Genomic DNA, 282,441 nt, shown 5'->3' on the forward strand with positions numbered 1-282,441 from the left:
AATTGTGACCCCGGGGTTAGGGATTTTTTCAAAAAAACATTTTCCGCCGGTTAAGTTGTTGAGGGCTGATTTCTTGTCCTTAGATAAAAAGCCTTCTGTTTCGACTGCCAAACCTTTCAGGGGAGCATTTGCAACCGGTTGGCACCATTTTTGAGTGAATTGCCAAAAGTCAGATTTTTGCTGAAATTGTGATCCCGGGGGTTAGGGATTTTTTCAAAAAAATATTTTCCGCCGGTTAAGTTGTTGAGGGCTGATTTCTTGTCCTCTGATAAAAAGCCTTCTGTTTCGACTGCCAAACGTTACAGGGGAGCATTTGCAACGTGCTGGCACCATTTTTGAGTGAATTGCCAAAAGTCAGATTTTTACTGAAATTGTGACCTCGGGGGTTAGGAATTTTTTCAAAAAAAAATTTTCCGCCGGTTAAGTTGTTGAGGGCTGATTTCTTGTCCTGTGATAAAAAGCCTTCTGTTTCGACTGCCAAACGTTTCAGGGGAGCATTTGCAACGTGCTGGCACCATTTTTGAGTGAATTGCCAAAAGTCAGATTTTTACTGAAATTGTGACCCCGGGGCTTATGGATTTTTTCAAAAAAATATTTTCCGCCGGTTAGGTTGTTGAGGGCTGATTTCTTGTCCTGTGATAAAAAGCATTCTGTTTCCATCGCCAAAGCTTTCAGGGGAGCATTTGCAACCTGCTGGCACCATTTTTGAGTGAATGGCCAAAAGTCAGATTTTTGCTGAAATTGTGACCCCGGGGCTTAGGGTTTTTTTCAAAAAAATATTTTCCGCAGGTTAGGTTTTCGAGGGCTGATTTCTTGTCCTGTGATAAAAAGCCTTCTGTTTCCATCGCCAAACCTTTCAGGGGAGCCTTTGCAACGTGCTGGCACCATTTTTGAGTGAATTGCCAAAAGTCAGATTTTTGCTGAAATTGTGACCCCGGGGCTTAGGGCGTTTTTCAAAAAAATATTTTCCGCCGGTTAAGTTGTTGAGGGCTGATTTCTTGTCCTGTGATAAAAAGCATTCTGTTTCTATCGCCAAACCTTTCAGGGGAGCATTTGCAACCGGTTGGCACCATTTTTGAGTGAATGGACAAAAGTCAGATTTTTGCTGTAATTGTGACCCCGGGGCTTAGGGATTTTTTCAAAAAAATATTTTCCGCCGGTTAAGTTGTTGAGGGCTGATTTCTTGGCCTGTGATAAAAAGCATTCTGTTTCCATCGCCAAACCTTTCAGGGGAGCATTTGCAACCGGTTGGCACCATTTTTGAGTGAATGGACAAAAGTCAGATTTTTGCTGTAATTGTGACCCCGGGGCTTAGGGATTTTTTCAAAAAAATATTTTCCGCCGGTTAAGTTGTTGAGGGCTGATTTCTTGGCCTGTGATAAAAAGCCTTGTGTTTCCATCGTCAAAGCTTTCAGGGGAGCATTTGCAACAGGTTGGCACCATTTTTGAGTGAATTGCCAAAAGTCAGATTTTTGCTGAAATTGTGTCCCCGGGGCTTAGGGATTTTTTCAAAAAAGTATTTTCCGCCGGTTAAGTTGTTGAGGGCTGATTACTTGTCCTGTGATAAAAAGCCTTCTGTTTCCATCGCCAAACCTTTCAGGGGAGCCTTTGCAACCTGCTGGCACCATTTTTGAGTGAATTGCCAAATGTCAGATTTTTGCTGAAATTGTGACCCCGGGGCTTAGGGATTTTTTCCAAAAAATATTTTCCGCCGGTTTAGTTGTTGAGGTCTGATTTCTTGTCCTGTGATAAAAAGCCTTCTGTTTCGACTGCCAAACCTTTCAGGGGAGCATTTGCAACGTGCTGGCACCATTTTTGAGTGAATTGCCAAAAGTCAGATTTTTGCTGAAATTGTGACCCCGGGGCTTAGGGATTTTTTCAAAAAAATATTTTCCGCAGGTTAGGTTTTCGAGGGATGATTTCTTGTCCTGTGACAAAGAGCCTTCTGTTTCCATTGTCAAAGCTTTGAGGGCAGCATTTGCAACCGGTTGGCACCATTTTTGAGTGAATTGCCAAAAGTCAGATTTTTGCTGAAATTGTGACCCCGGGGCTTAGGGATTTTTTCAAAAAAATATTTTCCGCCGGTTAGGTTGTCGAGGGCTGATTTCTTGTCCTGTGATAAGAACCTTCTGTTTCGATTGCCAAACCTTTCAGGGGAGCATTTGCAACCTGTTGGCACCATTTTTGAGTGAATTGCCAAAAGTCAGATTTTTGCTGAAATTGTGACCCCGGGGCTTAGGGATTTTTTCAAAAAAATATTTTCCGCCGGTTAAGTTGTTGAGGGCTGATTTCTTGTCCTGTGATAAAAAGCCTTCTGTTTCCATCGCCAAAGCTTTCAGGGGAGCCTTTGCAACCTGCTGGCACCATTTTTGAGTGAATTGCCAAATGTCAGATTTTTGCTGAAATTGTGACCCCGGGGCTTAGGGATTTTTTCAAAAAAATATTTTCCGCAGGTTAGGTTTTCGAGGGATGATTTCTTGTCCTGTGATAAAAAGCCTTCTGTTTCCATCGTCAAAGCTTTGAGGGCAGCATTTGCAACCGGTTGGCAACATTTTTGAGTGAATTGCCAAAAGTCAGATTTTTGCTGAAATTGTGACCCCGGGGCTTAGGGATTTTTTCAAAAAAATATTTTCCGCAGGTTAGGTTTTCGAGAGATGATTTCTTGTCCTGTGATAAAAAGCCTTCTGTTTCCATCGTCAAAGCTTTGAGGGCAGCATTTGCAACCGGTTGGCAACATTTTTGAGTGAATTGCCAAAAGTCAGATTTTTGCTGAAATTGTGACCCCGGGGCTTAGGGATTTTTTCAAAAAAATATTTTCCGCAGGTTAGGTTTTCGAGGGATGATTTCTTGTCCTGTGATAAAAAGCCTTCTGTTTCCATCGCCAAAGCTTTGAGGGCAGCATTTGCAACCGGTTGGCAACATTTTTGAGTGAATTGCCAAAAGTCAGATTTTTGCTGAAATTGTGACCCCGGGGCTTAGGGATTTTTTCAAAAAAATATTTTCCGCCGGTTAGGTTGTCGAGGGCTGATTCCTTGTCCTGTGATAAAAACCTTCTGTTTCGAATGCCAAACCTTTCAAGGGAGCATTTGCAACCGGTTGGCACCATTTTTGAGTGAATTGCCAAAAGTTAGATTTTTGCTGAAATTGTGACCCCGGGGCTTAGGGATTTTTTCAAAAAAATATTTTCCGCCGGTTAAGTTGTTGAGGGCTGATTTCTTGTCCTGTGATAAAAAGCCTTGTGTTTCCATCGTCAAAGCTTTCAGGGGAGCATTTGCAACCGGTTGGCACCATTTTTGAGTGAATTGCCAAAAGTCAGATTTTTGCTGAAATTGTGACCCCGGGGCTTAGGGATTTTTTCAAAAAAATATTTTCCACCGGTTAAGTTGTTGAGGGCTGATTTCTTGTCCTGTGATAAAAAGCCTTCTGTTTCCATCGCCAAAGCTTTCAGGGGAGCCTTTGCAACCGGCTAGCACCATTTTTGAGTGAATTGCCAAAAGTCAGATTTTTGCTGAAATTGTGACCCCGGGGCTTAGGGATTTTTTCAAAAAAATATTTTCCGCCGGTTAAGTTGTTGAGGGCTGATTTCTTGTCCTGTGATAAAAAGCCTTCTGTTTCCATCGCCAAACCTTTCAGGGGAGCCTTTGCAACCTGCTGGCACCATTTTTGAGTGAATTGCCAAATGTCAGATTTTTGCTGAAATTGTGACCCCGGGGCTTTGGGATTTTTTCAAAAAAATATTTTCCGCCGCTTTTGTTGTTGAGGGCTGATTTCTTGTCCTGTGATAAAAAAGCCTTCTGTTTGGACTGCCAAACCTTTCAGGGGAGCATTTGCAACGTGCTGGCACCATTTTTGAGTGAATTTCCAAAAGTCAGATTTTTACTGAAATTGTGACCCCGGGGCTTAGGGATTTTTTCAAAAAAATATTTTCCGCCGGTTAGGTTGTTGAGGGCTGATTTCTTGTCCTGTGATAAAAAGCATTCTGTTTCCATCGCCAAAGCTTTCAGGGGAGCATTTGCAACCTGCTGGCACCATTTTTGAGTGAATGGCCAAAAGTCAGATTTTTGCTGAAATTGTGACCCCGGGGCTTAGGGTTTTTTTCAAAAAAATATTTTCCGCAGGTTAGGTTTTCGAGGGCTGATTTCTTGTCCTGTGATAAAAAGCCTTCTGTTTCCATCGCCAAACCTTTCAGGGGAGCCTTTCCAACGTGCTGGCACCATTTTTGAGTGAATTGCCAAAAGTCAGATTTTTGCTGAAATTGTGACCCCGGGGCTTAGGGATTTTTTCCAAAAAATATTTTCCGCCGGTTTAGTTGTTGAGGGCTGATTTCTTGTCCTGTGATAAAAAGCCTTCTGTTTCGACTGCCAAAGCTTTCAGGGGAGCATTTGCAAAGTGCTGGCACCATTTTTGAGTGAATTGCCAAAAGTCAGATTTTTGCTGAAATTGTGACCCCGGGGCTTAGGGATTTTTTCAAAAAAATATTTTCCGCAGGTTAGGTTTTCGAGGGATGATTTCTTGTCCTGTGATAAAAACCTTCTGTTTCGACTGCCAAACCTTTCAGGGGAGCATTTGCAACCGCTTGGCACCATTTTTGAGTGAATTGCCAAAAGTCAGATTTTTGCTGAAATTGTGACCCCGGGGCTTAGGGATTTTTTCAAAAAAATATTTTCCACCGGTTAAGTTGTTGAGGGCTGATTACTTGTCCTGTGATAAAAAGCCTTCTGTTTCCATCGCCAAAGCTTTCAGGGGAGCCTTTGCAACCTGCTGGCACCATTTTTGAGTGAATTGCCAAATGTCAGATTTTTGCTGAAATTGTGACCCCGGGGCTTAGGGATTTTTTCCAAAAAATATTTTCCGCCGGTTTAGTTGTTGAGGTCTGATTTCTTGTCCTGTGATAAAAAGCCTTCTGTTTCGACTGCCAAACCTTTCAGGGGAGCATTTGCAACGTGCTGGCACCATTTTTGAGTGAATTGCCAAAAGTCAGATTTTTGCTGAAATTGAGACCCCGGGGCTTAGGGATTTTTTCAAAAAAATATTTTCCGCAGGTTAGGTTTTCGAGGGATGATTTCTTGTCCTGTGACCAAGAGCCTTCTGTTTCCATCGTCAAAGCTTTGAGGGCAGCATTTGCAACCGGTTGGCATCATTTTTGAGTGAATTGCCAAAAGTCAGATTTTTGCTGAAATTGTGACCCCGGGGCTTAGGGATTTTTTCAAAAAAATATTTTCCGCCGGTTAGGTTGTCGAGGGCTGATTTCTTGTCCTGTGATAAGAACCTTCTGTTTCGATTGCCAAACCTTTCAGGGGAGCATTTGCAACCTGTTGGCACCATTTTTGAGTGAATTGCCAAAAGTCAGATTTTTGCTGAAATTGTGACCCCGGGGCTTAGGGATTTTTTCAAAAAAATATTTTCCGCCGGTTAAGTTGTTGAGGGCTGATTTCTTGTCCTGTGATAAAAAGCCTTCTGTTTCCATCGCCAAAGCTTTCAGGGGAGCCTTTGCAACCTGCTGGCACCATTTTTGAGTGAATTGCCAAATGTCAGATTTTTGCTGAAATTGTGACCCCGGAGCTTAGGGATTTTTTCCAAAAAATATTTTCCGCCGGTTTAGTTGTTGAGGGCTGATTTCTTGTCCTGTGATAAAAAGCCTTCTGTTTCCATCGCCAAAGCTTTCAGGGGAGCCTTTGCAACCTGCTGGCACCATTTTTGAGTGAATTGCCAAATGTCAGATTTTTGCTGAAATTGTGACCCCGGGGCTTAGGGATTTTTTCCAAAAAATATTTTCCGCCGGTTTAGTTGTTGAGGTCTGATTTCTTGTCCTGTGATAAAAAGCCTTCTGTTTCGACTGCCAAACCTTTCAGGGGAGCATTTGCAACGTGCTGGCACCATTTTTGAGTGAATTGCCAAAAGTCAGATTTTTGCTGAAATTGAGACCCCGGGGCTTAGGGATTTTTTCAAAAAAATATTTTCCGCAGGTTAGGTTTTCGAGGGATGATTTCTTGTCCTGTGACCAAGAGCCTTCTGTTTCCATCGTCAAAGCTTTGAGGGCAGCATTTGCAACCGGTTGGCATCATTTTTGAGTGAATTGCCAAAAGTCAGATTTTTGCTGAAATTGTGACCCCGGGGCTTAGGGATTTTTTCAAAAAAATATTTTCCGCCGGTTAGGTTGTCGAGGGCTGATTTCTTGTCCTGTGATAAGAACCTTCTGTTTCGATTGCCAAACCTTTCAGGGGAGCATTTGCAACCTGTTGGCACCATTTTTGAGTGAATTGCCAAAAGTCAGATTTTTGCTGAAATTGTGACCCCGGGGCTTAGGGATTTTTTCAAAAAAATATTTTCCGCCTGTTAAGTTGTTGAGGGCTGATTTCTTGTCCTGTGATAAAAAGCCTTCTGTTTCCATCGCCAAAGCTTTCAGGGGAGCCTTTGCAACCTGCTGGCACCATTTTTGAGTGAATTGCCAAATGTCAGATTTTTGCTGAAATTGTGACCCCGGGGCTTAGGGATTTTTTCCAAAAAATATTTTCCGCCGGTTTAGTTGTTGAGGGCTGATTTCTTGTCCTGTGATAAAAAGCCTTCTGTTTCGACTGCCAAACCTTTCAGGGGAGCATTTCCAACGTGCTGGCACCATTTTTGAGTGAATTGCCAAAAGTCAGATTTTTGCTGAAATTGTGACCCCGGGGCTTAGGGATTTTTTCCAAAAAATATTTTCCGCCGGTTTAGTTGTTGAGGGCTGATTTCTTGTCCTGCGATAAAAAGCCTTCTGTTTCCATCGTCAAAGTTTGAGGGCAGCATTTGCAACCGGTTGGCACCATTTTTGAGTGAATTGCCAAAAGTCAGATTTTTGCTGAAATTGTGACCCCGGGGCTTAGGGATTTTTTCAAAAAAATATTTTCCGCCGGTTAAGTTGTTGAGGGCTGATTTCTTGTCCTGTGATAAAAAGCCTTCTGTTTCCATCGCCAAACCTTTCAGGGGAGCCTTTGCAACCTGCTGGCACCATTTTTGAGTGAATTGCCAAATGTCAGATTTTTGCTGAAATTGTGACCCCGGGGCTTTGGGATTTTTTCAAAAAAATATTTTCCGCCGCTTTTGTTGTTGAGGGCTGATTTCTTGTCCTGTGATAAAAAAGCCTTCTGTTTCGACTGCCAAACCTTTCAGGGGAGCATTTGCAACGTGCTGGCACCATTTTTGAGTGAATTTCCAAAAGTCAGATTTTTACTGAAATTGTGACCCCGGGGCTTAGGGATTTTTTCAAAAAAATATTTTCCGCCGGTTAAGTTGTTGAGGGCTGATTTCTTGTCCTGTGATAAAAAGCCTTCTGTTTCCATCGCCAAACCTTTCAGGGGAGCCTTTGCAACCTGCTGGCACCATTTTTGAGTGAATTGCCAAATGTCAGATTTTTGCTGAAATTGTGACCCCGGGGCTTTGGGATTTTTTCAAAAAAATATTTTCCGCCGCTTTTGTTGTTGAGGGCTGATTTCTTGTCCTGTGATAAAAAAGCCTTCTGTTTCGACTGCCAAACCTTTCAGGGGAGCATTTGCAACGTGCTGGCACCATTTTTGAGTGAATTTCCAAAAGTCAGATTTTTACTGAAATTGTGACCCCGGGGCTTAGGGATTTTTTCAAAAAAATATTTTCCGCCGGTTAGGTTGTTGAGGGCTGATTTCTTGTCCTGTGATAAAAAGCATTCTGTTTCCATCGCCAAAGCTTTCAGGGGAGCATTTGCAACCTGCTGGCACCATTTTTGAGTGAATGGCCAAAAGTCAGATTTTTGCTGAAATTGTGACCCCGGGGCTTAGGGTTTTTTTCAAAAAAATATTTTCCGCAGGTTAGGTTTTCGAGGGCTGATTTCTTGTCCTGTGATAAAAAGCCTTCTGTTTCCATCGTCGAAGCTTTCAGGGGAGCATTTGCAACCGGTTGGCACCATTTTTGAGTGAATTGCCAAAAGTCAGATTTTTGCTGAAATTGTGACCCCGGGGCTTAGGGATTTTTTCCAAAAAATATTTTCCGCCGGTTTAGTTGTTGAGGGCTGATTTCTTGTCCTGTGATAAAAAGCCTTCTGTTTCGACTGCCAAAGCTTTCAGGGGAGCATTTGCAAAGTGCTGGCACCATTTTTGAGTGAATTGCCAAAAGTCAGATTTTTGCTGAAATTGTGACCCCGGGGCTTAGGGATTTTTTCAAAAAAATATTTTCCGCAGGTTAGGTTTTCGAGGGATGATTTCTTGTCCTGTGATAAAAACCTTCTGTTTCGACTGCCAAACCTTTCAGGGGAGCATTTGCAACCGCTTGGCACCATTTTTGAGTGAATTGCCAAAAGTCAGATTTTTGCTGAAATTGTGACCCCGGGGCTTAGGGATTTTTTCAAAAAAATATTTTCCACCGGTTAAGTTGTTGAGGGCTGATTACTTGTCCTGTGATAAAAAGCCTTCTGTTTCCATCGCCAAAGCTTTCAGGGGAGCCTTTGCAACCTGCTGGCACCATTTTTGAGTGAATTGCCAAATGTCAGATTTTTGCTGAAATTGTGACCCCGGGGCTTAGGGATTTTTTCCAAAAAATATTTTCCGCCGGTTTAGTTGTTGAGGTCTGATTTCTTGTCCTGTGATAAAAAGCCTTCTGTTTCGACTGCCAAACCTTTCAGGGGAGCATTTGCAACGTGCTGGCACCATTTTTGAGTGAATTGCCAAAAGTCAGATTTTTGCTGAAATTGAGACCCCGGGGCTTAGGGATTTTTTCAAAAAAATATTTTCCGCAGGTTAGGTTTTCGAGGGATGATTTCTTGTCCTGTGACAAAGAGCCTTCTGTTTCCATCGTCAAAGCTTTGAGGGCAGCATTTGCAACCGGTTGGCATCATTTTTGAGTGAATTGCCAAAAGTCAGATTTTTGCTGAAATTGTGACCCCGGGGCTTAGGGATTTTTTCAAAAAAATATTTTCCGCCGGTTAGGTTGTCGAGGGCTGATTTCTTGTCCTGTGATAAGAACCTTCTGTTTCGATTGCCAAACCTTTCAGGGGAGCATTTGCAACCTGTTGGCACCATTTTTGAGTGAATTGCCAAAAGTCAGATTTTTGCTGAAATTGTGACCCCGGGGCTTAGGGATTTTTTCAAAAAAATATTTTCCGCCGGTTAAGTTGTTGAGGGCTGATTTCTTGTCCTGTGATAAAAAGCCTTCTGTTTCCATCGCCAAAGCTTTCAGGGGAGCCTTTGCAACCTGCTGGCACCATTTTTGAGTGAATTGCCAAATGTCAGATTTTTGCTGAAATTGTGACCCCGGGGCTTAGGGATTTTTTCCAAAAAATATTTTCCGCCGGTTTAGTTGTTGAGGGCTGATTTCTTGTCCTGTGATAAAAAGCCTTCTGTTTCGACTGCCAAACCTTTCAGGGGAGCATTTCCAACGTGCTGGCACCATTTTTGAGTGAATTGCCAAAAGTCAGATTTTTGCTGAAATTGTGACCCCGGGGCTTAGGGATTTTTTCCAAAAAATATTTTCCGCCGGTTTAGTTGTTGAGGGCTGATTTCTTGTCCTGTGATAAAAAGCCTTCTGTTTCCATCGTCAAAGTTTGAGGGCAGCATTTGCAACCGGTTGGCACCATTTTTGAGTGAATTGCCAAAAGTCAGATTTTTGCTGAAATTGTGACCCCGGGGCTTAGGGATTTTTTCAAAAAAATATTTTCCGCCGGTTAAGTTGTTGAGGGCTGATTTCTTGTCCTGTGATAAAAAGCCTTCTGTTTCGACTGCCAAACCTTTCAGGGGAGCATTTGCTACCGGTTGGCACCATTTTTGAATGAATTGCCAAAAGTCAGATTTTTGCTGAAATTGTGACCCCGGGGCTTAGGGATGTTTTCAAAAAAATATTTTCCGCAGGTTAGGTTTTCGAGGGCGGATTTCTTGTCCTGTGATAAAAAGCCTTCTGTTTCCATCGCCAAAGCTTTCAGGGGAGCCTTTGCAACCTGCTACCACCATTTTTGAGTGAATTGCCAAAAGTCAGATTTTTGCTGAAATTGTGACCCCGGGGCTTAGGGATTTTTTCAAAAAAATATTTTCCGCCGGTTAGGTTGTCGAGGGCTGATTCCTTGTCCTGTGATAAAAACCTTCTGTTTCGATTGCCAAACCTTTCAGGGGAGCATTTGCAACCGGTTGGCACCATTTTTGAGTGAATTGCCAAAAGTTAGATTTTTGCTGAAATTGTGACCCCGGGGCTTAGGGATTTTTTCAAAAAAATATTTTCCGCCGGTTAAGTTGTTGAGGGCTGATTTCTTGTCCTGTGATAAAAAGCCTTGTGTTTCCATCGTCAAAGCTTTCAGGGGAGCATTTGCAACCGGTTGGCACCATTCTTGAGTGAATTGCCAAAAGTCAGATTTTTGCTGAAATTGTGACCCCAGGGCTTAGGGAGTTTTTTTTGAAAAAAATATTTTCCGCCGGTTAAGTTGTTGAGGGCTGATTTCTTGTCCTGTGATAAAAAGCCTTCTGTCTCCATCGCCAAAGCTTTCAGGGGAGCCTTTGCAACCTGCTAGCACCATTTTTGAGTGAATTGCCAAAAGTCAGATTTTTGCTGAAATTGTGACCCCGGGGCTTAGGGATTTTTTCAAAAAAATATTTTCCGCCGGTTAAGTTGTTGAGGGCTGATTTCTTGTCCTGTGATAAAAAGCCTTCTGTTTCCATCGCCAAACCTTTCAGGGGAGCCTTTGCAACCTGCTGGCACCATTTTTGAGTGAATTGCCAAATGTCAGATTTTTGCTGAAATTGTGACCCCGGGGCTTAGGGATTTTTTCCAAAAAATATTTTCCGCCGGTTTAGTTGTTGAGGGCTGATTTCTTGTCCTGTGATAAAAAAGCCTTCTGTTTCGACTGCCAAACCTTTCAGGGGAGCATTTGCAACGTGCTGGCACCATTTTTGAGTGAATTGCCAAAAGTCAGATTTTTGCTGAAATTGTGACCCCGGGGCTTAAGGATTTTTTCAAAAAAATATTTTCCGCAGGTTAGGTTTTCGAGGGCTGATTTCTTGTCCTGTGATAAAAAGCCTTTTGTTTCCATCGCCAAAGCTTTCAGGGGAGCCTTTGCAACCTGCTGGCACTATTTTTGAGTGAATTGCCAAAAGTCAGATTTTTGCTGAAATTGTGACCCCGGGGCTTAGGGATTTTTTCAAAAAAATATTTTCCACCGGTTAAGTTGTTGAGGGCTGATTTCTTGTCCTGTGATAAAAAGCCTTCTGTTTCCATCGTCAAAGCTTTGAGGGCAGCATTTGCAACCGGTTGGCACCATTTTTGAGTGAATTGCCAAAAGTCAGATTTTTGCTGAAATTGTGACCCCGGGGCTTAAGGATTTTTTCAAAAAAATATTTTCCGCAGGTTAGGTTTTCGAGGGCTGATTTCTTGTCCTGTGATAAAAAGCCTTTTGTTTCCATCGCCAAAGCTTTCAGGGGAGCCTTTGCAACCTGCTGGCACTATTTTTGAGTGAATTGCCAAAAGTCAGATTTTTGCTGAAATTGTGACCCCGGGGCTTAGGGATTTTTTCAAAAAAATATTTTCCACCGGTTAAGTTGTTGAGGGCTGATTTCTTGTCCTGTGATAAAAAGCCTTCTGTTTCCATCGTCAAAGCTTTGAGGGCAGCATTTGCAACCGGTTGGCACCATTTTTGAGTGAATTGCCAAAAGTCAGATTTTTGCTGAAATTGTGACCCCGGGGCTTAGGGATTTTTTCAAAAAAATATTTTCCGCCGGTTAAGTTGTTGAGGGCTGATTTCTTGTCCTGTGATAAAAAGCCTTCTGTTTTGCCTGCCAAACCTTTCAGGGGAGCATTTGCAACGTGCTGGCACCATTTTTGAGTGAATTGCCAAAAGTCAGATTTTTGCTGAAATCGTGACCCCGGGGCTTAGGGATTTTTTCAAAAAAATATTTTCCGCCGGTTAAGTTGTTGAGGGCTGATTTCTTGTCCTGTGATAAAAAGCCTTCTGTTTTGCCTGCCAAATCTTTCAGGGGAGCATTTGCAACGTGCTGGCACCATTTTTGAGTGAATTGCCAAAAGTCAGATTTTTGCTGAAATTATGACCCCGGGGCTTAGGGATTTTTTCAAAAAAATATTTTCCGCAGGTTAGGTTGTTGAGGGATGATTTCTTGTCCTGTGATAAAAAGCCTTCTGTTTCCATCGTCAAAGCTTTCAGGGGAGCATTTGCAACCGGTTGGCACCATTTTTGAGTGAATTGCCAAAAGTCAGATTTTTGCTGAAATTGTGACCCCGGGGCTTAGGGATTTTTTCAAAAAAATATTTTCCGCCGGTTAAGTTGTTGAGGGCTGATTTCTTGTCCTGTGATAAAAAGCCTTCTGTTTCCATCGTCAAAGCATTCAGGGGAGCATTTGCAACCGGTTGGCACCATTTTTGAGTGAATTGCCAAAAGTCAGATTTTTGCTGAAATTGTGACCCCGGGGCTTAGGGATTTTTTCAAAAAAATATTTTCCGCCGGTTAATTTGTTGAGGGCTGATTTCTTGTCGTGTGATAAAAAGCCTTCTGTTTCCATCGCCAAAGCTTTCAGGGGAGCCTTTGCAACCTGCTAGCACCATTTTTGAGTGAATTGCCAAAAGTCAGATTTTTGCTGAAATTGTGACCCCGGGGCTTAGGGATTTTTTCAAAAAAATATTTTCCGCCGGTTAAGTTGTTGAGGGCTGATTTCTTCTCCTGTGATAAAAAGCATTCTGTTTCCATCGCCAAACCTTTCAGGGGAGCCTTTCCAACCTGCTGGCACCATTTTTGAGTGAATTGCCAAATGTCAGATTTTTGCTGAAATTGTGACCCCGGGGCTTAGGGATTTTTTCAAAAAAATATTTTCAGCATGTTAGGTTTTCGAGGGCTGATTTCTTGTCCTGTGATAAAAGCCTTCTGTTTCCATCGCCAAAGCTTTCAGGGGAGCCTTTGCAACCTGCTGGCACCATTTTTGAGTGAATTGCCAAAAGTCAGATTTTTCCTGAAATTGTGACCCCGGGGCTTAGGGATTTTTTCAAAAAAATATTTTCCGCCGGTTAAGTTGTTGAGGGCTGATTTCTTGTCCTGTGATAAAAAGCCTTCTGTTTTGCCTGCCAAATCTTTCAGGGGAGCATTTGCAACGTGCTGGCACCATTTTTGAGTGAATTGCCAAAAGTCAGATTTTTGCTGAAATTATGACCCCGGGGCTTAGGGATTTTTTCAAAAAAATATTTTCCGCAGGTTAGGTTTTCGAGGGCTGATTTCTTGTCCTGTGATAAAAAGCCTTCTGTTTCCATCGCAAAAGCTTTCAGGGGAGCCTTTGCAACCTGCTGGCACCATTTTTGAGTGAATTGCCAAAAGTCAGATTTTTGCTGAAATTGTGACCCCGGGGCTTAGGGATTTTTTCAAAAAAATATTTTCCGCCGGTTAAGTTATTGAGGGCTGATTTCTTGTCCTGTGATAAAAAGCCTTCTATTTCGACAGCCAAACCTTTCAGGGGAGCATTTGCAACCGGTTAGCACCATTTTTGAGTGAATTGCCAAAAGTCAGATCTTTGCTGAAATTGTGACCCCGGGGCTTAGGGATTTTTTCAAAAAAATATTTTCCGCCGGTTAAGTTGTTGAGGGCTGATTTCTTGTCCTGTGATAAAAAGCCTTCTGTTTCCATCGTCAAACTTTGAGGGCAGCATTTGCAACCGGTTGGCACCATTTTTGAGTGAATTGCCAAAAGTCAGATCTTTGCTGAAATTGTGACCCCGGGGCTTAGGGATTTTTTCAAAAAAATATTTTCCGCCGGTTAAGTTGTTGAGGGCTGATTTCTTGTCCTGTGATAAAAAGCCTTCTGTTTTGCCTGCCAAACGTTTCAGGGGAGCATTTGCAACGTGCTGGCACCATTTTTGAGTGAATTGCCAAAAGTCAGATTTTTGCTGAAATTGTGACCCCGGGGCTTAAGGATTTTTTCAAACAAATATTTTCTGCAGGTTAGGTTTTCGAGGGCTGATTTCTTGTCCTGTGATAAAAAGCCTTTTGTTTCCATCGCCAAAGCTTTCAGGGGAGCCTTTGCAACCTGCTGGCACTATTTTTGAGTGAATTGCCAAAAGTCAGATTTTTGCTGAAATTGTGACCCCCGGGGCTTAGGGATTTTTTCAAAAAAATATTTTCCGCCGGTTAAGTTGTTGAGGGCTGATTTCTTGTCCTGTGATAAAAAGCCTTCTGTTTCGACTGCCAAACCTTTCAGGGGAGCATTTGCAACGTGCTGGCACCATTTTTGAGTGAATTGCCAAAAGTCAGATTTTTGCTGAAATCGTGACCCCGGGGCTTAGGGATTTTTTCAAAAAAATATTTTCCGCCGGTTAAGTTGTTGAGGGATGATTTCTTGTCCTGTGATAAAAAGCCTTCTGTTTCCATCGTCAAAGCTTTCAGGGGAGCATTTGCAACCGGTTGGCACCATTTTTGAGTGAATTGCCAAAAGTCAGATTTTTGCTGAAATTGTGACCCCGGGGCTTAGGGATTTTTTCAAAAAAATATTTTCCGCCGGTTAAGTTGTTGAGGGCTGATTTCTTGTCCTGTGATAAAAAGCCTTCTGTTTCCATCGTCAAAGCATTCAGGGGAGCATTTGCAACCGGTTGGCACCATTTTTGAGTGAATTGCCAAAAGTCAGATTTTTGCTGAAATTGTGACCCCGGGGCTTAGGGAATTTTTCAAAAAAATATTTTCCGCCGGTTAATTTGTTGAGGGCTGATTTCTTGTCGTGTGATAAAAAGCCTTCTGTTTCCATCGCCAAAGCTTTCAGGGGAGCCTTTGCAACCTGCTAGCACCATTTTTGAGTGAATTGCCAAAAGTCAGATTTTTGCTGAAATTGTGACCCCGGGGCTTAGGGATTTTTTCAAAAAAATATTTTCCGCCGGTTAAGTTGTTGAGGGCTGATTTCTTGTCCTGTGATAAAAAGCCTTCTGTTTCCATCGCCAAACCTTTCAGGGGAGCCTTTCCAACCTGCTGGCACCATTTTTGAGTGAATTGCCAAATGTCAGATTTTTGCTGAAATTGTGACCCCGGGGCTTAGGGATTTTTTCCAAAAAATATTTTCCGCCGGTTTAGTTGTTGAGGGCTGATTTCTTGTCCTGTGATAAAAAGCCTTCTGTTTCGACTGCCAAACCTTTCAGGGGAGCATTTGCAACGTGCTGGCACCATTTTTGAGTGAATTGCCAAAAGTCAGATTTTTGCTGAAATTGTGACTCCGGGGCTTAAGGATTTTTTCAAAAAAATATTTTCCGCACGTTAGGTTTTCGAGGGCTGATTTCTTGTCCTGTGATAAAAGCCTTCTGTTTCCATCGCCAAAGCTTTCAGGGGAGCCTTTGCAACCTGCTGGCACCATTTTTGAGTGAATTGCCAAAAGTCAGATTTTTGCTGAAATTGTGACCCCGGGGCTTAGGGATTTTTTCAAAAAAATATTTTCCGCCGGTTAAGTTGTTGAGGGCTGATTTCTTGTCCTGTGATAAAAAGCCTTCTGTTTCGACTGCCAAACCTTTCAGGGGAGCATTTGCAACGTGCTGGCACCATTTTTGAGTGAATTGCCAAAAGTCAGATTTTTGCTGAAATTGTGACCCCGGGGCTTAGGGATTTTTTCAAAAAAATATTTTCCGCCGGTTAATTTGTTGAGGGATGATTTCTTGTCCTGTGATAAAAAGCCTTCTGTTTCGACTGCCAAACCTTTCAGGGGAGCATTTGCAACGTGCTGGCACCATTTTTGAGTGAATTGCCAAAAGTCAGATTTTTGCTGAAATTATGACCCCGGGGCTTAGGGATTTTTTCAAAAAAATATTTTCCGCAGGTTAGGTTTTCGAGGGCTGATTTCTTGTCCTGTGATAAAAAGCCTTCTGTTTCCATCGCAAAAGCTTTCAGGGGAGCCTTTGCAACCTGCTGGCACCATTTTTGAGTGAATTGCCAAAAGTCAGGTTTATGCTGAAATTGTGACCCCGGGGCTTAGGGATTTTTTCAAAAAAATATTTTCCGCCGGTTAAGTTGTTGAGGGCTGATTTCTTGTCCTGTGATAAAAAGCCTTCTATTTCGACAGCCAAACCTTTCAGGGGAGCATTTGCAACCGGTTAGCACCATTTTTGAGTGAATTGCCAAAAGTCAGATCTTTGCTGAAATTGTGACCCCGGGGCTTAGGGATTTTTTCAAAAAAATATTTTCCGCCGGTTAAGTTGTTGAGGGCTGATTTCTTGTCCTGTGATAAAAAGCCTTCTGTTTCCATCGTCAAACTTTGAGGGCAGCATTTGCAACCGGTTGGCACCATTTTTGAGTGAATTGCCAAAAGTCAGATCTTTGCTGAAATTGTGACCCCGGGGCTTAGGGATTTTTTCAAAAAAATATTTTCCGCCGGTTAAGTTGTTGAGGGCTGATTTCTTGTCCTGTGATAAAAAGCCTTCTGTTTTGCCTGCCAAATCTTTCAGGGGAGCATTTGCAACGTGCTGGCACCATTTTTGAGTGAATTGCCAAAAGTCAGATTTTTGCTGAAATTATGACCCCGGGGCTTAGGGATTTTTTCAAAAAAATATTTTCCGCAGGTTAGGTTTTCGAGGGCTGATTTCTTGTCCTGTGATAAAAAGCCTTCTGTTTCCATCGCAAAAGCTTTCAGGGGAGCCTTTGCAACCTGCTGGCACCATTTTTGAGTGAATTGCCAAAAGTCAGATTTTTGCTGAAATTGTGACCCCGGGGCTTAGGGATTTTTTCAAAAAAATATTTTCCGCCGGTTAAGTTATTGAGGGCTGATTTCTTGTCCTGTGATAAAAAGCCTTCTATTTCGACAGCCAAACCTTTCAGGGGAGCATTTGCAACCGGTTAGCACCATTTTTGAGTGAATTGCCAAAAGTCAGATCTTTGCTGAAATTGTGACCCCGGGGCTTAGGGATTTTTTCAAAAAAATATTTTCCGCCGGTTAAGTTGTTGAGGGCTGATTTCTTGTCCTGTGATAAAAAGCCTTCTGTTTCCATCGTCAAACTTTGAGGGCAGCATTTGCAACCGGTTGGCACCATTTTTGAGTGAATTGCCAAAAGTCAGATCTTTGCTGAAATTGTGACCCCGGGGCTTAGGGATTTTTTCAAAAAAATATTTTCCGCCGGTTAAGTTGTTGAGGGCTGATTTCTTGTCCTGTGATAAAAAGCCTTCTGTTTTGCCTGCCAAACGTTTCAGGGGAGCATTTGCAACGTGCTGGCACCATTTTTGAGTGAATTGCCAAAAGTCAGATTTTTGCTGAAATTGTGACCCCGGGGCTTAAGGATTTTTTCAAAAAAATATTTTCTGCAGGTTAGGTTTTCGAGGGCTGATTTCTTGTCCTGTGATAAAAAGCCTTTTGTTTCCATCGCCAAAGCTTTCAGGGGAGCCTTTGCAACCTGCTGGCACTATTTTTGAGTGAATTGCCAAAAGTCAGATTTTTGCTGAAATTGTGACCCCCGGGGCTTAGGGATTTTTTCAAAAAAATATTTTCCGCCGGTTAAGTTGTTGAGGGCTGATTTCTTGTCCTGTGATAAAAAGCCTTCTGTTTCGACTGCCAAACCTTTCAGGGGAGCATTTGCAACGTGCTGGCACCATTTTTGAGTGAATTGCCAAAAGTCAGATTTTTGCTGAAATCGTGACCCCGGGGCTTAGGGATTTTTTCAAAAAAATATTTTCCGCCGGTTAAGTTGTTGAGGGCTGATTTCTTGTCCTGTGATAAAAAGCCTTCTGTTTCCATCGTCAAAGCATTCAGGGGAGCATTTGCAACCGGTTGGCACCATTTTTGAGTGAATTGCCAAAAGTCAGATTTTTGCTGAAATTGTGACCCCGGGGCTTAGGGAATTTTTCAAAAAAATATTTTCCGCCGGTTAATTTGTTGAGGGCTGATTTCTTGTCGTGTGATAAAAAGCCTTCTGTTTCCATCGCCAAAGCTTTCAGGGGAGCCTTTGAAACCTGCTAGCACCATTTTTGAGTGAATTGCCAAAAGTCAGATTTTTGCTGAAATTGTGACCCCGGGGCTTAGGGATTTTTTCAAAAAAATATTTTCCGCCGGTTAAGTTGTTGAGGGCTGATTTCTTGTCCTGTGATAAAAAGCCTTCTGTTTCCATCGCCAAACCTTTCAGGGGAGCCTTTCCAACCTGCTGGCACCATTTTTGAGTGAATTGCCAAATGTCAGATTTTTGCTGAAATTGTGACCCCGGGGCTTAGGGATTTTTTCCAAAAAATATTTTCCGCCGGTTTAGTTGTTGAGGGCTGATTTCTTGTCCTGTGATAAAAAGCCTTCTGTTTCGACTGCCAAACCTTTCAGGGGAGCATTTGCAACGTGCTGGCACCATTTTTGAGTGAATTGCCAAAAGTCAGATTTTTGCTGAAATTGTGACTCCGGGGCTTAAGGATTTTTTCAAAAAAATATTTTCCGCATGTTAGGTTTTCGAGGGCTGATTTCTTGTCCTGTGATAAAAGCCTTCTGTTTCCATCGCCAAAGCTTTCAGGGGAGCCTTTGCAACCTGCTGGCACCATTTTTGAGTGAATTGCCAAAAGTCAGATTTTTGCTGAAATTGTGACCCCGGGGCTTAGGGATTTTTTCAAAAAAATATTTTCCGCCGGTTAAGTTGTTGAGGGCTGATTTCTTGTCCTGTGATAAAAAGCCTTCTGTTTCGACTGCCAAACCTTTCAGGGGAGCATTTGCAACGTGCTGGCACCATTTTTGAGTGAATTGCCAAAAGTCAGATTTTTGCTGAAATTGTGACCCCGGGGCTTAGGGATTTTTTCAAAAAAATATTTTCCGCCGGTTAATTTGTTGAGGGATGATTTCTTGTCCTGTGATAAAAAGCCTTCTGTTTCGACTGCCAAACCTTTCAGGGGAGCATTTGCAACGTGCTGGCACCATTTTTGAGTGAATTGCCAAAAGTCAGATTTTTGCTGAAATTATGACCCCGGGGCTTAGGGATTTTTTCAAAAAAATATTTTCCGCAGGTTAGGTTTTCGAGGGCTGATTTCTTGTCCTGTGATAAAAAGCCTTCTGTTTCCATCGCAAAAGCTTTCAGGGGAGCCTTTGCAACCTGCTGGCACCATTTTTGAGTGAATTGCCAAAAGTCAGGTTTATGCTGAAATTGTGACCCCGGGGCTTAGGGATTTTTTCAAAAAAATATTTTCCGCCGGTTAAGTTGTTGAGGGCTGATTTCTTGTCCTGTGATAAAAAGCCTTCTATTTCGACAGCCAAACCTTTCAGGGGAGCATTTGCAACCGGTTAGCACCATTTTTGAGTGAATTGCCAAAAGTCAGATCTTTGCTGAAATTGTGACCCCGGGGCTTAGGGATTTTTTCAAAAAAATATTTTCCGCCGGTTAAGTTGTTGAGGGCTGATTTCTTGTCCTGTGATAAAAAGCCTTCTGTTTCCATCGTCAAACTTTGAGGGCAGCATTTGCAACCGGTTGGCACCATTTTTGAGTGAATTGCCAAAAGTCAGATCTTTGCTGAAATTGTGACCCCGGGGCTTAGGGATTTTTTCAAAAAAATATTTTCCGCCGGTTAAGTTGTTGAGGGCTGATTTCTTGTCCTGTGATAAAAAGCCTTCTGTTTTGCCTGCCAAACCTTTCAGGGGAGTATTTGCAACGTGCTGGCACCATTTTTGAGTGAATTGCCAAAAGTCAGATTTTTGCTGAAATTGTGACCCCGGGGCTTAGGGATTTTTTTAAAAAAATATTTTCCGCCGGTTAGGTTTTCGAGAGCTGATTTCTTGTCCTGTGATAAAAAGCCTTCTGTTTCCATCGCCAAAGCTTTCACGGGAGCCTTTGCAACCTGCTCGCACCATTTTTGAGTGAATTACCAAAAGTCAGATTTTTGCTGAAATTGTGACCCCGGGGCTTAGGGATTTTTTCAAAAAAATATTTTCCTCCGGTTAAGTTGTTGAGGGCTGATTTCTTGTCCTGTGATAAAAAGCCTTCTGTTTCGACTGCCAAACCTTTCAGGGGAGCATTTGCAACGTGCTGGCACCATTTTTGAGTGAATTGCCAAAAGTCAGATTTTTGCTGAAATCGTGACCCCGGGGCTTAGGGATTTTTTCAAAAAAATATTTTCCGCCGGTTAAGTTGTTGAGGGATGATTTCTTGTCCTGTGATAAAAAGCCTTCTGTTTCCATCGTCAAAGCTTTCAGGGGAGCATTTGCAACCGGTTGGCACCATTTTTGAGTGAATTGCCAAAAGTCAGATTTTTGCTGAAATTGTGACCCCGGGGCTTAGGGATTTTTTCAAAAAAATATTTTCCGCCGGTTAAGTTGTTGAGGGCTGATTTCTTGTCCTGTGATAAAAAGCCTTCTGTTTCGACTGCCAAACCTTTCAGGGGAGCATTTGGAACGTGCTGGCACCATTTTTGAGTGAATTGCCAAAAGTCAGATTTTTGCTGAAATTGTGACCCCGGGGCCTAGGGATTTTTTCAAAAAAATATTTTCCGCCGGTTAAGTTGCTGAGGGCTGATTTCTTGTCCTGTGATAAAAAGCCTTCTGTTTCCATCGCCAAACCTTTCAGGGGAGCCTTTGCAACCTGCTAGCACCATTTTTGAGTGAATTGCCAAAAGTCAGATTTTTGCTGAAATTGTGACCCCGGGGCTTAGGGATTTTTTCAAAAAAATATTTTCCGTCGGTTAAGTTGTTGAGGGCTGATTTCTTGTCCTGTGATAAAAAGCCTTCTGTTTCCATCGTCAAAGCTTTGAGGGCAGCATTTGCAACCGGTTGGCACCATTTTTGAGTGAATTGCCAAAAGTCAGATTTTTGCTGAAATTGTGACCCCGGGGCTTAGGGTTTTTTTCAGAAAAATATTTTCCGCCGGTTAAGTTGTTGATGGCTGATTTCTTGTCCTGTGATAAAAAGCCTTCTGTTTTGCCTGCCAAACCTTTCAGGGGAGCATTTGCAACGTGCTGGCACCATTTTTGAGTGAATTGCAAAAAGTCAGATTTTTGCTGAAATTGTGACCCCGGGGCTTAGGGATTTTTTCAAAAAAATATTTTCCGCAGGTTAGGTTTTCGAGGGATGATTTCTTGTCCTGTGATAAAAAGCCTTCTGTTTCCATCGCCAAAGCTTTCAGGGGAGCCTTTGCAACGTGCTGGCACCATTTTTGAGTGAATTGCCAAAAGTCAGATTTTTGCTGAAATTGTGACCCCGGGGCTTAGGGATTTTTTCAAAAAAATATTTTCCGCAGGTTCGGTTTTCGAGGGATGATTTCTTGTCCTGTGATAAAAAGCCTTCTGTTTCCATCGTCAAACTTTGAGGGCAGCATTTGCAACCGGTTGGCACCATTTTTGAGTGAATTGCCAAAAGTCAGATTTTTGCTCAAATTGTGACCCCGGGGCTTAGGGATTTTTTCAAAAAAATATTTTCCGCCGGTTAGGTTGTCGAGGGCTGATTTCTTGTCCTGTGATAAAAACCTTCTGTTTCGACAGCCAAACCTTTCAGGGGAGCATTTGCAACCGGTTGGCACCATTTTTGAGTGAATTGCCAAAAGTCAGATTTTTGCTGAAATTGTGACCCCGGGGCTTAGGGATTTTTTCAACAAAAATATTTTCCGCCGGTTAAGTTGTTGAGGGCTGATTTCTTGTCCTGTGACAAAAAGCCTTGTGTTTCCATCGTCAAAGCTTTCAGGGGAGCATTTGCAACCGGTTGGCACCATTTTTCAGTGAATTGCCAAAAGTCAGATTTTTGCTGAAATTGTGACCCCGGGGCTTAGGGATTTTTTCAAAAAAATATTTTCCGCCGGTTAGGTTTTCGAGGGCTGATTTCTTGTCCTGTGATAAAAACCTTCTGTTTCGACTGCCAAACCTTTCAGGGGAGCATTTGCAACCGGTTGGCACCATTTTTGAGTGAATTGCCAAAAGTCAGATTTTTGCTGAAATTGTGACCCCGGGGCTTAGGGATTTTTTCAAAAAAATATTTTCCGCAGGTTAGGTTTTCGAGGGCTGATTTCTTGTCCTGTGATAAAAAGCCTTCTGTTTCCATCGCCAAAGCTTTCACGGGAGCCTTTGCAACCTGCTGGCACCATTTTTGAGTGAATTGCCAAAAGTCAGATTTTTGCTGAAATTGTGACCCCGGGGCTTAGGGATTTTTTCAAAAAAATATTTTCCGCAGGTTCGGTTTTCGAGGGATGATTTCTTGTCCTGTGATAAAAAGCCTTCTGTTTCCATCGTCAAACTTTGAGGGCAGCATTTGCAACCGGTTGGCACCATTTTTGAGTGAATTGCCAAAAGTCAGATTTTTGCTCAAATTGTGACCCCGGGGCTTAGGGATTTTTTCAAAAAAATATTTTCCGCCGGTTAGGTTGTCGAGGGCTGATTTCTTGTCCTGTGATAAAAACCTTCTGTTTCGACTGCCAAACCTTTCAGGGGAGCATTTGCAACCGGTTGGCACCATTTTTGAGTGAATTGCCAAAAGTCAGATTTTTGCTGAAATTGTGACCCCGGGGCTTAGGGATTTTTTCAACAAAAATATTTTCCGCCGGTTAAGTTGTTGAGGGCTGATTTCTTGTCCTGTGACAAAAAGCCTTGTGTTTCCATCGTCAAAGCTTTCAGGGGAGCATTTGCAACCGGTTGGCACCATTTTTGAGTGAATTGCCAAAAGTCAGATTTTTGCTGAAATTGTGACCCCGGGGCTTAGGGATTTTTTCAAAAAAATATTTTCCGCCGGTTAGGTTTTCGAGGGCTGATTTCTTGTCCTGTGATAAAAACCTTCTGTTTCGACTGCCAAACCTTTCAGGGGAGCATTTGCAACCTGTTGGCACCATTTTTGAGTGAATTGCCATAAGTCAGATTTTTGCTGAAATTGTGACCCCGGGGCTTAGGGATTTTTTCAAAAAAATATTTTCCGCAGGTTAGGTTTTCGAGGGCTGATTTCTTGTCCTGTGATAAAAAGCCTTCTGTTTCCATTGCCAAAGCTTTCACGGGAGCCTTTGCAACCTGCTGGCACCATTTTTGAGTGAATTGCCAAAAGTCAGATTTTTGCTGAAATTGTGACCCCGGGGCTTACGGATTTTTTCAAAAAAATATTTTCCGCCGGTTAAGTTGTTGAGGGCTGATTTCTTGTCCTGTGATAAAAAGCCTTCTGTTTCTACTGCCAAACCTTTCAGGGGAGCATTTGCAACGGGTTGGCACCATTTTTGAGTGAATTGCCAAAAGTCAGATTTTTGCTGAAATTGTGACCCCGGGGTTTAGGGATTTTTTCAAAAAAATATTTTCCGCCGGTTAGGTTTTCGAGGGCTGATTTCTTGTCCTGTGATAAAAACCTTCTGTTTCGACTGCCAAACCTTTCAGGGGAGCATTTGCAACCGGTTGGCACCATTTTTGAGTGAATTGCCAAAAGTCAGATTTTTGCTGAAATTGTGACCCCGGGGCTTAGGGATTTTTTCAAAAAAATATTTTCCGCAGGTTAGGTTTTCGAGGGCTGATTTCTTGTCCTGTGATAAAAAGCCTTCTGTTTCCATCGCCAAAGCTTTCACGGGAGCCTTGGCAACCTGCTGGCACCATTTTTGAGTGAATTGCCAAAAGTCAGATTTTTGCTGAAATTGTGACCCCGGGGCTTAGGGATTTTTTCAAAAAAATATTTTCCGCCGGTTAAGTTGTTGAGGGCTGATTTCTTGTCCTGTGATAAAAAGCCTTCTGTTTCTACTGCCAAACCTTTCAGGGGAGCATTTGCAACGGGTTGGCACCATTTTTGAGTGAATTGCCAAAAGTCAGATTTTTGCTGAAATTGTGACCCCGGGGTTTAGGGATTTTTTCAAAAAAATATTTTCCGCCGGTTAGGTTTTCGAGGGCTGATTTCTTGTCCTGTGATAAAAACCTTCTGTTTCGACTGGCAAACCTTTCAGGGGAGCATTTGCAACCGGTTGGCACCATTTTTGAGTGAATTGCCAAAAGTCAGATTTTTGCTGAAATTGTGACCCCGGGGCTTAGGGATTTTTTCAAAAAAATATTTTCCGCAGGTTAGGTTTTCGAGGGCTGACTTCTTGTCCTGTGATAAAAAGCCTTCTGTTTCCATCGCCAAAGCTTTCACGGGAGCCTTGGCAACCTGCTGGCACCATTTTTGAGTGAATTGCCAAAAGTCAGATTTTTGCTGAAATTGTGACCCCGGGGCTTAGGGATTTTTTCAAAAAAGTATTTTCCGCCGGTTAAGTTGTTGAGGGCTGATTTCTTGTCCTGTGATAAAAAGCCTTCTGTTTCGACTGCCAAACCTTTCAGGGGAGCATTTGCAACGTGCTGGCACCATTTCTGAGTGAATTGCCAAAAGTCAGATTTTTGCTGAAATTGTGACCCCGGGGCTTAGGGATTTTTTTAAAAATATATTTTCCGCCGGTTAGGTTGTCGAGGGCTGATTTCTTGTCCTGTGATAAAAACCTTCTGTTTCGACTGCCAAACCTTTCATGGGAGCATTTGCCACCGGTTGGCACCATTTTTGAGTGAATTGCCAAAAGTCAGATTTTTGCTGAAATTGTGACCCCGGGGCTTAGGGATTTTTTCAAAAAAATATTTTCCGCCGGTTGAGTTGTTGAGGGCTGATTTCTTGTCCTGTGATAAAAAGCCTTGTGTTTCCATCGTCAAAGCTTTCAGGGGAGCATTTGCAACCGGTTGGCACCATTTTTGAGTGAATTGCCAAAAGTCAGATTTTTGCTGAAATTGTGACCCCGGGGCTTAGGGATTTTTTCAAAAAAATATTTTCCGCCGGTTAAGTTGTTGAGGGCTGATTTCTTGTCCTGTGATAAAAAGCCTTCTGTTTCCATCGCCAAACCTTTCAGGGGAGCCTTTGCAACCTGCTGGCACCATTTTTGAGTGAATTGCCAAATGTCAGATTTTTGCTGAAATTGTGACCCCGGGGCTTTGGGATTTTTTCAAAAAAATATTTTCCGCCGCTTTTGTTGTTGAGGGCTGATTTCTTGTCCTGTGATAAAAAAGCCTTCTGTTTCGACTGCCAAACCTTTCAGGGGAGCATTTGCAACGTGCTGGCACCATTTTTGAGTGAATTTCCAAAAGTCAGATTTTTACTGAAATTGTGACCCCGGGGCTTAGGGATTTTTTCAAAAAAATATTTTCCGCCAGTTAGGTTGTTGAGGGCTGATTTCTTGTCCTGTGATAAAAAGCATTCTGTTTCCATCGCCAAAGCTTTCAGGGGAGCATTTGCAACCTGCTGGCACCATTTTTGAGTGAATGGCCAAAAGTCAGATTTTTGCTGAAATTGTGACCCCGGGGCTTAGGGTTTTTTTCAAAAAAATATTTTCCGCAGGTTAGGTTTTCGAGGGCTGATTTCTTGTCCTGTGATAAAAAGCCTTCTGTTTCCATCGCCAAACCTTTCAGGGGAGCCTTTCCAACGTGCTGGCACCATTTTTGAGTGAATTGCAAAAAGTCAGATTTTTGCTGAAATTGTGACCCCGGGGCTTAGGGCGTTTTTCAAAAAAATATTTTCTGCCGGTTAAGTTGTTGAGGGCTGATTTCTTGTCCTGTGATAAAAAGCATTCTGTTTCCATCGCCAAACCTTTCAGGGGAGCATTTGCAACCGGTTGGCACCATTTTTGAGTGAATGGACAAAAGCCAGATTTTTGCTGAAATTGTGACCCCGGGGCTTAGGGATTTTTTCAAAAAAATATTTTCCGCAGGTTAGGTTTTCGAGGGCTGATTTCTTGTCCTGTGATAAAAAGCCTTCTGTTTCCATCGTCAAAGCTTTCAGGGGAGCATTTGCAACCGGTTGGCACCATTTTTGAGTGAATTGCCAAAAGTCAGATTTTTGCTGAAATTGTGACCCCGGGGCTTAGGGATTTTTTCCAAAAAATATTTTCCGCCAGTTTAGTTGTTGAGGGCTGATTTCTTGTCCTGTGATAAAAAGCCTTCTGTTTCGACTGCCAAAGCTTTCAGGGGAGCATTTGCAAAGTGCTGGCACCATTTTTGAGTGAATTGCCAAAAGTCAGATTTTTGCTGAAATTGTGACCCCGGGGCTTAGGGATTTTTTCAAAAAAATATTTTCCACAGGTTAGGTTTTCGAGGGATGATTTCTTGTCCTGTGATAAAAACCTTCTGTTTCGACTGCCAAACCTTTCAGGGGAGCATTTGCAACCGCTTGGCACCATTTTTGAGTGAATTGCCAAAAGTCAGATTTTTGCTGAAATTGTGACCCCGGGGCTTAGGGATTTTTTCAAAAAAATATTTTCCACCGGTTAAGTTGTTGAGGGCTGATTACTTGTCCTGTGATAAAAAGCCTTCTGTTTCCATCGCCAAAGCTTTCAGGGGAGCCTTTGCAACCTGCTGGCACCATTTTTGAGTGAATTGCCAAATGTCAGATTTTTGCTGAAATTGTGACCCCGGGGCTTAGGGATTTTTTCCAAAAAATATTTTCCGCCGGTTTAGTTGTTGAGGTCTGATTTCTTGTCCTGTGATAAAAAGCCTTCTGTTTCGACTGCCAAACCTTTCAGGGGAGCATTTGCAACGTGCTGGCACCATTTTTGAGTGAATTGCCAAAAGTCAGATTTTTGCTGAAATTGAGACCCCGGGGCTTAGGGATTTTTTCAAAAAAATATTTTCCGCAGGTTAGGTTTTCGAGGGATGATTTCTTGTCCTGTGACAAAGAGCCTTCTGTTTCCATCGTCAAAGCTTTGAGGGCAGCATTTGCAACCGGTTGGCATCATTTTTGAGTGAATTGCCAAAAGTCAGATTTTTGCTGAAATTGTGACCCCGGGGCTTAGGGATTTTTTCAAAAAAATATTTTCCGCCGGTTAGGTTGTCGAGGGCTGATTTCTTGTCCTGTGATAAGAACCTTCTGTTTCGATTGCCAAACCTTTCAGGGGAGCATTTGCAACCTGTTGGCACCATTTTTGAGTGAATTGCCAAAAGTCAGATTTTTGCTGAAATTGTGACCCCGGGGCTTAGGGATTTTTTCAAAAAAATATTTTCCGCCGGTTAAGTTGTTGAGGGCTGATTTCTTGTCCTGTGATAAAAAGCCTTCTGTTTCCATCGCCAAAGCTTTCAGGGGAGCCTTTGCAACCTGCTGGCACCATTTTTGAGTGAATTGCCAAATGTCAGATTTTTGCTGAAATTGTGACCCCGGGGCTTAGGGATTTTTTCCAAAAAATATTTTCCGCCGGTTTAGTTGTTGAGGGCTGATTTCTTGTCCTGTGATAAAAAGCCTTCTGTTTCGACTGCCAAACCTTTCAGGGGAGCATTTCCAACGTGCTGGCACCATTTTTGAGTGAATTGCCAAAAGTCAGATTTTTGCTGAAATTGTGACCCCGGGGCTTAGGGATTTTTTCCAAAAAATATTTTCCGCCGGTTTAGTTGTTGAGGGCTGATTTCTTGTCCTGTGATAAAAAGCCTTCTGTTTCCATCGTCAAAGTTTGAGGGCAGCATTTGCAACCGGTTGGCACCATTTTTGAGTGAATTGCCAAAAGTCAGATTTTTGCTGAAATTGTGACCCGGGGCTTAGGGATTTTTTCAAAAAAATATTTTCCGCAGGTTAGGTTTTCGAGGGATGATTTCTTGTCCTGTGATAAAAAGCCTTCTGTTTCCATCGTCAAAGCTTTGAGGGCAGCATTTGCAACCGGTTGGCACCATTTTTGAGTGAATTGCCAAAAGTCAGATTTTTGCTGAAATTGTGACCCCGGGGCTTAGGGATTTTTTCAAAAAAATATTTTCCGCCGGTTAGGTTGTCGAGGGCTGATTTCTTGTCCTGTGATAAGAACCTTCTGTTTCGATTGCCAAAGCTTTCAGGGGAGCCTTTGCAACCTGCTGGCACCATTTTTGAGTGAATTGCCAAAAGTCAGATTTTTGCTGAAATTGTGACCCCGGGGCTTAGGGATTTTTTCAAAAAAATATTTTCCGCCGGTTAAGTTGTTGAGGGCTGATTTCTTGTCCTGTGATAAAAAGCCTTCTGTTTTGCCTGCCAAATCTTTCAGGGGAGCATTTGCAACGTGCTGGCACCATTTTTGAGTGAATTGCCAAAAGTCAGATTTTTGCTGAAATTATGACCCCGGGGCTTAGGGATTTTTTCAAAAAAGTATTTTCCGCAGGTTAGGTTTTCGAGGGCTGATTTCTTGTCCTGTGATAAAAAGCCTTCTGTTTCCATCGCAAAAGCTTTCAGGGGAGCCTTTGCAACCTGCTGGCACCATTTTTGAGTGAATTGCCAAAAGTCAGATTTTTGCTGAAATTGTGACCCCGGGGCTTAGGGATTTTTTCAAAAAAATATTTTCCGCCGGTTAAGTTGTTGAGGGCTGATTTCTTGTCCTGTGATAAAAAGCCTTCTATTTCGACAGCCAAACCTTTCAGGGGAGCATTTGCAACCGGTTAGCACCATTTTTGAGTGAATTGCCAAAAGTCAGATCTTTGCTGAAATTGTGACCCCGGGGCTTAGGGATTTTTTCAAAAAAATATTTTCCGCCGGTTAAGTTGTTGAGGGCTGATTTCTTGTCTTGTGATAAAAAGCCTTTTGTTTCCATCGCCAAAGCTTTCAGGGGAGCCTTTGCAACCTGCTGGCACTATTTTTGAGTGAATTGCCAAAAGTCAGATTTTTGCTGAAATTGTGACCCCCGGGGCTTAGGGATTTTTTCAAAAAAATATTTTCCACCGGTTAAGTTGTTGAGGGCTGATTTCTTGTCCTCTGATAAAAAGCCTTCTGTTTCGACTGCCAAACCTTTCAGGGGAGCATTTGCAACGTGCTGGCACCATTTTTGAGTGAATTGCCAAAAGTCAGATTTTTGCTGAAATTGTGACCCCGGGGCTTAGGGATTTTTTCAAAAAAATATTTTCCGCCGGTTAAGTTGTTGAGGGCTGATTTCTTGTCCTGTGATAAAAAGCCTTCTGTTTCGACTGCCAAACCTTTCAGGGGAGCATTTGCAACGTGCTGGCACCATTTTTGAGTGAATTGCCAAAAGTCAGATTTTTGCTGAAATCGTGACCCCGGGGCTTAGGGATTTTTTCAAAAAAATATTTTCCGCCGGTTAAGTTGTTGAGGGATGATTTCTTGTCCTGTGATAAAAAGCCTTCTGTTTCCATCGTCAAAGCTTTCAGGGGAGCATTTGCAACCGGTTGGCACCATTTTTGAGTGAATTGCCAAAAGTCAGATTTTTGCTGAAATTGTGACCCCGGGGCTTAGGGATTTTTTCAAAAAAATATTTTCCGCCGGTTAAGTTGTTGAGGGCTGATTTCTTGTCCTGTGATAAAAAGCCTTCTGTTTCCATCGTCAAAGCATTCAGGGGAGCATTTGCAACCGGTTGGCACCATTTTTGAGTGAATTGCCAAAAGTCAGATTTTTGCTGAAATTGTGACCCCGGGGCTTAGGGATTTTTTCAAAAAAATATTTTCCGCCAGTTAATTTGTTGAGGGCTGATTTCTTGTCGTGTGATAAAAAGCCTTCTGTTTCCATCGCCAAAGCTTTCAGGGGAGTCTTTGCAACCTGCTAGCACCATTTTTGAGTGAATTGCCAAAAGTCAGATTTTTGCTGAAATTGTGACCCCGGGGCTTAGGGATTTTTTCAAAAAAATATTTTCCGCCGGTTAAGTTGTTGAGGGCTGATTTCTTGTCCTGTGATAAAAAGCCTTCTGTTTCCATCGCCAAACCTTTCAGGGGAGCCTTTCCAACCTGCTGGCACCATTTTTGAGTGAATTGCCAAATGTCAGATTTTTGCTGAAATTGTGACCCCGGGGCTTAGGGATTTTTTCCAAAAAATATTTTCCACCGGTTTAGTTGTTGAGGGCTGATTTCTTGTCCTGTGATAAAAAGCCTTCTGTTTCGACTGCCAAACCTTTCAGGGGAGCATTTGCAACGTGCTGGCACCATTTTTGAGTGAATTGCCAAAAGTCAGATTTTTGCTGAAATTGTGACCCCGGGGCTTAAGGATTTTTTCAAAAAAATATTTTCCGCATGTTAGGTTTTCGAGGGCTGATTTCTTGTCCTGTGATAAAAGCCTTCTGTTTCCATGGCCAAAGCTTTCAGGGGAGCCTTTGCAACCTGCTGGCACCATTTTTGAGTGAATTGCCAAAAGTCAGATTTTTGCTGAAATTGTGACCCCGGGGCTTAGGGATTTTTTCAAAAAAATATTTTCCACCGGTTAAGTTGTTGAGGGCTGATTTCTTGTCCTGTGATAAAAAGCCTTCTGTTTCGACTGCCAAACCTTTCAGGGGAGCATTTGCAACGTGCTGGCACCATTTTTGAGTGAATTGCCAAAAGTCAGATTTTTGCTGAAATTGTGACCCCGGGGCTTAGGGATTTTTTCAAAAAAATATTTTCCGCCGGTTAAGTTGTTGAGGGCTGATTTCTTGTCCTGTGATAAAAAGCCTTCTGTTTCGACTGCCAAACCTTTCAGGGGAGCATTTGCAACGTGCTGGCACCATTTTTGAGTGAATTGCCAAAAGTCAGATTTTTGCTGAAATTATGACCCCGGGGCTTAGGGATTTTTTCAAAAAAATATTTTCCGCAGGTTAGGTTTTCGAGGGCTGATTTCTTGTCCTGTGATAAAAAGCCTTCTGTTTCCATCGCAAAAGCTTTCAGGGGAGCCTTTGCAACCTGCTGGCACCATTTTTGAGTGAATTGCCAAAAGTCAGATCTTTGCTGAAATTGTGACCCCGGGGCTTAGGGATTTTTTCAAAAAAATATTTTCCGCCGGTTAAGTTGTTGAGGGCTGATTTCTTGTCCTGTGATAAAAAGCCTTCTATTTCGACAGCCAAACCTTTCAGGGGAGCATTTGCAACCGGTTAGCACCATTTTTGAGTGAATTGCCAAAAGTCAGATCTTTGCTGAAATTGTGACCCCGGGGCTTAGGGATTTTTTCAAAAAAATATTTTCCGCCGGTTAAGTTGTTGAGGGCTGATTTCTTGTCCTGTGATAAAAAGCCTTCTGTTTCGACTGCCAAACCTTTCAGGGGAGCATTTGCAACGTGCTGGCACCATTTTTGAGTGAATTGCCAAAAGTCAGATTTTTGCTGAAATTGTGACCCCGGGGCTTAGGGATTTTTTCAAAAAAATATTTTCCGCCGGTTAAGTTGTTGAGGGCTGATTTCTTGTCCTGTGATAAAAAGCCTTCTGTTTCGACTGCCAAACCTTTCAGGGGAGCATTTGCAACGTGCTGGCACCATTTTTGAGTGAATTGCCAAAAGTCAGATTTTTGCTGAAATTATGACCCCGGGGCTTAGGGATTTTTTCAAAAAAATATTTTCCGCAGGTTAGGTTTTCGAGGGCTGATTTCTTGTCCTGTGATAAAAAGCCTTCTGTTTCCATCGCAAAAGCTTTCAGGGGAGCCTTTGCAACCTGCTGGCACCATTTTTGAGTGAATTGCCAAAAGTCAGATCTTTGCTGAAATTGTGACCCCGGGGCTTAGGGATTTTTTCAAAAAAATATTTTCCGCCGGTTAAGTTGTTGAGGGCTGATTTCTTGTCCCGTGATAAAAAGCCTTCTATTTCGACAGCCAAACCTTTCAGGGGAGCATTTGCAACCGGTTAGCACCATTTTTGAGTGAATTGCCAAAAGTCAGATCTTTGCTGAAATTGTGACCCCGGGGCTTAGGGATTTTTTCAAAAAAATATTTTCCGCCGGTTAAGTTGTTGAGGGCTGATTTCTTGTCCTGTGATAAAAAGCCTTCTGTTTCGACTGCCAAACCTTTCAGGGGAGCATTTGCAACGTGCTGGCACCATTTTTGAGTGAATTGCCAAAAGTCAGATTTTTGCTGAAATTGTGACCCCGGGGCCTAGGGCTTTTTTCAAAAAAATATTTTCCGCCGGTTAGGTTGTCGAGGGCTGATTTCTTGTCCTGTGATAAAAACCTTCTGTTTCGACTGCCAAACCTTTCAGGGGAGCATTTGCAACCGGTTGGCACCATTTTTGAGTGAATTGCCAAAAGTCAGATTTTTGCTGAAATTGTGACCCCGGGGCTTAGGGATTTTTTCAAAAAAATATTTTCCGCCGGTTAAGTTGCTGAGGGCTGATTTCTTGTCCTGTGATAAAAAGCCTTGTGTTTCCATCGTCAAAGCTTTCAGGGGAGCATTTGCAACCGGTTGGCACCATTTTTGAGTGAATTGCCAAAAGTCAGATTTTTGCTGAAATTGTGATCCCGGGGCTTAGGGATTTTTTCAAAAAAGTATTTTCCGCCGGTTAAGTTGTTGAGGGCTGATTTCTTGTCTGTGATAAAAAGCCTTCTGTTTCCATCGCCAAACCTTTCAGGGGAGCCTTTGCAACCTGCTAGCACCATTTTTGAGTGAATTGCCAAAAGTCAGATTTTTGCTGAAATTGTGACCCCGGGGCTTAGGGATTTTTTCAAAAAAATATTTTCCGTCGGTTAAGTTGTTGAGGGCTGATTTCTTGTCCTGTGATAAAAAGCCTTCTGTTTCCATCGTCAAAGCTTTGAGGGCAGCATTTGCAACCGGTTGGCACCATTTTTGAGTGAATTGCCAAAAGTCAGATTTTTGCTGAAATTGTGACCCCGGGGCTTAGGGTTTTTTTCAGAAAAATATTTTCCGCCGGTTAAGTTGTTGATGGCTGATTTCTTGTCCTGTGATAAGAAGCCTTCTGTTTTGCCTGCCAAACCTTTCAGGGGAGCATTTGCAACGTGCTGGCACCATTTTTGAGTGAATTGCCAAAAGTCAGATTTTTGCTGAAATTGTGACCCCGGGGCTTAGGGATTTTTTCAAAAAAATATTTTCCGCCGGTTAGGTTTTCGAGGGCTGATTTCTTGTCCTGTGATAAAAACCTTCTGTTTCGACTGCCAAACCTTTCAGGGGAGCCTTTGCAACGTGCTGGCACCATTTTTGAGTGAATTGCCAAAAGTCAGATTTTTGCTGAAATTGTGACCCCGGGGCTTAGGGATTTTTTCAAAAAAATATTTTCCGCAGGTTAGGTTTTCGAGGGCTGATTTCTTGTCCTGTGATAAAAAGCCTTCTGTTTCCATCGCCAAAGCTTTCACGGGAGCCTTTGCAACTTGCTGGCACAATTTTTGAGTGAATTGCCAAAAGTCAGATTTTTGCTGAAATTGTGACCCCGGGGCTTAGGGATTTTTTCAAAAAAATATTTTCCGCCGGTTAAGTTGTTGAGGGCTGATTTCTTGTCCTGTGATAAAAAGCCTTCTGTTTCGACTGCCAAACCTTTCAGGGGAGCATTTGCAACGGGTTGGCACCATTTTTGAGTGAATTGCCAAAAGTCAGATTTTTGCTGAAATTGTGACCCCGGGGTTTAGGGATTTTTTCAAAAAAATATTTTCCGCCGGTTAGGTTTTCGAGGGCTGATTTCTTGTCCTGTGATAAAAACCTTCTGTTTCGACTGCCAAACCTTTCAGGGGAGCATTTGCAACCGGTTGGCACCATTTTTGAGTGAATTGCCAAAAGTCAGATTTTTGCTGAAATTGTGACCCCGGGGCTTAGGGATTTTTTCAAAAAAATATTTTCCGCAGGTTAGGTTTTCGAGGGCTGATTTCTTGTCCTGTGATAAAAAGCCTTCTGTTTCCATCGCCAAAGCTTTCACGGGAGCCTTGGCAACCTGCTGGCACCATTTTTGAGTGAATTGCCAAAAGTCAGATTTTTGCTGAAATTGTGACCCCGGGGCTTAGGGATTTTTTCAAAAAAATATTTTCCGCCGGTTAAGTTGTTGAGGGCTGATTTCTTGTCCTGTGATAAAAAGCCTTCTGTTTCTACTGCCAAACCTTTCAGGGGAGCATTTGCAACCGGTTGGCACCATTTTTGAGTGAATTGCCAAAAGTCAGATTTTTGCTGAAATTGTGACCCCGGGGTTTAGGGATTTTTTCAAAAAAATATTTTCTGCCGGTTAGGTTTTCGAGGGCTGATTTCTTGTCCTGTGATAAAAACCTGTTTCGACTGCCAAACCTTTCAGGGGAGCATTTGCAACCGGTTGGCACCATTTTTGAGTGAATTGCCAAAAGTCAGATTTTTGCTGAAATTGTGACCCCGGGGCTTAGGGATTTTTTCAAAAAAATATTTTCCGCAGGTTAGGTTTTCGAGGGCTGATTTCTTGTCCTGTGATAAAAAGCCTTCTGTTTCCATCGCCAAAGCTTTCACGGGAGCCTTGGCAACCTGCTGGCACCATTTTTGAGTGAATTGCCAAAAGTCAGATTTTTGCTGAAATTGTGACCCCGGGGCTTAGGGATTTTTTCAAAAAAATATTTTCCGCCGGTTAAGTTGTTGAGGGCTGATTTCTTGTCCTGTGATAAAAAGCCTTCTGTTTCGACTGCCAAACCTTTCAGGGGAGCATTTGCAACGTGCTGACACCATTTCTGAGTGAATTGCCAAAAGTCAGATTTTTGCTGAAATTGTGACCCCGGGGCTTAGGGATTTTTTAAAAAATATATTTTCCGCCGGTTAGGTTGTCGAGGGCTGTTTTCTTGTCCTGTGATAAAAACCTTCTGTTTCGACTGCCAAACCTTTCATGGGAGCATTTGCCATCGGTTGGCACCATTTTTGAGTGAATTGCCAAAAGTCAGATTTTTGCTGAAATTGTGACCCCGGGGCTTAGGGATTTTTTCAAAACATATTTTCCGCCGGTTAAGTTGTTGAGGGCTGATTTCTTCTCCTGTGATAAAAAGCCTTGTGTTTCCATCGCCAAAGCTTTCAGGGGAGCCTTTGCAACGTGCTGGCACCATTTTTGAGTGAATTGCCAAAAGTCAGATTTTTGCTGAAATTGTGACCCCGGGGCTTAGGGATTTTTTCAAAAAAATATTTTCCGCAGGTTAGGTTTTCGAGGGATGATTTCTTGTCCTGTGACAAAAAGCCTTGTGTTTCCATCGTCAAAGCTTTCAGGGGAGCATTTGCAACCGGTTGGCACCATTTTTGAGTGAATTGCCAAAAGTCAGATTTTTGCTGAAATTGTGACCCCGGGGCTTAGGGATTTTTTCAAAAAAATATTTTCCGTCGGTTACGTTGTTGAGGGCTGATTTCTTGTCCTGTGATAAAAAGCCTTCTGTTTCGACTGCCAAACCTTTCAGGGGAGCATTTGCAACGTGCTGGCACCATTTTTGAGTGAATTGCCAAAAGTCAGTTTTTTGCTGAAATTGTGACCCCGGGGCTTAGGGATTTTTTCAAAAAAATATTTTCCGCCGGTTAGGTTGTCGAGGGCTGATTTCTTGTCCTGTGATAAAAACCTTCTGTTTCGACTGCCAAACCTTTCAGGGGAGCATTTGCAACCGGTTGGCACCATTTTTGAGTGAATTGCCAAAAGTCAGATTTTTGCTGAAATTGTGACCCCGGGGCTTAGGGATTTTTCAAAAAAATATTTTCCGCCGGTTAAGTTGTTGAGGGCTGATTTCTTCTCCTGTGATAAAAAGCCTTGTGTTTCCATCGTCAAAGCTTTCAGGGGAGCATTTGCAACCGGTTGGCACCATTTTTGAGTGAATTGCGAAAAGTCAGATTTTTGCTGAAATTGTGACCCCGGGGCTTAGGGATTTTTTCAAAAAAATATTTTCCGCCGGTTAAGTTGTTGAGGGCTGATTTCTTGTCCTGTGATAAAAAGCCTTCTGTTTCTACTGCCAAACCTTTCAGGGGAGCATTTGCAACCGGTTGGCACCATTTTTGAGTGAATTGCCAAAAGTCAGATTTTTGCTGAAATTGTGACCCCGGGGCTTAGGGATTTTTTCAAAAAAATATTTTCCGTCGGTTACGTTGTTGAGGGCTGATTTCTTGTCCTGTGATAAAAAGCCTTCTGTTTCGACTGCCAAACCTTTCAGGGGAGCATTTGCAACGTGCTGGCACCATTTTTGAGTGAATTGCCAAAAGTCAGATTTTTGCTGAAATTGTGACCCTGGGGCTTAGGGATTTTTTCAAAAAAATATTTTCCGCCGGTTAGGTTGTCGAGGGCTGATTTCTTGTCCTGTGATAAAAACCTTCTGTTTCGACTGCCAACCCTTTCAGGGGAGCATTTGCAACCGGTTGGCACCATTTTTGAGTGAATTGCCAAAAGTCAGATTTTTGCTGAAATTGTGACCCCGGGGCTTAGGGATTTTTTCAAAAAAATATTTTCCGTCGGTTACGTTGTTGAGGGCTGATTTCTTGTCCTGTGATAAAAAGCCTTCTGTTTCGACTGCCAAACCTTTCAGGGGAGCATTTGCACCGTGCTGGCACCATTTTTGAGTGAATTGCCAAAAGTCAGATTTTTGCTGAAATTGTGACCCCGGGGCTTAGGGATTTTTTCAAAAAAATATTTTCCGCCGGTTAAGTTGTTGAGGGATGATTTCTTGTCCTGTGATAAAAAGCCTTCTGTTTCCATCGTCAAAGCTTTCAGGGGAGCATTTGCAACCGGTTGGCACCATTTTTGAGTGAATTGCCAAAAGTCAGATTTTTGCTGAAATTGTGACCCCGGGGCTTAGGGATTTTTTCAAAAAAATATTTTCCGCCGGTTAAGTTGTTGAGGGCTGATTTCTTGTCCTGTGATAAAAAGCCTTCTGTTTCGACTGCCAAACCTTTCAGGGGAGCATTTGCAACGTGCTGGCACCATTTTTGAGTGAATTGCCAAAAGTCAGATTTTTGCTGAAATTGTGACCCCGGGGCTTAGGAATTTTTTGAAAAAAATATTTTCCGCCGGTTAGGTTGTCGAGGGCTGATTTCTTGTCCTGTGATAAAAACCTTCTGTTTCGACTGCCAAACCTTTCAGGGGAGCATTTGCAACCGGTTGGCACCATTTTTGAGTGAATTGCCAAATGTCAGATTTTTGCTGAAATTGTGACCCCGGGGCTTAGGGATTTTTTCAAAAAAATATTTTCCGCAGGTTAGGTTTTCGAGGGCTGATTTCTTGTCCTGTGATAAAAAGCCTTCTGTTTCGACTGCCAAACCTTTCAGGGGAGCATTTGCAACGTGCTGGCACCATTTCTGAGTGAATTGCCAAAAGTCAGATTTTTGCTGAAATTGTGACCCCGGGGCTTAGGGATTTTTTAAAAAATATATTTTCCGCCGGTTAGGTTGTCGAGGGCTGATTTCTTGTCCTGTGATAAAAACCTTCTGTTTCGACTGCCAAACCTTTCATGGGAGCATTTGCCACCGGTTGGCACCATTTTTGAGTGAATTGCCAAAAGTCAGATTTTTGCTGAAATTGTGACCCCGGGGCTTAGGGATTTTTTCAAAAAAATATTTTCCGCCGGTTAAGTTGTTGAGGGCTGATTTCTTGTCCTGTGATAAAAAGCCTTGTGTTTCCGTCGTCAAAGCTTTCAGGGGAGCATTTGCAACCGGTTGGCACCATTTTTGAGTGAATTGCCAAAAGTCAGATTTTTGCTGAAATTGTGACCCCGGGGCTTAGGGATTTTTTCAAAAAAATATTTTCCACCGGTTAAGTTGTTGAGGGCTGATTTCTTGTCCTGTGATAAAAAGCCTTCTGTTTCCATCGCCAAAGCTTTCAGGGGAGCCTTTGCAACCTGCTAGCACCATTTTTGAGTGAATTGCCAAAAGTCAGATTTTTGCTGAAATTGTGACCCCGGGGCTTAGGGATTTTTTCAAAAAAATATTTTCCGCCGGTTAAGTTGTTGAGGGCTGATTTCTTGTCCTGTGATAAAAAGCCTTCTGTTTCCATCGCCAAACCTTTCAGGGGAGCCTTTGCAACCTGCTGGCACCATTTTTGAGTGAATTGCCAAATGTCAGATTTTTGCTGAAATTGTGACCCCGGGGCTTTGGGATTTTTTCAAAAAAATATTTTTCGCCGCTTTTGTTGTTGAGGGCTGATTTCTTGTCCTGTGATAAAAAAGCCTTCTGTTTCGACTGCCAAACCTTTCAGGGGAGCATTTGCAACGTGCTGGCACCATTTTTGAGTGAATTTCCAAAAGTCAGATTTTTACTGAAATTGTGACCCCGGGGCTTAGGGATTTTTTCAAAAAAATATTTTCCGCCGGTTAGGTTGTTGAGGGCTGATTTCTTGTCCTGTGATAAAAAGCATTCTGTTTCCATCGCCAAAGCTTTCAGGGGAGCATTTGCAACCTGCTGGCACCATTTTTGAGTGAATGGCCAAAAGTCAGATTTTTGCTGAAATTGTGACCCCGGGGCTTAGGGTTTTTTTCAAAAAAATATTTTCCGCAGGTTAGGTTTTCGAGGGCTGATTTCTTGTCCTGTGATAAAAAGCCTTCTGTTTCCATCGCCAAACCTTTCAGGGGAGCCTTTCCAACGTGCTGGCACCATTTTTGAGTGAATTGCCAAAAGTCAGATTTTTGCTGAAATTGTGACCCCGGGGCTTAGGGATTTTTTCCAAAAAATATTTTCCGCCGGTTTAGTTGTTGAGGGCTGATTTCTTGTCCTGTGATAAAAAGCCTTCTGTTTCGACTGCCAAAGCTTTCAGGGGAGCATTTGCAAAGTGCTGGCACCATTTTTGAGTGAATTGCCAAAAGTCAGATTTTTGCTGAAATTGTGACCCCGGGGCTTAGGGATTTTTTCAAAAAAATATTTTCCTCAGGTTAGGTTTTCGAGGGATGATTTCTTGTCCTGTGATAAAAACCTTCTGTTTCGACTGCCAAACCTTTCAGGGGAGCATTTGCAACCGCTTGGCACCATTTTTGAGTGAATTGCCAAAAGTCAGATTTTTGCTGAAATTGTGACCCCGGGGCTTAGGGATTTTTTCAAAAAAATATTTTCCACCGGTTAAGTTGTTGAGGGCTGATTACTTGTCCTGTGATAAAAAGCCTTCTGTTTCCATCGCCAAAGCTTTCAGGGGAGCCTTTGCAACCTGCTGGCACCATTTTTGAGTGAATTGCCAAATGTCAGATTTTTGCTGAAATTGTGACCCCGGGGCTTAGGGATTTTTTCCAAAAAATATTTTCCGCCGGTTTAGTTGTTGAGGTCTGATTTCTTGTCCTGTGATAAAAAGCCTTCTGTTTCGACTGCCAAACCTTTCAGGGGAGCATTTGCACCGTGCTGGCACCATTTTTGAGTGAATTGCCAAAAGTCAGATTTTTGCTGAAATTGAGACCCCGGGGCTTAGGGATTTTTTCAAAAAAATATTTTCCGCAGGTTAGGTTTTCGAGGGATGATTTCTTGTCCTGTGACAAAGAGCCTTCTGTTTCCATCGTCAAAGCTTTGAGGGCAGCATTTGCAACCGGTTGGCATCATTTTTGAGTGAATTGCCAAAAGTCAGATTTTTGCTGAAATTGTGACCCCGGGGCTTAGGGATTTTTTCAAAAAAATATTTTCCGCCGGTTAAGTTGTTGAGGGCTGATTTCTTGTCCTGTGATAAAAAGCCTTCTGTTTCCATCGCCAAAGCTTTCAGGGGAGCCTTTGCAACCTGCTGGCACCATTTTTGAGTGAATTGCCAAATGTCAGATTTTTGCTGAAATTGTGACCCCGGGGCTTAGGGATTTTTTCCAAAAAATATTTTCCGCCGGTTTAGTTGTTGAGGGCTGATTTCTTGTCCTGTGATAAAAAGCCTTCTGTTTCGACTGCCAAACCTTTCAGGGGAGCATTTCCAACGTGCTGGCACCATTTTTGAGTGAATTGCCAAAAGTCAGATTTTTGCTGAAATTGTGACCCCGGGGCTTAGGGATTTTTTCAAAAAAATATTTTCCGCCGGTTTAGTTGTTGAGGGCTGATTTCTTGTCCTGTGATAAAAAGCCTTCTGTTTCCATCGTCAAAGTTTGAGGGCAGCATTTGCAACCGGTTGGCACCATTTTTGAGTGAATTGCCAAAAGTCAGATTTTTGCTGAAATTGTGACCCCGGGGCTTAGGGATTTTTTCAAAAAAATATTTTCCGCAGGTTAGGTTTTCGAGGGATGATTTCTTGTCCTGTGATAAAAAGCCTTCTGTTTCCATCGTCAAAGCTTTGAGGGCAGCATTTGCAACCGGTTGGCACCATTTTTGAGTGAATTGCCAAAAGTCAGATTATTGCTGAAATTGTGACCCCGGGGCTTAGGGATTTTTTCAAAAAAATATTTTCCGCCGGTTAGGTTGTCGAGGGCTGATTTCTTGTCCTGTGATAAGAACCTTCTGTTTCGATTGCCAAAGCTTTCAGGGGAGCCTTTGCAACCTGCTGGCACCATTTTTGAGTGAATTGCCAAAAGTCAGATTTTTGCTGAAATTGTGACCCCGGGGCTTAGGGATTTTTTCAAAAAAATATTTTCCACCGGTTAAGTTGTTGAGGGCTGATTTCTTGTCCTGTGATAAAAAGCCTTCTGTTTCGACTGCCAAACCTTTCAGGGGAGCATTTGCAACGTGCTGGCACCATTTTTGAGTGAATTGCCAAAAGTCAGATTTTTGCTGAAATTGTGACCCCGGGGCTTAGGGATTTTTTCAAAAAAATATTTTCCGCCGGTTAAGTTGTTGAGGGCTGATTTCTTGTCCTGTGATAAAAAGCCTTCTGTTTTGCCTGCCAAATCTTTCAGGGGAGCATTTGCAACGTGCTGGCACCATTTTTGAGTGAATTGCCAAAAGTCAGATTTTTGCTGAAATTATGACCCCGGGGCTTAGGGATTTTTTCAAAAAAATATTTTCCGCAGGTTAGGTTTTCGAGGGCTGATTTCTTGTCCTGTGATAAAAAGCCTTCTGTTTCCATCGCAAAAGCTTTCAGGGGAGCCTTTGCAACCTGCTGGCACCATTTTTGAGTGAATTGCCAAAAGTCAGATTTTTGCTGAAATTGTGACCCCGGGGCTTAGGGATTTTTTCAAAAAAAAATTTTCCGCCGGTTAAGTTGTTGAGGGCTGATTTCTTGTCCTGTGATAAAAAGCCTTCTATTTCGACAGCCAAACCTTTCAGGGGAGCATTTGCAACCGGTTAGCACCATTTTTGAGTGAATTGCCAAAAGTCAGATCTTTGCTGAAATTGTGACCCCGGGGCTTAGGGATTTTTTCAAAAAAATATTTTCCGCCGGTTAAGTTGTTGAGGGCTGATTTCTTGTCCTGTGATAAAAAGCCTTTTGTTTCCATCGCCAAAGCTTTCAGGGGAGCCTTTGCAACCTGCTGGCACTATTTTTGAGTGAATTGCCAAAAGTCAGATTTTTGCTGAAATTGTGACCCCCGGGGCTTAGGGATTTTTTCAAAAAAATATTTTCCACCGGTTAAGTTGTTGAGGGCTGATTTCTTGTCCTGTGATAAAAAGCCTTCTGTTTCGACTGCCAAACCTTTCAGGGGAGCATTTGCAACGTGCTGGCACCATTTTTGAGTGAATTGCCAAAAGTCAGATTTTTGCTGAAATTGTGACCCCGGGGCTTAGGGATTTTTTCAAAAAAATATTTTCCGCCGGTTAAGTTGTTGAGGGCTGATTTCTTGTCCTGTGATAAAAAGCCTTCTGTTTCGACTGCCAAACCTTTCAGGGGAGCATTTGCAACGTGCTGGCACCATTTTTGAGTGAATTGCCAAAAGTCAGATTTTTGCTGAAATCGTGACCCCGGGGCTTAGGGATTTTTTCAAAAAAATATTTTCCGCCGGTTAAGTTGTTGAGGGATGATTTCTTGTCCTGTGATAAAAAGCCTTCTGTTTCCATCGTCAGAGCTTTCAGGGGAGCATTTGCAACCGGTTGGCACCATTTTTGAGTGAATTGCCAAAAGTCAGATTTTTGCTGAAATTGTGACCCCGGGGCTTAGGGATTTTTTCAAAAAAATATTTTCCGCCGGTTAAGTTGTTGAGGGCTGATTTCTTGTCCTGTGATAAAAAGCCTTCTGTTTCCATCGCCAAACCTTTCAGGGGAGCCTTTGCAACCTGCTGGCACCATTTTTGAGTGAATTGCCAAATGTCAGATTTTTGCTGAAATTGTGACCCCGGGGCTTTGGGATTTTTTCAAAAAAATATTTTTCGCCGCTTTTGTTGTTGAGGGCTGATTTCTTGTCCTGTGATAAAAAAGCCTTCTGTTTCGACTGCCAAACCTTTCAGGGGAGCATTTGCAACGTGCTGGCACCATTTTTGAGTGAATTTCCAAAAGTCAGATTTTTACTGAAATTGTGACCCCGGGGCTTAGGGATTTTTTCAAAAAAATATTTTCCGCCGGTTAGGTTGTTGAGGGCTGATTTCTTGTCCTGTGATAAAAAGCATTCTGTTTCCATCGCCAAAGCTTTCAGGGGAGCATTTGCAACCTGCTGGCACCATTTTTGAGTGAATGGCCAAAAGTCAGATTTTTGCTGAAATTGTGACCCCGGGGCTTAGGGTTTTTTTCAAAAAAATATTTTCCGCAGGTTAGGTTTTCGAGGGCTGATTTCTTGTCCTGTGATAAAAAGCCTTCTGTTTCCATCGCCAAACCTTTCAGGGGAGCCTTTCCAACGTGCTGGCACCATTTTTGAGTGAATTGCCAAAAGTCAGATTTTTGCTGAAATTGTGACCCCGGGGCTTAGGGATTTTTTCCAAAAAATATTTTCCGCCGGTTTAGTTGTTGAGGGCTGATTTCTTGTCCTGTGATAAAAAGCCTTCTGTTTCGACTGCCAAAGCTTTCAGGGGAGCATTTGCAAAGTGCTGGCACCATTTTTGAGTGAATTGCCAAAAGTCAGATTTTTGCTGAAATTGTGACCCCGGGGCTTAGGGATTTTTTCAAAAAAATATTTTCCTCAGGTTAGGTTTTCGAGGGCTGATTTCTTGTCCTGTGATAAAAAGCCTTCTGTTTCCATCGCCAAAGCTTTCAGGGGAGCCTTTGCAACCTGCTGGCACCATTTTTGAGTGAATTGCCAAATGTCAGATTTTTGCTGAAATTGTGACCCCGGGGCTTAGGGATTTTTTCCAAAAAATATTTTCCGCCGGTTTAGTTGTTGAGGTCTGATTTCTTGTCCTGTGATAAAAAGCCTTCTGTTTCGACTGCCAAACCTTTCAGGGGAGCATTTGCACCGTGCTGGCACCATTTTTGAGTGAATTGCCAAAAGTCAGATTTTTGCTGAAATTGAGACCCCGGGGCTTAGGGATTTTTTCAAAAAAATATTTTCCGCAGGTTAGGTTTTCGAGGGATGATTTCTTGTCCTGTGACAAAGAGCCTTCTGTTTCCATCGTCAAAGCTTTGAGGGCAGCATTTGCAACCGGTTGGCATCATTTTTGAGTGAATTGCCAAAAGTCAGATTTTTGCTGAAATTGTGACCCCGGGGCTTAGGGATTTTTTCAAAAAAATATTTTCCGCCGGTTAAGTTGTTGAGGGCTGATTTCTTGTCCTGTGATAAAAAGCCTTCTGTTTCCATCGCCAAAGCTTTCAGGGGAGCCTTTGCAACCTGCTGGCACCATTTTTGAGTGAATTGCCAAATGTCAGATTTTTGCTGAAATTGTGACCCCGGGGCTTAGGGATTTTTTCCAAAAAATATTTTCCGCCGGTTTAGTTGTTGAGGGCTGATTTCTTGTCCTGTGATAAAAAGCCTTCTGTTTCGACTGCCAAACCTTTCAGGGGAGCATTTCCAACGTGCTGGCACCATTTTTGAGTGAATTGCCAAAAGTCAGATTTTTGCTGAAATTGTGACCCCGGGGCTTAGGGATTTTTTCAAAAAAATATTTTCCGCCGGTTTAGTTGTTGAGGGCTGATTTCTTGTCCTGTGATAAAAAGCCTTCTGTTTCCATCGTCAAAGTTTGAGGGCAGCATTTGCAACCGGTTGGCACCATTTTTGAGTGAATTGCCAAAAGTCAGATTTTTGCTGAAATTGTGACCCCGGGGCTTAGGGATTTTTTCAAAAAAATATTTTCCGCAGGTTAGGTTTTCGAGGGATGATTTCTTGTCCTGTGATAAAAAGCCTTCTGTTTCCATCGTCAAAGCTTTGAGGGCAGCATTTGCAACCGGTTGGCACCATTTTTGAGTGAATTGCCAAAAGTCAGATTATTGCTGAAATTGTGACCCCGGGGCTTAGGGATTTTTTCAAAAAAATATTTTCCGCCGGTTAGGTTGTCGAGGGCTGATTTCTTGTCCTGTGATAAGAACCTTCTGTTTCGATTGCCAAAGCTTTCAGGGGAGCCTTTGCAACCTGCTGGCACCATTTTTGAGTGAATTGCCAAAAGTCAGATTTTTGCTGAAATTGTGACCCCGGGGCTTAGGGATTTTTTCAAAAAAATATTTTCCACCGGTTAAGTTGTTGAGGGCTGATTTCTTGTCCTGTGATAAAAAGCCTTCTGTTTCGACTGCCAAACCTTTCAGGGGAGCATTTGCAACGTGCTGGCACCATTTTTGAGTGAATTGCCAAAAGTCAGATTTTTGCTGAAATTGTGACCCCGGGGCTTAGGGATTTTTTCAAAAAAATATTTTCCGCCGGTTAAGTTGTTGAGGGCTGATTTCTTGTCCTGTGATAAAAAGCCTTCTGTTTTGCCTGCCAAATCTTTCAGGGGAGCATTTGCAACGTGCTGGCACCATTTTTGAGTGAATTGCCAAAAGTCAGATTTTTGCTGAAATTATGACCCCGGGGCTTAGGGATTTTTTCAAAAAAATATTTTCCGCAGGTTAGGTTTTCGAGGGCTGATTTCTTGTCCTGTGATAAAAAGCCTTCTGTTTCCATCGCAAAAGCTTTCAGGGGAGCCTTTGCAACCTGCTGGCACCATTTTTGAGTGAATTGCCAAAAGTCAGATTTTTGCTGAAATTGTGACCCCGGGGCTTAGGGATTTTTTCAAAAAAAAATTTTCCGCCGGTTAAGTTGTTGAGGGCTGATTTCTTGTCCTGTGATAAAAAGCCTTCTATTTCGACAGCCAAACCTTTCAGGGGAGCATTTGCAACCGGTTAGCACCATTTTTGAGTGAATTGCCAAAAGTCAGATCTTTGCTGAAATTGTGACCCCGGGGCTTAGGGATTTTTTCAAAAAAATATTTTCCGCCGGTTAAGTTGTTGAGGGCTGATTTCTTGTCCTGTGATAAAAAGCCTTTTGTTTCCATCGCCAAAGCTTTCAGGGGAGCCTTTGCAACCTGCTGGCACTATTTTTGAGTGAATTGCCAAAAGTCAGATTTTTGCTGAAATTGTGACCCCCGGGGCTTAGGGATTTTTTCAAAAAAATATTTTCCACCGGTTAAGTTGTTGAGGGCTGATTTCTTGTCCTGTGATAAAAAGCCTTCTGTTTCGACTGCCAAACCTTTCAGGGGAGCATTTGCAACGTGCTGGCACCATTTTTGAGTGAATTGCCAAAAGTCAGATTTTTGCTGAAATTGTGACCCCGGGGCTTAGGGATTTTTTCAAAAAAATATTTTCCGCCGGTTAAGTTGTTGAGGGCTGATTTCTTGTCCTGTGATAAAAAGCCTTCTGTTTCGACTGCCAAACCTTTCAGGGGAGCATTTGCAACGTGCTGGCACCATTTTTGAGTGAATTGCCAAAAGTCAGATTTTTGCTGAAATCGTGACCCCGGGGCTTAGGGATTTTTTCAAAAAAATATTTTCCGCCGGTTAAGTTGTTGAGGGATGATTTCTTGTCCTGTGATAAAAAGCCTTCTGTTTCCATCGTCAGAGCTTTCAGGGGAGCATTTGCAACCGGTTGGCACCATTTTTGAGTGAATTGCCAAAAGTCAGATTTTTGCTGAAATTGTGACCCCGGGGCTTAGGGATTTTTTCAAAAAAATATTTTCCGCCGGTTAAGTTGTTGAGGGCTGATTTCTTGTCCTGTGATAAAAAGCCTTCTGTTTCCATCGTCAAAGCATTCAGGGGAGCATTTGCAACCGGTTGGCACCATTTTTGAGTGAATTGCCAAAAGTCAGATTTTTGCTGAAATTGTGACCCCGGGGCTTAGGGATTTTTTCAAAAAAATATTTTCCGCCGGTTAATTTGTTGAGGGCTGATTTCTTGTCGTGTGATAAAAAGCCTTCTGTTTCCATCGCCAAAGCTTTCAGGGGAGCCTTTGCAACCTGCTAGCACCATTTTTGAGTGAATTGCCAAAAGTCAGATTTTTGCTGAAATTGTGACCCCGGGGCTTAGGGATTTTTTCAAAAAAATATTTTCCGCCGGTTAAGTTGTTGAGGGCTGATTTCTTGTCCTGTGATAAAAAGCCTTCTGTTTCCATCGCCAAACCTTTCAGGGGAGCCTTTCCAACCTGCTGGCACCATTTTTGAGTGAATTGCCAAATGTCATATTTTTGCTGAAATTGTGACCCCGGGGCTTAGGGATTTTTTCCAAAAAATATTTTCCGCCGGTTTAGTTGTTGAGGGCTGATTTCTTGTCCTGTGATAAAAAGCCTTCTGTTTCGACTGCCAAACCTTTCAGGGGAGCATTTGCAACGTGCTGGCACCATTTTTGAGTGAATTGCCAAAAGTCAGATTTTTGCTGAAATTGTGACCCCGGGGCTTAGGGATTTTTTCAAAAAAATATTTTCCGCCGGTTAAGTTGTTGAGGGCTGATTTCTTCTCCTGTGATAAAAAGCCTTGTGTTTCCATCGTCAAAGCTTTCAGGGGAGCATTTGCAACTGGTTGGCACCATTTTTGAGTGAATTGCGAAAAGTCAGATTTTTGCTGAAATTGTGACCCCGGGGCTTAGGGATTTTTTCAAAAAAGTATTTTCCGCCGGTTAGGTTTTCGAGGGCTGATTTCTTGTCCTGTGATAAAAGCCTTCTGTTTCCATCGCCAAAGCTTTCAGGGGAGCCTTTGCAACCTGCTGGCACCATTTTTGAGTGAATTGCCAAAAGTCAGATTTTTGCTGAAATTGTGACCCCGGGGCTTAGGGATTTTTTCAAAAAAATATTTTCCGCCGGTTAAGTTGTTGAGGGCTGATTTCTTGTCCTGTGATAAAAAGCCTTCTGTTTCGACTGCCAAACCTTTCAGGGGAGCATTTGCAACGTGCTGGCACCATTTTTGAGTGAATTGCCAAAAGTCAGATTTTTGCTGAAATTGTGACCCCGGGGCTTAGGGATTTTTTCAAAAAAATATTTTCCGCCGGTTAATTTGTTGAGGGATGATTTCTTGTCCTGTGATAAAAAGCCTTCTGTTTCGACTGCCAAACCTTTCAGGGGAGCATTTGCAACGTGCTGGCACCATTTTTGAGTGAATTGCCAAAAGTCAGATTTTTGCTGAAATTATGACCCCGGGGCTTAGGGATTTTTTCAAAAAAATATTTTCCGCAGGTTAGGTTTTCGAGGGCTGATTTCTTGTCCTGTGATAAAAAGCCTTCTGTTTCCATCGCAAAAGCTTTCAGGGGAGCCTTTGCAACCTGCTGGCACCATTTTTGAGTGAATTGCCAAAAGTCAGGTTTATGCTGAAATTGTGACCCCGGGGCTTAGGGATTTTTTCAAAAAAATATTTTCCGCCGGTTAAGTTGTTGAGGGCTGATTTCTTGTCCTGTGATAAAAAGCCTTCTATTTCGACAGCCAAACCTTTCAGGGGAGCATTTGCAACCGGTTAGCACCATTTTTGAGTGAATTGCCAAAAGTCAGATCTTTGCTGAAATTGTGACCCCGGGGCTTAGGGATTTTTTCAAAAAAATATTTTCCGCCGGTTAAGTTGTTGAGGGCTGATTTCTTGTCCTGTGATAAAAAGCCTTCTGTTTCCATCGTCAAACTTTGAGGGCAGCATTTGCAACCGGTTGGCACCATTTTTGAGTGAATTGCCAAAAGTCAGATCTTTGCTGAAATTGTGACCCCGGGGCTTAGGGATTTTTTCAAAAAAATATTTTCCGCCGGTTAAGTTGTTGAGGGCTGATTTCTTGTCCTGTGATAAAAAGCCTTCTGTTTTGCCTGCCAAACCTTTCAGGGGAGTATTTGCAACGTGCTGGCACCATTTTTGAGTGAATTGCCAAAAGTCAGATTTTTGCTGAAATTGTGACCCCGGGGCTTAGGGATTTTTTTAAAAAAATATTTTCCGCCGGTTAGGTTTTCGAGGGCTGATTTCTTGTCCTGTGATAAAAAGCCTTCTGTTTCCATCGCCAAAGCTTTCACGGGAGCCTTTGCAACCTGCTCGCACCATTTTTGAGTGAATTACCAAAAGTCAGATTTTTGCTGAAATTGTGACCCCGGGGCTTAGGGATTTTTTCAAAAAAATATTTTCCTCCGGTTAAGTTGTTGAGGGCTGATTTCTTGTCCTGTGATAAAAAGCCTTCTGTTTCGACTGCCAAACCTTTCAGGGGAGCATTTGCAACGTGCTGGCACCATTTTTGAGTGAATTGCCAAAAGTCAGATTTTTGCTGAAATCGTGACCCCGGGGCTTAGGGATTTTTTCAAAAAAATATTTTCCGCCGGTTAAGTTGTTGAGGGATGATTTCTTGTCCTGTGATAAAAAGCCTTCTGTTTCCATCGTCAAAGCTTTCAGGGGAGCATTTGCAACCGGTTGGCACCATTTTTGAGTGAATTGCCAAAAGTCAGATTTTTGCTGAAATTGTGACCCCGGGGCTTAGGGATTTTTTCAAAAAAATATTTTCCGCCGGTTAAGTTGTTGAGGGCTGATTTCTTGTCCTGTGATAAAAAGCCTTCTGTTTCGACTGCCAAACCTTTCAGGGGAGCATTTGGAACGTGCTGGCACCATTTTTGAGTGAATTGCCAAAAGTCAGATTTTTGCTGAAATTGTGACCCCGGGGCCTAGGGATTTTTTCAAAAAAATATTTTCCGCCGGTTAAGTTGCTGAGGGCTGATTTCTTGTCCTGTGATAAAAAGCCTTCTGTTTCCATCGCCAAACCTTTCAGGGGAGCCTTTGCAACCTGCTAGCACCATTTTTGAGTGAATTGCCAAAAGTCAGATTTTTGCTGAAATTGTGACCCCGGGGCTTAGGGATTTTTTCAAAAAAATATTTTCCGTCGGTTAAGTTGTTGAGGGCTGATTTCTTGTCCTGTGATAAAAAGCCTTCTGTTTCCATCGTCAAAGCTTTGAGGGCAGCATTTGCAACCGGTTGGCACCATTTTTGAGTGAATTGCCAAAAGTCAGATTTTTGCTGAAATTGTGACCCCGGGGCTTAGGGTTTTTTTCAGAAAAATATTTTCCGCCGGTTAAGTTGTTGATGGCTGATTTCTTGTCCTGTGATAAAAAGCCTTCTGTTTTGCCTGCCAAACCTTTCAGGGGAGCATTTGCAACGTGCTGGCACCATTTTTGAGTGAATTGCAAAAAGTCAGATTTTTGCTGAAATTGTGACCCCGGGGCTTAGGGATTTTTTCAAAAAAATATTTTCCGCAGGTTAGGTTTTCGAGGGATGATTTCTTGTCCTGTGATAAAAAGCCTTCTGTTTCCATCGCCAAAGCTTTCAGGGGAGCCTTTGCAACGTGCTGGCACCATTTTTGAGTGAATTGCCAAAAGTCAGATTTTTGCTGAAATTGTGACCCCGGGGCTTAGGGATTTTTTCAAAAAAATATTTTCCGCAGGTTCGGTTTTCGAGGGATGATTTCTTGTCCTGTGATAAAAAGCCTTCTGTTTCCATCGTCAAACTTTGAGGGCAGCATTTGCAACCGGTTGGCACCATTTTTGAGTGAATTGCCAAAAGTCAGATTTTTGCTCAAATTGTGACCCCGGGGCTTAGGGATTTTTTCAAAAAAATATTTTCCGCCGGTTAAGTTGTTGAGGGCTGATTTCTTGTCCTGTGATAAAAAGCCTTCTGTTTCGACTGCCAAACCTTTCAGGGGAGCATTTGCAACGTGCTGGCACCATTTCTGAGTGAATTGCCAAAAGTCAGATTTTTGCTGAAATTGTGACCCCGGGGCTTAGGGATTTTTTAAAAAATATATTTTCCGCCGGTTAAGTTGTCGAGGGCTGATTTCTTGTCCTGTGATAAAAACCTTCTGTTTCGACTGCCAAACCTTTCATGGGAGCATTTGCCACCGGTTGGCACCATTTTTGAGTGAATTGCCAAAAGTCAGATTTTTGCTGAAATTGTGACCCCGGGGCTTAGGGATTTTTTCAAAAAAATATTTTCCGCCGGTTAAGTTGTTGAGGGCTGATTTCTTGTCCTGTGATAAAAAGCTTTGTGTTTCCATCGTCAAAGCTTTCAGGGGAGCATTTGCAACCGGTTGGCACCATTTTTGAGTGAATTGCCAAAAGTCAGATTTTTGCTGAAATTGTGACCCCGGGGCTTAGGGATTTTTTCAAAAAAATATTTTCCACCGGTTAAGTTGTTGAGGGCTGATTTCTTGTCCTGTGATAAAAAGCCTTCTGTTTCCATCGCCAAAGCTTTCAGGGGAGCCTTTGCAACCTGCTAGCACCATTTTTGAGTGAATTGCCAAAAGTCAGATTTTTGCTGAAATTGTGACCCCGGGGCTTAGGGATTTTTTCAAAAAAATATTTTCCGCCGGTTAAGTTGTTGAGGGCTGATTTCTTGTCCTGTGATAAAAAGCCTTCTGTTTCCATCGCCAAACCTTTCAGGGGAGCCTTTGCAACCTGCTGGCACCATTTTTGAGTGAATTGCCAAATGTCAGATTGTTGCTGAAATTGTGACCCCGGGGCTTTGGGATTTTTTCAAAAAAATATTTTCCGCCGCTTTTGTTGTTGAGGGCTGATTTCTTGTCCTGTGATAAAAAAGCCTTCTGTTTCGACTGCCAAACCTTTCAGGGGAGCATTTGCAACGTGCTGGCACCATTTTTGAGTGAATTTCCAAAAGTCAGATTTTTACTGAAATTGTGACCCCGGGGCTTAGGGATTTTTTCAAAAAAATATTTTCCGCCGGTTAGGTTGTTGAGGGCTGATTTCTTGTCCTGTGATAAAAAGCATTCTGTTTCCATCGCCAAAGCTTTCAGGGGAGCATTTGCAACCTGCTGGCACCATTTTTGAGTGAATGGCCAAAAGTCAGATTTTTGCTGAAATTGTGACCCCGGGGTTAGGGTTTTTTTCAAAAAAATATTTTCCGCAGGTTAGGTTTTCGAGGGCTGATTTCTTGTCCTGTGATAAAAAGCCTTCTGTTTCCATCGCCAAACCTTTCAGGGGAGCCTTTCCAACGTGCTGGCACCATTTTTGAGTGAATTGCCAAAAGTCAGATTTTTGCTGAAATTGTGACCCCGGGGCTTAGGGCGTTTTTCAAAAAAATATTTTCTGCCGGTTAAGTTGTTGAGGGCTGATTTCTTGTCCTGTGATAAAAAGCATTCTGTTTCCATCGCCAAACCTTTCAGGGGAGCATTTGCAACCGGTTGGCACCATTTTTGAGTGAATGGACAACAGCCAGATTTTTGCTGAAATTGTGACCCCGGGGCTTAGGGATTTTTTCAAAAAAACATTTTCCGCAGGTTAGGTTTTCGAGGGCTGATTTCTTGTCCTGTGATAAAAAGCCTTCTGTTTCCATCGTCAAAGCTTTCAGGGGAGCATTTGCAACCGGTTGGCACCATTTTTGAGTGAATTGCCAAAAGTCAGATTTTTGCTGAAATTGTGACCCCGGGGCTTAGGGATTTTTTCCAAAAAATATTTTCCGCCGGTTTAGTTGTTGAGGGCTGATTTCTTGTCCTGTGATAAAAAGCCTTCTGTTTCGACTGCCAAAGCTTTCAGGGGAGCATTTGCAAAGTGCTGGCACCATTTTTGAGTGAATTGCCAAAAGTCAGATTTTTGCTGAAATTGTGACCCCGGGGCTTAGGGATTTTTTCAAAAAAATATTTTCCGCAGGTTAGGTTTTCGAGGGATGATTTCTTGTCCTGTGATAAAAACCTTCTGTTTCGACTGCCAAACCTTTCAGGGGAGCATTTGCAACCGCTTGGCACCATTTTTGAGTGAATTGCCAAAAGTCAGATTTTTGCTGAAATTGTGACCCCGGGGCTTAGGGATTTTTTCAAAAAAACATTTTCCGCAGGTTAGGTTTTCGAGGGCTGATTTCTTGTCCTGTGATAAAAAGCCTTCTGTTTCCATCGTCAAAGCTTTCAGGGGAGCATTTGCAACCGGTTGGCACCATTTTTGAGTGAATTGCCAAAAGTCAGATTTTTGCTGAAATTGTGACCCCGGGGCTTAGGGATTTTTTCCAAAAAATATTTTCCGCCGGTTTAGTTGTTGAGGGCTGATTTCTTGTCCTGTGATAAAAAGCCTTCTGTTTCGACTGCCAAAGCTTTCAGGGGAGCATTTGCAAAGTGCTGGCACCATTTTTGAGTGAATTGCCAAAAGTCAGATTTTTGCTGAAATTGTGACCCCGGGGCTTAGGGATTTTTTCAAAAAAATATTTTCCGCAGGTTAGGTTTTCGAGGGATGATTTCTTGTCCTGTGATAAAAACCTTCTGTTTCGACTGCCAAACCTTTCAGGGGAGCATTTGCAACCGCTTGGCACCATTTTTGAGTGAATTGCCAAAAGTCAGATTTTTGCTGAAATTGTGACCCCGGGGCTTAGGGATTTTTTCAAAAAAATATTTTCCACCGGTTAAGTTGTTGAGGGCTGATTACTTGTCCTGTGATAAAAAGCCTTCTGTTTCCATCGCCAAAGCTTTCAGGGGAGCCTTTGCAACCTGCTGGCACCATTTTTGAGTGAATTGCCAAATGTCAGATTTTTGCTGAAATTGTGACCCCGGGGCTTAGGGATTTTTTCCAAAAAATATTTTCCGCCGGTTTAGTTGTTGAGGTCTGATTTCTTGTCCTGTGATAAAAAGCCTTCTGTTTCGACTGCCAAACCTTTCAGGGGAGCATTTGCAACGTGCTGGCACCATTTTTGAGTGAATTGCCAAAAGTCAGATTTTTGCTGAAATTGAGACCCCGGGGCTTAGGGATTTTTTCAAAAAAATATTTTCCGCAGGTTAGGTTTTCGAGGGATGATTTCTTGTCCTGTGACAAAGAGCCTTCTGTTTCCATCGTCAAAGCTTTGAGGGCAGCATTTGCAACCGGTTGGCATCATTTTTGAGTGAATTGCCAAAAGTCAGATTTTTGCTGAAATTGTGACCCCGGGGCTTAGGGATTTTTTCAAAAAAATATTTTCCGCCGGTTAGGTTGTCGAGGGCTGATTTCTTGTCCTGTGATAAGAACCTTCTGTTTCGATTGCCAAACCTTTCAGGGGAGCATTTGCAACCTGTTGGCACCATTTTTGAGTGAATTGCCAAAAGTCAGATTTTTGCTGAAATTGTAACCCCGGGGCTTAGGGATTTTTTCAAAAAAATATTTTCCGCCGGTTAAGTTGTTGAGGGCTGATTTCTTGTCCTGTGATAAAAAGCCTTCTGTTTCCATCGCCAAAGCTTTCAGGGGAGCATTTGCAACCGGTTGGCACCATTTTTGAGTGAATTGCCAAAAGTCAGATTTTTGCTGAAATTGTGACCCCGGGGCTTAGGGATTTTTTCAAAAAAATATTTTCCACCGGTTAAGTTGTTGAGGGCTGATTTCTTGTCCTGTGATAAAAAGCCTTCTGTTTCCATCGCCAAAGCTTTCAGGGGAGCCTTTGCAACCTGCTAGCACCATTTTTGAGTGAATTGCCAAAAGTCAGATTTTTGCTGAAATTGTGACCCCGGGGCTTAGGGATTTTTTCAAAAAAATATTTTCCGCCGGTTAAGTTGTTGAGGGCTGATTTCTTGTCCTGTGATAAAAAGCCTTCTGTTTCCATCGCCAAACCTTTCAGGGGAGCCTTTGCAACCTGCTGGCACCATTTTTGAGTGAATTGCCAAATGTCAGATTTTTGCTGAAATTGTGACCCCGGGGCTTTGGGATTTTTTCAAAAAAATATTTTCCGCCGCTTTTGTTGTTGAGGGCTGATTTCTTGTCCTGTGATAAAAAAGCCTTCTGTTTCGACTGCCAAACCTTTCAGGGGAGCATTTGCAACGTGCTGGCACCATTTTTGAGTGAATTTCCAAAAGTCAGATTTTTACTGAAATTGTGACCCCGGGGCTTAGGGATTTTTTCAAAAAAATATTTTCCGCCGGTTAGGTTGTTGAGGGCTGATTTCTTGTCCTGTGATAAAAAGCATTCTGTTTCCATCGCCAAAGCTTTCAGGGGAGCATTTGCAACCTGCTGGCACCATTTTTGAGTGAATGGCCAAAAGTCAGATTTTTGCTGAAATTGTGACCCCGGGGCTTAGGGTTTTTTTCAAAAAAATATTTTCCGCAGGTTAGGTTTTCGAGGGCTGATTTCTTGTCCTGTGATAAAAAGCCTTCTGTTTCCATCGCCAAACCTTTCAGGGGAGCCTTTCCAACGTGCTGGCACCATTTTTGAGTGAATTGCCAAAAGTCAGATTTTTGCTGAAATTGTGACCCCGGGGCTTAGGGCGTTTTTCAAAAAAATATTTTCTGCCGGTTAAGTTGTTGAGGGCTGATTTCTTGTCCTGTGATAAAAAGCCTTCTGTTTCGACTGCCAAAGCTTTCAGGGGAGCATTTGCAAAGTGCTGGCACCATTTTTGAGTGAATTGCCAAAAGTCAGATTTTTGCTGAAATTGTGACCCCGGGGCTTAGGGATTTTTTCAAAAAAATATTTTCCGCAGGTTAGGTTTTCGAGGGATGATTTCTTGTCCTGTGATAAAAACCTTCTGTTTCGACTGCCAAACCTTTCAGGGGAGCATTTGCAACCGCTTGGCACCATTTTTGAGTGAATTGCCAAAAGTCAGATTTTTGCTGAAATTGTGACCCCGGGGCTTAGGGATTTTTTCAAAAAAATATTTTCCACCGGTTAAGTTGTTGAGGGCTGATTACTTGTCCTGTGATAAAAAGCCTTCTGTTTCCATCGCCAAAGCTTTCAGGGGAGCCTTTGCAACCTGCTGGCACCATTTTTGAGTGAATTGCCAAATGTCAGATTTTTGCTGAAATTGTGACCCCGGGGCTTAGGGATTTTTTCCAAAAAATATTTTCCGCCGGTTTAGTTGTTGAGGTCTGATTTCTTGTCCTGTGATAAAAAGCCTTCTGTTTCGACTGCCAAACCTTTCAGGGGAGCATTTGCAACGTGCTGGCACCATTTTTGAGTGAATTGCCAAAAGTCAGATTTTTGCTGAAATTGAGACCCCGGGGCTTAGGGATTTTTTCAAAAAAATATTTTCCGCAGGTTAGGTTTTCGAGGGATGATTTCTTGTCCTGTGACAAAGAGCCTTCTGTTTCCATCGTCAAAGCTTTGAGGGCAGCATTTGCAACCGGTTGGCATCATTTTTGAGTGAATTGCCAAAAGTCAGATTTTTGCTGAAATTGTGACCCCGGGGCTTAGGGATTTTTTCAAAAAAATATTTTCCGCCGGTTAGGTTGTCGAGGGCTGATTTCTTGTCCTGTGATAAGAACCTTCTGTTTCGATTGCCAAACCTTTCAGGGGAGCATTTGCAACCTGTTGGCACCATTTTTGAGTGAATTGCCAAAAGTCAGATTTTTGCTGAAATTGTGACCCCGGGGCTTAGGGATTTTTTCAAAAAAATATTTTCCGCCGGTTAAGTTGTTGAGGGCTGATTTCTTGTCCTGTGATAAAAAGCCTTCTGTTTCGACTGCCAAACCTTTCAGGGGAGCATTTCCAACGTGCTGGCACCATTTTTGAGTGAATTGCCAAAAGTCAGATTTTTGCTGAAATTGTGACCCCGGGGCTTAGGGATTTTTTCCAAAAAATATTTTCCGCCGGTTTAGTTGTTGAGGGCTGATTTCTTGTCCTGTGATAAAAAGCCTTCTGTTTCCATCGTCAAAGTTTGAGGGCAGCATTTGCAACCGGTTGGCACCATTTTTGAGTGAATTTCCAAAAGTCAGATTTTTGCTGAAATTGTGACCCCGGGGCTTAGGGATTTTTTCAAAAAAATATTTTCCGCAGGTTAGGTTTTCGAGGGATGATTTCTTGTCCTGTGATAAAAAGCCTTCTGTTTCCATCGTCAAAGCTTTGAGGGCAGCATTTGCAACCGGTTGGCACCATTTTTGAGTGAATTGCCAAAAGTCAGATTTTTGCTGAAATTGTGACCCCGGGGCTTAGGGATTTTTTCAAAAAAATATTTTCCGCCGGTTAGGTTGTCGAGGGCTGATTTCTTGTCCTGTGATAAGAACCTTCTGTTTCGATTGCCAAAGCTTTCAGGGGAGCCTTTGCAAAGTGCTGGCACCATTTTTGAGTGAATTGCCAAAAGTCAGATTTTTGCTGAAATTGTGACCCCGGGGCTTAGGGATTTTTTCAAAAAAATATTTTCCGCAGGTTAGGTTTTCGAGGGATGATTTCTTGTCCTGTGATAAAAACCTTCTGTTTCGACTGCCAAACCTTTCAGGGGAGCATTTGCAACCGCTTGGCACCATTTTTGAGTGAATTGCCAAAAGTCAGATTTTTGCTGAAATTGTGACCCCGGGGCTTAGGGATTTTTTCAAAAAAAATATTTTCCACCGGTTAAGTTGTTGAGGGCTGATTACTTGTCCTGTGATAAAAAGCCTTCTGTTTCCATCGCCAAAGCTTTCAGGGGAGCCTTTGCAACCTGCTGGCACCATTTTTGAGTGAATTGCCAAATGTCAGATTTTTGCTGAAATTGTGACCCCGGGGCTTAGGGATTTTTTCCAAAAAATATTTTCCGCCGGTTTAGTTGTTGAGGTCTGATTTCTTGTCCTGTGATAAAAAGCCTTCTGTTTCGACTGCCAAACCTTTCAGGGGAGCATTTGCAACGTGCTGGCACCATTTTTGAGTGAATTGCCAAAAGTCAGATTTTTGCTGAAATTGAGACCCCGGGGCTTAGGGATTTTTTCAAAAAAATATTTTCCGCAGGTTAGGTTTTCGAGGGATGATTTCTTGTCCTGTGACAAAGAGCCTTCTGTTTCCATCGTCAAAGCTTTGAGGGCAGCATTTGCAACCGGTTGGCATCATTTTTGAGTGAATTGCCAAAAGTCAGATTTTTGCTGAAATTGTGACCCCGGGGCTTAGGGATTTTTTCAAAAAAATATTTTCCGCCGGTTAGGTTGTCGAGGGCTGATTTCTTGTCCTGTGATAAGAACCTTCTGTTTCGATTGCCAAACCTTTCAGGGGAGCATTTGCAACCTGTTGGCACCATTTTTGAGTGAATTGCCAAAAGTCAGATTTTTGCTGAAATTGTGACCCCGGGGCTTAGGGATTTTTTCAAAAAAATATTTTCCGCCGGTTAAGTTGTTGAGGGCTGATTTCTTGTCCTGTGATAAAAAGCCTTCTGTTTCCATCGCCAAAGCTTTCAGGGGAGCATTTGCAACCGGTTGGCACCATTTTTGAGTGAATTGCCAAAAGTCAGATTTTTGCTGAAATTGTGACCCCGGGGCTTAGGGATTTTTTCAAAAAAATATTTTCCACCGGTTAAGTTGTTGAGGGCTGATTTCTTGTCCTGTGATAAAAAGCCTTCTGTTTCCATCACCAAAGCTTTCAGGGGAGCCTTTGCAACCTGCTAGCACCATTTTTGAGTGAATTGCCAAAAGTCAGATTTTTGCTGAAATTGTGACCCCGGGGCTTAGGGATTTTTTCAAAAAAATATTTTCCGCCGGTTAAGTTGTTGAGGGCTGATTTCTTGTCCTGTGATAAAAAGCCTTCTGTTTCCATCGCCAAACCTTTCAGGGGAGCCTTTGCAACCTGCTGGCACCATTTTTGAGTGAATTGCCAAATGTCAGATTTTTGCTGAAATTGTGACCCCGGGGCTTTGGGATTTTTTCAAAAAAATATTTTCCGCCGCTTTTGTTGTTGAGGGCTGATTTCTTGTCCTGTGATAAAAAAGCCTTCTGTTTCGACTGCCAAACCTTTCAGGGGAGCATTTGCAACGTGCTGGCACCATTTTTGAGTGAATTTCCAAAAGTCAGATTTTTACTGAAATTGTGACCCCGGGGCTTAGGGATTTTTTCAAAAAAATATTTTCCGCCGGTTAGGTTGTTGAGGGCTGATTTCTTGTCCTGTGATAAAAAGCATTCTGTTTCCATCGCCAAAGCTTTCAGGGGAGCATTTGCAACCTGCTGGCACCATTTTTGAGTGAATGGCCAAAAGTCAGATTTTTGCTGAAATTGTGACCCCGGGGCTTAGGGTTTTTTTCAAAAAAATATTTTCCGCAGGTTAGGTTTTCGAGGGCTGATTTCTTGTCCTGTGATAAAAAGCCTTCTGTTTCGACTGCCAAAGCTTTCAGGGGAGCATTTGCAAAGTGCTGGCACCATTTTTGAGTGAATTGCCAAAAGTCAGATTTTTGCTGAAATTGTGACCCCGGGGCTTAGGGATTTTTTCAAAAAAATATTTTCCGCAGGTTAGGTTTTCGAGGGATGATTTCTTGTCCTGTGATAAAAACCTTCTGTTTCGACTGCCAAACCTTTCAGGGGAGCATTTGCAACCGCTTGGCACCATTTTTGAGTGAATTGCCAAAAGTCAGATTTTTGCTGAAATTGTGACCCCGGGGCTTAGGGATTTTTTCAAAAAAATATTTTCCACCGGTTAAGTTGTTGAGGGCTGATTACTTGTCCTGTGATAAAAAGCCTTCTGTTTCCATCGCCAAAGCTTTCAGGGGAGCCTTTGCAACCTGCTGGCACCATTTTTGAGTGAATTGCCAAATGTCAGATTTTTGCTGAAATTGTGACCCCGGGGCTTAGGGATTTTTTCCAAAAAATATTTTCCGCCGGTTTAGTTGTTGAGGTCTGATTTCTTGTCCTGTGATAAAAAGCCTTCTGTTTCGACTGCCAAACCTTTCAGGGGAGCATTTGCAACGTGCTGGCACCATTTTTGAGTGAATTGCCAAAAGTCAGATTTTTGCTGAAATTGAGACCCCGGGGCTTAGGGATTTTTTCAAAAAAATATTTTCCGCAGGTTAGGTTTTCGAGGGATGATTTCTTGTCCTGTGACAAAGAGCCTTCTGTTTCCATCGTCAAAGCTTTGAGGGCAGCATTTGCAACCGGTTGGCATCATTTTTGAGTGAATTGCCAAAAGTCAGATTTTTGCTGAAATTGTGACCCCGGGGCTTAGGGATTTTTTCAAAAAAATATTTTCCGCCGGTTAGGTTGTCGAGGGCTGATTTCTTGTCCTGTGATAAGAACCTTCTGTTTCGATTGCCAAACCTTTCAGGGGAGCATTTGCAACCTGTTGGCACCATTTTTGAGTGAATTGCCAAAAGTCAGATTTTTGCTGAAATTGTGACCCCGGGGCTTAGGGATTTTTTCAAAAAAATATTTTCCGCCGGTTAAGTTGTTGAGGGCTGATTTCTTGTCCTGTGATAAAAAGCCTTCTGTTTCGACTGCCAAACCTTTCAGGGGAGCATTTCCAACGTGCTGGCACCATTTTTGAGTGAATTGCCAAAAGTCAGATTTTTGCTGAAATTGTGACCCCGGGGCTTAGGGATTTTTTCCAAAAAATATTTTCCGCCGGTTTAGTTGTTGAGGGCTGATTTCTTGTCCTGTGATAAAAAGCCTTCTGTTTCCATCGTCAAAGTTTGAGGGCAGCATTTGCAACCGGTTGGCACCATTTTTGAGTGAATTGCCAAAAGTCAGATTTTTGCTGAAATTGTGACCCCGGGGCTTAGGGATTTTTTCAAAAAAATATTTTCCGCAGGTTAGGTTTTCGAGGGATGATTTCTTGTCCTGTGATAAAAAGCCTTCTGTTTCCATCGTCAAAGCTTTGAGGGCAGCATTTGCAACCGGTTGGCACCATTTTTGAGTGAATTGCCAAATGTCAGATTTTTGCTGAAATTGTGACCACGGGGCTTAGGGATTTTTTCAAAAAAATATTTTCCACCGGTTAAGTTGTTGAGGGCTGATTTCTTGTCCTGTGATAAAAAGCCTTCTGTTTCGACTGCCAAACCTTTCAGGGGAGCATTTGCAACGTGCTGGCACCATTTTTGAGTGAATTGCCAAAAGTCAGATTTTTGCTGAAATTGTGACCCCGGGGCTTAGGGATTTTTTCAAAAAAATATTTTCCGCCGGTTAAGTTGTTGAGGGCTGATTTCTTGTCCTGTGATAAAAAGCCTTCTGTTTTGCCTGCCAAATCTTTCAGGGGAGCATTTGCAACGTGCTGGCACCATTTTTGAGTGAATTGCCAAAAGTCAGATTTTTGCTGAAATTATGACCCCGGGGCTTAGGGATTTTTTCAAAAAAATATTTTCCGCAGGTTAGGTTTTCGAGGGCTGATTTCTTGTCCTGTGATAAAAAGCCTTCTGTTTCCATCGCAAAAGCTTTCAGGGGAGCCTTTGCAACCTGCTGGCACCATTTTTGAGTGAATTGCCAAAAGTCAGATTTTTGCTGAAATTGTGACCCCGGGGCTTAGGGATTTTTTCAAAAAAATATTTTCCGCCGGTTAAGTTGTTGAGGGCTGATTTCTTGTCCTGTGATAAAAAGCCTTCTATTTCGACAGCCAAACCTTTCAGGGGAGCATTTGCAACCGGTTAGCACCATTTTTGAGTGAATTGCCAAAAGTCAGATCTTTGCTGAAATTGTGACCCCGGGGCTTAGGGATTTTTTCAAAAAAATATTTTCCGCCGGTTAAGTTGTTGAGGGCTGATTTCTTGTCCTGTGATAAAAAGCCTTTTGTTTCCATCGCCAAAGCTTTCAGGGGAGCCTTTGCAACCTGCTGGCACTATTTTTGAGTGAATTGCCAAAAGTCAGATTTTTGCTGAAATTGTGACCCCCGGGGCTTAGGGATTTTTTCAAAAAAATATTTTCCACCGGTTAAGTTGTTGAGGGCTGATTTCTTGTCCTGTGATAAAAAGCCTTCTGTTTCGACTGCCAAACCTTTCAGGGGAGCATTTGCAACGTGCTGGCACCATTTTTGAGTGAATTGCCAAAAGTCAGATTTTTGCTGAAATTGTGACCCCGGGGCTTAGGGATTTTTTCAAAAAAATATTTTCCGCCGGTTAAGTTGTTGAGGGCTGATTTCTTGTCCTGTGATAAAAAGCCTTCTGTTTCGACTGCCAAACCTTTCAGGGGAGCATTTGCAACGTGCTGGCACCATTTTTGAGTGAATTGCCAAAAGTCAGATTTTTGCTGAAATCGTGACCCCGGGGCTTAGGGATTTTTTCAAAAAAATATTTTCCGCCGGTTAAGTTGTTGAGGGATGATTTCTTGTCCTGTGATAAAAAGCCTTCTGTTTCCATCGTCAAAGCTTTCAGGGGAGCATTTGCAACCGGTTGGCACCATTTTTGAGTGAATTGCCAAAAGTCAGATTTTTGCTGAAATCGTGACCCCGGGGCTTAGGGATTTTTTCAAAAAAATATTTTCCGCCGGTTAAGTTGTTGAGGGCTGGTTTCTTGTCCTGTGATAAAAAGCCTTCTGTTTCCATCGCCAAAGCTTTCAGGGGAGCCTTTGCAACCTGCTGGCACTATTTTTGAGTGAATTGCCAAAAGTCAGATTTTTGCTGAAATTGTGACCCCCGGGGCTTAGGGATTTTTTCAAAAAAATATTTTCCACCGGTTAAGTTGTTGAGGGCTGATTTCTTGTCCTGTGATAAAAAGCCTTCTGTTTCGACTGCCAAACCTTTCAGGGGAGCATTTGCAACGTGCTGGCACCATTTTTGAGTGAATTGCCAAAAGTCAGATTTTTGCTGAAATTGTGACCCCGGGGCTTAGGGATTTTTTCAAAAAAATATTTTCCGCCGGTTAAGTTGTTGAGGGCTGATTTCTTGTCCTGTGATAAAAAGCCTTCTGTTTCGACTGCCAAACCTTTCAGGGGAGCATTTGCAACGTGCTGGCACCATTTTTGAGTGAATTGCCAAAAGTCAGATTTTTGCTGAAATCGTGACCCCGGGGCTTAGGGATTTTTTCAAAAAAATATTTTCCGCCGGTTAAGTTGTTGAGGGATGATTTCTTGTCCTGTGATAAAAAGCCTTCTGTTTCCATCGTCAAAGCTTTCAGGGGAGCATTTGCAACCGGTTGGCACCATTTTTGAGTGAATTGCCAAAAGTCAGATTTTTGCTGAAATTGTGACCCCGGGGCTTAGGGATTTTTTCAAAAAAATATTTTCCGCCGGTTAAGTTGTTGAGGGCTGGTTTCTTGTCCTGTGATAAAAAGCCTTCTGTTTCCATCGTCAAAGCTTTCAGGGGAGCATTTGCAACCGGTTGGCACCATTTTTGAGTGAATTGCCAAAAGTCAGATTTTTGCTGAAATTGTGACCCCGGGGCTTAGGGATTTTTTCAAAAAAATATTTTCCGCCGGTTAAGTTGTTGAGGGCTGGTTTCTTGTCCTGTGATAAAAAGCCTTCTGTTTCCATCGCCAAACCTTTCAGGGGAGCCTTTCCAACCTGCTGGCACCATTTTTGAGTGAATTGCCAAATGTCATATTTTTGCTGAAATTGTGACCCCGGGGCTTAGTGATTTTTTTCAAAAAATATTTTCCGCCGGTTTAGTTGTTGAGGGCTGATTTCTTGTCCTGTGATAAAAAGCCTTCTGTTTCGACTGCCAAACCTTTCACGGGAGCATTTGCAACGTTCTGGCACCATTTTTGAGTGAATTGCCAAAAGTCAGATTTTTGCTAAAATTGTGACCCCGGGGCTTAGGGATTTTTTCAAAAAAATATTTTCCGCCGGTTAAGTTGTTGAGGGCTGATTTCTTCTCCTGTGATAAAAAGCCTTGTGTTTCCATCGTCAAAGCTTTCAGGGGAGCATTTGCAACCGGTTGGCACCATTTTTGAGTGAATTGCGAAAAGTCAGATTTTTGCTGAAATTGTGACCCCGGGGCTTAGGGATTTTTTCAAAAAAGTATTTTCCGCCGGTTAAGTTGTTGAGGGCTGATTTCTTGTCCTGTGATAAAAAGCCTTCTGTTTCCATCGTCAAACCTTTCAGGGGAGCATATGCAACGGGTTGGCACCATTTTTGAGTGAATTGCCAAATGTCAGATTTTTGCTGAAATTGTGACCCCGGGGTTTAGGGATTTTTTCAAAAAAATATTTTCCGCCGGTTAGGTTTTCGAGGGCTGATTTCTTGTCCTGTGATAAAAAGCCTTCTGTTTCCATCGCCAAACCTTTCAGGGGAGCATTTGCAACCGGTTGGCACCATTTTTGAGTGAATTGCCAAATGTCAGATTTTTGCTGAAATTGTGACCCCGGGGCTTAGGGATTTTTTCCAAAAAATATTTTCCGCCGGTTAAGTTGTTGAGGGCTGATTTCTTGTCCTGTGATAAAAAGCCTTCTGTTTCCATCGCCAAAGCTTTCAGGGGAGCCTTGGCAACCTGCTAGCACCATTTTTGAGTGAATTGCCAAAAGTCAGATTTTTGCTGAAATTGTGACCCCGGGGCTTAGGGATTTTTTCAAAAAAATATTTTCCGCCGGTTAAGTTGTTGAGGGCTGATTTCTTGTCCTGTGATAAAAAGCCTTCTGTTTCCATCGCCAAACCTTTCAGGGGAGCCTTTGCAACCTGCTGGCACCAACAACAACAAATGTTTATTCGGCTATTAAGCCCATCATGAAGCACAACACAACAAATCAAATCAAATAAAACAGCGGACTCATACAAACCACAAGTAGTATAACACAGTTCACACTCACAAGGACGGATATTAGCCATTCATAAAAAAGTTTAAGATTAAGATTAAAAAATTTGGCACTACACTAAAAACAATATCTGATGTCATTATAGAAAATTCTTGTGACTATCAATAATCAGCTAACATTCCGTTCCGTCTCTTGTGCGAGAGGACGGCTGTTAGGAATTTAGCAACCTGTAGGGTAATATAAGGATCCACATCTTGAAGTACCCAGGCAAGCTGTAGGTCTACTGGTTTGTCAGCCATAGGCTGGATTATGGGGTTTAGAATACTAGCACGGGCTGAACTGTACAAAGGGCAGATAAACATAACATGATGTAGAGATTCAGATGTTTTCATTTCACAAGCACACATTGAAGGGACTTGGCCCTTAGTGAATCTATGTCTCAGCACGTTTGTTGGAAAAACATTGAACCTAGCTCTAATGAAGGCATAACGGTGAGACACAGCCATAAGCGATGTTAAGTAGGACGGAGCGCGGTAGATAGGGGTTATGCCGAAATTTAACGGCGAGCAGGCTCCACCACCAGCTACGAAATTTTGGTATAGCTCCACATCATCCAGCCTTTGATTTATACACCTTTTTGCCACATTTAGATCCAGTTTGAGCAATTCAGTGGGCGAGATCTCATAGGACAACAATTTGGCATGGATTTTTCCTGACCACAAATTTGTGAAGTCATCCCGCCACATGCATTGAATTAGATAGTGGTTCGGGAGTTTATGCCATAGGGATATCCAATAGATCAAAACTCTCCTCCATATGACTAACTCCACTGAGGGGATCTTCATTTCTAAGCGAATGGCCGCATTACTTACGCATGTTGGTAATTTTAAAAGTCGGCGTAAGAATTGGCTTTGAAGTGTCTCTAAAGGTGAGAGGTTTGCAAAGGCAGCCCATAAAGGTGCAGCATAGGCCATTGTGGCCATCACTTTGATGCTATACACTTTCAAGGCCGCAGGGATGAATAAGGCCCCCTCAGAGTAGAAAAAACGGAGGAGGGAGTGTGATAGGGCTTTTGTCTTGTTTTGAAGATATTCAATGTGCGCTTTCCACCCTAAATTATATTGAAAATAAATTCCTAAGTATTTAAATTTATGTACTTGTTCGATTTTCGTGCCCTCCAGCTTCCAAGAATAAAGTTTTCGACTCCTTGAAAATATCAGTACTTTAGACTTGGTGTGGTTGATAGACAGATGATTAGAAAGGCAATATGTCGCAAAAATCTTTAATGCCCTCCTTAAACCCACTCTAGAGTAAGAGAGTAGTACCGCATCATCTGCGTAGAGAAGTAAAGGACAACGGTAATCAGCTATGCGAGGGGTGTGGATAAATTTTTGTGCGACGGCTAATGGGTTCCTCATATCACTGATAAATAAGTTAAAAAGAAGCGGCGCTAAAATACAACCCTGGCGTACACCCTTATTTACTGGCACTGGGTTAGTCAGGTCTCCAGCAGGGGATAATCTCACCCTGGCCACGGACCCGGCATGAAGTTGGGAGATAAGCCACAGGAGCCTTCTATCTATTCCCCAGCAGGCAAGTTTATCCCATAGCAATTTCCTCGGAATACTATCAAATGCAGCTTTCAAATCTATGAAAGCTGCGCAAAGTTGGCCCCATCGAGGTGTCGAGTATTTCCGGGCTAAGTGATAAAGAATAATTGCCTGGTCTGTTGTGGATCGGTTTGATCTAAATCCAGCTTGCTCATGTCCAATCAGGTCAGCCTCAACTGACCACTTCATCAGCCTTTTCAGCAAGAAACGGGCATATATTTTCCCAATGGACGATAGCAGACTGATATTCCGATAATTCCCTGGGTCACCGGGAGGGCCTTTTTTGTAGATAGGAATTATAATGGCCTCCTTCCACGTTCCTGGTATTAAGCCCGTGGCATTTATTGCGTCAAACGTTTTAGCTAAGATCCCTGCCCACCATGCAGAATGAAGCTTTATGGCCTCAACTGGGACCAAATCTGGCCCAGGGGCCTTACCAGTTTTCAGCTCAGCTATCAATTCTAGGATTTCAGCAGGGTCGGTATTGGGCCAGACGGGAAGGGGATTAGAAGGTCTCCAATGAGTGGCCGGAGCTTCTGCCACTGAGAAATATTTTCTCAGGAACTGCTCCCATGTTGGGGCCGGGATCACCGTTAAGGGATATTTCGTGTTTCTTCCCTTTATTAAGGACCAAAATTTCCGGGAGTTATGAGATTTCGAGGCAGAAATTATAGTCTGCCAACGATTTGAATGCCATTCCCGTTTGGCCGATTTCTGGGCCTGTTTGTATGCTTTTTTAGCCAGGGAATAAGATGGAGGTAAAGCCGGAGCACCGGAAAGTTTATAGTCATTGTATATTGTGTGAAGATGGAGTCTGGCTAGTTTGCAAGCCGAGTTGAACCAAGGGGCGCCAAATTTAAAATAGTCTTTTTTAAGTCCATAGGTAGGAGAAGTAAAAAAGCGAGTTAAAACTTCTATCAGGCAAGAAAAAGAGTTCAAACAGGTAATAGGATCACGTGGGACTATTCCTACGTCCGGCTGATCACCAGAAAACTTTTCTCTGATAAAATCCATATATCTATGAGCGAGGGCAGGGGACCATCTAGTCCCCTTTACTTTAGTGGATGACTCCACAGTCACCGGGATTGGGTGGAAGCGGTCGAGCAACTGCCAGTCAACACATAACTTGGTTGTCAGGGGAAGATGGTCACTAAATTGGGCATTATCAATTTTAAAGGAGGTGACATTCAAAAATAGATCCCGGGAAACCAAAACATAGTCGAGAACACTGTTGGATTTTAACCCCAGGTGGGTGAACTCTCCTGGTATGTCTGGAGGACACCTGCCGTTTAATATTATTAAATTGAGGCGTAGAGTCATCTGATAAAGCATCACTCCCGCCTTGTTGACTTTTACATCCTTTGATATTCTAGTGGGGGTGTATGCTAGATCGTAAGTTTGAGCGCCAGGGTCAGTCCACCACTTAGACTTTTTAAGAGCCTCCCAATTTGAGGCTATCCGAGCGTTAAAATCGCCTCCAGTAATGGAGGGGACATTGGGATATTTAAGAAAGCAAGAAAGTAAAAAATCCTCTAGGGATTCCCATCTAGAAGTAAGATCCGCTGCTAACCCTCCCGGAGGGAAATAGACATTTGTAACCAATAAAGAGAAGTTACCACCAGAGATCAGTCCGGTAATAGCATAAGGCGGAAATGCATGCACTAGTGAAAGTTTAGCCCGAAGTTTAAGGGAGATACCAATTGTAAGGCCACCTTTAGGGCGGCCACCATTCATTGACGGGCTAGCAGGCAGACACCTGCTGGCACCATTTTTGAGTGAATTGCCAAATGTCAGATTTTTGCTGAAATTGTGACCCCGGGGCTTTGGGATTTTTTCAAAAAAAAAATATTTTCCGCCGCTTTTGTTGTTGAGGGCTGATTTCTTGTCCTGTGATAAAAAAGCCTTCTGTTTCGACTGCCAAACCTTTCAGGGGAGCATTTGCAACGTGCTGGCACCATTTTTGAGTGAATTTCCAAAAGTCAGATTTTTACTGAAATTGTGACCCCGGGGCTTAGGGATTTTTTCAAAAAAATATTTTCCGCCGGTTAGGTTGTTGAGGGCTGATTTCTTGTCCTGTGATAAAAAGCATTCTGTTTCCATCGCCAAAGCTTTCAGGGGAGCATTTGCAACCTGCTGGCACCATTTTTGAGTGAATGGCCAAAAGTCAGATTTTTGCTGAAATTGTGACCCCGGGGCTTAGGGTTTTTTTCAAAAAAATATTTTCCGCAGGTTAGGTTTTCGAGGGCTGATTTCTTGTCCTGTGATAAAAAGCCTTCTGTTTCCATCGCCAAACCTTTCAGGGGAGCCTTTCCAACGTGCTGGCACCATTTTTGAGTGAATTGCCAAAAGTCAGATTTTTGCTGAAATTGTGACCCCGGGGCTTAGGGCGTTTTTCAAAAAAATATTTTCTGCCGGTTAAGTTGTTGAGGGCTGATTTCTTGTCCTGTGATAAAAAGCATTCTGTTTCCATCGCCAAACCTTTCAGGGGAGCATTTGCAACCGGTTGGCACCATTTTTGAGTGAATGGACAAAAGCCAGATTTTTGCTGAAATTGTGACCCCGGGGCTTAGGGATTTTTTCAAAAAAATATTTTCCGCAGGTTAGGTTTTCGAGGGCTGATTTCTTGTCCTGTGATAAAAAGCCTTCTGTTTCCATCGTCAAAGCTTTCAGGGGAGCATTTGCAACCGGTTGGCACCATTTTTGAGTGAATTGCCAAAAGTCAGATTTTTGCTGAAATTGTGACCCCGGGGCTTAGGGATTTTTTCCAAAAAATATTTTCCGCCGGTTTAGTTGTTGAGGGCTGATTTCTTGTCCTGTGATAAAAAGCCTTCTGTTTCGACTGCCAAAGCTTTCAGGGGAGCATTTGCAAAGTGCTGGCACCATTTTTGAGTGAATTGCCAAAAGTCAGATTTTTGCTGAAATTGTGACCCCGGGGCTTAGGGATTTTTTCAAAAAAATATTTTCCGCAGGTTAGGTTTTCGAGGGATGATTTCTTGTCCTGTGATAAAAACCTTCTGTTTCGACTGCCAAACCTTTCAGGGGAGCATTTGCAACCGCTTGGCACCATTTTTGAGTGAATTGCCAAAAGTCAGATTTTTGCTGAAATTGTGACCCCGGGGCTTAGGGATTTTTTCAAAAAAATATTTTCCACCGGTTAAGTTGTTGAGGGCTGATTACTTGTCCTGTGATAAAAAGCCTTCTGTTTCCATCGCCAAAGCTTTCAGGGGAGCCTTTGCAACCTGCTGGCACCATTTTTGAGTGAATTGCCAAATGTCAGATTTTTGCTGAAATTGTGACCCGGGGCTTAGGGATTTTTTCCAAAAAATATTTTCCGCCGGTTTAGTTGTTGAGGTCTGATTTCTTGTCCTGTGATAAAAAGCCTTCTGTTTCGACTGCCAAACCTTTCAGGGGAGCATTTGCAACGTGCTGGCACCATTTTTGAGTGAATTGCCAAAAGTCAGATTTTTGCTGAAATTGAGACCCCGGGGCTTAGGGATTTTTTCAAAAAAATATTTTCCGCAGGTTAGGTTTTCGAGGGATGATTTCTTGTCCTGTGACAAAGAGCCTTCTGTTTCCATCGTCAAAGCTTTGAGGGCAGCATTTGCAACCGGTTGGCATCATTTTTGAGTGAATTGCCAAAAGTCAGATTTTTGCTGAAATTGTGACCCCGGGGCTTAGGGATTTTTTCAAAAAAATATTTTCCGCCGGTTAGGTTGTCGAGGGCTGATTTCTTGTCCTGTGATAAGAACCTTCTGTTTCGATTGCCAAACCTTTCAGGGGAGCATTTCCAACGTGCTGGCACCATTTTTGAGTGAATTGCCAAAAGTCAGATTTTTGCTGAAATTGTGACCCCGGGGCTTAGGGATTTTTTCCAAAAAATATTTTCCGCCGGTTTAGTTGTTGAGGGCTGATTTCTTGTCCTGTGATAAAAAGCCTTCTGTTTCCATCGTCAAAGCTTTGAGGGCAGCATTTGCAACCGGTTGGCACCATTTTTGAGTGAATTGCCAAAAGTCAGATTTTTGCTGAAATTGTGACCCCGGGGCTTAGGGATTTTTTCAAAAAAATATTTTCCGCCGGTTAGGTTGTCGAGGGCTGATTTCTTGTCCTGTGATAAGAACCTTCTGTTTCGATTGCCAAAGCTTTCAGGGGAGCCTTTGCAACCTGCTGGCACCATTTTTGAGTGAATTGCCAAAAGTCAGATTTTTGCTGAAATTGTGACCCCGGGGCTTAGGGATTTTTTCAAAAAAATATTTTCCACCGGTTAAGTTGTTGAGGGCTGATTTCTTGTCCTGTGATAAAAAGCCTTCTGTTTCGACTGCCAAACCTTTCAGGGGAGCATTTGCAATGTGCTGGCACCATTTTTGAGTGAATTGCCAAAAGTCAGATTTTTGCTGAAATTGTGACCCCGGGGCTTAGGGATTTTTTCAAAAAAATATTTTCCGCCGGTTAAGTTGTTGAGGGCTGATTTCTTGTCCTGTGAGAAAAAGCCTTCTGTTTTGCCTGCCAAATCTTTCAGGGGAGCATTTGCAACGTGCTGGCACCATTTTTGAGTGAATTGCCAAATGTCAGATTTTTGCTGAAATTGTGACCCCGGGGCTTAGGGATTTTTTCCAAAAAATATTTTCCGCCGGTTTAGTTGTTGAGGGCTGATTTCTTGTCCTGTGATAAAAAGCCTTCTGTTTCGACTGCCAAACCTTTCAGGGGAGCATTTGCAACGTGCTGGCACCATTTTTGAGTGAATTGCCAAAAGTCAGATTTTTGCTGAAATTGTGACCCCGGGGCTTAGGGATTTTTTCAAAAAAATATTTTCCGCCGGTTAAGTTGTTGAGGGCTGATTTCTTGTCCTGTGATAAAAAGCCTTCTGTTTTGCCTGCCAAATCTTTCAGGGGAGCATTTGCAACGTGCTGGCACCATTTTTGAGTGAATTGCCAAAAGTCTGATTTTTGCTGAAATTATGACCCCGGGGCTTAGGGATTTTTTCAAAAAAATATTTTCCGCAGGTTAGGTTTTCGAGGGCTGATTTCTTGTCCTGTGATAAAAAGCCTTCTGTTTCCATCGCAAAAGCTTTCAGGGGAGCCTTTGCAACCTGCTGGCACCATTTTTGAGTGAATTGCCAAAAGTCAGATTTTTGCTGAAATTGTGACCCCGGGGCTTAGGGATTTTTTCAAAAAAATATTTTCCGCCGGTTAAGTTGTTGAGGGCTGATTTCTTGTCCTGTGATAAAAAGCCTTCTATTTCGACAGCCAAACCTTTCAGGGGAGCATTTGCAACCGGTTAGCACCATTTTTGAGTGAATTGCCAAAAGTCAGATCTTTGCTGAAATTGTGACCCCGGGGCTTAGGGATTTTTTCAAAAAAATATTTTCCGCCGGTTAAGTTGTTGAGGGCTGATTTCTTGTCCTGTGATAAAAAGCCTTTTGTTTCCATCGCCAAAGCTTTCAGGGGAGCCTTTGCAACCTGCTGGCACTATTTTTGAGTGAATTGCCAAAAGTCAGATTTTTGCTGAAATTGTGACCCCCGGGGCTTAGGGATTTTTTCCAAAAAATATTTTCCACCGGTTAAGTTGTTGAGGGCTGATTTCTTGTCCTGTGATAAAAAGCCTTCTGTTTCGACTGCCAAACCTTTCAGGGGAGCATTTGCAACGTGCTGGCACCATTTTTGAGTGAATTGCCAAAAGTCAGATTTTTGCTGAAATTGTGACCCCGGGGCTTAGGGATTTTTTCAAAAAAATATTTTCCGCCGGTTAAGTTGTTGAGGGCTGATTTCTTGTCCTGTGATAAAAAGCCTTCTGTTTCGACTGCCAAACCTTTCAGGGGAGCATTTGCAACGTGCTGGCACCATTTTTGAGTGAATTGCCAAAAGTCAGATTTTTGCTGAAATCGTGACCCCGGGGCTTAGGGATTTTTTCAAAAAAATATTTTCCGCTGGTTAAGTTGTTGAGGGATGATTTCTTGTCCTGTGATAAAAAGCCTTCTGTTTCCATCGTCAAAGCTTTCAGGGGAGCATTTGCAACCGGTTGGCACCATTTTTGAGTGAATTGCCAAAAGTCAGATTTTTGCTGAAATTGTGACCCCGGGGCTTAGGGATTTTTTCAAAAAAATATTTTCCGCCGGTTAAGTTGTTGAGGGCTGATTTCTTGTCCTGTGATAAAAAGCCTTCTGTTTCCATCGTCAAAGCATTCAGGGGAGCATTTGCAACCGGTTGGCACCATTTTTGAGTGAATTGCCAAAAGTCAGATTTTTGCTGAAATTGTGACCCCGGGGCTTAGGGATTTTTTCAAAAAAATATTTTCCGCCGGTTAATTTGTTGAGGGCTGATTTCTTGTCGTGTGATAAAAAGCCTTCTGTTTCCATCGCCAAAGCTTTCAGGGGAGCCTTTGCAACCTGCTAGCACCATTTTTGAGTGAATTGCCAAAAGTCAGATTTTTGCTGAAATTGTGACCCCGGGGCTTAGGGATTTTTTCAAAAAAATATTTTCCGCCGGTTAAGTTGTTGAGGGCTGATTTCTTGTCCTGTGATAAAAAGCCTTCTGTTTCCATCGCCAAACCTTTCAGGGGAGCCTTTCCAACCTGCTGGCACCATTTTTGAGTGAATTGCCAAATGTCATATTTTTGCTGAAATTGTGACCCCGGGGCTTAGGGATTTTTTCCAAAAAATATTTTCCGCCGGTTTAGTTGTTGAGGGCTGATTTCTTTTCCTGTGATAAAAAGCCTTCTGTTTCGACTGCCAAACCTTTCAGGGGAGCATTTGCAACGTGCTGGCACCATTTTTGAGTGAATTGCCAAAAGTCAGATTTTTGCTGAAATTGTGACCCCGGGGCTTAAGTATTTTTTCAAAAAAATATTTTCCGCATGTTAGGTTTTCGAGGGCTGATTTCTTGTCCTGTGATAAAAAGCCTTCTGTTTCGACTGCCAAACCTTTCAGGGGAGCATTTGCAACGTGCTGGCACCATTTTTGAGTGAATTGCCAAAAGTCAGATTTTTGCTGAAATTGTGACCCCGGGGCTTAGGGATTTTTTCAAAAAAATATTTTCCGCCGGTTAAGTTGTTGAGGGCTGATTTCTTGTCCTGTGATAAAAAGCCTTCTGTTTCGACTGCCAAACCTTTCAGGGGAGCATTTGCAACGTGCTGGCACCATTTTTGAGTGAATTGCCAAAAGTCAGATTTTTGCTGAAATTATGACCCCGGGGCTTAGGGATTTTTTCAAAAAAATATTTTCCGCAGGTTAGGTTTTCGAGGGCTGATTTCTTGTCCTGTGATAAAAAGCCTTCTGTTTCCATCGCAAAAGCTTTCAGGGGAGCCTTTGCAACCTGCTGGCACCATTTTTGAGTGAATTGCCAAAAGTCAGATCTTTGCTGAAATTGTGACCCCGGGGCTTAGGGATTTTTTCAAAAAAATATTTTCCGCCGGTTAAGTTGTTGAGGGCTGATTTCTTGTCCTGTGATAAAAAGCCTTCTATTTCGACAGCCAAACCTTTCAGGGGAGCATTTGCAACCGGTTAGCAGCATTTTTGAGTGAATTGCCAAAAGTCAGATCTTTGCTGAAATTGTGACCCCGGGGCTTAGGGATTTTTTCAAAAAAATATTTTCCGCCGGTTAAGTTGTTGAGGGCTGATTTCTTGTCCTGTGATAAAAAGCCTTCTGTTTCCATCGTCAAACTTTGAGGGCAGCATTTGCAACCGGTTGGCACCATTTTTGAGTGAATTGCCAAAAGTCAGATCTTTGCTGAAATTGTGACCCCGGGGCTTAGGGATTTTTTCAAAAAAATATTTTCCGCCGGTTAGGTTTTCGAGGGCTGATTTCTTGTCCTGTGATAAAAAGCCTTCTGTTTCCATCGCCAAAGCTTTCACGGGAGCCTTTGCAACCTGCTCGCACCATTTTTGAGTGAATTACCAAAAGTCAGATTTTTGCTGAAATTGTGACCCCGGGGCTTAGGGATTTTTTCAAAAAAATATTTTCCTCCGGTTAAGTTGTTGAGGGCTGATTTCTTGTCCTGTGATAAAAAGCCTTCTGTTTCGACTGCCAAACCTTTCAGGGGAGCATTTGCAACGTGCTGGCACCATTTTTGAGTGAATTGCCAAAAGTCAGATTTTTGCTGAAATCGTGACCCCGGGGCTTAGGGATTTTTTCAAAAAAATATTTTCCGCCGGTTAAGTTGTTGAGGGATGATTTCTTGTCCTGTGATAAAAAGCCTTCTGTTTCCATCGTCAAAGCTTTCAGGGGAGCATTTGCAACCGGTTGGCACCATTTTTGAGTGAATTGCCAAAAGTCAGATTTTTGCTGAAATTGTGACCCCGGGGCTTAGGGATTTTTTCAAAAAAATATTTTCCGCCGGTTAAGTTGTTGAGGGCTGATTTCTTGTCCTGTGATAAAAAGCCTTTTGTTTCGACTGCCAAACCTTTCAGGGGAGCATTTGCAACGTGCTGGCACCATTTTTGAGTGAATTGCCAAAAGTCAGATTTTTGCTGAAATTGTGACCCCGGGGCCTAGGGATTTTTTCAAAAAAATATTTTCCGCCGGTTAGGTTGTCGAGGGCTGATTTCTTGTCCTGTGATAAAAACCTTCTGTTTCGACTGCCAAACCTTTCAGGGGAGCATTTGCAACCGGTTGGCACCATTTTTGAGTGAATTGCCAAAAGTCAGATTTTTGCTGAAATTGTGACCCCGGGGCTTAGGGATTTTTTCAAAAAAATATTTTCCGCCGGTTAAGTTGCTGAGGGCTGATTTCTTGTCCTGTGATAAAAAGCCTTGTGTTTCCATCGTCAAAGCTTTCAGGGGAGCATTTGCAACCGGTTGGCACCATTTTTGAGTGAATTGCCAAAAGTCAGATTTTTGCTGAAATTGTGATCCCGGGGCTTAGGGATTTTTTCAAAAAAGTATTTTCCGCCGGTTAAGTTGTTGAGGGCTGATTTCTTGTCTGTGATAAAAAGCCTTCTGTTTCCATCGCCAAACCTTTCAGGGAAGCCTTTGCAACCTGCTAGCACCATTTTTGAGTGAATTGCCAAAAGTCAGATTTTTGCTGAAATTGTGACCCCGGGGCTTAGGGATTTTTTCAAAAAAATATTTTCCGTCGGTTAAGTTGTTGAGGGCTGATTTCTTGTCCTGTGATAAAAAGCCTTCTGTTTCCATCGTCAAAGCTTTGAGGGCAGCATTTGCAACCGGTTGGCACCATTTTTGAGTGAATTGCCAAAAGTCAGATTTTTGCTGAAATTGTGACCCCGGGGCTTAGGGTTTTTTTCAGAAAAATATTTTCCGCCAGTTAAGTTGTTGATGGCTGATTTCTTGTCCTGTGATAAAAAGCCTTCTGTTTTGCCTGCCAAACCTTTCAGGGGAGCATTTGCAACGTGCTGGCACCATTTTTGAGTGAATTGCCAAAAGTCAGATTTTTGCTGAAATTGTGACCCCGGGGCTTAGGGATTTTTTCAAAAAAATATTTTCCGCCGGTTAGGTTTTCGAGGGCTGATTTCTTGTCCTGTGATAAAAACCTTCTGTTTCGACTGCCAAACCTTTCAGGGGAGCCTTTGCAACGTGCTGGCACCATTTTTGAGTGAATTGCCAAAAGTCAGATTTTTGCTGAAATTGTGACCCCGGGGCTTAGGGATTTTTTCAAAAAAATATTTTCCGCAGGTTAGGTTTTCGAGGGCTGATTTCTTGTCCTGTGATAAAAAGCCTTCTGTTTCCATCGCCAAAGCTTTCACGGGAGCCTTTGCAACTTGCTGGCACAATTTTTGAGTGAATTGCCAAAAGTCAGATTTTTGCTGAAATTGTGACCCCGGGGCTTAGGGATTTTTTCAAAAAAATATTTTCCGCCGGTTAAGTTGTTGAGGGCTGATTTCTTGTCCTGTGATAAAAAGCCTTCTGTTTCGACTGCCAAACCTTTCAGGGGAGCATTTGCAACGGGTTGGCACCATTTTTGAGTGAATTGCCAAAAGTCAGATTTTTGCTGAAATTGTGACCCCGGGGTTTAGGGATTTTTTCAAAAAAATATTTTCCGCAGGTTAGGTTTTCGAGGGCTGATTTCTTGTCCTGTGATAAAAAGCCTTCTGTTTCCATCGCCAAAGCTTTCACGGGAGCCTTGGCAACCTGCTGGCACCATTTTTGAGTGAATTGCCAAAAGTCAGATTTTTGCTGAAATTGTGACCCCGGGGCTTAGGGATTTTTTCAAAAAAATATTTTCCGCCGGTTAAGTTGTTGAGGGCTGATTTCTTGTCCTGTGATAAAAAGCCTTCTGTTTCGACTGCCAAACCTTTCAGGGGAGCATTTGCAACGTGCTGGCACCATTTCTGAGTGAATTGCCAAAAGTCAGATTTTTGCTGAAATTGTGACCCCGGGGCTTAGGGATTTTTTAAAAAATATATTTTCCGCCGGTTAGGTTGTCGAGGGCTGATTTCTTGTCCTGTGATAAAAACCTTCTGTTTCGACTGCCAAACCTTTCATGGGAGCATTTGCCACCGGTTGGCACCATTTTTGAGTGAATTGCCAAAAGTCAGATTTTTGCTGAAATTGTGATCCCGGGGCTTAGGGATTTTTTCAAAAAAGTATTTTCCGCCGGTTAAGTTGTTGAGGGCTGATTTCTTGTCTGTGATAAAAAGCCTTCTGTTTCCATCGCCAAACCTTTCAGGGGAGCCTTTGCAACCTGCTAGCACCATTTTTGAGTGAATTGCCAAAAGTCAGATTTTTGCTGAAATTGTGACCCCGGGGCTTAGGGATTTTTTCAAAAAAATATTTTCCGTCGGTTAAGTTGTTGAGGGCTGATTTCTTGTCCTGTGATAAAAAGCCTTCTGTTTCCATCGTCAAAGCTTTGAGGGCAGCATTTGCAACCGGTTGGCACCATTTTTGAGTGAATTGCCAAAAGTCAGATTTTTGCTGAAATTGTGACCCCGGGGCTTAGGGTTTTTTTCAGAAAAATATTTTCCGCCAGTTAAGTTGTTGATGGCTGATTTCTTGTCCTGTGATAAAAAGCCTTCTGTTTTGCCTGCCAAACCTTTCAGGGGAGCATTTGCAACGTGCTGGCACCATTTTTGAGTGAATTGCCAAAAGTCAGATTTTTGCTGAAATTGTGACCCCGGGGCTTAGGGATTTTTTCAAAAAAATATTTTCCGCCGGTTAGGTTTTCGAGGGCTGATTTCTTGTCCTGTGATAAAAACCTTCTGTTTCGACTGCCAAACCTTTCAGGGGAGCCTTTGCAACGTGCTGGCACCATTTTTGAGTGAATTGCCAAAAGTCAGATTTTTGCTGAAATTGTGACCCCGGGGCTTAGGGATTTTTTCAAAAAAATATTTTCCGCAGGTTAGGTTTTCGAGGGCTGATTTCTTGTCCTGTGATAAAAAGCCTTCTGTTTCCATCGCCAAAGCTTTCACGGGAGCCTTTGCAACTTGCTGGCACAATTTTTGAGTGAATTGCCAAAAGTCAGATTTTTGCTGAAATTGTGACCCCGGGGCTTAGGGATTTTTTCAAAAAAATATTTTCCGCCGGTTAAGTTGTTGAGGGCTGATTTCTTGTCCTGTGATAAAAAGCCTTCTGTTTCGACTGCCAAACCTTTCAGGGGAGCATTTGCAACGGGTTGGCACCATTTTTGAGTGAATTGCCAAAAGTCAGATTTTTGCTGAAATTGTGACCCCGGGGTTTAGGGATTTTTTCAAAAAAATATTTTCCGCCGGTTAGGTTTTCGAGGGCTGATTTCTTGTCCTGTGATAAAAACCTTCTGTTTCGACTGCCAAACCTTTCAGGGGAGCATTTGCAACCGGTTGGCACCATTTTTGAGTGAATTGCCAAAAGTCAGATTTTTGCTGAAATTGTGACCCCGGGGCTTAGGGATTTTTTCAAAAAAATATTTTCCGCAGGTTAGGTTTTCGAGGGCTGATTTCTTGTCCTGTGATAAAAAGCCTTCTGTTTCCATCGCCAAAGCTTTCACGGGAGCCTTGGCAACCTGCTGGCACCATTTTTGAGTGAATTGCCAAAAGTCAGATTTTTGCTGAAATTGTGACCCCGGGGCTTAGGGATTTTTTCAAAAAAATATTTTCCGCCGGTTAAGTTGTTGAGGGCTGATTTCTTGTCCTGTGATAAAAAGCCTTCTGTTTCGACTGCCAAACCTTTCAGGGGAGCATTTGCAACGTGCTGGCACCATTTCTGAGTGAATTGCCAAAAGTCAGATTTTTGCTGAAATTGTGACCCCGGGGCTTAGGGATTTTTTAAAAAATATATTTTCCGCCGGTTAGGTTGTCGAGGGCTGATTTCTTGTCCTGTGATAAAAACCTTCTGTTTCGACTGCCAAACCTTTCATGGGAGCATTTGCCACCGGTTGGCACCATTTTTGAGTGAATTGCCAAAAGTCAGATTTTTGCTGAAATTGTGACCCCGGGGCTTAGGGATTTTTTCAAAAAAATATTTTCCGCCGGTTAAGTTGTTGAGGGCTGATTTCTTCTCCTGTGATAAAAAGCCTTGTGTTTCCATCGCCAAAGCTTTCAGGGGAGCCTTTGCAACGTGCTGGCACCATTTTTGAGTGAATTGCCAAAAGTCAGATTTTTGCTGAAATTGTGACCCCGGGGCTTAGGGATTTTTTCAAAAAAATATTTTCCGCAGGTTAGGTTTTCGAGGGATGATTTCTTGTCCTGTGATAAAAAGCCTTCTGTTTTGCCTGCCAAACCTTTCAGGGGAGCATTTGCAACGTGCTGGCACCATTTTTGAGTGAATTGCCAAAAGTCAGATTTTTGCTGAAATTGTGACCCCGGGGCTTAGGGATTTTTTCAAAAAAATATTTTCCGCCGGTTAGGTTTTCGAGGGCTGATTTCTTGTCCTGTGATAAAAACCTTCTGTTTCGACTGCCAAACCTTTCAGGGGAGCCTTTGCAACGTGCTGGCACCATTTTTGAGTGAATTGCCAAAAGTCAGATTTTTGCTGAAATTGTGACCCCGGGGCTTAGGGATTTTTTCAAAAAAATATTTTCCGCAGGTTAGGTTTTCGAGGGCTGATTTCTTGTCCTGTGATAAAAAGCCTTCTGTTTCCATCGCCAAAGCTTTCACGGGAGCCTTTGCAACTTGCTGGCACAATTTTTGAGTGAATTGCCAAAAGTCAGATTTTTGCTGAAATTGTGACCCCGGGGCTTAGGGATTTTTTCAAAAAAATATTTTCCGCCGGTTAAGTTGTTGAGGGCTGATTTCTTGTCCTGTGATAAAAAGCCTTCTGTTTCGACTGCCAAACCTTTCAGGGGAGCATTTGCAACGGGTTGGCACCATTTTTGAGTGAATTGCCAAAAGTCAGATTTTTGCTGAAATTGTGACCCCGGGGTTTAGGGATTTTTTCAAAAAAATATTTTCCGCCGGTTAGGTTTTCGAGGGCTGATTTCTTGTCCTGTGATAAAAACCTTCTGTTTCGACTGCCAAACCTTTCAGGGGAGCATTTGCAACCGGTTGGCACCATTTTTGAGTGAATTGCCAAAAGTCAGATTTTTGCTGAAATTGTGACCCCGGGGCTTAGGGATTTTTTCAAAAAAATATTTTCCGCAGGTTAGGTTTTCGAGGGCTGATTTCTTGTCCTGTGATAAAAAGCCTTCTGTTTCCATCGCCAAAGCTTTCACGGGAGCCTTGGCAACCTGCTGGCACCATTTTTGAGTGAATTGCCAAAAGTCAGATTTTTGCTGAAATTGTGACCCCGGGGCTTAGGGATTTTTTCAAAAAAATATTTTCCGCCGGTTAAGTTGTTGAGGGCTGATTTCTTGTCCTGTGATAAAAAGCCTTCTGTTTCGACTGCCAAACCTTTCAGGGGAGCATTTGCAACGTGCTGGCACCATTTCTGAGTGAATTGCCAAAAGTCAGATTTTTGCTGAAATTGTGACCCCGGGGCTTAGGGATTTTTTAAAAAATATATTTTCCGCCGGTTAGGTTGTCGAGGGCTGATTTCTTGTCCTGTGATAAAAACCTTCTGTTTCGACTGCCAAACCTTTCATGGGAGCATTTGCCACCGGTTGGCACCATTTTTGAGTGAATTGCCAAAAGTCAGATTTTTGCTGAAATTGTGACCCCGGGGCTTAGGGATTTTTTCAAAAAAATATTTTCCGCCGGTTAAGTTGTTGAGGGCTGATTTCTTCTCCTGTGATAAAAAGCCTTGTGTTTCCATCGCCAAAGCTTTCAGGGGAGCCTTTGCAACGTGCTGGCACCATTTTTGAGTGAATTGCCAAAAGTCAGATTTTTGCTGAAATTGTGACCCCGGGGCTTAGGGATTTTTTCAAAAAAATATTTTCCGCAGGTTAGGTTTTCGAGGGATGATTTCTTGTCCTGTGACAAAAAGCCTTGTGTTTCCATCGTCAAAGCTTTCAGGGGAGCATTTGCAACCGGTTGGCACCATTTTTGAGTGAATTGCCAAAAGTCAGATTTTTGCTGAAATTGTGACCCCGGGGCTTAGGGATTTTTTCAAAAAAATATTTTCCGTCGGTTACGTTGTTGAGGGCTGATTTCTTGTCCTGTGATAAAAAGCCTTCTGTTTTGCCTGCCAAACCTTTCAGGGGAGCATTTGCAACGTGCTGGCACCATTTTTGATTGAATTGCCAAAAGTCAGATTTTTGCTGAAATTGTGACCCCGGGGCTTAGGGATTTTTTCAAAAAAATATTTTCCGCAGGTTAGGTTTTCGAGGGATGATTTCTTGTCCTGTGATAAAAAGCCTGCTGTTTCCATCGCCAAAGCTTTCAGGGGAGCCTTTGCAACGTTTTGGCACCATTTTTGAGTGAATTGCCAATAGTCAGATTTTTGCTGAAATTGTGACCCCGGGGCTTAGGGATTTTTTCAAAAAAATATTTTCCGCAGGTTAGGTTTTCGAGGGATGATTTCTTGTCCTGTGATAAAAAGCCTTGTGTTTCCATCGCCAAAGCTTTCAGGGGAGCCTTTGCAACGTGCTGGCACCATTTTTGAGTGAATTGCCAAAAGTCAGATTTTTGCTGAAATTGTGACCCCGGGGCTTAGGGATTTTTTCAACAAAAATATTTTCCGCCGGTTAAGTTGTTGAGGGCTGATTTCTTGTCCTGTGATAAAAAGCCTTGTGTTTCCATCGTCAAAGCTTTCAGGGGAGCATTTGCAACCCGTTGGCACCATTTTTGAGTGAATTGCCAAAAGTCAGATTTTTGCTGAAATTGTGACCCCGGGGCTTAGGGATTTTTTCAAAAAAATATTTTCCGCCGGTTAGGTTTTCGAGGGCTGATTTCTTGTCCTGTGATAAAAACCTCCTGTTTCGACTGCCAAACCTTTCAGGGGAGCATTTGCAACCGGTTGGCACCATTTTTGAGTGAATTGCCAAAAGTCAGATTTTTGCTGAAATTGTGACCCCGGGGCTTAGGGATTTTTTCAAAAAAATATTTTCCGCAGGTTAGGTTTTCGAGGGCTGATTTCTTGTCTTGTGATAAAAAGCCTTCTGTTTCCATCGCCAAAGCTATCAGGGGAGCCTTTGCAACCTGCTGGCATCATTTTTGAGTGAATTGCCAAAAGTCAGATTTTTGCTGAAATTGTGACCCCGTGGCTTAGGGATTTTTTCAAAAAAATATTTTCCGCAGGTTAGGTTTTCGAGGGCTGATTTCTTGTCCTGTGATAAAAAGCCTTCTGTTTCGACTGCCAAACCTTTCAGGGGAGCATTTGCAACCGGTTGGCACCATTTTTGAGTGAATTGCCAAAAGTCAGATTTTTGCTAAAATTGTGACCCCGGGGCTTAGGGATTTTTTCAAAAAAATATTTTCCGCCGGTTAAGTTGTTGAGGGCTGATTTCTTGTCCTGTGATAAAAAGCCTTCTGTTTCCATCGCCAAAGCTTTCTTTCTTTCTTTCTTTTTTTTTAAAAAATAATTTTTATTAATTTTCCAAACATGTAATAACAACAAACAATAAAACAAAATAAAACATACAAACAAATAAACATGTATAATTTCATAAACTCATTTTCCTTCACCTTATTTCCCGGACTTCTCCATACCTCCCTTTTTCTGCATCCTTATTTTTTCCCTTTTAACAGCAACCCTTCATTTCATTAATTAATTCATCTTCATTGTAATTCCCTTAAATTCATGATTTACAGCTGCAATTCTCTGTTTCTTAACACCATAGCATCTCAGCACTCCTCAATTTTACAACAATTTTTAAGGTATATTTTAAATTTCTTCCAATCTTCTTCCACTGTCTCTTTCCCCTGGTCACGGATTCTGCCGGTCATCTCAGCCATTCCCATGTAGTCAATCACCTTCGCTTGCCATTCTTCCAGAGTGGGTAGCTGCTGCGTCTTCCAAAACTTTGCCAGAAGAATTCTTGCTGCTGTGGTAGCATACATGAAAAAAGTTCTGTCCTTCCTTGGCACCAATTGGCCCACCATGCCCAGGAGGAAAGCCTCTGGTTTTTTAAGAAATGTCCTTTTAAGGACCTTTTTGATTTCATTATAGATCATTTCCCAGTAGGCTTTAATCTTTGGGCAGGTCCACCAAAGGTGATAGAAAGTACCTTCAGTTTCGTTACATTTCCAACATTTATTATTGGGCAAATGGTAAATTTTTGCAAGTTTGACTGGGGTCATATACCACCTATAGATCATTTTCATTATGTTTTCTCTCAAAGCGTTACAAGCCGTAAATCTAACACCAGTATTCCACAACCTTTCCCAGTCATCAAACATAATGTCATGACCTATGTCTTGTGCCCATTTAATCATAGCTGATTTTACTGTTTCATCTTGTGTGTTCCATTTCAGCAGCAAATTATACATTCTTGACAAGTTCTTAGTATTGGGTTCTAACAATTCTGTTTCTAATTTCGACCTCTCCATCTGAAAGCCTATTTTCCTGTCCTGTTTGAATACCTCGTTTATCTGAAGGTAGTGCAACCAATCTCGTACTTTAGACTTTAATTTGTCATAACTCTGTAATTTAACCCTTTCACCATCTTGCTCTAAGATTTCACAGTATTTTGGCCATTTGGACTCCATATTAAGTTTTTTTGTCTCTTTAGCTTCCATTGGTGATAGCCACCTGGGAGTTTTACTTTCCAATAGATCTTTATATCTTATCCAAACATTATATAGTGCTTTCCTGACAATATGGTTTTTAAAACCTTTATGTATTTTTACCTTGTCATACCATATATATGCATGCCAACCAAATCTATTGTCATACCCTTCCAGATCCAAAATGTCTGTGTTCTCAAGAAGCAGCCATTGTTTCAGCCAGCAAAACGCTGCCGATTCATAATATAGTCTCAAGTCCGGCAGGGCAAACCCACCTCTATCTTTTGCATCAGTTAAGATCTTAAAGTTTATTCTGGGCTTTCTGCCCTGCCAGATAAATTTTGATATGTCTTTTTGCCACTTCTTGAAACAGTCCATTTTATCCAGGATCTGGAGTGTCTGGAATAAAAACAACATTCTAGGCAATACATTCATCTTGATGACAGCAATTCGGCCTAACAAGGAAAGTCTCAACCGTGACCATATTTCTAGATCTTTCTTCACCTCTGTCCAGCATTTGTCATAATTGTCTTTAAATAAGTTCACATTTTTAGAAGTCAGATTCACACCCAGGTACTTCACTTTTTTTGTTATTACTAAACCTGTTTCACTCTGAAATTTCTCTTTTTCTGCCATTGTTAAATTTTTCTCCAACACTTTAGTTTTTTGCTTATTCAGTTTAAATCCTGCTACTTGACCAAATATCTCAATTATTTCTAATACTCTTTTAGTACTAGTATCTGGCTGTTGCAAAGTCAATACAAGGTCATCTGCAAATGCCCTTAGTTTGTAGTTTTTGGCTCCGACCTGAACTCCTTTAACCAATTGGTCCCCTCTAATCATGTTTAACAAAACCTCCAGGACTGTTATAAAAAGTAAAGGGGATATTGGGCACCCCTGTCATGTGCCTTTTTCTATAGGTATTTCTTCCGTAACCACATTGTTCACAATCAACTTTGCTTTTTGCTTAGAATATATAGCACCTATACCGTTTTCAAAACCTTGGCCTACCCCCATCCCTTGGAGATTCTTCTTCATAAAGGTCCAACAAATATTGTCAAAGGCTTTCTCTGCATCCACAAAAATCAAAACCGCCTTTCTATTAATATTCACTTCCAACAATTCCAAGATGTCTATAATGTTCCTCACATTGTCCGACATATGTCTCCCTGGGAGAAAGCCTGTTTGGTCCTTGTGAATCTCCCCTATCAGCACTCTTTTCAGTCTTTTTGCTAAAATGTCTGCAAAGATTTTGTAATCCACATTAAGTAATGATATAGGGCGGTAGTTTTTGACCTGGTTCTTTTCAGTCTCTGTTTTCGGTATAAGTGAAATAAAAGCTTCTTTCCACGATTCAGGTGCCTTTTTCCCTTCCAAAATTTCATTACAAACCTCCTTCAATGGTTGTATTATCCATTCCTTCAATGCCTTGTAGTATCTAGCCGTTAAGCCATCTGGTCCTGGAGATTTTCCCAACTGCATATTCTGAATGGCACCCTCTATTTCTTGTCCTGTTATTTTCTCATTCAAAATCATTTTACTTTGATCTGAGATCTTTGGTAGTCCATACTTCTTAATAAATTCTTCTATTTCCTGCACATCAACTGGCCCTTGTGCATATAGTTTCCTAAAGAAACTTTGAAAGCAATTGCTTATCTCATTTGGTTTGTGGATGATTTTCCCATCCATTTCCAAACTTGTCACAGTGTTCAGTTTTTGTCTCTTTTTCAATTGCCATGACAGAAGTTTCCCACATTTGTCTGCCAATTCAAATGTTCTTTGTCTCATTTGCTTTATTTTCCATTCTATCTCTTGATTCATCAATTCCATATACAGTGGTACCCCACAAGACGAACGCCTCGCAAGACGGAAAACCCGCTAGACGAAAGGGTTTTCCGTTTGCGAGTTGCTTCGCAAGACGATTTTCCCTATGGGCTTGCTTCGCAAGACGAAAGCCCATAGGGAAATCTCCGGGACAGCGGGGAAGCGCAGCGCGTCTTCCCCACTGTCCTCGGACCTCCTCCCGCCGCCCGCCATCGGAACGAAGCTCCGATGCCGGGCGGGGGGGGGGCGGGGACACCTCCTCCCGCCACCCGCCATCGGAACGAAGCTCCGATGCCGGACGGGGGGGCAGGAACGCGTTCTCCCGCCGTCCGCCATCGGAACAAAGCTCCGATGCCGGGCGGGGGGCGGGGACACCTCCTCCCGCCACCCGCCATCGGAACGAAGCTCCGATGCCGGGCGGGGGGGCGGGAACGCGTTCTCCCGCCGCCCGCCATCGGAACAAAGCTCCGATGCCGGGCGGGGGGGCGGGGACACCTCCTCCCGCCGCCCGCCATCGGAACGAAGCTCCGATGCCGGGCGGGGGGGCGGGGACACCTCCTCCCGCCACCCGCCATCGGAACGAAGCTCCGATGCCGGGCGGGGGGGCGGGAACGCGTTCTGCCGCCGCCCGCCATCGGAACAAAGCTCCGATGCCGGGCGGGGGGGCGGGGACACCTCCTCCCACCGCCCGCCATCGGAACGAAGCTCCGATGCCGGGCGGGGGGGCGGGGACACCTCCTCCCGCCACCCGCCATCGGAACGAAGCTCCGATGCCGGGCGGGGGGGCGGGAACGCGTTCTCCCGCCGCCCGCCATCGGAACAAAGCTCCGATGCCGGGCGGGGGGGTGGGGACACCTCCTCCCGCCGCCCGCCATCGGAACGAAGCTCCGATGCCGGGCGGGGGGGCGGGGACACCTCCTCCCGCCACCCGCCATCGGAACGAAGCTCCGATGCCGGGCGGGGGGGCGGGAACGCGTTCTTCCGCCACCCGCCATCGGAACAAAGCTCCGATGCCGGGCGGGGGGGCGGGGACACCTCCTCCCGCCGCCCGCCATTGGAACGAAGCTCCGATGCCGGGCGGGGGGGCGGGGACACCTCCCGCCGCCCGGCTTCGGATGGCTTTCCTGAAGACTTGGGGTGGGAGGAGGGTTTTCCTTCCCACCGCCAACATTCAGAATGCTGTTCTGAATGTTGGCGGTGGGGAGGAAAAACCCTCCTCCCACGCAAGCCCCGGGAACAGAGGGAAAGCGCTGCGCGCCTTCCCCTCTGTTCCCGTACCTGTCCTGAAGGCTTGCGGTGGGGAGAAAAGCCCTTCTCCGCACCGCCAGCCTGGCAAGCGGTTTCCCTAGGAACGCATTAATTGATTTTCAATGCATTCCTATGGGAAACCGCGCTTCGCAAGACGAAAAACTCGCAAGAAGAATAAACTTGCGGAACGAATTAATTTCGTCTTGCGAGGCACCACTGTATTGCGTCTGGTAATACTTTATTTCTCTCAAAATCTCATAAGACTTTGGTTTAGACCTCAATTTCTTTTCACCTTCTTTTATCTTTTCCAAAAGTTTTTCTTTCCTCTCATTTTGCTTTTTCCTCTTTATGGAATTTTGTTGTATTAGGAAACCTCGCATCACGGCCTTGCTTGCGTCCCATATTATTCTTTTCTCCACATCTGTTCTCAAGTTTATCTCAAAATAGTCTTTCAAAGCTTTTTGGGCCTTCTTATAAATCTCCTCATCTCTGAATAGGGCGTCATTCATCCTCCATCTGAAAGTTCCAATTGTTGTTAATTTCATCTCCATCTTCACAGCATTATGGTCGGAGCAAGTCTTTGGGCAGATTTCTACTTTTTTTATCTTTGGCGCCATGCTACTAGTTACCCAAATTTGGTCGATCCTTGTCCATGTCATTTTTGCTTCGGAGAAAAAAGTTCCCTCTCTCTCCAGAGGGTTCCTTACTCTCCAGATATCAATCAAGTCCAGTGTTTCCGTCATTTCAAAAAAGGTCTTTGGTAGTCTTCCATCTTTAGAAATTATTTGTTTCTGTGCCTTGTCCATATTAGTGGAGACAACACCATTCATGTCTCCCATCATTATAATTTTAAAGTCCAAATAATCCATTAAAGTCTCATGCAACTTCTTGAAAAATTCCGCCTTCCCTTCATTTGGTGCATATATTCCCAATATCATAATTTTTTCTCCTTGAACTTGTATTTCTATTGCCAGATATCTTCCTTGTTCATCTTTAAATATCATTTTAGGGGCCAATTTTTCTTTTGCATATATCACGACTCCTCTTTTTTTGACCTTGTCTGATGAGATGAATTCTTGTCCTAATCTCTTGTTTACAAGTAATTTCCTGTGTCACGTGCGTTTCCTGAAGACATATCAAATCCAATTGCTCTCTCTTCAAAATATGAAAAACTTGACGTCTTTTTCTGGGAAGGTTCAAACCGTTACAATTCCAGCTAAGAAGTTGCAGAGACATTGTACTGCTATGTGCCTACTCCTCCAACTGCTCCAAGTTTTTGTTCCTCCTCTGATGGTGGTAAAAGTCCAAATGAAAGATTTGCAATATCTGTCGATTCTTTGTCTCCTGTTGTTTCTATTACTCCTTTCTGCAGGCCCTCCTGGTATCTTTCCAAAAACAATTCTTTATCTTGAACTGTTTTTATTTTGATCTTCTTTCCTGTGTAGTTAAAAGATAATCCTTGTGGGAACTCCCACCTGAAAGGTATATTATTATTCTTCAACAGGTCAACCAAGTCTTTGTAAAAGGCCCTCACCTCCAAGATATATTTAGGGATGTCTTTAAAGATCTGAACTTGACAATTCTGGATTTCAAGAGCCTTATGGTAATGTAAGTCCAGTATTTTGTCCCTTTCTTCTTTAGATCTCAATGTAATCAGACAATCCCTAGGCTTCTTGCCTTGCCTTCTGCCCAACCGGAAGGCCGTTGTTATTTCAAGTTCTTCCTCCTGTAACTCGTCCTGCCAAAATTCCAAAATATTTTCTGTGAGAAATTCCACAAGATTGTCTTTCTCACCCTCTGGAACCAACCTTAATTTCAAATTCTTCTCTTTTCTCTGAGGTTCCCACAAAGCTAAGGTTGCATCATGTTCATTCACCTTTTTTACAACCGGTGCAAGCTCCCTCTTTGTCTCATCTGCAGTGTCTTTTGCACTTTGAGCAATTTTTCTTGTTTCAGAATTTTCTTGAATCAATTTATTTATAGATTCTGTATTAGAAGCTACACTTGCCGTGTTCAAGTCCAATCTTGTTGTCAAATCATTCAATTTTTTTGTATTCTCCGCTGACTGCTTTGTCAATGCTTCCAAAGACTGGTTTATTTTCAGCAATGCCTGTGTCATTGACTCCATAGATGCAGTTGCTACTTTTTCCTGCCCAGCTGGTAGTATGCCTTGCATCGAGCCCCTTTTCTTTTGAGCTTGCTGGATTTGTTTTGCTTTTGCTCTAGTTGTTATCTCTTCTGGTTGGCCACTCATATCCTCAAGGTCAATTCTCACAGGAAAGGTTTGCAAGTGGAAAAATCCACTCTTTTTCTCTCACTGTAACAGGTTCTCTTCAAATCCTCTAGAGGGAGCATTTAATTATATCCAGTTAAAAGAAGTCAGAAAAACATAGGCAGAGAACAAAGAGTCCAAAGAACAAAGAGTCCAAAAGTCCACAGTTAAAGTTCTTATTACAGTTTCAGTATCTTCAAAAGTTCAACAAAATAACTCCAGTAAAGTCTCATAAATTTGTTTCAGTCAAAACCCCAACTTTGTATCCAGTTTAAATTGACAGTTCACTTTCCCGGTGCCTTACTTCGGCAGCCCGTCTCAGGGTTTTAACAGTGGAAGATATTTTTCCTCTATTTATTTCCAGCAGGTTTGCAATGTCCAAATTTCCTTCCCCCCTTCTCCTGCTCGTTGGGGGGAAGTTTAATTCAGATGTCAGGTTTTGAGAGTCAGAAAGTTAACTTTCACTTAAGTGCAGCTTACTCTTTCGTTGCTTTAATTATCATGCAGTCTGGGGAGGCAGACTTCCTTACTTTATGCCTTTCCCGTTTTCAGCCAAATTTTTCAAATTCAATTTAAATGTCCCGTTCCCGTCTGTCGATCTTACTCACGGGTTTTACAGTCAAATTGTACTTTCAGGAAGGAATCGGTGCTCTCCGTTCAATGGCGATGCGGCTTCACTCCGCAGGCTGGGTTACGACTCTCAGCACCGCGCTCACTCCCGATGCCGCTCCGGAGCCTTTAAAAAGGCTCTTTTGCAGTACCGGGGGGCGCGAAAGGTGCCCGCCGAGTCTCCTTGTTCACAGGCTTCAGCGCCTGTGATTTTAGGGGTCCCCCGCTCGCCGTAGCGGGTCAGACCTGAACTCGCGGAGCAGTCCTCCCTCGAAGCTCGAGGCAAGGACCGCCATTAAACCCTGGTGCCGACCGGAAGTTCCCATCGCCAAAGCTTTCAGGGGAGCATTTGCAACCGGTTGGCACCAATTTTGAGTGAATTGCCAAAAGTCAGATTTTTGCTGAAATTGTGACCCCGGGGCTTAGGGATTTTTTCAAAAAAATATTTTCCGCAGGTTAGGTTTTTGAGGGCTGATTTCTTGTCCTGTGATAAAAAGCCTTCTGTTTCCATCGCCAAAGCTTTCAGGGGAGCCTTTGCAACCTGCTAGCACCATTTTTGAGTGAATTGCCAAAAGTCAGATTTTTGCTGAAATTGTGACCCCGGGGCTTAGGGATTTTTTCAAAAAAATATTTCCCGCAGGTTAGGTTTTCGAGGGCTGATTTCTTGTCCTGTGATAAAAAGCCTTCTGTTTCCATCGCCAAAGCTTTCAGGGGAGCCTTTGCAACCTGCTAGCACCATTTTTGAGTGAATTGCAAAAAGTCAGATTTTTGCTGAAATTGTGACCCCGGGGCTTAGGGATTTTTTCAAAATTATTTTCCGCCGGTTATGTTGTTGAGGGCTGATTTCTTGTCCTGTGATAAAAAGCCTTCTGTTTCGACTGCCAAACCTTTCAGGGGAGCATTTGCAACGTGCTGGCACCATTTTTGAGTGAATTGCCAAAAGTCAGATTTTTGCTGAAATTGTGACTCCGGGGCTTAGGGATTTTTCCAAAAAAATATTTTCCGCAGGTTAGGTTTTCGAGGGCTGATTTCTTGTCCTGTGATAAAAAGCCTTCTGTTTCCATTGCCAAAGCTTTCAGGGGAGCCTTTGCAACGTGCTGGCACCATTTTTGAGTGAATTGCCAAAAGTCAGATTTTTGCTGAAATTGTGACCCCGGGGCTTAGGGATTTTTTCAAAAAAATATTTTCCGCCGGTTAGGTTGTCGAGGGCTGATTTCTTGTCCTGTGATAAAAACCTTCTGTTTCGACTGCCAAACCTTTCAGGGGAACATTTGCAACCGGTTGGCACCATTTTTGAGTGAATTGCCAAAAGTCAGATTTTTGCTGAAATTGTGACCCCGGGGCTTAGGGATTTTTTCAAAAAAATATTTTCCGCCGGTTAGGTTTTCGAGGGCTGATTTCTTGTCCTGTGATAAAAAGCCTTCTGTTTTGCCTGCCAAACCTTTCAGGGGAGCATTTGCAACGTGCTGGCACCATTTTTGAGTGAATTGCCAAAAGTCAGATTTTTGCTGAAATTGTGACCCCGGGGATTAGGGATTTTTTCAAAAAAATATTTTCCGCAGGTTAGGTTTTCGAGGGATGATTTCTTGTCCTGTGATAAAAATCCTGCTGTTTCCATCGCCAAAGCTTTCAGGGGAGCCTTTGCAACGTGCTGGCACCATTTTTGAGTGAATTGCCAAAAGTCAGATTTTTGCTGAAATTGTGACCCCGGGGCTTAGGGATTTTTTCAAAAAAATATTTCCCGCAGGTTAGGTTTTCGAGGGCTGATTTCTTGTCCTGTGATAAAAATCCTGCTGTTTCCATCGCCAAAGCTTTGAGGGCAGCATTTGCAACCGGTTGGCACCATTTTTGAGTGAATTGCCAAAAGTCAGATTTTTGCTGAAATTGTGACCCCGGGGCTTAGGGATTTTTATAAAAAAAATATTTCCCGCAGGTTAGGTTTTCGAGGGCTGATTTCTTGTCCTGTGATAAAAAGCCTTCTGTTTCCATCGCCAAACCTTTCAGGGGAGCATTTGCAACCGGTTGGCACCATTTTTGAGTGAATTGCCAAATGTCAGATTTTTGCTGAAATTGTGACCCCGGGGCTTAGGGATTTTTTCCAAAAAATATTTTCCGCCGGTTAAGTTGTTGAGGGCTGATTTCTTGTCCTGTGATAAAAAGCCTTCTGTTTCCATCGCCAAAGCTTTCAGGGGAGCCTTTGCAACCTGCTGGCACCATTTTTGAGTGAATTGCCAAAAGTCAGATTTTTGCTGAAATTGTGACCCCGGGGCTTAGGGATTTTTTCAAAAAAATATTTTCCGCCGGTTAAGTTGTTGAGGGCTGATTTCTTGTCCTGTGATAAAAAGCCTTCTGTTTCGACTGCCAAACCTTTCAGGGGAGCATTTGCAACCGGTTGGCACCATTTTTGAGTGAATTGCCAAAAGTCAGATTTTTGCTGAAATTGTGACCCCGGGGCTTAGGGATTTTTTCAAAAAAATATTTCCCGCAGGTTAGGTTTTCGAGGGATGATTTCTTGTCCTGTGATAAAAAGCCTTCTGTTTCCATCGCCAAACCTTTCAGGGGAGCATTTGCAACCGGTTGGCACCATTTTTGAGTGAATTGCCAAATGTCAGATTTTTGCTGAAATTGTGACCCCGGGGCTTAGGGATTTTTTCCAAAAAATATTTTCCGCCGGTTAAGTTGTTGAGGGCTGATTTCTTGTCCTGTGATAAAAAGCCTTCTGTTTCCATCGCCAAAGCTTTCAGGGGAGCCTTTGCAACCTGCTGGCACCATTTTTGAGTGAATTGCCAAAAGTCAGATTTTTGCTGAAATTGTGACCCCGGGGCTTAGGGATTTTTTCAAAAAAATATTTTCCGCCGGTTAAGTTGTTGAGGGCTGATTTCTTGTCCTGTGATAAAAAGCCTTCTGTTTCCATCGTCAAACCTTTCAGGGGAGCATATCAACCGGTTGGCACCATTTTTGAGTGAATTGCCAAATGTCAGATTTTTGCTGAAATTGTGACCCCGGGGCTTTGGGATTTTTTCAAAAAAATATTTTCCGCCGGTTAAGTTGTTGAGGGCTGATTTCTTGTCCTGTGATAAAAAGCCTTCTGTTTTGCCTGCCAAACCTTTCAGGGGAGCATTTGCAACGTCCTGGCACCATTTTTGAGTGAATTGCCAAAAGTCAGATTTTTGCTGAAATTGTGACCCCGGGGATTAGGGATTTTTTCAAAAAAATATTTTCCGCAGGTTAGGTTTTCGAGGGATGATTTCTTGTCCTGTGATAAAAATCCTGCTGTTTCCATCGCCAAAGCTTTCAGGGGAGCCTTTGCAACGTGCTGGCACCATTTTTGAGTGAATTGCCAAAAGTCAGATTTTTGCTGAAATTGTGACCCCGGGGCTTAGGGATTTTTTCAAAAAAATATTTTCCGCCGGTTAAGTTGTTGAGGGCTGATTTCTTGTCCTGTGATAAAAAGCCTTCTGTTTCGACTGCCAAACCTTTCAGGGGAGCATTTGCAACCGGTTGGCACCATTTTTGAGTGAATTGCCAAAAGTCAGATTTTTGCTGAAATTGTGACCCCGGGGCTTAGGGATTTTTTCAAAAAAATATTTTCCGCCGGTTAAGTTGTTGAGGGCTGATTTCTTGTCCTGTGATAAAAAGCCTTCTGTTTCCATCGTCAAACCTTTCAGGGGAGCATATCAACCGGTTGGCACCATTTTTGAGTGAATTGCCAAATGTCAGATTTTTGCTGAAATTGTGACCCCGGGGCTTTGGGATTTTTTCAAAAAAATATTTTCCGCCGGTTAAGTTGTTGAGGGCTGATTTCTTGTCCTGTGATAAAAAGCCTTCTGTTTTGCCTGCCAAACCTTTCAGGGGAGCATTTGCAACGTCCTGGCACCATTTTTGAGTGAATTGCCAAAAGTCAGATTTTTGCTGAAATTGTGACCCCGGGGATTAGGGATTTTTTCAAAAAAATATTTTCCGCAGGTTAGGTTTTCGAGGGATGATTTCTTGTCCTGTGATAAAAATCCTGCTGTTTCCATCGCCAAAGCTTTCAGGGGAGCCTTTGCAACGTGCTGGCACCATTTTTGAGTGAATTGCCAAAAGTCAGATTTTTGCTGAAATTGTGACCCCGGGGCTTAGGGATTTTTTCAAAAAAATATTTTCCGCCGGTTAGGTTGTCGAGGGCTGATTTCTTGTCCTGTGATAAAAACCTTCTGTTTCGACTGCCAAACCTTTCAGGGGAACATTTGCAACCGGTTGGCACCATTTTTGAGTGAATTGCCAAAAGTCAGATTTTTGCTGAAATTGTGACCCCGGGGCTTAGGGATTTTTTCAAAAAAATATTTTCCGCCGGTTAAGTTGTTGAGGGCTGATTTCTTGTCCTGTGATAAAAAGCCTTCTGTTTCGACTGCCAAACCTTTCAGGGGAGCATTTGCAACCGGTTGGCACCATTTTTGAGTGAATTGCCAAAAGTCAGATTTTTGCTGAAATTGTGACCCCGGGGCTTAGGGATTTTTTCAAAAAAATATTTTCCGCCGGTTAAGTTGTTGAGGGCTGATTTCTTGTCCTGTGATAAAAAGCCTTCTGTTTCCATCGTCAAACCTTTCAGGGGAGCATATCAACCGGTTGGCACCATTTTTGAGTGAATTGCCAAATGTCAGATTTTTGCTGAAATTGTGACCCCGGCGCTTTGGGATTTTTTCAAAAAAATATTTTCCGCCGGTTAAGTTGTTGAGGGCTGATTTCTTGTCCTGTGATAAAAAGCCTTCTGTTTTGCCTGCCAAACCTTTCAGGGGAGCATTTGCAACGTGCTGGCACCATTTTTGAGTGAATTGCCAAAAGTCAGATTTTTGCTGAAATTGTGACCCCGGGGATTAGGGATTTTTTCAAAAAAATATTTTCCGCAGGTTAGGTTTTCGAGGGATGATTTCTTGTCCTGTGATAAAAATCCTGCTGTTTCCATCGCCAAAGCTTTCAGGGGAGCCTTTGCAACGTGCTGGCACCATTTTTGAGTGAATTGCCAAAAGTCAGATTTTTGCTGAAATTGTGACCCCGGGGCTTAGGGATTTTTTCAAAAAAATATTTTCCGCAGGTTAGGTTTTCGAGGGATGATTTCTTGTCCTGTGATAAAAAGCCTTCTGTTTCCATCGTCAAAGCTTTGAGGGCAGCATTTGCAACCGGTTGGCACCATTTTTGAGTGAATTGCCAAAAGTCAGATTTTTGCTGAAATTGTGACCCCGGGGCTTAGGGATTTTTTCAAAAAAATATTTCCCGCAGGTTAGGTTTTCGAGGGCTGATTTCTTGTCCTGTGATAAAAAGCCTTCTGTTTCCATCGCCAAACCTTTCAGGGGAGCATTTGCAACCGGTTGGCACCATTTTTGAGTGAATTGCCAAATGTCAGATTTTTGCTGAAATTGTGACCCCGGGGCTTAGGGATTTTTTCCAAAAAATATATTCCGCCGGTTAAGTTGTTGAGGGCTGATTTCTTGTCCTGTGATAAAAAGCCTTCTGTTTCCATCGCCAAAGCTTTCAGGGGAGCCTTTGCAACCTGCTGGCACCATTTTTGAGTGAATTGCCAAAAGTCAGATTTTTGCTGAAATTGTGAACCCGGGGCTTAGGGATTTTTTCAAAAAAATATTTTCCGCCGGTTAAGTTGTTGAGGGCTGATTTCTTGTCCTGTGATAAAAAGCCTTCTGTTTCGACTGCCAAACCTTTCAGGGGAGCATTTGCAACCGGTTGGCACCATTTTTGAGTGAATTGCCAAAAGTCAGATTTTTGCTGAAATTGTGACCCCGGGGCTTAGGGATTTTTTCAAAAAAATATTTTCCGCCGATTAAGTTGTTGAGGGCTGATTTCTTGTCCTGTGATAAAAAGCCTTCTGTTTCCATCGCCAAACCTTTCAGGGGAGCATTTGCAACCGGTTGGCACCATTTTTGAGTGAATTGCCAAATGTCAGATTTTTGCTGAAATTGTGACCCCGGGGCTTAGGGATTTTTTCCAAAAAATATTTTCCGCCGGTTAAGTTGTTGAGGGCTGATTTCTTGTCCTGTGATAAAAAGCCTTCTGTTTCGACTGCCAAACCTTTCAGGGGAGCATTTGCAACGTGCTGGCACCATTTTTGAGTGAATTGGGATGCAAGATGGCGACGGAGATAGCAGCATAGTCGGGTTCGCCTGCCTTCAATTAAGATTTTAAGTCGGTTTTTTAGCTTTCTTGGACTCTAATTTTATAGTTTTAATGATTTACTGGCTGCCTTAGCACTTCACCATTGCCCCTGTTTTTCCTAGTTAACGTTTTTATTGTTTTACTGGCTTGTTGCTGTGCTACTGACCAGGCTGGCCTCCCCCATCAACAAATGCCTAAAGGAGCAGCTCCTGTGATTGATTGATTGCTTTGATTCCTGGCTAAAAACTTGGACTAAAATAGAACGAACTCGCGGTGGCAGCGGTGGTAATGTGTGCTTGAGCTGGTGACCTAGATGCTGGAGGAAAATCTTTAAGCTGCAGGAAGAGAAACTCCCCTGTTCAAGGTGAGGCCTTTGGGAGTTTCCCTTTCATCTGAGACCGACCCGCGGTGGGCCCTGCAATAAGCTTTGAAGGAGAATCTTATATTAGTTTTAGTCCTGTGGGTGCAGGACTTCAAAGGAATGGTCTGTGCTGGTTACCGGTAGTCTCCTTGTAGACCTAAAAAGACCTAAATTGCCGGCCTGTGAGGGTGTAGGTGAAGACGCCGATGTTCATATGAACAGGTAGTGAAACATCCCCCCACTGCAAGGCTAGAAGGAAATATTTATCACCTGGGTTGACGTTGAAATACTATACCCCCTCTTCTCGATATCTGAAATATGGGATATGGGAAACGTCTTAGAGACTCCGAGGAGACAGTCCCCGTTCCCTTTCCGAGATCAAAGCAAACAAGGGTTGAACCATGTCACTTTAAAGAAGGGAGTAATCTACTGGATTGTTCCTACATGGTAGAAACGCAGAACCGTTTCAACCCACTGATTGATTGCGCGTCTGTACTTAAAGATGAAGAGCGAATAATTCCACAAACAACAAGCGATGTGGCTAACAGTAAGAGTGCAGTCTCTCCACAGAAGGAGGAACTGGTCCTTGGCACGACCAATCATATGACATTTGTTTTTGTTTTTTAAAATATTTTTTATTGCTTTGTTTTCCAGGGTCAAAGTACAACATTAATACATCGTCAATAACACAACAAGAGCTTTTTTTTTTTTTTACAAAGTAAAGAAACAAGAAAAAAAAAAAGATTCACTTTTTCAAATCCTTTTTCAACATCAACTGGACTTCCCCAAATCCTCCATCCCTGCATTCTTTACAATAAAAATCAACAGCAAATTAAAACCTTGTTTCATGTGTATTTGTATTTTCATCTAATTATTTACTCTAAAAGTTAAACTTTTCTCAAACATAACTTAGTTTCAATCAATTCCGAATCTCAATACTGAAGCATGTTTTTCTCAAAACTTAGCAAATTCTCCACATTCATATAACTTAAAATGTTTTTGTAAATAGTCCTTAAATTTTTTCCAGTCCTCTTCCACTGCCTCTTCTCCCTGGTCTCGGATTCTGCCGGTCATTTCAGCCAATTCCATGTAGTCCATCAGTTGCGTGTGCCATTCTTCCAGTGTGGGTAACTCCTGTGCCTTCCAGTATTTGGCTATAAGAATTCTTGCTGCTGTAGTTGCATATAGAAAGAAAGTTCTATCTTTCTTTAGCACTCTCTGGCCCACAATGCCCAGGAGGAAGGCTTCTGGTTTCTTATGAAAGGTATACTTAAATACCTTTTTCAACTCGTTATAAATCATTTCCCAAAAAGCCTTCACCCTCGGGCATGTCCACCAGAGGTGAAAGAATGTTCCTTCAGCCTCCTTACATTTCCAACATTTATTATCAGACAAATGATATATCTTTGCAAGTTTGACTGGGGTCATGTACCACCTGTACATCATTTTCATAATATTTTCTTTTAAGGCACTACATGCCGTAAATTTCATACCGGTGGTCCATAACCTTTCCCAGTCTTCAAACATAATGTTGTATCCAATATCTTGTGCCCATTTTATCATGGCTGATTTAACTGTCTCATATTGAGTATTCCATTTAAGCAACAAGTTATACATTCTTGAAAGCACTTTCGTCTTAGGTTCAAGTAGTTCTGACTCTAATTTTGATTTTTCCACCTGGAATCCAATTTTTTTGTCCTTTTTAAAGATCTCTAAAATTTGGGCGTAATGAAACCAGTCTCGCACCTTTCCTTTCAATTTTTCAAAGCTCTGCAACCTCCAAGTGTCCCCTACTTTTTCTATTATTTCACAGTATTTTGCCCAGCCACCCCCCATATTAAGTATTTTTGTGGCCTTAGCCTCCATTGGTGACAGCCACCTCGGAGTCTTGTTTTCAAGTAAGTCCTTGTATTTAGTCCAGACAGTAAACAAAGATTTCCTGACAATATGGTTTTTAAATAACTTATGAGACTTTACCTTGTCGTACCACAAATATGCATGCCATCCAAAAGCATTGTTGAACCCTTCCAGATCTAGGACATCAGTGTTTTCTAGCAAAAACCAATCTTTCATCCAGCAGAGGGATGCAGCTTCATAGTACAACCTTAAGTCCGGCAGGGCAAATCCCCCTCTTTCCTTCGCATCTGTTAATATTTTAAATTTTATTCGGGGCTTTTTGCCCTGCCAGACAAACTTCATAATGTCCCTCTGCCACTTTCCAAAACACTCCACCCTGTCCACGATCTGCAGGGCCTGAAACAGAAACAGCATTCTTGGCAATACATTCATCTTAACTGCTGCAATTCTTCCCAACAAGGAAAGTTTCAGTCTTGACCAGATTTCTAAGTCCTTTTTGATTTCAGACCAGCATTTTTCATAATTATCTTTAAACAAGTTCAAATTTTTCCCAGTCAAATTAACCCCCAGGTATTTCACTTTTTTAACCACATTTAGCTCCGTTTCCTTCTGAAACCCCTCTATTTCTAAAGGTGTCAAGTTTTTCACCAAAACCTTAGTTTTTTGTTTATTTAACTTGAATCCCGCCACCCGACCAAACTCAGAGATTAGTTCTAAAGCTCTTTTTGTACTGGGTTCTGGCTCCTGTAATGTCAAGACCAAATCATCTGCAAAGGCCTTCAGTTTATATTGTTTTCCTCCGACCTGTATTCCTTCCACCCGCTGGTCCTTCCTAATCAAGTTCAGCAACACCTCCAGGACCGAAATAAATAGCAAGGGTGATAGGGGGCACCCCTGTCGTGTTCCTTTTTCAATTTTAAACTCCTCTGTCACCACATTGTTTACTATCAATTTAGCTTTTTGTTCTGAATAGATTGCTTCAATACCATTTTGGAACGCCCTTCCCACTCCCATCCCTTCCAAATTTTTCTTCATAAATTTCCAAGATATGTTGTCAAAGGCCTTCTCCGCATCTATAAATATCAAAACTGCTTTCGTATTCAAGTTTGTCTGTAGTAGTTCCAGGACATCCACAATGTTCCTAGTGTTATCAGACAAATGTCTGCCGGGGAGGAAGCCTGCTTGGTCTTTGTGAATTACTTCGTTTAAAACTTTTTTCAATCTGTTTGCCAAAATGTCAGCAAAAATCTTGTAATCCACGTTTAGGAGTGAGATAGGACGATAGTTCTTAAGTTGAGTCTTTTCGGATTCCAATTTTGGTATCAAAGTAATGAATGCCTCTTTCCACGATTCTGGTGCCCCCTTCCCCTCCATAATTTGGTTGCATACCTCCATCAATGGTTGAGTCAAGTATTCCTTCAATGTCTTATAATACTTGGAGGTAAGTCCATCTGGGCCCGGAGATTTGCCTAATTGCATGTTCTGAATGGAACTTTCAATTTCCTGTTGTGTTATTTTATAATTCAGGGCTGTTTGTTTATCTTGTGTTAGTTTTTCCAGGCCGTAGCTTTTCAAAAACTTATTTATCTCAGTCTCCACTTGGGGTCCTTGGGTAAACAATTTTTTGAAATATTTCTGGAAACACTTTCTAATTTCCTCTGGTTTCTGAATACATTCTCCTTCAACCTCTAGATTGGTAACAAAGTTCAATTTTTGTCTCCTTTTCAGCTGCCATGAAAGCAGCTTCCCACATTTATTTGCCGATTCAAATGATCTTTGTCTCATCTGTTTAATTTTCCATTCAACTTCTTGATTTATCAGTTTCGCATATTGTGCTTGATGGAATTTTATTTCTCTTAAAACTTCTTTTGATTTTGGGTTAAGTCTCAACCTTCTCTCTCCGTCCTTTATCTTTTCCAAAATCTTGTCCTTTTTACCATTCCAGAGTTTTTTCCTAATAGTGTTCTGTTGTATCAGGAACCCTCTCATAACAGCTTTACTTGCGTCCCAGATTGTTTTCTTTTCCACCGAAGTGTTCAAATTTATTTCGAAATAGTCTTTCATCGTTTTTTGGGCCTTCTTTACAATCTCCTGATCTCTAAGCAAAGAGTCATTCATTCTCCATCTGAAGGATCCAGCTGGTGTGAGTCTCAAATCCATTTTCAAGGCGTTATGGTCGGAGCAAGTTTTGGGGCAGATCTCTATTTTTTTAGTCTTAGGTGCCAGTCCTCTAGATATCCAGATTTGGTCGATTCGTGTCCAAGATAGGTGGGCCTCAGAAAAGAATGTTCCCTCTTTACCTAGAGGATTCTTTATCCTCCAAATGTCAGTCAAGTCCATATTGTCTGTAAGTTCAAAAAAGGTCTTTGGTAGTCTGCCATCTTTAGTCAAGTTTTGGTTTTGTGACTTATCCATGTGTGTGGAGACAACCCCATTCATATCTCCCATCAGGATGATGTTATTATAGTCGACATGGTCCAGCATTGTCTCATGCAGCTTCTTGTAAAATTCTGATTTCCCCTCGTTCGGTGCGTAAATTCCTACTATCAGAAATTTTTCTCCTTGTGATTGTATTTCAATCGCCAGAATTCTTCCTTGTTCATCTTTAAACACAAATTTTGGTGCTAGGCTCTCCTTAGCATATATCACTACTCCTCTTTTCTTAACTTTGTCTGATGAGATAAATTCTTGGCCTAGTTTCTTGTTAATTAATACTCTTCTGTGGAGCCTGGTCACATGAGTTTCTTGAAGGCAAATGACGTCTAGTTGTTCTTTCCTCAATATATGAAAAATCCTTTTCCTTTTTTCGGGGGAATTTGCACCATGAATGTTCCAACTGAAGAGCTGCAGAGACATCCTGGATCAGTTTGTCAGCCAATAGGGTTGTCTCCCTTGTCGTCTATTCCTGGAGGTGGATCTTTTTGACCAGGCAAGGGGGGTGGCCAGGTACCTGCTGTTCCTTTCCGAAGGTCCTCCCTGTGGTCGTTCAGGAACTTTTCTTGCTCCTCTGCTGTTCTGATTCTTACCTTCTTCTCTTTCCAGTTAAAAGATAGACCTTGGGGGAATTCCCACCTGTAAGGAATTGTGTTGTTTCTCAGTAATCTTGCCAGATCTTTATATATAATTCTTAAATCCAACAGCTGTTTTGGTATGTCTCTGAAGATTTCTGCTGTCTTTCCCTGTATCACCAATGAGGTTTTGAAGTGTAGGCCGAGTATATTATCTTTTTCTTGCTTAGATCTCAATATGATCAAGCAATCTCTTGGTTTATCCTTCTTGGCCACTCTTCCCAGTCTAAAGGCGGTGACAATTTTAAAGTCCTTCTCTTCTGCCAAGCCCCAGAACTTGGATATTTCTGCAGTCAAAAAGCTGGTCAGATCTTCCTTTTCTAATTCTGGGATATTTCTAAGCCTAAGATTGCTTTCTCTGCTTTTCAGCTCCGCCATAGACAGGTAGGCCTGCTGTTCAGTAACCTGTCTACTCAGTGGTCTTACTTCTCCTCTTAATTCCTCTATCCTTTTTGTATTTTGGTCTGCTTTTGCACTTGCTTCCTCGGCCAATTTTCGACTCTCTGTTGTGGTCTTTTCAATATTTCCTATCGCCTGTGTATTTTGAGCAACTTGGTCTGTCAATTTATTAATTGTAGCTGTCACCTGGTCAAATTTAACCGCTTGTTCATCCGCTTTTTTGTTTAAAGCTGCCAGTTGGTCCAATATTTCTTTAGAGATAGGGTCTAGCCCTCCTGCAGCCATATCCTCCAAAACTGGCTGTTTAGATTGTCCTTCTTGCAGACCTGTCACAATTGGAACCGATGACCTACGTTGCTGCACAGGCAAAGTTAATTGCAATAGTTCAGCTTGTTTTGCTTTCTTGCCGGCCCTTGTTTTTCCTGCACCACTCATTACACAGCTGTCTATGTTTCAAGGTCAAATTGTAAATCCCATGGGAAAAGCAATCCAGAAAGTAAACATCCAGACATAAAAAATTCCAAAACAACCAGCAGTTCTCAGAGACTGATAATTCTACAATCCAGCAGGGGGAGCACCCCAAAGGTTAGAGAGAGAGATGATAATTTTCCTTTAAGTTCCCAAGTAAAGTAAAATCCAAAACAGAGGGGGAGAACCCTCTAAATTCCCTTTAAACTGCAGAGTGTAAAAATTCCTTGCCAAGGTGCTTGCAACAGTTCCTTTCTTGTAACTTACAAAATAGCCCAATGAAACTTTGTATCTCTATACACAGTCACCACAGTCTGATGTTGCTTTGTATCCAGCCAGCCCGAGAGCTGGGTCTCATAACTTTGTAATCCACAAAAGAGAAAGAGGAATAACCCAGTCTCTGTCCACTTATAATACAGTTTTAATTTATCCTTAACTTTTTGGCAATCAATTCCGAATTTGCAAGGTAAATTCCAGGTTCTTTTGAACTCCTTTCAACGCTTCCGTTTTAGAAAGACTTTGCTCAGTACTTTAAACAGGGACGGAAGACTGACTTCCTTTTTAACGTCTCCCGCTTTCAGCCGAAATTCACAGTTTACCATTCAAATAGAGTCTCAAATTTCTTACTCACGAGTATGTTGTTTCCAATCAAATGTTCAAAGAAGAAAGGTCAGCGCTCATCAGCAGCAGCCGCGCGGCTTCACTTCCGCGGAAAGAGCGATGGATTCACAGCACCGCTACCCCCTCCACGTTCCGGAGCCCCTTACGGGGTCCCTTCTGCGTTTCCGAGGTCGCTCCTGGTGCCCGCCGAATCCCACGGCCACGGGCTCACTCTACCCGTGGATTTTCTGAATGGGTCGTCGCTGTGCCGTAGCGCACGACCCTTTTCCGCGGAGCCCCCCTTCAGCAACTGAAGAGGACCGCCATTGCCGTTTCGCGCCGCCTCCGGAAGTCCCCAATCATATGACATTTGAACAGTCCCATTTAATAATCAAAACCTTGCACTGTATATTCAAAAGACTAGATGATCTTTCGTCCCAGCTGCACAGCCTCCAACAAAAGCTAGTTACTACTTCCCCAGCATCAGCCGGTGTTAAGTCCCTTGAAGAGAGGAAGGGGACGAGGAGTTTGTCCTTAAATAACAAACGTACCGACAAATTTAAATACTGCCTTAACCTTCAATTAGGTCATCAATCCTTGATCTTAACACCAAGGAAAATGAGCCTAACTATACAAAATGGGGACCCAAGATGGAGAACTCTGTGTGGTGCCAAGGATCTCCTAAAGGTGCTTTTAAATATGGAGGCAACACAAATTGACCTCTGTGCAGTCCTCCCCCTTGTCCATCATCTTAAATCCCAGAGAGTCCTGCTTGTGTTCCAATCCACAAAAATTCCCACTATCATACTACGAAAGAAAGCATTTTTGTTTCGCTGTGGGATAGTACCAACAAGAGCCTTTATAGACCCTAAGCCTAAACCCCTACTGTTGGAGGCAACAACCAAAGAGGGCTCAAAATCTGCTAAACCCGATCCACCAGTGGACACCGGAGTGGGTGGTCTACCCCAGGAGAAGAGCTATGTGGTCTCCACTCCCCTAGCAAAGAACAATGACCATCCGGAAAGTGGCCTGACACCACCAGAAGAGATCGAACTCATTGCCTCCTTCGCAGATTTACCAGTGGTGGAACAAAAAGAAATTATTAAAAGACTGGAATCGCTTAAATCCCAACTTATTAGGAAGCTCAACACCAGAATACACACGTACAGCGAATATGTCTCTCTAGAACACGGGTGTCAAACACAAGGCCCGCGGGCCGAATCCGGCCCGCGAGACCTCGTCATGTGGCCCGTGGCATCAAGGGCGAGGAAGCGAGCTTCTCGTCCTTTTTACTGGTCCCGACCCAAATTTTAGGGTCCGCACTCCGGCGGAGGCTCTCTGCCTTTCTAAAAAGTGACCCACGCGAACAGCCTTCCCTGCCTGCTTGCAGACAGGGCTCCAAACGACGCGCCCCGCCGGCGCTGCCTACCGGCCGGGCAAAGAGGCTTTCTGCTCGCTCGGTCCAGTCCGGGGCTCGCGGAGGAGGCGGTCCCACGAAGCTGAGCTCAGAGCCGGCTGCCTCTGCCCCTCAGAGCCTCCCAGGCGCGGCTGCTCGAGGGGGCAGGTCACGCGCGCAGCAACTTTTGGAGCCCGAGAGAGCCGTGGAGGCTGGCAGCGAGGGCAGGGAGCGAGAGCTGCGCTTGGGATGCCGCTCACTCACTCGCTCAGGCCGCAAGAAGAGGCCACTGCGGCGCTGCAGCTGGCAAGGAGATGGCTGGGGGCGCGGGCAGCGGGGCCAGGGGCTGGCTGGGGGTCACCCTGGTGGGTAGGTAGCGTGGCCGGCAGACGGGTAAGGGAACGGCGGAGGCGAGTGGAGAGCGGGGACCCGGCGCAGGTCCTGCCGCAGGCGGCGCGCCCTGGCTGGGCTGGGAGAGGCGAAGCTGCTGCCGGTTCAGCTGCGCAGAGTGGGGTGGAGGGAGCCGGGCGGACGGGCGGTGTGCCACACCACAAAGCAGGGGCGCCTCCCACCCCGAAGAGGACCGCGCCGGCATCTGGGCAGCTGGAGCAAAGTGGGAGCCTGCCAGCAATTTGGCTGCGGGAGCCGGGCTACGAAACACCGCCCCCCTCCCCACGCCAACACAACGGCTTTCTCCGGGCTGGAGGACTTGGCGGATAGCCCCCTCCCCGGGAGCAACTGCAGCAGCTCGGGGCCCCAGCAGGACATCCTGGCCACCCGCGCCCGCAGTGCCACTGGGGCTCCCTTGCAAGGAAGAAACTACTGCTGTCCAAACTGCAGCTCCATATCCTCCGACTCCTGAGTGCGGCAGCAGGGTGGGGGGAGGCAACATTTGCTTCTGCTCTGCTCTGTTGGGACAGGCTCCTGTCTCCTCCCTGTTGGAGCTCCAGTCTGCCTGGAAGCCCATCTCATCATCTTTTTAAAAAATCATTATTATTTCTTCTTCTATTCTTATTTAAAATCGTACTGGAATAGGTATATTAAATAGTGTATAGGTTCAAGACAACACACACCAGTGCCTAAGGAAAAATAACTTTGATAAAGTCCTACAGATACAACCGGCCCTTTGAGGGTGACCAAACTGCTGATGCGGCCCCCGATGAATTTGAGTTTGACACCCCTGCTCTAGAAGAACCAGATCATATGGATCTCTCAATATCTAATGCTAAATGCATGTCGGCAATGGAGGATAAGATACAACCCGAAGAAGCAACAACCAGTCCTCCCCTCCAAGCAGAACAATCTTCTGTGCTCTTAATAGATTTGCATGACCGTCCATCGAAAAACATACCTGAAGAAAGCAGCACACAACAGGAAAAATCCCCTTCTACACATTCTTTGATGCCAGACCTGGAACCTTCTTATAGCACTGACCAATCAAGAGAAGAGGTGCCTTCGCCAACCTCCCCAAATAGTCCTCCCACCCAGCCTCATCCCTCCTTGCGGAGTATCATGGATTCAACAGCAAGATCAGTGACGGAACTGATTGAAGACCCAACAGGCCACATAAATCATGTAGCTCAAAAGACCAGTAGCAGGCTACAGAGAGACGAAACTTCTGACGAGATAGCTGGTCCACCCCGGGTGGCCCACCAAACTCTTTTGGAAAAGGGGTCCGCCCCTGTTCAAGGTCCTACTCCTAGTAGATCGAGTGGCCAAGCTCAACAGTCAGATGACCTTGTAAATCCCACTCAGCCTTTACGAGAGGTTTTTCATCAGAGGAAGATAACTGATTTCTTTATTGGCTCCCCTCTTCCCGTATCAAAGTTGAGCCAATTTTCCGAATGACAGTCAATTGGAGGTACGGGGAAACCCCAGCCTTCAATATTAAGTTGGAACATTGCTGGATGGAAAAGTAAAAAATTAGATCCAGAATTCCAAAAATATATTAATTCATTTCTTATTATACTATTACAAGAAACTTGGGTGGAGGAGGAAATTGAGTTAAATGGCTTTGAGTTTATATGTCTGCCTGCCAGCCCGTCAATGAATGGTGGCCGCCCTAAAGGTGGCCTTACAATTGGTATCTCCCTTAAACTTTGGGCTAAACTTTCACTAGTGCATGCATTTCCGCCTTATGCTATTACCGGACTGATCTCTGGTGGTAACTTCTCTTTATTGGTTACAAATGTCTATTTCCCTCCGGGAGGGTTAGCAGCGGATCTTACTTCTAGATGGGAATCCCTAGAGGATTTTTTACTTTCTTGCTATCTTAAATATCCCAATGTCCCCTCCATTACTGGAGGCGATTTTAACGCTCGGATAGCCTCAAATTGGGAGGCTCTTAAAAAGTCTAAGTGGTGGACTGACCCTGGCGCTCAAACTTACGATCTAGCATACACCCCCACTAGAATATCAAAGGATGTAAAAGTCAACAAGGCGGGAGTGATGCTTTATCAGATGACTCTACGCCTCAATTTAATAATATTAAACGGCAGGTGTCCTCCAGACATACCAGGAGAGTTCACCCACCTGGGGTTAAAATCCAACAGTGTTCTCGACTATGTTTTGGTTTCCCGGGATCTATTTTTGAATGTCACCTCCTTTAAAATTGATAATGCCCAATTTAGTGACCATCTTCCCCTGACAACCAAGTTATGTGTTGACTGGCAGTTGCTCGACCGCTTCCACCCAATCCCGATGACTGTGGAGTCGTCCACTAAAGTAAAGGGGACTAGATGGTCCCCTGCCCTCGCTCATAGATATATGGATTTTATCAGAGAAAAGTTTTCTGGTGATCAGCTGGACGTAGGAATAGTCCCACGTGATCCTATTACCTGTTTGAACTCTTTTTCTTGCCTGATAGAAGTTTTAACTCGCTTTTTTATTTCTCCTACCTATGGAGTTAAAAAAGACTATTTTAAATTTGGCGCCCCTTGGTTCAACTCGGCTTGCAAACTAGCCAGACTCCATCTTCACACAATATACAATGACTATAAACTTTCCGGCGCTCCGGCTTTACCTACATCTTATTCCCTGGCTAAAAAAGCATACAAACAGGCCCAGAAATCGGCCAAACGGGAATGGCATTCAAATCGTTGGCAGACTATAATTTCTGCCCCGAAATCTCATAACTCCTGGAAATTTTGGTCCTTAATAAAGGGAAGAAACACGAAATATCCCTTAACGGTGATCCCGGCCCCAACATGGGAGCAGTTCCTGAGAAAATATTTCTCAGTGGCAGAAGCTCCGGCCACTCATTGGAGACCTTCTAATCCCCTTCCCGTCTGGCCCAATACCGACCCTGCTGAAATCCTAGAATTGATAGCTGAGCTGAAAACTGGTAAGGCCCCTGGGCCAGATTTGGTCCCAGTTGAGGCCATAAAGCTTCATTCTGCATGGTGGGCAGGGATCTTAGCTAAAACGTTTGACGCAATAAATGCCACGGGCTTAATACCAGGAACATGGAAGGAGGCCATTATAATTCCTATCTACAAAAAAGGCCCTCCCGGTGACCCAGGGAATTATCGGAATATCAGTCTGCTATCGTCCATTGGGAAAATATATGCCCGTTTCTTGCTGACAAGGTTGATGAAGTGGTCAGTTGAGGCTGACCTGATTGGACATGAGCAAGCTGGATTTAGATCAAACCGATCCACAACAGACCAGGCAATTATTCTTTATCACTTAGCCCGGAAATACTCGACACCTCGACGGGGCCAACTTTGCGCAGCTTTCATAGATTTGAAAGCTGCGTTTGATAGTATTCCGAGGAAATTGCTATGGGATAAACTTGCCTGTTGGGGAATAGATAGAAGGCTCCTGTGGCTTATCTCCCAACTTCATGCCGGGTCCGTGGCCAGGGTGAGATTATCCCCTGCTGGAGACCTGACTAACCCAGTGCCAGTAAATAAGGGTGTACGCCAGGGTTGTATTTTAGCGCCGCTTCTTTTTAACTTATTTATCAGTGATATGAGGAACCCATTAGCCGTCGCACAAAAATTTATCCACACCCCTCGCATAGCTGATTACCGTTGTCCTTTACTTCTCTATGCAGATGACGCGGTACTACTCTCTTACTCTAGAGTGGGTTTAAGGAGGGCATTAAAGATTTTTGCGACATATTGCCATTCTAATCAACTGTCTATCAACCACACCAAGTCTAAAGTACTGATATTTTCAAGGAGTCGGAAACTTTATTCTTGGAAGCTGGAGGGCACGAAAATCGAACAAGTACATAAATTTAAATACTTAGGAATTTATTTTCAATATAATTTAGGGTGGAAAGCGCACATTGAATATCTTCAAAACAAGACAAAAGCCCTATCACACTCCCTCCTCCGTTTTTTCTACTCTGAGGGGGCCTTATTCATCCCTGTGGCCTTGAAAGTGTATAGCATCAAAGTGATGGCCACAATGGCCTATGCTGCTCCTTTATGGGCTGCCTTTGCAAACCTCTCACCTTTAGAGACACTTCAAAGCCAATTCTTACGCCGACTTTTAAAATTACCAACATGCGTAAGTAATGCGGCCATTCGCTTAGAAATGAAGATCCCCTCAGTGGAGTTAGTCATATGGAGGAGAGTTTTGATCTATTGGATATCCCTATGGCATAAACTCCCGAACCACTATCTAATTCAATGCATGTGGCGGGATGACTTCACAAATTTGTGGTCAGGAAAAATCCATGCCAAATTGCTGTCCTATGAGATCTCGCCCACTGAATTGCTCAAACTGGATCTAAATGTGGCAAAAAGGTGTATAAATCAAAGGCTGGATGATGCGGAGCTATACCAAAATTTCGTAGCTGGTGGTGGAGCCTGCTCGCCGTTAAATTTCGGCATAACCCCTATCTACCGCGCTCCGTCCTACTTAACATCGCTTATGGCTGCGTCTCACCGTTATGCCTTCATTAGAGCTAGGTTCAATGTTTTTCCAACAAACGTGCTGAGACATAGATTCACTAAGGGCCAAGTCCCTTCAATGTGTGCTTGTGAAATGAAAACATCTGAATCTCTACATCATGTTATGTTTATCTGCCCTTTGTACAGTTCAGCCCGTGCTAGTATTCTAAACCCCATAATCCAGCCTATGGCTGACAAACCAGTAGACCTACAGCTTGCCTGGGTACTTCAAGATGTGGATCCTTATATTACCCTACAGGTTGCTAAATTCCTAACAGCCGTCCTGTCGCACAAGAGACGGAACGGAATGTTAGCTGATTATTGATAGTCACAAGAATTTTCTATAATGACATCAGACATTGTTTTTAGTGTAGTGCCAAAATTTTTTAATCTTAATCTTAAACTTTTTTATGAATGGCTAATATCCGTCCTTGTGAGTTGTGAACTGTGTTATACTACTTGTGGTTTGTATGAGGCCGCTGTTTTATTTGATTTGTTTTGTTGTGTTGTGCTTCATGATGGGCGTAATAGCCGAATAAACATTTGTTGTTGAGTGAATTGCCAAAAGTCAGATTTTTGCTGAAATTGTGACCCCGGGGCTTAGGGATTTTTTCAAAAAAATATTTTCCGCAGGTTAGGTTTTCGAGGGCTGATTTCTTGTCCTGTGATAAAAAGCCTTCTGTTTTGCCTGCCAAACCTTTCAGGGGAGCATTTGCAACGTGCTGGCACCATTTTTGAGTGAATTGCCAAAAGTCAGATTTTTGCTGAAATTGTGACCCCGGGGCTTAGGGATTTTTTTCAAAAAAATATTTTCCGCAGGTTAGGTTTTCGAGGGCTGATTTCTTGTCCTGTGATAAAAAGCCTTCTGTTTCCATCGCCAAAGCTTTCAGGGGAGCCTTTGCAACCTGCTAGCACCATTTTTCAGTGAATTGCCAAAAGTCAGATTTTTGCTGAAATTGTGACCCCGGGGCTTAGGGAATTTTTCAAAAAAATATTTTCCGCAGGTTAGGTTTTCGAGGGCTGATTTCTTGTCCTGTGATAAAAAGCCTTCTGTTTCGACTGCCAAACCTTTCAGGGGAGCATTTGCAACGTGCTGGCACCATTTTTGAGTGAATTGCCAAAAGTCAGATTTTTGCTGAAATTGTGACTCCGGGGCTTAGGGATTTTTTCAAAAAAATATTTTCCGCAGGTTAGGTTTTCGAGGGCTGATTTCTTGTCCTGTGATAAAAAGCCTTCTGTTTCCATCGCCAAAGCTTTCAGGGGAGCCTTTGCAACCTGCTGGCACCATTTTTGAGTGAATTGCCAAAAGTCAGATTTTTGCTGAAATTGTGACCCCGGGGCTTAGGGATTTTTTCAAAAAAATATTTTCCGCCGGTTAAGTTGTTGAGGGCTGATTTCTTGTCCTGTGATAAAAAGCCTTCTGTTTCGACTGCCAAACCTTTCAGGGGAGTATTTGCAACGTGCTGGCACCATTTTTGAGTGAATTGCCAAAAGTCAGATTTTTGCTGAAATTGTGACCCCGGGGCTTAGGGATTTTTTCAAAAAAATATTTTCCGCCGGTTAAGTTGTTGAGGGCTGATTTCTTGTCCTGTGATAAAAAGCCTTCTCTTTCGACTGCCAAACCTTTCAGGGGAGCATTTACAACCGGTTGGCACCATTTTTGAGTGAATTGCCAAAAGTCAGATTTTTGCTGAAATTGTGACCCCGGGGCTTAGGGATTTTTTCCAAAAAATATTTTCCGCCGGTTAGGTTTTCGAGGGCTGATTTCTTGTCCTGTGATAAAAACCTTCTGTTTCGACTGCCAAACCTTTCAGGGGAGCATTTGCAACGTGCTGGCACCATTTTTGAGTGAATTGCCAAAAGTCAGATTTTTGCTGAAATTGTGACCCCGGGGCTTAGGGATTTTTTCAAAAAAATATTTTCCGCAGGTTAGGTTTTCGAGGGCTGATTTCTTGTCCTGTGATAAAAAGCCTTCTGTTTCCATCGCCAAAGCATTCACGGGAGCATTTGCAACCTGCTGGCACCATTTTTGAGTGAATTGCCAAAAGTCAGATTTTTGCTGAAATTGTGACCCCGGGGCTTAGGGATTTTTTCAAAAAAATATTTTCCGCCGGTTAAGTTGTTTAGGGCTGATTTCTTGTCCTGTGATAAAAAGCCTTCTGTTTCGACTGCCAAACCTTTCAGGGGAGCATTTGCAACCGGTTGGCACCATTTTTGAGTGAATTGCCAAAAGTCAGATCTTTGCTGAAATTGTGACCCCGGGGCTTAGGGATTTATTCAAAAAAATATTTTCCGCCGGTTAAGTTGTTGAGGGCTGATTTCTTGTCCTGTGATAAAAAGCCTTCTGTTTCCATCGTCAAACCTTTCAGGGGAGCATATGCAACCGGTTGGCACCATTTTTGAGTGAATTGCCAAATGTCAGATTTTTGCTGAAATTGTGACCCCGGGGCTTAGGGATTTTTTCAAAAAAATATTTTCCGCCGGTTAAGTTGTTGAGGGCTGATTTCTTGTCCTGTGATAAAAAGCCTTCTGTTTTCCCTGCCAAACCTTTCAGGGGAGCATTTGCAACGTGCTGGCACCATTTTTGAGTGAATTGCCAAAAGTCAGATTTTTGCTGAAATTGTGACCCCGGGGCTTAGGGATTTTTTCAAAAAAATATTTTCCGCAGGTTAGGTTGTCGAGGGCTGATTTCTTGTCCTGTGATAAAAACCTTCTGTTTCGACTGCCAAACCTTTCAGGGGAGCATTTGCAACCGGTTGGCACCATTTTTGAGTGAATTGCCAAAAGTCAGATTTTTGCTGAAATTGTGACCCCGGGGCTTAGGGATTTTTTCAAAAAAATATTTTCCGCCGATTAAGTTGTTGAGGGCTGATTTCTTGTCCTGTGATAAAAAGCCTTCTATTTCGACAGCCAAACCTTTCAGGGGAGCATTTGCAACCGGTTTGCACCACTTTTGAGTGAATTGCCAAATGTCAGATCTTTGCTGAAATTGTGACCCCGGGGCTTAGGGATTTTTTCAAAAAAATATTTTCCGCCGGTTAAGTTGTTGAGGGCTGATTTCTTGTCCTGTGATAAAAAGCCTTCTGTTTTGCCTGCCAAACCTTTCAGGGGAGCATTTGCAACGTGCTGGCACCATTTTTGAGTGAATTGCCAAAAGTCAGATTTTTGCTGAAATTGTGACCCCGGGGCTTAGGGATTTTTTCAAAAAAATATTTTCCACCGGTTAGGTTTTCGAGGGCTGATTTCTTGTCCTGTGATAAAAAGCCTTCTGTTTCCATCGCCAAAGCTTTCACGGGAGCCTTTGCAACCTGCTCGCACCATTTTTGAGTGAATTGCCAAAAGTCAGATTTTTGCTGAAATTGTGACTCCGGGGCTTACGGATTTTTTCAAAAAAATATTTTCCGCAGGTTAGGTTTTCGAGGGCTGATTTCTTGTCCTGTGATAAAAAGCCTTCTGTTTCCATCGCCAAAGCTTTCAGGGGAGCCTTTGCAACCTGCAGGCACCATTTTTGAGTGAATTGCCAAAAGTCAGATTTTTGCTGAAATTGTGACCCCGGGGCTTAGGGATTTTTTCAAAAAAATATTTTCCGCCGGTTAAGTTGTTGAGGGCTGATTTCTTGTCCTGTGATAAAAAGCCTTCTGTTTCGACTGCCAAACCTTTCAGGGGAGTATTTGCAACGTGCTGGCACCATTTTTGAGTGAATTGCCAAAAGTCAGATTTTTGCTGAAATTGTGACCCCGGGGCTTAGGGATTTTTTCAAAAAAATATTTTCCGCCGGTTAGGTTTTCGAGGGCTGATTTCTTGTCCTGTGATAAAAACCTTCTGTTTCGACTGCCAAACCTTTCAGGGGAACATTTGCAACCGGTTGGCACCATTTTTGAGCGAATTGCCAAAAGTCAGATTTTTGCTGAAATTGTGACCCCGGGGCTGAGGGATTTTTTCAAAAAAATATTTTCCGCCGGTTAAGTTGTTGAGGGCTGATTTCTTGTCCTGTGATAAAAAGCCTTCTGTTTCGACTGCCAAACCTTTCAGGGGAGCATTTACAACCGGTTGGCACTATTTTTGAGTGAATTGCCAAAAGTCAGATTTTTGCTGAAATTGTGACCCCGGGGCTTAGGGATTTTTTCCAAAAAATATTTTCCACCGGTTAGGTTTTCGAGGGCTGATTTCTTGTCCTGTGATAAAAACCTTCTGTTTCGACTGCCAAACCTTTCAGGGGAGCATTTGCAACGTGCTGGCACCATTTTTGAGTGAATTGCCAAAAGTCAGATTTTTGCTGAAATTGTGACCCCGGGGCTTAGGGATTTTTTCAAAAAAATATTTTCCGCCGGTTAAGTTGTTTAGGGCTGATTTCTTGTCCTGTGATAAAAAGCCTTCTGTTTCGACTGCCAAACCTTTCAGGGGAGCATTTGCAACCGGTTGGCACCATTTTTGAGTGAATTGCCAAAAGTCAGATCTTTGCTGAAATTGTGACCCCGGGGCTTAGGGATTTTTTCAAAAAAATATTTTCCGCCGGTTAAGTTGTTGAGGGCTGATTTCTTGTCCTGTGATAAAAAGCCTTCTGTTTCGACTGCCAAACCTTTCAGGGGAGCATTTGCAACGTGCTGGCACCATTTTTGAGTGAATTGCCAAAAGTCAGATTTTTGCTGAAATTATGACCCCGGGGCTTAGGGATTTTTTCAAAAAAATATTTTCCGCAGGTTAGGTTTTCGAGGGCTGATTTCTTGTCCTGTGATAAAAAGCCTTCTGTTTCCATCGCCAAAGCTTTCACGGGAGCCTTTGCAACCTGCTGGCACCATTTTTGAGTGAATTGCCAAAAGTCAGATTTTTGCTGAAATTGTGACCCCGGGGTTTAGGGATTTTTTCAAAAAAATATTTTCCGCCGGTTAAGTTGTTGAGGGCTGATTTCTTGTCCTGTGATAAAAAGCCTTCTATTTCGACAGCCAAACCTTTCAGGGGAGCATTTGCAACCGGTTAGCACCATTTTTGAGTGAATTGCCAAAAGTCAGATCTTTGCTGAAATTGTGACCCCGGGGCTTAGGGATTTTTTCAAAAAAATATTTTCCGCCGGTTAAGTTGTTGAGGGCTGATTTCTTGTCCTGTGATAAAAAGCCTTCTGTTTCCATCGTCAAACTTTGAGGGCAGCATTTGCAACCGGTTGGCACCATTTTTGAGTGAATTGCCAAAAGTCAGATCTTTGCTGAAATTGTGACCCCGGGGCTTAGGGATTTTTTCAAAAAAATATTTTCCGCCGGTTAAGTTGTTGAGGGCTGATTTCTTGTCCTGTGATAAAAAGCCTTCTGTTTTGCCTGCCAAACCTTTCAGGGGAGCATTTGCAACGTGCTGGCACCATTTTTGAGTGAATTGCCAAAAGTCAGATTTTTGCTGAAATTGTGACCCCGGGGCTTAGGGATTTTTTCAAAAAAATATTTTCCGCAGGTTAGGTTTTCGAGGGCTGATTTCTTGTCCTGTGATAAAAAGCCTTCTGTTTCCATCGCCAAAGCTTTCACGGGAGCCTTTGCAACCTGCTCACACCATTTTTGAGTGAATCACCAAAAGTCAGATTTTTGCTGAAATTGTGACCCCGGGGCTTAGGGATTTTTTCCAAAAAATATTTTCCGCCGGTTAAGTTGTTGAGGGCTGATTTCTTGTCCTGTGATAAAAAGCCTTCTGTTTCGACTGACAAACCTTTCAGGGGAGCATTTGCAAACGTTTGGCACCATTTTTGAGTGAATTGCCAAAAGTCAGATCTTTGTTGAAATTATGACCCCGGGGCTTAGGGATTTTTTCAAAAAAATATTTTCCGCCGGTTCAGTTGTTGAGGGCTGATTTCTTGTCCTGTGATAAAAAGCCTTCTGTTTCCATCTTCAAACCTTTCAGGGGAGCATATGCAACGTGCTGGCACCATTTTTGAGTGAATTGCCAAAAGTCAGATTTTTGCTGAAATTGTGACCCCGGGGCTTAGGGATTTTTTCAAAAAAATATTTTCCGCCGGTTAAGTTGTTGAGGGCTGATTTCTTGTCCTGTGATAAAAAGCCTTCTGTTTTGCCTGCCAAACCTTTCAGGGGAGAATTTGCAACGTGCTGGCACGATTTTTGAGTGAATTGCCAAAAGTCAGATTTTTGCTGAAATTGTGACCCCGGGGCTTAGGGATTTTTTCAAAAAAATATTTTCCGCAGGTTAGGTTGTCGACGGCTGATTTCTTGTCCTGTGATAAAAGCCTTCTGTTTCGACTGCCAAACCTTTCAGGGGAGCATTTGCAACCGGTTGGCACCATTTTTGAGTGAATTGCCAAAAGTCAGATCTTTGCTGAAATTGTGACCCCGGGGCTTAGGGATTTTTTCAAAAAAATATTTTCCGCAGGTTAGGTTTTCGAGGGATGATTTCTTGTCCTGTGATAAAAAGCCTGCTGTTTCCATCGCCAAAGCTTTCAGGGGAGCCTTTGCAACGTGCTGGCACCATTTTTGAGTGAATTGCCAAAAGTCAGATTTTTGCTGAAATTGTGACCCCGGGGCTTAGGGATTTTTTCAAAAAAATATTTTCCGCAGGTTAGGTTTTCGAGGGCTGATTTCTTGTCCTGTGATAAAAACCTTCTGTTTCGACTGCCAAACCTTTCAGGGGAGCATTTGCAACCGGTTGGCACCATTTTTGAGTGAATTGCCAAAAGTCAGATTTTTGCTGAAATTGTGACCCCGGGGCTTAGAGATTTTTTCAAAAAAATATTTTCCGCAGGTTAGGTTTTCGAGGGCTGATTTCTTCTCCTGTGATAAAAAGCCTTCTGTTTCCATCGCCAAAGCTTTCACGGGAGCCTTTGCAACCTGCTGGCACCATTTTTGAGTGAATTGCCAAAAGTCAGATTTTTGCTGAAATTGTGACCCCCGGGGCTTAGGGATTTTTTCAAAAAATTATTTTCCGCCGGTTAAGTTGTTGAGGGCTGATTTCTTGTCCTCTGATAAAAAGCCTTCTGTTTCGACTGCCAAACCTTTCAGGGGAGCATTTGCAAACGGTTGGCACCATTTTTTAGTGAATTGCCAAAAGTCAGATCTTTGCTGAAATTGTGACCCCGGGGCTTAGGGATTTTTTGAAAAAAATATTTTCCGCCGGTTAAGTTGTTGAGGGCTGATTTCTTGTCCTGTAATAAAAAGCGTTCTGTTTCCATCGTCAAACCTTTCAGGGGAGCATATGCAACGTGCTGGCACCATTTTTGAGTGAATTGCCAAAAGTCAGATTTTTGCTGAAATTGTGACCCCGGGGCTTAGGGATTTTTTCAAAAAAATATTTTCCGCCGGTTAAGTTGTTGAGGGCTGATTTCTTGTCCTGTGATAAAAAGCCTTCTGTTTTGCCTGCCAAACCTTTCAGGGGAGAATTTGCAACGTGCTGGCACGATTTTTGAGTGAATTGCCAAAAGTCAGATTTTTGCTGAAATTGTGACCCCGGGGCTTAGGGATTTTTTCAAAAAAATATTTTCCGCAGGTTAGGTTGTCGACGGCTGATTTCTTGTCCTGTGATAAAAGCCTTCTGTTTCGACTGCCAAACCTTTCAGGGGAGCATTTGCAACGTGCTGGCACCATTTTTGAGTGAATTGCCAAAAGTCAGATTTTTGCTGAAATTGTGACCCCGGGGCTTAGGGATTTTTTCAAAAAAATATTTTCCGCCGGTTAGGTTTTCGAGGGCTGATGTCTTGTCCTGTGATAAAAAGCCTTCTGTTTCCATCGCCAAAGCTTTCACGGGAGCCTTTGCAACCTGCTCGCACCATTTTTGAGTGAATTACCAAAAGTCAGATTTTTGCTGAAATTGTGACCCCGGGGCTTAGGGATTTTTTCAAAAAAATATTTTCCTCCGGTTAAGTTGTTGAGGGCTGATTTCTTGTCCTGTGATAAAAAGTCTTCTGTTTCGACTGACAAACCTTTCAGGGGAGCATTTGCAACCGGTTGGCACCATTTTTGAGTGAATTGCCAAAAGTCAGATCTTTGCTGAAATTGTGACCCCGGGGCTTAGGGATTTTTTCAAAAAAATATTTTCCGCAGGTTAGGTTTTCGAGGGATGATTTCTTGTCCTGTGATAAAAAGCCTGCTGTTTCCATCGCCAAAGCTTTCAGGGGAGCCTTTGCAACGTGCTGGAACCATTTTTGAGTGAATTGCCAAAAGTCAGATTTTTGCTGAAATTGTGACCCCGGGGGTTAGGGATTTTTTCAAAAAAATATTTTCCGCAGGTTAGGTTTTCGAGGGCTGATTTCTTGTCCTGTGATAAAAACCTTCTGTTTCGACTGCCAAACCTTTCAGGGGAGCATTTGCAACCGGTTGGCACCATTTTTGAGTGAATTGCCAAAAGTCAGATTTTTGCTGAAATTGTGACCCCGGGGCTTAGGGATTTTTTCAAAAAAATATTTTCCGCAGGTTAGGTTTTCGAGGGCTGATTTCTTGTCCTGTGATAAAAAGCCTTCTGTTTCCATCGTCAAAGCTTTGAGGGCAGCATTTGCAACCGGTTGGCACCATTTTTGAGTGAATTGCCAAAAGTCAGATTTTTGCTGAAATTGTGACCCCGGGGCTTAGGGATTTTTTCAAAAAAATATTTTCCGCCGGTTAGGTTGTCGAGGGCTGATTTCTTGTCCTGTGATAAAAGCCTTCTGTTTCGACTGCCAAACCTTTCAGGGGAGCATTTGCAACGTGCTGGCACCATTTTTGAGTGAATTGCCAAAAGTCAGATTTTTGCTGAAATTGTGACCCCGGGGCTTAGGGATTTTTTCAAAAAAATATTTTCCGCCGGTTAAGTTGTTGAGGGCTGATTTCTTGTCCTGTGATAAAAAGCCTTCTGTTTCGACTGCCAAAACTTTCAGGGGAGCATTTGCAACCGGTTGGCACCATTTTTGAGTGAATTGCCAAAAGTCAGATTTTTGCTGAAATTGTGACCCCGGGGCTTAGGGATTTTTTCAAAAAAATATTTTCCGCCGGTTAGGTTGTCGACGGCTGATTTCTTGTCCTGTGATAAAAGCCTTCTGTTTCGACTGCCAAACCTTTCAGGGGAGCATTTGCAACGTGCTGGCACCATTTTTGAGTGAATTGCCAAAAGTCAGATTTTTGCTGAAATTGTGACCCCGGGGCTTAGGGATTTTTTCAAAAAAATATTTTCCGCCGGTTAGGTTTTCGAGGGCTGATGTCTTGTCCTGTGATAAAAAGCCTTCTGTTTCCATCGCCAAAACTTTCACGGGAGCCTTTGCAACCTGCTCGCACCATTTTTGAGTGAATTACCAAAAGTCAGATTTTTGCTGAAATTGTGACCCCGGGGCTTAGGGATTTTTTCAAAAAAATATTTTCCGCAGGTTAGGTTTTCGAGGGATGATTTCTTGTCCTGTGATAAAAAGCCTGCTGTTTCCATCGCCAAAGCTTTCAGGGGAGCCTTTGCAACGTGCTGGCACCATTTTTGAGTGAATTGCCAAAAGTCAGATTTTTGCTGAAATTGTGACCCCGGGGCTTAGGGATTTTTTCAAAAAAATATTTTTCCGCAGGTTATGTTTTCGAGGTATGATTTCTTGTCCTGTGATAAAAAGCCTTCTGTTTCCATCGTCAAAGCTTTGAGGGCAGCATTTGCAACCGGTTGGCACCATTTTTGAGTGAATTGCCAAAAGTCAGATTTTTGCTGAAATTGTGACCCCGGGGCTTAGGGATTTTTTCAAAAAAATATTTTCCGCCGGTTAGGTTGTCGAGGGCTGATTTCTTGTCCTGTGATAAAAGCCTTCTGTTTCGACTGCCAAACCTTTCAGGGGAGCATTTGCAACGTGCTGGCACCATTTTTGAGTGAATTGCCAAAAGTCAGATTTTTGCTGAAATTGTGACCCCGGGGCTTAGGGATTTTTTCAAAAAAATATTTTCCGCCGGTTAAGTTGTTGAGGGCTGATTTCTTGTCCTGTGATAAAAAGCCTTCTGTTTCGACTGCCAAAACTTTCAGGGGAGCATTTGCAACGTGCTGGCACCATTTTTGAGTGAATTGCCAAAAGTCAGATTTTTGCTGAAATTGTGACCCCGGGGCTTAGGGATTTTTTCAAAAAAATATTTTCCGCAGGTTAGGTTTTCGAGGGATGATTTCTTGTCCTGTGATAAAAAGCCTTCTGTTTCCATCGTCAAACCTTTCAGGGGAGCATTTGCAACCGGTTGGCACCATTTTTGAGTGAATTGCCAAAAGTCAGATTTTTGCTGAAATTGTGACCCCGGGGCTTAGGGATTTTTTCAAAAAAAATTTTCCGCCGGTTAGGTTGTCGACGGCTGATTTCTTGTCCTGTGATAAAAGCCTTCTGTTTCGACTGCCAAACCTTTCAGGGGAGCATTTGCAACGTGCTGGCACCATTTTTGAGTGAATTGCCAAAAGTCAGATTTTTGCTGAAATTGTGACCCCGGGGCTTAGGGATTTTTTCAAAAAAATATTTTCCGCCGGTTAGGTTTTCGAGGGCTGATGTCTTGTCCTGTGATAAAAAGCCTTCTGTTTCCATCGCCAAAGCTTTCACGGGAGCCTTTGCAACCTGCTCGCACCATTTTTGAGTGAATTACCAAAAGTCAGATTTTTGCTGAAATTGTGACCCCGGGGCTTAGGGATTTTTTCAAAAAAATATTTTCCTCCGGTTAAGTTGTTGAGGGCTGATTTCTTGTCCTGTGATAAAAAGTCTTCTGTTTCGACTGACAAACCTTTCAGGGGAGCATTTGCAACCGGTTGGCACCATTTTTGAGTGAATTGCCAAAAGTCAGATCTTTGCTGAAATTGTGACCCCGGGGCTTAGGGATTTTTTCAAAAAAATATTTTCCGCAGGTTAGGTTTTCGAGGGATGATTTCTTGTCCTGTGATAAAAAGCCTGCTGTTTCCATCGCCAAAGCTTTCAGGGGAGCCTTTGCAACGTGCTGGAACCATTTTTGAGTGAATTGCCAAAAGTCAGATTTTTGCTGAAATTGTGACCCCGGGGGTTAGGGATTTTTTCAAAAAAATATTTTCCGCAGGTTAGGTTTTCGAGGGCTGATTTCTTGTCCTGTGATAAAAACCTTCTGTTTCGACTGCCAAACCTTTCAGGGGAGCATTTGCAACCGGTTGGCACCATTTTTGAGTGAATTGCCAAAAGTCAGATTTTTGCTGAAATTGTGACCCCGGGGCTTAGGGATTTTTTCAAAAAAATATTTTCCGCAGGTTAGGTTTTCGAGGGCTGATTTCTTGTCCTGTGATAAAAAGCCTTCTGTTTCCATCGTCAAAGCTTTGAGGGCAGCATTTGCAACCGGTTGGCACCATTTTTGAGTGAATTGCCAAAAGTCAGATTTTTGCTGAAATTGTGACCCCGGGGCTTAGGGATTTTTTCAAAAAAATATTTTCCGCCGGTTATGTTTTCGAGGGCTGATTTCTTGTCCTGTGATAAAAGCCTTCTGTTTCGACTGCCAAACCTTTCAGGGGAGCATTTGCAACGTGCTGGCACCATTTTTGAGTGAATTGCCAAAAGTCAGATTTTTGCTGAAATTGTGACCCCGGGGCTTAGGGATTTTTTCAAAAAAATATTTTCCGCCGGTTAAGTTGTTGAGGGCTGATTTCTTGTCCTGTGATAAAAAGCCTTCTGTTTCGACTGCCAAAACTTTCAGGGGAGCATTTGCAACCGGTTGGCACCATTTTTGAGTGAATTGCCAAAAGTCAGATTTTTGCTGAAATTGTGACCCCGGGGCTTAGGGATTTTTTCAAAAAAATATTTTCCGCCGGTTAGGTTGTCGACGGCTGATTTCTTGTCCTGTGATAAAAGCCTTCTGTTTCGACTGCCAAACTTTTCAGGGGAGCATTTGCAACGTGCTGGCACCATTTTTGAGTGAATTGCCAAAAGTCAGATTTTTGCTGAAATTGTGACCCCGGGGCTTAGGGATTTTTTCAAAAAAATATTTTCCGCCGGTTAGGTTTTCGAGGGCTGATGTCTTGTCCTGTGATAAAAAGCCTTCTGTTTCCATCGCCAAAGCTTTCACGGGAGCCTTTGCAACCTGCTCGCACCATTTTTGAGTGAATTACCAAAAGTCAGATTTTTGCTGAAATTGTGACCCCGGGGCTTAGGGATTTTTTCAAAAAAATATTTTCCTCCGGTTAAGTTGTTGAGGGCTGATTTCTTGTCCTGTGATAAAAAGCCTTCTGTTTCGACTGACAAACCTTTCAGGGGAGCATTTGCAACCGGTTGGCACCATTTTTGAGTGAATTGCCAAAAGTCAGATCTTTGCTGAAATTGTGACCCCGGGGCTTAGGGATTTTTTCAAAAAAATATTTTCCGCAGGTTAGGTTTTCGAGGGATGATTTCTTGTCCTGTGATAAAAAGCCTGCTGTTTCCATCGCCAAAGCTTTCAGGGGAGCCTTTGCAACGTGCTGGAACCATTTTTGAGTGAATTGCCAAAAGTCAGATTTTTGCTGAAATTGTGACCCCGGGGTTAGGGATTTTTTCAAAAAAATATTTTCCGCAGGTTAGGTTTTCGAGGGCTGATTTCTTGTCCTGTGATAAAAACCTTCTGTTTCGACTGCCAAACCTTTCAGGGGAGCATTTGCAACCGGTTGGCACCATTTTTGAGTGAATTGCCAAAAGTCAGATTTTTGCTGAAATTGTGACCCCGGGGCTTAGGGATTTTTTAAAAAAAATATTTTCCGCAGGTTAGGTTTTCGAGGGCTGATTTCTTGTCCTGTGATAAAAAGCCTTCTGTTTCCATCGTCAAAGCTTTGAGGGCAGCATTTGCAACCGGTTGGCACCATTTTTGAGTGAATTGCCAAAAGTCAGATTTTTGCTGAAATTGTGACCCCGGGGCTTAGGGATTTTTTCAAAAAAATATTTTCCGCCGGTTAAGTTGTTGAGGGCTGATTTCTTGTCCTGTGATAAAAAGCCTTCTGTTTCGACTGCCAAAACTTTCAGGGGAGCATTTGCAACGTGCTGGCACCATTTTTGAGTGAATTGCCAAAAGTCAGATTTTTGCTGAAATTGTGACCCCGGGGCTTAGGGATTTTTTCAAAAAAATATTTTCCGCAGGTTAGGTTTTCGAGGGATGATTTCTTGTCCTGTGATAAAAAGCCTTCTGTTTCCATCGTCAAAGCTCTGAGGGCAGCATTTGCAACCGGTTGGCACCATTTTTGAGTGAATTGCCAAAAGTCAGATTTTTGCTGAAATTGTGACCCCGGGGCTTAGGGATTTTTTCAAAAAAATATTTTCCGCCGGTTAGGTTGTCGAGGGCTGATTTCTTGTCCTGTGATAAAAGCCTTCTGTTTCGACTGCCAAACCTTTCAGGGGAGCATTTGCAACGTGCTGGCACCATTTTTGAGTGAATTGCCAAAAGTCAGATTTTTGCTGAAATTGTGACCCCGGGGCTTAGGGATTTTTTCAAAAAAATATTTTCCGCCGGTTAGGTTGTCGAGGGCTGATTTCTTGTCCTGTGATAAAAGCCTTCTGTTTCGACTGCCAAACCTTTCAGGGGAGCATTTGCAACGTGCTGGCACCATTTTTGAGTGAATTGCCAAAAGTCAGATTTTTGCTGAAATGGTGACCCCGGGGCTTAGGGATTTTTTCAAAAAAATATTTTCCGCTGGTTAAGTTGTTGAGGGCTGATTTCTTGTCCTGTGATAAAAAGCCTTCTGTTTCCATCGCCAAAGCTTTCACGGGAGCCTTTGCAACCTGCTCGCACCATTTTTGAGTGAATTACCAAAAGTCAGATTTTTGCTGAAATTGTGACCCCGGGGCTTAGGGATTTTTTCAAAAAAATATTTTCCTCCGGTTAAGTTGTTGAGGGCTGATTTCTTGTCCTGTGATAAAAAGCCTTCTGTTTCGACTGACAAACCTTTCAGGGGAGCATTTGCAACCGGTTGACACCATTTTTGAGTGAATTGCCAAAAGTCAGATCTTTGCTGAAATTGTGACCCCGGGGCTTAGGGATTTTTTCAAAAAAATATTTTCCGCAGGTTAGGTTTTCGAGGGCTGATTTCTTGTCCTGTGATAAAAAGCCTTCTGTTTCCATCGCCAAAGCTTTCAGGGGAGCCTTTGCAACGTGCTGGCACCATTTTTGAGTGAATTGCCAAAAGTCAGATTTTTGCTGAAATTGTGACCCCGGGGCTTAGGGATTTTTTCAAAAAAATATTTTCCGCAGCTTAGGTTTTCGAGGGCTGATTTCTTGTCCTGTGATAAAAACCTTCTGTTTCGACTGCCAAACCTTTCAGGGGAGCATTTGCAACCGGTTGGCACCATTTTTGAGTGAATTGCCAAAAGTCAGATTTTTGCTGAAATTGTGACCCCGGGGCTTAGGGATTTTTTCAAAAAAATATTTTCCGCAGGTTAGGTTTTCGAGGGCTGATTTCTTGTCCTGTGATAAAAAGCCTTCTGTTTCCATCGCCAAAGCTTTCACGGGAGCCTTTGCAACCTGCTGGCACCATTTTTGAGTGAATTGCCAAAAGTCAGATTTTTGCTGAAATTGTGACCCCGGGGCTTAGGGATTTTTTCAAAAAAATATTTTCCTCCGGTTAAGTTGTTGAGGGCTGATTTCTTGTCCTGTGATAAAAAGCCTTCTGTTTCGACTGACAAACCTTTCAGGGGAGCATTTGCAAACGGTTGGCACCATTTTTGAGTGAATTGCCAAAAGTCAGATCTTTGCTGAAATTGTGACCCCGGGGCTTAGGGATTTTTTGAAAAAAATATTTTCCGCCGGTTAAGTTGTTGAGGGCTGATTTCTTGTCCTGTGATAAAAAGCCTTCTGTTTCCATCGTCAAACCTTTCAGGGGAGCATATGCAACGTGCTGGCACCATTTTTGAGTGAATTGCCAAAAGTCAGATTTTTGCTGAAATGGTGACCCCGGGGCTTAGGGATTTTTTCAAAAAAATATTTTCCGCCGGTTAAGTTGTTGAGGGCTGATTTCTTGTCCTGTGATAAAAAGCCTTCTGTTTTGCCTGCCAAACCTTTCAGGGGAGAATTTGCAACGTGCTGGCACAATTTTTGAGTGAATTGCCAAAAGTCAGATTTTTGCTGAAATTGTGACCCCGGGGCTTAGGGATTTTTTCAAAAAAATATTTTCCGCAGGTTAGGTTTTCGAGGGATGATTTCTTGTCCTGTGATAAAAAGCCTGCTGTTTCCATCGCCAAAGCTTTCAGGGGAGCCTTTGCAACGTGCTGGCACCATTTTTGAGTGAATTGCCAAAAGTCAGATTTTTGCTGAAATTGTGACCCCGGGGCTTAGGGATTTTTTCAAAAAAATATTTTCCGCCGGTTAGGTTGTCGAGGGCTGATTTCTTGTCCTGTGATAAAAGCCTTCTGTTTCGACTGCCAAACCTTTCAGGGGAGCATTTGCAACGTGCTGGCACCATTTTTGAGTGAATTGCCAAAAGTCAGATTTTTGCTGAAATGGTGACCCCGGGGCTTAGGGATTTTTTCAAAAAAATATTTTCCGCTGGTTAAGTTGTTGAGGGCTGATTTCTTGTCTTGTGATAAAAAGCCTTCTGTTTCGACTGCCAAAACTTTCAGGGGAGCATTTGCAACGTGCTAGCACCATTTTTGAGTGAATTGCCAAAAGTCAGATTTTTGCTGAAATTGTGACCCCGGGGCTTAGGGATTTTTTCAAAAAAATATTTTCCGCAGGTTAGGTTTTCGAGGGCTGATTTCTTGTCCTGTGATAAAAAGCCTTCTGTTTCCATCGCCAAAGCTTTCACGGGAGCCTTTGCAACCTGCTGGCACCATTTTTGAGTGAATTGCCAAAAGTCAGATTTTTGCTGAAATTGTGACCCCGGGGCTTAGGGATTTTTTCAAAAAAATATTTTCCTCCGGTTAAGTTGTTGAGGGCTGATTTCTTGTCCTGTGATAAAAAGCCTTCTGTTTCGACTGACAAACCTTTCAGGGGAGCATTTGCAAACGGTTGGCACCATTTTTGAGTGAATTGCCAAAAGTCAGATCTTTGCTGAAATTGTGACCCCGGGGCTTAGGGATTTTTTGAAAAAAATATTTTCCGCCGGTTAAGTTGTTGAGGGCTGATTTCTTGTCCTGTGATAAAAAGCCTTCTGTTTCCATCGTCAAACCTTTCAGGGGAGCATATGCAACGTGCTGGCACCATTTTTGAGTGAATTGCCAAAAGTCAGATTTTTGCTGAAATGGTGACCCCGGGGCTTAGGGATTTTTTCAAAAAAATATTTTCCGCCGGTTAAGTTGTTGAGGGCTGATTTCTTGTCCTGTGATAAAAAGCCTTCTGTTTTGCCTGCCAAACCTTTCAGGGGAGAATTTGCAACGTGCTGGCACAATTTTTGAGTGAATTGCCAAAAGTCAGATTTTTGCTGAAATTGTGACCCCGGGGCTTAGGGATTTTTTCAAAAAAATATTTTCCGCAGGTTAGGTTTTCGAGGGATGATTTCTTGTCCTGTGATAAAAAGCCTGCTGTTTCCATCGCCAAAGCTTTCAGGGGAGCCTTTGCAACGTGCTGGCACCATTTTTGAGTGAATTGCCAAAAGTCAGATTTTTGCTGAAATTGTGACCCCGGGGCTTAGGGATTTTTTCAAAAAAATATTTTCCGCCGGTTAGGTTGTCGAGGGCTGATTTCTTGTCCTGTGATAAAAGCCTTCTGTTTCGACTGCCAAACCTTTCAGGGGAGCATTTGCAACGTGCTGGCACCATTTTTGAGTGAATTGCCAAAAGTCAGATTTTTGCTGAAATGGTGACCCCGGGGCTTAGGGATTTTTTCAAAAAAATATTTTCCGCTGGTTAAGTTGTTGAGGGCTGATTTCTTGTCTTGTGATAAAAAGCCTTCTGTTTCGACTGCCAAAACTTTCAGGGGAGCATTTGCAACGTGCTAGCACCATTTTTGAGTGAATTGCCAAAAGTCAGATTTTTGCTGAAATTGTGACCCCGGGGCTTAGGGATTTTTTCAAAAAAATATTTTCCGCAGGTTAGGTTTTCGAGGGCTGATTTCTTGTCCTGTGATAAAAAGCCTTCTGTTTCCATCTCCAAAGCTTTCAGGGGAGCCTTTGCAACCTGCTAGCACCATTTTTCAGTGAATTGCCAAAAGTCAGATTTTTGCTGAAATTGTGACCCCGGGGCTTAGGGATTTTTTCAAAAAAATATTTTCCGCAGGTTAGGTTTTCGAGGGATGATTTCTTGTCCTGTGATAAAAAGCCTTCTGTTTCCATCGTCAAAGCTCTGAGGGCAGCATTTGCAACCGGTTGGCACCATTTTTGAGTGAATTGCCAAAAGTCAGATTTTTGCTGAAATTGTGACCCCGGGGCTTAGGGATTTTTTCAAAAAAATATTTTCCGCCGGTTAGGTTGTCGAGGGCTGATTTCTTGTCCTGTGATAAAAGCCTTCTGTTTCGACTGCCAAACCTTTCAGGGGAGCATTTGCAACGTGCTGGCACCATTTTTGAGTGAATTGCCAAAAGTCAGATTTTTGCTGAAATTGTGACCCCGGGGCTTAGGGATTTTTTCAAAAAAATATTTTCCGCCGGTTAGGTTGTCGAGGGCTGATTTCTTGTCCTGTGATAAAAGCCTTCTGTTTCGACTGCCAAACCTTTCAGGGGAGCATTTGCAACGTGCTGGCACCATTTTTGAGTGAATTGCCAAAAGTCAGATTTTTGCTGAAATGGTGACCCCGGGGCTTAGGGATTTTTTCAAAAAAATATTTTCCGCTGGTTAAGTTGTTGAGGGCTGATTTCTTGTCCTGTGATAAAAAGCCTTCTGTTTCCATCGTCAAAGCTTTGAGGGCAGCATTTGCAACCGGTTGGCACCATTTTTGAGTGAATTGCCAAAAGTCAGATTTTTGCTGAAATTGTGACCCCGGGGCTTAGGGATTTTTTCAAAAAAATATTTTCCGCCGGTTAGGTTTTCGAGGGCTGATGTCTTGTCCTGTGATAAAAAGCCTTCTGTTTCCATCGCCAAAGCTTTCACGGGAGCCTTTGCAAACTGCTCGCACCATTTTTGAGTGAATTACCAAAAGTCAGATTTTTGCTGAAATTGTGACCCCGGGGCTTAGGGATTTTTTCAAAAAAATATTTTCCGCAGGTTAGGTTTTCGAGGGCTGATTTCTTGTCCTGTGATAAAAACCTTCTGTTTCGACTGCCAAACCTTTCAGGGGAGCATTTGCAACCGGTTGGCACCATTTTTGAGTGAATTGCCAAAAGTCAGATTTTTGCTGAAATTGTGACCCCGGGGCTTAGGGATTTTTTCAAAAAAATATTTTCCGCAGGTTAGGTTTTCGAGGGCTGATTTCTTGTCCTGTGATAAAAAGCCTTCTGTTTCCATCGCCAAAGCTTTCACGGGAGCCTTTGCAACCTGCTGGCACCATTTTTGAGTGAATTGCCAAAAGTCAGATTTTTGCTGAAATTGTGACCCCGGGGCTTAGGGATTTTTTCAAAAAAATATTTTCCGCCGGTTAAATTGTTGAGGGCTGATTTCTTGTCCTGTGATAAAAAGCCTTCTGTTTCCACTGCCAAACCTTTCAGGGGAGCATTTGCAAACGGTTGGCACCATTTTTGAGTGAATTGCCAAAAGTCAGATCTTTGCTGAAATTGTGACCCCGGGGCTTAGGGATTTTTTGAAAAAAATATTTTCCGCCGGTTAAGTTGTTGAGGGCTGATTTCTTGTCCTGTGATAAAAAGCCTTCTGTTTCCATCGTCAAACCTTTCAGGGGAGCATATGCAACGTGCTGGCACCATTTTTGAGTGAATTGCCAAAAGTCAGATTTTTGCTGAAATTGTGACCCCGGGGCTTAGGGATTTTTTCAAAAAAATATTTTCCGCCGGTTAAGTTGTTGAGGGCTGATTTCTTGTCCTGTGATAAAAAGCCTTCTGTTTCGACTGCCAAACCTTTCAGGGGAGAATTTGCAACGTGCTGGCACGATTTTTGAGTGAATTGCCAAAAGTCAGATTTTTGCTGAAATTGTGACCCCGGGGCTTAGGGATTTTTTCAAAAAAATATTTTCCGCAGGTTAGGTTTTCGAGGGATGATTTCTTGTCCTGTGATAAAAAGCCTGCTGTTTCCATCGCCAAAGCTTTCAGTTGAGCCTTTGCAACGTGCTGGCACCATTTTTGAGTGAATTGCCAAAAGTCAGATTTTTGCTGAAATTGTGACCCCGGCGCTTAGGGATTTTTTCAAAAAAATATTTTCCGCAGGTTAGGTTTTCGAGGGATGATTTCTTGTCCTGTGATAAAAAGCCTTCTGTTTCCATCGTCAAAGCTTTGAGGGCAGCATTTGCAACCGGTTGGCACCATTTTTTTGTGAATTGCCAAAAGTCAGATTTTTGCTGAAATTGTGACCCCGGGGCTTAGGGATTTTTTCAAAAAAATATTTTCCGCCGGTTAGGTTTTCGAGGGATGATTTCTTGTCCTGTGATAAAAAGCCTTCTGTTTCCATCGTCAAAGCTTTGAGGGCAGCATTTGCAACCGGTTGGCACCATTTTTGAGTGAATTGCCAAAAGTCAGATTTTTGCTGAAATTGTGACCCCGGGGCTTAGGGATTTTTTCAAAAAAATATTTTCCGCCGGTTAGGTTGTCGAGGGCTGATTTCTTGTCCTGTGATAAAAGCCTTCTGTTTCGACTGCCAAACCTTTCAGGGGAGCATTTGCAACGTGCTAGCACCATTTTTGAGTGAATTGCCAAAAGTCAGATTTTTGCTGAAATTGTGACCCCGGGGCTTAGGGATTTTTTCAAAAAAATATTTTCCGCAGGTTAGGTTTTCGAGGGCTGATTTCTTGTCCTGTGATAAAAAGCCTTCTGTTTCCATCGCCAAAGCTTTCAGGGGAGCCTTTGCAACCTGCTAGCACCATTTTTCAGTGAATTGCCAAAAGTCAGATTTTTGCTGAAATTGTGACCCCGGGGCTTAGGGATTTTTTCAAAAAAATATTTTCCGCAGCTTAGGTTTTCGAGGGCTGATTTCTTGTCCTGTCATAAAAAGCCTTCTGTTTCGACTGCCAAACCTTTCAGGGGAGCATTTGCAACGTGCTGGCACCATTTTTGAGTGAATTGCCAAAAGTCAGATTTTTGCTGAAATTGTGACCCCGGGGCTTAGGGATTTTTTCAAAAAAATATTTTCCGCAGGTTAGGTTTTCGAGTGCTGATTTCTTGTCCTGTGATAAAAAGCCTTCTGTTTCCATCGCCAAAGCTTTCAGGGGAGCCTTTGCAACCTGCTAGCACCATTTTTCAGTGAATTGCCAAAAGTCAGATTTTTGCTGAAATTGTGACCCCGGGGCTTAGGGATTTTTTCAAAAAAATATTTTCCGCAGCTTAGGTTTTCGAGGGCTGATTTCTTGTCCTGTGATAAAAACCTTCTGTTTCGACTGCCAAACCTTTCAGGGGAGCATTTGCAACCGGTTGGCACCATTTTTGAGTGAATTGCCAAAAGTCAGATTTTTGCTGAAATTGTGACCCCGGGGCTTAGGGATTTTTTCAAAAAAATATTTTCCGCAGGTTAGGTTTTCGAGGGCTGATTTCTTGTCCTGTGATAAAAAGCCTTCTGTTTCCATCGCCAAAGCTTTCACGGGAGCCTTTGCAACCTGCTGGCACCATTTTTGAGTGAATTGCCAAAAGTCAGATTTTTGCTGAAATTGTGACCCCGGGGCTTAGGGATTTTTTCAAAAAAATATTTTCCGCCGGTTAAATTGTTGAGGGCTGATTTCTTGTCCTGTGATAAAAAGCCTTCTGTTTCCACTGCCAAACCTTTCAGGGGAGCATTTGCAAACGGTTGGCACCATTTTTGAGTGAATTGCCAAAAGTCAGATCTTTGCTGAAATTGTGACCCCGGGGCTTAGGGATTTTTTGAAAAAAATATTTTCCGCCGGTTAAGTTGTTGAGGGCTGATTTCTTGTCCTGTGATAAAAAGCCTTCTGTTTCCATCGTCAAACCTTTCAGGGGAGCGTATGCAACGTGCTGGCACCATTTTTGAGTGAATTGCCAAAAGTCAGATTTTTGCTGAAATTGTGACCCCGGGGCTTAGGGATTTTTTCAAAAAAATATTTTCCGCCGGTTAAGTTGTTGAGGGCTGATTTCTTGTCCTGTGATAAAAAGCCTTCTGTTTTGCCTGCCAAACCTTTCAGGGGAGAATTTGCAACGTGCTGGCACGATTTTTGAGTGAATTGCCAAAAGTCAGATTTTTGCTGAAATTGTGACCCCGGGGCTTAGGGATTTTTTCAAAAAAATATTTTCCGCAGGTTAGGTTTTCGAGGGATGATTTCTTGTCCTGTGATAAAAAGCCTGCTGTTTCCATCGCCAAAGCTTTCAGGGGAGCCTTTGCAACGTGCTGGCACCATTTTTGAGTGAATTGCCAAAAGTCAGATTTTTGCTGAAATTGTGACCCCGGGGCTTAGGGATTTTTTCAAAAAAATATTTTCCGCCGGTTAAGTTGTTGAGGGCTGATTTCTTGTCCTGTGATAAAAAGCCTTCTGTTTCGACTGCCAAAACTTTCAGGGGAGCATTTGCAACGTGCTGGCACCATTTTTGAGTGAATTGCCAAAAGTCAGATTTTTGCTGAAATTGTGACCCCGGCGCTTAGGGATTTTTTCAAAAAAATATTTTCCGCAGGTTAGGTTTTCGAGGGATGATTTCTTGTCCTGTGATAAAAAGCCTTCTGTTTCCATCGTCAAAGCTTTGAGGGCAGCATTTGCAACCGGTTGGCACCATTTTTGAGTGAATTGCCAAAAGTCAGATTTTTGCTGAAATTGTGACCCCGGGGCTTAGGGATTTTTTCAAAAAAATATTTTCCGCCGGTTAGGTTTTCGAGGGATGATTTCTTGTCCTGTGATAAAAAGCCTTCTGTTTCCATCGTCAAAGCTTTGAGGGCAGCATTTGCAACCGGTTGGCACCATTTTTGAGTGAATTGCCAAAAGTCAGATTTTTGCTGAAATTGTGACCCCGGGGCTTAGGGATTTTTTCAAAAAAATATTTTCCGCCGGTTAGGTTGTCGAGGGCTGATTTCTTGTCCTTTGATAAAAGCCTTCTGTTTCTACTGCCAAACCTTTCAGGGGAGCATTTGCAACGTGCTGGCACCATTTTTGAGTGAATTGCCAAAAGTCAGATTTTTGCTGAAATGGTGACCCCGGGGCTTAGGGATTTTTTCAAAAAAATATTTTCCGCTGGTTAAGTTGTTGAGGGCTGATTTCTTGTCTTGTGATAAAAAGCCTTCTGTTTCGACTGCCAAAACTTTCAGGGGAGCATTTGCAACGTGCTAGCACCATTTTTGAGTGAATTGCCAAAAGTCAGATTTTTGCTGAAATTGTGACCCCGGGGCTTAGGGATTTTTTCAAAAAAATATTTTCCGCAGGTTAGGTTTTCGAGGGCTGATTTCTTGTCCTGTGATAAAAAGCCTTCTGTTTCCATCTCCAAAGCTTTCAGGGGAGCCTTTGCAACCTGCTAGCACCATTTTTCAGTGAATTGCCAAAAGTCAGATTTTTGCTGAAATTGTGACCCCGGGGCTTAGGGAATTTTTCAAAAAAATATTTTCCGCAGGTTAGGTTTTCGAGGGCTGATTTCTTGTCCTGTGATAAAAAGCCTTCTGTTTCGACTGCCAAACCTTTCAGGAGAGCATTTGCAACGTGCTGGCACCATTTTTGAGTGAATTGCCAAAAGTCAGATTTTTGCTGAAATTGTGACCCCGGGGCTTAGGGATTTTTTCAAAAAAATATTTTCCGCAGGTTAGGTTTTCGAGTGCTGATTTCTTGTCCTGTGATAAAAAGCCTTCTGTTTCCATCGCCAAAGCTTTCAGGGGAGCCTTTGCAACCTGCTAGCACCATTTTTCAGTGAATTGCCAAAAGTCAGATTTTTGCTGAAATTGTGACCCCGGGGCTTCGGGATTTTTCAAAAAAATATTTTCCGCCGGTTAAGTTGTTGAGGGCTGATTTCTTGTCCTGTGATAAAAAGCCTTCTGTTTTGCCTGCCAAACCTTTCAGGGGAGAATTTGCAACGTGCTGGCACGATTTTTGAGTGAATTGCCAAAAGTCAGATTTTTGCTGAAATTGTGACCCCGGGGCTTAGGGATTTTTTCAAAAAAATATTTTCCGCAGGTTAGGTTTTCGAGGGATGATTTCTTGTCCTGTGATAAAAAGCCTGCTGTTTCCATCGCCAAAGCTTTCAGGGGAGCCTTTGCAACGTGCTGGCACCATTTTTGAGTGAATTGCCAAAAGTCAGATTTTTGCTGAAATTGTGACCCCGGGGCTTAGGGATTTTTTCAAAAAAATATTTTCCGCCGGTTAAGTTGTTGAGGGCTGATTTCTTGTCCTGTGATAAAAAGCCTTCTGTTTCGACTGCCAAAACTTTCAGGGGAGCATTTGCAACGTGCTGGCACCATTTTTGAGTGAATTGCCAAAAGTCAGATTTTTGCTGAAATTGTGACCCCGGCGCTTAGGGATTTTTTCAAAAAAATATTTTCCGCAGGTTAGGTTTTCGAGGGATGATTTCTTGTCCTGTGATAAAAAGCCTTCTGTTTCCATCGTCAAAGCTTTGAGGGCAGCATTTGCAACCGGTTGGCACCATTTTTGAGTGAATTGCCAAAAGTCAGATTTTTGCTGAAATTGTGACCCCGGGGCTTAGGGATTTTTTCAAAAAAATATTTTCCGCCGGTTAGGTTTTCGAGGGATGATTTCTTGTCCTGTGATAAAAAGCCTTCTGTTTCCATCGTCAAAGCTTTGAGGGCAGCATTTGCAACCGGTTGGCACCATTTTTGAGTGAATTGCCAAAAGTCAGATTTTTGCTGAAATTGTGACCCCGGGGCTTAGGGATTTTTTCAAAAAAATATTTTCCGCCGGTTAGGTTGTCGAGGGCTGATTTCTTGTCCTGTGATAAAAGCCTTCTGTTTCGACTGCCAAACCTTTCAGGGGAGCATTTGCAACGTGCTGGCACCATTTTTGAGTGAATTGCCAAAAGTCAGATTTTTGCTGAAATGGTGACCCCGGGGCTTAGGGATTTTTTCAAAAAAATATTTTCCGCTGGTTAAGTTGTTGAGGGCTGATTTCTTGTCTTGTGATAAAAAGCCTTCTGTTTCGACTGCCAAAACTTTCAGGGGAGCATTTGCAACGTGCTAGCACCATTTTTGAGTGAATTGCCAAAAGTCAGATTTTTGCTGAAATTGTGACCCCGGGGCTTAGGGATTTTTTCAAAAAAATATTTTCCGCAGGTTAGGTTTTCGAGGGCTGATTTCTTGTCCTGTGATAAAAAGCCTTCTGTTTCCATCTCCAAAGCTTTCAGGGGAGCCTTTGCAACCTGCTAGCACCATTTTTCAGTGAATTGCCAAAAGTCAGATTTTTGCTGAAATTGTGACCCCGGGGCTTAGGGATTTTTCAAAAAAATATTTTCCGCAGGTTAGGTTTTCGAGGGCTGATTTCTTGTCCTGTGATAAAAAGCCTTCTGTTTCGACTGCCAAACCTTTCAGGAGAGCATTTGCAACGTGCTGGCACCATTTTTGAGTGAATTGCCAAAAGTCAGATTTTTGCTGAAATTGTGACCCCGGGGCTTAGGGATTTTTTCAAAAAAATATTTTCCGCAGGTTAGGTTTTCGAGTGCTGATTTCTTGTCCTGTGATAAAAAGCCTTCTGTTTCCATCGCCAAAGCTTTCAGGGGAGCCTTTGCAACCTGCTAGCACCATTTTTCAGTGAATTGCCAAAAGTCAGATTTTTGCTGAAATTGTGACCCCGGGGCTTCGGGATTTTTCAAAAAAATATTTTCCGCCGGTTAAGTTGTTGAGGGCTGATTTCTTGTCCTGTGATAAAAAGCCTTCTGTTTTGCCTGCCAAACCTTTCAGGGGAGCATTTGCAACGTGCTGGCACCATTTTTGAGTGAATTGCCAAAAGTCAGATTTTTGCTGAAATTGTGACCCCGGCGCTTAGGGATTTTTTCAAAAAAATATTTTCCGCAGGTTAGGTTTTCGAGGGATGATTTCTTGTCCTGTGATAAAAAGCCTTCTGTTTCCATCGTCAAAGCTTTGAGGGCAGCATTTGCAACCGGTTGGCACCATTTTTGAGTGAATTGCCAAAAGTCAGATTTTTGCTGAAATTGTGACCCCGGGGCTTAGGGATTTTTTCAAAAAAATATTTTCCGCCGGTTAGGTTTTCGAGGGATGATTTCTTGTCCTGTGATAAAAAGCCTTCTGTTTCCATCGTCAAAGCTTTGAGGGCAGCATTTGCAACCGGTTGGCACCATTTTTGAGTGAATTGCCAAAAGTCAGATTTTTGCTGAAATTGTGACCCCGGGGCTTAGGGATTTTTTCAAAAAAATATTTTCCGCCGGTTAGGTTGTCGAGGGCTGATTTCTTGTCCTGTGATAAAAGCCTTCTGTTTCGACTGCCAAACCTTTCAGGGGAGCATTTGCAACGTGCTGGCACCATTTTTGAGTGAATTGCCAAAAGTCAGATTTTTGCTGAAATGGTGACCCCGGGGCTTAGGGATTTTTTCAAAAAAATATTTTCCGCTGGTTAAGTTGTTGAGGGCTGATTTCTTGTCTTGTGATAAAAAGCCTTCTGTTTCGACTGCCAAAACTTTCAGGGGAGCATTTGCAACGTGCTAGCACCATTTTTGAGTGAATTGCCAAAAGTCAGATTTTTGCTGAAATTGTGACCCCGGGGCTTAGGGATTTTTTCAAAAAAATATTTTCCGCAGGTTAGGTTTTCGAGGGATGATTTCTTGTCCTGTGATAAAAAGCCTTCTGTTTCCATCTCCAAAGCTTTCAGGGGAGCCTTTGCAACCTGCTAGCACCATTTTTCAGTGAATTGCCAAAAGTCAGATTTTTGCTGAAATTGTGACCCCGGGGCTTAGGGATTTTTCAAAAAAATATTTTCCGCAGGTTAGGTTTTCGAGGGCTGATTTCTTGTCCTGTGATAAAAAGCCTTCTGTTTCGACTGCCAAACCTTTCAGGAGAGCATTTGCAACGTGCTGGCACCATTTTTGAGTGAATTGCCAAAAGTCAGATTTTTGCTGAAATTGTGACCCCGGGGCTTAGGGATTTTTTCAAAAAAATATTTTCCGCAGGTTAGGTTTTCGAGTGCTGATTTCTTGTCCTGTGATAAAAAGCCTTCTGTTTCCATCGCCAAAGCTTTCAGGGGAGCCTTTGCAACCTGCTAGCACCATTTTTCAGTGAATTGCCAAAAGTCAGATTTTTGCTGAAATTGTGACCCCGGGGCTTCGGGATTTTTCAAAAAAATATTTTCCGCCGGTTAAGTTGTTGAGGGCTGATTTCTTGTCCTGTGATAAAAAGCCTTCTGTGTTGCCTGCCAAACCTTTCAGGGGAGAATTTGCAACGTGCTGGCACGATTTTTGAGTGAATTGCCAAAAGTCAGATTTTTGCTGAAATTGTGACCCCGGGGCTTAGGGATTATTTCAAAAAAATATTTTCCGCAGGTTAGGTTTTCGAGGGATGATTTCTTGTCCTGTGATAAAAAGCCTGCTGTTTCCATCGCCAAAGCTTTCAGGGGAGCCTTTGCAACGTGCTGGCACCATTTTTGAGTGAATTGCCAAAAGTCAGATTTTTGCTGAAATTGTGACCCCGGGGCTTAGGGATTTTTTCAAAAAAATATTTTCCGCCGGTTAAGTTGTTGAGGGCTGATTTCTTGTCCTGTGATAAAAAGCCTTCTGTTTCGACTGCCAAAACTTTCAGGGGAGCATTTGCAACGAGCTGGCACCATTTTTGAGTGAATTGCCAAAAGTCAGATTTTTGCTGAAATTGTGACCCCGGCGCTTAGGGATTTTTTCAAAAAAATATTTTCCGCAGGTTAGGTTTTCGAGGGATGATTTCTTGTCCTGTGATAAAAAGCCTTCTGTTTCCATCGTCAAAGCTTTGAGGGCAGCATTTGCAACCGGTTGGCACCATTTTTGAGTGAATTGCCAAAAGTCAGATCTTTGCTGAAATTGTGACCCCGGGGCTTAGGGATTTATTCAAAAAAATATTTTCCGCCGGTTAAGTTGTTGAGGGCTGATTTCTTGTCCTGTGATAAAAAGCCTTCTGTTTCCATCGTCAAACCTTTCAGGGGAGCATATGCAACCGATTGGCACCATTTTTGAGTGAATTGCCAAATGTCAGATTTTTGCTGAAATTGTGACCCCGGGGCTTAGGGATTTTTTCAAAAAAATATTTTCCGCCGGTTAAGTTGTTGAGGGCTGATTTCTTGTCCTGTGATAAAAAGCCTTCTGTTTTGCCTGCCAAACCTTTCAGGGGAGCATTTGCAACGTGCTGGCACCATTTTTGAGTGAATTGCCAAAAGTCAGATTTTTGCTGAAATTGTGACCACGGGGCTTAGGGATTTTTTCAAAAAAATATTTTCCGCAGGTTAGGTTGTCGAGGGCTGATTTCTTGTCCTGTGATAAAAAACTTCTGTTTCGACTGCCAAACCTTTCAGGGGAGCATTTGCAACCGGTTGGCACCATTTTTGAGTGAATTGCCAAAAGTCAGATTTTTGCTGAAATTGTGACCCCGGGGCTTAGGGATTTTTTCAAAAAAATATTTTCCGCCGATTAAGTTGTTGAGGGCTGATTTCTTGTCCTGTGATAAAAAGCCTTCTGTTTCCATCGCCAAACCTTTCAGGGGAGCATTTGCAACCGGTTTGCACCACTTTTGAGTGAATTGCCAAAAGTCAGATTTTTGCTGAAATTGTGACCCCGGGGCTGAGGGATTTTTTCAAAAAAATATTTTCCGCCGGTTAAGTTGTTGAGGGCTGATTTCTTGTCCTGTGATAAAAAGCCTTCTGTTTCGACTGCCAAACCTTTCAGGGGAGCATTTGCAACGTGCTGGCACCATTTTTGAGTGAATTGCCAAAAGTCAGATTTTTGCTGAAATTATGACCCCGGGGCTTAGGGATTTTTTCAAAAAAATATTTTCCGCTGGTTAAGTTGTTGAGGGCTGATTTCTTGTCCTGTGATAAAAAGCCTTCTGTTTCGACTACCAAAACTTTCAGGGGAGCATTTGCAACGTGCTGGCACCATTTTTGAGTGAATTGCCAAAAGTCAGATTTTTGCTGAAATTGTGACCCCGGGGCTTAGGGATTTTTTCAAAAAAATATTTTCCGCAGGTTAGGTTTTCGAGGGCTGATTTCTTGTCCTGTGATAAAAAGCCTTCTGTTTCCATCTCCAAAGCTTTCAGGGGAGCCTTTGCAACCTGCTAGCACCATTTTTAAGTGAATTGCCAAAAGTCAGATTTTTGCTGAAATTGTGACCCCGGGGCTTAGGGATTTTTTCAAAAAAATATTTTCCGCCGGTTAAGTTGTTGAGGGCTGATTTCTTGTCCTGTGATAAAAAGCCTTCTGTTTCGACTGCCAAAACTTTCAGGGGAGCATTTGCAACGTGCTGACACCATTTTTGAGTGAATTGCCAAAAGTCAGATTTTTGCTGAAATTGTGACCCCGGCGCTTAGGGATTTTTTCAAAAAAATATTTTCCGCAGGTTAGGTTTTGGAGGGATGATTTCTTGTCCTGTGATAAAAAGCCTTCTGTTTCCATCGTCAAAGCTTTGAGGGCAGCATTTGCAACCGGTTGGCACCATTTTTGAGTGAATTGCCAAAAGTCAGATCTTTGCTGAAATTGTGACCCCGGGGCTTAGGGATTTATTCAAAAAAATATTTTCCTCCGGTTAAGTTGTTGAGGGCTGATTTCTTGTCCTGTGATAAAAAGCCTTCTGTTTCCATCGCCAAACCTTTCAGGGGAGCATTTGCAACCGGTTTGCACCACTTTTGAGTGAATTGCCAAAAGTCAGATTTTTGCTGAAATTGTGACCCCGGGGCTGAGGGATTTTTTCAAAAAAATATTTTCCGCCGGTTAAGTTGTTGAGGGCTGATTTCTTGTCCTGTGATAAAAAGCCTTCTGTTTCGACTGCCAAACCTTTCAGGGGAGCATTTGCAACGTGCTGGCACCATTTTTGAGTGAATTGCCAAAAGTCAGATTTTTGCTGAAATTATGACCCCGGGGCTTAGGGATTTTTTCAAAAAAATATTTTCCGCTGGTTAAGTTGTTGAGGGCTGATTTCTTGTCCTGTGATAAAAAGCCTTCTGTTTCGACTACCAAAACTTTCAGGGGAGCATTTGCAACGTGCTGGCACCATTTTTGAGTGAATTGCCAAAAGTCAGATTTTTGCTGAAATTGTGACCCCGGGGCTTAGGGATTTTTTCAAAAAAATATTTTCCGCAGGTTAGGTTTTCGAGGGCTGATTTCTTGTCCTGTGATAAAAAGCCTTCTGTTTCCATCTCCAAAGCTTTCAGGGGAGCCTTTGCAACCTGCTAGCACCATTTTTAAGTGAATTGCCAAAAGTCAGATTTTTGCTGAAATTGTGACCCCGGGGCTTAGGGATTTTTTCAAAAAAATATTTTCCGCCGGTTAAGTTGTTGAGGGCTGATTTCTTGTCCTGTGATAAAAAGCCTTCTGTTTCGACTGCCAAAACTTTCAGGGGAGCATTTGCAACGTGCTGACACCATTTTTGAGTGAATTGCCAAAAGTCAGATTTTTGCTGAAATTGTGACCCCGGCGCTTAGGGATTTTTTCAAAAAAATATTTTCCGCAGGTTAGGTTTTGGAGGGATGATTTCTTGTCCTGTGATAAAAAGCCTTCTGTTTCCATCGTCAAAGCTTTGAGGGCAGCATTTGCAACCGGTTGGCACCATTTTTGAGTGAATTGCCAAAAGTCAGATCTTTGCTGAAATTGTGACCCCGGGGCTTAGGGATTTATTCAAAAAAATATTTTCCTCCGGTTAAGTTGTTGAGGGCTGATTTCTTGTCCTGTGATAAAAAGCCTTCTGTTTCCATCGTCAAACCTTTCAGGGGAGCATATGCAACCGATTGGCACCATTTTTGAGTGAATTGCCAAATGTCAGATTTTTGCTGAAATTGTGACCCCGGGGCTTAGGGATTTTTTCAAAAAAATATTTTCCGCCGATTAAGTTGTTGAGGGCTGATTTCTTGTCCTGTGATAAAAAGCCTTCTGTTTCCATCGCCAAACCTTTCAGGGGAGCATTTGCAACCGGTTTGCACCACTTTTGAGTGAATTGCCAAAAGTCAGATTTTTGCTGAAATTGTGACCCCGGGGCTGAGGGATTTTTTCAAAAAAATATTTTCCGCCGGTTAAGTTGTTGAGGGCTGATTTCTTGTCCTGTGATAAAAAGCCTTCTGTTTCGACTGCCAAACCTTTCAGGGGAGCATTTGCAACGTGCTGGCACCATTTTTGAGTGAATTGCCAAATGTCAGATTTTTGCTGAAATTATGACCCCGGGGCTTAGGGATTTTTTCAAAAAAATATTTTCCGCTGGTTAAGTTGTTGAGGGCTGATTTCTTGTCCTGTGATAAAAAGCCTTCTGTTTCGACTACCAAAACTTTCAGGGGAGCATTTGCAACGTGCTGGCACCATTTTTGAGTGAATTGCCAAAAGTCAGATTTTTGCTGAAATTGTGACCCCGGGGCTTAGGGATTTTTTCAAAAAAATATTTTCCGCAGGTTAGGTTTTCGAGGGCTGATTTCTTGTCCTGTGATAAAAAGCCTTCTGTTTCCATCTCCAAAGCTTTCAGGGGAGCCTTTGCAACCTGCTAGCACCATTTTTAAGTGAATTGCCAAAAGTCAGATTTTTGCTGAAATTGTGACCTCGGGGCTTAGGGATTTTTTCAAAAAAATATTTTCGGCCGGTTAAGTTGTTGAGGGCTGATTTCTTGTCCTGTGATAAAAAGCCTTCTGTTTCGACTGCCAAAACTTTCAGGGGAGCATTTGCAACGTGCTGGCACCATTTTTGAGTGAATTGCCAAAAGTCAGATTTTTGCTGAAATTGTGACCCCGGCGCTTAGGGATTTTTTCAAAAAAATATTTTCCGCAGGTTAGGTTTTGGAGGGATGATTTCTTGTCCTGTGATAAAAAGCCTTCTGTTTCCATCGTCAAAGCTTTGAGGGCTGCATTTGCAACCGGTTGGCACCATTTTTGAGTGAATTGCCAAAAGTCAGATCTTTGCTGAAATTGTGACCCCGGGGCTTAGGGATTTATTCAAAAAAATATTTTCCTCCGGTTAAGTTGTTGAGGGCTGATTTCTTGTCCTGTGATAAAAAGCCTTCTGTTTCCATCGTCAAACCTTTCAGGGGAGCATATGCAACCGATTGGCACCATTTTTGAGTGAATTGCCAAATGTCAGATTTTTGCTGAAATTGTGACCCCGGGGCTTAGGGATTTTTTCAAAAAAATATTTTCCGCCGGTTAAGTTGTTGAGGGCTGATTTTTTGTCCTGTGATAAAAAGCCTTCTGTTTTGCCTGCCAAACCTTTCAGGGGAGCATTTGCAACGTGCTGGCACCATTTTTGAGTGAATTGCCAAAAGTCAGATTTTTGCTGAAATTGTGACCCCGGGGCTTAGGGATTTTTTCAAAAAAATATTTTCCGCAGGTTAGGTTGTCGAGGGCTGATTTCTTGTCCTGTGATAAAAAACTTCTGTTTCGACTGCCAAACCTTTCAGGGGAGCATTTGCAACCGGTTGGCACCATTTTTGAGTGAATTGCCAAAAGTCAGATTTTTGCTGAAATTGTGACCCCGGGGCTTAGGGATTTTTTCAAAAAAATATTTTCCGCCGATTAAGTTGTTGAGGGCTGATTTCTTGTCCTGTGATAAAAAGCCTTCTGTTTCGACTGCCAAAACTTTCAGGGGAGCATTTGCAACGTGCTGGCACCATTTTTGAGTGAATTGCCAAAAGTCAGATTTTTGCTGAAATTATGACCCCGGGGCTTAGGGATTTTTTCAAAAAAATATTTTCCGCTGGTTAAGTTGTTGAGGGCTGATTTCTTGTCCTGTGATAAAAAGCCTTCTGTTTCGACTACCAAAACTTTCAGGGGAGCATTTGCAACGTGCTGGCACCATTTTTGAGTGAATTGCCAAAAGTCAGATTTTTGCTGAAATTGTGACCCCGGGGCTTAGGGATTTTTTCAAAAAAATATTTTCCGCAGGTTAGGTTTTCGAGGGCTGATTTCTTGTCCTGTGATAAAAAGCCTTCTGTTTCCATCTCCAAAGCTTTCAGGGGAGCCTTTGCAACCTGCTAGCACCATTTTTCAGTGAATTGCCAAAAGTCAGATTTTTGCTGAAATTGTGACCCCGGGGCTTAGGGATTTTTTCAAAAAAATATTTTCCGCAGGTTAGGTTTTCGAGGGCTGATTTCTTGTCCTGTGATAAAAAGCCTTCTGTTTCCATCTCCAAAGCTTTCAGGGGAGCCTTTGCAACCTGCTAGCACCATTTTTAAGTGAATTGCCAAAAGTCAGATTTTTGCTGAAATTGTGACCTCGGGGCTTAGGGATTTTTTCAAAAAAATATTTTCCGCCGGTTAAGTTGTTGAGGGCTGATTTCTTGTCCTGTGATAAAAAGCCTTCTGTTTCGACTGCCAAAACTTTCAGGGGAGCATTTGCAACGTGCTGGCACCATTTTTGAGTGAATTGCCAAAAGTCAGATTTTTGCTGAAATTGTGACCCCGGCGCTTAGGGATTTTTTCAAAAAAATATTTTCCGCAGGTTAGGTTTTGGAGGGATGATTTCTTGTCCTGTGATAAAAAGCCTTCTGTTTCCATCGTCAAAGCTTTGAGGGCAGCATTTGCAACCGGTTGGCACCATTTTTGAGTGAATTGCCAAAAGTCAGATCTTTGCTGAAATTGTGACCCCGGGGCTTAGGGATTTATTCAAAAAAATATTTTCCTCCGGTTAAGTTGTTGAGGGCTGATTTCTTGTCCTGTGATAAAAAGCCTTCTGTTTCCATCGTCAAACCTTTCAGGGGAGCATATGCAACCGATTGGCACCATTTTTGAGTGAATTGCCAAATGTCAGATTTTTGCTGAAATTGTGACCCCGGGGCTTAGGGATTTTTTCAAAAAAATATTTTCCGCCGGTTAAGTTGTTGAGGGCTGATTTCTTGTCCTGTGATAAAAAGCCTTCTGTTTTGCCTGCCAAACCTTTCAGGGGAGCATTTGCAACGTGCTGGCACCATTTTTGAGTGAATTGCCAAAAGTCAGATTTTTGCTGAAATTGTGACCCCGGGGCTTAGGGATTTTTTCAAAAAAATATTTTCCGCAGGTTAGGTTGTCGAGGGCTGATTTCTTGTCCTGTGATAAAAAACTTCTGTTTCGACTGCCAAACCTTTCAGGGGAGCATTTGCAACCGGTTGGCACCATTTTTGAGTGAATTGCCAAAAGTCAGATTTTTGCTGAAATTGTGACCCCGGGGCTTAGGGATTTTTTCAAAAAAATATTTTCCGCCGATTAAGTTGTTGAGGGCTGATTTCTTGTCCTGTGATAAAAAGCCTTCTGTTTCCATCTCCAAAACTTTCAGGGGAGCATTTGCAACGTGCTGGCACCATTTTTGAGTGAATTGCCAAAAGTCAGATTTTTGCTGAAATTATGACCCCGGGGCTTAGGGATTTTTTCAAAAAAATATTTTCGCTGGTTAAGTTGTTGAGGGCTGATTTCTTGTCCTGTGATAAAAAGCCTTCTGTTTCGACTACCAAAACTTTCAGGGGAGCATTTGCAACGTGCTGGCACCATTTTTGAGTGAATTGCCAAAAGTCAGATTTTTGCTGAAATTGTGACCCCGGGGCTTAGGGATTTTTTCAAAAAAATATTTTCCGCAGGTTAGGTTTTCGAGGGCTGATTTCTTGTCCTGTGATAAAAAGCCTTCTGTTTCCATCTCCAAAGCTTTCAGGGGAGCCTTTGCAACCTGCTAGCACCATTTTTCAGTGAATTGCCAAAAGTCAGATTTTTGCTGAAATTGTGACCCCGGGGCTTAGGGATTTTTTCAAAAAAATATTTTCCGCAGGTTAGGTTTTCGAGGGCTGATTTCTTGTCCTGTGATAAAAAGCCTTCTGTTTCCATCTCCAAAGCTTTCAGGGGAGCCTTTGCAACCTGCTAGCACCATTTTTAAGTGAATTGCCAAAAGTCAGATTTTTGCTGAAATTGTGACCTCGGGGCTTAGGGATTTTTTCAAAAAAATATTTTCCGCCGGTTAAGTTGTTGAGGGCTGATTTCTTGTCCTGTGATAAAAAGCCTTCTGTTTCGACTGCCAAAACTTTCAGGGGAGCATTTGCAACGTGCTGGCACCATTTTTGAGTGAATTGCCAAAAGTCAGATTTTTGCTGAAATTGTGACCCCGGCGCTTAGGGATTTTTTCAAAAAAATATTTTCCGCAGGTTAGGTTTTGGAGGGATGATTTCTTGTCCTGTGATAAAAAGCCTTCTGTTTCCATCGTCAAAGCTTTGAGGGCAGCATTTGCAACCGGTTGGCACCATTTTTGAGTGAATTGCCAAAAGTCAGATCTTTGTTGAAATTGTGACCCCGGGGCTTAGGGATTTTTTCAAAAAAATATTTTCCGCAGGTTAAGTTGTTGAGGGCTGATTTCTTGTCCTGTGATAAAAAGCCTTCTGTTTCCATCGTCAAACCTTTCAGGGGAGCATATGCAACCGATTGGCACCATTTTTGAGTGAATTGCCAAATGTCAGATTTTTGCTGAAATTGTGACCCCGGGGCTTAGGGATTTTTTCAAAAAAATATTTTCCGCCGGTTAAGTTGTTGAGGGCTGATTTCTTGTCCTGTGATAAAAAGCCTTCTGTTTTGCCTGCCAAACCTTTCAGGGGAGCATTTGCAACGTGCTGGCACCATTTTTGAGTGAATTGCCAAAAGTCAGATTTTTGCTGAAATTGTGACCCCGGGGCTTAGGGATTTTTTCAAAAAAATATTTTCCGCAGGTTAGGTTGTCGAGGGCTGATTTCTTGTCCTGTGATAAAAAACTTCTGTTTCGACTGCCAAACCTTTCAGGGGAGCATTTGCAACCGGTTGGCACCATTTTTGAGTGAATTGCCAAAAGTCAGATTTTTGCTGAAATTGTGACCCCGGGGCTTAGGGATTTTTTCAAAAAAATATTTTCCGCCGATTAAGTTGTTGAGGGCTGATTTCTTGTCCTGTGATAAAAAGCCTTCTGTTTCGACTGCCAAAACTTTCAGGGGAGCATTTGCAACGTGCTGGCACCATTTTTGAGTGAATTGCCAAAAGTCAGATTTTTGCTGAAATTATGACCCCGGGGCTTAGGGATTTTTTCAAAAAAATATTTTCCGCTGGTTAAGTTGTTGAGGGCTGATTTCTTGTCCTGTGATAAAAAGCCTTCTGTTTCGACTACCAAAACTTTCAGGGGAGCATTTGCAACGTGCTGGCACCATTTTTGAGTGAATTGCCAAAAGTCAGATTTTTGCTGAAATTGTGACCCCGGGGCTTAGGGATTTTTTCAAAAAAATATTTTCCGCAGGTTAGGTTTTCGAGGGCTGATTTCTTGTCCTGTGATAAAAAGCCTTCTGTTTCCATCTCCAAAGCTTTCAGGGGAGCCTTTGCAACCTGCTAGCACCATTTTTCAGTGAATTGCCAAAAGTCAGATTTTTGCTGAAATTGTGACCCCGGGGCTTAGGGAATTTTTCAAAAAAATATTTTCCGCAGGTTAGGTTTTCGAGGGCTGATTTCTTGTCCTGTGATAAAAAGCCTTCTGTTTCGACTGCCAAACCTTTCAGGGGAGCATTTGCAACTTGCTGGCACCATTTTTGAGTGAATTGCCAAAAGTCAGATTTTTGCTGAAATTGTGACCCCGGGGCTTCGGGATTTTTTCAAAAAAATATTTTCCGCAGGTTAGGTTTTCGAGTGCTGATTTCTTGTCCTGTGATAAAAAGCCTTCTGTTTCCATCGCCAAAGCTTTCAGGGGAGCCTTTGCAACCTGCTAGCACCATTTTTCAGTGAATTGCCAAAAGTCAGATTTTTGCTGAAATTGTGACCCCGGGGCTTAGGGATTTTTTCAAAAAAATATTTTCCGCCGGTTAAGTTGTTGAGGGCTGATTTCTTGTCCTGTGATAAAAAGCCTTCTGTTTTGCCTGCCAAACCTTTCAGGGGAGAATTTGCAACGTGCTGGCACGATTTTTGAGTGAATTGCCAAAAGTCAGATTTTTGCTGAAATTGTGACCCCGGGGCTTAGGGATTTTTTCAAAAAAATATTTTCCGCAGGTTAGGTTTTCGAGGGATGATTTCTTGTCCTGTGATAAAAAGCCTGCTGTTTCCATCGCCAAAGCTTTCAGGGGAGCCTTTGCAACGTGCTGGCACCATTTTTGAGTGAATTGCCAAAAGTCAGATTTTTGCTGAAATTGTGACCCCGGGGCTTAGGGATTTTTTCAAAAAAATATTTTCCGCCGGTTAAGTTGTTGAGGGCTGATTTCTTGTCCTGTGATAAAAAGCCTTCTGTTTCGACTGCCAAAACTTTCAGGGGAGCATTTGCAACGTGCTGGCACCATTTTTGAGTGAATTGCCAAAAGTCAGATTTTTGCTGAAATTGTGACCCCGGCGCTTAGGGATTTTTTCAAAAAAATATTTTCCGCAGGTTAGGTTTTCGAGGGATGATTTCTTGTCCTGTGATAAAAAGCCTTCTGTTTCCATCGTCAAAGCTTTGAGGGCAGCATTTGCAACCGGTTGGCACCGTTTTTGAGTGAATTGCCAAAAGTCAGATTTTTGCTGAAATTGTGACCCCGGGGCTTAGGGATTTTTTCAAAAAAATATTTTCCGCAGGTTAGGTTTTCGAGGGCTGATTTCTTGTCCTGTGATAAAAAGCCTTCTGTTTCCATCTCCAAAGCTTTGAGGGCAGCATTTGCAACCGGTTGGCACCATTTTTGAGTGAATTGCCAAAAGTCAGATTTTTGCTGAAATTGTGACCCCGGGGCTTAGGGATTTTTTCAAAAAAATATTTTCCGCCGGTTAGGTTGTCGAGGGCTGATTTCTTGTCCTGTGATAAAAGCCTTCTGTTTCGACTGCCAAACCTTTCAGGGGAGCATTTGCAACGTGCTGGCACCATTTTTGAGTGAATTGCCAAAAGTCAGATTTTTGCTGAAATGGTGACCCCGGGGCTTAGGGATTTTTTCAAAAAAATATTTTCCGCTGGTTAAGATGTTGAGGGCTGATTTCTTGTCCTGTGATAAAAAGCCTTCTGTTTCGACTGCCAAAACTTTCAGGGGAGCATTTGCAACGTGCTGGCACCATTTTTGAGTGAATTGCCAAAAGTCAGATTTTTGCTGAAATTGTGACCCCGGGGCTTAGGGATTTTTTAAAAAAAATATTTTCCGCAGGTTAGGTTTTCGAGGGCTGATTTCTTGTCCTGTGATAAAAAGCCTTCTGTTTCCATCTCCAAAGCTTTCAGGGGAGCCTTTGCAACCTGCTAGCACCACTTTTCAGTGAATTGCCAAAAGTCAGATTTTTGCTGAAATTGTGACCCCGGGGCTTAGGGAATTTTTCAAAAAAATATTTTCCGCAGGTTAGGTTTTCGAGGGCTGATTTCTTGTCCTGTGATAAAAAGCCTTCTGTTTCGACTGCCAAACCTTTCAGGGGAGCATTTGCAACGTGCTGGCACCATTTTTGAGTGAATTGCCAAAAGTCAGATTTTTGCTGAAATTGTGACCCCGGGGCTTAGGGATTTTTTCAAAAAAATATTTTCCGCAGGTTAGGTTTTCGAGTGCTGATTTCTTGTCCTGTGATAAAAAGCCGTCTGTTTCCATCGCCAAAGCTTTCAGGGGAGCCTTTGCAACCTGCTAGCACCATTTTTCAGTGAATTGCCAAAAGTCAGATTTTTGCTGAAATTGTGACCCCGGGGCTTAGGGAATTTTTCAAAAAAATATTTTCCGCAGGTTAGGTTTTCGAGGGCTGATTTCTTGTCCTGTGATAAAAAGCCTTCTGTTTCGACTGCCAAACCTTTCAGGGGAGCATTTGCAACGTGCTGGCACCATTTTTGAGTGAATTGCCAAAAGTCAGATTTTTGCTGAAATTGTGACTCCGGGGCTTACGGATTTTTTCAAAAAAATATTTTCCGCAGGTTAGGTTTTCGAGGGCTGATTTCTTGTCCTGTGATAAAAAGCCTTCTGTTTCCATCGCCAAAGCTTTCAGGGGAGCCTTTGCAACCTGCTGGCACCATTTTTGAGTGAATTGCCAAAAGTCAGATTTTTGCTGAAATTGTGACCCCGGGGCTTAGGGATTTTTTCAAAAAAATATTTTCCGCCGGTTAAGTTGTTGAGGGCTGATTTCTTGTCCTGTGATAAAAAGCCTTCTGTTTCGACTGCCAAAGCTTTCACGGGAGCCTTTGCAACCTGCTGGCACCATTTTTGAGTGAATTGCCAAAAGTCAGATTTTTGCTGAAATTGTGACCCCGGGGCTTAGGGATTTTTTCAAAAAAATATTTTCCGCCGGTTAGGTTGTCGAGGGCTGATTTCTTGTCCTGTGATAAAAAGCCTTCTGTTTCGACTGCCAAACCTTTCAGGGGAGCATTTGCAACCGGTTGGCACCATTTTTGAGTGAATTGCCAAAAGTCAGATCTTTGCTGAAATTGTGACCCCGGGGCTTAGGGATTTTTTCAAAAAAATATTTTCCGCAGGTTAGGTTTTCGAGGGCTGATTTCTTGTCCTGTGATAAAAAGCCTTCTGTTTCCATCTCCAAAGCTTTCAGGGGAGCCTTTGCAACCTGCTAGCACCATTTTTCAGTGAATTGCCAAAAGTCAGATTTTTGCTGAAATTGTGACCCCGGGGCTTAGGGATTTTTTCAAAAAAATATTTTCCGCCGGTTAGGTTGTCGAGGGCTGATTTCTTGTCCTGTGATAAAAAGCCTTCTGTTTCGACTGCCAAACCTTTCAGGGGAGCATTTGCAACCGGTTGGCACCATTTTTGAGTGAATTGCCAAAAGTCAGATCTTTGCTGAAATTGTGACCCCGGGGCTTAGGGAATTTTTCAAAAAAATATTTTCCGCAGGTTAGGTTTTCGAGGGCTGATTTCTTGTCCTGTGATAAAAAGCCTTCTGTTTCGACTGCCAAACCTTTCAGGGGAGCATTTGCAACTTGCTGGCACCATTTTTGAGTGAATTGCCAAAAGTCAGATTTTTGCTGAAATTGTGACCCCGGGGCTTCGGGATTTTTTCAAAAAAATATTTTCCGCAGGTTAGGTTTTCGAGTGCTGATTTCTTGTCCTGTGATAAAAAGCCTTCTGTTTCCATCGCCAAAGCTTTCAGGGGAGCCTTTGCAACCTGCTAGCACCATTTTTCAGTGAATTGCCAAAAGTCAGATTTTTGCTGAAATTGTGACCCCGGGGCTTAGGGATTTTTTCAAAAAAATATTTTCCGCCGGTTAAGTTGTTGAGGGCTGATTTCTTGTCCTGTGATAAAAAGCCTTCTGTTTTGCCTGCCAAACCTTTCAGGGGAGAATTTGCAACGTGCTGGCACGATTTTTGAGTGAATTGCCAAAAGTCAGATTTTTGCTGAAATTGTGACCCCGGGGCTTAGGGATTTTTTCAAAAAAATATTTTCCGCAGGTTAGGTTTTCGAGGGATGATTTCTTGTCCTCTGATAAAAAGCCTGCTGTTTCCATCGCCAAAGCTTTCAGGGGAGCCTTTGCAACGTGCTGGCACCATTTTTGAGTGAATTGCCAAAAGTCAGATTTTTGCTGAAATTGTGACCCCGGGGCTTAGGGATTTTTTCAAAAAAATATTTTCCGCCGGTTAAGTTGTTGAGGGCTGATTTCTTGTCCTGTGATAAAAAGCCTTCTGTTTCGACTGCCAAAACTTTCAGGGGAGCATTTGCAACGTGCTGGCACCATTTTTGAGTGAATTGCCAAAAGTCAGATTTTTGCTGAAATTGTGACCCCGGCGCTTAGGGATTTTTTCAAAAAAATATTTTCCGCAGGTTAGGTTTTCGAGGGATGATTTCTTGTCCTGTGATAAAAAGCCTTCTGTTTCCATCGTCAAAGCTTTGAGGGCAGCATTTGCAACCGGTTGGCACCATTTTTGAGTGAATTGCCAAAAGTCAGATTTTTGCTGAAATTGTGACCCCGGGGCTTAGGGATTTTTTCAAAAAAATATTTTCCGCCGAATAGGTTTTCGAGGGATGATTTCTTGTCCTGTGATAAAAAGCCTTCTGTTTCCATCGTCAAAGCTTTGAGGGCAGCATTTGCAACCGGTTGGCACCATTTTTGAGTGAATTGCCAAAAGTCAGATTTTTGCTGAAATTGTGACCCCGGGGCTTAGGGATTTTTTCAAAAAAATATTTTCCGCCGGTTAGGTTGTCGAGGGCTGATTTCTTGTCCTGTGATAAAAGCCTTCTGTTTCGACTGCCAAACCTTTCAGGGGAGCATTTGCAACGTGCTGGCACCATTTTTGAGTGAATTGCCAAAAGTCAGATTTTTGCTGAAATGGTGACCCCGGGGCTTAGGGATTTTTTCAAAAAAATATTTTCCGCTGGTTAAGTTGTTGAGGGCTGATTTCTTGTCCTGTGATAAAAAGCCTTCTGTTTCGACTGCCAAAACTTTCAGGGGAGCATTTGCAACGTGCTGGCACCATTTTTGAGTGAATTGCCAAAAGTCAGATTTTTGCTGAAATTGTGACCCCGGGGCTTAGGGATTTTTTAAAAAAAATATTTTCCGCAGGTTAGGTTTTCGAGGGCTGATTTCTTGTCCTGTGATAAAAAGCCTTCTGTTTCCATCTCCAAAGCTTTCAGGGGAGCCTTTGCAACCTGCTAGCACCACTTTTCAGTGAATTGCCAAAAGTCAGATTTTTGCTGAAATTGTGACCCCGGGGCTTAGGGAATTTTTCAAAAAAATATTTTCCGCAGGTTAGGTTTTCGAGGGCTGATTTCTTGTCCTGTGATAAAAAGCCTTCTGTTTCGACTGCCAAACCTTTCAGGGGAGCATTTGCAACGTGCTGGCACCATTTTTGAGTGAATTGCCAAAAGTCAGATTTTTGCTGAAATTGTGACCCCGGGGCTTAGGGATTTTTTCAAAAAAATATTTTCCGCAGGTTAGGTTTTCGAGTGCTGATTTCTTGTCCTGTGATAAAAAGCCGTCTGTTTCCATCGCCAAAGCTTTCAGGGGAGCCTTTGCAACCTGCTAGCACCATTTTTCAGTGAATTGCCAAAAGTCAGATTTTTGCTGAAATTGTGACCCCGGGGCTTAGGGAATTTTTCAAAAAAATATTTTCCGCAGGTTAGGTTTTCGAGGGCTGATTTCTTGTCCTGTGATAAAAAGCCTTCTGTTTCGACTGCCAAACCTTTCAGGGGAGCATTTGCAACGTGCTGGCACCATTTTTGAGTGAATTGCCAAAAGTCAGATTTTTGCTGAAATTGTGACTCCGGGGCTTACGGATTTTTTCAAAAAAATATTTTCCGCAGGTTAGGTTTTCGAGGGCTGATTTCTTGTCCTGTGATAAAAAGCCTTCTGTTTCCATCGCCAAAGCTTTCAGGGGAGCCTTTGCAACCTGCTGGCACCATTTTTGAGTGAATTGCCAAAAGTCAGATTTTTGCTGAAATTGTGACCCCGGGGCTTAGGGATTTTTTCAAAAAAATATTTTCCGCCGGTTAAGTTGTTGAGGGCTGATTTCTTGTCCTGTGATAAAAAGCCTTCTGTTTCGACTGCCAAAGCTTTCACGGGAGCCTTTGCAACCTGCTGGCACCATTTTTGAGTGAATTGCCAAAAGTCAGATTTTTGCTGAAATTGTGACCCCGGGGCTTAGGGATTTTTTCAAAAAAATATTTTCCGCCGGTTAGGTTGTCGAGGGCTGATTTATTGTCCTGTGATAAAAAGCCTTCTGTTTCGACTGCCAAACCTTTCAGGGGAGCATTTGCAACCGGTTGGCACCATTTTTGAGTGAATTGCCAAAAGTCAGATCTTTGCTGAAATTGTGACCCCGGGGCTTAGGGATTTTTTCAAAAAAATATTTTCCGCCGATTAAGTTGTTGAGGGCTGATTTCTTGTCCTGTGATAAAAAGCCTTCTGTTTCCATCGCCAAACCTTTCAGGGGAGCATTTGCAACCGGTTTGCACCACTTTTGAGTGAATTGCCAAAAGTCAGATTTTTGCTGAAATTGTGACCCCGGGGCTTAGGGATTTTTTCAAAAAAATATTTTCCGCCGGTTAAGTTGTTGAGGGCTGATTTCTTGTCCTGTGATAAAAAGCCTTCTGTTTCGACTGCCAAAACTTTCAGGGGAGCATTTGCAACGTGCTGGCACCATTTTTGAGTGAATTGCCAAAAGTCAGATTTTTGCTGAAATGGTGACCCCGGGGCTTAGGGATTTTTTCAAAAAAATATTTTCCGCAGGTTAGGTTTTCGAGGGATGATTTCTTGTCCTGTGATAAAAAGCCTTCTGTTTCCATCGTCAAAGCTTTGAGGGCAGCATTTGCAACCGGTTGGCACCATTTTTGAGTGAATTGCCAAAAGTCAGATTTTTGCTGAAATTGTGACCCCGGGGCTTAGGGATTTTTTCAAAAAAATATTTTCCGCCGAATAGGTTTTCGAGGGATGATTTCTTGTCCTGTGATAAAAAGCCTTCTGTTTCCATCGTCAAAGCTTTGAGGGCAGCATTTGCAACCGGTTGGCACCATTTTTGAGTGAATTGCCAAAAGTCAGATTTTTGCTGAAATTGTGACCCCGGGGCTTAGGGATTTTTTCAAAAAAATATTTTCCGCAGGTTAGGTTTTCGAGGGCTGATTTCTTGTCCTGTGATAAAAAGCCTTCTGTTTCGACTGCCAAACCTTTCAGGGGAGCATTTGCAACGTGCTGGCACCATTTTTGAGTGAATTGCCAAAAGTCAGATTTTTGCTGAAATTGTGACCCCGGGGCTTAGGGATTTTTTCAAAAAAATATTTTCCGCCGGTTAGGTTGTCGAGGGCTGATTTCTTGTCCTGTGATAAAAAGCCTTCTGTTTCGACTGCCAAACCTTTCAGGGGAGCATTTGCAACCGGTTGGCACCATTTTTGAGTGAATTGCCAAAAGTCAGATCTTTGCTGAAATTGTGACCCCGGGGCTTAGGGATTTATTCAAAAAAATATTTTCCGCCGGTTAAGTTGTTGAGGGCTGATTTCTTGTCCTGTGATAAAAAGCCTTCTGTTTCCATCGTCAAACCTTTCAGGGGAGCATATGCAACCGATTGGCACCATTTTTGAGTGAATTGCCAAATGTCAGATTTTTGCTGAAATTGTGACCCCGGGGCTTAGGGATTTTTTCAAAAAAATATTTTCCGCCGGTTAAGTTGTTGAGGGCTGATTTCTTGTCCTGTGATAAAAAGCCTTCTGTTTTGCCTGCCAAACCTTTCAGGGGAGCATTTGCAACGTGCTGGCACCATTTTTGAGTGAATTGCCAAAAGTCAGATTTTTGCTGAAATTGTGACCCCGGGGCTTAGGGATTTTTTCAAAAAAATATTTTCCGCAGGTTAGGTTGTCGAGGGCTGATTTCTTGTCTTGTGATAAAAAACTTCTGTTTCCATCGTCAAAGCTTTGAGGGCAGCATTTGCAACCGGTTGGCACCATTTTTGAGTAAATTGCCAAAAGTCAGATTTTTGCTGAAATTGTGACCCCGGGGCTTAGGGATTTTTTCAAAAAAATATTTTCCGCCGGTTAGGTTGTCGAGGGCTGATTTCTTGTCCTGTGATAAAAGCCTTCTGTTTCGACTGCCAAACCTTTCAGGGGAGCATTTGCAACGTGCTGGCACCATTTTTGAGTGAATTGCCAAAAGTCAGATTTTTGCTGAAATGGTGACCCCGGGGCTTAGGGATTTTTTCAAAAAAATATTTTCCGCTGGTTAAGTTGTTGAGGGCTGATTTCTTGTCCTGTGATAAAAAGCCTTCTGTTTCGACTGCCAAAACTTTCAGGGGAGCATTTGCAACGTGCTGGCACCATTTTTGAGTGAATTGCCAAAAGTCAGATTTTTGCTGAAATTGTGACCCCGGGGCTAAGGGATTTTTTTCAAAAAAATATTTTCCGCAGGTTAGGTTTTCGAGGGCTGATTTCTTGTCCTGTGATAAAAAGCCTTCTGTTTCCATCTCCAAAGCTTTCAGGGGAGCCTTTGCAACCTGCTAGCACCATTTTTCAGTGAATTGCCAAAAGTCAGATTTTTGCTGAAATTGTGACCCTGGGGCTTAGGGAATTTTTCAAAAAAATATTTTCCGCAGGTTAGGTTTTCGAGGGCTGATTTCTTGTCCTGTGATAAAAAGCCTTCTGTTTCGACTGCCAAACCTTTCAGGGGAGCATTTGCAACGTGCTGGCACCATTTTTGAGTGAATTGCCAAAAGTCAGATTTTTGCTGAAATTGTGACCCCGGGGCTTAGGGAATTTTTCAAAAAAATATTTTCCGCAGGTTAGGTTTTCGAGGGCTGATTTCTTGTCCTGTGATAAAAAGCCTTCTGTTTCGACTGCCAAAGCTTTCACGGGAGCCTTTGCAACCTGCTGGCACCATTTTTGAGTGAATTGCCAAAAGTCAGATCTTTGCTGAAATTGTGACCCCGGGGCTTAGGGATTTATTCAAAAAAATATTTTCCGCCGGTTAAGTTGTTGAGGGCTGATTTCTTGTCCTGTGATAAAAAGCCTTCTGTTTCCATCGTCAAACCTTTCAGGGGAGCATATGCAACCGATTGGCACCATTTTTGAGTGAATTGCCAAATGTCAGATTTTTGCTGAAATTGTGACCCCGGGGCTTAGGGATTTTTTCAAAAAAATATTTTCCGCCGGTTAAGTTGTTGAGGGCTGATTTCTTGTCCTGTGATAAAAAGCCTTCTGTTTTGCCTGCCAAACCTTTCAGGGGAGCCTTTGCAACCTGCTGGCACCATTTTTGAGTGAATTGCCAAAAGTCAGATTTTTGCTGAAATTGTGACCCCGGGGCTTAGGGATTTTTTCAAAAAAATATTTTCCGCCGGTTAAGTTGTTGAGGGCTGATTTCTTGTCCTGTGATAAAAAGCCTTCTGTTTCGACTGCCAAAGCTTTCACGGGAGCCTTTGCAACCTGCTGGCACCATTTTTGAGTGAATTGCCAAAAGTCAGATTTTTGCTGAAATTGTGACCCCGGGGCTTAGGGATTTTTTCAAAAAAATATTTTCCGCCGGTTAGGTTGTCGAGGGCTGATTTCTTGTCCTGTGATAAAAAGCCTTCTGTTTCGACTGCCAAACCTTTCAGGGGAGCATTTGCAACCGGTTGGCACCATTTTTGAGTGAATTGCCAAAAGTCAGATCTTTGCTGAAATTGTGACCCCGGGGCTTAGGGATTTATTCAAAAAAATATTTTCCGCCGGTTAAGTTGTTGAGGGCTGATTTCTTGTCCTGTGATAAAAAGCCTTCTGTTTCCATCGTCAAACCTTTCAGGGGAGCATATGCAACCGATTGGCACCATTTTTGAGTGAATTGCCAAATGTCAGATTTTTGCTGAAATTGTGACCCCGGAGCTTAGGGATTTTTTCAAAAAAATATTTTCCGCCGGTTAAGTTGTTGAGGGCTGATTTCTTGTCCTGTGATAAAAAGCCTTCTGTTTTGCCTGCCAAACCTTTCAGGGGAGCATTTGCAACGTGCTGGCACCATTTTTGAGTGAATTGCCAAAAGTCAGATTTTTGCTGAAATTGTGACCCCGGGGCTTAGGGATTTTTTCAAAAAAATATTTTCCGCAGGTTAGGTTGTCGAGGGCTGATTTCTTGTCCTGTGATAAAAAACTTCTGTTTCCATCGTCAAAGCTTTCACGGGAGCCTTTGCAACCTGCTGGCACCATTTTTGAGTGAATTGCCAAAAGTCAGATTTTTGCTGAAATTGTGACCCCGGGGCTTAGGGATTTTTTCAAAAAAATATTTTCCGCCGGATAGGTTGTCGAGGGCTGATTTCTTGTCCTGTGATAAAAAGCCTTCTGTTTCGACTGCCAAACCTTTCAGGGGAGCATTTGCAACCGGTTGGCACCATTTTTGAGTGAATTGCCAAAAGTCAGATCTTTGCTGAAATTGTGACCCCGGGGCTTAGGGATTTATTCAAAAAAATATTTTCCGCCGGTTAAGTTGTTGAGGGCTGATTTCTTGTCCTGTGATAAAAAGCCTTCTGTTTCCATCGTCAAACCTTTCAGGGGAGCATATGCAACCGATTGGCACCATTTTTGAGTGAATTGCCAAATGTCAGATTTTTGCTGAAATTGTGACCCCGGGGCTTAGGGATTTTTTCAAAAAAATATTTTCCGCCGGTTAAGTTGTTGAGGGCTGATTTCTTGTCCTGTGATAAAAAGCCTTCTGTTTTGCCTGCCAAACCTTTCAGGGGAGCCTTTGCAACCTGCTGGCACCATTTTTGAGTGAATTGCCAAAAGTCAGATTTTTGCTGAAATTGTGACCCCGGGGCTTAGGGATTTTTTCAAAAAAATATTTTCCGCCGGTTAAGTTGTTGAGGGCTGATTTCTTGTCCTGTGATAAAAAGCCTTCTGTTTCGACTGCCAAAGCTTTCACGGGAGCCTTTGCAACCTGCTGGCACCATTTTTGAGTGAATTGCCAAAAGTCAGATTTTTGCTGAAATTGTGACCCCGGGGCTTAGGGATTTTTTCAAAAAAATATTTTCCGCCGGTTAGGTTGTCGAGGGCTGATTTCTTGTCCTGTGATAAAAAGCCTTCTGTTTCGACTGCCAAACCTTTCAGGGGAGCATTTGCAACCGGTTGGCACCATTTTTGAGTGAATTGCCAAAAGTCAGATCTTTGCTGAAATTGTGACCCCGGGGCTTAGGGATTTATTCAAAAAAATATTTTCCGCCGGTTAAGTTGTTGAGGGTTGATTTCTTGTACTGTGATAAAAAGCCTTCTGTTTCCATCGTCAAACCTTTCAGGGGAGCATATGCAACCGATTGGCACCATTTTTGAGTGAATTGCCAAATGTCAGATTTTTGCTGAAATTGTGACCCCGGGGCTTAGGGATTTTTTCAAAAAAATATTTTCCGCCGGTTAAGTTGTTGAGGGCTGATTTCTTGTCCTGTGATAAAAAGCCTTCTGTTTTACCTGCCAAACCTTTCAGGGGAGCATTTGCAACGTGCTGGCACCATTTTTGAGTGAATTGCCAAAAGTCAGATTTTTGCTGAAATTGTGACCCCGGGGCTTAGGGATTTTTTCAAAAAAATATTTTCCGCAGGTTAGGTTGTCGAGGGCTGATTTCTTGTCCTGTGATAAAAAACTTCTGTTTCCATCGTCAAAGCTTTGAGGGCAGCATTTGCAACCGGTTGGCACCATTTTTGAGTGAATTGCCAAAAGTCAGATTTTTGCTGAAATTGTGACCCCGGGGCTTAGGGATTTTTTCAAAAAAATATTTTCCGCCGGTTAGGTTGTCGAGGGCTGATTTCTTGTCCTGTGATAAAAGCCTTCTGTTTCGACTGCCAAAACTTTCAGGGGAGCATTTGCAACGTGCTGGCACCATTTTTGAGTGAATTGCCAAAAGTCAGATTTTTGCTGAAATTGTGACCCCGGGGCTTAGGGATTTTTTCAAAAAAATATTTTCCGCAGGTTAGGTTTTCGAGGGCTGATTTCTTGTCCTGTGATAAAAAGCCTTCTGTTTCCATCTCCAAAGCTTTCAGGGGAGCCTTTGCAACCTGCTAGCACCATTTTTCAGTGAATTGCCAAAAGTCAGATTTTTGCTGAAATTGTGACCCTGGGGCTTAGGGAATTTTTCAAAAAAATATTTTCCGCAGGTTAGGTTTTCGAGGGCTGATTTCTTGTCCTGTGATAAAAAGCCTTCTGTTTCGACTGCCAAACCTTTCAGGGGAGCATTTTCAACGTGCTGGCACCATTTTTGAGTGAATTGCCAAAAGTCAGATTTTTGCTGAAATTGTGACCGCGGGGCTTAGGGATTTTTTCAAAAAAATATTTTCCGCAGGTTAGGTTGTCGAGGGCTGATTTCTTGTCCTGTGATAAAAAACTTCTGTTTCGACTGCCAAACCTTTCAGGGGAGCATTTGCAACCGGTTGGCACCATTTTTGAGTGAATTGCCAAAAGTCAGATTTTTGCTGAAATTGTGACCCCGGGGCTTAGGGATTTTTTCAAAAAAATATTTTCCGCCGATTAAGTTGTTGAGGGCTGATTTCTTGTCCTGTGATAAAAAGCCTTCTGTTTCCATCGCCAAACCTTTCAGGGGAGCATTTGCAACCGGTTTGCACCACTTTTGAGTGAATTGCCAAAAGTCAGATTTTTGCTGAAATTGTGACCCCGGGGCTTAGGGATTTTTTCAAAAAAAAATTTCCGCCGGTTAAGTTGTTGAGGGCTGATTTCTTGTCCTGTGATAAAAAGCCTTCTGTTTCCATCGCCAAACCTTTCAGGGGAGCATTTGCAACCGGTTTGCACCACTTTTGAGTGAATTGCCAAAAGTCAGATTTTTGCTGAAATTGTGACCCCGGGGCTTAGGGATTTTTTCAAAAAAATATTTTCCGCTGGTTAAGTTGTTGAGGGCTGATTTCTTGTCCTTTGATAAAAAGCCTTCTGTTTCGACTGCCAAACCTTTCAGGGGAGCATTTGCAACGTGCTGGCACCATTTTTGAGTGAATTGCCAAAAGTCAGATTTTTGCTGAAATTGTGACCCCGGGGCTTAGGGATTTTTTCAAAAAAATATTTTCCGCAGGTTAGGTTTTCGAGTGCTGATTTCTTGTCCTGTGATAAAAAGCCTTCTGTTTCCATCGCCAAAGCTTTCAGGGGAGCCTTTGCAACCTGCTAGCACCATTTTTGAGTGAATTGCCAAAAGTCAGATTTTTGCTGAAATTGTGACCCCGGGGCTTAGGGATTTTTTCAAAAAAATATTTTCCGCCGGTTAGGTTGTCGAGGGCTGATTTCTTGTCCTGTGATAAAAAGCCTTCTGTTTCGACTGCCAAACCTTTCAGGGGAGCATTTGCAACGTGCTGGCACCATTTTTGAGTGAATTGCCAAAAGTCAGATCTTTGCTGAAATTGTGACCCCGGGGCTTAGGGATTTATTCAAAAAAATATTTTCCGCAGGTTAGGTTTTCGAGTGCTGATTTCTTGTCCTGTGATAAAAAGCCTTCTGTTTCCATCGCCAAAGCTTTCAGGGGAGTCTTTGCAATCTGCTAGCACCATTTTTCAGTGAATTGCCAAAAGTCAGATTTTTGCTGAAATTGTGACCCTGGGGCTTAGGGAATTTTTCAAAAAAATATTTTCCGCAGGTTAGGTTTTCGAGGGCTGATTTCTTGTCCTGTGATAAAAAGCCTTCTGTTTCGACTGCCAAACCTTTCAGGGGAGCATTTGCAACCGGTTGGCACCATTTTTGAGTGAATTGCCAAAAGTCAGATCTTTGCTGAAATTGTGACCCCGGGGCTTAGGGATTTATTCAAAAAAATATTTTCCGCAGGTTAGGTTTTCGAGTGCTGATTTCTTGTCCTGTGATAAAAAGCCTTCTGTTTCCATCGCCAAAGCTTTCAGGGGAGCCTTTGCAACCTGCTAGCACCATTTTTCAGTGAATTGCCAAAAGTCAGATTTTTGCTGAAATTGTGACCCTGGGGCTTAGGGAATTTTTCAAAAAAATATTTTCCGCAGGTTAGGTTTTCGAGGGCTGATTTCTTGTCCTGTGATAAAAAGCCTTCTGTTTCGACTGCCAAACCTTTCAGGGGAGCATTTGCAACGTGCTGGCACCATTTTTGAGTGAATTGCCAAAAGTCAGATTTTTGCTGAAATTGTGACCCCGGGGCTTAGGGATTTTTTCAAAAAAATATTTTCCGCAGGTTAGGTTTTCGAGTGCTGATTTCTTGTCCTGTGATAAAAAGCCTTCTGTTTCCATCGCCAAAGCTTTCAGGGGATCCTTTGCAACCTGCTAGCACCATTTTTCAGTGAATTGCCAAAAGTCAGATTTTTGCTGAAATTGTGACCCCGGGGCTTAGGGATTTATTCAAAAAAATATTTTCCGCCGGTTAAGTTGTTGAGGGCTGATTTCTTGTCCTGTGATAAAAAGCCTTCTGTTTCCATCGTCAAACCTTTCAGGGGAGCATATGCAACCGATTGGCACCATTTTTGAGTGAATTGCCAAATGTCAGATTTTTGCTGAAATTGTGACCCCGGGGCTTAGGGATTTTTTCAAAAAAATATTTTCCGCCGGTTAAGTTGTTGAGGGCTGATTTCTTGTCCTGTGATAAAAAGCCTTCTGTTTTGCCTGCCAAACCTTTCAGGGGAGCATTTGCAACGTGATGGCACCATTTTTGAGTGAATTGCCAAAAGTCAGATTTTTGCTGAAATTGTGACCCCGGGGCTTAGGGATTTTTTCAAAAAAATATTTTCCGCAGGTTAGGTTGTCGAGGGCTGATTTCTTGTCCTGTGATAAAAAACTTCTGTTTCGACTGCCAAACCTTTCAGGGGAGCATTTGCAACCGGTTGGCACCATTTTTGAGTGAATTGCCAAAAGTCAGATTTTTGCTGAAATTGTGACCCCGGGGCTTAGGGATTTTTTCAAAAAAATATTTTCCGCCGATTAAGTTGTTGAGGGCTGATTTCTTGTCCTGTGATAAAAAGCTTTCTGTTTCCATCGCCAAACCTTTCAGGGGAGCATTTGCAACCGGTTTGCACCACTTTTGAGTGAATTGCCAAAAGTCAGATTTTTGCTGAAATTGTGACCCCGGGGCTTAGGGATTTTTTCAAAAAAATATTTTCCGCCGGTTAAGTTGTTGAGGGCTGATTTCTTGTCCTGTGATAAAAAGCCTTCTGTTTCGACTGCCAAACCTTTCAGGGGAGCATTTGCAACGTGCTGGCACCATTTTTGAGTGAATTGCCAAAAGTCAGATTTTTGCTGAAATTATGACCCCGGGGCTTAGGGATTTTTTCAAAAAAATATTTTCCGCTGGTTAAGTTGTTGAGGGCTGATTTCTTGTCCTGTGATAAAAAACTTCTGTTTCGACTGCCAAACCTTTCAGGGGAGCATTTGCAACCGGTTGGCACCATTTTTGAGTGAATTGCCAAAAGTCAGATTTTTGCTGAAATTGTGACCCCGGGGCTTAGGGATTTTTTCAAAAAAATATTTTCCGCCGATTAAGTTGTTGAGGGCTGATTTCTTGTCCTGTGATAAAAAGCCTTCTGTTTCCATCGCCAAACCTTTCAGGGGAGCATTTGCAACCGGTTTGCACCACTTTTGAGTGAATTGCCAAAAGTCAGATTTTTGCTGAAATTGTGACCCCGGGGCTTAGGGATTTTTTCAAAAAAATATTTTCCGCCGGTTAAGTTGTTGAGGGCTGATTTCTTGTCCTGTGATAAAAAGCCTTCTGTTTCGACTGCCAAACCTTTCAGGGGAGCATTTGCAACGTGCTGGCACCATTTTTGAGTGAATTGCCAAAAGTCAGATTTTTGCTGAAATTGTGACCCCGGGGCTTAGGGATTTTTTAAAAAAAATATTTTCCGCAGGTTAGGTTTTCGAGGGCTGATTTCTTGTCCTGTGATAAAAAGCCTTCTGTTTCCATCTCCAAAGCTTTCAGGGGAGCCTTTGCAACCTGCTAGCACCACTTTTCAGTGAATTGCCAAAAGTCAGATTTTTGCTGAAATTGTGACCCCGGGGCTTAGGGAATTTTTCAAAAAAATATTTTCCGCAGGTTAGGTTTTCGAGGGCTGATTTCTTGTCCTGTGATAAAAAGCCTTCTGTTTCGACTGCCAAACCTTTCAGGGGAGCATTTGCAACGTGCTGGCACCATTTTTGAGTGAATTGCCAAAAGTCAGATTTTTGCTGAAATTGTGACCCCGGGGCTTAGGGATTTTTTCAAAAAAATATTTTCCGCAGGTTAGGTTTTCGAGTGCTGATTTCTTGTCCTGTGATAAAAAGCCGTCTGTTTCCATCGCCAAAGCTTTCAGGGGAGCCTTTGCAACCTGCTAGCACCATTTTTCAGTGAATTGCCAAAAGTCAGATTTTTGCTGAAATTGTGACCCCGGGGCTTAGGGAATTTTTCAAAAAAATATTTTCCGCAGGTTAGGTTTTCGAGGGCTGATTTCTTGTCCTGTGATAAAAAGCCTTCTGTTTCGACTGCCAAACCTTTCAGGGGAGCATTTGCAACGTGCTGGCACCATTTTTGAGTGAATTGCCAAAAGTCAGATTTTTGCTGAAATTGTGACTCCGGGGCTTACGGATTTTTTCAAAAAAATATTTTCCGCAGGTTAGGTTTTCGAGGGCTGATTTCTTGTCCTGTGATAAAAAGCCTTCTGTTTCCATCGCCAAAGCTTTCAGGGGAGCCTTTGCAACCTGCTGGCACCATTTTTGAGTGAATTGCCAAAAGTCAGATTTTTGCTGAAATTGTGACCCCGGGGCTTAGGGATTTTTTCAAAAAAATATTTTCCGCCGGTTAGGTTGTCGAGGGCTGATTTCTTGTCCTGTGATAAAAAGCCTTCTGTTTCGACTGCCAAACCTTTCAGGGGAGCATTTGCAACCGGTTGGCACCATTTTTGAGTGAATTGCCAAAAGTCAGATCTTTGCTGAAATTGTGACCCCGGGGCTTAGGGATTTTTTCAAAAAAATATTTTCCGCAGGTTAGGTTTTCGAGGGCTGATTTCTTGTCCTGTGATAAAAAGCCTTCTGTTTCCATCTCCAAAGCTTTCAGGGGAGCCTTTGCAACCTGCTAGCACCATTTTTCAGTGAATTGCCAAAAGTCAGATTTTTGCTGAAATTGTGACCCCGGGGCTTAGGGAATTTTTCAAAAAAATATTTTCCGCAGGTTAGGTTTTCGAGGGCTGATTTCTTGTCCTGTGATAAAAAGCCTTCTGTTTCGACTGCCAAACCTTTCAGGGGAGCATTTGCAACTTGCTGGCACCATTTTTGAGTGAATTGCCAAAAGTCAGATTTTTGCTGAAATTGTGACCCCGGGGCTTCGGGATTTTTTCAAAAAAATATTTTCCGCCGGTTAGGTTGTCGAGGGCTGATTTCTTGTCCTGTGATAAAAAGCCTTCTGTTTCCATCGCCAAAGCTTTCAGGGGAGCCTTTGCAACCTGCTAGCACCATTTTTCAGTGAATTGCCAAAAGTCAGATTTTTGCTGAAATTGTGACCCCGGGGCTTAGGGATTTTTTCAAAAAAATATTTTCCGCCGGTTAAGTTGTTGAGGGCTGATTTCTTGTCCTGTGATAAAAAGCCTTCTGTTTTGCCTGCCAAACCTTTCAGGGGAGAATTTGCAACGTGCTGGCACGATTTTTGAGTGAATTGCCAAAAGTCAGATTTTTGCTGAAATTGTGACCCCGGGGCTTAGGGATTTTTTCAAAAAAATATTTTCCGCAGGTTAGGTTTTCGAGGGATGATTTCTTGTCCTGTGATAAAAAGCCTGCTGTTTCCATCGCCAAAGCTTTCAGGGGAGCCTTTGCAACGTGCTGGCACCATTTTTGAGTGAATTGCCAAAAGTCAGATTTTTGCTGAAATTGTGACCCCGGGGCTTAGGGATTTTTTCAAAAAAATATTTTCCGCCGGTTAAGTTGTTGAGGGCTGATTTCTTGTCCTGTGATAAAAAGCCTTCTGTTTCGACTGCCAAAACTTTCAGGGGAGCATTTGCAACGTGCTGGCACCATTTTTGAGTGAATTGCCAAAAGTCAGATTTTTGCTGAAATTGTGACCCCGGCGCTTAGGGATTTTTTCAAAAAAATATTTTCCGCAGGTTAGGTTTTCGAGGGATGATTTCTTGTCCTGTGATAAAAAGCCTTCTGTTTCCATCGTCAAAGCTTTGAGGGCAGCATTTGCAACCGGTTGGCACCATTTTTGAGTGAATTGCCAAAAGTCAGATTTTTGCTGAAATTGTGACCCCGGGGCTTAGGGATTTTTTCAAAAAAATATTTTCCGCCGAATAGGTTTTCGAGGGATGATTTCTTGTCCTGTGATAAAAAGCCTTCTGTTTCCATCGTCAAAGCTTTGAGGGCAGCATTTGCAACCGGTTGGCACCATTTTTGAGTGAATTGCCAAAAGTCAGATTTTTGCTGAAATTGTGACCCCGGGGCTTAGGGATTTTTTCAAAAAAATATTTTCCGCCGGTTAGGTTGTCGAGGGCTGATTTCTTGTCCTGTGATAAAAGCCTTCTGTTTCGACTGCCAAACCTTTCAGGGGAGCATTTGCAACGTGCTGGCACCATTTTTGAGTGAATTGCCAAAAGTCAGATTTTTGCTGAAATGGTGACCCCGGGGCTTAGGGATTTTTTCAAAAAAATATTTTCCGCTGGTTAAGTTGTTGAGGGCTGATTTCTTGTCCTGTGATAAAAAGCCTTCTGTTTCGACTGCCAAAACTTTCAGGGGAGCATTTGCAACGTGCTGGCACCATTTTTGAGTGAATTGCCAAAAGTCAGATTTTTGCTGAAATTGTGACCCCGGGGCTTAGGGATTTTTTAAAAAAAATATTTTCCGCAGGTTAGGTTTTCGAGGGCTGATTTCTTGTCCTGTGATAAAAAGCCTTCTGTTTCCATCTCCAAAGCTTTCAGGGGAGCCTTTGCAACCTGCTAGCACCACTTTTCAGTGAATTGCCAAAAGTCAGATTTTTGCTGAAATTGTGACCCCGGGGCTTAGGGAATTTTTCAAAAAAATATTTTCCGCAGGTTAGGTTTTCGAGGGCTGATTTCTTGTCCTGTGATAAAAAGCCTTCTGTTTCGACTGCCAAACCTTTCAGGGGAGCATTTGCAACGTGCTGGCACCATTTTTGAGTGAATTGCCAAAAGTCAGATTTTTGCTGAAATTGTGACCCCGGGGCTTAGGGATTTTTTCAAAAAAATATTTTCCGCAGGTTAGGTTTTCGAGTGCTGATTTCTTGTCCTGTGATAAAAAGCCGTCTGTTTCCATCGCCAAAGCTTTCAGGGGAGCCTTTGCAACCTGCTAGCACCATTTTTCAGTGAATTGCCAAAAGTCAGATTTTTGCTGAAATTGTGACCCCGGGGCTTAGGGAATTTTTCAAAAAAATATTTTCCGCAGGTTAGGTTTTCGAGGGCTGATTTCTTGTCCTGTGATAAAAAGCCTTCTGTTTCGACTGCCAAACCTTTCAGGGGAGCATTTGCAACGTGCTGGCACCATTTTTGAGTGAATTGCCAAAAGTCAGATTTTTGCTGAAATTGTGACTCCGGGGCTTACGGATTTTTTCAAAAAAATATTTTCCGCAGGTTAGGTTTTCGAGGGCTGATTTCTTGTCCTGTGATAAAAAGCCTTCTGTTTCCATCGCCAAAGCTTTCAGGGGAGCCTTTGCAACCTGCTGGCACCATTTTTGAGTGAATTACCAAAAGTCAGATTTTTGCTGAAATTGTGACCCCGGGGCTTAGGGATTTTTTCAAAAAAATATTTTCCGCCGGTTAAGTTGTTGAGGGCTGATTTCTTGTCCTGTGATAAAAAGCCTTCTGTTTCGACTGCCAAAGCTTTCACGGGAGCCTTTGCAACCTGCTGGCACCATTTTTGAGTGAATTGCCAAAAGTCAGATTTTTGCTGAAATTGTGACCCCGGGGCTTAGGGATTTTTTCAAAAAAATATTTTCCGCCGGTTAGGTTGTCGAGGGCTGATTTATTGTCCTGTGATAAAAAGCCTTCTGTTTCGACTGCCAAACCTTTCAGGGGAGCATTTGCAACCGGTTGGCACCATTTTTGAGTGAATTGCCAAAAGTCAGATCTTTGCTGAAATTGTGACCCCGGGGCTTAGGGATTTATTCAAAAAAATATTTTCCGCCGGTTAAGTTGTTGAGGGCTGATTTCTTGTCCTGTGATAAAAAGCCTTCTGTTTCCATCGTCAAACCTTTCAGGGGAGCATATGCAACCGATTGGCACTATTTTTGAGTGAATTGCCAAATGTCAGATTTTTGCTGAAATTGTGACCCAGGGGCTTAGGGATTTTTTCAAAAAAATATTTTCCGCCGGTTAAGTTGTTGAGGGCTGATTTCTTGTCCTGTGATAAAAAGCCTTCTGTTTTGCCTGCCAAACCTTTCAGGGGAGCATTTGCAACGTGCTGGCACCATTTTTGAGTGAATTGCCAAAAGTCAGATTTTTGCTGAAATTGTGACCCCGGGGCTTAGGGATTTTTTCAAAAAAATATTTTCCGCAGGTTAGGTTGTCGAGGGCTGATTTCTTGTCCTGTGATAAAAAACTTCTGTTTCGACTGCCAAACCTTTCAGGGGAGCATTTGCAACCGGTTGGCACCATTTTTGAGTGAATTGCCAAAAGTCAGATTTTTGCTGAAATTGTGACGCGGGGCTTAGGGATTTTTTCAAAAAAATATTTTCCGCCGATTAAGTTGTTGAGGGCTGATTTCTTGTCCTGTGATAAAAAGCCTTCTGTTTCCATCGCCAAACCTTTCAGGGGAGCATTTGCAACCGGTTTGCACCACTTTTGAGTGAATTGCCAAAAGTCAGATTTTTGCTGAAATTGTGACCCCGGGGCTTAGGGATTTTTTCAAAAAAATATTTTCCGCCGGTTAAGTTGTTTAGGGCTGATTTCTTGTCCTGTGATAAAAAGCCTTCTGTTTCGACTGCCAAAACTTTCAGGGGAGCATTTGCAACGTGCTGGCACCATTTTTGAGTGAATTGCCAAAAGTCAGATTTTTGCTGAAATGGTGACCCCGGGGCTTAGGGATTTTTTCAAAAAAATATTTTCCGCAGGTTAGGTTTTCGAGGGCTGATTTCTTGTCCTGTGATAAAAAGCCTTCTGTTTCGACTGCCAAACCTTTCAGGGGAGCATTTGCAACGTGCTGGCACCATTTTTGAGTGAATTGCCAAAAGTCAGATTTTTGCTGAAATTGTGACTCCGGGGCTTACGGATTTTTTCAAAAAAATATTTTCCGCAGGTTAGGTTTTCGAGGGCTGATTTCTTGTCCTGTGATAAAAAGCCTTCTGTTTCCATCGCCAAAGCTTTCAGGGGAGCCTTTGCAACCTGCTGGCACCATTTTTGAGTGAATTGCCAAAAGTCAGATTTTTGCTGAAATTGTGACCCCGGGGCTTAGGGATTTTTTCAAAAAAATATTTTCCGCCGGTTAAGTTGTTGAGGGCTGATTTCTTGTCCTGTGATAAAAAGCCTTCTGTTTCGACTGCCAAAGCTTTCACGGGAGCCTTTGCAACCTGCTGGCACCATTTTTGAGTGAATTGCCAAAAGTCAGATTTTTGCTGAAATTGTGACCCCGGGGCTTAGGGATTTTTTCAAAAAAATATTTTCCGCCGGTTAGGTTGTCGAGGGCTGATTTCTTGTCCTGTGATAAAAAGCCTTCTGTTTCGACTGCCAAACCTTTCAGGGGAGCATTTGCAACCGGTTGGCACCATTTTTGAGTGAATTGCCAAAAGTCAGATCTTTGCTGAAATTGTGACCCCGGGGCTTAGGGATTTATTCAAAAAAATATTTTCCGCCGGTTAAGTTGTTGAGGGCTGATTTCTTGTCCTGTGATAAAAAGCCTTCTGTTTCCATCGTCAAACCTTTCAGGGGAGCATATGCAACCGATTGGCACCATTTTTGAGTGAATTGCCAAATGTCAGATTTTTGCTGAAATTGTGACCCCGGGGCTTAGGGATTTTTTCAAAAAAATATTTTCCGCCGGTTAAGTTGTTGAGGGCTGATTTCTTGTCCTGTGATAAAAAGCCTTCTGTTTCGACTGCCAAAACTTTCAGGGGAGCATTTGCAACGTGCTGGCACCATTTTTGAGTGAATTGCCAAAAGTCAGATTTTTGCTGAAATGGTGACCCCGGGGCTTAGGGATTTTTTCAAAAAAATATTTTCCGCAGGTTAGGTTTTCGAGGGATGATTTCTTGTCCTGTGATAAAAAGCCTTCTGTTTCCATCGTCAAAGCTTTGAGGGCAGCATTTGCAACCGGTTGGCACCATTTTTGAGTGAATTGCCAAAAGTCAGATTTTTGCTGAAATTGTGACCCCGGGGCTTAGGGATTTTTTCAAAAAAATATTTTCCGCCGAATAGGTTTTCGAGGGATGATTTCTTGTCCTGTGATAAAAAGCCTTCTGTTTCCATCGTCAAAGCTTTGAGGGCAGCATTTGCAACCGGTTGGCACCATTTTTGAGTGAATTGCCAAAAGTCAGATTTTTGCTGAAATTGTGACCCCGGGGCTTAGGGATTTTTTCAAAAAAATATTTTCCGCCGGTTAGGTTGTCGAGGGCTGATTTCTTGTCCTGTGATAAAAGCCTTCTGTTTCGACTGCCAAACCTTTCAGGGGAGCATTTGCAACGTGCTGGCACCATTTTTGAGTGAATTGCCAAAAGTCAGATTTTTGCTGAAATGGTGACCCCGGGGCTTAGGGATTTTTTCAAAAAAATATTTTCCGCTGGTTAAGTTGTTGAGGGCTGATTTCTTGTCCTGTGATAAAAAGCCTTCTGTTTCGACTGCCAAAACTTTCAGGGGAGCATTTGCAACGTGCTGGCACCATTTTTGAGTGAATTGCCAAAAGTCAGATTTTTGCTGAAATTGTGACCCCGGGGCTTAGGGATTTTTTCAAAAAAATATTTTCCGCAGGTTAGGTTTTCGAGGGCTGATTTCTTGTCCTGTGATAAAAAGCCTTCTGTTTCGACTGCCAAACCTTTCAGGGGAGCATTTGCAACGTGCTGGCACCATTTTTGAGTGAATTGCCAAAAGTCAGATTTTTGCTGAAATTGTGACTCCGGGGCTTACGGATTTTTTCAAAAAAATATTTTCCGCAGGTTAGGTTTTCGAGGGCTGATTTCTTGTCCTGTGATAAAAAGCCTTCTGTTTCCATCGCCAAAGCTTTCAGGGGAGCCTTTGCAACCTGCTGGCACCATTTTTGAGTGAATTGCCAAAAGTCAGATTTTTGCTGAAATTGTGACCCCGGGGCTTAGGGATTTTTTCAAAAAAATATTTTCCGCCGGTTAAGTTGTTGAGGGCTGATTTCTTGTCCTGTGATAAAAAGCCTTCTGTTTCGACTGCCAAAGCTTTCACGGGAGCCTTTGCAACCTGCTGGCACCATTTTTGAGTGAATTGCCAAAAGTCAGATTTTTGCTGAAATTGTGACCCCGGGGCTTAGGGATTTTTTCAAAAAAATATTTTCCGCCGGTTAGGTTGTCGAGGGCTGATTTCTTGTCCTGTGATAAAAAGCCTTCTGTTTCGACTGCCAAACCTTTCAGGGGAGCATTTGCAACCGGTTGGCACCATTTTTGAGTGAATTGCCAAAAGTCAGATCTTTGCTGAAATTGTGACCCCGGGGCTTAGGGATTTATTCAAAAAAATATTTTCCGCCGGTTAAGTTGTTGAGGGCTGATTTCTTGTCCTGTGATAAAAAGCCTTCTGTTTCCATCGTCAAACCTTTCAGGGGAGCATATGCAACCGATTGGCACCATTTTTGAGTGAATTGCCAAATGTCAGATTTTTGCTGAAATTGTGACCCCGGGGCTTAGGGATTTTTTCAAAAAAATATTTTCCGCCGGTTAAGTTGTTGAGGGCTGATTTCTTGTCCTGTGATAAAAAGCCTTCTGTTTTGCCTGCCAAACCTTTCAGGGGAGCATTTGCAACGTGCTGGCACCATTTTTGAGTGAATTGCCAAAAGTCAGATTTTTGCTGAAATTGTGACCCCGGGGCTTAGGGATTTTTTCAAAAAAATATTTTCCGCAGGTTAGGTTGTCGAGGGCTGATTTCTTGTCTTGTGATAAAAAACTTCTGTTTCCATCGTCAAAGCTTTGAGGGCAGCATTTGCAACCGGTTGGCACCATTTTTGAGTAAATTGCCAAAAGTCAGATTTTTGCTGAAATTGTGACCCCGGGGCTTAGGGATTTTTTCAAAAAAATATTTTCCGCCGGTTAGGTTGTCGAGGGCTGATTTCTTGTCCTGTGATAAAAGCCTTCTGTTTCGACTGCCAAACCTTTCAGGGGAGCATTTGCAACGTGCTGGCACCATTTTTGAGTGAATTGCCAAAAGTCAGATTTTTGCTGAAATGGTGACCCCGGGGCTTAGGGATTTTTTCAAAAAAATATTTTCCGCTGGTTAAGTTGTTGAGGGCTGATTTCTTGTCCTGTGATAAAAAGCCTTCTGTTTCGACTGCCAAAACTTTCAGGGGAGCATTTGCAACGTGCTGGCACCATTTTTGAGTGAATTGCCAAAAGTCAGATTTTTGCTGAAATTGTGACCCCGGGGCTTAGGGATTTTTTCAAAAAAATATTTTCCGCAGGTTAGGTTTTCGAGGGCTGATTTCTTGTCCTGTGATAAAAAGCCTTCTGTTTCCATCTCCAAAGCTTTCAGGGGAGCCTTTGCAACCTGCTAGCACCATTTTTCAGTGAATTGCCAAAAGTCAGATTTTTGCTGAAATTGTGACCCTGGGGCTTAGGGAATTTTTCAAAAAAATATTTTCCGCAGGTTAGGTTTTCGAGGGCTGATTTCTTGTCCTGTGATAAAAAGCCTTCTGTTTCGACTGCCAAACCTTTCAGGGGAGCATTTGCAACGTGCTGGCACCATTTTTGAGTGAATTGCCAAAAGTCAGATTTTTGCTGAAATTGTGACCCCGGGGCTTAGGGAATTTTTCAAAAAAATATTTTCCGCAGGTTAGGTTTTCGAGGGCTGATTTCTTGTCCTGTGATAAAAAGCCTTCTGTTTCGACTGCCAAAGCTTTCACGGGAGCCTTTGCAACCTGCTGGCACCATTTTTGAGTGAATTGCCAAAAGTCAGATCTTTGCTGAAATTGTGACCCCGGGGCTTAGGGATTTATTCAAAAAAATATTTTCCGCCGGTTAAGTTGTTGAGGGCTGATTTCTTGTCCTGTGATAAAAAGCCTTCTGTTTCCATCGTCAAACCTTTCAGGGGAGCATATGCAACCGATTGGCACCATTTTTGAGTGAATTGCCAAATGTCAGATTTTTGCTGAAATTGTGACCCCGGGGCTTAGGGATTTTTTCAAAAAAATATTTTCCGCCGGTTAAGTTGTTGAGGGCTGATTTCTTGTCCTGTGATAAAAAGCCTTCTGTTTTGCCTGCCAAACCTTTCAGGGGAGCCTTTGCAACCTGCTGGCACCATTTTTGAGTGAATTGCCAAAAGTCAGATTTTTGCTGAAATTGTGACCCCGGGGCTTAGGGATTTTTTCAAAAAAATATTTTCCGCCGGTTAAGTTGTTGAGGGCTGATTTCTTGTCCTGTGATAAAAAGCCTTCTGTTTCGACTGCCAAAGCTTTCACGGGAGCCTTTGCAACCTGCTGGCACCATTTTTGAGTGAATTGCCAAAAGTCAGATTTTTGCTGAAATTGTGACCCCGGGGCTTAGGGATTTTTTCAAAAAAATATTTTCCGCCGGTTAGGTTGTCGAGGGCTGATTTCTTGTCCTGTGATAAAAAGCCTTCTGTTTCGACTGCCAAACCTTTCAGGGGAGCATTTGCAACCGGTTGGCACCATTTTTGAGTGAATTGCCAAAAGTCAGATCTTTGCTGAAATTGTGACCCCGGGGCTTAGGGATTTATTCAAAAAAATATTTTCCGCCGGTTAAGTTGTTGAGGGCTGATTTCTTGTCCTGTGATAAAAAGCCTTCTGTTTCCATCGTCAAACCTTTCAGGGGAGCATATGCAACCGATTGGCACCATTTTTGAGTGAATTGCCAAATGTCAGATTTTTGCTGAAATTGTGACCCCGGAGCTTAGGGATTTTTTCAAAAAAATATTTTCCGCCGGTTAAGTTGTTGAGGGCTGATTTCTTGTCCTGTGATAAAAAGCCTTCTGTTTTGCCTGCCAAACCTTTCAGGGGAGCATTTGCAACGTGCTGGCACCATTTTTGAGTGAATTGCCAAAAGTCAGATTTTTGCTGAAATTGTGACCCCGGGGCTTAGGGATTTTTTCAAAAAAATATTTTCCGCAGGTTAGGTTGTCGAGGGCTGATTTCTTGTCCTGTGATAAAAAACTTCTGTTTCCATCGTCAAAGCTTTCACGGGAGCCTTTGCAACCTGCTGGCACCATTTTTGAGTGAATTGCCAAAAGTCAGATTTTTGCTGAAATTGTGACCCCGGGGCTTAGGGATTTTTTCAAAAAAATATTTTCCGCCGGATAGGTTGTCGAGGGCTGATTTCTTGTCCTGTGATAAAAAGCCTTCTGTTTCGACTGCCAAACCTTTCAGGGGAGCATTTGCAACCGGTTGGCACCATTTTTGAGTGAATTGCCAAAAGTCAGATCTTTGCTGAAATTGTGACCCCGGGGCTTAGGGATTTATTCAAAAAAATATTTTCCGCCGGTTAAGTTGTTGAGGGCTGATTTCTTGTCCTGTGATAAAAAGCCTTCTGTTTCCATCGTCAAACCTTTCAGGGGAGCATATGCAACCGATTGGCACCATTTTTGAGTGAATTGCCAAATGTCAGATTTTTGCTGAAATTGTGACCCCGGGGCTTAGGGATTTTTTCAAAAAAATATTTTCCGCCGGTTAAGTTGTTGAGGGCTGATTTCTTGTCCTGTGATAAAAAGCCTTCTGTTTTGCCTGCCAAACCTTTCAGGGGAGCCTTTGCAACCTGCTGGCAGCATTTTTGAGTGAATTGCCAAAAGTCAGATTTTTGCTGAAATTGTGACCCCGGGGCTTAGGGATTTTTTCAAAAAAATATTTTCCGCCGGTTAAGTTGTTGAGGGCTGATTTCTTGTCCTGTGATAAAAAGCCTTCTGTTTCGACTGCCAAAGCTTTCACGGGAGCCTTTGCAACCTGCTGGCACCATTTTTGAGTGAATTGCCAAAAGTCAGATTTTTGCTGAAATTGTGACCCCGGGGCTTAGGGATTTTTTCAAAAAAATATTTTCCGCCGGTTAGGTTGTCGAGGGCTGATTTCTTGTCCTGTGATAAAAAGCCTTCTGTTTCGACTGCCAAACCTTTCAGGGGAGCATTTGCAACCGGTTGGCACCATTTTTGAGTGAATTGCCAAAAGTCAGATCTTTGCTGAAATTGTGACCCCGGGGCTTAGGGATTTATTCAAAAAAATATTTTCCGCCGGTTAAGTTGTTGAGGGTTGATTTCTTGTCCTGTGATAAAAAGCCTTCTGTTTCCATCGTCAAACCTTTCAGGGGAGCATATGCAACCGATTGGCACCATTTTTGAGTGAATTGCCAAATGTCAGATTTTTGCTGAAATTGTGACCCCGGGGCTTAGGGATTTTTTCAAAAAAATATTTTCCGCCGGTTAAGTTGTTGAGGGCTGCTTTCTTGTCCTGTGATAAAAAGCCTTCTGTTTTACCTGCCAAACCTTTCAGGGGAGCATTTGCAACGTGCTGGCACCATTTTTGAGTGAATTGCCAAAAGTCAGATTTTTGCTGAAATTGTGACCCCGGGGCTTAGGGATTTTTTCAAAAAAATATTTTCCGCAGGTTAGGTTGTCGAGGGCTGATTTCTTGTCCTGTGATAAAAAACTTCTGTTTCCATCGTCAAAGCTTTGAGGGCAGCATTTGCAACCGGTTGGCACCATTTTTGAGTGAATTGCCAAAAGTCAGATTTTTGCTGAAATTGTGACCCCGGGGCTTAGGGATTTTTTCAAAAAAATATTTTCCGCTGGTTAGGTTGTCGAGGGCTGATTTCTTGTCCTGTGATAAAAGCCTTCTGTTTCGACTGCCAAAACTTTCAGGGGAGCATTTGCAACGTGCTGGCACCATTTTTGAGTGAATTGCCAAAAGTCAGATTTTTGCTGAAATTGTGACCCCGGGGCTTAGGGATTTTTTCAAAAAAATATTTTCCGCAGGTTAGGTTTTCGAGGGCTGATTTCTTGTCCTGTGATAAAAAGCCTTCTGTTTCCATCTCCAAAGCTTTCAGGGGAGCCTTTGCAACCTGCTAGCACCATTTTTCAGTGAATTGCCAAAAGTCAGATTTTTGCTGAAATTGTGACCCCGGGGCTTAGGGATTTTTTCAAAAAAATATTTTCCGCCGGTTAGGTTGTCGAGGGCTGATTTCTTGTCCTGTGATAAAAAGCCTTCTGTTTCGACTGCCAAACCTTTCAGGGGAGCATTTGCAACCGGTTGGCACCATTTTTGAGTGAATTGCCAAAAGTCAGATCTTTGCTGAAATTGTGACCCCGGGGCTTAGGGATTTATTCAAAAAAATATTTTCCGCCGGTTAAGTTGTTGAGGGTTGATTTCTTGTCCTGTGATAAAAAGCCTTCTGTTTCCATCGTCAAACCTTTCAGGGGAGCATATGCAACCGATTGGCACCATTTTTGAGTGAATTGCCAAATGTCAGATTTTTGCTGAAATTGTGACCCCGGGGCTTAGGGATTTTTTCAAAAAAATATTTTCCGCCGGTTAAGTTGTTGAGGGCTGCTTTCTTGTCCTGTGATAAAAAGCCTTCTGTTTTACCTGCCAAACCTTTCAGGGGAGCATTTGCAACCGGTTTGCACCACTTTTGAGTGAATTGCCAAAAGTCAGATTTTTGCTGAAATTGTGACCCCGGGGCTTAGGGATTTTTTCAAAAAAATATTTTCCGCAGGTTAGGTTGTCGAGGGCTGATTTCTTGTCCTGTGATAAAAAACTTCTGTTTCCATCGTCAAAGCTTTGAGGGCAGCATTTGCAACCGGTTGGCACCATTTTTGAGTGAATTGCCAAAAGTCAGATTTTTGCTGAAATTGTGACCCCGGGGCTTAGGGATTTTTTCAAAAAAATATTTTCCGCTGGTTAGGTTGTCGAGGGCTGATTTCTTGTCCTGTGATAAAAGCCTTCTGTTTCGACTGCCAAAACTTTCAGGGGAGCATTTGCAACGTGCTGGCACCATTTTTGAGTGAATTGCCAAAAGTCAGATTTTTGCTGAAATTGTGACCCCGGGGCTTAGGGATTTTTTCAAAAAAATTTTTTCCGCAGGTTAGGTTTTCGAGGGCTGATTTCTTGTCCTGTGATAAAAAGCCTTCTGTTTCCATCTCCAAAGCTTTCAGGGGAGCCTTTGCAACCTGCTAGCACCATTTTTCAGTGAATTGCCAAAAGTCAGATTTTTGCTGAAATTGTGACCCTGGGGCTTAGGGAATTTTTCAAAAAAATATTTTCCGCAGGTTAGGTTTTCGAGGGCTGATTTCTTGTCCTGTGATAAAAAGCCTTCTGTTTCGACTGCCAAACCTTTCAGGGGAGCATTTTCAACGTGCTGGCACCATTTTTGAGTGAATTGCCAAAAGTCAGATTTTTGCTGAAATTGTGACCGCGGGGCTTAGGGATTTTTTCAAAAAAATATTTTCCGCAGGTTAGGTTGTCGAGGGCTGATTTCTTGTCCTGTGATAAAAAACTTCTGTTTCGACTGACAAACCTTTCAGGGGAGCATTTGCAACCGGTTGGCACCATTTTTGAGTGAATTGCCAAAAGTCAGATTTTTGCTGAAATTGTGACCCCGGGGCTTAGGGATTTTTTCAAAAAAATATTTTCCGCCGATTAAGTTGTTGAGGGCTGATTTCTTGTCCTGTGATAAAAAGCCTTCTGTTTCCATCGCCAAACCTTTCAGGGGAGCATTTGCAACCGGTTTGCACCACTTTTGAGTGAATTGCCAAAAGTCAGATTTTTGCTGAAATTGTGACCCCGGGGCTTAGGGATTTTTTCAAAAAAAAATTTCCGCCGGTTAAGTTGTTGAGGGCTGATTTCTTGTCCTGTGATAAAAAGCCTTCTGTTTCCATCGCCAAACCTTTCAGGGGAGCATTTGCAACCGGTTTGCACCACTTTTGAGTGAATTGCCAAAAGTCAGATTTTTGCTGAAATTGTGACCCCGGGGCTTAGGGATTTTTTCAAAAAAATATTTTCCGCTGGTTAAGTTGTTGAGGGCTGATTTCTTGTCCTTTGATAAAAAGCCTTCTGTTTCGACTGCCAAACCTTTCAGGGGAGCATTTGCAACGTGCTGGCACCATTTTTGAGTGAATTGCCAAAAGTCAGATTTTTGCTGAAATTGTGACCCCGGGGCTTAGGGATTTTTTCAAAAAAATATTTTCCGCAGGTTAGGTTTTCGAGTGCTGATTTCTTGTCCTGTGATAAAAAGCCTTCTGTTTCCATCGCCAAAGCTTTCAGGGGAGCCTTTGCAACCTGCTAGCACCATTTTTGAGTGAATTGCCAAAAGTCAGATTTTTGCTGAAATTGTGACCCCGGGGCTTAGGGATTTTTTCAAAAAAATATTTTCCGCCGGTTAGGTTGTCGAGGGCTGATTTCTTGTCCTGTGATAAAAAGCCTTCTGTTTCGACTGCCAAACCTTTCAGGGGAGCATTTGCAACGTGCTGGCACCATTTTTGAGTGAATTGCCAAAAGTCAGATCTTTGCTGAAATTGTGACCCCGGGGCTTAGGGATTTATTCAAAAAAATATTTTCCGCAGGTTAGGTTTTCGAGTGCTGATTTCTTGTCCTGTGATAAAAAGCCTTCTGTTTCCATCGCCAAAGCTTTCAGGGGAGCCTTTGCAACCTGCTAGCACCATTTTTCAGTGAATTGCCAAAAGTCAGATTTTTGCTGAAATTGTGACCCTGGGGCTTAGGGAATTTTTCAAAAAAATATTTTCCGCAGGTTAGGTTTTCGAGGGCTGATTTCTTGTCCTGTGATAAAAAGCCTTCTGTTTCGACTGCCAAACCTTTCAGGGGAGCATTTGCAACCGGTTGGCACCATTTTTGAGTGAATTGCCAAAAGTCAGATCTTTGCTGAAATTGTGACCCCGGGGCTTAGGGATTTATTCAAAAAAATATTTTCCGCCGGTTAAGTTGTTGAGGGCTGATTTCTTGTCCTGTGATAAAAAGCCTTCTGTTTCCATCGTCAAACCTTTCAGGGGAGCATATGCAACCGATTGGCACCATTTTTGAGTGAATTGCCAAATGTCAGATTTTTGCTGAAATTGCGACCCCGGGGCTTAGGGATTTTTTCAAAAAAATATTTTCCGCCGGTTAAGTTGTTGAGGGCTGATTTCTTGTCCTGTGATAAAAAGCCTTCTGTTTTGCCTGCCAAACCTTTCAGGGGAGCATTTGCAACGTGATGGCACCATTTTTGAGTGAATTGCCAAAAGTCAGATTTTTGCTGAAATTGTGACCCCGGGGCTTAGGGATTTTTTCAAAAAAATATTTTCCGCAGGTTAGGTTGTCGAGGGCTGATTTCTTGTCCTGTGATAAAAAACTTCTGTTTCGACTGCCAAACCTTTCAGGGGAGCATTTGCAACCGGTTGGCACCATTTTTGAGTGAATTGCCAAAAGTCAGATTTTTGCTGAAATTGTGACCCCGGGGCTTAGGGATTTTTTCAAAAAAATATTTTCCGCCGATTAAGTTGTTGAGGGCTGATTTCTTGTCCTGTGATAAAAAGCTTTCTGTTTCCATCGCCAAACCTTTCAGGGGAGCATTTGCAACCGGTTTGCACCACTTTTGAGTGAATTGCCAAAAGTCAGATTTTTGCTGAAATTGTGACCCCGGGGCTTAGGGATTTTTTCAAAAAAATATTTTCCGCCGGTTAAGTTGTTGAGGGCTGATTTCTTGTCCTGTGATAAAAAGCCTTCTGTTTCGACTGCCAAACCTTTCAGGGGAGCATTTGCAACGTGCTGGCACCATTTTTGAGTGAATTGCCAAAAGTCAGATTTTTGCTGAAATTATGACCCCGGGGCTTAGGGATTTTTTCAAAAAAATATTTTCCGCTGGTTAAGTTGTTGAGGGCTGATTTCTTGTCCTGTGATAAAAAACTTCTGTTTCGACTGCCAAACCTTTCAGGGGAGCATTTGCAACCGGTTGGCACCATTTTTGAGTGAATTGCCAAAAGTCAGATTTTTGCTGAAATTGTGACCCCGGGGCTTAGGGATTTTTTCAAAAAAATATTTTCCGCCGATTAAGTTGTTGAGGGCTGATTTCTTGTCCTGTGATAAAAAGCCTTCTGTTTCCATCGCCAAACCTTTCAGGGGAGCATTTGCAACCGGTTTGCACCACTTTTGAGTGAATTGCCAAAAGTCAGATTTTTGCTGAAATTGTGACCCCGGGGCTTAGGGATTTTTTCAAAAAAACATTTTCCGCCGGTTAAGTTGTTGAGGGCTGATTTCTTGTCCTGTGATAAAAAGCCTTCTGTTTCGACTGCCAAACCTTTCAGGGGAGCATTTGCAACGTGCTGGCACCATTTTTGAGTGAATTGCCAAAAGTCAGATTTTTGCTGAAATTATGACCCCGGGGCTTAGGGATTTTTTCAAAAAAATATTTTCCGCTGGTTAAGTTGTTGAGGGCTGATTTCTTGTCCTGTGATAAAAAGCCTTCTGTTTCGACTGCCAAAACTTTCAGGGGAGCATTTGCAACGTCCTGGCACCATTTTTGAGTGAATTGCCAAAAGTCAGATCTTTGCTGAAATTGTGACCCCGGGGCTTAGGGATTTATTCAAAAAAATATTTTCCGCCGGTTAGGTTTTCGAGGGCTGATTTCTTGTCCTGTGATAAAAAGCCTTCTGTTTCCATCTCCAAAGCTTTCAGGGGAGCCTTTGCAACCTGCTAGCACCATTTTTCAGTGAATTGCCAAAAGTCAGATTTTTGCTGAAATTGTGACCCCGGGGCTTAGGGAATTTTTCAAAAAAATATTTTCCGCAGGTTAGGTTTTCGAGGGCTGATTTCTTGTCCTGTGATAAAAAGCCTTCTGTTTCGACTGCCAAACCTTTCAGGGGAGCATTTGCAACTTGCTGGCACCATTTTTGAGTGAATTGCCAAAAGTCAGATTTTTGCTGAAATTGTGACCCCGGGGCTTCGGGATTTTTTCAAAAAAATATTTTCCGCAGGTTAGGTTTTCGAGTGCTGATTTCTTGTCCTGTGATAAAAAGCCTTCTGTTTCCATCGCCAAAGCTTTCAGGGGAGCCTTTGCAACCTGCTAGCACCATTTTTCAGTGAATTGCCAAAAGTCAGATTTTTGCTGAAATTGTGACCCCGGGGCTTAGGGATTTTTTCAAAAAAATATTTTCCGCCGATTAAGTTGTTGAGGGCTGATTTCTTGTCCTGTGATAAAAAGCCTTCTGTTTCCATCGCCAAACCTTTCAGGGGAGCATTTGCAACCGGTTGGCACCATTTTTGAGTGAATTGCCAAAAGTCAGATCTTTGCTGAAATTGTGACCCCGGGGCTTAGGGATTTTTTCAAAAAAATATTTTCCGCCGGTTAGGTTTTCGAGGGCTGATTTCTTGTCCTGTGATAAAAAGCCTTCTGTTTCCATCGTCAAACTTTGAGGGCAGCATTTGCAACCGGTTGGCACCATTTTTGAGTGAATTGCCAAAAGTCAGATCTTTGCTGAAATTGTGACCCCGGGGCTTAGGGATTTTTTCAAAAAAATATTTTCCGCCGGTTAAGTTGTTGAGGGCTGATTTCTTGTCCTGTGATAAAAAGCCTTCTGTTTTGCCTGCCAAACCTTTCAGGGGAGCATTTGCAACGTGCTGGCACCATTTTTGAGTGAATTGCCAAAAGTCAGATTTTTGCTGAAATTGTGACCCCGGGGCTTAGGGATTTTTTCAAAAAAATATTTTCCGCCGGTTAGGTTTTCGAGGGCTGATTTCTTGTCCTGTGATAAAAAGCCTTCTGTTTCCATCGCCAAAGCTTTCACGGGAGCCTTTGCAACCTGCTCGCACCATTTTTGAGTGAATTACCAAAAGTCAGATTTTTGCTGAAATTGTGACCCCGGGGCTTAGGGATTTTTTCAAAAAAATATTTTCCGCAGGTTAGGTTTTCGAGGGCTGATTTCTTCTCCTGTGATAAAAAGCCTTCTGTTTCCATCGCCAAAGCTTTCAGGGGAGCATTTGCAACCGGTTGGCACCAATTTTGAGTGAATTGCCAAAAGTCAGATTTTTGCTGAAATTGTGACCCCGGGGCTTAGGGATTTTTTTCAAAAAAATATTTTCCGCAGGTTAGGTTTTCGAGGGCTGATTTCTTGTCCTGTTATAAAAAGCCTTCTGTTTCCATCGCCAAAGCTTTCAGGGGAGCCTTTGCAACCTGCTAGCACCATTTTTCAGTGAATTGCCAAAAGTCAGATTTTTGCTGAAATTGTGACCCCGGGGCTTAGGGAATTTTTCAAAAAAATATTTTCCGCAGGTTAGGTTTTCGAGGGCTGATTTCTTGTCCTGTGATAAAAAGCCTTCTGTTTCGACTGCCAAACCTTTCAGGGGAGCATTTGCAACGTGCTGGCACCATTTTTGAGTGAATTGCCAAAAGTCAGATTTTTGCTGAAATTGTGACCCCGGGGCTTAGGGATTTTTTTCAAAAAAATATTTTCCGCAGGTTAGGTTTTCGAGGGCTGATTTCTTGTCCTGTGATAAAAAGCCTTCTGTTTCCATCGCCAAAGCTTTCAGGGGAGCCTTTGCAACCTGCTGGCATCATTTTTGAGTGAATTGCCAAAAGTCAGATTTTTGCTGAAATTGTGACCGCGGGGCTTAGGGATTTTTTCAAAAAAATATTTTCCGCAGGTTAGGTTGTCGAGGGCTGATTTCTTGTCCTGTGATAAAAAACTTCTGTTTCGACTGCCAAACCTTTCAGGGGAGCATTTGCAACCGGTTGGCACCATTTTTGAGTGAATTGCCAAAAGTCAGATTTTTGCTGAAATTGTGACCCCGGGGCTTAGGGATTTTTTCAAAAAAATATTTTCCGCCGATTAAGTTGTTGAGGGCTGATTTCTTGTCCTGTGATAAAAAGCCTTCTGTTTCCATCGCCAAACCTTTCAGGGGAGCATTTGCAACCGGTTTGCACCACTTTTGAGTGAATTGCCAAAAGTCAGATTTTTGCTGAAATTGTGACCCCGGGGCTTAGGGATTTTTTCAAAAAAAAATTTCCGCCGGTTAAGTTGTTGAGGGCTGATTTCTTGTCCTGTGATAAAAAGCCTTCTGTTTCGACTGCCAAACCTTTCAGGGGAGCATTTGCAACGTGCTGGCACCATTTTTGAGTGAATTGCCAAAAGTCAGATTTTTGCTGAAATTATGACCCCGGGGCTTAGGGATTTTTTCAAAAAAATATTTTCCGCTGGTTAAGTTGTTGAGGGCTGATTTCTTGTCCTGTGATAAAAAGCCTTCTGTTTCCATCGCCAAAGCTTTCAGGGGAGCCTTTGCAACCTGCTAGCACCATTTTTGAGTGAATTGCCAAAAGTCAGATTTTTGCTGAAATTGTGACCCCGGGGCTTAGGGATTTTTTCAAAAAAATATTTTCCGCCGGTTAGGTTGTCGAGGGCTGATTTCTTGTCCTGTGATAAAAAGCCTTCTGTTTCCATCGTCAAACCTTTCAGGGGAGCCTTTGCAACCTGCTGGCACCATTTTTGAGTGAATTGCCAAAAGTCAGATTTTTGCTGAAATTGTGACCCCGGGGCTTAGGGATTTTTTCAAAAAAATATTTTCCGCCGGTTAAGTTGTTGAGGGCTGATTTCTTGTCCTGTGATAAAAAGCCTTCTATTTCGACAGCCAAACCTTTCAGGGGAGCATTTGCAACCGGTTAGCACCATTTTTGAGTGAATTGCCAAAAGTCAGATCTTTGCTGAAATTGTGACCCCGGGGCTTAGGGATTTTTTCAAAAAAATATTTTCCGCCGGTTAAGTTGTTGAGGGCTGATTTCTTGTCCTGTGATAAAAAGCCTTCTGTTTCCATCGTCAAACTTTGAGGGCAGCATTTGCAACCGGTTGGCACCATTTTTGAGTGAATTGCCAAAAGTCAGATCTTTGCTGAAATTGTGACCCCGGGGCTTAGGGATTTTTTCAAAAAAATATTTTCCGCCGGTTAAGTTGTTGAGGGCTGATTTCTTGTCCTGTGATAAAAAGCCTTCTGTTTCGACTGCCAAACCTTTCAGGGGAGCATTTGCAACGTGCTGGCACCATTTTTGAGTGAATTGCCAAAAGTCAGATTTTTGCTGAAATTGTGACTCCGGGGCTTAGGGATTTTTTCAAAAAAATATTTTCCGCCGGTTAGGTTTTCGAGGGCTGATTTCTTGTCCTGTGATAAAAAGCCTTCTGTTTCCATCGCCAAAGCTTTCACGGGAGCCTTTGCAACCTGCTCGCACCATTTTTGAGTGAATTACCAAAAGTCAGATTTTTGCTGAAATTGTGACCCCGGGGCTTAGGGATTTTTTCAAAAAAATATTTTCCGCCGGTTAAGTTGTTGAGGGCTGATTTCTTGTCCTGTGATAAAAAGCCTTCTGTTTCGACTTCCAAAGCTTTCACGGGAGCCTTTGCAACCTGCTGGCACCATTTTTGAGTGAATTGCCAAAAGTCAGATTTTTGCTGAAATTGTGACCCCGGGGCTTAGGGATTTTTTCAAAAAAATATTTTCCGCCGGTTAGGTTGTCGAGGGCTGATTTCTTGTCCTGTGATAAAAAGCCTTCTGTTTCCATCGCCAAAGCTTTCAGGGGAGCCTTTGCAACCTGCTAGCACCATTTTTCAGTGAATTGCCAAAAGTCAGATTTTTGCTGAAATTGTGACCCCGGGGCTTAGGGAATTTTTCAAAAAAATATTTTCCGCAGGTTAGGTTTTCGAGGGCTGATTTCTTGTCCTGTGATAAAAAGCCTTCTGTTTCGACTGCCAAACCTTTCAGGGGAGCATTTGCAACGTGCTGGCACCATTTTTGAGTGAATTGCCAAAAGTCAGATTTTTGCTGAAATTGTGACCCCGGGGCTTAGGGATTTTTTCAAAAAAATATTTTCCGCAGGTTAGGTTTTCGAGTGCTGATTTCTTGTCCTGTGATAAAAAGCCTTCTGTTTCCATCGCCAAAGCTTTCAGGGGAGCCTTTGCAACCTGCTAGCACCATTTTTCAGTGAATTGCCAAAAGTCAGATTTTTGCTGAAATTGTGACCCCGGGGCTTAGGGAATTTTTCAAAAAAATATTTTCCGCAGGTTAGGTTTTCGAGGGCTGATTTCTTGTCCTGTGATAAAAAGCCTTCTGTTTCGACTGCCAAACCTTTCAGGGGAGCATTTGCAACGTGCTGGCACCATTTTTGAGTGAATTGCCAAAAGTCAGATTTTTGCTGAAATTGTGACTCCGGGGCTTACGGATTTTTTCAAAAAAATATTTTCCGCAGGTTAGGTTTTCGAGGGCTGATTTCTTGTCCTGTGATAAAAAGCCTTCTATTTCGACAGCCAAACCTTTCAGGGGAGCATTTGCAACCGGTTAGCACCATTTTTGAGTGAATTGCCAAAAGTCAGATCTTTGCTGAAATTGTGACCGCGGGGCTTAGGGATTTTTTCAAAAAAATATTTTCCGCCGGTTAAGTTGTTGAGGGCTGATTTCTTGTCCTGTGATAAAAAGCCTTCTGTTTCCATCGTCAAACTTTGAGGGCAGCATTTGCAACCGGTTGGCACCATTTTTGAGTGAATTGCCAAAAGTCAGATCTTTGCTGAAATTGTGACCCCGGGGCTTAGGGATTTTTTCAAAAAAATATTTTCCGCCGGTTAAGTTGTTGAGGGCTGATTCCTTGTCCTGTGATAAAAAGCCTTCTGTTTTGCCTGCCAAACCTTTCAGGGGAGCATTTGCAACGTGCTGGCACCATTTTTGAGTGAATTGCCAAAAGTCAGATTTTTGCTGAAATTGTGACCCCGGGGCTTAGGGATTTTTTCAAAAAAATATTTTCCGCCGGTTAGATTTTCGAGGGCTGATTTCTTGTCCTGTGATAAAAAGCCTTCTGTTTCCATCGCCAAAGCTTTCACGGGAGCCTTTGCAACCTGCTCGCACCATTTTTGAGTGAATTACCAAAAGTCAGATTTTTGCTGAAATTGTGACCCCGGGGCTTAGGGATTTTTTCAAAAAAATATTTTCCTCCGGTTAAGTTGTTGAGGGCTGATTTCTTGTCATGTGATAAAAAGCCTTCTGTTTCGACTGACAAACCTTTCAGGGGAGCATTTGCAAACGGTTGGCACCATTTTTGAGTGAATTGCCAAAAGTCAGATCTTTGTTGAAATTATGACCCCGGGGCTTAGGGATTTTTTCAAAAAAATATTTTCCGCCGGTTAAGTTGTTGAGGGCTGATTTCTTCTCCTGTGATAAAAAGCCTTCTGTTTCCATCTTCAAACCTTTCAGGGGAGCATATGCAACGTGCTGGCACCATTTTTGAGTGAATTGCCAAAAGTCAGATTTTTGCTGAAATTGTGACCCCGGGGCTTAGGGATTTTTTCAAAAAAATATTTTCCGCCGGTTAAGTTGTTGAGGGCTGATTTCTTGTCCTGTGATAAAAAGCCTTCTGTTTCGACTGACAAACCTTTCAGGGGAGCATTTGCAACCGGTTGGCACCATTTTTGAGTGAATTGCCAAAAGTCAGATCTTTGCTGAAATTGTGACCCCGGGGCTTAGGGATTTTTTCAAAAAAATATTTTCCGCAGGTTAGGTTTTCGAGGGATGATTTCTTGTCCTGTGATAAAAAGCCTGCTGTTTCCATCGCCAAAGCTTTCAGGGGAGCCTTTGCAACGTGCTGGCACCATTTTTGATTGAATTGCCAAAAGTCAGATTTTTGCTGAAATTGTGACCCCGGGGCTTAGGGATTTTTTCAAAAAAATATTTTCCGCAGGTTAGGTTTTCGAGGGCTGATTTCTTGTCCTGTGATAAAAACCTTCTGTTTCGACTGCCAAACCTTTCAGGGGAGCATTTGCAACCGGTTGGCACCATTTTTGAGTGAATTGCCAAAAGTCAGATTTTTTCTGAAATTGTGACCCCGGGGCTTAGGGATTTTTTCAAAAAAATATTTTCCGCCGGTTAGGTTTTCGAGGGCTGATTTCTTGTCCTGTGATAAAAAGCCTTCTGTTTCCATCGCCAAAGCTTTCACGGGAGCCTTTGCAACCTGCTCGCACCATTTTTGAGTGAATTACCAAAAGTCAGATTTTTGCTGAAATTGTGACCCCGGGGCTTAGGGATTTTTTCAAAAAAATATTTTCCTCCGGTTAAGTTGTTGAGGGCTGATTTCTTGTCCTGTGATAAAAAGCCTTCTGTTTCGACTGACAAACCTTTCAGGGGAGCATTTGCAAACGGTTGGCACCATTTTTGAGTGAATTGCCAAAAGTCAGATCTTTGTTGAAATTATGACCCCGGGGCTTAGGGATTTTTTCAAAAAAATATTTTCCGCCGGTTAAGTTGTTGAGGGCTGATTTCTTCTCCTGTGATAAAAAGCCTTCTGTTTCCATCTTCAAACCTTTCAGGGGAGCATATGCAACGTGCTGGCACCATTTTTGAGTGAATTGCCAAAAGTCAGATTTTTGCTGAAATTGTGACCCCGGGGCTTAGGGATTTTTTCAAAAAAATATTTTCCGCCGGTTAAGTTGTTGAGGGCTGATTTCTTGTCCTGTGATAAAAAGCCTTCTGTTTCGACTGACAAACCTTTCAGGGGAGCATTTGCAACCGGTTGGCACCATTTTTGAGTGAATTGCCAAAAGTCAGATCTTTGCTGAAATTGTGACCCCGGGGCTTAGGGATTTTTTCAAAAAAATATTTTCCGCAGGTTAGGTTTTCGAGGGATGATTTCTTGTCCTGTGATAAAAAGCCTGCTGTTTCCATCGCCAAAGCTTTCAGGGGAGCCTTTGCAACGTGCTGGCACCATTTTTGATTGAATTGCCAAAAGTCAGATTTTTGCTGAAATTGTGACCCCGGGGCTTCGGGATTTTTTCAAAAAAATATTTTCCGCAGGTTAGGTTTTCGAGGGCTGATTTCTTGTCCTGTGATAAAAACCTTCTGTTTCGACTGCCAAACCTTTCAGGGGAGCATTTGCAACCGGTTGGCACCATTTTTGAGTGAATTGCCAAAAGTCAGATTTTTGCTGAAATTGTGACCCCGGGGCTTAGAGATTTTTTCAAAAAAATATTTTCCGCAGGTTAGGTTTTCGAGGGCTGATTTCTTGTCCTGTGATAAAAAGCCTTCTGTTTCCATCGCCAAAGCTTTCACGGGAGCCTTTGCAACCTGCTGGCACCATTTTTGAGTGAATTGCCAAAAGTCAGATTTTTGCTGAAATTGTGACCCCGGGGCTTAGGGATTTTTTCAAAAAAATATTTTCCGCCGGTTAAGTTGTTGAGGGCTGATTTCTTGTCCTGTGATAAAAAGCCTGCTGTTTCCATCGCCAAAGCTTTCAGGGGAGCCTTTGCAACGTGCTGGCACCATTTTTGAGTGAATTGCCAAAAGTCAGATTTTTGCTTAAATTGTGACCCCGGGGCTTAGGGATTTTTTCAAAAAAATATTTTCCGCCGGTTAAGTTGTTGAGGGCTGATTTCTTGTCCTGTGATAAAAAGCCTTCTGTTTTGCCTGCCAAACCTTTCAGGGGAGCATTTGCAACGTGCTGGCACCATTTTTGAGTGAATTGCCAAAAGTCAGATTTTTGCTGAAATTGTGACCCCGGGGCTTAGGGATTTTTTCAAAAAAATATTTTCCGCAGGTTAGGTTGTCGAGGGCTGATTTCTTGTCCTGTGATAAAAAACTTCTGTTTCGACTGCCAAACCTTTCAGGGGAGCATTTGCAACCGGTTGGCACCATTTTTGAGTGAATTGCCAAAAGTCAGATTTTTGCTGAAATTGTGACCCCGGGGCTTAGGGATTTTTTCAAAAAAATATTTTCCGCCGATTAAGTTGTTGAGGGCTGATTTCTTGTCCTGTGATAAAAAGCCTTCTGTTTCCATCGCCAAACCTTTCAGGGGAGCATTTGCAACCGGTTTGCACCACTTATGAGTGAATTGCCAAAAGTCAGATTTTTGCTGAAATTGTGACCCCGGGGCTTAGGGATTTTTTCAAAAAAATATTTTCCGCCGGTTAAGTTGTTGAGGGCTGATTTCTTGTCCTGTGATAAAAAGCCTTCTGTTTCCATCGCCAAACCTTTCAGGGGAGCATTTGCAACCGGTTTGCACCACTTTTGAGTGAATTGCCAAAAGTCAGATTTTTGCTGAAATTGTGACCCCGGGGCTTAGGGATTTTTTCAAAAAAATATTTTCCGCCGGTTAAGTTGTTGAGGGCTGATTTCTTGTCCTGTGATAAAAAGCCTTCTGTTTCGACTGCCAAACCTTTCAGGGGAGCATTTGCAACGTGCTGGCACCATTTTTGAGTGAATTGCCAAAAGTCAGATTTTTGCTGAAATTATGACCCCGGGGCTTAGGGATTTTTTCAAAAAAATATTTTCCGCAGGTTAGGTTTTCGAGGGCTGATTTCTTGTCCTGTGATAAAAAGCCTTCTGTTTCCATCGCCAAAGCTTTCACGGGAGCCTTTGCAACCTGCTGGCACCATTTTTGAGTGAATTGCCAAAAGTCAGATTTTTGCTGAAATTGTGACCCCGGGGCTTAGGGATTTTTTGCAAAAAAATATTTTCCGCCGGTTAAGTTGTTGAGGGCTGATTTCTTGTCCTGTGATAAAAAGCCTTCTATTTCGACAGCCAAACCTTTCAGGGGAGCATTTGCAACCGGTTAGCACCATTTTTGAGTGAATTGCCAAAAGTCAGATCTTTGCTGAAATTGTGACCCCGGGGCTTAGGGATTTTTTCAAAAAAATATTTTCCGCCGGTTAAGTTGTTGAGGGCTGATTTCTTGTCCTGTGATAAAAAGCCTTCTGTTTCCATCGTCAAACTTTGAGGGCAGCATTTGCAACCGGTTGGCACCATTTTTGAGTGAATTGCCAAAAATCAGATCTTTGCTGAAATTGTGACCCCGGGGCTTAGGGATTTTTTCAAAAAAATATTTTCCGCCGGTTAAGTTGTTGAGGGCTGATTTCTTGTCCTGTGATAAAAAGCCTTCTGTTTTGCCTGCCAAACCTTTCAGGGGAGCATTTGCAACGTGCTGGCACCATTTTTGAGTGAATTGCCAAAAGTCAGATTTTTGCTGAAATTGTGACCCAGGGGGTTAGGGATTTTTTCAAAAAAATATTTTCCGCCGGTTAGGTTTTCGAGGGCTGATTTCTTGTCCTGTGATAAAAAGCCTTCTGTTTCCATCGCCAAAGCTTTCACGGGCGTCTTTGCAACCTGCTCGCACCATTTTTGAGTGAATTACCAAAAGTCAGATTTTTGCTGAAATTGTGACCCCGGGGCTTAGGGATTTTTTCAAAAAAATATTTTCCGCAGGTTAGGTTTTCGAGGGCTGATTTCTTCTCCTGTGATAAAAAGCCTTCTGTTTCCATCGCCAAAGCTTTCAGGGGAGCATTTGCAACCGGTTGGCACCAATTTTGAGTGAATTGCCAAAAGTCAGATTTTTGCTGAAATTGTGACCCCGGGGCTTAGGGATTTTTTTCAAAAAAATATTTTCCGCAGGTTAGGTTTTCGAGGGCTGATTTCTTGTCCTGTTATAAAAAGCCTTCTGTTTCCATCGCCAAAGCTTTCAGGGGAGCCTTTGCAACCTGCTAGCACCATTTTTCAGTGAATTGCCAAAAGTCAGATCTTTGCTGAAATTGTGACCCCGGGGCTTAGGGATTTTTTCAAAAAAATATTTTCCGCCGGTTAAGTTGTTGAGGGCTGATTTCTTGTCCTGTGATAAAAAGCCTTCTGTTTCGACTGCCAAACCTTTCAGGGGAGCATTTGCAACGTGCTGGCACCATTTTTGAGTGAATTGCCAAAAGTCAGATTTTTGCTGAAATTGTGACTCCGGGGCTTAGGGATTTTTTCAAAAAAATATTTTCCGCCGGTTAGGTTTTCGAGGGCTGATTTCTTGTCCTGTGATAAAAAGCCTTCTGTTTCCATCGCCAAAGCTTTCACGGGAGCCTTTGCAACCTGCTCGCACCATTTTTGAGTGAATTACCAAAAGTCAGATTTTTGCTGAAATTGTGACCCCGGGGCTTAGGGATTTTTTCAAAAAAATATTTTCCGCCGGTTAAGTTGTTGAGGGCTGATTTCTTGTCCTGTGATAAAAAGCCTTCTGTTTCGACTTCCAAAGCTTTCACGGGAGCCTTTGCAACCTGCTGGCACCATTTTTGAGTGAATTGCCAAAAGTCAGATTTTTGCTGAAATTGTGACCCCGGGGCTTAGGGATTTTTTCAAAAAAATATTTTCCGCCGGTTAGGTTGTCGAGGGCTGATTTCTTGTCCTGTGATAAAAAGCCTTCTGTTTCCATCGCCAAAGCTTTCAGGGGAGCCTTTGCAACCTGCTAGCACCATTTTTCAGTGAATTGCCAAAAGTCAGATTTTTGCTGAAATTGTGACCCCGGGGCTTAGGGAATTTTTCAAAAAAATATTTTCCGCAGGTTAGGTTTTCGAGGGCTGATTTCTTGTCCTGTGATAAAAAGCCTTCTGTTTCGACTGCCAAACCTTTCAGGGGAGCATTTGCAACGTGCTGGCACCATTTTTGAGTGAATTGCCAAAAGTCAGATTTTTGCTGAAATTGTGACCCCGGGGCTTAGGGATTTTTTCAAAAAAATATTTTCCGCAGGTTAGGTTTTCGAGTGCTGATTTCTTGTCCTGTGATAAAAAGCCTTCTGTTTCCATCGCCAAAGCTTTCAGGGGAGCCTTTGCAACCTGCTAGCACCATTTTTCAGTGAATTGCCAAAAGTCAGATTTTTGCTGAAATTGTGACCCCGGGGCTTAGGGAATTTTTCAAAAAAATATTTTCCGCAGGTTAGGTTTTCGAGGGCTGATTTCTTGTCCTGTGATAAAAAGCCTTCTGTTTCGACTGCCAAACCTTTCAGGGGAGCATTTGCAACGTGCTGGCACCATTTTTGAGTGAATTGCCAAAAGTCAGATTTTTGCTGAAATTGTGACTCCGGGGCTTACGGATTTTTTCAAAAAAATATTTTCCGCAGGTTAGGTTTTCGAGGGCTGATTTCTTGTCCTGTGATAAAAAGCCTTCTATTTCGACAGCCAAATCTTTCAGGGGAGCATTTGCAACCGGTTAGCACCATTTTTGAGTGAATTGCCAAAAGTCAGATCTTTGCTGAAATTGTGACCGCGGGGCTTAGGGATTTTTTCAAAAAAATATTTTCCGCCGGTTAAGTTGTTGAGGGCTGATTTCTTGTCCTGTGATAAAAAGCCTTCTGTTTCCATCGTCAAACTTTGAGGGCAGCATTTGCAACCGGTTGGCACCATTTTTGAGTGAATTGCCAAAAGTCAGATCTTTGCTGAAATTGTGACCCCGGGGCTTAGGGATTTTTTCAAAAAAATATTTTCCGCCGGTTAAGTTGTTGAGGGCTGATTCCTTGTCCTGTGATAAAAAGCCTTCTGTTTTGCCTGCCAAACCTTTCAGGGGAGCATTTGCAACGTGCTGGCACCATTTTTGAGTGAATTGCCAAAAGTCAGATTTTTGCTGAAATTGTGACCCCGGGGCTTAGGGATTTTTTCAAAAAAATATTTTCCGCCGGTTAGATTTTCGAGGGCTGATTTCTTGTCCTGTGATAAAAAGCCTTCTGTTTCCATCGCCAAAGCTTTCACGGGAGCCTTTGCAACCTGCTCGCACCATTTTTGAGTGAATTACCAAAAGTCAGATTTTTGCTGAAATTGTGACCCCGGGGCTTAGGGATTTTTTCAAAAAAATATTTTCCTCCGGTTAAGTTGTTGAGGGCTGATTTCTTGTCATGTGATAAAAAGCCTTCTGTTTCGACTGACAAACCTTTCAGGGGAGCATTTGCAAACGGTTGGCACCATTTTTGAGTGAATTGCCAAAAGTCAGATCTTTGTTGAAATTATGACCCCGGGGCTTAGGGATTTTTTCAAAAAAATATTTTCCGCCGGTTAAGTTGTTGAGGGCTGATTTCTTCTCCTGTGATAAAAAGCCTTCTGTTTCCATCTTCAAACCTTTCAGGGGAGCATATGCAACGTGCTGGCACCATTTTTGAGTGAATTGCCAAAAGTCAGATTTTTGCTGAAATTGTGACCCCGGGGCTTAGGGATTTTTTCAAAAAAATATTTTCCGCCGGTTAAGTTGTTGAGGGCTGATTTCTTGTCCTGTGATAAAAAGCCTTCTGTTTCGACTGACAAACCTTTCAGGGGAGCATTTGCAACCGGTTGGCACCATTTTTGAGTGAATTGCCAAAAGTCAGATCTTTGCTGAAATTGTGACCCCGGGGCTTAGGGATTTTTTCAAAAAAATATTTTCCGCAGGTTAGGTTTTCGAGGGATGATTTCTTGTCCTGTGATAAAAAGCCTGCTGTTTCCATCGCCAAAGCTTTCAGGGGAGCCTTTGCAACGTGCTGGCACCATTTTTGATTGAATTGCCAAAAGTCAGATTTTTGCTGAAATTGTGACCCCGGGGCTTAGGGATTTTTTCAAAAAAATATTTTCCGCAGGTTAGGTTTTCGAGGGCTGATTTCTTGTCCTGTGATAAAAACCTTCTGTTTCGACTGCCAAACCTTTCAGGGGAGCATTTGCAACCGGTTGGCACCATTTTTGAGTGAATTGCCAAAAGTCAGATTTTTTCTGAAATTGTGACCCCGGGGCTTAGGGATTTTTTCAAAAAAATATTTTCCGCCGGTTAGGTTTTCGAGGGCTGATTTCTTGTCCTGTGATAAAAAGCCTTCTGTTTCCATCGCCAAAGCTTTCACGGGAGCCTTTGCAACCTGCTCGCACCATTTTTGAGTGAATTACCAAAAGTCAGATTTTTGCTGAAATTGTGACCCCGGGGCTTAGGGATTTTTTCAAAAAAATATTTTCCTCCGGTTAAGTTGTTGAGGGCTGATTTCTTGTCCTGTGATAAAAAGCCTTCTGTTTCGACTGACAAACCTTTCAGGGGAGCATTTGCAAACGGTTGGCACCATTTTTGAGTGAATTGCCAAAAGTCAGATCTTTGTTGAAATTATGACCCCGGGGCTTAGGGATTTTTTCAAAAAAATATTTTCCGCCGGTTAAGTTGTTGAGGGCTGATTTCTTCTCCTGTGATAAAAAGCCTTCTGTTTCCATCTTCAAACCTTTCAGGGGAGCATATGCAACGTGCTGGCACCATTTTTGAGTGAATTGCCAAAAGTCAGATTTTTGCTGAAATTGTGACCCCGGGGCTTAGGGATTTTTTCAAAAAAATATTTTCCGCCGGTTAAGTTGTTGAGGGCTGATTTCTTGTCCTGTGATAAAAAGCCTTCTGTTTCGACTGACAAACCTTTCAGGGGAGCATTTGCAACCGGTTGGCACCATTTTTGAGTGAATTGCCAAAAGTCAGATCTTTGCTGAAATTGTGACCCCGGGGCTTAGGGATTTTTTCAAAAAAATATTTTCCGCAGGTTAGGTTTTCGAGGGATGATTTCTTGTCCTGTGATAAAAAGCCTGCTGTTTCCATCGCCAAAGCTTTCAGGGGAGCCTTTGCAACGTGCTGGCACCATTTTTGATTGAATTGCCAAAAGTCAGATTTTTGCTGAAATTGTGACCCCGGGGCTTCGGGATTTTTTCAAAAAAATATTTTCCGCAGGTTAGGTTTTCGAGGGCTGATTTCTTGTCCTGTGATAAAAACCTTCTGTTTCGACTGCCAAACCTTTCAGGGGAGCATTTGCAACCGGTTGGCACCATTTTTGAGTGAATTGCCAAAAGTCAGATTTTTGCTGAAATTGTGACCCCGGGGCTTAGAGATTTTTTCAAAAAAATATTTTCCGCAGGTTAGGTTTTCGAGGGCTGATTTCTTGTCCTGTGATAAAAAGCCTTCTGTTTCCATCGCCAAAGCTTTCACGGGAGCCTTTGCAACCTGCTGGCACCATTTTTGAGTGAATTGCCAAAAGTCAGATTTTTGCTGAAATTGTGACCCCGGGGCTTAGGGATTTTTTCAAAAAAATATTTTCCGCCGGTTAAGTTGTTGAGGGCTGATTTCTTGTCCTGTGATAAAAAGCCTGCTGTTTCCATCGCCAAAGCTTTCAGGGGAGCCTTTGCAACGTGCTGGCACCATTTTTGAGTGAATTGCCAAAAGTCAGATTTTTGCTTAAATTGTGACCCCGGGGCTTAGGGATTTTTTCAAAAAAATATTTTCCGCCGGTTAAGTTGTTGAGGGCTGATTTCTTGTCCTGTGATAAAAAGCCTTCTGTTTTGCCTGCCAAACCTTTCAGGGGAGCATTTGCAACGTGCTGGCACCATTTTTGAGTGAATTGCCAAAAGTCAGATTTTTGCTGAAATTGTGACCCCGGGGCTTAGGGATTTTTTCAAAAAAATATTTTCCGCAGGTTAGGTTGTCGAGGGCTGATTTCTTGTCCTGTGATAAAAAACTTCTGTTTCGACTGCCAAACCTTTCAGGGGAGCATTTGCAACCGGTTGGCACCATTTTTGAGTGAATTGCCAAAAGTCAGATTTTTGCTGAAATTGTGACCCCGGGGCTTAGGGATTTTTTCAAAAAAATATTTTCCGCCGATTAAGTTGTTGAGGGCTGATTTCTTGTCCTGTGATAAAAAGCCTTCTGTTTCCATCGCCAAACCTTTCAGGGGAGCATTTGCAACCGGTTTGCACCACTTATGAGTGAATTGCCAAAAGTCAGATTTTTGCTGAAATTGTGACCCCGGGGCTTAGGGATTTTTTCAAAAAAATATTTTCCGCCGGTTAAGTTGTTGAGGGCTGATTTCTTGTCCTGTGATAAAAAGCCTTCTGTTTCCATCGCCAAACCTTTCAGGGGAGCATTTGCAACCGGTTTGCACCACTTTTGAGTGAATTGCCAAAAGTCAGATTTTTGCTGAAATTGTGACCCCGGGGCTTAGGGATTTTTTCAAAAAAATATTTTCCGCCGGTTAAGTTGTTGAGGGCTGATTTCTTGTCCTGTGATAAAAAGCCTTCTGTTTCGACTGCCAAACCTTTCAGGGGAGCATTTGCAACGTGCTGGCACCATTTTTGAGTGAATTGCCAAAAGTCAGATTTTTGCTGAAATTATGACCCCGGGGCTTAGGGATTTTTTCAAAAAAATATTTTCCGCAGGTTAGGTTTTCGAGGGCTGATTTCTTGTCCTGTGATAAAAAGCCTTCTGTTTCCATCGCCAAAGCTTTCACGGGAGCCTTTGCAACCTGCTGGCACCATTTTTGAGTGAATTGCCAAAAGTCAGATTTTTGCTGAAATTGTGACCCCGGGGCTTAGGGATTTTTTCAAAAAAATATTTTCCGCCGGTTAAGTTGTTGAGGGCTGATTTCTTGTCCTGTGATAAAAAGCCTTCTATTTCGACAGCCAAACCTTTCAGGGGAGCATTTGCAACCGGTTAGCACCATTTTTGAGTGAATTGCCAAAAGTCAGATCTTTGCTGAAATTGTGACCCCGGGGCTTAGGGATTTTTTCAAAAAAATATTTTCCGCCGGTTAAGTTGTTGAGGGCTGATTTCTTGTCCTGTGATAAAAAGCCTTCTGTTTCCATCGTCAAACTTTGAGGGCAGCATTTGCAACCGGTTGGCACCATTTTTGAGTGAATTGCCAAAAGTCAGATCTTTGCTGAAATTGTGACCCCGGGGCTTAGGGATTTTTTCAAAAAAATATTTTCCGCCGGTTAAGTTGTTGAGGGCTGATTTCTTGTCCTGTGATAAAAAGCCTTCTGTTTTGCCTGCCAAACCTTTCAGGGGAGCATTTGCAACGTGCTGGCACCATTTTTGAGTGAATTGCCAAAAGTCAGATTTTTGCTGAAATTGTGACCCAGGGGGTTAGGGATTTTTTCAAAAAAATATTTTCCGCCGGTTAGGTTTTCGAGGGCTGATTTCTTGTCCTGTGATAAAAAGCCTTCTGTTTCCATCGCCAAAGCTTTCACGGGCGTCTTTGCAACCTGCTCGCACCATTTTTGAGTGAATTACCAAAAGTCAGATTTTTGCTGAAATTGTGACCCCGGGGCTTAGGGATTTTTTCAAAAAAATATTTTCCGCAGGTTAGGTTTTCGAGGGCTGATTTCTTCTCCTGTGATAAAAAGCCTTCTGTTTCCATCGCCAAAGCTTTCAGGGGAGCATTTGCAACCGGTTGGCACCAATTTTGAGTGAATTGCCAAAAGTCAGATTTTTGCTGAAATTGTGACCCCGGGGCTTAGGGATTTTTTTCAAAAAAATATTTTCCGCAGGTTAGGTTTTCGAGGGCTGATTTCTTGTCCTGTTATAAAAAGCCTTCTGTTTCCATCGCCAAAGCTTTCAGGGGAGCCTTTGCAACCTGCTAGCACCATTTTTCAGTGAATTGCCAAAAGTCAGATTTTTGCTGAAATTGTGACCCCGGGGCTTAGGGAATTTTTCAAAAAAATATTTTCCGCAGGTTAGGTTTTCGAGGGCTGATTTCTTGTCCTGTGATAAAAAGCCTTCTGTTTCGACTGCCAAACCTTTCAGGGGAGCATTTGCAACGTGCTGGCACCATTTTTGAGTGAATTGCCAAAAGTCAGATTTTTGCTGAAATTGTGACCCCGGGGCTTAGGGATTTTTTCAAAAAAATATTTTCCGCAGGTTAGGTTTTCGAGTGCTGATTTCTTGTCCTGTGATAAAAAGCCTTCTGTTTCCATCGCCAAAGCTTTCAGGGGAGCCTTTGCAACCTGCTAGCACCATTTTTCAGTGAATTGCCAAAAGTCAGATTTTTGCTGAAATTGTGACCCCGGGGCTTAGGGAATTTTTCAAAAAAATATTTTCCGCAGGTTAGGTTTTCGAGGGCTGATTTCTTGTCCTGTGATAAAAAGCCTTCTGTTTCGACTGCCAAACCTTTCAGGGGAGCATTTGCAACGTGCTGGCACCATTTTTGAGTGAATTGCCAAAAGTCAGATTTTTGCTGAAATTGTGACTCCGGGGCTTACGGATTTTTTCAAAAAAATATTTTCTGCAGGTTAGGTTTTCGAGGGCTGATTTCTTGTCCTGTGATAAAAAGCCTTCTGTTTCCATCGCCAAAGCTTTCAGGGGAGCCTTTGCAACCTGCTGGCACCATTTTTGAGTGAATTGCCAAAAGTCAGATTTTTGCTGAAATTGTGACCCCGGGGCTTAGGGATTTTTTCAAAAAAATATTTTCCGCCGGTTAAGTTGTTGAGGGCTGATTTCTTGTCCTGTGATAAAAAGCCTTCTATTTCGACAGCCAAACCTTTCAGGGGAGCATTTGCAACCGGTTAGCACCATTTTTGAGTGAATTGCCAAAAGTCAGATCTTTGCTGAAATTGTGACCCCGGGGCTTAGGGATTTTTTCAAAAAAATATTTTCCGCCGGTTAAGTTGTTGAGGGCTGATTTCTTGTCCTGTGATAAAAAGCCTTCTGTTTCCATCGTCAAACTTTGAGGGCAGCATTTGCAACCGGTTGGCACCATTTTTGAGTGAATTGCCAAAAGTCAGATCTTTGCTGAAATTGTGACCCCGGGGCTTAGGGATTTTTTCAAAAAAATATTTTCCGCCGGTTAAGTTGTTGAGGGCTGATTTCTTGTCCTGTGATAAAAAGCCTTCTGTTTCGACTGCCAAACCTTTCAGGGGAGCATTTGCAACGTGCTGGCACCATTTTTGAGTGAATTGCCAAAAGTCAGATTTTTGCTGAAATTGTGACTCCGGGGCTTAGGGATTTTTTCAAAAAAATATTTTCCGCCGGTTAGGTTTTCGAGGGCTGATTTCTTGTCCTGTGATAAAAAGCCTTCTGTTTCCATCGCCAAAGCTTTCACGGGAGCCTTTGCAACCTGCTCGCACCATTTTTGAGTGAATTACCAAAAGTCAGATTTTTGCTGAAATTGTGACCCCGGGGCTTAGGGATTTTTTCAAAAAAATATTTTCCGCCGGTTAAGTTGTTGAGGGCTGATTTCTTGTCCTGTGATAAAAAGCCTTCTGTTTCGACTGCCAAACCTTTCAGGGGAGCATTTGCAACGTGCTGGCACCATTTTTGAGTGAATTGCCAAAAGTCAGATTTTTGCTGAAATTGTGACCCCGGGGCTTAGGGATTTTTTCAAAAAAATATTTTCCGCAGGTTAGGTTTTCGAGTGCTGATTTCTTGTCCTGTGATAAAAAGCCTTCTGTTTCCATCGCCAAAGCTTTCAGGGGAGCCTTTGCAACCTGCTAGCACCATTTTTCAGTGAATTGCCAAAAGTCAGATTTTTGCTGAAATTGTGACCCCGGGGCTTAGGGAATTTTTCAAAAAAATATTTTCCGCAGGTTAGGTTTTCGAGGGCTGATTTCTTGTCCTGTGATAAAAAGCCTTCTGTTTCGACTGCCAAACCTTTCAGGGGAGCATTTGCAACGTGCTGGCACCATTTTTGAGTGAATTGCCAAAAGTCAGATTTTTGCTGAAATTGTGACTCCGGGGCTTACGGATTTTTTCAAAAAAATATTTTCCGCAGGTTAGGTTTTCGAGGGCTGATTTCTTGTCCTGTGATAAAAAGCCTTCTATTTCGACAGCCAAACCTTTCAGGGGAGCATTTGCAACCGGTTAGCACCATTTTTGAGTGAATTGCCAAAAGTCAGATCTTTGCTGAAATTGTGACCGCGGGGCTTAGGGATTTTTACAAAAAAATATTTTCCGCCGGTTAAGTTGTTGAGGGCTGATTTCTTGTCCTGTGATAAAAAGCCTTCTGTTTCCATCGTCAAACTTTGAGGGCAGCATTTGCAACCGGTTGGCACCATTTTTGAGTGAATTGCCAAAAGTCAGATCTTTGCTGAAATTGTGACCCCGGGGCTTAGGGATTTTTTCAAAAAAATATTTTCCGCCGGTTAAGTTGTTGAGGGCTGATTCCTTGTCCTGTGATAAAAAGCCTTCTGTTTTGCCTGCCAAACCTTTCAGGGGAGCATTTGCAACGTGCTGGCACCATTTTTGAGTGAATTGCCAAAAGTCAGATTTTTGCTGAAATTGTGACCCCGGGGCTTAGGGATTTTTTCAAAAAAATATTTTCCGCCGGTTAGATTTTCGAGGGCTGATTTCTTGTCCTGTGATAAAAAGCCTTCTGTTTCCATCGCCAAAGCTTTCACGGGAGCCTTTGCAACCTGCTCGCACCATTTTTGAGTGAATTACCAAAAGTCAGATTTTTGCTGAAATTGTGACCCCGGGTTTTAGGGATTTTTTCAAAAAAATATTTTCCTCCGGTTAAGTTGTTGAGGGCTGATTTCTTGTCATGTGATAAAAAGCCTTCTGTTTCGACTGACAAACCTTTCAGGGGAGCATTTGCAAACGGTTGGCACCATTTTTGAGTGAATTGCCAAAAGTCAGTTCTTTGTTGAAATTATGACCCCGGGGCTTAGGGATTTTTTCAAAAAAATATTTTCCGCCGGTTAAGTTGTTGAGGGCTGATTTCCTCTCCTGTGATAAAAAGCCTTCTGTTTCCATCTTCAAACCTTTCAGGGGAGCATATGCAACGTGCTGGCACCATTTTTGAGTGAATTGCCAAAAGTCAGATTTTTGCTGAAATTGTGACCCCGGGGCTTAGGGATTTTTTCAAAAAAATATTTTCCGCCGGTTAAGTTGTTGAGGGCTGATTTCTTGTCCTGTGATAAAAAGCCTTCTGTTTCGACTGACAAACCTTTCAGGGGAGCATTTGCAACCGGTTGGCACCATTTTTGAGTGAATTGCCAAAAGTCAGATCTTTGCTGAAATTGTGACCCCGGGGCTTAGGGATTTTTTCAAAAAAATATTTTCCGCAGGTTAGGTTTTCGAGGGATGATTTCTTGTCCTGTGATAAAAAGCCTGCTGTTTCCATCGCCAAAGCTTTCAGGGGAGCCTTTGCAACGTGCTGGCACCATTTTTGATTGAATTGCCAAAAGTCAGATTTTTGCTGAAATTGTGACCCCGGGGCTTAGGGATTTTTTCAAAAAAATATTTTCCGCAGGTTAGGTTTTCGAGGGCTGATTTCTTGTCCTGTGATAAAAACCTTCTGTTTCGACTGCCAAACCTTTCAGGGGAGCATTTGCAACCGGTTGGCACCATTTTTGAGTGAATTGCCAAAAGTCAGATTTTTTCTGAAATTGTGACCCCGGGGCTTAGGGATTTTTTCAAAAAAATATTTTCCGCTGGTTAGGTTTTCGAGGGCTGATTTCTTGTCCTGTGATAAAAAGCCTTCTGTTTCCATCGCCAAAGCTTTCACGGGAGCCTTTGCAACCTGCTCGCACCATTTTTGAGTGAATTACCAAAAGTCAGATTTTTGCTGAAATTGTGACCCCGGGGCTTAGGGATTTTTTCAAAAAAATATTTTCCTCCGGTTAAGTTGTTGAGGGCTGATTTCTTGTCCTGTGATAAAAAGCCTTCTGTTTCGACTGACAAACCTTTCAGGGGAGCATTTGCAAACGGTTGGCACCATTTTTGAGTGAATTGCCAAAAGTCAGATCTTTGTTGAAATTATGACCCCGGGGCTTAGGGATTTTTTCAAAAAAATATTTTCCGCCGGTTAAGTTGTTGAGGGCTGATTTCTTCTCCTGTGATAAAAAGCCTTCTGTTTCCATCTTCAAACCTTTCAGGGGAGCATATGCAACGTGCTGGCACCATTTTTGAGTGAATTGCCAAAAGTCAGATTTTTGCTGAAATTGTGACCCCGGGGCTTAGGGATTTTTTCAAAAAAATATTTTCCGCCGGTTAAGTTGTTGAGGGCTGATTTCTTGTCCTGTGATAAAAAGCCTTCTGTTTCGACTGACAAACCTTTCAGGGGAGCATTTGCAACCGGTTGGCACCATTTTTGAGTGAATTGCCAAAAGTCAGATCTTTGCTGAAATTGTGACCCCGGGGCTTAGGGATTTTTTCAAAAAAATATTTTCCGCAGGTTAGGTTTTCGAGGGATGATTTCTTGTCCTGTGATAAAAAGCCTGCTGTTTCCATCGCCAAAGCTTTCAGGGGAGCCTTTGCAACGTGCTGGCACCATTTTTGATTGAATTGCCAAAAGTCAGATTTTTGCTGAAATTGTGACCCCGGGGCTTCGGGATTTTTTCAAAAAAATATTTTCCGCAGGTTAGGTTTTCGAGGGCTGATTTCTTGTCCTGTGATAAAAACCTTCTGTTTCGACTGCCAAACCTTTCAGGGGAGCATTTGCAACCGGTTGGCACCATTTTTGAGTGAATTGCCAAAAGTCAGATTTTTGCTGAAATTGTGACCCCGGGGCTTAGAGATTTTTTCAAAAAAATATTTTCCGCAGGTTAGGTTTTCGAGGGCTGATTTCTTGTCCTGTGATAAAAAGCCTTCTGTTTCCATCGCCAAAGCTTTCACGGGAGCCTTTGCAACCTGCTGGCACCATTTTTGAGTGAATTGCCAAAAGTCAGATTTTTGCTGAAATTGTGACCCCTGGGGCTTAGGGATTTTTTCAAAAAAATATTTTCCGCCGGTTAAGTTGTTGAGGGCTGATTTCTTGTCCTGTGATAAAAAGCCTGCTGTTTCCATCGCCAAAGCTTTCAGGGGAGCCTTTGCAACGTGCTGGCACCATTTTTGAGTGAATTGCCAAAAGTCAGATTTTTGCTTAAATTGTGACCCCGGGGCTTAGGGATTTTTTCAAAAAAATATTTTTCCGCAGGTTAGGTTTTCGAGGGATGATTTCTTGTCCTGTGATAAAAAGCCTTCTGTTTCCATCGCCAAAGCTTTCACGGGAGCCTTTGCAACCTGCTGGCACCATTTTTGAGTGAATTGCCAAAAGTCAGATTTTTGCTGAAATTGTGACCCCGGGGCTTAGGGATTTTTTCAAAAAAATATTTTCCGCCGGTTAAGTTGTTGAGGGCTGATTTCTTGTCCTGTGATAAAAAGCCTTCTGTTTCGACTGCCAAAACTTTCAGGGGAGCATTTGCAACGTGCTGGCACCATTTTTGAGTGAATTGCCAAAAGTCAGATTTTTGCTGAAATTGTGACCCCGGGGCTTAGGGATTTTTTCAAAAAAATATTTTCCGCAGGTTAGGTTTTCGAGGGATGATTTCTTGTCCTGTGATAAAAAGCCTTCTGTTTCCATCGTCAAAGCTTTGAGGGCAGCATTTGCAACCGGTTGGCACCATTTTTGAGTGAATTGCCAAAAGTCAGATTTTTGCTGAAATTGTGACCCCGGGGCTTAGGGATTTTTTCAAAAAAATATTTTCCGCCGGTTAGGTTCTCGAAGGCTGATTTCTTGTCCTGTGATAAAAGCCTTCTGTTTTGCCTGCCAAACCTTTCAGGGGAGCATTTGCAACCGGTTGGCACCATTTTTGAGTGAATTGCCAAAAGTCAGATTTTTGCTGAAATTGTGACCCCCGGGGATTAGGGATTTTTTCAAAAAAATATTTTCCGCAGGTTAGGTTTTCGAGGGATGATTTCTTGTCCTGTGATAAAAATCCTGCTGTTTCCATCGCCAAAGCTTTCAGGGGAGCCTTTGCAACGTGCTGGCACCATTTTTGAGTGAATTGCCAAAAGTCAGATCTTTCCTGAAATTGTGACCCCGGGGCTTAGGGATTTTTTCAAAAAAATATTTTCCGCCGGTTAAGTTGTTGAGGGCTGATTTCTTGTCCTGTGATAAAAAGCCTTCTGTTTTGCCTGCCAAACCTTTCAGGGGAGCATTTGCAACGTGCTGGCACCATTTTTGAGTGAATTGCCAAAAGTCAGATTTTTGCTGAAATTGTGACCCCCGGGGATTAGGGATTTTTTCAAAAAAATATTTTCCGCCGGTTAGGTTTTCGAGGGCTGATTTCTTGTCCTGTGATAAAAAGCCTTCTGTTTCCATCGCCAAAGCTTTCACGGGAGCCTTTGCAACCTGCTCGCACCATTTTTGAGTGAATTACCAAAAGTCAGATTTTTGCTGAAATTGTGACCCCGGGGCTTAGGGAATTTTTCAAAAAAATATTTTCCGCAGGTTAGGTTTTCGAGGGCTGATTTCTTGTCCTGTGATAAAAAGCCTTCTGTTTCGACTGCCAAACCTTTCAGGGGAGCATTTGCAACGTGCTGGCACCATTTTTGAGTGAATTGCCAAAAGTCAGATTTTTGCTGAAATTGTGACTCCGGGGCTTACGGATTTTTTCAAAAAAATATTTTCTGCAGGTTAGGTTTTCGAGGGCTGATTTCTTGTCCTGTGATAAAAAGCCTTCTGTTTCCATCGCCAAAGCTTTCAGGGGAGCCTTTGCAACCTCCTGGCACCATTTTTGAGTGAATTGCCAAAAGTCAGATTTTTGCTGAAATTGTGACCCCGGGGCTTAGGGATTTTTTCAAAAAAATATTTTCCGCCGGTTAAGTTGTTGAGGGCTGATTTCTTGTCCTGTGATAAAAAGCCTTCTGTTTCGACTGCCAAACCTTTCAGGGGAGTATTTGCAACGTGCTGGCACCATTTTTGAGTGAATTGCCAAAAGTCAGATTTTTGCTGAAATTGTGACCCCGGGGCTTAGGGATTTTTTCAAAAAAATATTTTCCGCCGGTTAGGTTGTCGAGGGCTGATTTCTTGTCCTGTGATAAAAACCTTCTGTTTCGACTGCCAAACCTTTCAGGGGAACATTTGCAACCGGTTGGCACCATTTTTGAGTGAATTGCCAAAAGTCAGATTTTTGCTGAAATTGTGACCCCGGGGCTGAGGGATTTTTTCCAAAAAATATTTTCCGCCGGTTAAGTTGTTGAGGGCTGATTTCTTGTCCTGTGATAAAAAGCCTTCTATTTCGACAGCCAAACCTTTCAGGGGAGCATTTGCAACCGGTTAGCACCATTTTTGAGTGAATTGCCAAAAGTCAGATCTTTGCTGAAATTGTGACCGCGGGGCTTAGGGATTTTTTCAAAAAAATATTTTCCGCCGGTTAAGTTGTTGAGGGCTGATTTCTTGTCCTGTGATAAAAAGCCTTCTGTTTCCATCGTCAAACTTTGAGGGCAGCATTTGCAACCGGTTGGCACCATTTTTGAGTGAATTGCCAAAAGTCAGATCTTTGCTGAAATTGTGACCCCGGGGCTTAGGGATTTTTTCAAAAAAATATTTTCCGCCGGTTAAGTTGTTGAGGGCTGATTCCTTGTCCTGTGATAAAAAGCCTTCTGTTTTGCCTGCCAAACCTTTCAGGGGAGCATTTGCAACGTGCTGGCACCATTTTTGAGTGAATTGCCAAAAGTCAGATTTTTGCTGAAATTGTGACCCCGGGGCTTAGGGATTTTTTCAAAAAAATATTTTCCGCTGGTTAGGTTTTCGAGGGCTGATTTCTTGTCCTGTGATAAAAAGCCTTCTGTTTCCATCGCCAAAGCTTTCACGGGAGCCTTTGCAACCTGCTCGCACCATTTTTGAGTGAATTACCAAAAGTCAGATTTTTGCTGAAATTGTGACCCCGGGGCTTAGGGATTTTTTCAAAAAAATATTTTCCTCCGGTTAAGTTGTTGAGGGCTGATTTCTTGTCATGTGATAAAAAGCCTTCTGTTTCGACTGACAAACCTTTCAGGGGAGCATTTGCAAACGGTTGGCACCATTTTTGAGTGAATTGCCAAAAGTCAGATCTTTGTTGAAATTATGACCCCGGGGCTTAGGGATTTTTTCAAAAAAATATTTTCCGCCGGTTAAGTTGTTGAGGGCTGATTTCTTCTCCTGTGATAAAAAGCCTTCTGTTTCCATCTTCAAACCTTTCAGGGGAGCATATGCAACGTGCTGGCACCATTTTTGAGTGAATTGCCAAAAGTCAGATTTTTGCTGAAATTGTGACCCCGGGGCTTAGGGATTTTTTCAAAAAAATATTTTCCGCCGGTTAAGTTGTTGAGGGCTGATTTCTTGTCCTGTGATAAAAAGCCTTCTGTTTCGACTGACAAACCTTTCAGGGGAGCATTTGCAACCGGTTGGCACCATTTTTGAGTGAATTGCCAAAAGTCAGATCTTTGCTGAAATTGTGACCCCGGGGCTTAGGGATTTTTTCAAAAAAATATTTTCCGCAGGTTAGGTTTTCGAGGGATGATTTCTTGTCCTGTGATAAAAAGCCTGCTGTTTCCATCGCCAAAGCTTTCAGGGGAGCCTTTGCAACGTGCTGGCACCATTTTTGATTGAATTGCCAAAAGTCAGATTTTTGCTGAAATTGTGACCCCGGGGCTTAGGGATTTTTTCAAAAAAATATTTTCCGCAGGTTAGGTTTTCGAGGGCTGATTTCTTGTCCTGTGATAAAAACCTTCTGTTTCGACTGCCAAACCTTTCAGGGGAGCATTTGCAACCGGTTGGCACCATTTTTGAGTGAATTGCCAAAAGTCAGATTTTTTCTGAAATTGTGACCCCGGGGCTTAGGGATTTTTTCAAAAAAATATTTTCCGCCGGTTAGGTTTTCGAGGGCTGATTTCTTGTCCTGTGATAAAAAGCCTTCTGTTTCCATCGCCAAAGCTTTCACGGGAGCCTTTGCAACCTGCTCGCACCATTTTTGAGTGAATTACCAAAAGTCAGATTTTTGCTGAAATTGTGACCCCGGGGCTTAGGGATTTTTTCAAAAAAATATTTTCCTCCGGTTAAGTTGTTGAGGGCTGATTTCTTGTCCTGTGATAAAAAGCCTTCTGTTTCGACTGACAAACCTTTCAGGGGAGCATTTGCACACGGTTGGCACCATTTTTGAGTGAATTGCCAAAAGTCAGATCTTTGTTGAAATTATGACCCCGGGGCTTAGGGATTTTTTCAAAAAAATATTTTCCGCCGGTTAAGTTGTTGAGGGCTGATTTCTTCTCCTGTGATAAAAAGCCTTCTGTTTCCATCTTCAAACCTTTCAGGGGAGCATATGCAACGTGCTGGCACCATTTTTGAGTGAATTGCCAAAAGTCAGATTTTTGCTGAAATTGTGACCCCGGGGCTTAGGGATTTTTTCAAAAAAATATTTTCCGCCGGTTAAGTTGTTGAGGGCTGATTTCTTGTCCTGTGATAAAAAGCCTTCTGTTTCGACTGACAAACCTTTCAGGGGAGCATTTGCAACCGGTTGGCACCATTTTTGAGTGAATTGCCAAAAGTCAGATCTTTGCTGAAATTGTGACCCCGGGGCTTAGGGATTTTTTCAAAAAAATATTTTCCGCAGGTTAGGTTTTCGAGGGATGATTTCTTGTCCTGTGATAAAAAGCCTGCTGTTTCCATCGCCAAAGCTTTCAGGGGAGCCTTTGCAACGTGCTGGCACCATTTTTGATTGAATTGCCAAAAGTCAGATTTTTGCTGAAATTGTGACCCCGGGGCTTCGGGATTTTTTCAAAAAAATATTTTCCGCAGGTTAGGTTTTCGAGGGCTGATTTCTTGTCCTGTGATAAAAACCTTCTGTTTCGACTGCCAAACCTTTCAGGGGAGCATTTGCAACCGGTTGGCACCATTTTTGAGTGAATTGCCAAAAGTCAGATTTTTGCTGAAATTGTGACCCCGGGGCTTAGAGATTTTTTCAAAAAAATATTTTCCGCAGGTTAGGTTTTCGAGGGCTGATTTCTTGTCCTGTGATAAAAAGCCTTCTGTTTCCATCGCCAAAGCTTTCACGGGAGCCTTTGCAACCTGCTGGCACCATTTTTGAGTGAATTGCCAAAAGTCAGATTTTTGCTGAAATTGTGACCCCGGGGCTTAGGGATTTTTTCAAAAAAATATTTTCCGCCGGTTAAGTTGTTGAGGGCTGATTTCTTGTCCTGTGATAAAAAGCCTGCTGTTTCCATCGCCAAAGCTTTCAGGGGAGCCTTTGCAACGTGCTGGCACCATTTTTGAGTGAATTGCCAAAAGTCAGATTTTTGCTTAAATTGTGACCCCGGGGCTTAGGGATTTTTTCAAAAAAATATTTTTCCGCAGGTTAGGTTTTCGAGGGATGATTTCTTGTCCTGTGATAAAAAGCCTTCTGTTTCCATCGCCAAAGCTTTCACGGGAGCCTTTGCAACCTGCTGGCACCATTTTTGAGTGAATTGCCAAAAGTCAGATTTTTGCTGAAATTGTGACCCCGGGGCTTAGGGATTTTTTCAAAAAAATATTTTCCGCCGGTTAAGTTGTTGAGGGCTGATTTCTTGTCCTGTGATAAAAAGCCTTCTGTTTCGACTGCCAAAACTTTCAGGGGAGCATTTGCAACGTGCTGGCACCATTTTTGAGTGAATTGCCAAAAGTCAGATTTTTGCTGAAATTGTGACCCCGGGGCTTAGGGATTTTTTCAAAAAAATATTTTCCGCAGGTTAGGTTTTCGAGGGATGATTTCTTGTCCTGTGATAAAAAGCCTTCTGTTTCCATCGTCAAAGCTTTGAGGGCAGCATTTGCAACCGGTTGGCACCATTTTTGAGTGAATTGCCAAAAGTCAGATTTTTGCTGAAATTGTGACCCCGGGGCTTAGGGATTTTTTCAAAAAAATATTTTCCGCCGGTTAGGTTCTCGAAGGCTGATTTCTTGTCCTGTGATAAAAGCCTTCTGTTTTGCCTGCCAAACCTTTCAGGGGAGCATTTGCAACCGGTTGGCACCATTTTTGAGTGAATTGCCAAAAGTCAGATTTTTGCTGAAATTGTGACCCCCGGGGATTAGGGATTTTTTCAAAAAAATATTTTCCGCAGGTTAGGTTTTCGAGGGATGATTTCTTGTCCTGTGATAAAAATCCTGCTGTTTCCATCGCCAAAGCTTTCAGGGGAGCCTTTGCAACGTGCTGGCACCATTTTTGAGTGAATTGCCAAAAGTCAGATCTTTCCTGAAATTGTGACCCCGGGGCTTAGGGATTTTTTCAAAAAAATATTTTCCGCCGGTTAAGTTGTTGAGGGCTGATTTCTTGTCCTGTGATAAAAAGCCTTCTGTTTTGCCTGCCAAACCTTTCAGGGGAGCATTTGCAACGTGCTGGCACCATTTTTGAGTGAATTGCCAAAAGTCAGATTTTTGCTGAAATTGTGACCCCGGGGCTTAGGGATTTTTTCAAAAAAATATTTTCCGCCGGTTAAGTTGTTGAGGGCTGATTTCTTGTCCTGTGATAAAAAGCCTTCTGTTTCCATCGCCAAAGCTTTCACGGGAGCCTTTGCAACCTGCTGGCACCATTTTTGAGTGAATTGCCAAAAGTCAGATTTTTGCTGAAATTGTGACCCCGGGGCTTAGGGATTTTTTCAAAAAAATATTTTCCGCCGGTTAAGTTGTTGAGGGCTGATTTCTTGTCCTGTGATAAAAAGCCTTCTGTTTCGACTGCCAAAACTTTCAGGGGAGCATTTGCAACGTGCTGGCACCATTTTTGAGTGAATTGCCAAAAGTCAGATTTTTGCTGAAATTGTGACCCCGGGGCTTAGGGATTTTTTCAAAAAAATATTTTCCGCAGGTTAGGTTTTCGAGGGATGATTTCTTGTCCTGTGATAAAAAGCCTTCTGTTTCCATCGTCAAAGCTTTGAGGGCAGCATTTGCAACCGGTTGGCACCATTTTTGAGTGAATTGCCAAAAGTCAGATTTTTGCTGAAATTGTGACCCCGGGGCTTAGGGATTTTTTCAAAAAAATATTTTCCGCCGGTTAGGTTCTCGAAGGCTGATTTCTTGTCCTGTGATAAAAGCCTTCTGTTTTGCCTGCCAAACCTTTCAGGGGAGCATTTGCAACCGGTTGGCACCATTTTTGAGTGAATTGCCAAAAGTCAGATTTTTGCTGAAATTGTGACCCCCGGGGATTAGGGATTTTTTCAAAAAAATATTTTCCGCAGGTTAGGTTTTCGAGGGATGATTTCTTGTCCTGTGATAAAAATCCTGCTGTTTCCATCGCCAAAGCTTTCAGGGGAGCCTTTGCAACGTGCTGGCACCATTTTTGAGTGAATTGCCAAAAGTCAGATCTTTCCTGAAATTGTGACCCCGGGGCTTAGGGATTTTTTCAAAAAAATATTTTCCGCCGGTTAAGTTGTTGAGGGCTGATTTCTTGTCCTGTGATAAAAAGCCTTCTGTTTTGCCTGCCAAACCTTTCAGGGGAGCATTTGCAACGTGCTGGCACCATTTTTGAGTGAATTGCCAAAAGTCAGATTTTTGCTGAAATTGTGACCCCGGGGCTTAGGGATTTTTTCAAAAAAATATTTTCCGCCGGTTAAGTTGTTGAGGGCTGATTTCTTGTCCTGTGATAAAAAGCCTGCTGTTTCCATCGCCAAAGCTTTCAGGGGAGCCTTTGCAACGTGCTGGCACCATTTTTGAGTGAATTGCCAAAAGTCAGATTTTTGCTTAAATTGTGACCCCGGGGCTTAGGGATTTTTTCAAAAAAATATTTTTCCGCAGGTTAGGTTTTCGAGGGATGATTTCTTGTCCTGTGATAAAAAGCCTTCTGTTTCCATCGCCAAAGCTTTCACGGGAGCCTTTGCAACCTGCTGGCACCATTTTTGAGTGAATTGCCAAAAGTCAGATTTTTGCTGAAATTGTGACCCCGGGGCTTAGGGATTTTTTCAAAAAAATATTTTCCGCCGGTTAAGTTGTTGAGGGCTGATTTCTTGTCCTGTGATAAAAAGCCTTCTGTTTCGACTGCCAAAACTTTCAGGGGAGCATTTGCAACGTGCTGGCACCATTTTTGAGTGAATTGCCAAAAGTCAGATTTTTGCTGAAATTGTGACCCCGGGGCTTAGGGATTTTTTCAAAAAAATATTTTCCGCATGTTAGGTTTTCGAGGGATGATTTCTTGTCCTGTGATAAAAAGCCTTCTGTTTCCATCGTCAAAGCTTTGAGGGCAGCATTTGCAACCGGTTGGCACCATTTTTGAGTGAATTGCCAAAAGTCAGATTTTTGCTGAAATTGTGACCCCGGGGCTTAGGGATTTTTTCAAAAAAATATTTTCCGCCGGTTAGGTTCTCGAAGGCTGATTTCTTGTCCTGTGATAAAAGCCTTCTGTTTTGCCTGCCAAACCTTTCAGGGGAGCATTTGCAACCGGTTGGCACCATTTTTGAGTGAATTGCCAAAAGTCAGATTTTTGCTGAAATTGTGACCCCCGGGGATTAGGGATTTTTTCAAAAAAATATTTTCCGCAGGTTAGGTTTTCGAGGGATGATTTCTTGTCCTGTGATAAAAATCCTGCTGTTTCCATCGCCAAAGCTTTCAGGGGAGCCTTTGCAACGTGCTGGCACCATTTTTGAGTGAATTGCCAAAAGTCAGATCTTTCCTGAAATTGTGACCCCGGGGCTTAGGGATTTTTTCAAAAAAATATTTTCCGCCGGTTAAGTTGTTGAGGGCTGATTTCTTGTCCTGTGATAAAAAGCCTTCTGTTTTGCCTGCCAAACCTTTCAGGGGAGCATTTGCAACGTGCTGGCACCATTTTTGAGTGAATTGCCAAAAGTCAGATTTTTGCTGAAATTGTGACCCCCGGGGATTAGGGATTTTTTCAAAAAAATATTTTCCGCCGGTTAGGTTTTCGAGGGCTGATTTCTTGTCCTGTGATAAAAAGCCTTCTGTTTCCATCGCCAAAGCTTTCACGGGAGCCTTTGCAACCTGCTCGCACCATTTTTGAGTGAATTACCAAAAGTCAGATTTTTGCTGAAATTGTGACCCCGGGGCTTAGGGATTTTTTCAAAAAAATATTTTCCGCAGGTTAGGTTTTCGAGGGCTGATTTCTTCTCCTGTGATAAAAAGCCTTCTGTTTCCATCGCCAAAGCTTCCAGGGGAGCATTTGCAACCTGCTGGCACCATTTTTGAGTGAATTGCCAAAAGTCAGATTTTTGCTGAAATTGTGACCCCGGGGCTTAGGGATTTTTTCAAAAAAATATTTTCCGCCGGTTAGGTTCTCGAAGGCTGATTTCTTGTCCTGTGATAAAAGCCTTCTGTTTTGCCTGCCAAACCTTTCAGGGGAGCATTTGCAACCGGTTGGCACCATTTTTGAGTGAATTGCCAAAAGTCAGATTTTTGCTGAAATTGTGACCCCCGGGGATTAGGGATTTTTTCAAAAAAATATTTTCCGCAGGTTAGGTTTTCGAGGGATGATTTCTTGTCCTGTGATAAAAATCCTGCTGTTTCCATCGCCAAAGCTTTCAGGGGAGCCTTTGCAACGTGCTGGCACCATTTTTGAGTGAATTGCCAAAAGTCAGATCTTTCCTGAAATTGTGACCCCGGGGCTTAGGGATTTTTTCAAAAAAATATTTTCCGCCGGTTAAGTTGTTGAGGGCTGATTTCTTGTCCTGTGATAAAAAGCCTTCTGTTTTGCCTGCCAAACCTTTCAGGGGAGCATTTGCAACGTGCTGGCACCATTTTTGAGTGAATTGCCAAAAGTCAGATTTTTGCTGAAATTGTGACCCCCGGGGATTAGGGATTTTTTCAAAAAAATATTTTCCGCCGGTTAGGTTTTCGAGGGCTGATTTCTTGTCCTGTGATAAAAAGCCTTCTGTTTCCATCGCCAAAGCTTTCACGGGAGCCTTTGCAACCTGCTCGCACCATTTTTGAGTGAATTACCAAAAGTCAGATTTTTGCTGAAATTGTGACCCCGGGGCTTAGGGATTTTTTCAAAAAAATATTTTCCGCAGGTTAGGTTTTCGAGGGCTGATTTCTTCTCCTGTGATAAAAAGCCTTCTGTTTCCATCGCCAAAGCTTCCAGGGGAGCATTTGCAACCTGCTGGCACCATTTTTGAGTGAATTGCCAAAAGTCAGATTTTTGCTGAAATTGTGACCCCGGGGCTTAGGGATTTTTTTCAAAAAAATATTTTCCGCAGGTTAGGTTTTCGAGGGCTGATTTCTTGTCCTGTTATAAAAAGCCTTCTGTTTCCATCGCCAAAGCTTTCAGGGGAGCCTTTGCAACCTGCTAGCACCATTTTTCAGTGAATTGCCAAAAGTCAGATTTTTGCTGAAATTGTGACCCCGGGGCTTAGGGAATTTTTCAAAAAAATATTTTCCGCAGGTTAGGTTTTCGAGGGCTGATTTCTTGTCCTGTGATAAAAAGCCTTCTGTTTCGACTGCCAAACCTTTCAGGGGAGCATTTGCAACATGCTGGCACCATTTTTGAGTGAATTGCCAAAAGTCAGATTTTTGCTGAAATTGTGACCCCGGGGCTTAGGGATTTTTTCAAAAAAATATTTTCCGCAGGTTAGGTTTTCGAGTGCTGATTTCTTGTCCTGTGATAAAAAGCCTTCTGTTTCCATCGCCAAAGCTTTCAGGGGAGCCTTTGCAACCTGCTAGCACCATTTTTCAGTGAATTGCCAAAAGTCAGATTTTTGCTGAAATTGTGACCCCGGGGCTTAGGGAATTTTTCAAAAAAATATTTTCCGCAGGTTAGGTTTTCGAGGGCTGATTTCTTGTCCTGTGATAAAAAGCCTTCTGTTTCGACTGCCAAACCTTTCAGGGGAGCATTTGCAACGTGCTGGCACCATTTTTGAGTGAATTGCCAAAAGTCAGATTTTTGCTGAAATTGTGACTCCGGGGCTTACGGATTTTTTCAAAAAAATATTTTCCGCAGGTTAGGTTTTCGAGGGCTGATTTCATGTCCTGTGATAAAAAGCCTTCTGTTTCCATCGCCAAAGCTTTCAGGGGAGCCTTTGCAACCTGCTGGCACCATTTTTGAGTGAATTGCCAAAAGTCAGATTTTTGCTGAAATTGTGACCCCGGGGCTTAGGGATTTTTTCAAAAAAATATTTTCCGCCGGTTAAGTTGTTGAGGGCTGATTTCTTGTCCTGTGATCAAAAGCCTTCTGTTTCGACTGCCAAACCTTTCAGGGGAGTATTTGCAACGTGCTGGCACCATTTTTGAGTGAATTGCCAAAAGTCAGATTTTTGCTGAAATTGTGACCCCGGGGCTTAGGGATTTTTTCAAAAAAATATTTTCCGCCGGTTAAGTTGTTGAGGGCTGATTTCTTGTCCTGTGATAAAAAGCCTTCTGTTTCCATCGTCAAACTTTGAGGGCAGCATTTGCAACCGGTTGGCACCATTTTTGAGTGAATTGCCAAAAGTCAGATCTTTGCTGAAATTGTGACCCCGGGGCTTAGGGATTTTTTCAAAAAAATATTTTCCGCCGGTTAAGTTGTTGAGGGCTGATTCCTTGTCCTGTGATAAAAAGCCTTCTGTTTTGCCTGCCAAACCTTTCAGGGGAGCATTTGCAACGTGCTGGCACCATTTTTGAGTGAATTGCCAAAAGTCAGATTTTTGCTGAAATTGTGACCCCGGAGCTTAGGGATTTTTTCAAAAAAATATTTTCCGCCGGTTAGGTTTTCGAGGGCTGATTTCTTGTCCTGTGATAAAAAGCCTTCTGTTTCCATCGCCAAAGCTTTCACGGGAGCCTTTGCAACCTGCTCGCACCATTTTTGAGTGAATTACCAAAAGTCAGATTTTTGCTGAAATTGTGACCCCGGGGCTTAGGGATTTTTTCAAAAAAATATTTTCCTCCGGTTAAGTTGTTGAGGGCTGATTTCTTGTCCTGTGATAAAAAGCCTTCTGTTTCGACTGACAAACCTTTCAGGGGAGCATTTGCAAACGGTTGGCACCATTTTTGAGTGAATTGCCAAAAGTCAGATCTTTGTTGAAATTATGACCCCGGGGCTTAGGGATTTTTTCAAAAAAATATTTTCCGCCGGTTAAGTTGTTGAGGGCTGATTTCTTCTCCTGTGATAAAAAGCCTTCTGTTTCCATCTTCAAACCTTTCAGGGGAGCATATGCAACGTGCTGGCACCATTTTTGAGTGAATTGCCAAAAGTCAGATTTTTGCTGAAATTGTGACCCCGGGGCTTAGGGATTTTTTTAAAAAAAATATTTTCCGCCGGTTAAGTTGTTGAGGGCTGATTTCTTGTCCTGTGATAAAAAGCCTTCTGTTTCGACTGACAAACCTTTCAGGGGAGCATTTGCAACCGGTTGGCACCATTTTTGAGTGAATTGCCAAAAGTCAGATCTTTGCTGAAATTGTGACCCCGGGGCTTAGGGATTTTTTCAAAAAAATATTTTCCGCAGGTTAGGTTTTCGAGGGATGATTTCTTGTCCTGTGATAAAAAGCCTGCTGTTTCCATCGCCAAAGCTTTCAGGGGAGCCTTTGCAACGTGCTGGCACCATTTTTGAGTGAATTGCCAAAAGTCAGATTTTTGCTGAAATTGTGACCCCGGGGCTTAGGGATTTTTTCAAAAAAATATTTTCCGCAGGTTAGGTTTTCGAGGGCTGATTTCTTGTCCTGTGATAAAAACCTTCTGTTTCGACTGCCAAACCTTTCAGGGGAGCATTTGCAACCGGTTGGCACCATTTTTGAGTGAATTGCCAAAAGTCAGATTTTTTCTGAAATTGTGACCCCGGGGCTTAGGGATTTTTTCAAAAAAATATTTTCCGCCGGTTAGGTTTTCGAGGGCTGATTTCTTGTCCTGTGATAAAAAGCCTTCTGTTTCCATCGCCAAAGCTTTCACGGGAGCCTTTGCAACCTGCTCGCACCATTTTTGAGTGAATTACCAAAAGTCAGATTTTTGCTGAAATTGTGACCCCGGGGCTTAGGGATTTTTTCAAAAAAATATTTTCCTCCGGTTAAGTTGTTGAGGGCTGATTTCTTGTCCTGTGATAAAAAGCCTTCTGTTTCGACTGACAAACCTTTCAGGGGAGCATTTGCAAACGGTTGGCACCATTTTTGAGTGAATTGCCAAAAGTCAGATCTTTGTTGAAATTATGACCCCGGGGCTTAGGGATTTTTTCAAAAAAATATTTTCCGCCGGTTAAGTTGTTGAGGGCTGATTTCTTCTCCTGTGATAAAAAGCCTTCTGTTTCCATCTTCAAACCTTTCAGGGGAGCATATGCAACGTGCTGGCACCATTTTTGAGTGAATTGCCAAAAGTCAGATTTTTGCTGAAATTGTGACCCCGGGGCTTAGGGATTTTTTCAAAAAAATATTTTCCGCCGGTTAAGTTGTTGAGGGCTGATTTCTTGTCCTGCGATAAAAAGCCTTCTGTTTCGACTGACAAACCTTTCAGGGGAGCATTTGCAACCGGTTGGCACCATTTTTGAGTGAATTGCCAAAAGTCAGATCTTTGCTGAAATTGTGACCCCGGGGCTTAGGGATTTTTTCAAAAAAATATTTTCCGCAGGTTAGGTTTTCGAGGGATGATTTCTTGTCCTGTGATAAAAAGCCTGCTGTTTCCATCGCCAAAGCTTTCAGGGGAGCCTTTGCAACGTGCTGGCACCATTTTTGATTGAATTGCCAAAAGTCAGATTTTTGCTGAAATTGTGACCCCGGGGCTTAGGGATTTTTTCAAAAAAATATTTTCCGCAGGTTAGGTTTTCGAGGGCTGATTTCTTGTCCTGTGATAAAAACCTTCTGTTTCGACTGCCAAACCTTTCAGGGGAGCATTTGCAACCGGTTGGCACCATTTTTGAGTGAATTGCCAAAAGTCAGATTTTTGCTGAAATTGTGACCCCGGGGCTTAGAGATTTTTTCAAAAAAATATTTTCCGCAGGTTAGGTTTTCGAGGGCTGATTTCTTGTCCTGTGATAAAAAGCCTTCTGTTTCCATCGCCAAAGCTTTCACGGGAGCCTTTGCAACCTGCTGGCACCATTTTTGAGTGAATTGCCAAAAGTCAGATTTTTGCTGAAATTGTGACCCCGGGGCTTAGGGATTTTTTCAAAAAAATATTTTCCGCCGGTTAAGTTGTTGAGGGCTGATTTCTTGTCCTGTGATAAAAAGCCTGCTGTTTCCATCGCCAAAGCTTTCAGGGGAGCCTTTGCAACGTGCTGGCACCATTTTTGAGTGAATTGCCAAAAGTCAGATTTTTGCTTAAATTGTGACCCCGGGGCTTAGGGATTTTTTCAAAAAAATATTTTTCCGCAGGTTAGGTTTTCGAGGGATGATTTCTTGTCCTGTGATAAAAAGCCTTCTGTTTCGACTGCCAAAACTTTCAGGGGAGCCTTTGCAACCTGCTGGCACCATTTTTGAGTGAATTGCCAAAAGTCAGATTTTTGCTGAAATTGTGACCCCGGGGCTTAGGGATTTTTTCAAAAAAATATTTTCCGCAGGTTAGGTTTTCGAGGGATGATTTCTTGTCCTGTGATAAAAAGCCTTCTGTTTCCATCGTCAAAGCTTTGAGGGCAGCATTTGCAACCGGTTGGCACCATTTTTGAGTGAATTGCCAAAAGTCAGATTTTTGCTGAAATTGTGACCCCGGGGCTTAGGGATTTTTTCAAAAAAATATTTTCCGCCGGTTAGGTTCTCGAAGGCTGATTTCTTGTCCTGTGATAAAAGCCTTCTGTTTTGCCTGCCAAACCTTTCAGGGGAGCATTTGCAACCGGTTGGCACCATTTTTGAGTGAATTGCCAAAAGTCAGATTTTTGCTGAAATTGTGACCCCCGGGGATTAGGGATTTTTTCAAAAAAATATTTTCCGCAGGTTAGGTTTTCGAGGGATGATTTCTTGTCCTGTGATAAAAATCCTGCTGTTTCCATCGCCAAAGCTTTCAGGGGAGCCTTTGCAACGTGCTGGCACCATTTTTGAGTGAATTGCCAAAAGTCAGATCTTTGCTGAAATTGTGACCCCGGGGCTTAGGGATTTTTTCAAAAAAATATTTTCCGCCGGTTAAGTTGTTGAGGGCTGATTTCTTGTCCTGTGATAAAAAGCCTTCTGTTTTGCCTGCCAAACCTTTCAGGGGAGCATTTGCAACGTGCTGGCACCATTTTTGAGTGAATTGCCAAAAGTCAGATTTTTGCTGAAATTGTGACCCCCGGGGCTTAGGGATTTTTTCAAAAAAATATTTTCCGCCGGTTAGGTTTTCGAGGGCTGATTTCTTGTCCTGTGATAAAAAGCCTTCTGTTTCCATCGCCAAAGCTTTCAGGGGAGCCTTTGCAACCTGCTCGCACCATTTTTGAGTGAATTACCAAAAGTCAGATTTTTGCTGAAATTGTGACCCCGGGGCTTAGGGATTTTTTCAAAAAAATATTTTCCGCAGGTTAGGTTTTCGAGGGCTGATTTCTTCTCCTGTGATAAAAAGCCTTCTGTTTCCATCGCCAAAGCTTTCAGGGGAGCATTTGCAACCTGCTGGCACCATTTTTGAGTGAATTGCCAAAAGTCAGATTTTTGCTGAAATTGTGACCCCGGGGCTTAGGGATTTTTTTCAAAAAAATATTTTCCGCAGGTTAGGTTTTCGAGGGCTGATTTCTTGTCCTGTTATAAAAAGCCTTCTGTTTCCATCGCCAAAGCTTTCAGGGGAGCCTTTGCAACCTGCTAGCACCATTTTTCAGTGAATTGCCAAAAGTCAGATTTTTGCTGAAATTGTGACCCCGGGGCTTAGGGAATTTTTCAAAAAAATATTTTCCGCAGGTTAGGTTTTCGAGGGCTGATTTCTTGTCCTGTGATAAAAAGCCTTCTGTTTCGACTGCCAAACCTTTCAGGGGAGCATTTGCAACATGCTGGCACCATTTTTGAGTGAATTGCCAAAAGTCAGATTTTTGCTGAAATTGTGACCCCGGGGCTTAGGGATTTTTTCAAAAAAATATTTTCCGCAGGTTAGGTTTTCGAGTGCTGATTTCTTGTCCTGTGATAAAAAGCCTTCTGTTTCCATCGCCAAAGCTTTCAGGGGAGCCTTTGCAACCTGCTAGCACCATTTTTCAGTGAATTGCCAAAAGTCAGATTTTTGCTGAAATTGTGACCCCGGGGCTTAGGGAATTTTTCAAAAAAATATTTTCCGCAGGTTAGGTTTTCGAGGGCTGATTTCTTGTCCTGTGATAAAAAGCCTTCTGTTTCGACTGCCAAACCTTTCAGGGGAGCATTTGCAACGTGCTGGCACCATTTTTGAGTGAATTGCCAAAAGTCAGATTTTTGCTGAAATTGTGACTCCGGGGCTTACGGATTTTTTCAAAAAAATATTTTCCGCAGGTTAGGTTTTCGAGGGCTGATTTCATGTCCTGTGATAAAAAGCCTTCTGTTTCCATCGCCAAAGCTTTCAGGGGAGCCTTTGCAACCTGCTGGCACCATTTTTGAGTGAATTGCCAAAAGTCAGATTTTTGCTGAAATTGTGACCCCGGGGCTTAGGGATTTTTTCAAAAAAATATTTTCCGCCGGTTAAGTTGTTGAGGGCTGATTTCTTGTCCTGTGATAAAAAGCCTTCTGTTTCGACTGCCAAACCTTTCAGGGGAGTATTTGCAACGTGCTGGCACCATTTTTGAGTGAATTGCCAAAAGTCAGATTTTTGCTGAAATTGTGACCCCGGGGCTTAGGGATTTTTTCAAAAAAAAATTTCCGCCGGTTAGGTTGTCGAGGGCTGATTTCTTGTCCTGTGATAAAAACCTTCTGTTTCGACTGCCAAACCTTTCAGGGGAACATTTGCAACCGGTTGGCACCATTTTTGAGTGAATTGCCAAAAGTCAGATTTTTGCTGAAATTGTGACCCCGGGGCTGAGGGATTTTTTCAAAAAAATATTTTCCGCCGGTTAAGTTGTTGAGGGCTGATTTCTTGTCCTGTGATAAAAAGCCTTCTATTTCGACAGCCAAACCTTTCAGGGGAGCATTTGCAACCGGTTAGCACCATTTTTGAGTGAATTGCCAAAAGTCAGATCTTTGCTGAAATTGTGACCGCGGGGCTTAGGGATTTTTTCAAAAAAATATTTTCCGCCGGTTAAGTTGTTGAGGGCTGATTTCTTGTCCTGTGATAAAAAGCCTTCTGTTTCCATCGTCAAACTTTGAGGGCAGCATTTGCAACCGGTTGGCACCATTTTTGAGTGAATTGCCAAAAGTCAGATCTTTGCTGAAATTGTGACCCCGGGGCTTAGGGATTTTTTCAAAAAAATATTTTCCGCCGGTTAAGTTGTTGAGGGCTGATTCTTTGTCCTGTGATAAAAAGCCTTCTGTTTTGCCTGCCAAACCTTTCAGGGGAGCATTTGCAACGTGCTGGCACCATTTTTGAGTGAATTGCCAAAAGTCAGATTTTTGCTGAAATTGTGACCCCCGGGGATTAGGGATTTTTTCAAAAAAATATTTTCCGCCGGTTAGGTTTTCGAGGGCTGATTTCTTGTCCTGTGATAAAAAGCCTTCTGTTTCCATCGCCAAAGCTTTCACGGGAGCCTTTGCAACCTGCTCGCACCATTTTTGAGTGAATTACCAAAAGTCAGATTTTTGCTGAAATTGTGACCCCGGGGCTTAGGGATTTTTTCAAAAAAATATTTTCCTCCGGTTAAGTTGTTGAGGGCTGATTTCTTGTCCTGTGATAAAAAGCCTTCTGTTTCGACTGACAAACCTTTCAGGGGAGCATTTGCAAACGGTTGGCACCATTATTGAGTGAATTGCCAAAAGTCAGATCTTTGTTGAAATTATGACCCCGGGGCTTAGGGATTTTTTCAAAAAAATATTTTCCGCCGGTTAAGTTGTTGAGGGCTGATTTCTTGTCCTGTGATAAAAAGCCTTCTGTTTCCATCTTCAAACCTTTCAGGGGAGCATATGCAACGTGCTGGCACCATTTTTGAGTGAATTGCCAAAAGTCAGATTTTTGCTGAAATTGTGACCCCGGGGCTTAGGGATTTTTTCAAAAAAATATTTTCCGCCGGTTAGGTTTTCGAGGGCTGATTTCTTGTCCTGTGATAAAAAGCCTGCTGTTTCCATCGCCAAAGCTTTCAGGGGAGCCTTTGCAACCTGCTGGCACCATTTTTGAGTGAATTGCCAAAAGTCAGATTTTTGCTGAAATTGTGACCCCGGGGCTTAGGGATTTTTTCAAAAAAATATTTTCCGCAGGTTAGGTTTTCGAGGGCTGATTTCTTCTCCTGTGATAAAAACCTTCTGTTTCGACTGCCAAACCTTTCAGGGGAGCATTTGCAACCGGTTGGCACCATTTTTGAGTGAATTGCCAAAAGTAAGATTTTTGCTGAAATTGTGACCCCGGGGCTTAGAGATTTTTTCAAAAAAATATTTTCCGCAGGTTAGGTTTTCGAGGGCTGATTTCTTGTCCTGTGATAAAAAGCCTTCTGTTTCCATCGCCAAAGCTTTCAGGGGAGCCTTTGCAACCTGCTAGCACCATTTTTCAGTGAATTGCCAAAAGTCAGATTTTTGCTGAAATTGTGACCCCGGGGCTTAGGGAATTTTTCAAAAAAATATTTTCCGCAGGTTAGGTTTTCGAGGGCTGATTTCTTGTCCTGTGATAAAAAGCCTTCTGTTTCGACTGCCAAACCTTTCAGGGGAGCATTTGCAACGTGCTGGCACCATTTTTGAGTGAATTGCCAAAAGTCAGATTTTTGCTGAAATTGTGACTCCGGGGCTTACGGATTTTTTCAAAAAAATATTTTCCGCAGGTTAGGTTTTCGAGGGCTGATTTCATGTCCTGTGATAAAAAGCCTTCTGTTTCCATCGCCAAAGCTTTCAGGGGAGCCTTTGCAACCTGCTGGCACCATTTTAGAGTGAATTGCCAAAAGTCAGATTTTTGCTGAAATTGTGACCCCGGGGCTTAGGGATTTTTTCAAAAAAATATTTTCCGCCGGTTAAGTTGTTGAGGGCTGATTTCTTGTCCTGTGATCAAAAGCCTTCTGTTTCGACTGCCAAACGTTTCAGGGGAGTATTTGCAACGTGCTGGCACCATTTTTGAGTGAATTGCCAAAAGTCAGATTTTTGCTGAAATTGTGACCCCGGGGCTTAGGGATTTTTTCAAAAAAATATTTTCCGCCGGTTAGGTTGTCGAGGGCTGATTTCTTGTCCTGTGATAAAAACCTTCTGTTTCGACTGCCAAACCTTTCAGGGGAACATTTGCAACCGGTTGGCACCATTTTTGAGTGAATTGCCAAAAGTCAGATTTTTGCTGAAATTGTGACCCCGGGGCTGAGGGATTTTTTCAAAAAAATATTTTCCGCCGGTTAAGTTGTTGAGGGCTGATTTCTTGTCCTGTGATAAAAAGCCTTCTATTTCGACAGCCAAACCTTTCAGGGGAGCATTTGCAACCGGTTAGCACCATTTTTGAGTGAATTGCCAAAAGTCAGATCTTTGCTGAAATTGTGACCGCGGGGCTTAGGGATTTTTTCAAAAAAATATTTTCCGCCGGTTAAGTTGTTGAGGGCTGATTTCTTGTCCTGTGATAAAAAGCCTTCTGTTTCCATCGTCAAACTTTGAGGGCAGCATTTGCAACCGGTTGGCACCATTTTTGAGTGAATTGCCAAAAGTCAGATCTTTGCTGAAATTGTGACCCCGGGGCTTAGGGATTTTTTCAAAAAAATATTTTCCGCCGGTTAAGTTGTTGAGGGCTGATTCCTTGTCCTGTGATAAAAAGCCTTCTGTTTTGCCTGCCAAACCTTTCAGGGGAGCATTTGCAACGTGCTGGCACCATTTTTGAGTGAATTGCCAAAAGTCAGATTTTTGCTGAAATTGTGACCCCGGGGCTTAGGGATTTTTTCAAAAAAATATTTTCCGCCGGTTAGGTTTTCGAGGGCTGATTTCTTGTCCTGTGATAAAAAGCCTTCTGTTTCCATCGCCAAAGCTTTCACGGGAGCCTTTGCAACCTGCTCGCACCATTTTTGAGTGAATTACCAAAAGTCAGATTTTTGCTGAAATTGTGACCCCGGGGCTTAGGGATTTTTTCAAAAAAATATTTTCCTCCGGTTAAGTTGTTGAGGGCTGATTTCTTGTCCTGTGATAAAAAGCCTTCTGTTTCGACTGACAAACCTTTCAGGGGAGCATTTGCAAACGGTTGGCACCATTATTGAGTGAATTGCCAAAAGTCAGATCTTTGTTGAAATTATGACCCCGGGGCTTAGGGATTTTTTCAAAAAAATATTTTCCGCCGGTTAAGTTGTTGAGGGCTGATTTCTTGTCCTGTGATAAAAAGCCTTCTGTTTCCATCTTCAAACCTTTCAGGGGAGCATATGCAACGTGCTGGCACCATTTTTGAGTGAATTGCCAAAAGTCAGATTTTTGCTGAAATTGTGACCCCGGGGCTTAGGGATTTTTTCAAAAAAATATTTTCCGCAGGTTAGGTTTTCGAGGGCTGATTTCTTGTCCTGTGATAAAAAGCCTTCTGTTTCCATCGCCAAAGCTTTCACGGGAGCCTTTGCAACCTGCTGGCACCATTTTTGAGTGAATTGCCAAAAGTCAGATTTTTGCTGAAATTGTGACCCCGGGGCTTAGGGATTTTTTCAAAAAAATATTTTCCGCCGGTTAAGTTGTTGAGGGCTGATTTCTTGTCCTGTGATAAAAAGCCTTCTGTTTCGACTGCCAAACCTTTCAGGGGAGCATTTGCAAACGGTTGGCACCATTTTTGAGTGAATTGCCAAAAGTCAGATCTTTGCTGAAATTGTGACCCCGAGACTTAGGGATTTTTTGAAAAAAATATTTTCCGCCGGTTAAGTTGTTGAGGGCTGATTTCTTGTCCTGTGATAAAAAGCCTGCTGTTTCCATCGCCAAAGCTTTCAGGGGAGCCTTTGCAACGTGCTGGCACCATTTTTGAGTGAATTGCCAAAAGTCAGATTTTTGCTGAAATTGTGACCCCGGGGCTTAGGGATTTTTTCAAAAAAATATTTTTCCGCAGGTTAGGTTTTCGAGGGATGATTTCTTGTCCTGTGATAAAAAGCCTTCTGTTTCCATCGTCAAAGCTTTGAGGGCAGCATTTGCAACCGGTTGGCACCATTTTTGAGTGAATTGCCAAAAGTCAGATTTTTGCTGAAATTGTGACCCCGGGGCTTAGGGATTTTTTCAAAAAAATATTTTCCGCCGGTTAGGTTGTCGAGGGCTGATTTCTTGTCCTGTGATAAAAGCCTTCTGTTTCGACTGCCAAACCTTTCAGGGGAGCATTTGCAACGTTCTGGCACCATTTTTGAGTGAATTGCCAAAAGTCAGATTTTTGCTGAAATTGTGACCCCGGGGCTTAGGGATTTTTTCAAAAAAATATTTTCCGCCCGTCAAGTTGTTGAGGGCTGATTTCTTGTCCTGTGATAAAAAGCCTTCTGTTTCGACTGCCAAAACTTTCAGGGGAGCATTTGCAACGTGCTGGCACCATTTTTGAGTGAATTGCCAAAAGTCAGATTTTTGCTGAAATTGTGACCAGGGGGCTTAGGGATTTTTTCAAAAAAATATTTTCCGCAGGTTAGGTTTTCGAGGGATGATTTCTTGTCCTGTGATAAAAAGCCTGCTGTTTCGACTGACAAACCTTTCAGGGGAGCATTTGCAACCGGTTGACACCATTTTTGAGTGAATTGCCAAAAGTCAGATCTTTGCTGAAATTGTGACCCCGGGGCTTAGGGATTTTTTCAAAAAAATATTTTCCGCAGGTTAGGTTTTCGAGGGATGATTTCTTGTCCTGTGATAAAAAGCCTGCTGTTTCCATCGCCAAAGCTTTCAGGGGAGCCTTTGCAACGTGCTGGCACCATTTTTGAGTGAATTGCCAAAAGTCAGATTTTTGCTGAAATTGTGACCCCGGGGCTTAGGGAATTTTTCAAAAAAATATTTTCCGCAGCTTAGGTTTTCGAGGGTTGATTTCTTGTCCTGTGATAAAAACCTTCTGTTTCGACTGCCAAACCTTTCAGGGGAGCATTTGCAACCGGTTGGCACTATTTTTGAGTGAATTGCCAAAAGTCAGATTTTTGCTGAAATTGTGACCCCGGGGCTTAGGGATTTTTTCAAAAAAATATTTTCCGCCGGTTAGGTTGTCGAGGGCTGATTTCTTGTCCTGTGATAAAAGCCTTCTGTTTCGACTGCCAAACCTTTCAGGGGAGCATTTGCAACGTGCTGGCACCATTTTTGAGTGAATTGCCAAAAGTCAGATTTTTGCTGAAATTGTGACCCCGGGGCTTAGGGATTTTTTCAAAAAAATATTTTCCGCCGGTTAGGTTTTCGAGGGCTGATTTCTTGTCCTGTGATAAAAAGCCTTCTGTTTCCATCGCCAAAGCTTTCACGGGAGCCTTTGCAACCTGCTCGCACCATTTTTGAGTGAATTGCCAAAAGTCAGATTTTTGCTGAAATTGTGACCCCGGGGCTTAGGGATTTTTTCAAAAAAATATTTTCCACCGGTTAGGTTGTCGAGGGCTGATTTCTTGTCCTGTGATAAAAAGCCTTCTGTTTCGACTGCCAAACCTTTCAGGGGAGCATTTGCAACGTGCTGGCACCATTTTTGAGTGAATTGCCAAAAGTCAGATTTTTGCTGAAATTGTGACTCCGGGGCTTACGGATTTTTTCAAAAAAATATTTTCCGCAGGTTAGGTTTTCGAGGGCTGATTTCATGTCCTGTGATAAAAAGCCTTCTGTTTCCATCGCCAAAGCTTTAAGGGGAGCCTTTGCAACCTGCTGGCACCATTTTTGAGTGAATTGCCAAAAGTCAGATTTTTGCTGAAATTGTGACCCCGGGGCTTAGGGATTTTTTCAAAAAAATATTTTCCGCCGGTTAAGTTGTTGAGGGCTGATTTCTTGTCCTGTGATAAAAAGCCTTCTGTTTCGACTGCCAAACCTTTCAGGGGAGTATTTGCAACGTGCTGGCACCATTTTTGAGTGAATTGCCAAAAGTCAGATTTTTGCTGAAATTGTGACCCCGGGGCTTAGGGATTTTTTCAAAAAAAAATTTCCGCCGGTTAGGTTGTCGAGGGCTGATTTCTTGTCCTGTGATAAAAACCTTCTGTTTCGACTGCCAAACCTTTCAGGGGAACATTTGCAACCGGTTGGCACCATTTTTGAGTGAATTGCCAAAAGTCAGATTTTTGCTGAAATTGTGACCCCGGGGCTGAGGGATTTTTTCAAAAAAATATTTTCCGCCGGTTAAGTTGTTGAGGGCTGATTTCTTGTCCTGTGATAAAAAGCCTTCTATTTCGACAGCCAAACCTTTCAGGGGAGCATTTGCAACCGGTTAGCACCATTTTTGAGTGAATTGCCAAAAGTCAGATCTTTGCTGAAATTGTGACCGCGGGGCTTAGGGATTTTTTCAAAAAAATATTTTCCGCCGGTTAAGTTGTTGAGGGCTGATTTCTTGTCCTGTGATAAAAAGCCTTCTGTTTCCATCGTCAAACTTTGAGGGCAGCATTTGCAACCGGTTGGCACCATTTTTGAGTGAATTGCCAAAAGTCAGATCTTTGCTGAAATTGTGACCCCGGGGCTTAGGGATTTTTTCAAAAAAATATTTTCCGCCGGTTAAGTTGTTGAGGGCTGATTCTTTGTCCTGTGATAAAAAGCCTTCTGTTTTGCCTGCCAAACCTTTCAGGGGAGCATTTGCAACGTGCTGGCACCATTTTTGAGTGAATTGCCAAAAGTCAGATTTTTGCTGAAATTGTGACCCCCGGGGATTAGGGATTTTTTCAAAAAAATATTTTCCGCCGGTTAGGTTTTCGAGGGCTGATTTCTTGTCCTGTGATAAAAAGCCTTCTGTTTCCATCGCCAAAGCTTTCACGGGAGCCTTTGCAACCTGCTCGCACCATTTTTGAGTGAATTACCAAAAGTCAGATTTTTGCTGAAATTGTGACCCCGGGGCTTAGGGATTTTTTCAAAAAAATATTTTCCTCCGGTTAAGTTGTTGAGGGCTGATTTCTTGTCCTGTGATAAAAAGCCTTCTGTTTCGACTGACAAACCTTTCAGGGGAGCATTTGCAAACGGTTGGCACCATTATTGAGTGAATTGCCAAAAGTCAGATCTTTGTTGAAATTATGACCCCGGGGCTTAGGGATTTTTTCAAAAAAATATTTTCCGCCGGTTAAGTTGTTGAGGGCTGATTTCTTGTCCTGTGATAAAAAGCCTTCTGTTTCCATCTTCAAACCTTTCAGGGGAGCATATGCAACGTGCTGGCACCATTTTTGAGTGAATTGCCAAAAGTCAGATTTTTGCTGAAATTGTGACCCCGGGGCTTAGGGATTTTTTCAAAAAAATATTTTCCGCCGGTTAGGTTTTCGAGGGCTGATTTCTTGTCCTGTGATAAAAAGCCTGCTGTTTCCATCGCCAAAGCTTTCAGGGGAGCCTTTGCAACCTGCTGGCACCATTTTTGAGTGAATTGCCAAAAGTCAGATTTTTGCTGAAATTGTGACCCCGGGGCTTAGGGATTTTTTCAAAAAAATATTTTCCGCAGGTTAGGTTTTCGAGGGCTGATTTCTTGTCCTGTGATAAAAACCTTCTGTTTCGACTGCCAAACCTTTCAGGGGAGCATTTGCAACCGGTTGGCACCATTTTTGAGTGAATTGCCAAAAGTAAGATTTTTGCTGAAATTGTGACCCCGGGGCTTAGAGATTTTTTCAAAAAAATATTTTCCGCAGGTTAGGTTTTCGAGGGCTGATTTCTTGTCCTGTGATAAAAAGCCTTCTGTTTCCATCGCCAAAGCTTTCAGGGGAGCCTTTGCAACCTGCTAGCACCATTTTTCAGTGAATTGCCAAAAGTCAGATTTTTGCTGAAATTGTGACCCCGGGGCTTAGGGAATTTTTCAAAAAAATATTTTCCGCAGGTTAGGTTTTCGAGGGCTGATTTCTTGTCCTGTGATAAAAAGCCTTCTGTTTCGACTGCCAAACCTTTCAGGGGAGCATTTGCAACGTGCTGGCACCATTTTTGAGTGAATTGCCAAAAGTCAGATTTTTGCTGAAATTGTGACTCCGGGGCTTACGGATTTTTTCAAAAAAATATTTTCCGCAGGTTAGGTTTTCGAGGGCTGATTTCATGTCCTGTGATAAAAAGCCTTATGTTTCCATCGCCAAAGCTTTCAGGGGAGCCTTTGCAACCTGCTGGCACCATTTTAGAGTGAATTGCCAAAAGTCAGATTTTTGCTGAAATTGTGACCCCGGGGCTTAGGGATTTTTTCAAAAAAATATTTTCCGCCGGTTAAGTTGTTGAGGGCTGATTTCTTGTCCTGTGATCAAAAGCCTTCTGTTTCGACTGCCAAACGTTTCAGGGGAGTATTTGCAACGTGCTGGCACCATTTTTGAGTGAATTGCCAAAAGTCAGATTTTTGCTGAAATTGTGACCCCGGGGCTTAGGGATTTTTTCAAAAAAATATTTTCCGCCGGTTAGGTTGTCGAGGGCTGATTTCTTGTCCTGTGATAAAAACCTTCTGTTTCGACTGCCAAACCTTTCAGGGGAACATTTGCAACCTGTTGGCACCATTTTTGAGTGAATTGCCAAAAGTCAGATTTTTGCTGAAATTGTGACCCCGGGGCTGAGGGATTTTTTCAAAAAAATATTTTCCGCCGGTTAAGTTGTTGAGGGCTGATTTCTTGTCCTGTGATAAAAAGCCTTCTATTTCGACAGCCAAACCTTTCAGGGGAGCATTTGCAACCGGTTAGCACCATTTTTGAGTGAATTGCCAAAAGTCAGATCTTTGCTGAAATTGTGACCGCGGGGCTTAGGGATTTTTTCAAAAAAATATTTTCCGCCGGTTAAGTTGTTGAGGGCTGATTTCTTGTCCTGTGATAAAAAGCCTTCTGTTTCCATCGTCAAACTTTGAGGGCAGCATTTGCAACCGGTTGGCACCATTTTTGAGTGAATTGCCAAAAGTCAGATCTTTGCTGAAATTGTGACCCCGGGGCTTAGGGATTTTTTCAAAAAAATATTTTCCGCCGGTTAAGTTGTTGAGGGCTGATTCCTTGTCCTGTGATAAAAAGCCTTCTGTTTTGCCTGCCAAACCTTTCAGGGGAGCATTTGCAACGTGCTGGCACCATTTTTGAGTGAATTGCCAAAAGTCAGATTTTTGCTGAAATTGTGACCCCGGGGCTTAGGGATTTTTTCAAAAAAATATTTTCCGCCGGTTAGGTTTTCGAGGGCTGATTTCTTGTCCTGTGATAAAAAGCCTTCTGTTTCCATCGCCAAAGCTTTCACGGGAGCCTTTGCAACCTGCTCGCACCATTTTTGAGTGAATTACCAAAAGTCAGATTTTTGCTGAAATTGTGACCCCGGGGCTTAGGGATTTTTTCAAAAAAATATTTTCCTCCGGTTAAGTTGTTGAGGGCTGATTTCTTGTCCTGTGATAAAAAGCCTTCTGTTTCGACTGACAAACCTTTCAGGGGAGCATTTGCAAACGGTTGGCACCATTATTGAGTGAATTGCCAAAAGTCAGATCTTTGTTGAAATTATGACCCCGGGGCTTAGGGATTTTTTCAAAAAAATATTTTCCGCCGGTTAAGTTGTTGAGGGCTGATTTCTTGTCCTGTGATAAAAAGCCTTCTGTTTCCATCTTCAAACCTTTCAGGGGAGCATATGCAACGTGCTGGCACCATTTTTGAGTGAATTGCCAAAAGTCAGATTTTTGCTGAAATTGTGACCCCGGGGCTTAGGGATTTTTTCAAAAAAATATTTTCCGCAGGTTAGGTTTTCGAGGGCTGATTTCTTGTCCTGTGATAAAAAGCCTTCTGTTTCCATCGCCAAAGCTTTCACGGGAGCCTTTGCAACCTGCTGGCACCATTTTTGAGTGAATTGCCAAAAGTCAGATTTTTGCTGAAATTGTGACCCCGGGGCTTAGGGATTTTTTCAAAAAAATATTTTCCGCCGGTTAAGTTGTTGAGGGCTGATTTCTTGTCCTGTGATAAAAAGCCTTCTGTTTCGACTGCCAAACCTTTCAGGGGAGCATTTGCAAACGGTTGGCACCATTTTTGAGTGAATTGCCAAAAGTCAGATCTTTGCTGAAATTGTGACCCCGAGACTTAGGGATTTTTTGAAAAAAATATTTTCCGCCGGTTAAGTTGTTGAGGGCTGATTTCTTGTCCTGTGATAAAAAGCCTGCTGTTTCCATCGCCAAAGCTTTCAGGGGAGCCTTTGCAACGTGCTGGCACCATTTTTGAGTGAATTGCCAAAAGTCAGATTTTTGCTGAAATTGTGACCCCGGGGCTTAGGGATTTTTTCAAAAAAATATTTTTCCGCAGGTTAGGTTTTCGAGGGATGATTTCTTGTCCTGTGATAAAAAGCCTTCTGTTTCCATCGTCAAAGCTTTGAGGGCAGCATTTGCAACCGGTTGGCACCATTTTTGAGTGAATTGCCAAAAGTCAGATTTTTGCTGAAATTGTGACCCCGGGGCTTAGGGAATTTTTCAAAAAAATATTTTCCGCAGGTTAGGTTTTCGAGGGCTGATTTCTTGTCCTGTGATAAAAAGCCTTCTGTTTCGACTGCCAAACGTTTCAGGGGAGTATTTGCAACGTGCTGGCACCATTTTTGAGTGAATTGCCAAAAGTCAGATTTTTGCTGAAATTGTGACCCCGGGGCTTAGGGATTTTTTCAAAAAAATATTTTCCGCAGGTTAGGTTTTCGAGGGCTGATTTCTTGTCCTGTGATAAAAACCTTCTGTTTCGACTGCCAAACCTTTCAGGGGAGCATTTGCAACCGGTTGGCACCATTTTTGAGTGAATTGCCAAAAGTAAGATTTTTGCTGAAATTGTGACCCCGGGGCTTAGAGATTTTTTCAAAAAAATATTTTCCGCAGGTTAGGTTTTCGAGGGCTGATTTCTTGTCCTGTGATAAAAAGCCTTCTGTTTCCATCGCCAAAGCTTTCAGGGGAGCCTTTGCAACCTGCTAGCACCATTTTTCAGTGAATTGCCAAAAGTCAGATTTTTGCTGAAATTGTGACCCCGGGGCTTAGGGAATTTTTCAAAAAAATATTTTCCGCAGGTTAGGTTTTCGAGGGCTGATTTCTTGTCCTGTGATAAAAAGCCTTCTGTTTCGACTGCCAAACCTTTCAGGGGAGCATTTGCAACGTGCTGGCACCATTTTTGAGTGAATTGCCAAAAGTCAGATTTTTGCTGAAATTGTGACTCCGGGGCTTACGGATTTTTTCAAAAAAATATTTTCCGCAGGTTAGGTTTTCGAGGGCTGATTTCATGTCCTGTGATAAAAAGCCTTATGTTTCCATCGCCAAAGCTTTCAGGGGAGCCTTTGCAACCTGCTGGCACCATTTTAGAGTGAATTGCCAAAAGTCAGATTTTTGCTGAAATTGTGACCCCGGGGCTTAGGGATTTTTTCAAAAAAATATTTTCCGCCGGTTAAGTTGTTGAGGGCTGATTTCTTGTCCTGTGATCAAAAGCCTTCTGTTTCGACTGCCAAACGTTTCAGGGGAGTATTTGCAACGTGCTGGCACCATTTTTGAGTGAATTGCCAAAAGTCAGATTTTTGCTGAAATTGTGACCCCGGGGCTTAGGGATTTTTTCAAAAAAATATTTTCCGCCGGTTAGGTTGTCGAGGGCTGATTTCTTGTCCTGTGATAAAAACCTTCTGTTTCGACTGCCAAACCTTTCAGGGGAACATTTGCAACCTGTTGGCACCATTTTTGAGTGAATTGCCAAAAGTCAGATTTTTGCTGAAATTGTGACCCCGGGGCTGAGGGATTTTTTCAAAAAAATATTTTCCGCCGGTTAAGTTGTTGAGGGCTGATTTCTTGTCCTGTGATAAAAAGCCTTCTATTTCGACAGCCAAACCTTTCAGGGGAGCATTTGCAACCGGTTAGCACCATTTTTGAGTGAATTGCCAAAAGTCAGATCTTTGCTGAAATTGTGACCGCGGGGCTTAGGGATTTTTTCAAAAAAATATTTTCCGCCGGTTAAGTTGTTGAGGGCTGATTTCTTGTCCTGTGATAAAAAGCCTTCTGTTTCCATCGTCAAACTTTGAGGGCAGCATTTGCAACCGGTTGGCACCATTTTTGAGTGAATTGCCAAAAGTCAGATCTTTGCTGAAATTGTGACCCCGGGGCTTAGGGATTTTTTCAAAAAAATATTTTCCGCCGGTTAGGTTTTCGAGGGCTGATTTCTTGTCCTGTGATAAAAAGCCTTCTGTTTCCATCGCCAAAGCTTTCACGGGAGCCTTTGCAACCTGCTCGCACCATTTTTGAGTGAATTACCAAAAGTCAGATTTTTGCTGAAATTGTGACCCCGGGGCTTAGGGATTTTTTCAAAAAAATATTTTCCTCCGGTTAAGTTGTTGAGGGCTGATTTCTTGTCCTGTGATAAAAAGCCTTCTGTTTCGACTGACAAACCTTTCAGGGGAGCATTTGCAAACGGTTGGCACCATTATTGAGTGAATTGCCAAAAGTCAGATCTTTGTTGAAATTATGACCCCGGGGCTTAGGGATTTTTTCAAAAAAATATTTTCCGCCGGTTAAGTTGTTGAGGGCTGATTTCTTGTCCTGTGATAAAAAGCCTTCTGTTTCCATCTTCAAACCTTTCAGGGGAGCATATGCAACGTGCTGGCACCATTTTTGAGTGAATTGCCAAAAGTCAGATTTTTGCTGAAATTGTGACCCCGGGGCTTAGGGATTTTTTCAAAAAAATATTTTCCGCAGGTTAGGTTTTCGAGGGCTGATTTCTTGTCCTGTGATAAAAAGCCTTCTGTTTCCATCGCCAAAGCTTTCACGGGAGCCTTTGCAACCTGCTGGCACCATTTTTGAGTGAATTGCCAAAAGTCAGATTTTTGCTGAAATTGTGACCCCGGGGCTTAGGGATTTTTTCAAAAAAATATTTTCCGCCGGTTAAGTTGTTGAGGGCTGATTTCTTGTCCTGTGATAAAAAGCCTTCTGTTTCGACTGCCAAACCTTTCAGGGGAGCATTTGCAAACGGTTGGCACCATTTTTGAGTGAATTGCCAAAAGTCAGATCTTTGCTGAAATTGTGACCCCGAGACTTAGGGATTTTTTGAAAAAAATATTTTCCGCCGGTTAAGTTGTTGAGGGCTGATTTCTTGTCCTGTGATAAAAAGCCTGCTGTTTCCATCGCCAAAGCTTTCAGGGGAGCCTTTGCAACGTGCTGGCACCATTTTTGAGTGAATTGCCAAAAGTCAGATTTTTGCTGAAATTGTGACCCCGGGGCTTAGGGATTTTTTCAAAAAAATATTTTTCCGCAGGTTAGGTTTTCGAGGGATGATTTCTTGTCCTGTGATAAAAAGCCTTCTGTTTCCATCGTCAAAGCTTTGAGGGCAGCATTTGCAACCGGTTGGCACCATTTTTGAGTGAATTGCCAAAAGTCAGATTTTTGCTGAAATTGTGACCCCGGGGCTTAGGGATTTTTTCAAAAAAATATTTTCCGCCGGTTAGGTTGTCGAGGGCTGATTTCTTGTCCTGTGATAAAAGCCTTCTGTTTCGACTGCCAAACCTTTCAGGGGAGCATTTGCAACGTTCTGGCACCATTTTTGAGTGAATTGCCAAAAGTCAGATTTTTGCTGAAATTGTGACCCCGGGGCTTAGGGATTTTTTCAAAAAAATATTTTCCGCCCGTCAAGTTGTTGAGGGCTGATTTCTTGTCCTGTGATAAAAAGCCTTCTGTTTCGACTGCCAAAACTTTCAGGGGAGCATTTGCAACGTGCTGGCACCATTTTTGAGTGAATTGCCAAAAGTCAGATTTTTGCTGAAATTGTGACCAGGGGGCTTAGGGATTTTTTCAAAAAAATATTTTCCGCAGGTTAGGTTTTCGAGGGATGATTTCTTGTCCTGTGATAAAAAGCCTGCTGTTTCGACTGACAAACCTTTCAGGGGAGCATTTGCAACCGGTTGACACCATTTTTGAGTGAATTGCCAAAAGTCAGATCTTTGCTGAAATTGTGACCCCGGGGCTTAGGGATTTTTTCAAAAAAATATTTTCCGCAGGTTAGGTTTTCGAGGGATGATTTCTTGTCCTGTGATAAAAAGCCTGCTGTTTCCATCGCCAAAGCTTTCAGGGGAGCCTTTGCAACGTGCTGGCACCATTTTTGAGTGAATTGCCAAAAGTCAGATTTTTGCTGAAATTGTGACCCCGGGGCTTAGGGAATTTTTCAAAAAAATATTTTCCGCAGCTTAGGTTTTCGAGGGTTGATTTCTTGTCCTGTGATAAAAACCTTCTGTTTCGACTGCCAAACCTTTCAGGGGAGCATTTGCAACCGGTTGGCACTATTTTTGAGTGAATTGCCAAAAGTCAGATTTTTGCTGAAATTGTGACCCCGGGGCTTAGGGATTTTTTCAAAAAAATATTTTCCGCCGGTTAGGTTGTCGAGGGCTGATTTCTTGTCCTGTGATAAAAGCCTTCTGTTTCGACTGCCAAACCTTTCAGGGGAGCATTTGCAACGTGCTGGCACCATTTTTGAGTGAATTGCCAAAAGTCAGATTTTTGCTGAAATTGTGACCCCGGGGCTTAGGGATTTTTTCAAAAAAATATTTTCCGCCGGTTAGGTTTTCGAGGGCTGATTTCTTGTCCTGTGATAAAAAGCCTTCTGTTTCCATCGCCAAAGCTTTCACGGGAGCCTTTGCAACCTGCTCGCACCATTTTTGAGTGAATTGCCAAAAGTCAGATTTTTGCTGAAATTGTGACCCCGGGGCTTAGGGATTTTTTCAAAAAAATATTTTCCACCGGTTAGGTTGTCGAGGGCTGATTTCTTGTCCTGTCATAAAAAGCCTTCTGTTTCGACTGCCAAACCTTTCAGGGGAGCATTTGCAACGTGCTGGCACCATTTTTGAGTGAATTGCCAAAAGTCAGATTTTTGCTGAAATTGTGGCTCCGGGGCTTAGGGATTTTTTCAAAAAAATATTTTCCGCAGGTTAGGTTTTCGAGGGCTGATTTCTTGTCCTGTGGTAAAAAGCCTTCTGTTTCCATCGCCAAAGCTTTGAGGGCAGCATTTGCAACCGGTTGGCACCATTTTTGAGTGAATTGCCAAAAGTCAGATTTTTGCTGAAATTGTGACCCCGGGGCTTAGGGATTTTTTCAAAAAAATATTTTCCGACGGTTAGGTTGTCGAGGGCTGATTTCTTGTCCTGTGATAAAAGCCTTCTGTTTCGACTGCCAAACCTTTCAGGGGACCATTTGCAACGTGCTGGCACCATTTTTGAGTGAATTGCCAAAAGTCAGATTTTTGCTGAAATTGTGACCCCGGGGCTTAGGGATTTTTTCAAAAAAATATTTTCCGCCGGTTAGGTTTTCGAGGGCTGATGTCTTGTCCTGTGATAAAAAGCCTTCTGTTTCCATCGCCAAAGCTTTCACGGGAGCCTTTGCAACCTGCTCGCCCCATTTTTGAGTGAATTACCAAAAGTCAGATTTTTGCTGAAATTGTGACCCCGGGGCTTAGGGATTTTTTCAAAAAAATATTTTCCTCCGGTTAAGTTGTTGAGGGCTGATTTCTTGTCCTGTGATAAAAAGCCTTCTGTTTCGACTGACAAACCTTTCAGGGGAGCATTTGCAACCGGTTGGCACCATTTTTGAGTGAATTGCCAAAAGTCAGATCTTTGCTGAAATTGTGACCCCGGGGCTTAGGGATTTTTTCAAAAAAATATTTTCCGCCGGTTAGGTTTTCGAGGGCTGATTTCTTGTCCTGTGATAAAAAGCCTTCTGTTTCCATCGCCAAAGCTTTCACGGGAGCCTTTGCAACCTGCTCGCACCATTTTTGAGTGAATTGCCAAAAGTCAGATTTTTGCTGAAATTGTGACCCCGGCGCTTAGGGATTTTTTCAAAAAAATATTTTCCGCAGGTTAGGTTTTCGAGGGATGATTTCTTGTCCTGTGATAAAAAGCCTTCTGTTTCCATCGTCAAAGCTTTGAGGGCAGCATTTGCAACCGGTTGGCACCGTTTTTGAGTGAATTGCCAAAAGTCAGATTTTTGCTGAAATTGTGACCCCGGGGCTTAGGGATTTTTTCAAAAAAATATTTTCCGCCGGTTAGGTTTTCGAGGGCTGATTTCTTGTCCTGTCATAAAAAGCCTTCTGTTTCGACTGCCAAACCTTTCAGGGGAGCATTTGCAACGTGCTGGCACCATTTTTGAGTGAATTGCCAAAAGTCAGATTTTTGCTGAAATTGTGGCTCCGGGGCTTAGGGATTTTTTCAAAAAAATATTTTCCGCAGGTTAGGTTTTCGAGGGCTGATTTCTTGTCCTGTGGTAAAAAGCCTTCTGTTTCCATCGCCAAAGCTTTGAGGGCAGCATTTGCAACCGGTTGGCACCATTTTTGAGTGAATTGCCAAAAGTCAGATTTTTGCTGAAATTGTGACCCCGGGGCTTAGGGATTTTTTCAAAAAAATATTTTCCGACGGTTAGGTTGTCGAGGGCTGATTTCTTGTCCTGTGATAAAAGCCTTCTGTTTCGACTGCCAAACCTTTCAGGGGACCATTTGCAACGTGCTGGCACCATTTTTGAGTGAATTGCCAAAAGTCAGATTTTTGCTGAAATTGTGACCCCGGGGCTTAGGGATTTTTTCAAAAAAATATTTTCCGCCGGTTAGGTTTTCGAGGGCTGATGTCTTGTCCTGTGATAAAAAGCCTTCTGTTTCCATCGCCAAAGCTTTCACGGGAGCCTTTGCAACCTGCTCGCACCATTTTTGAGTGAATTACCAAAAGTCAGATTTTTGCTGAAATTGTGACCCCGGGGCTTAGGGATTTTTTCAAAAAAATATTTTCCTCCGGTTAAGTTGTTGAGGGCTGATTTCTTGTCCTGTGATAAAAAGCCTTCTGTTTCGACTGACAAACCTTTCAGGGGAGCATTTGCAACCGGTTGGCACCATTTTTGAGTGAATTGCCAAAAGTCAGATCTTTGCTGAAATTGTGACCCCGGGGCTTAGGGATTTTTTCAAAAAAATATTTTCCGCAGGTTAGGTTTTCGAGGGCTGATTTCTTGTCCTGTGATAAAAAGCCTGCTGTTTCCATCGCCAAAGCTTTCAGGGGAGCCTTTGCAACGTGCTGGAACCATTTTTGAGTGAATTGCCAAAAGTCAGATTTTTGCTGAAATTGTGACCCCGGGGCTTAGGGATTTTTTCAAAAAAATATTTTCCGCAGGTCAGGTTTTCGAGGGCTGATTTCTTGTCCTGTGATAAAAACCTTCTGTTTCGACTGCCAAACCTTTCAGGGGAGCATTTGCAACGTGCTGGCACCATTTTTGAGTGAATTGCCAAAAGTCAGATTTTTGCTGAAATTGTGGCTCCGGGGCTTAGGGATTTTTTCAAAAAAATATTTTCCGCAGGTTAGGTTTTCGAGGGCTGATTTCTTGTCCTGTGGTAAAAAGCCTTCTGTTTCCATCGCCAAAGCTTTGAGGGCAGCATTTGCAACCGGTTGGCACCATTTTTGAGTGAATTGCCAAAAGTCAGATTTTTGCTGAAATTGTGACCCCGGGGCTTAGGGATTTTTTCAAAAAAATATTTTCGGACGGTTAGGTTGTCGAGGGCTGATTTCTTGTCCTGTGATAAAAGCCTTCTGTTTCGACTGCCAAACCTTTCAGGGGACCATTTGCAACGTGCTGGCACCATTTTTGAGTGAATTGCCAAAAGTCAGATTTTTGCTGAAATTGTGACCCCGGGGCTTAGGGATTTTTTCAAAAAAATATTTTCCGCCGGTTAGGTTTTCGAGGGCTGATGTCCTGTCCTGTGATAAAAAGCCTTCTGTTTCCATCGCCAAAGCTTTCACGGGAGCCTTTGCAACCTGCTCGCACCATTTTTGAGTGAATTACCAAAAGTAAGATTTTTGCTGAAATTGTGACCCCGGGGCTTAGGGATTTTTTCAAAAAAATATTTTCCTCCGGTTAAGTTGTTGAGGGCTGATTTCTTGTCCTGTGATAAAAAGCCTTCTGTTTCGACTGACAAACCTTTCAGGGGAGCATTTGCAACCGGTTGGCACCATTTTTGAGTGAATTGCCAAAAGTCAGATCTTTGCTGAAATTGTGACCCCGGGGCTTAGGGATTTTTTCAAAAAAATATTTTTCCGCAGGTTAGGTTTTCGAGGGCTGATTTCTTGTCCTGTGATAAAAAGCCTGCTGTTTCCATCGCCAAAGCTTTCAGGGGAGCCTTTGCAACGTGCTGGAACCATTTTTGAGTGAATTGCCAAAAGTCAGATTTTTGCTGAAATTGTGACCCCGGGGCTTAGGGATTTTTTCAAAAAAATATTTTCCGCAGGTTAGGTTTTCGAGGGCTGATTTCTTGTCCTGTGATAAAAACCTTCTGTTTCGACTGCCAAACCTTTCAGGGGAGCATTTGCAACCGGTTGGCACCATTTTTGAGTGAATTGCCAAAAGTCAGATTTTTGCTGAAATTGTGACCCCGGGGCTTAGGGATTTTTTCAAAAAAATATTTTCCGCAGGTTAGGTTTTCGAGGGCTGATTTCTTGTCCTGTGATAAAAAGCCTTCTGTTTCCATCGTCAAAGCTTTGAGGGCAGCATTTGCAACCGGTTGGCACCATTTTTGAGTGAATTGCCAAAAGTCAGATTTTTGCTGAAATTGTGACCCCGGGGCTTAGGGATTTTTTCAAAAAAATATTTTCCGCCGGTTAGGTTGTCGAGGGCTGATTTCTTGTCCTGTGATAAAAGCCTTCTGTTTCGACTGCCAAACCTTTCAGGGGAGCATTTGCAACGTGCTGGCACCATTTTTGAGTGAATTGCCAAAAGTCAGATTTTTGCTGAAATTGTGACCCCGGGGCTTAGGGATTTTTTCAAAAAAATATTTTCCGCCGGTTAGGTTGTCGAGGGCTGATTTCTTGTCCTGTCATAAAAAGCCTTCTGTTTCGACTGCCAAACCTTTCAGGGGAGCATTTGCAACGTGCTGGCACCATTTTTGAGTGAATTGCCAAAAGTCAGATTTTTGCTGAAATTGTGGCTCCGGGGCTTAGGGATTTTTTCAAAAAAATATTTTCCGACGGTTAGGTTGTCGAGGGCTGATTTCTTGTCCTGTGATAAAAGCCTTCTGTTTCGACTGCCAAACCTTTCAGGGGACCATTTGCAACGTGCTGGCACCATTTTTGAGTGAATTGCCAAAAGTCAGATTTTTGCTGAAATTGTGACCCCGGGGCTTAGGGATTTTTTCAAAAAAATATTTTCCGCCGGTTAGGTTTTCGAGGGCTGATGTCTTGTCCTGTGATAAAAAGCCTTCTGTTTCCATCGCCAAAGCTTTCACGGGAGCCTTTGCAACCTGCTCGCACCATTTTTGAGTGAATTACCAAAAGTCAGATTTTTGCTGAAATTGTGACCCCGGGGCTTAGGGATTTTTTCAAAAAAATATTTTCCTCCGGTTAAGTTGTTGAGGGCTGATTTCTTGTCCTGTGATAAAAAGCCTTCTGTTTCGACTGACAAACCTTTCATGGGAGCATTTGCAACCGGTTGGCACCATTTTTGAGTGAATTGCCAAAAGTCAGATCTTTGCTGAAATTGTGACCCCGGGGCTTAGGGATTTTTTCAAAAAAATATTTTCCGCAGGTTAGGTTTTCGAGGGCTGATTTCTTGTCCTGTGATAAAAACCTTCTGTTTCGACTGCCAAACCTTTCAGGGGAGCATTTGCAACCGGTTGGCACCATTTTTGAGTGAATTGCCAAAAGTCAGATTTTTGCTGAAATTGTGACCCCGGGGCTTAGGGATTTTTTCAAAAAAATATTTTCCGCAGGTTAGGTTTTCGAGGGCTGATTTCTTGTCCTGTGATAAAAAGCCTTCTGTTTCCATCGTCAAAGCTTTGAGGGCAGCATTTGCAACCGGTTGGCACCATTTTTGAGTGAATTGCCAAAAGTCAGATTTTTGCTGAAATTGTGACCCCGGGGCTTAGGGATTTTTTCAAAAAAATATTTTCCGCCGGTTAGGTTGTCGAGGGCTGATTTCTTGTCCTGTGATAAAAGCCTTCTGTTTCGCCTGCCAAACCTTTCAGGGGAGCATTTGCAACGTGCTGGCAACATTTTTGAGTGAATAGCCAAAAGTCAGATCTTTGCTGAAATTGTGACCCCGGGGCTTAGGGATTTTTTCAAAAAAATATTTTCCGCAGGTTAGGTTTTCGAGGGATGATTTCTTGTCCTGTGATAAAAAGCCTGCTGTTTCCATCGCCAAAGCTTTTAGGGGAGCCTTTGCAACGTGCTGGAACCATTTTTGAGTGAATTGCGAAAAGTCAGATTTTTGCTGAAATTGTGACCCCGGGGCTTAGGGATTTTTTCAAAAAAATATTTTCCGCAGGTTAGGTTTTCGAGGGCTGATTTCTTGTCCTGTGATAAAAACCTTCTGTTTCGACTGCCAAACCTTTCAGGGGAGCATTTGCAACCGGTTGGCACCATTTTTGAGTGAATTGCCAAAAGTCAGATTTTTGCTGAAATTGTGACCCCGGGGCTTAGGGATTTTTTCAAAAAAATATTTTCCGCAGGTTAGGTTTTCGAGGGCTGATTTCTTGTCCTGTGATAAAAAGCCTTCTGTTTCCATCGTCAAAGCTTTGAGGGCAGCATTTGCAACCGGTTGGCACCATTTTTGAGTGAATTGCCAAAAGTCAGATTTTTGCTGAAATTGTGACCCCGGGGCTTAGGGATTTTTTCAAAAAAATATTTTCCGCCGGTTAGGTTGTCGAGGGCTGATTTCTTGTCCTGTGATAAAAGCCTTCTGTTTCGACTGCCAAACCTTTCAGGGGAGCATTTGCAACGTGCTGGCAACATTTTTGAGTGAATTGCCAAAAGTCAGATTTTTGCTGAAATTGTGACCCCGGGGCTTAGGGATTTTTTCAAAAAAATATTTTCCGCCGGTTAAGTTGTTGAGGGCTGATTTCTTGTCCTGTGATAAAAAGCCTTCTGTTTCGACTGCCAAAACTTTCAGGGGAGCATTTGCAACGTGCTGGCACCATTTTTGAGTGAATTGCCAAAAGTCAGATTTTTGCTGAAATTGTGACCCCGGGGCTTAGGGATTTTTTCAAAAAAATATTTTCCGCAGGTTAGGTTTTCGAGGGATGATTTCTTGTCCTGTGATAAAAAGCCTTCTGTTTCGACTGCCAAACCTTTCAGGGGAGCATTTGCAACGTGCTGGCACCATTTTTGAGTGAATTGCCAAAAGTCAGATTTTTGCTGAAATTGTGACCCCGGGGCTTAGGGATTTTTTCAAAAAAATATTTTCCGCCGGTTAGGTTGTCGAGGGCTGATTTCTTGTCCTGTGATAAAAGCCTTCTGTTTCGACTGCCAAACCTTTCAGGGGAGCATTTGCAACGTGCTGGCACCATTTTTGAGTGAATTGCCAAAAGGCAGATTTTTGCTGAAATTGTGACCCCGGGGATTAGGAATTTTTTCAAAAAAATATTTTCCGCCGGTTAAGTTGTTGAGGGCTGATTTCTTGTCCTGTGATAAAAAGCCTTCTGTTTCGACTGCCAAAACTTTCAGGGGAGCATTTGCAACGTGCTGGCACCATTTTTGAGTGAATTGCCAAAAGTCAGATTTTTGCTGAAATTGTGACCCCGGGGCTTAGGGATTTTTTCAAAAAAATATTTTCCGCAGGTTAGGTTTTCGAGGGATGATTTCTTGTCCTGTGATAAAAAGCCTTCTGTTTCCATCGTCAAAGCTTTGAGGGCAGCATTTGCAACCGGTTGGCACCATTTTTGAGTGAATTGCCAAAAGTCAGATTTTTGCTGAAATTGTGACCCCGGGGTTTAGGGATTTTTTCAAAAAAATATTTTCCGCCGGTTAGGTTGTCGAGGGCTGATTTCTTGTCCTGTGATAAAAGCCTTCTGTTTCGACTGCCAAACCTTTCAGGGGAGCATTTGCAACGTGCTGGCACCATTTTTGAGTGAATTGCCAAAAGTCAGATTTTTGCTGAAATTGTGACCCCGGGGCTTAGGGATTTTTTCAAAAAAATATTTTCCGCCGGTTAGGTTTTCGAGGGCTGATTTCTTGTCCTGTGATAAAAAGCCTTCTGTTTCCATCGCCAAAGCTTTCACGGGAGCCTTTGCAACCTGCTCGCACCATATTTGAGTGAATTGCCAAAAGTCAGATTTTTGCTGAAATTGTGACCCCGGCGCTTAGGGATTTTTTCAAAAAAATATTTTCCGCAGGTTAGGTTTTCGAGGGATGATTTCTTGTCCTGTGATAAAAAGCCTTCTGTTTCCATCGTCAAAGCTTTGAGGGCAGCATTTGCAACCGGTTGGCACCGTTTTTGAGTGAATTGCCAAAAGTCAGATTTTTGCTGAAATTGTGACCCCGGGGCTTAGGGATTTTTTCAAAAAAATATTTTCCGCCGGTTAGGTTGTCGAGGGCTGATTTCTTGTCCTGTCATAAAAAGCCTTCTGTTTCGACTGCCAAACCTTTCAGGGGAGCATTTGCAACGTGCTGGCACCATTTTTGAGTGAATTGCCAAAAGTCAGATTTTTGCTGAAATTGTGGCTCCGGGGCTTAGGGATTTTTTCAAAAAAATATTTTCCGCAGGTTAGGTTTTCGAGGGCTGATTTCTTGTCCTGTGGTAAAAAGCCTTCTGTTTCCATCGCCAAAGCTTTGAGGGCAGCATTTGCAACCGGTTGGCACCATTTTTGAGTGAATTGCCAAAAGTCAGATTTTTGCTGAAATTGTGACCCCGGGGCTTAGGGATTTTTTCAAAAAAATATTTTCCGACGGTTAGGTTGTCGAGGGCTGATTTCTTGTCCTGTGATAAAAGCCTTCTGTTTCGACTGCCAAACCTTTCAGGGGACCATTTGCAACGTGCTGGCACCATTTTTGAGTGAATTGCCAAAAGTCAGATTTTTGCTGAAATTGTGACCCCGGGGCTTAGGGATTTTTTCAAAAAAATATTTTCCGCCCGTTAGGTTTTCGAGGGCTGATGTCTTGTCCTGTGATAAAAAGCCTTCTGTTTCCATCGCCAAAGCTTTCACGGGAGCCTTTGCAACCTGCTCGCACCATTTTTGAGTGAATTACCAAAAGTCAGATTTTTGCTGAAATTGTGACCCCGGGGCTTAGGGATTTTTTCAAAAAAATATTTTCCTCCGGTTAAGTTGTTGAGGGCTGATTTCTTGTCCTGTGATAAAAAGCCTTCTGTTTCGACTGACAAACCTTTCAGGGGAGCATTTGCAACCGGTTGGCACCATTTTTGAGTGAATTGCCAAAAGTCAGATCTTTGCTGAAATTGTGACCCCGGGGCTTAGGGATTTTTTCAAAAAAATATTTTCCGCCGGTTAAGTTGTTGAGGGCTGATTTCTTGTCCTGTGATAAAAAGCCTTCTGTTTCGACTGCCAAAACTTTCAGGGGAGCATTTGCAACGTGCTGGCACCATTTTTGAGGTAATTGCCAAAAGTCAGATTTTTGCTGAAATTGTGACCCCGGGGCTTAGGGATTTTTTCAAAAAAATATTTTTCCGCAGGTTAGGTTTTCGAGGGATGATTTCTTGTCCTGTGATAAAAAGCCTGCTGTTTCCATCGCCAAAACTTTCAGGGGAGCCTTTGCAACGTGCTGGCACCATTTTTGAGTGAATTGCCAAAAGTCAGATTTTTGCTGAAATTGTGGCTCCGGGGCTTAGGGATTTTTTCAAAAAAATATTTTCCGCAGGTTAGGTTTTCGAGGGCTGATTTCTTGTCCTGTGGTAAAAAGCCTTCTGTTTCCATCGCCAAAGCTTTGAGGGCAGCATTTGCAACCGGTTGGCACCATTTTTGAGTGAATTGCCAAAAGTCAGATTTTTGCTGAAATTGTGACCCCGGGGCTTAGGGATTTTTTCAAAAAAATATTTTCCGACGGTTAGGTTGTCGAGGGCTGATTTCTTGTCCTGTGATAAAAGCCTTCTGTTTCGACTGCCAAACCTTTCAGGGGACCATTTGCAACGTGCTGGCACCATTTTTGAGTGAATTGCCAAAAGTCAGATTTTTGCTGAAATTGTGACCCCGGGGCTTAGGGATTTTTTCAAAAAAATATTTTCCGCAGGTTAGGTTTTCGAGGGCTGATTTCTTGTCCTGTGATAAAAAGCCTGCTGTTTCCATCGCCAAAGCTTTCAGGGGAGCCTTTGCAACGTGCTGGAACCATTTTTGAGTGAATTGCCAAAAGTCAGATTTTTGCTGAAATTGTGACCCCGGGGCTTAGGGATTTTTTCAAAAAAATATTTTCCGCAGGTTAGGTTTTCGAGGGCTGATTTCTTGTCCTGTGATAAAAACCTTCTGTTTCGACTGCCAAACCTTTCAGGGGAGCATTTGCAACCGGTTGGCACCATTTTTGAGTGAATTACCAAAAGTCAGATTTTTGCTGAAATTGTGACCCCGGGGCTTAGGGATTTTTTCAAAAAAATATTTTCCGCAGGTTAGGTTTTCGAGGGCTGATTTCTTGTCCTGTGATAAAAAGCCTTCTGTTTCCATCGTCAAAGCTTTGAGGGCAGCATTTGCAACCGGTTGGCACCATTTTTGAGTGAATTGCCAAAAGTCAGATTTTTGCTGAAATTGTGACCCCGGGGCTTAGGGATTTTTTCAAAAAAATATTTTCCGCCGGTTAGGTTGTCGAGGGCTGATTTCTTGTCCTGTGATAAAAGCCTTCTGTTTCGACTGCCAAAACTTTCAGGGGAGCATTTGCAACGTGCTGGCACCATTTTTGAGTGAATTGCCAAAAGTCAGATTTTTGCTGAAATTGTGACCCCGGGGCTTAGGGATTTTTTCAAAAAAATATTTTCCGCCGGTTAGGTTTTCGAGGGCTGATTTCTTGTCCTGTGATAAAAAGCCTTCTGTTTCCATCGCCAAAGCTTTCACGGGAGCCTTTGCAACCTGCTCGCACCATTTTTGAGTGAATTGCCAAAAGTCAGATTTTTGCTGAAATTGTGACCCCGGCGCTTAGGGATTTTTTCAAAAAAATATTTTCCGCAGGTTAGGTTTTCGAGGGCTGATTTCTTGTCCTGTGATAAAAAGCCTTCTGTTTCCATCGTCAAAGCTTTGAGGGCAGCATTTGCAACCGGTTGGCACCATTTTTGAGTGAATTGCCAAAAGTCAGATTTTTGCTGAAATTGTGACCCCGGGGCTTAGGGATTTTTTCAAAAAAATATTTTCCGCCGGTTAGGTTGTCGAGGGCTGATTTCTTGTCCTGTCATAAAAAGCCTTCTGTTTCGACTGCCAAACCTTTCAGGGGAGCATTTGCAACGTGCTGGCACCATTTTTGAGTGAATTGCCAAAAGTCAGATTTTTGCTGAAATTGTGGCTCCGGGGCTTAGGGATTTTTTCAAAAAAATATTTTCCGCAGGTTAGGTTTTCGAGGGCTGATTTCTTGTCCTGTGGTAAAAAGCCTTCTGTTTCCATCGCCAAAGCTTTGAGGGCAGCATTTGCAACCGGTTGGCACCATTTTTGAGTGAATTGCCAAAAGTCAGATTTTTGCTGAAATTGTGACCCCGGGGCTTAGGGATTTTTTCAAAAAAATATTTTCCGACGGTTAGGTTGTCGAGGGCTGATTTCTTGTCCTGTGATAAAAGCCTTCTGTTTCGACTGCCAAACCTTTCAGGGGACCATTTGCAACGTGCTGGCACCATTTTTGAGTGAATTGCCAAAAGTCAGATTTTTGCTGAAATTGTGACCCCGGGGCTTAGGGATTTTTTCAAAAAAATATTTTCCGCCGGTTAGGTTTTCGAGGGCTGATGTCTTGTCCTGTGATAAAAAGCCTTCTGTTTCCATCGCCAAAGCTTTCACGGGAGCCTTTGCAACCTGCTCGCACCATTTTTGAGTGAATTACCAAAAGTCAGATTTTTGCTGAAATTGTGACCCCGGGGCTTAGGGATTTTTTCAAAAAAATATTTTCCTCCGGTTAAGTTGTCGAGGGCTGATTTCTTGTCCTGTTATAAAAGCCTTCTGTTTCGACTGCCAAACCTTTCAGGGGAGCATTTGCAACGTGCTGGCAACATTTTTGAGTGAATTGCCAAAAGTCAGATTTTTGCTTAAATTGTGACCCCGGGGCTTAGGGATTTTTTCAAAAAAATATTTTCCGCCGGTTAAGTTGTTGAGGGCTGATTTCTTGTCCTGTGATAAAAAGCCTTCTGTTTCGACTGCCAAAACTTTCAGGGGAGCATTTGCAACGTGCTGGCACCATTTTTGAGTGAATTGCCAAAAGTCAGATTTTTGCTGAAATTGTGACCCCGGGGCTTAGGGATTTTTTCAAAAAAATATTTTCCACAGGTTAGGTTTTCGAGGGATGATTTCTTGTCCTGTGATAAAAAGCCTTCTGTTTCGACTGCCAAACCTTTCAGGGGAGCATTTGCAACGTGCTGGCACCATTTTTGAGTGAATTGCCAAAAGTCAGATTTTTGCTGAAATTGTGACCCCGGGGCTTAGGGATTTTTTCAAAAAAATATTTTCCGCCGGTTAGGTTGTCGAGGGCTGATTTCTTGTCCTGTGATAAAAGCCTTCTGTTTCGACTGCCAAACCTTTCAGGGGAGCATTTGCAACGTGCTGGCACCATTTTTGAGTGAATTGCCAAAAGGCAGATTTTTGCTGAAATTGTGACCCCGGGGATTAGGGATTTTTTCAAAAAAATATTTTCCGCCGGTTAGGTTGTTGAGGGCTGATTTCTTGTCCTGTGATAAAAAGCCTTCTGTTTCGACTGCCAAAACTTTCAGGGGAGCATTTGCAACGTGCTGGCACCATTTTTGAGTGAATTGCCAAAAGTCAGATTTTTGCTGAAATTGTGACCCCGGGGCTTAGGGATTTTTTCAAAAAAATATTTTCCGCAGGTTAGGTTTTCGAGGGATGATTTCTTGTCCTGTGATAAAAAGCCTTCTGTTTCCATCGTCAAAGCTTTGAGGGCAGCATTTGCAACCGGTTGGCACCATTTTTGAGTGAATTGCCAAAAGTCAGATTTTTGCTGAAATTGTGACCCTGGGGTTTAGGGATTTTTTCAAAAAAATATTTTCCGCCGGTTAGGTTGTCGAGGGCTGATTTCTTGTCCTGTGATAAAAGCCTTCTGTTTCGACTGCCAAACCTTTCAGGGGAGCATTTGCAACGTGCTGGCACCATTTTTGAGTGAATTGCCAAAAGTCAGATTTTTGCTGAAATTGTGACCCCGGGGCTTAGGGATTTTTTCAAAAAAATATTTTCCGCCGGTTAGGTTTTCGAGGGCTGATTTCTTGTCCTGTGATAAAAAGCCTTCTGTTTCCATCGCCAAAGCTTTCACGGGAGCCTTTGCAACCTGCTCGCACCATTTTTGAGTGAATTGCCAAAAGTCAGATTTTTGCTGAAATTGTGACCCCGGGGCTTAGGGATTTTTTCAAAAAAATATTTTCCGCCGGTTAGGTTGTCGAGGGCTGATTTCTTGTCCTGTCATAAAAAGCCTTCTGTTTCGACTGCCAAACCTTTCAGGGGAGCATTTGCAACGTGCTGGCACCATTTTTGAGTGAATTGCCAAAAGTCAGATTTTTGCTGAAATTGTGGCTCCGGGGCTTAGGGATTTTTTCAAAAAAATATTTTCCGCAGGTTAGGTTTTCGAGGGCTGATTTCTTGTCCTGTGGTAAAAAGCCTTCTGTTTCCATCGCCAAAGCTTTGAGGGCAGCATTTGCAACCGGTTGGCACCATTTTTGAGTGAATTGCCAAAAGTCAGATTTTTGCTGAAATTGTGACCCCGGGGCTTAGGGATTTTTTCAAAAAAATATTTTCCGACGGTTAGGTTGTCGAGGGCTGATTTCTTGTCCTGTGATAAAAGCCTTCTGTTTCGACTGCCAAACCTTTCAGGGGACCATTTGCAACGTGCTGGCACCATTTTTGAGTGAATTGCCAAAAGTCAGATTTTTGCTGAAATTGTGACCCCGGGGCTTAGGGATTTTTTCAAAAAAATATTTTCCGCCGGTTAGGTTTTCGAGGGCTGATGTCTTGTCCTGTGATAAAAAGCCTTCTGTTTCCATCGCCAAAGCTTTCACGGGAGCCTTTGCAACCTGCTCGCACCATTTTTGAGTGAATTACCAAAAGTCAGATTTTTGCTGAAATTGTGACCCCGGGGCTTAGGGATTTTTTCAAAAAAATATTTTCCTCCGGTTAAGTTGTTGAGGGCTGATTTCTTGTCCTGTGATAAAAAGCCTTCTGTTTCGACTGACAAACCTTTCAGGGGAGCATTTGCAACCGGTTGGCACCATTTTTGAGTGAATTGCCAAAAGTCAGATCTTTGCTGAAATTGTGACCCCGGGGCTTAGGGATTTTTTCAAAAAAATATTTTCCGCAGGTTAGGTTTTCGAGGGCTGATTTCTTGTCCTGTGATAAAAAGCCTGCTGTTTCCATCGCCAAAGCTTTCAGGGGAGCCTTTGCAACGTGCTGGAACCATTTTTGAGTGAATTGCCAAAAGTCAGATTTTTGCTGAAATTGTGACCCCGGGGCTTAGGGATTTTTTCAAAAAAATATTTTCCGCAGGTTAGGTTTTCGAGGGCTGATTTCTTGTCCTGTGATAAAAACCTTCTGTTTCGACTGCCAAACCTTTCAGGGGAGCATTTGCAACCGGTTGGCACCATTTTTGAGTGAATTGCCAAAAGTCAGATTTTTGCTGAAATTGTGACCCCGGGGCTTAGGGATTTTTTCAAAAAAATATTTTCCGCAGGTTAGGTTTTCGAGGGCTGATTTCTTGTCCTGTGATAAAAAGCCTGCTGTTTCCATCGCCAAAGCTTTCAGGGGAGCCTTTGCAACGTGCTGGAACCATTTTTGAGTGAATTGCCAAAAGTCAGATTTTTGCTGAAATTGTGACCCCGGGGCTTAGGGATTTTTTCAAAAAAATATTTTCCGCAGGTTAGGTTTTCGAGGGCTGATTTCTTGTCCTGTGATAAAAACCTTCTGTTTCGACTGCCAAACCTTTCAGGGGAGCATTTGCAACCGGTTGGCACCATTTTTGAGTGAATTGCCAAAAGTCAGATTTTTGCTGAAATTGTGACCCCGGGGCTTAGGGATTTTTTCAAAAAAATATTTTCCGCAGGTTAGGTTTTCGAGGGCTGATTTCTTGTCCTGTGATAAAAAGCCTTCTGTTTCGACTGCCAAAACTTTCAGGGGAGCATTTGCAACCGGTTGGCACCATTTTTGAGTGAATTGCCAAAAGTCAGATTTTTGCTGAAATTGTGACCCCGGGGCTTAGGGATTTTTTCAAAAAAATATTTTCCGCAGGTTAGGTTTTCGAGGGATGATTTCTTGTCCTGTGATAAAAAGCTTTCTGTTTCCATCGTCAAAGCTTTGAGGGCAGCATTTGCAACCGGTTGGCACCATTTTTGAGTGAATTGCCAAAAGTCAGATTTTTGCTGAAATTGTGACCCCGGGGCTTAGGGATTTTTTCAAAAAAATATTTTCCGCCGGTTAGGTTGTCGAGGGCTGATTTCTTGTCCTGTGATAAAAGCCTTCTGTTTCGACTGCCAAACCTTTCAGGGGAGCATTTGCAACGTGCTGGCACCATTTTTGAGTGAATTGCCAAAAGGCAGATTTTTGCTGAAATTGTGACCCCGGGGATTAGGGATTTTTTCAAAAAAATATTTTCCGCCGGTTAAGTTGTTGAGGGCTGATTTCTTGTCCTGTGATAAAAAGCCTTCTGTTTCGACTGCCAAAACTTTCAGGGGAGCATCTGCAACGTGCTGGCACCATTTTTGAGTGAATTGCCAAAAGTCAGATTTTTGCTGAAATTGTGACCCCGGGGCTTAGGGATTTTTTCAAAAAAATATTTTCCGCCGGTTCGGTTTTCGAGGGCTGATTTCTTGTCCTGTGATAAAAAGCCTTCTGTTTCCATCGCCAAAGCTTTCACGGGAGCCTTTGCAACCTGTTCGCACCATTTTTGAGTGAATTACCAAAAGTCAGATTTTTGATGAAATTGTGACCCCGGGGCTTAGGGATTTTTTCAAAAAAATATTTTCCTCCGGTTAAGTTGTTGAGGGCTGATTTCTTGTCCTGTGATAAAAAGCCTTCTGTTTCGACTGACAAACCTTTCAGGGGAGCATTTGCAACCGGTTGACACCATTTTTGAGTGAATTGCCAAAAGTCAGATCTTTGCTGAAATTGTGACCCCGGGGCTTAGGGATTTTTTCAAAAAAATATTTTCCGCAGGTTAGGTTTTCGAGGGATGATTTCTTGTCCTGTGATAAAAAGCCTGCTGTTTCCATCGCCAAAGCTTTCAGGGGAGCCTTTGCAACGTGCTGGCACCATTTTTGAGTGAATTGCCAAAAGTCAGATTTTTGCTGAAATTGTGACCCCGGGCCTTAGGGATTTTTTCAAAAAAATATTTTCCGCCGGTTAAGTTGTTGAGGGCTGATTTCTTGTCCTGTGATAAAAAGCCTTCTGTTTTGCCTGCCAAACCTTTCAGGGGAGAATTTGCAACGTGCTGGCACGATTTTTGAGTGAATTGCCAAAAGTCAGATTTTTGCTGAAATTGTGACCCCGGGGCTTAGGGATTTTTTCAAAAAAATATTTTCCGCAGGTTAGGTTTTCGAGGGATGATTTCTTGTCCTGTGATAAAAAGCCTGCTGTTTCCATCGCCAAAACTTTCAGGGGAGCCTTTGCAACGTGCTGGCACCATTTTTGAGTGAATTGCCAAAAGTCAGATTTTTGCTGAAATTGTGACCCCGGGGCTTAGGGATTTTTTCAAAAAAATATTTTTCCGCAGGTTAGGTTTTCGAGGGATGATTTCTTGTCCTGTGATAAAAAGCCTTCTGTTTCCATCGTCAAAGCTTTGAGGGCAGCATTTGCAACCGGTTGGCACCATTTTTGAGTGAATTGCCAAAAGTCAGATTTTTGCTGAAATTGTGACCCCGGGGCTTAGGGATTTTTTCAAAAAAATATTTTCCGCCGGTTAGGTTGTCGAGGGCTGATTTCTTGTCCTGTGATAAAAGCCTTCTGTTTCGACTGCCAAAACTTTCAGGGGAGCATTTGCAACGTGCTGGCACCATTTTTGAGGTAATTGCCAAAAGTCAGATTTTTGCTGAAATTGTGACCCCGGCGCTTAGGGATTTTTTCAAAAAAATATTTTCCGCAGGTTAGGTTTTCGAGGGATGATTTCTTGTCCTGTGATAAAAAGCCTTCTGTTTCCATCGTCAAAGCTTTGAGGGCAGCATTTGCAACCGGTTGGCACCGTTTTTGAGTGAATTGCCAAAAGTCAGATTTTTGCTGAAATTGTGACCCCGGGGCTTAGGGATTTTTTCAAAAAAATATTTTCTGCCGGTTAGGTTGTCGAGGGCTGATTTCTTGTCCTGTCATAAAAAGCCTTCTGTTTCGACTGCCAAACCTTTCAGGGGAGCATTTGCAACGTGCTGGCACCATTTTTGAGTGAATTGCCAAAAGTCAGATTTTTGCTGAAATTGTGGCTCCGGGGCTTAGGGATTTTTTCAAAAAAATATTTTCCGCAGGTTAGGTTTTCGAGGGCTGATTTCTTGTCCTGTGGTAAAAAGCCTTCTATTTCCATCGCCAAAGCTTTGAGGGCAGCATTTGCAACCGGTTGGCACCATTTTTGAGTGAATTGCCAAAAGTCAGATTTTTGCTGAAATTCTGACCCCGGGGCTTAGGGATTTTTTCAAAAAAATATTTTCCGACGGTTAGGTTGTCGAGGGCTGATTTCTTGTCCTGTGATAAAAGCCTTCTGTTTCGACTGCCAAACCTTTCAGGGGACCATTTGCAACGTGCTGGCACCATTTTTGAGTGAATTGCCAAGTCAGATTTTTGCTGAAATTGTGACCCCGGGGCTTAGGGATTTTTTCAAAAAAATATTTTCCGCCGGTTAGGTTTTCGAGGGCTGATGTCTTGTCCTGTGATAAAAAGCCTTCTGTTTCCATCGCCAAAGCTTTCACGGGAGCCTTTGCAACCTGCTCGCACCATTTTTGAGTGAATTACCAAAAGTCAGATTTTTGCTGAAATTGTGACCCCGGGGCTTAGGGATTTTTTCAAAAAAATATTTTCCTCCGGTTAAGTTGTTGAGGGCTGATTTCTTGTCCTGTGATAAAAAGCCTTCTGTTTCGACTGCCAAACCTTTCAGGGGACCATTTGCAACGTGCTGGCACCATTTTTGAGTGAATTGCCAAAAGTCAGATTTTTGCTGAAATTGTGACCCCGGGGCTTAGGGATTTTTTCAAAAAAATATTTTCCGCCGGTTAGGTTTTCGAGGGCTGATGTCTTGTCCTGTGATAAAAAGCCTTCTGTTTCCATCGCCAAAGCTTTCACGGGAGCCTTTGCAACCTGCTCGCACCATTTTTGAGTGAATTACCAAAAGTCAGATTTTTGCTGAAATTGTGACCCCGGGGCTTAGGGATTTTTTCAAAAAAATATTTTCCTCCGGTTAAGTTGTTGAGGGCTGATTTCTTGTCCTGTGATAAAAAGCCTTCTGTTTCGACTGACAAACCTTTCAGGGGAGCATTTGCAACCGGTTGGCACCATTTTTGAGTGAATTGCCAAAAGTCAGATCTTTGCTGAAATTGTGACCCCGGGGCTTAGGGATTTTTTCAAAAAAATATTTTCCGCAGGTTAGGTTTTCGAGGGCTGATTTCTTGTCCTGTGATAAAAAGCCTGCTGTTTCCATCGCCAAAGCTTTCAGGGGAGCCTTTGCAACATGCTGGAACCATTTTTGAGTGAATTGCCAAAAGTCAGATTTTTGCTGAAATTGTGACCCCGGGGCTTAGGGATTTTTTCAAAAAAATATTTTCCGCAGGTTAGGTTTTCGAGGGCTGATTTCTTGTCCTGTGATAAAAACCTTCTGTTTCGACTGCCAAACCTTTCAGGGGAGCATTTGCAACCGGTTGGCACCATTTTTGAGTGAATTGCCAAAAGTCAGATTTTTGCTGAAATTGTGACCCCGGGGCTTAGGGATTTTTTCAAAAAAATATTTTCCGCAGGTTAGGTTTTCGAGGGCTGATTTCTTGTCCTGTGATAAAAAGCCTGCTGTTTCCATCGCCAAAGCTTTCAGGGGAGCCTTTGCAACGTGCTGGAACCATTTTTGAGTGAATTGCCAAAAGTCAGATTTTTGCTGAAATTGTGACCCCGGGGCTTAGGGATTTTTTCAAAAAAATATTTTCCGCAGGTTAGGTTTTCGAGGGCTGATTTCTTGTCCTGTGATAAAAACCTTCTGTTTCGACTGCCAAACCTTTCAGGGGAGCATTTGCAACCGGTTGGCACCATTTTTGAGTGAATTGCCAAAAGTCAGATTTTTGCTGAAATTGTGACCCCGGGGCTTAGGGATTTTTTCAAAAAAATATTTTCCGCAGGTTAGGTTTTCGAGGGCTGATTTCTTGTCCTGTGATAAAAAGCCTTCTGTTTCCATCGTCAAAGCTTTGAGGGCAGCATTTGCAACCGGTTGGCACCATTTTTGAGTGAATTGCCAAAAGTCAGATTTTTGCTGAAATTGTGACCCCGGGGCTTAGGGATTTTTTCAAAAAAATATTTTCCGCCGGTTAGGTTGTCGAGGGCTGATTTCTTGTCCTGTGATAAAAGCCTTCTGTTTCGACTGCCAAACCTTTCAGGGGAGCATTTGCAACGTGCTGGCAACATTTTTGAGTGAATTGCCAAAAGTCAGATTTTTGCTGAAATTGTGACCCCGGGGCTTAGGGATTTTTTCAAAAAAATATTTTCCGCCGGTTAAGTTGTTGAGGGCTGATTTCTTGTCCTGTGATAAAAAGCCTGCTGTTTCGACTGCCAAAACTTTCAGGGGAGCATTTGCAACGTGCTGGCACCATTTTTGAGTGAATTGCCAAAAGTCAGATTTTTGCTGAAATTGTGACCCCGGGGCTTAGGGATTTTTTCAAAAAAATATTTTCCGCAGGTTAGGTTTTCGAGGGATGATTTCTTGTCCTGTGATAAAAAGCTTTCTGTTTCCATCGTCAAAGCTTTGAGGGCAGCATTTGCAACCGGTTGGCACCATTTTTGAGTGAATTGCCAAAAGTCAGATTTTTGCTGAAATTGTGACCCCGGGGCTTAGGGATTTTTTCAAAAAAATATTTTCCGCCGGTTAGGTTGTCGAGGGCTGATTTCTTGTCCTGTGATAAAAGCCTTCTGTTTCGACTGCCAAACCTTTCAGGGGAGCATTTGCAACCGGTTGACACCATTTTTGAGTGAATTGCCAAAAGTCAGATCTTTGCTGAAATTGTGACCCCGGGGCTTAGGGATTTTTTCAAAAAAATATTTTCCGCAGGTTAGGTTTTCGAGGGATGATTTCTTGTCCTGTGATAAAAAGCCTGCTGTTTCCATCGCCAAAGCTTTCAGGGGAGCCTTTGCAACGTGCTGGCACCATTTTTGAGTGAATTGCCAAAAGTCAGATTTTTGCTGAAATTGTGACCCCGGGGCTTAGGGATTTTTTCAAAAAAATATTTTTCCGCAGGTTAGGTTTTCGAGGGATGATTTCTTGTCCTGTGATAAAAAGCCTTCTGTTTCCATCGTCAAAGCTTTGAGGGCAGCATTTGCAACCGGTTGGCACCATTTTTGAGTGAATTGCCAAAAGTCAGATTTTTGCTGAAATTGTGACCCCGGGGCTTAGGGATTTTTTCAAAAAAATATTTTCCGCCGGTTAGGTTGTCGAGGGCTGATTTCTTGTCCTGTGATAAAAGCCTTCTGTTTCGACTGCCAAAACTTTCAGGGGAGCATTTGCAACGTGCTGGCACCATTTTTGAGGTAATTGCCAAAAGTCAGATTTTTGCTGAAATTGTGACCCCGGCGCTTAGGGATTTTTTCAAAAAAATATTTTCCGCAGGTTAGGTTTTCGAGGGATGATTTCTTGTCCTGTGATAAAAAGCCTTCTGTTTCCATCGTCAAAGCTTTGAGGGCAGCATTTGCAACCGGTTGGCACCGTTTTTGAGTGAATTGCCAAAAGTCAGATTTTTGCTGAAATTGTGACCCCGGGGCTTAGGGATTTTTTCAAAAAAATATTTTCTGCCGGTTAGGTTGTCGAGGGCTGATTTCTTGTCCTGTCATAAAAAGCCTTCTGTTTCGACTGCCAAACCTTTCAGGGGAGCATTTGCAACGTGCTGGCACCATTTTTGAGTGAATTGCCAAAAGTCAGATTTTTGCTGAAATTGTGGCTCCGGGGCTTAGGGATTTTTTCAAAAAAATATTTTCCGCAGGTTAGGTTTTCGAGGGCTGATTTCTTGTCCTGTGGTAAAAAGCCTTCTATTTCCATCGCCAAAGCTTTGAGGGCAGCATTTGCAACCGGTTGGCACCATTTTTGAGTGAATTGCCAAAAGTCAGATTTTTGCTGAAATTCTGACCCCGGGGCTTAGGGATTTTTTCAAAAAAATATTTTCCGACGGTTAGGTTGTCGAGGGCTGATTTCTTGTCCTGTGATAAAAGCCTTCTGTTTCGACTGCCAAACCTTTCAGGGGACCATTTGCAACGTGCTGGCACCATTTTTGAGTGAATTGCCAAGTCAGATTTTTGCTGAAATTGTGACCCCGGGGCTTAGGGATTTTTTCAAAAAAATATTTTCCGCCGGTTAGGTTTTCGAGGGCTGATGTCTTGTCCTGTGATAAAAAGCCTTCTGTTTCCATCGCCAAAGCTTTCACGGGAGCCTTTGCAACCTGCTCGCACCATTTTTGAGTGAATTACCAAAAGTCAGATTTTTGCTGAAATTGTGACCCCGGGGCTTAGGGATTTTTTCAAAAAAATATTTTCCTCCGGTTAAGTTGTTGAGGGCTGATTTCTTGTCCTGTGATAAAAAGCCTTCTGTTTCGACTGCCAAACCTTTCAGGGGACCATTTGCAACGTGCTGGCACCATTTTTGAGTGAATTGCCAAAAGTCAGATTTTTGCTGAAATTGTGACCCCGGGGCTTAGGGATTTTTTCAAAAAAATATTTTCCGCCGGTTAGGTTTTCGAGGGCTGATGTCTTGTCCTGTGATAAAAAGCCTTCTGTTTCCATCGCCAAAGCTTTCACGGGAGCCTTTGCAACCTGCTCGCACCATTTTTGAGTGAATTACCAAAAGTCAGATTTTTGCTGAAATTGTGACCCCGGGGCTTAGGGATTTTTTCAAAAAAATATTTTCCTCCGGTTAAGTTGTTGAGGGCTGATTTCTTGTCCTGTGATAAAAAGCCTTCTGTTTCGACTGACAAACCTTTCAGGGGAGCATTTGCAACCGGTTGGCACCATTTTTGAGTGAATTGCCAAAAGTCAGATCTTTGCTGAAATTGTGACCCCGGGGCTTAGGGATTTTTTCAAAAAAATATTTTCCGCAGGTTAGGTTTTCGAGGGCTGATTTCTTGTCCTGTGATAAAAAGCCTGCTGTTTCCATCGCCAAAGCTTTCAGGGGAGCCTTTGCAACATGCTGGAACCATTTTTGAGTGAATTGCCAAAAGTCAGATTTTTGCTGAAATTGTGACCCCGGGGCTTAGGGATTTTTTCAAAAAAATATTTTCCGCAGGTTAGGTTTTCGAGGGCTGATTTCTTGTCCTGTGATAAAAACCTTCTGTTTCGACTGCCAAACCTTTCAGGGGAGCATTTGCAACCGGTTGGCACCATTTTTGAGTGAATTGCCAAAAGTCAGATTTTTGCTGAAATTGTGACCCCGGGGCTTAGGGATTTTTTCAAAAAAATATTTTCCGCAGGTTAGGTTTTCGAGGGCTGATTTCTTGTCCTGTGATAAAAAGCCTGCTGTTTCCATCGCCAAAGCTTTCAGGGGAGCCTTTGCAACGTGCTGGAACCATTTTTGAGTGAATTGCCAAAAGTCAGATTTTTGCTGAAATTGTGACCCCGGGGCTTAGGGATTTTTTCAAAAAAATATTTTCCGCAGGTTAGGTTTTCGAGGGCTGATTTCTTGTCCTGTGATAAAAACCTTCTGTTTCGACTGCCAAACCTTTCAGGGGAGCATTTGCAACCGGTTGGCACCATTTTTGAGTGAATTGCCAAAAGTCAGATTTTTGCTGAAATTGTGACCCCGGGGCTTAGGGATTTTTTCAAAAAAATATTTTCCGCAGGTTAGGTTTTCGAGGGCTGATTTCTTGTCCTGTGATAAAAAGCCTTCTGTTTCCATCGTCAAAGCTTTGAGGGCAGCATTTGCAACCGGTTGGCACCATTTTTGAGTGAATTGCCAAAAGTCAGATTTTTGCTGAAATTGTGACCCCGGGGCTTAGGGATTTTTTCAAAAAAATATTTTCCGCCGGTTAGGTTGTCGAGGGCTGATTTCTTGTCCTGTGATAAAAGCCTTCTGTTTCGACTGCCAAACCTTTCAGGGGAGCATTTGCAACGTGCTGGCAACATTTTTGAGTGAATTGCCAAAAGTCAGATTTTTGCTGAAATTGTGACCCCGGGGCTTAGGGATTTTTTCAAAAAAATATTTTCCGCCGGTTAAGTTGTTGAGGGCTGATTTCTTGTCCTGTGATAAAAAGCCTTCTGTTTCGACTGCCAAAACTTTCAGGGGAGCATTTGCAACGTGCTGGCACCATTTTTGAGTGAATTGCCAAAAGTCAGATTTTTGCTGAAATTGTGACCCCGGGGCTTAGGGATTTTTTCAAAAAAATATTTTCCGCAGGTTAGGTTTTCGAGGGATGATTTCTTGTCCTGTGATAAAAAGCTTTCTGTTTCCATCGTCAAAGCTTTGAGGGCAGCATTTGCAACCGGTTGGCACCATTTTTGAGTGAATTGCCAAAAGTCAGATTTTTGCTGAAATTGTGACCCCGGGGCTTAGGGATTTTTTCAAAAAAATATTTTCCGCCGGTTAGGTTGTCGAGGGCTGATTTCTTGTCCTGTGATAAAAGCCTTCTGTTTCGACTGCCAAACCTTTCAGGGGAGCATTTGCAACCGGTTGACACCATTTTTGAGTGAATTGCCAAAAGTCAGATCTTTGCTGAAATTGTGACCCCGGGGCTTAGGGATTTTTTCAAAAAAATATTTTCCGCAGGTTAGGTTTTCGAGGGATGATTTCTTGTCCTGTGATAAAAAGCCTGCTGTTTCCATCGCCAAAGCTTTCAGGGGAGCCTTTGCAACGTGCTGGCACCATTTTTGAGTGAATTGCCAAAAGTCAGATTTTTGCTGAAATTGTGACCCCGGGCCTTAGGGATTTTTTCAAAAAAATATTTTCCGCCGGTTAAGTTGTTGAGGGCTGATTTCTTGTCCTGTGATAAAAAGCCTTCTGTTTTGCCTGCCAAACCTTTCAGGGGAGAATTTGCAACGTGCTGGCACGATTTTTGAGTGAATTGCCAAAAGTCAGATTTTTGCTGAAATTGTGACCCCGGGGCTTAGGGATTTTTTCAAAAAAATATTTTCCGCAGGTTAGGTTTTCGAGGGATGATTTCTTGTCCTGTGATAAAAAGCCTGCTGTTTCCATCGCCAAAACTTTCAGGGGAGCCTTTGCAACGTGCTGGCACCATTTTTGAGTGAATTGCCAAAAGTCAGATTTTTGCTGAAATTGTGACCCCGGGGCTTAGGGATTTTTTCAAAAAAATATTTTTCCGCAGGTTAGGTTTTCGAGGGATGATTTCTTGTCCTGTGATAAAAAGCCTTCTGTTTCCATCGTCAAAGCTTTGAGGGCAGCATTTGCAACCGGTTGGCACCATTTTTGAGTGAATTGCCAAAAGTCAGATTTTTGCTGAAATTGTGACCCCGGGGCTTAGGGATTTTTTCAAAAAAATATTTTCCGCCGGTTAGGTTGTCGAGGGCTGATTTCTTGTCCTGTGATAAAAGCCTTCTGTTTCGACCGCCAAACCTTTCAGGGGAGCATTTGCAACGTGCTGGCACCATTTTTGAGTGAATTGCCAAAAGTCAGATTTTTGCTGAAATTGTGACCCCGGGGCTTAGGGATTTTTTCAAAAAAATATTTTCCGCCGGTTAAGTTGTTGAGGGCTGATTTCTTGTCCTGTGATAAAAAGCCTTCTGTTTCGACTGCCAAAACTTTCAGGGGAGCATTTGCAACGTGCTGGCACCATTTTTGAGGTAATTGCCAAAAGTCAGATTTTTGCTGAAATTGTGACCCCGGCGCTTAGGGATTTTTTCAAAAAAATATTTTCCGCAGGTTAGGTTTTCGAGGGATGATTTCTTGTCCTGTGATAAAAAGCCTTCTGTTTCCATCGTCAAAGCTTTGAGGGCAGCATTTGCAACCGGTTGGCACCGTTTTTGAGTGAATTGCCAAAAGTCAGATTTTTGCTGAAATTGTGACCCCGGGGCTTAGGGATTTTTTCAAAAAAATATTTTCTGCCGGTTAGGTTGTCGAGGGCTGATTTCTTGTCCTGTCATAAAAAGCCTTCTGTTTCGACTGCCAAACCTTTCAGGGGAGCATTTGCAACGTGCTGGCACCATTTTTGAGTGAATTGCCAAAAGTCAGATTTTTGCTGAAATTGTGGCTCCGGGGCTTAGGGATTTTTTCAAAAAAATATTTTCCGCAGGTTAGGTTTTCGAGGGCTGATTTCTTGTCCTGTGGTAAAAAGCCTTCTGTTTCCATCGCCAAAGCTTTGAGGGCAGCATTTGCAACCGGTTGGCACCATTTTTGAGTGAATTGCCAAAAGTCAGATTTTTGCTGAAATTGTGACCCCGGGGCTTAGGGATTTTTTCAAAAAAATATTTTCCGACGGTTAGGTTGTCGAGGGCTGATTTCTTGTCCTGTGATAAAAGCCTTCTGTTTCGACTGCCAAACCTTTCAGGGGACCATTTGCAACGTGCTGGCACCATTTTTGAGTGAATTGCCAAAAGTCAGATTTTTGTTGAAATTGTGACCCCGGGGCTTAGGGATTTTTTCAAAAAAATATTTTCCGCCGGTTAGGTTTTCGAGGGCTGATGTCTTGTCCTGTGATAAAAAGCCTTCTGTTTCCATCGCCAAAGCTTTCACGGGAGCCTTTGCAACCTGCTCGCACCATTTTTGAGTGAATTACCAAAAGTCAGATTTTTGCTGAAATTGTGACCCCGGGGCTTAGGGATTTTTTCAAAAAAATATTTTCCTCCGGTTAAGTTGTTGAGGGCTGATTTCTTGTCCTGTGATAAAAAGCCTTCTGTTTCGACTGACAAACCTTTCAGGGGAGCATTTGCAACCGGTTGGCACCATTTTTGAGTGAATTGCCAAAAGTCAGATCTTTGCTGAAATTGTGACCCCGGGGCTTAGGGATTTTTTCAAAAAAATATTTTCCGCAGGTTAGGTTTTCGAGGGCTGATTTCTTGTCCTGTGATAAAAAGCCTGCTGTTTCCATCGCCAAAGCTTTCAGGGGAGCCTTTGCAACGTGCTGGAACCATTTTTGAGTGAATTGCCAAAAGTCAGATTTTTGCTGAAATTGTGACCCCGGGGCTTAGGGATTTTTTCAAAAAAATATTTTCCGCAGGTTAGGTTTTCGAGGGCTGATTTCTTGTCCTGTGATAAAAACCTTCTGTTTCGACTGCCAAACCTTTCAGGGGAGCATTTGCAACCGGTTGGCACCATTTTTGAGTGAATTGCCAAAAGTCAGATTTTTGCTGAAATTGTGACCCCGGGGCTTAGGGATTTTTTCAAAAAAATATTTTCCGCAGGTTAGGTTTTCGAGGGCTGATTTCTTGTCCTGTGATAAAAAGCCTTCTGTTTCCATCGTCAAAGCTTTGAGGGCAGCATTTGCAACCGGTTGGCACCATTTTTGAGTGAATTGCCAAAAGTCAGATTTTTGCTGAAATTGTGACCCCGGGGCTTAGGGATTTTTTCAAAAAAATATTTTCCGCCGGTTAGGTTGTCGAGGGCTGATTTCTTGTCCTGTGATAAAAGCCTTCTGTTTCGCCTGCCAAACCTTTCAGGGGAGCATTTGCAACGTGCTGGCAACATTTTTGAGTGAATAGCCAAAAGTCAGATCTTTGCTGAAATTGTGACCCCGGGGCTTAGGGATTTTTTCAAAAAAATATTTTCCGCAGGTTAGGTTTTCGAGGGATGATTTCTTGTCCTGTGATAAAAAGCCTGCTGTTTCCATCGCCATAGCTTTTAGGGGAGCCTTTGCAACGTGCTGGAACCATTTTTGAGTGAATTGCGAAAAGTCAGATTTTTGCTGAAATTGTGACCCCGGGGCTTAGGGATTTTTTCAAAAAAATATTTTCCGCAGGTTAGGTTTTCGAGGGCTGATTTCTTGTCCTGTGATAAAAACCTTCTGTTTCGACTGCCAAACCTTTCAGGGGAGCATTTGCAACCGGTTGGCACCATTTTTGAGTGAATTGCCAAAAGTCAGATTTTTGCTGAAATTGTGACCCCGGGGCTTAGGGATTTTTTCAAAAAAATATTTTCCGCCGGTTAGGTTGTCGAGGGCTGATTTCTTGTCCTGTGATAAAAGCCTTCTGTTTCGACTGCCAAACCTTTCAGGGGAGCATTTGCAACGTGCTGGCAACATTTTTGAGTGAATTGCCAAAAGTCAGATTTTTGCTGAAATTGTGACCCCGGGGCTTAGGGATTTTTTCAAAAAAATATTTTCCGCCGGTTAAGTTGTTGAGGGCTGATTTCTTGTCCTGTGATAAAAAGCCTTCTGTTTCGACTGCCAAAACTTTCAGGGGAGCATTTGCAACGTGCTGGCAACATTTTTGAGTGAATAGCCAAAAGTCAGATCTTTGCTGAAATTGTGACCCCGGGGCTTAGGGATTTTTTCAAAAAAATATTTTCCGCAGGTTAGGTTTTCGAGGGATGATTTCTTGTCCTGTGATAAAAAGCCTGCTGTTTCCATCGCCATAGCTTTTAGGGGAGCCTTTGCAACGTGCTGGAACCATTTTTGAGTGAATTGCGAAAAGTCAGATTTTTGCTGAAATTGTGACCCCGGGGCTTAGGGATTTTTTCAAAAAAATATTTTCCGCAGGTTAGGTTTTCGAGGGCTGATTTCTTGTCCTGTGATAAAAACCTTCTGTTTCGACTGCCAAACCTTTCAGGGGAGCATTTGCAACCGGTTGGCACCATTTTTGAGTGAATTGCCAAAAGTCAGATTTTTGCTGAAATTGTGACCCCGGGGCTTAGGGATTTTTTCAAAAAAATATTTTCCGCCGGTTAGGTTGTCGAGGGCTGATTTCTTGTCCTGTGATAAAAGCCTTCTGTTTCGACTGCCAAACCTTTCAGGGGAGCATTTGCAACGTGCTGGCAACATTTTTGAGTGAATTGCCAAAAGTCAGATTTTTGCTGAAATTGTGACCCCGGGGCTTAGGGATTTTTTCAAAAAAATATTTTCCGCCGGTTAAGTTGTTGAGGGCTGATTTCTTGTCCTGTGATAAAAAGCCTTCTGTTTCGACTGCCAAAACTTTCAGGGGAGCATTTGCAACGTGCTGGCACCATTTTTGAGTGAATTGCCAAAAGTCAGATTTTTGCTGAAATTGTGACCCCGGGGCTTAGGGATTTTTTCAAAAAAATATTTTCCGCAGGTTAGGTTTTCGAGGGATGATTTCTTGTCCTGTGATAAAAAGCCTTCTGTTTCGACTGCCAAACCTTTCAGGGGAGCATTTGCAACGTGCTGGCACCATTTTTGAGTGAATTGCCAAAAGTCAGATTTTTGCTGAAATTGTGACCCCGGGGCTTAGGGATTTTTTCAAAAAAATATTTTCCGCCGGTTAGGTTGTCGAGGGCTGATTTCTTGTCCTGTGATAAAAGCCTTCTGTTTCGACTGCCAAACCTTTCAGGGGAGCATTTGCAACGTGCTGGCACCATTTTTGAGTGAATTGCCAAAAGGCAGATTTTTGCTGAAATTGTGACCCCGGGGATTAGGGATTTTTTCAAAAAAATATTTTCCGCCGGTTAAGTTGTTGAGGGCTGATTTCTTGTCCTGTGATAAAAAGCCTTCTGTTTCCATCGTCAAAGCTTTGAGGGCAGCATTTGCAACCGGTTGGCACCATTTTTGAGTGAATTGCCAAAAGTCAGATTTTTGCTGAAATTGTGACCCCGGGGTTTAGGGATTTTTTCAAAAAAATATTTTCCGCCGGTTAGGTTGTCGAGGGCTGATTTCTTGTCCTGTGATAAAAGCCTTCTGTTTCGACTGCCAAACCTTTCAGGGGAGCATTTGCAACGTGCTGGCACCATTTTTGAGTGAATTGCCAAAAGTCAGATTTTTGCTGAAATTGTGACCCCGGGGCTTAGGGATTTTTTCAAAAAAATATTTTCCGCCGGTTAGGTTTTCGAGGGCTGATTTCTTGTCCTGTGATAAAAAGCCTTCTGTTTCCATCGCCAAAGCTTTCACGGGAGCCTTTGCAACCTGCTCGCACCATTTTTGAGTGAATTGCCAAAAGTCAGATTTTTGCTGAAATTGTGACCCCGGCGCTTAGGGATTTTTTCAAAAAAATATTTTCCGCAGGTTAGGTTTTCGAGGGATGATTTCTTGTCCTGTGATAAAAAGCCTTCTGTTTCCATCGTCAAAGCTTTGAGGGCAGCATTTGCAACCGGTTGGCACAGTTTTTGAGTGAATTGCCAAAAGTCAGATTTTTGCTGAAATTGTGACCCCGGGGCTTAGGGATTTTTTCAAAAAAATATTTTCCGCCGGTTAGGTTGTCGAGGGCTGATTTCTTGTCCTGTCATAAAAAGCCTTCTGTTTCGACTGCCAAACCTTTCAGGGGAGCATTTGCAACGTGCTGGCACCATTTTTGAGTGAATTGCCAAAAGTCAGATTTTTGCTGAAATTGTGGCTCCGGGGCTTAGGGATTTTTTCAAAAAAATATTTTCCGCAGGTTAGGTTTTCGAGGGCTGATTTCTTGTCCTGTGGTAAAAAGCCTTCTGTTTCCATCGCCAAAGCTTTGAGGGCAGCATTTGCAACCGGTTGGCACCATTTTTGAGTGAATTGCCAAAAGTCAGATTTTTGCTGAAATTGTGACCCCGGGGCTTAGGGATTTTTTCAAAAAAATATTTTCCGACGGTTAGGTTGTCGAGGGCTGATTTCTTGTCCTGTGATAAAAGCCTTCTGTTTCGACTGCCAAACCTTTCAGGGGACCATTTGCAACGTGCTGGCACCATTTTTGAGTGAATTGCCAAAAGTCAGATTTTTGCTGAAATTGTGACCCCGGGGCTTAGGGATTTTTTCAAAAAAATATTTTCCGCCGGTTAGGTTTTCGAGGGCTGATGTCTTGTCCTGTGATAAAAAGCCTTCTGTTTCCATCGCCAAAGCTTTCACGGGAGCCTTTGCAACCTGCTCGCACCATTTTTGAGTGAATTACCAAAAGTCAGATTTTTGCTGAAATTGTGACCCCGGGGCTTAGGGATTTTTTCAAAAAAATATTTTCCTCCGGTTAAGTTGTTGAGGGCTGATTTCTTGTCCTGTGATAAAAAGCCTTCTGTTTCGACTGACAAACCTTTCAGGGGAGCATTTGCAACCGGTTGGCACCATTTTTGAGTGAATTGCCAAAAGTCAGATCTTTGCTGAAATTGTGACCCCGGGGCTTAGGGATTTTTTCAAAAAAATATTTTCCGCAGGTTAGGTTTTCGAGGGCTGATTTCTTGTCCTGTGATAAAAAGCCTGCTGTTTCCATCGCCAAAGCTTTCAGGGGAGCCTTTGCAACGTGCTGGAACCATTTTTGAGTGAATTGCCAAAAGTCAGATTTTTGCTGAAATTGTGACCCCGGGGCTTAGGGATTTTTTCAAAAAAATATTTTCCGCAGGTTAGGTTTTCGAGGGCTGATTTCTTGTCCTGTGATAAAAACCTTCTGTTTCGACTGCCAAACCTTTCAGGGGAGCATTTGCAACCGGTTGGCACCATTTTTGAGTGAATTGCCAAAAGTCAGATTTTTGCTGAAATTGTGACCCCGGGGCTTAGGGATTTTTTCAAAAAAATATTTTCCGCAGGTTAGGTTTTCGAGGGCTGATTTCTTGTCCTGTGATAAAAAGCCTGCTGTTTCCATCGCCAAAGCTTTCAGGGGAGCCTTTGCAACGTGCTGGAACCATTTTTGAGTGAATTGCCAAAAGTCAGATTTTTGCTGAAATTGTGACCCCGGGGCTTAGGGATTTTTTCAAAAAAATATTTTCCGCAGGTTAGGTTTTCGAGGGCTGATTTCTTGTCCTGTGATAAAAACCTTCTGTTTCGACTGCCAAACCTTTCAGGGGAGCATTTGCAACCGGTTGGCACCATTTTTGAGTGAATTGCCAAAAGTCAGATTTTTGCTGAAATTGTGACCCCGGGGCTTAGGGATTTTTTCAAAAAAATATTTTCCGCAGGTTAGGTTTTCGAGGGCTGATTTCTTGTCCTGTGATAAAAAGCCTTCTGTTTCGACTGCCAAAACTTTCAGGGGAGCATTTGCAACCGGTTGGCACCATTTTTGAGTGAATTGCCAAAAGTCAGATTTTTGCTGAAATTGTGACCCCGGGGCTTAGGGATTTTTTCAAAAAAATATTTTCCGCAGGTTAGGTTTTCGAGGGATGATTTCTTGTCCTGTGATAAAAAGCTTTCTGTTTCCATCGTCAAAGCTTTGAGGGCAGCATTTGCAACCGGTTGGCACCATTTTTGAGGGAATTGCCAAAAGTCAGATTTTTGCTGAAATTGTGACCCCGGGGCTTAGGGATTTTTTCAAAAAAATATTTTCCGCCGGTTAGGTTGTCGAGGGCTGATTTCTTGTCCTGTGATAAAAGCCTTCTGTTTCGACTGCCAAACCTTTCAGGGGAGCATTTGCAACGTGCTGGCACCATTTTTGAGTGAATTGCCAAAAGGCAGATTTTTGCTGAAATTGTGACCCCGGGGATTAGGGATTTTTTCAAAAAAATATTTTCCGCCGGTTAAGTTGTTGAGGGCTGATTTCTTGTCCTGTGATAAAAAGCCTTCTGTTTCGACTGCCAAAACTTTCAGGGGAGCATCTGCAACGTGCTGGCACCATTTTTGAGTGAATTGCCAAAAGTCAGATTTTTGCTGAAATTGTGACCCCGGGGCTTAGGGATTTTTTCAAAAAAATATTTTCCGCCGGTTCGGTTTTCGAGGGCTGATTTCTTGTCCTGTGATAAAAAGCCTTCTGTTTCCATCGCCAAAGCTTTCACGGGAGCCTTTGCAACCTGCTCGCACCATTTTTGAGTGAATTACCAAAAGTCAGATTTTTGCTGAAATTGTGACCCCGGGGCTTAGGGATTTTTTCAAAAAAATATTTTCCTCCGGTTAAGTTGTTGAGGGCTGATTTCTTGTCCTGTGATAAAAAGCCTTCTGTTTCGACTGACAAACCTTTCAGGGGAGCATTTGCAACCGGTTGACACCATTTTTGAGTGAATTGCCAAAAGTCAGATCTTTGCTGAAATTGTGACCCCGGGGCTTAGGGATTTTTTCAAAAAAATATTTTCCGCAGGTTAGGTTTTCGAGGGATGATTTCTTGTCCTGTGATAAAAAGCCTGCTGTTTCCATCGCCAAAGCTTTCAGGGGAGCCTTTGCAACGTGCTGGCACCATTTTTGAGTGAATTGCCAAAAGTCAGATTTTTGCTGAAATTGTGACCCCGGGCCTTAGGGATTTTTTCAAAAAAATATTTTCCGCCGGTTAAGTTGTTGAGGGCTGATTTCTTGTCCTGTGATAAAAAGCCTTCTGTTTTGCCTGCCAAACCTTTCAGGGGAGAATTTGCAACGTGCTGGCACGATTTTTGAGTGAATTGCCAAAAGTCAGATTTTTGCTGAAATTGTGACCCCGGGGCTTAGGGATTTTTTCAAAAAAATATTTTCCGCAGGTTAGGTTTTCGAGGGATGATTTCTTGTCCTGTGATAAAAAGCCTGCTGTTTCCATCGCCAAAACTTTCAGGGGAGCCTTTGCAACGTGCTGGCACCATTTTTGAGTGAATTGCCAAAAGTCAGATTTTTGCTGAAATTGTGACCCCGGGGCTTAGGGATTTTTTCAAAAAAATATTTTTCCGCAGGTTAGGTTTTCGAGGGATGATTTCTTGTCCTGTGATAAAAAGCCTTCTGTTTCCATCGTCAAAGCTTTGAGGGCAGCATTTGCAACCGGTTGGCACCATTTTTGAGTGAATTGCCAAAAGTCAGATTTTTGCTGAAATTGTGACCCCGGGGCTTAGGGATTTTTTCAAAAAAATATTTTCCGCCGGTTAGGTTGTCGAGGGCTGATTTCTTGTCCTGTGATAAAAGCCTTCTGTTTCGACTGCCAAAACTTTCAGGGGAGCATTTGCAACGTGCTGGCACCATTTTTGAGGTAATTGCCAAAAGTCAGATTTTTGCTGAAATTGTGACCCCGGCGCTTAGGGATTTTTTCAAAAAAATATTTTCCGCAGGTTAGGTTTTCGAGGGATGATTTCTTGTCCTGTGATAAAAAGCCTTCTGTTTCCATCGTCAAAGCTTTGAGGGCAGCATTTGCAACCGGTTGGCACCGTTTTTGAGTGAATTGCCAAAAGTCAGATTTTTGCTGAAATTGTGACCCCGGGGCTTAGGGATTTTTTCAAAAAAATATTTTCTGCCGGTTAGGTTGTCGAGGGCTGATTTCTTGTCCTGTCATAAAAAGCCTTCTGTTTCGACTGCCAAACCTTTCAGGGGAGCATTTGCAACGTGCTGGCACCATTTTTGAGTGAATTGCCAAAAGTCAGATTTTTGCTGAAATTGTGGCTCCGGGGCTTAGGGATTTTTTCAAAAAAATATTTTCCGCAGGTTAGGTTTTCGAGGGCTGATTTCTTGTCCTGTGGTAAAAAGCCTTCTGTTTCCATCGCCAAAGCTTTGAGGGCAGCATTTGCAACCGGTTGGCACCATTTTTGAGTGAATTGCCAAAAGTCAGATTTTTGCTGAAATTGTGACCCCGGGGCTTAGGGATTTTTTCAAAAAAATATTTTCCGACGGTTAGGTTGTCGAGGGCTGATTTCTTGTCCTGTGATAAAAGCCTTCTGTTTCGACTGCCAAACCTTTCAGGGGACCATTTGCAACGTGCTGGCACCATTTTTGAGTGAATTGCCAAAAGTCAGATTTTTGCTGAAATTGTGACCCCGGGGCTTAGGGATTTTTTCAAAAAAATATTTTCCGCCGGTTAGGTTTTCGAGGGCTGATGTCTTGTCCTGTGATAAAAAGCCTTCTGTTTCCATCGCCAAAGCTTTCACGGGAGCCTTTGCAACCTGCTCGCACCATTTTTGAGTGAATTACCAAAAGTCAGATTTTTGCTGAAATTGTGACCCCGGGGCTTAGGGATTTTTTCAAAAAAATATTTTCCTCCGGTTAAGTTGTTGAGGGCTGATTTCTTGTCCTGTGATAAAAAGCCTTCTGTTTCGACTGCCAAACCTTTCAGGGGACCATTTGCAACGTGCTGGCACCATTTTTGAGTGAATTGCCAAAAGTCAGATTTTTGCTGAAATTGTGACCCCGGGGCTTAGGGATTTTTTCAAAAAAATATTTTCCGCCGGTTAGGTTTTCGAGGGCTGATGTCTTGTCCTGTGATAAAAAGCCTTCTGTTTCCATCGCCAAAGCTTTCACGGGAGCCTTTGCAACCTGCTCGCACCATTTTTGAGTGAATTACCAAAAGTCAGATTTTTGCGGAAATTGTGACCCCGGGGCTTAGGGATTTTTTCAAAAAAATATTTTCCTCCGGTTAAGTTGTTGAGGGCTGATTTCTTGTCCTGTGATAAAAAGCCTTCTGTTTCGACTGACAAACCTTTCAGGGGAGCATTTGCAACCGGTTGGCACCATTTTTGAGTGAATTGCCAAAAGTCAGATCTTTGCTGAAATTGTGACCCCGGGGCTTAGGGATTTTTTCAAAAAAATATTTTCCGCAGGTTAGGTTTTCGAGGGCTGATTTCTTGTCCTGTGATAAAAAGCCTGCTGTTTCCATCGCCAAAGCTTTCAGGGGAGCCTTTGCAACATGCTGGAACCATTTTTGAGTGAATTGCCAAAAGTCAGATTTTTGCTGAAATTGTGACCCCGGGGCTTAGGGATTTTTTCAAAAAAATATTTTCCGCAGGTTAGGTTTTCGAGGGCTGATTTCTTGTCCTGTGATAAAAACCTTCTGTTTCGACTGCCAAACCTTTCAGGGGAGCATTTGCAACCGGTTGGCACCATTTTTGAGTGAATTGCCAAAAGTCAGATTTTTGCTGAAATTGTGACCCCGGGGCTTAGGGATTTTTTCAAAAAAATATTTTCCGCAGGTTAGGTTTTCGAGGGCTGATTTCTTGTCCTGTGATAAAAAGCCTGCTGTTTCCATCGCCAAAGCTTTCAGGGGAGCCTTTGCAACGTGCTGGAACCATTTTTGAGTGAATTGCCAAAAGTCAGATTTTTGCTGAAATTGTGACCCCGGGGCTTAGGGATGTTTTCAAAAAAATATTTTCCGCAGGTTAGGTTTTCGAGGGCTGATTTCTTGTCCTGTGATAAAAACCTTCTGTTTCGACTGCCAAACCTTTCAGGGGAGCATTTGCAACCGGTTGGCACCATTTTTGAGTGAATTGCCAAAAGTCAGATTTTTGCTGAAATTGTGACCCCGGGGCTTAGGGATTTTTTCAAAAAAATATTTTCCGCAGGTTAGGTTTTCGAGGGCTGATTTCTTGTCCTGTGATAAAAAGCCTTCTGTTTCCATCGTCAAAGCTTTGAGGGCAGCATTTGCAACCGGTTGGCACCATTTTTGAGTGAATTGCCAAAAGTCAGATTTTTGCTGAAATTGTGACCCCGGGGCTTAGGGATTTTTTCAAAAAAATATTTTCCGCCGGTTAGGTTGTCGAGGGCTGATTTCTTGTCCTGTGATAAAAGCCTTCTGTTTCGACTGCCAAACCTTTCAGGGGAGCATTTGCAACGTGCTGGCAACATTTTTGAGTGAATTGCCAAAAGTCAGATTTTTGCTGAAATTGTGACCCCGGGGCTTAGGGATTTTTTCAAAAAAATATTTTCCGCCGGTTAAGTTGTTGAGGGCTGATTTCTTGTCCTGTGATAAAAAGCCTTCTGTTTCGACTGCCAAAACTTTCAGGGGAGCATTTGCAACGTGCTGGCACCATTTTTGAGTGAATTGCCAAAAGTCAGATTTTTGCTGAAATTGTGACCCCGGGGCTTAGGGATTTTTTCAAAAAAATATTTTCCGCAGGTTAGGTTTTCGAGGGATGATTTCTTGTCCTGTGATAAAAAGCTTTCTGTTTCCATCGTCAAAGCTTTGAGGGCAGCATTTGCAACCGGTTGGCACCATTTTTGAGTGAATTGCCAAAAGTCAGATTTTTGCTGAAATTGTGACCCCGGGGCTTAGGGATTTTTTCAAAAAAATATTTTCCGCCGGTTAGGTTGTCGAGGGCTGATTTCTTGTCCTGTGATAAAAGCCTTCTGTTTCGACTGCCAAACCTTTCAGGGGAGCATTTGCAACGTGCTGGCACCATTTTTGAGTGAATTGCCAAAAGGCAGATTTTTGCTGAAATTGTGACCCCGGGGATTAGGGATTTTTTCAAAAAAATATTTTCCGCCGGTTCGGTTTTCGAGGGCTGATTTCTTGTCCTGTGATAAAAAGCCTTCTGTTTCCATCGCCAAAGCTTTCACGGGAGCCTTTGCAACCTGCTCGCACCATTTTTGAGTGAATTACCAAAAGTCAGATTTTTGCTGAAATTGTGACCCCGGGGCTTAGGGATTTTTTCAAAAAAATATTTTCCTCCGGTTAAGTTGTTGAGGGCTGATTTCTTGTCCTGTGATAAAAAGCCTTCTGTTTCGACTGACAAACCTTTCAGGGGAGCATTTGCAACCGGTTGACACCATTTTTGAGTGAATTGCCAAAAGTCAGATCTTTGCTGAAATTGTGACCCCGGGGCTTAGGGATTTTTTCAAAAAAATATTTTCCGCAGGTTAGGTTTTCGAGGGATGATTTCTTGTCCTGTGATAAAAAGCCTGCTGTTTCCATCGCCAAAGCTTTCAGGGGAGCCTTTGCAACGTGCTGGCACCATTTTTGAGTGAATTGCCAAAAGTCAGATTTTTGCTGAAATTGTGACCCCGGGCCTTAGGGATTTTTTCAAAAAAATATTTTCCGCCGGTTAAGTTGTTGAGGGCTGATTTCTTGTCCTGTGATAAAAAGCCTTCTGTTTTGCCTGCCAAACCTTTCAGGGGAGAATTTGCAACGTGCTGGCACGATTTTTGAGTGAATTGCCAAAAGTCAGATTTTTGCTGAAATTGTGACCCCGGGGCTTAGGGATTTTTTCAAAAAAATATTTTTCCGCAGGTTAGGTTTTCGAGGGATGATTTCTTGTCCTGTGATAAAAAGCCTTCTGTTTCCATCGTCAAAGCTTTGAGGGCAGCATTTGCAACCGGTTGGCACCATTTTTGAGTGAATTGCCAAAAGTCAGATTTTTGCTGAAATTGTGACCCCGGGGCTTAGGGATTTTTTCAAAAAAATATTTTCCGCCGGTTAGGTTGTCGAGGGCTGATTTCTTGTCCTGTGATAAAAGCCTTCTGTTTCGACCGCCAAACCTTTCAGGGGAGCATTTGCAACGTGCTGGCACCATTTTTGAGTGAATTGCCAAAAGTCAGATTTTTGCTGAAATTGTGACCCCGGGGCTTAGGGATTTTTTCAAAAAAATATTTTCCGCCGGTTAAGTTGTTGAGGGCTGATTTCTTGTCCTGTGATAAAAAGCCTTCTGTTTCGACTGCCAAAACTTTCAGGGGAGCATTTGCAACGTGCTGGCACCATTTTTGAGGTAATTGCCAAAAGTCAGATTTTTGCTGAAATTGTGACCCCGGCGCTTAGGGATTTTTTCAAAAAAATATTTTCCGCAGGTTAGGTTTTCGAGGGATGATTTCTTGTCCTGTGATAAAAAGCCTTCTGTTTCCATCGTCAAAGCTTTGAGGGCAGCATTTGCAACCGGTTGGCACCGTTTTTGAGTGAATTGCCAAAAGTCAGATTTTTGCTGAAATTGTGACCCCGGGGCTTAGGGATTTTTTCAAAAAAATATTTTCTGCCGGTTAGGTTGTCGAGGGCTGATTTCTTGTCCTGTCATAAAAAGCCTTCTGTTTCGACTGCCAAACCTTTCAGGGGAGCATTTGCAACGTGCTGGCACCATTTTTGAGTGAATTGCCAAAAGTCAGATTTTTGCTGAAATTGTGGCTCCGGGGCTTAGGGATTTTTTCAAAAAAATATTTTCCGCAGGTTAGGTTTTCGAGGGCTGATTTCTTGTCCTGTGGTAAAAAGCCTTCTGTTTCCATCGCCAAAGCTTTGAGGGCAGCATTTGCAACCGGTTGGCACCATTTTTGAGTGAATTGCCAAAAGTCAGATTTTTGCTGAAATTGTGACCCCGGGGCTTAGGGATTTTTTCAAAAAAATATTTTCCGACGGTTAGGTTGTCGAGGGCTGATTTCTTGTCCTGTGATAAAAAGCCTTCTGTTTCGACTGACAAACCTTTCAGGGGAGCATTTGCAACCGGTTGGCACCATTTTTGAGTGAATTGCCAAAAGTCAGATCTTTGCTGAAATTGTGACCCCGGGGCTTAGGGATTTTTTCAAAAAAATATTTTCCGCAGGTTAGGTTTTCGAGGGCTGATTTCTTGTCCTGTGATAAAAAGCCTGCTGTTTCCATCGCCAAAGCTTTCAGGGGAGCCTTTGCAACGTGCTGGAACCATTTTTGAGTGAATTGCCAAAAGTCAGATTTTTGCTGAAATTGTGACCCCGGGGCTTAGGGATTTTTTCAAAAAAATATTTTCCGCAGGTTAGGTTTTCGAGGGCTGATTTCTTGTCCTGTGATAAAAACCTTCTGTTTCGACTGCCAAACCTTTCAGGGGAGCATTTGCAACCGGTTGGCACCATTTTTGAGTGAATTGCCAAAAGTCAGATTTTTGCTGAAATTGTGACCCCGGGGCTTAGGGATTTTTTCAAAAAAATATTTTCCGCAGGTTAGGTTTTCGAGGGCTGATTTCTTGTCCTGTGATAAAAAGCCTTCTGTTTCCATCGTCAAAGCTTTGAGGGCAGCATTTGCAACCGGTTGGCACCATTTTTGAGTGAATTGCCAAAAGTCAGATTTTTGCTGAAATTGTGACCCCGGGGCTTAGGGATTTTTTCAAAAAAATATTTTCCGCCGGTTAGGTTGTCGAGGGCTGATTTCTTGTCCTGTGATAAAAGCCTTCTGTTTCGCCTGCCAAACCTTTCAGGGGAGCATTTGCAACGTGCTGGCAACATTTTTGAGTGAATAGCCAAAAGTCAGATCTTTGCTGAAATTGTGACCCCGGGGCTTAGGGATTTTTTCAAAAAAATATTTTCCGCAGGTTAGGTTTTCGAGGGATGATTTCTTGTCCTGTGATAAAAAGCCTGCTGTTTCCATCGCCATAGCTTTTAGGGGAGCCTTTGCAACGTGCTGGAACCATTTTTGAGTGAATTGCGAAAAGTCAGATTTTTGCTGAAATTGTGACCCCGGGGCTTAGGGATTTTTTCAAAAAAATATTTTCCGCAGGTTAGGTTTTCGAGGGCTGATTTCTTGTCCTGTGATAAAAACCTTCTGTTTCGACTGCCAAACCTTTCAGGGGAGCATTTGCAACCGGTTGGCACCATTTTTGAGTGAATTGCCAAAAGTCAGATTTTTGCTGAAATTGTGACCCCGGGGCTTAGGGATTTTTTCAAAAAAATATTTTCCGCCGGTTAGGTTGTCGAGGGCTGATTTCTTGTCCTGTGATAAAAGCCTTCTGTTTCGACTGCCAAACCTTTCAGGGGAGCATTTGCAACGTGCTGGCAACATTTTTGAGTGAATTGCCAAAAGTCAGATTTTTGCTGAAATTGTGACCCCGGGGCTTAGGGATTTTTTCAAAAAAATATTTTCCGCCGGTTAAGTTGTTGAGGGCTGATTTCTTGTCCTGTGATAAAAAGCCTTCTGTTTCGACTGCCAAAACTTTCAGGGGAGCATTTGCAACGTGCTGGCACCATTTTTGAGTGAATTGCCAAAAGTCAGATTTTTGCTGAAATTGTGACCCCGGGGCTTAGGGATTTTTTCAAAAAAATATTTTCCGCAGGTTAGGTTTTCGAGGGATGATTTCTTGTCCTGTGATAAAAAGCCTTCTGTTTCGACTGCCAAACCTTTCAGGGGAGCATTTGCAACGTGCTGGCACCATTTTTGAGTGAATTGCCAAAAGTCAGATTTTTGCTGAAATTGTGACCCCGGGGCTTAGGGATTTTTTCAAAAAAATATTTTCCGCCGGTTAGGTTGTCGAGGGCTGATTTCTTGTCCTGTGATAAAAGCCTTCTGTTTCGACTGCCAAACCTTTCAGGGGAGCATTTGCAACGTGCTGGCACCATTTTTGAGTGAATTGCCAAAAGGCAGATTTTTGCTGAAATTGTGACCCCGGGGATTAGGGATTTTTTCAAAAAAATATTTTCCGCCGGTTAAGTTGTTGAGGGCTGATTTCTTGTCCTGTGATAAAAAGCCTTCTGTTTCGACTGCCAAAACTTTCAGGGGAGCATTTGCAACGTGCTGGCACCATTTTTGAGTGAATTGCCAAAAGTCAGATTTTTGCTGAAATTGTGACCCCGGGGCTTAGGGATTTTTTCAAAAAAATATTTTCCGCAGGTTAGGTTTTCGAGGGATGATTTCTTGTCCTGTGATAAAAAGCCTTCTGTTTCCATCGTCAAAGCTTTGAGGGCAGCATTTGCAACCGGTTGGCACCATTTTTGAGTGATTTGCCAAAAGTCAGATTTTTGCTGAAATTGTGACCCCGGGGTTTAGGGATTTTTTCAAAAAAATATTTTCCGCCGGTTAGGTTGTCGAGGGCTGATTTCTTGTCCTGTGATAAAAGCCTTCTGTTTCGACTGCCAAACCTTTCAGGGGACCATTTGCAACGTGCTGGCACCATTTTTGAGTGAATTGCCAAAAGTCAGATTTTTGCTGAAATTGTGACCCCGGGGCTTAGGGATTTTTTCAAAAAAATATTTTCCGCCGGTTAGGTTTTCGAGGGCTGATTTCTTGTCCTGTGATAAAAAGCCTTCTGTTTCCATCGCCAAAGCTTTCACGGGAGCCTTTGCAACCTGCTCGCAACATTTTTGAGTGAATTACCAAAAGTCAGATTTTTGCTGAAATTGTGACCCCGGGGCTTAGGGATTTTTTCAAAAAAATATTTTCCTCCGGTTAAGTTGTTGAGGGCTGATTTCTTGTCCTGTGATAAAAAGCCTTCTGTTTCGACTGACAAACCTTTCAGGGGAGCATTTGCAACCGGTTGGCACCATTTTTGAGTGAATTGCCAAAAGTCAGATCTTTGCTGAAATTGTGACCCCGGGGCTTAGGGATTTTTTCAAAAAAATATTTTCCGCAGGTTAGGTTTTCGAGGGATGATTTCTTGTCCTGTGATAAAAAGCCTGCTGTTTCCATCGCCAAAGCTTTCAGGGGAGCCTTTGCAACGTGCTGGAACCATTTTTGAGTGAATTGCCAAAAGTCAGATTTTTGCTGAAATTGTGACCCCGGGGCTTAGGGATTTTTTCAAAAAAATATTTTCCGCCGGTTAAGTTGTTGAGGGCTGATTTCTTGTCCTGTGATAAAAAGCCTTCTGTTTCGACTGCCAAACCTTTCAGGGGAGCATTTGCAAACGGTTGGCACCATTTTTGAGTAAATTGCCAAAAGTCAGATTTTTGCTGAAATTGTGACCCCGGGGCTTAGGGATTTTTTCAAAAAAATATTTTCCGCCGGTTAAGTTGTTGAGGGCTGATTTCTTGTCCTGTGATAAAAAGCCTTCTGTTTCCATCGCCAAAGCTTTCACGGGAGCCTTTGCAACCTGCTCGCACCATTTTTGAGTGAATTACCAAAAGTCAGATTTTTGCTGAAATTGTGACCCCGGGGCTTAGGGATTTTTTCAAAAAAATATTTTCCTCCGGTTAAGTTGTTGAGGGCTGATTTCTTGTCCTGTGATAAAAAGCCTTCTGTTTCGACTGACAAACCTTTCAGGGGAGCATTTGCAACCGGTTGGCACCATTTTTGAGTGAATTGCCAAAAGTCAGATCTTTGCTGAAATTGTGACCCCGGGGCTTAGGGATTTTTTCAAAAAAATATTTTCCGCAGGTTAGGTTTTCGAGGGATGATTTCTTGTCCTGTGATAAAAAGCCTGCTGTTTCCATCGCCAAAGCTTTCAGGGGAGCCTTTGCAACGTGCTGGAACCATTTTTGAGTGAATTGCCAAAAGTCAGATTTTTGCTGAAATTGTGACCCCGGGGCTTAGGGATTTTTTCAAAAAAATATTTTCCGCCGGTTAAGTTGTTGAGGGCTTATTTCTTGTCCTGTGATAAAAAGCCTTCTGTTTCGACTGCCAAAACTTTCAGGGGAGCATTTGCAACGTGCTGGCACCATTTTTGAGTGAATTGCCAAAAGTCAGATTTTTGCTGAAATTGTGACCCCGGGGCTTAGGGATTTTTTCAAAAAAATATTTTCCGCAGGTTAGGTTTTCGAGGGATGATTTCTTGTCCTGTGATAAAAAGCTTTCTGTTTCCATCGTCAAAGCTTTGAGGGCAGCATTTGCAACCGGTTGGCACCATTTTTGAGTGAATTGCCAAAAGTCAGATTTTTGCTGAAATTGTGACCCCGGGGCTTAGGGATTTTTTCAAAAAAATATTTTCCGCCGGTTAGGTTGTCGAGGGCTGATTTCTTGTCCTGTGATAAAAGCCTTCTGTTTCGACTGCCAAACCTTTCAGGGGAGCATTTGCAACGTGCTGGCACCATTTTTGAGTGAATTGCCAAAAGGCAGATTTTTGCTGAAATTGTGACCCCGGGGCTTAGGGATTTTTTCAAAAAAATATTTTCCGCAGGTTAGGTTTTCGAGGGATGATTTCTTGTCCTGTGATAAAAAGCCTGCTGTTTCCATCGCCAAAGCTTTCAGGGGAGCCTTTGCAACGTGCTGGAACCATTTTTGAGTGAATTGCCAAAAGTCAGATTTTTGCTGAAATTGTGACCCCGGGGCTTAGGGATTTTTTCAAAAAAATATTTTCCGCAGGTTAGGTTTTCGAGGGCTGATTTCTTGTCCTGTGATAAAAACCTTCTGTTTCGACTGCCAAACCTTTCAGGGGAGCATTTGCAACCGGTTGGCACCATTTTTGAGTGAATTGCCAAAAGTCAGATTTTTGCTGAAATTGTGACCCCGGGGCTTAGGGATTTTTTCAAAAAAATATTTTCCGCAGGTTAGGTTTTCGAGGGCTGATTTCTTGTCCTGTGATAAAAAGCCTTCTGTTTCCATCGTCAAAGCTTTGAGGGCAGCATTTGCAACCGGTTGGCACCATTTTTGAGTGAATTGCCAAAAGTCAGATTTTTGCTGAAATTGTGACCCCGGGGCTTAGGGATTTTTTCAAAAAAATATTTTCCGCCGGTTAGGTTGTCGAGGGCTGATTTCTTGTCCTGTGATAAAAGCCTTCTGTTTCGACTGCCAAACCTTTCAGGGGAGCATTTGCAACGTGCTGGCAACATTTTTGAGTGAATTGCCAAAAGTCAGATTTTTGCTGAAATTGTGACCCCGGGGCTTAGGGATTTTTTCAAAAAAATATTTTCCGCAGGTTAGGTTTTCGAGGGATGATTTCTTGTCCTGTGATAAAAAGCTTTCTGTTTCCATCGTCAAAGCTTTGAGGGCAGCATTTGCAACCGGTTGGCACCATTTTTGAGTGAATTGCCAAAAGTCAGATTTTTGCTGAAATTGTGACCCCGGGGCTTAGGGATTTTTTCAAAAAAATATTTTCCGCCGGTTAGGTTGTCGAGGGCTGATTTCTTGTCCTGTGATAAAAGCCTTCTGTTTCGACTGCCAAACCTTTCAGGGGAGCATTTGCAACGTGCTGGCACCATTTTTGAGTGAATTGCCAAAAGGCAGATTTTTGCTGAAATTGTGACCCCGGGGATTAGGGATTTTTTCAAAAAAATATTTTCCGCCGGTTAAGTTGTTGAGGGCTGATTTCTTGTCCTGTGATAAAAAGCCTTCTGTTTCGACTGCCAAAACTTTCAGGGGAGCATTTGCAACGTGCTGGCACCATTTTTGAGTGAATTGCCAAAAGTCAGATTTTTGCTGAAATTGTGACCCCGGGGCTTAGGGATTTTTTCAAAAAAATATTTTCCGCAGGTTAGGTTTTCGAGGGATGATTTCTTGTCCTGTGATAAAAAGCCTTCTGTTTCCATCGTCAAAGCTTTGAGGGCAGCATTTGCAACCGGTTGGCACCATTTTTGAGTGATTTGCCAAAAGTCAGATTTTTGCTGAAATTGTGACCCCGGGGCTTAGGGATTTTTTCAAAAAAATATTTTCCGCCGGTTAGGTTGTCGAGGGCTGATTTCTTGTCCTGTGATAAAAGCCTTCTGTTTCGACTGCCAAACCTTTCAGGGGAGCATTTGCAACGTGCTGGCACCATTTTTGAGTGAATTGCCAAAAGTCAGATTTTTGCTGAAATTGTGACCCCGGCGCTTAGGGATTTTTTCAAAAAAATATTTTCCTCTGGTTAAGTTGTTGAGGGCTGATTTCTTGTCCTGTGATAAAAAGCCTTCTGTTTCGACTGACAAACCTTTCAGGGGAGCATTTGCAACCGGTTGACACCATTTTTGAGTGAATTGCCAAAAGTCAGATCTTTGCTGAAATTGTGACCCCGGGGCTTAGGGATTTTTTCAAAAAAATATTTTCCGCAGGTTAGGTTTTCGAGGGATGATTTCTTGTCCTGTGATAAAAAGCCTGCTGTTTCCATCGCCAAAGCTTTCAGGGGAGCCTTTGCAACGTGCTGGCACCATTTTTGAGTGAATTGCCAAAAGTCAGATTTTTGCTGAAATTGTGACCCCGGCGCTTAGGGATTTTTTCAAAAAAATATTTTCCGCAGGTTAGATTTTCGAGGGATGATTTCTTGTCCTGTGATAAAAAGCCTTCTGTTTCCATCGTCAAAGCTTTGAGGGCAGCATTTGCAACCGGTTGGCACCGTTTTTGAGTGAATTGCCAAAAGTCAGATTTTTGCTGAAATTGTGACCCCGGGGCTTAGGGATTTTTTCAAAAAAATATTTTCCGCCGGTTAGGTTGTCGAGGGCTGATTTGTTGTCCTGTCATAAAAAGCCTTCTGTTTTGACTGCCAAACCTTTCAGGGGAGCATTTGCAACGTGCTGGCACCATTTTTGAGTGAATTGCCAAAAGTCAGATTTTTGCTGAAATTGTGGCATCGGGGCTTAGGGATTTTTTCAAAAAAATATTTTCCGCAGGTTAGGTTTTCGAGGGCTGATTTCTTGTCCTGTGGTAAAAAGCCTTCTGTTTCCATCGCCAAAGCTTTGAGGGCAGCATTTGCAACCGGTTGGCACCATTTTTGAGTGAATTGCCAAAAGTCAGATTTTTGCTGAAATTGTGACCCCGGGGCTTAGGGATTTTTTCAAAAAAATATTTTCCGCCGGTTAGGTTTTCGAGGGCTGATGTCTTGTCCTGTGATAAAAAGCCTTCTGTTTCCATCGCCAAAGCTTTCACGGGAGCCTTTGCAACCTGCTCGCACCATTTTTGAGTGAATTACCAAAAGTCAGATTTTTGCTGAAATTGTGACCCCGGGGCTTAGGGATTTTTTCAAAAAAATATTTTCCTCCGGTTAAGTTGTTGAGGGCTGATTTCTTGTCCTGTGATAAAAAGCCTTCTGTTTCGACTGACAAACCTTTCAGGGGAGCATTTGCAACCGGTTGGCACCATTTTTGAGTGAATTGCCAAAAGTCAGATCTTTGCTGAAATTGTGACCCCGGGGCTTAGGGATTTTTTCAAAAAAATATTTTCCGCAGGTTAGGTTTTCGAGGGCTGATTTCTTGTCCTGTGATAAAAAGCCTGCAGTTTCCATCGCCAAAGCTTTCAGGGGAGCCTTTGCAACGTGCTGGAACCATTTTTGAGTGAATTGCCAAAAGTCAGATTTTTGCTGAAATTGTGACCCCGGGGCTTAGGGATTTTTTCAAAAAAATATTTTCCGCAGGTTAGGTTTTCGAGGGCTGATTTCTTGTCCTGTGATAAAAACCTTCTGTTTCGACTGCCAAACCTTTCAGGGGAGCATTTGCAACCGGTTGGCACCATTTTTTAGTGAATTGCCAAAAGTCAGATTTTTGCTGAAATTGTGACCCCGGGGCTTAGGGATTTTTTCAAAAAAATATTTTCCGCAGGTTAGGTTTTCGAGGGCTGATTTCTTGTCCTGTGATAAAAAGCCTGCTGTTTCCATCGCCAAAGCTTTCAGGGGAGCCTTTGCAACGTGCTGGAACCATTTTTGAGTGAATTGCCAAAAGTCAGATTTTTGCTGAAATTGTGACCCCGGGGCTTAGGGATTTTTTCAAAAAAATATTTTCCGCCGGTTAGGTTGTCGAGGGCTGATTTCTTGTCCTGTGATAAAAGCCTTCTGTTTCGACTGCCAAACCTTTCAGGGGAGCATTTGCAACGTGCTGGCACCATTTTTGAGTGAATTGCCAAAAGGCAGATTTTTGCTGAAATTGTGACCCCGGGGATTAGGGATTTTTTCAAAAAAATATTTTCCGCCGGTTAAGTTGTTGAGGGCTGATTTCTTGTCCTGTGATAAAAAGCCTTCTGTTTCGACTGCCAAAACTTTCAGGGGAGCATTTGCAACGTGCTGGCACCATTTTTGAGTGAATTGCCAAAAGTCAGATTTTTGCTGAAATTGTGACCCCGGGGCTTAGGGATTTTTTCAAAAAAATATTTTCCGCAGGTTAGGTTTTCGAGGGATGATTTCTTGTCCTGTGATAAAAAGCCTTCTGTTTCCATCGTCAAAGCTTTGAGGGCAGCATTTGCAACCGGTTGGCACCATTTTTGAGTGAATTGCCAAAAGTCAGATTTTTGCTGAAATTGTGACCCCGGGGCTTAGGGATTTTTTCAAAAAAATATTTTCCGCCGGTTAGGTTGTCGAGGGCTGATTTCTTGTCCTGTGATAAAAGCCTTCTGTTTCGACTGCCAAACCTTTCAGGGGAGCATTTGCAACGTGCTGGCACCATTTTTGAGTGAATTGCCAAAAGTCAGATTTTTGCTGAAATTGTGACCCCGGCGCTTAGGGATTTTTTCAAAAAAATATTTTCCTCTGGTTAAGTTGTTGAGGGCTGATTTCTTGTCCTGTGATAAAAAGCCTTCTGTTTCGACTGACAAACCTTTCAGGGGAGCATTTGCAACCGGTTGACACCATTTTTGAGTGAATTGCCAAAAGTCAGATCTTTGCTGAAATTGTGACCCCGGGGCTTAGGGATTTTTTCAAAAAAATATTTTCCGCAGGTTAGGTTTTCGAGGGATGATTTCTTGTCCTGTGATAAAAAGCCTGCTGTTTCCATCGCCAAAGCTTTCAGGGGAGCCTTTGCAACGTGCTGGCACCATTTTTGAGTGAATTGCCAAAAGTCAGATTTTTGCTGAAATTGTGACCCCGGCGCTTAGGGATTTTTTCAAAAAAATATTTTCCGCAGGTTAGATTTTCGAGGGATGATTTCTTGTCCTGTGATAAAAAGCCTTCTGTTTCCATCGTCAAAGCTTTGAGGGCAGCATTTGCAACCGGTTGGCACCGTTTTTGAGTGAATTGCCAAAAGTCAGATCTTTGCTGAAATTGTGACCCCGGGGCTTAGGGATTTTTTCAAAAAAATATTTTCCGCCGGTTAGGTTGTCGAGGGCTGATTTGTTGTCCTGTCATAAAAAGCCTTCTGTTTTGACTGCCAAACCTTTCAGGGGAGCATTTGCAACGTGCTGGCACCATTTTTGAGTGAATTGCCAAAAGTCAGATTTTTGCTGAAATTGTGGCATCGGGGCTTAGGGATTTTTTCAAAAAAATATTTTCCGCAGGTTAGGTTTTCGAGGGCTGATTTCTTGTCCTGTGGTAAAAAGCCTTCTGTTTCCATCGCCAAAGCTTTGAGGGCAGCATTTGCAACCGGTTGGCACCATTTTTGAGTGAATTGCCAAAAGTCAGATTTTTGCTGAAATTGTGACCCCGGGGCTTAGGGATTTTTTCAAAAAAATATTTTCCGCTGGTTAGGTTTTCGAGGGCTGATGTCTTGTCCTGTGATAAAAAGCCTTCTGTTTCCATCGCCAAAGCTTTCACGGGAGCCTTTGCAACCTGCTCGCACCATTTTTGAGTGAATTACCAAAAGTCAGATTTTTGCTGAAATTGTGACCCCGGGGCTTAGGGATTTTTTCAAAAAAATATTTTCCTCCGGTTAAGTTGTTGAGGGCTGATTTCTTGTCCTGTGATAAAAAGCCTTCTGTTTCGACTGACAAACCTTTCAGGGGAGCATTTGCAACCGGTTGGCACCATTTTTGAGTGAATTGCCAAAAGTCAGATCTTTGCTGAAATTGTGACCCCGGGGCTTAGGGATTTTTTCAAAAAAATATTTTCCGCAGGTTAGGTTTTCGAGGGCTGATTTCTTGTCCTGTGATAAAAAGCCTGCTGTTTCCATCGCCAAAGCTTTCAGGGGAGCCTTTGCAACGTGCTGGAACCATTTTTGAGTGAATTGCCAAAAGTCAGATTTTTGCTGAAATTGTGACCCCGGGGCTTAGGGATTTTTTCAAAAAAATATTTTCCGCCGGTTAGGTTGTCGAGGGCTGATTTCTTGTCCTGTCATAAAAAGCCTTCTGTTTCGACTGCCAAACCTTTCAGGGGAGCATTTGCAACGTGCTGGCACCATTTTTGAGTGAATTGCCAAAAGTCAGATTGTTGCTGAAATTGTGGCTCCGGGGCTTAGGGATTTTTTCAAAAAAATATTTTCCGCAGGTTAGGTTTTCGAGGGCTGATTTCTTGTCCTGTGGTAAAAAGCCTTCTGTTTCCATCGCCAAAGCTTTGAGGGCAGCATTTGCAACCGGTTGGCACCATTTTTGAGTGAATTGCCAAAAGTCAGATTTTTGCTGAAATTGTGACCCCGGGGCTTAGGGATTTTTTCAAAAAAATATTTTCCGACGGTTAGGTTGTCGAGGGCTGATTTCTTGTCCTGTGATAAAAGCCTTCTGTTTCGACTGCCAAACCTTTCAGGGGACCATTTGCAACGTGCTGGCACCATTTTTGAGTGAATTGCCAAAAGTCAGATTTTTGCTGAAATTGTGACCCCGGGGCTTAGGGATTTTTTCAAAAAAATATTTTCCGCAGGTTAGGTTTTCGAGGGATGATTTCTTGTCCTGTGATAAAAAGCCTGCTGTTTCCATCGCCAAAGCTTTCAGGGGAGCCTTTGCAACGTGCTGGAACCATTTTTGAGTGAATTGCCAAAAGTCAGATTTTTGCTGAAATTGTGACCCCGGGGCTTAGGGATTTTTTCAAAAAAATATTTTCCGCCGGTTAAGTTGTTGAGGGCTGATTTCTTGTCCTGTGATAAAAAGCCTTCTGTTTCGACTGCCAAACCTTTCAGGGGAGCATTTGCAACGTGCTGGCACCATTTTTGAGTGAATTGCCAAAAGTCAGATTTTTGCTGAAATTGTGACCCCGGGGCTTAGGGATTTTTTCAAAAAAATATTTTCCGCAGGTTAGGTTTTCGAGGGCTGATTTCTTGTCCTGTGATAAAAAGCCTTCTGTTTCCATCGCCAAAGCTTTCAGGGGAGACTTTTGAACCTTTTGGCTCCATTTTTGAGTGAATTGCCAAAAGTCAGATTTTTGCTGAAATTGTGACCCCGGGGCTTAGGGATTTTTTCAAAAAAATATTTTCTGCCGGTTAAGTTGTTGATGGCTGATTTCTTGTCCTGTGATAAAAAGCCTTCTGTTTCCATCGTCAAACCTTTCAGGGGAGCATATGCAACGTGCTGGCACCATTTTTGAGTGAATTGCCAAAAGTCAGATTTTTGCTGAAATTGTGACCCCGGGGCTTAGGGATTTTTTCAAAAAAATATTTTCCGCCGGTTAAGTTGTTGAGGGCTGATTTCTTGTCCTGTGATAAAAAGCCTTCTGTTTTGCCTGCCAAACCTTTCAGGGGAGAATTTGCAACGTGCTGGCACGATTTTTGAGTGAATTGCCAAAAGTCAGATTTTTGCTGAAATTGTGACCCCGGGGCTTAGGGATTTTTTCAAAAAAATATTTTCCGCAGGTTAGGTTTTCGAGGGATGATTTCTTGTCCTGTGATAAAAAGCCTGCTGTTTCCATCGCCAAAGCTTTCAGGGGAGCCTTTGCAACGTGCTGGCACCATTTTTGAGTGAATTGCCAAAAGTCAGATTTTTGCTGAAATTGTGACCCCGGGGCTTAGGGATTTTTTCAAAAAAATATTTTTCCGCAGGTTAGGTTTTCGAGGGATGATTTCCTGTCCTGTGATAAAAAGCCTTCTGTTTCCATCGTCAAAGCTTTGAGGGCAGCATTTGCAACCGGTTGGCACCATTTTTGAGTGAATTGCCAAAAGTCAGATTTTTGCTGAAATTGTGACCCCGGGGCTTAGGTATTTTTTCAAAAAAATATTTTCCGCCGGTTAGGTTGTCGAGGGCTGATTTCTTGTCCTGTGATAAAAGCCTTCTGTTTCGACTGCCAAACCTTTCAGGGGAGCATTTGCAACGTGCTGGCACCATTTTTGAGTGAATTGCCAAAAGTCAGATTTTTGCTGAAATTGTGACCCCGGGGCTTAGGGATTTTTTCAAAAAAATATTTTCCGCCGGTTAAGTTGTTGAGGGCTGATTTCTTGTCCTGTGATAAAAAGCCTTCTGTTTCGACTGCCAAAACTTTCAGGGAAGCATTTGCAACGTGCTGGCACCATTTTTGAGTGAATTGCCAAAAGTCAGATTTTTGCTGAAATTGTGACCCCGGCGCTTAGGGATTTTTTCAAAAAAATATTTTCCGCAGGTTAGGTTTTCGAGGGATGATTTCTTGTCCTGTGATAAAAAGCCTTCTGTTTCCATCGTCAAAGCTTTGAGGGCAGCATTTGCAACCGGTTGGCACCATTTTTGAGTGAATTGCCAAAAATCAGATTTTTGCTGAAATTGTGACCCCGGGGCTTAGGGATTTTTTCAAAAAAATATTTTCCGCCGGTTAGGTTGTCGAGGGCTGATTTCTTGTCCTGTGATAAAAAGCCTTCTGTTTCCATCGTCAAAGCTTTGAGGGCAGCATTTGCAACCGGTTGGCACCATTTTTGAGTGAATTGCCAAAAATCAGATTTTTGCTGAAATTGTGACCCCGGGGCTTAGGGATTTTTTCAAAAAAATATTTTCCGCCGGTTAGGTTGTCGAGGGCTGATTTTTTGTCCTGTCATAAAAAGCCTTCTGTTTCGACTGCCAAACCTTTCAGGGGAGCATTTGCAACGTGCTGGCACCATTTTTGAGTGAATTGCCAAAAGTCAGATTTTTGCTGAAATTGTGACCCCGGGGCTTAGGGATTTTTTCAAAAAAATATTTTTCCGCAGGTTAGGTTTTCGAGGGATGATTTCTTGTCCTGTGATAAAAAGCCTTCTGTTTCCATCGTCAAAGCTTTGAGGGCAGCATTTGCAACCATTTGGCAACATTTTTGAGTGAATTGCCAAAAGTCAGATTTTTGCTGAAATTGTGACCCCCCCGGGGCTTAGGGATTTTTTCAAAAAAATATTTTCCGCCAGTTAGGTTGTCGAGGGCTGATTTCTTGTCCTGTGATAAAAGCCTTCTGTTTCGACTGCCAAACCTTTCAGGGGAGCATTTGCAACGTGCTGGCACCATTTTTGAGTGAATTGCCAAAAGTCAGATTTTTGCTGAAATTGTGACCCCGGGGCTTAGGGATTTTTTCAAAAAAATATTTTCCGCAGGTTAGGTTTTCGAGGGCTGATTTCTTGTCCTGTGATAAAAAGCCCTCTGTTTCCATCGCCAAAGCTTTCAGGGGAGACTTTTGAACCTTTTGGCTCCATTTTTGAGTGAATTGCCAAAAGTCAGATTTTTGCTGAAATTGTGACCCCGGGGCTTAGGGATTTTTTCAAAAAAATATTTTCTGCCGGTTAAGTTGTTGATGGCTGATTTCTTGTCCTGTGATAAAAAGCCTTCTGTTTCCATCGTCAAACCTTTCAGGGGAGCATATGCAACGTGCTGGCACCATTTTTGAGTGAATTGCCAAAAGTCAGATTTTTGCTGAAATTGTGACCCCGGGGCTTAGGGATTTTTTCAAAAAAATATTTTCCGCCGGTTAAGTTGTTGAGGGCTGATTTCTTGTCCTGTGATAAAAAGCCTTCTGTTTTGCCTGCCAAACCTTTCAGGGGAGAATTTGCAACGTGCTGGCACGATTTTTGAGTGAATTGCCAAAAGTCAGATTTTTGCTGAAATTGTGACCCCGGGGCTTAGGGATTTTTTCAAAAAAATATTTTCCGCAGGTTAGGTTTTCGAGGGATTTTTTCTTGTCCTGTGATAAAAAGCCTGCTGTTTCCATCGCCAAAGCTTTCAGGGGAGCCTTTGCAACGTGCTGGCACCATTTTTGAGTGAATTGCCAAAAGTCAGATTTTTGCTGAAATTGTGACCCCGGGGCTTAGGGATTTTTTCAAAAAAATATTTTTCCGCAGGTTAGGTTTTCGAGGGATGATTTCCTGTCCTGTGATAAAAAGCCTTCTGTTTCCATCGTCAAAGCTTTGAGGGCAGCATTTGCAACCGGTTGGCACCATTTTTGAGTGAATTGCCAAAAGTCAGATTTTTGCTGAAATTGTGACCCCGGGGCTTAGGTATTTTTTCAAAAAAATATTTTCCGCCGGTTAGGTTGTCGAGGGCTGATTTCTTGTCCTGTGATAAAAGCCTTCTGTTTCGACTGCCAAACCTTTCAGGGGAGCATTTGCAACGTGCTGGCACCATTTTTGAGTGAATTGCCAAAAGTCAGATTTTTGCTGAAATTGTGACCCCGGGGCTTAGGGATTTTTTCAAAAAAATATTTTCCGCCGGTTAAGTTGTTGAGGGCTGATTTCTTGTCCTGTGATAAAAAGCCTTCTGTTTCGACTGCCAAAACTTTCAGGGGAGCATTTGCAACGTGCTGGCACCATTTTTGAGTGAATTGCCAAAAGTCAGATTTTTGCTGAAATTGTGACCCCGGCGCTTAGGGATTTTTTCAAAAAAATATTTTCCGCAGGTTAGGTTTTCGAGGGATGATTTCTTGTCCTGTGATAAAAAGCCTTCTGTTTCCATCGTCAAAGCTTTGAGGGCAGCATTTGCAACCGGTTGGCACCATTTTTGAGTGAATTGCCAAAAATCAGATTTTTGCTGAAATTGTGACCCCGGGGCTTAGGGATTTTTTCAAAAAAATATTTTCCGCCGGTTAGGTTGTCGAGGGCTGATTTCTTGTCCTGTGATAAAAAGCCTTCTGTTTCCATCGTCAAAGCTTTGAGGGCAGCATTTGCAACCGGTTGGCACCATTTTTGAGTGAATTGCCAAAAATCAGATTTTTGCTGAAATTGTGACCCCGGGGCTTAGGGATTTTTTCAAAAAAATATTTTCCGCCGGTTAGGTTGTCGAGGGCTGATTTTTTGTCCTGTCATAAAAAGCCTTCTGTTTCGACTGCCAAACCTTTCAGGGGAGCATTTGCAACGTGCTGGCACCATTTTTGAGTGAATTGCCAAAAGTCAGATTTTTGCTGAAATTGTGACCCCGGGGCTTAGGGATTTTTTCAAAAAAATATTTTTCCGCAGGTTAGGTTTTCGAGGGATGATTTCTTGTCCTGTGATAAAAAGCCTTCTGTTTCCATCGTCAAAGCTTTGAGGGCAGCATTTGCAACCATTTGGCAACATTTTTGAGTGAATTGCCAAAAGTCAGATTTTTGCTGAAATTGTGACCCCGGGGCTTAGGGATTTTTTCAAAAAAATATTTTCCGCCGGTTAAGTTGTTGAGGGCTGATTTCTTGTCCTGTGATAAAAAGCCTTCTGTTTCGACTGCCAAAACTTTCAGGGGAGCATTTGCAACGTGCTGGCACCATTTTTGAGTGAATTGCCAAAAGTCAGATTTTTGCTGAAATTGTGACCCCGGCGCTTAGGGATTTTTTCAAAAAAATATTTTCCGCAGGTTAGGTTTTCGAGGGATGATTTCTTGTCCTGTGATAAAAAGCCTTCTGTTTCCATCGTCAAAGCTTTGAGGGCAGCATTTGCAACCGGTTGGCACCATTTTTGAGTGAATTGCCAAAAGTCAGATTTTTGCTGAAATTGTGACCCCGGGGCTTAGGGATTTTTTCAAAAAAATATTTTCCGCCGGTTAGGTTGTCGAGGGCTGATTTTTTGTCCTGTCATAAAAAGCCTTCTGTTTCGACTGCCAAACCTTTCAGGGGAGCATTTGCAACGTGCTGGCACCATTTTTGAGTGAATTGCCAAAAGTCAGATTTTTGCTGAAATTGTGACCCCGGGGCTTAGGGATTTTTTCAAAAAAATATTTTTCCGCAGGTTAGGTTTTCGAGGGATGATTTCTTGTCCTGTGATAAAAAGCCTTCTGTTTCGACTGCCAAACCTTTCAGGGGAGCATTTGCAACCGGTTGGCACCATTTTTGAGTGAATTGCCAAAAGTCAGATTTTTGCTGAAATTGTGACCCCGGGGCTTAGGGATTTTTTCAAAAAAATATTTTCCGCCGGTTAAGTTGTTGAGGGCTGATTTCTTGTCCTGTGATAAAAAGCCTTCTGTTTCGACTGCCAAAACTTTCAGGGGAGCATTTGCAACGTGCTGGCACCATTTTTGAGTGAATTGCCAAAAGTCAGATTTTTGCTGAAATTGTGACCCCGGCGCTTAGGGATTTTTTCAAAAAAATATTTTCCGCAGGTTAGGTTTTCGAGGGATGATTTCTTGTCCTGTGATAAAAAGCCTTCTGTTTCCATCGTCAAAGCTTTGAGGGCAGCATTTGCAACCGGTTGGCACCATTTTTGAGTGAATTGCCAAAAATCAGATTTTTGCTGAAATTGTGACCCCGGGGCTTAGGGATTTTTTCAAAAAAATATTTTCCGCCGGTTAGGTTGTCGAGGGCTGATTTTTTGTCCTGTCATAAAAAGCCTTCTGTTTCGACTGCCAAACCTTTCAGGGGAGCATTTGCAACGTGCTGGCACCATTTTTGAGTGAATTGCCAAAAGTCAGATTTTTGCTGAAATTGTGACCCCGGGGCTTAGGGATTTTTTCAAAAAAATATTTTTCCGCAGGTTAGGTTTTCGAGGGATGATTTCTTGTCCTGTGATAAAAAGCCTTCTGTTTCCATCGTCAAAGCTTTGAGGGCAGCATTTGCAACCATTTGGCACCATTTTTGAGTGAATTGCCAAAAGTCAGATTTTTGCTGAAATTGTGACCCCCCCGGGGCTTAGGGATTTTTTCAAAAAAATATTTTCCGCCAGTTAGGTTGTCGAGGGCTGATTTCTTGTCCTGTGATAAAAGCCTTCTGTTTCGACTGCCAAACCTTTCAGGGGAGCATTTGCAACGTGCTGGCACCATTTTTGAGTGAATTGCCAAAAGTCAGATTTTTGCTGAAATGGTGACCCCGGGGCTTAGGGATTTTTTCAAAAAAATATTTTCCGCCGGTTAAGTTGCTGAGGGCTGATTTCTTGTCCTGTGATAAAAAGCCTTCTGTTTCGACTGCCAAAACTTTCAGGGGAGCATTTGCAACGTGCTGGCACCATTTTTGAGTGAATTGCCAAAAGTCAGATTTTTGCTGAAATTGTGACCCCGGCGCTTAGGGATTTTTTCAAAAAAATATTTTCCGCAGGTTAGGTTTTCGAGGGATGATTTCTTGTCCTGTGATAAAAAGCCTTCTGTTTCCATCGTCAAAGCTTTGAGGGCAGCATTTGCAACCGGTTGGCACCATTTTTGAGTGAATTGCCAAAAGTCAGATTTTTGCTGAAATTGTGACCCCGGGGCTTAGG

The sequence above is a fragment of the Podarcis muralis genome, chromosome 14 (genome assembly GCF_964188315.1).
Source record: "Podarcis muralis chromosome 14, rPodMur119.hap1.1, whole genome shotgun sequence".
Taxonomy (NCBI): Eukaryota; Metazoa; Chordata; class Lepidosauria; order Squamata; family Lacertidae; genus Podarcis; species Podarcis muralis.